At 39.1% G+C, this 253048-nt stretch overlaps 1 protein-coding gene and 2 pseudogenes across 3 annotated transcripts; 1 reads left to right on the forward strand and 2 right to left on the reverse strand.

Annotated features, from left to right (window-relative positions):
• Positions 1 to 14883: 14883 nt before the first annotated feature.
• Positions 14884 to 187524, reverse strand: LOC145783879 (tetratricopeptide repeat protein 12-like). Of its 3 annotated transcripts, XM_082595634.1 has the most exons (17): positions 185240 to 187524; positions 184733 to 184810; positions 165797 to 165963; positions 148631 to 148930; positions 119906 to 120038; positions 119602 to 119811; positions 114646 to 114863; positions 112918 to 113042; positions 99797 to 99889; positions 93210 to 93273; positions 71076 to 71210; positions 60278 to 60451; positions 54636 to 54749; positions 32904 to 33003; positions 30988 to 31092; positions 22150 to 22291; positions 14888 to 15784 (listed from the first exon to the last, which is right to left on the reverse strand). In XM_082595634.1, exons 2-17 carry the CDS (start codon positions 184791 to 184793, stop codon positions 15712 to 15714), a joined length of 2214 nt encoding a protein of 737 aa, XP_082451760.1. In that variant the 5' UTR covers positions 184794 to 184810; positions 185240 to 187524; the 3' UTR covers positions 14888 to 15711. The 3 variants fall into 3 exon arrangements, with proteins under 3 accessions (XP_082451761.1, XP_082451760.1, XP_082451762.1); XM_082595635.1 differs by lacking the exons at positions 54636 to 54749; positions 185240 to 187524 and having other exon boundaries at positions 14884 to 15784; positions 184733 to 184839; XM_082595636.1 differs by lacking the exons at positions 148631 to 148930; positions 185240 to 187524 and having other exon boundaries at positions 14889 to 15784; positions 184733 to 184839.
• Positions 121520 to 122657, forward strand: LOC145784187 (uncharacterized; annotated as a pseudogene).
• A 12996-nt stretch (positions 187525 to 200520) lies between the features above and the next one.
• On the reverse strand, positions 200521 to 203507 carry LOC145784217 (poly(U)-binding-splicing factor PUF60 pseudogene; annotated as a pseudogene).
• Between the last annotated feature and the right edge of the window lie 49541 nt (positions 203508 to 253048).

Raw genomic sequence — 253048 nt, forward strand, 5'->3', positions numbered from 1 at the left:
GGAAAGTGAGAACCTTCTCAACTCAGCTTCTGCCATGCAGTTATGTTATGATGGGCGCATTGTCGATAAAGTAGGTCGATACGTTTTCTTTGGCTAACTTGTTGATGATAATGGCATGAAGCACGAAAGTGTGCAAGTGTGCTTGCTGTTAAATCTTTTCCCAAAAGTGTGTCGGTCATTGCAGAACTGATTTTTGACACCATCATCCAGTAGGCTTGCAGAGTTCACCTATCCCAAGTATATTCATTATTCAGTCATGGCTGATACGACTGCTCTCAACACAGGGAAAAAGTCCGGAGTCAATACTCGACTGGTCAATTATTTTAATGATGAAGTTGGTCATGATATTCATACCCTTTAATGCATGTTCCATATAAACGAAATATATCTTTCCCATGTCATTTTGTTTGTGGACGGCGCCAAGAAGAGTCCCGGAGCACTGTAAGATGGGGCTTTGCTTAACCAGATAGCAAGACTGGACAAGCCCAGTACTGAAACCTTAATACCAACTATTATTACGCAATAACAGCTTCCAAGATGAAAAAATACAGAAAAACTTTTATTTTGATCACCTGATCCCTGTTCATCAGGAGAAAATAGACCGAAAATCAGATTTTTTGAAATAACTTTTTTTTTGAAGCAGATAGACCTTAATATTATCTACATCAGGTATAGGAAACCGACCCTTCTGCGCATTTTGATACTAATTTTGTCGATCTATGATGAGCGGTTCCGAAGATACGGCCAAATTTCGAGATTTTGAGGCCCAAAAATTTCAAACCTCGTGGACCACCTCAATATGACGTCATAATTGAAAAAAAATTGGGGTGTAAACTTTTTTCCCCAAATACCACCAGATGGAACCCCAGGCATTTTGAATTTCAAAAATGGTGAAAAAATGAAACACCCTAATAATTATGTTTGGTCCGATGATTGCTTTAAGTTTGTTGATGTCGTGTATCTTGGTTGCGTAAGCCTTTTCGGAGCGGAAATAGAGGTCTTTAATGTCTGGGTCAGTGTCAGCATAGCGTAGTATCAATATTAAAAGGTCCGGGTCTTCACCAATTAAAGTCGTACTATGTCGATGAGGGCTGTCCATCTGCCGTCTTGACGATGTCAACATCTGCATCACCTGGAGCGTTCATCACATTGCAGCTTCTATTCCTCAGTTGAGCAGAAATGAATCCTTCCTTGTTGGAAGCTCGAGGCAAGAACTGCTCCTTCTTTCCAATGAACTGGGTGTCTACAGTAAAGTGAACAACCGGGTGGACGTTCATGCCGCGTCTTTGATGGGTATTGTCTTTGATAGACGGACCACCATATCCATCAAAGACCACCGTTGCTAAGCGATAATGACGAATGGTAAAATCTGCGTACGACTGTGCAATAGACCCATAACTGTCTCCAGTTTCCATGGCACTCGATGCAACAAGAACCCTCCATCAAAGACGTAGTGATCGGTTTTCGAGGCAGATTCTTTCACTACTTCATAATCGGCTGACATCACACTGCTGGCATGTTCTGTGATGGCAGTAGCTATTTGAGGCTTATCCTCTGCAAGAAACAGGGTCTGGATGTTACGTGGCTGTCACAAGTAATACTCGTCTTCCTCTCAACTGGCCTGAGTTTTTGGGAAATGACAGCAACAAAACTGCGTGATATCAACTGGGTCAACAAGCTGTGATAACTTCAGTCGATCCAAACTTGTTTACGATTGTTGTAACATCGTTAGATACAGCTCTTAACAATCAAACATTGGACATGTCTGAGGTTTCCCCATGTGATCACGAAGAGGCAGACACCCGTATGTTTCTCCATGTGAAACATGGAAAATCCGATGCCATAGTCAAAACAGTAGATACTGATGTGGTAGTTATTGCAATTTCGTGTTTTGACAAGTTAGAAATCTGTAAACTATGGGTTGAATTTGGAGAAAAAACTCGCTTCATTCCAATCCATGATATTGTTTCATCTTCACTTCAATCTCCGATGATTTGCGCTTCTTTACCTTTGTTTTATACTATCACAATCTGTGATACTGTTTCGTCTTTGGAAAAAAAGGCTTGGGATTGTTGGAAGCTTAATCTTACCGCAATGTGTGGCTTATTTAACTCTCTGAATTTCTCAAGCTCACTTAGTTCTATAAATGACGTACAAAAGTATGTCATAGCTCTTTAGGCAATGGTCCTACTATCACGGATGTAGACGAATGCCGTTATATGATGTTTACCAATGGTTGCACTATTGAAAAGCTGCAACCAACGTCAGCTGCTCTGATGCAACATACACGCAGATCGATACATCAAGCTGAAATACGGAAATCAAGCCTCGTAAATGTTCAGCAACTACCTTCTCCTTTAGCTTGGGGTTGGAAGCATAGGCTAATGATGCAAATCAACTTGTTCCGTTTTGTCAGTCTACTTGTGGCTCTCGATGTTCCTGTAAGAAAAAATCCATAAAATGCACAAGTCTTTGTTCATGCGAGTACGAAACATGCAATTCGACCACAAAATATCCAATCCTCTCTGATGTTTCATCTTCAATCCACATTGACGTTTCATCTCCAATCCACACTGATCATTCAAGAAATGCTTTCGACTTTCTAAACTCTATCTTGTAACTTGAAAAAACTTGTCGTACACGAATTTTTTTAACATCAAATTACGTATGGTAGAAATTTAACATCGAAAACCGCTAGTTTTTTCATCTTGAATTAACAGTGTTAAGACTCTGACATTGCATCATCTGGGGTCGTGTATTAATTTGATTTGTAGATCATAATTAGGCCTACATATTATTTTAAATTTTAAAGTGGCATGACCAAAAGGGAAATTCACCCCTGGTAGCTGCTTTTCTGGTTATTCCCTTGATGACGTCGTTATTGCGTCATACTGTACTGGAATTATTGTTATTGCTTGCAATTGTAAAATTTTAGGCATTTGCAAAACTTATAATGAGAGTATTTGATCGCTTTTTTCGGAATAAACTTACCTTTGGTTCCTGAATTTGAAGTTGTCTAGTTTTAATAATGTAATGATGACGTCATAAAAGATGCAATCATGACGAAACTACTTTTAGGAATTGTGAAATGGTTTTAGTAACCGGTACTCCAACTAAAACCAACAGCAAACGACCAAAATAGGTTAAAAAAGCAAAAAAATATATGTGATGACGTCACAATGACGTCATCAGTAAAATTATTTTGTGTTTATTTTGTCTCACTTATTTGTATGTGCTTTTTAAGTTAAAATATACAAAAATCAAATATGTAATTGCACAAAAATGACGTAAAAAGAGCTGAAACGTGATTTCTGGGGAAATCCCCGATTTGGGGGTGATCACGTGACCCAAAAAGTTGCGGCACCCACTAAAATCAAAGTTGGGTTGACCAACTGCAAAAAAACAACGTGTAACACGTTTAGCCTAAAGATTCCCCTAAGGGCCTGAACTATTAAACGAGTGGCTCAACTTTCCTCACACCCCGGCTCAACTGACCACGTGGGGTAGGTAAGTTGAGCCAAAATGACGTAATATTTAAAACATGTTTTTTTTCAGTATTCTTATGAGTTATGAAAAAAATGTTTTTGTTAAGTTAAAGCCAAAGCATCAACCATTATGCTGCCACTTTCACTTTTATTGTAAATCTAGCGGTTTCCTTAGTAGAAGCGTTTAAGTAAAAAGTTGCTCAACTTACCTCATCCTCCCCTACAGCTAACCGAGGTCGACAAACGAACGTGGTGACTGAGCACAGTGAGTGACCCATATAAAATATTTAAATTGATAGCAGGATCCTTTATCCTCGGATTGAAAAAAAGCGTCTTTGAAAGCTCAATCCTAGCAGTTGTGTGTACGTGCAACGTAGGACACCTATGCATTTAAAAAAAATTAAACAAAACTTATCTATAGCGATTTCAATTTATTAAAAAAACAAGTTGCTCGCGGTTTGAAGCCGAAATTCGCAACAAGCGAGATATTGGACTTCACAATATGGTAATTCACTTTATCTGATTCAGGTGTTACATTTTTAAAGCTGTTTTTCTCAATTTGGTAAAATTACACTGGTCAACACAACTTTTCTTGCATGGAGTTTTTCAATGGATTTAGGGTAATTTGGGGGCGCTGAATCCGAATATGGTGTAAGTTTTTGCTCATCACATCACGATTTTGAGACATGAAAACTATTTTAGCCTAAAACTATTTTAACATGAAAACTATTTAGCCGAAATGGAATAATGTTTGCAATGGGAGACAGCTTCTTCTTCTTCGCCACTCCAGGGGTCGAGGGGCTCTGCCTTTTACCACCCTTGCGCAGTGGCGGCGACGCGGTCTAGATGTTTGGGCAGGTGTCGAGCAGCCATTGAATTGATTCGTCATCCAATTCGCGCAGACCACGCACACCATTTGGCGCATGGTAGATGGCGCAGTTACAGATGGTGTGGTCTACGGTTTGTTCCTCCTTGCCACACTCACAGATCGCGGATGAAGCCATCCCCCATTTGTGCATGTTAAAGCGGAATAGTCCGACGCCAGTACGCAGGCGGTTGAGTCGCACCCAGGCCTTCCTTGGCAAATGCATTCCGGTTGGGTGGTGGCAATTCAGTGGCGTAGCCAAGGGGGGGGGGGGGGAGGGTTTGGGGGTTACAACCCCCCCTTTGACATGCGTGTGACGTCACGATATTGAAAATGATGCTTTTAGTCTAAAAAAAATTGCCTAATTTTTAACAAAATTGCATTAAAAAAGCGAGTTTTGCCAATACCAAACATCTCAGCCAGGAATTAGCAACAAGAAAACACAGAGACTTAGCTTTATTTCCGAAAAATGCCGACAAAAACATGATCTTATTCTTTTGCTATGCTACCGGACAGCACCATTTTACAGGAATATTCGTACCCACATTTTTGTTGAAAATGCTCTCAGAATGCACCAAACTCAAAGTAAATTTTAAAAATTTTCTGGGGGAGGCCTCCCAGACCACCTTCCGCTAGGTAGTCAAACTCCCCCCTTTCAAAATTTCTGGCTACGCTACTGAGTGGCTGGTGTCGGAGATGAAACTTTGGAGTCTTGAGGAGTTCTTCTTCCAGTCCGAGCTCCATTGGTGGTCCGCCCAGGTAGCCGCACTGATGGATTGGTCTTCAGAAGTTTTCATCAGGAGTTGTGCGGCACGTACAAAAAATGGGTGTCTCGATTTCAGTCGCCGAGGTTTCTCGTTCACAGACTCATAGAGACTTGAATAGAGCAAGCGGTTGGGGTTCGTAGCGCGACGAGAAAGAGACAGGATGGCTTCTTCACGACGAAGCTCAGCTGGTTGGATGCCTGCAAGGACAGGGAGATTTTCCGATGGTGTAGGTCGCAGGCATCCTGTCACGATACGCAAGGCGTCGTTTATGGCAGTGTCGATTAGATGGCAGTGGGCACTGCGGCTCCAGACAGGTGCACAGTATTCTGCTGGAGCGTGAACTAGCGCGATGGTGGCAATGCGCAAGGTATTGCCACCATCTGGCAATGCGCAACTCCGGCTCCCCAGCCTGAGCCGGCCAGGCGCCTTAGCAAAGCTGTGCGTGTTGAGATCTTTTTGCGTAGTGACTCCAAATGTTGACGGTAAGTGAGCGACCTGTCCAGGACTACCCCTAGATATTTAGGGTTTGGGCAGAAGGGCAAGGTTTTTCCATTGGTGTTGATCGAGCTCACGCTTCGCTTCCCGGTTGTTTAAGTGGAAGGCTGTCGTCACTGTTTTGGTTTCGCTGAGCTTCAGTCTCCATCTCTGGAGGTATGCCGAAAGCGTCGACATGTCCTGGTTTAGAGTCCCTTTTAATGTATCCCACTGATTCGACAAGTGTAGAATGGCCAAATCATCGGCATAGACATACTTTGCGGATACCGTGATTGGCAAGTCGTAGGTGTAAATGTTAAACAGAAGGGGGGGCCAGGACAGATCCCTGAGGGACGCCATTCTTAAGGCGTCGTAACCTGCTTGGTTTACCACTTCCGGTGGTGAGAGTAAAGCTTCTGTTGTAAACGAGCTCCATGATCATGCGGACCATGTGCCTGTCCGGGATCAGGCGGAGCAGTTTGCAGGTGAGGCCTTGGTGCCATACAGTGTCGTATGCGGCTGTGAGGTCAACACAGCACCAGCCTTCTTCTTTGCCTCAAAGCAGTCTTCGATGTCCTGAGTCATGAGAGCGATTTGGTCCACAGTAGATCTTCCACGTCGAAAACCAGCTTGCTTCCGGGGCAAAAGTGGGTCTATAGACAGCTGTTCCCTTAAGAACGCTTTTCCAAAACTATTTTTGTTATTGCACCCTTTTCGATCATTATTGACTGCAGTATACAAACACTAAATAAATGAGATATATTTGAAAAAGTACAATTTGAAGCATTGTGCTCGTCACAGGTAAGGCACCACAGAAAAGCTGATTTTTTCTTAGTTATTTGTCTTTCTCACATAATTGAATTTGCAGATTTAAACTAAACATATGCAAGAAAAGATAATGCTGTCACCTATAAACCATTTGCATAGTGCTGTTAAAATCCAAAGCATATCTTGGTACAAACAAACGCAGTCAAGTTAAGACGTTAAAAATTTTCTTTTTTTAGCTGATCTCTTATGAACTGCATCAGGGACATCTCTCATCAAACCCCAGAAGTAATCTGCCATCATGTTGCAGTTCCATCGACCTTGGTAACGTTTTTCCATCACTTTGATGTGCTGATGGAAACGCTCGCCCTGCTCCTCACTTACGTGGCCAAGTTTCTCTGGAAACTCGCTCAGGTGGCTGTGCAAGTAGTGAACTTTAATGCTCATCCTACTCCCAAGTTCGTGCAGGCTGATGAGAAGCTCCTGCACCATCTCTCTGTAATTGCCAGCTTTCTTATTCCCAAGGAAGTTATGAACCACAATATCGAATGCATTTGGTGGCCATGGTAGTCACAAAGTGCTGGCCCTTGAGCAACGTTCTAATCTGAGGCCCATCAAATATCCCTGCTTTTTCTTCTCATAGCTAAGGCCAGGAGATTTTGAGCATATGTAGCCAAAACAGTCCCCAGAACGATCAAGTGCTTTGACAAACTGCTTCATTAGTCCAACGTTCGCGTTTTGTCGCTTCTACCTTTTTCTCGACCTTTGCTATGTTATTACAATTTTGGTAAAGAGGTCACTTTCTTCAACCACAGACATATACAACCACACGGCATTTAACATAATCGATTAAAATTGAACATAAACTATAAGCTAGTAGCTTATAGTTTATGTTCAATTTTAATCGATTATGTTAAATGCCGTGTGGTTGCTTGGTTGTATATGTCTTTGCTATGTTGACGTGTATTGTTTTGATATAATGGTCAGAAATAAAAACAACTGAACTGAACTGCAATGGTGGTAGAGTGATCTTTTCCCGATTAACCAGCGGGTCGTTTATGGTATTCTTATCTCCAGGTGTCATCGTATTTCTTGGTGGCCATTCTTTTCTTACCCAATGTTCTTCGTTGGCTCTACTATCCCAATAGCATAAACAGCAAGGATACTTTGTGTGACCTCCTTGTTGTCCCAATAAGGAATTCACCATTTTAAGATCCACACAGATCAACCACTGGTGATTGCAGTATTTTAATCTTTCTAGCACAGCCTTGATGTTTGCGTAGTTCTCCTTCAGGGAGACATAGTGTCCTATAGGTATGGATCCATACTTGTTCCAATTATGGAGCAAGACACATTTTAGGCTTCTTTTCGAGCTATCAATAAAAAGTCTCCAGTCACTTGGATGATACGCAGGTAAACCCATAGAAAGAAGAAGCCCCTCAACGTCTGTGCAGCAAACAAGTTGACCGTCCGAGTGGAAGTACTTTCTCAATTTGGTCTCTCTGTCCCGATAAAATGAAACGCTTGTACCGGTTTTTCACGTTATGAAACGGTTTGAAAACGATTGTACCGACGTAATTCACACTTTGTTTGATTACTTCGACATTTACCTCGGCAATTACCGACGCCAAATTCAAAGGCTGGCCATGGCTCAACATGGCCTACAGGCGCGGTAGTTTCGGTGGTCAATTACCGATTTCTCGCGGCCATGGCCACGATGGTCTCCGGGAGCTTAGTGGCCTGTGTGCGGTCTCAAACTCGTGAGTGAATGAGCAACTTTTACGTCATTCATCAATATACAACATGTACATTGCAAAAAAACGTGATGTGATGGAAGAAATCTGAGCTCAGATTCGGATTCAGCATCCCAAAATTACCCTAAATCAGTTCTCAAAGCCCATGCATGAAAAACTTTTTTTTTGTTATTGACCAGTGCTATGTAGCCTGTGTGATTCAATAATCTTTCTTAATCACTCTGAATTCAATAATTAATCTCTCTTACATGTGATTCAATAATCACAATGAATATAAAGCTTTAAATATCCAAATTATGCAAAAAATGCTAAACGAAGGTGGTGGGAAAATCAATGCAGTGAAATAGAACAACTAGAAGCATCTCATAAATCACTTGATTTACATAAAAAAGTTAAACAGCTAACATGTTTGAAGAAAGTTGAACAAGCAAACAGTTGCGTCATGGATAGTGAAGGAAAAATGTTATTTCAGGAAGAGGATATAAAGAGTAATGAAATTTATATGACTGGATTTATACCTAAAGAAATGAATGAAACTGTTTTTGTCAGACTACCAAAGAAATCTAAAGCAAAGAACTGCAGTGACTTTAGAACATTAAGTTTGATCAGTCATGTACTGAAAATTTTGTTGAGAATAATGTTGTTAAGAAATCGAAACACTATCGAGAATGAGGTTAGCATGACTCAAAGTGGATTTACAGTATAACTAGTAAAGTAACACGAGAGGGTATACTTAATTTCAGAACAATCTGTGAGAGTTACAATGCAGTAAATAAAGATGTATAATTGTATATGCATGTTTTATTGATTATGAGAAAGCATTTGATAGAGTTAACCACGAGAAACTGATTCACTGTTTGTCCAATATTGGTATGAATGGCAAAGACTTACGTTTTATTGTCAATTTGTACTGGAATCAAAAAGCATTTATTCGCATGGAAAAAGATTTGTTTAACCATAAGCAGATAAAACCAAGCAATCACACGGCATTTAACATCATATATGAGAGTGAACATAAAACTATAAACTACAAACGTTTTCGGCCATACTCAACAGGCCTCGAAATATCCGGCAGTCATGACCTCCGGAATGATCTCGAATGTCTGCCGAAGCTGACTCATTGGTCGGTCATAAATGACCGCCGCAAAATTCTTGACAAAAATTCTTGAGCTTATGCGCAAAAATATATTTTAAATTTGAATTGTTACAATTGTTTGTTTAACCCGAACAAATACGGAGCTGAAACAATAAAAGTACAGGCAATTGCTATAAAGATCACATTAGAGTGGCGTGGTTAAAAGAGCTGATGGCAAAAGTAGCCATTTTGACATCATTTCAACGCCTTGCAATGTTGCCTTAAAATAAAGTTGTCTGAACTTTTCGGCAGGATATGTATTCTAATTTTAACAATGAGGATTGTTACGTTACATTGATCGTTTGTTAAAAAGAAACGTCACAGAGAAGCAAGTCTCAGCTGGGTTCCGCACGTGCTTAGGGTTAGGCGAATGTGGCGACGTTATTCACCCTATTCACCATTGCAGAGTTATTCTGTTGTAGAAAATCTTCTTCTACAAACACGACTACACAATACTGTAGTGTAATTTTGTGCAAAATCTACATGCAAAAATATGTCCGGTTGAGATATTAAATGTCCGCTGAAAGGGCCAGTCCGGTAGGACATGCTTGACCGCCGGAAAAAAGTACAAATTTTGAGGCCTGCTCAAGTTAGCCCTTCTCAAGTAACGAAAGGAACTGATTTTACAATAACATCTACATTGAAAATAACCGATCTATACAAGTATAGATTGTATAGATCTATACAAGTTGTATAGATCAGTTATTTTCAATGTAGATGTTATTGTAAAATCAGTTATTTTCGTTACTTGAGAAGGGCTAACTTGAGTATGGCCGAAAACGTTCGTAGTTTATAGTTTTATGTTCACTCTAATATATGATGTTAAATGCCGTGTGGTTGCTTGGTTTTATCTGTGTATGGTTAAAGAAAATCACCTCTCTACCAAAATTGTATTAAAAAGATTTGTCTAAGGAATTGATATCAAGCGTGTAGTACGCCAAGGATGTGTACTTTCTCCATGTCCTTTTAATTTATATACAGAAATGATTTTTCGACCCATTGATGATATGAAAGGGGTAAAAGTTTGCGGCTTGAAAATAACAAATTTACGCTATGCTGATGATACTGTTCTGTTGGCTGAATCACAAGAAGATGTTCAAGAAATATTGGACAATGTTAACTCAATTGGTAAAGAATTTAATATGAAAATTAACGCAAAAAAGTCCAAAGGAATGATAATCTTAAAATCACCAGACACTCCAGTACTCTAAATTATAATTGACAATGAAATTAAACAAAAAGTGAAATATTTTTCCCATCTTGGACATTTAATAACTGAAGATGGGAGGTGTGACCATGAAATTCAAAGATGGATAGAAATTGCAAGAACTACATTAGGAAAAATGAAAATTATTTTAACTAATCAACGTTTAAATTTATCAATTCGTCAGAGGATCTTAAAATGCTATATCTGGTCAACCCTTTTATACAATTCTGAAACTTGGACAATGTTACAAAAAATGGAGAAACGGATGGATGCCTTCGAGCTCTGGACATTCAGGCAAATGTTAAAAATTTCATGGAAACAAAAGATCACTAACGATGAAATATTAGCCATATTTAATTCAAACAAAATTCTATTACAAATAGTCAAAAGAAGAAAATTGAAGTATTTCGAACACACAATAAGGCAAAACTCGTTACAAAGATCATTAATAGAAGGGAAGATAAACGGTAAAAGAAACAAAGGCAGACCAAGAATAATTTGGACAACAAAAATCACTAAATAGACAAAATTAACTTATGAAAGTGCAGTACGCACTGCTCATGGTCGAGAACAATGGCGCATTGTATCCAACCCTCAATACAAGGCAGTATAATGATTACACTAATTTCTGAGCCATTTCTACAGCTTTTTGTTTGAAATTCTCAATTTAGTTGAATTATGATATTTCAGAGCACTAAGTAGCGGTTTTGGATAAAACTTTTTTCAACATTTCTGTTTTATAATTATGTTACTAGTCGAAACATTTTCTTTGATTACTACAAACATTTCAATAAAAATTTTCTATTAAACAGTTTTTGATTTCCTACACCTGAACCTTTGTTCTAATCTGAATAATCCTCATATAAAAACTTGAATGAAAATAAAGGTGTAGTCATGGAGATAAATATGTTTGAGATATCCCCCTTTGACTACCTAGCGGCCATTTTTTAAGAGAAATGGGGTAGTTCAGGGTGGTCCAAGACTGCGAACATGAAGGGCCACATTAGGGTCTGAGAAAAACTTCACGAGCCGCATAGTGAGAAATGATAACGCGTTGCTGAAAGTAGAGACGTTGTTAAATAAAAACTTAACTAGGTTGCGATTTTGAACATCTTTTCTATACATTTTGATCTGTTTTAGCTATATTCTTACTGTTCGCAGGCTATGAACATTAACAAATCTTGTCGCTGACAAAGACTGTTCTGATCGATCTAATGTTTTGCTGCACGCCTAATTCACTTTTTAATCTCTGCTTGCGACTCAAAAAGTGATTTTCAGCTAGTAAAAAAGATACGATACATAACACGTCAACAAATTAGCAAATCAAAACAATTTATTGTTTTTTGCTTTTGAATATAGTGTCGATCTCTGGTTTAAATTCAGTGGTCGACAGACGTAAGCAGGCATCCAGGGTTTCATCAGCCATTCTGTTCTGTGTGTCGCTTTTTAATCACTTCATAACGGAAAAGTGCCTTCATAACAGAGAAAGTGCTAGCAACAAAAGTAAAATATTAACGCACGTTTGTGTCATCACAAACCGACATTGTTCCCACATAGTTACCTATTGACCCGATTATGCGCGAATTATTTAGGGTTGTGGCGAATGTAATGTATTTATAAAACGTAGGTGTATTTTTAAACCTTGGATTTAGCACTGATAGGGATGAACGACAAATGGCTCCTCGTGCCCCATCCTGTGAGTACCATCTGCCTTCAACCAGATGAGAAACGAAATTTGTCAACAAAGAGCCTCCACCCGGACGGCACAGCTGCAAGGGGCAATTGATAAGTTCAGACGCCCCACCATTCTGCAGCTCAACATAGAAGGCTACACAACAAGCAAGACCAAAGTTGTGGAGCAGCTTGCCCATACCAACCGGGCACTCGTCATCCTCCTCCAGGAGACCCACTGCACTTCTGCAGATAGGCTAGCTATTCCCAACTACACGCTAGCCGGGTCTACCTTAAGCAGGAAGCACGGCATTGCCACGTTTGTGCATCAGAGCCTGAAGTGGACGTTTGTCGACCAATCGCCAACTGATGCCGAGATTGAGTGGGTGTGCATATGTATCTCAGACTACAACATCGTCAACATCTACAAGCCCCCACCCTCGCGAATGTTGCCATCATCTCTTCCAACGTTCCCCTCCCCCAGTCTTTACGCTGGCGACTGGAGAATTGCTGGCTGACTGGGCCTCTACAAACCATCTTGCCCTCCTATTCAACCCAAAGGAACCAGTCAGTTTCCACTCCGGCCGCTGGACACAAAGAAGCTTGAGCGATGGAACGAAGCTGTCCCAACCATCAACTTCTCACACTCAAGCCGCAAAGCATGGAGCATCGTCAACAACCTCACTGGGCGCTCAGCATACTCCGCTCGTCAGTGCTGTTTCTGCTAATGCCATCGCTTCCCAGCTAGTGCAGAACAGGGTCTACAAGACAAAGGACCGCAAGGCATCCCGTCTTGTTGCCAAGGAAGTATCTGCCCTTTGGCGAGTGGAAACACCACAAGAGGAAGCAATCTCTGGAGACTTCACCCCAGAGGAATTCGCCACCGCCCTCCGCCTAGTGAAACCACACAAGTCTCCAGGGCCCGATAAGATCTGCCCTGAGCTTGTGCTCCATGCTGGCCATGCCCTAAAGTCCTGGTTACGTAGATTCCTCTCTTCCTGCCTGCACCACCTCACAATCCCAAAAATCTGGAGAATAGCTTTAGTAGTTGCGATCCCTAAGCCTCACAAGCCACCAGAGGACCCAAGGAGTTATCGTCCAATATCCCTCCTCTGTGTTCCTTTCAAGATCCTCGAAGGACTGATCTACGCACGCGTCAACCGAATCATCGACCCGCTCCTTCCAAAAGAGCAAGCTGGGTTTCGGCGCGGAAAATCCACCGTAGATCAGGTCACACTCTTAACCCAAGACATCGAGGATTGCTTTGAGGCAAAAAAGAAGGCCAGCGCTGTTTTTCTAGATCTTACAGCTGCCTATGACACCGTATGGCATCGCGGCCTTACTTGCAAGCTGCTTCGCCAGCTTCCTGACCGACATATGGTTCATATGATTATGGAACTTGTCAGGAATCGAAGCTTTACCTTCACCACCGATAGCTCACGGCGAAGCAGACTGAGACGCCTGAAAAACGGCGTCCCACAGGGATCGGTCCTGGCTCCACTTCTTTTCAACATCTACACCCACGACCTGCCAACTACGGTCTCCGCAAAATATGCTTATGCGGACGACCTGGCAATTCTCCACTCCGCAAAGTCGTGGGAAAATTTATAAGACACCTTGAGCCAGGACATGAAAACTCTCTCAGCCTATCTCCAGAACTGGTGACTGAAACTCAGCGAAACCAAAACTGTGGCAGCAGCTTTCCACCTCCATAATCGGGAAGCTGATCGTGAGCTACACGTCCAGAACAACGGAAAATCTCTGTCCTTCTGCCCCGAACCAAGATATCTTGGGGTGACACTGGACAGATCGCTCACATACCGCCACCATTTGGTGTCACTGCGCAAGAAACTCACATCCCGCGCTGCGCTACTCAAGCGCCTGGCAGGCTCTAGCTGGGGGGCGAGGGCTGACACTTTGCGTATAGCAGCCTTAGCCCTGTCTACTCTTTAGCAGAGTACTGTGCACCTGTTTGGTGCCGCAGTGCTCACTGCCATAACATCGACACTGCCATATAAATAGCGCCCTGAGCACAGTGACCGGATGCCTGTGTCCCACACCATTGGACAATCTCCCCATTCTCGCTGGCATCCAACCCGCTGAGCTTCGTCGCGAAGAAGCCACTCTGTCCCTCGGTCGACGGTCACTGGAGCCTAACCACCTTCTCCACCACAAGATCTCTGCTCTCCCAAACGAGCACCCCAGTCGACTGAAATCAAGACACCCATTCGTGCCAGCCGCTCAACTTCTTATCAACGAAGCTAATGTACAAGACATCTCTGCGGCTGCTTGGGCGGACCATAAATGGAGTTCTGAATGGAAGTCAACCGCCACCAGACTCTATTCGTTCATCCCCGACGCCGACACACGCCCCATCGGTCTAACACTACCAAGACAGGCATGGGTGCGCCTTAACCGTCTCCGTACGGCCGTCGGGCTTTTCCGCTCAACCATGCACCAATGGGGAATGGCCTCTTCCTCCTCCTGTGAATGTGGTGCCGAGGAACAGACCGCAGACCACATCATCAATGACTGCTCCATCTTCAAGCCACCTAACGGAGTGGAAGGCCTGCGTGTCATGGATGATGAAACCAAAGACTGGCTGCTCTCTAGTAGCCTTCCAGTGTAGTCCGGGAACATCGTGAATCTGGGGTGGTGAAAGGATAGACCCTCGGCCCCAGACGCTCACACGAAGACGACGAGCACTGATAAATCCGGCATGCACAAAGTGTTCGCGGGCTGCACAAAAGCTTCACGCGGGCCGCATGCGGCCCGCGTGCCAGGGTTTGGACCACCCTGGGGTAGTTAAAATTTAGATTTTGACAAATTTAAACCAAATGAGCAATGGTTCTATTATGAATACAAAAAAGATTTCGTTTTGTAGCCAAAAAACTTATTCCGTCGTTTGAGTCCTTCTTATCCGAGAACTTGTTTTTGGCGTTGCTCAATCGCAACCAGCGTTATTGTCTGACCTTTCGGTTTCTTTGTTCCAAGTCGGGCATCTTTCCAACATCGGAATGGGGGTTGTCATATTTTACTCAACACAAGAGCCGAGTGAAAAGTTTATTTAAAAAATGATTATCTATTTGAAGAGTTGATTGGTGGTACAAAAATTGAGAGTTTTTATAACGATTGCATCCAGTGCTGCAAGGTGGAACGACCTTTGTTAATGACAAACATATATATCTAGTGACTCTGCAATTGGACAACACCTGCTGGATAATGAAGAATGTGCTTTGAACTTTGGACTCGAAACGTTTTTAATTCTTGCTAAAGACCGTTCCTCGTTCCATCTTGCAGCACTGGAAGCAATCGTCATAAAAACTTTCAATCTAGTCTTATGCCGCCAAAAGGAATTGGTTTATGTCTCCAAGCTCATTCGTTAATTTTAATTACTCTGATTAGCCAAAATTTACATTTCTTTTTTCTTCTTTCCTTCTCCTATAAATACTTCGACATTTAGATTTATTTTACACTGGTGACTGCTCCTGAAGAGCCAGAAGAAAATATGCAGCTTCGAGGTATGAGCAACGTTCTATTCATTATTTTCAAGCTATCTATTTAATTAATAACAGACATCATGACAACTTATGAGAGTTGACTGAGATTTTGCCTGGACAAGATGTTGATACCATCATACTTGCGTAGTTGAAGGAGAAACCTAAAAACACACAGAATTTTTAGATACGGCCACAATCTCTAAGTTGTAGGTCACACTTCAGAAACTCAATTACGATCTTGAGTGCACCCGCGTCTCTAGATTTAGGTTACAAGATTTTGATGTTGTGTCTCTGTTTACTACCGTGCCTCTGAAAGAAACTATTACTATAATTGCTGACCATATTTTTAGTGAAAACCAACCTAATCGACCACCTATTGCAAAAAAATACTTCATAAAATTATTACATTTAGCGAAAATAATACAATAAATAATACAATCTGAAGTAAACCTGAGATTGCAAGATAACGAATATAGAGCTTAAACAATAAATACTGTTAACACTACGAAAAGTGCTCAATCCCAAGCAAAAAGGCCAAGCAGAGCAAATTTCATTAAATATAGTTATTACGGTACTTTCTAAAACCTTTATAGCCTGTTTCACCTTAAAAGGGGGACCATCAGAAGGTCCCTAAATTATAATAACGTAATATTCAAACAATAGTAATAAGGGCCTTCTGATAATCCCTCATTTAGGGTGAAACAGGATGTACTAACTGCCTACAGAATGCATGTATTGTTATACTTAACAAACTAGACAAATAAGTAAAACAAAGCTATTGACAAACAAATGCAACCCATTATTATGGTAATGAGCGACACCCATCAAGGTACGAAGGCATGTTACTTTACAGAATATAAAGTTGTGTTTTTCAGTAACATAACTGCTTAGAACTTTATCCTTATTATTGAAGGAACATAATCTTGACCTCAGTGTCAAGAATGCCACGTTGATCGAGATGTGGAGTCAAGATTCCAGCTGCCACTTTTGATAACTAAATCTCTAACTACAGTAGATGGCAGAAATGGTTTTGAGAAAAAGGTTTGACCTTGCTCCAAAACATTACTGAAGATGTTGCTCTGTCATGTCTGTTTTAATATTGTTTCAAGCAAATCACCACGACATAAAAGAAGGGCAAAGAAAAAACAGGAATGGGAATGTCCACGGCCGCCTTGCAGACTCCATGTAAGCATGATGTCCCAACTTCCTTCGAAACGACTTCATTACGCCATGTTACACTTTACGCCAGGCCCGTAATTGCCGGGGGGGCTTGGGGGGGCAATGCCCCCCCAAGCTCAAAGTAAAAACTCTGCCAGGCAAGCTACATTTGGTTTTCCAATTCCAAATGAGTAGCCTACGGTAATCCCAGACCCAAGACTTTCTATGTTTAATTTTTTTTGATTCTCATATGTCACTTTGTACAATTATCTTGCTTGTAATTTTGTAGTTGTTATGTACTGGTGGGGTAATAGTTATAGGGTTATTCCAGACAGATTGCACGATAATGATTTTTAAATTTGGGTGAGTTTTTTTGGCAAGGCATCTCAGGTAAAAGCAATTACAATGGAGTAAGATGCTGGTTTTGGAAATATTGTCCATGAATATCTCTTAAAAACAAATAAATCAACATTGGTATCAGCTTGGATAGCTGTTAGTGTTTTTTGACGTTTACTGCCGAATATTACACCCCAAAGGGGATAAATTGGTTTGGTGGAGACCTGTACCAAACAAAGTCACGAGGGTCATTCCTGACAAAGTTGTGTGTTAAAAATATTGCATCCAGTGGCGTAGCCAGGGGGGGGGGTTGGGGATTACAACCCCCCCCCCTTTGGCACGTGTGATGCTTTCAGTCTAAAAAGAAATTGCCTAATTTTAAGCAAAACTGCATTAAAAGAGCGAGTTTTGTCAATACCAAACATTCAAACATCTCAGCCAGGATTTAGCAACAAGAAAACATAGAGACTTAGCTTTATTTCCGAAAAATGCCGAAGAAAACATGATCTTATTCTTTGGCTATGCCACCGGACAGCACAATTTTGCAGGAATATTCATACCCACATTTTTGTTGAAAATGCTCTCAGAATGCACCAAATTCAAAGCAATTTTTCAAAATTTTCTGGGGGAGGCCCCCCAGACCCCCCGCCGCTGGGTCGTCAAAAACCCCCCTTTACAAATTATTGGCTACGCCACTGATTGCATCTATTCTATTCTGCAATCATTTGGGCTGGAATTACCCATGTTTCTGGAATTATCCCAATCATTCGAAATTACTGCTATCTAGCACCTTGTGACTTTATAACATATGCCGTGCCTTTGCCCGAAAAACCGCAAATTAGACTAATTGCAACTACAAATGTTATGTGCATAGCCTTTTACTTCGCAACAGCTTTTGAGCCCCCCCAAGCTAAAATGTATAATTACGGGCCTGCTTTACGCCATGGCACTCTGAACTCCTTAGCCGTAACTTTAGCCCAGAAACGGGTTTGAGTGCGATGTTTACATACTTTCGGAGGAACTATTAGAATATATACTATTAGCAAAGAAACCAGGTGATTGCAAAATATCATGGGAAACAAAAATTGTTGTTCCTGTTTTCATAGCATACTCATGTCTTCATTTAGCTTCGGCAGCTGAAACTTCAATACTATTCGTTAATTCTTCTTCATTGTTATCATCAGTTGAGCTCTCAAGAATGACGGTCGTCATGTCTTCTTTGTGCTTCTTTTCGTTTTCCCTTCTTTGTTTCTGTACTGCATTTCTCCATAGCTTCATTTTTACTTTTCGTTGCAGTACTTGATCGCTTCAACCCATTGTCGCTTCCCTCGTCGTTTGCATGCTCCTTAAAAATTCTCTATCTATTGGAATACGTTCCATTGTATCTCGAGGCCAGAAGGGAAAGGTTAGGTTAGTTGTAGCTTGTCTTTGAACGCTTTGATCCGTGTAGATTGCTTTTCTTCATTCTTTTATAGTATTCCAGCGGAATTCTGAGAACCCCATTCATTGCATCATAAATTTCACTATTTTCTGAGCCATTTTTATTGAGTGTAGTGTGGGAACTGGGAATACAATATCAGAACATCACTTGTTGTCTGATTAGCTGTTTGTGTTAACAATTCTCTTTTAAATTTCTTTGTTGAAGTTTCTTCCTCAATCTCTTCTAGGAAAGACAGAAAGCTAAGAATAACTTGCCGTTATGTGGTAAGTTTGCTCCTCTTGATTGTTTGGTCATCTTTAGTAGATGTAGACAGAAGGAAACATATTTTTCTAATGGCTATGTTCCACTGGTCATGATAGTAGATTATAACACACGCTGTCTACACTACAGTAGAGTACTAGATTAAATAATTTAAACTTACACAAACATTAAAACATAAGCATTTGTTGACACCATTGCAGTGTGATACCTAGCTAGGCCTAAAACATAGAAAACTTGAGCTAAAGTCACAGACCTTGACTGCAATGCTTCAAACTTACTGAAATACCATAGTATAAACATTAAACAAGAATCATTCAAAAATGGAGTTATTGTATCATGTATTGTAGAATATTTCATTACTTGTGACATAAAAAAAGTGTTGTTAGTTTGTTACAGTAGTGCATTACCAAAATGAGACTTACCAGAAAATTAACACGCTAGCTAATGCCCACAATGGTAAGAATTTGGCAATTTTGGACTAGTCTAGTAAAATTCATTTGTAATCTGCTCACTCAGTTCTGCAATCTGAATAAAACTCCACAAAGGGTCCTAATATGCCAAAAGAAATACTAAAAAAAGTAGAGCAGTTTTTGACCACATGAGGGTGCCTGCAACACCCTGCGGCTGTGTATTTGGTAGGACACACAACAGCATGCCTAAAGGTGGAAACAAAAATTGGCTTTCTTGCTTTCTCACCCACTTGACGCAAATCTTCAATTACCCGCGTACGCCTGGATACGACAAAACAAAAACAAACCATCTGATATAAATACTACATTGTTATTAACCATCACCCAAATTCGGTTGCATTCCCACTAGTGGGGGTGACCGGTTATTTCCTTGCAGAGATTGTCTTCACTCTTATTCTCCATCTCATTCTGCCTATTGTATCTTCTTCCTTCAGTCCGACTTTGTCTGCTTCATTCTTCACCTGATCTTCACAAAAGGCTTCGTTTTCTCTTCCTATCCTTAGCACAGTGGTTCTGAACCAGGGTTCGATCGAACCCCTGGGGTTCGACGAAGCTGTTTCAGGGGTTCAGCGCGAACGTCCTCTGAAACATTAACACACGGCCTACTGAATGGTATATCAGCGAATACTTTTAAAAAATATTGTCCAGCCAAAACTTGCTTAAGGTATACGTGATGGTAAATAAACATCTGTGTGTTTGCCGCGTGATGTAATGATGCCATCTGCATGTAACACAGAACTCTTGTTGAAACGGTCAATTAAGGTTGTTGAAACGGTGAAACGGCTTTGAATCACGAATTTTTAAGCAGCTGTGTGAAGAAATAGAGTCACAATTCAAAATCCTTTTCTACCACATTGAAGTACGATGGCTATCGAAGGGGAAAGTGATAAATCGTGTTTTTGCTTAGAGTACTGTACAGAAATATTGGAGTTCTTGAAAAGTCACAACCATCGGCATTCATAACACTTTGAGAACTCAAGTTTTATCTTTATTTTGGCTTATTTGGTTGACATCTTTGGTGCCCTCAATCAGCTGAATTACCAAATGCAAGGAGATGGTAAAATTTAGTAGAACCTGAAGAGCAAATGAGTGCTTTTCAGAGGAACTTGCAGTTGTGGTGGCAGCGATTGGAAAATAACAACTTCGCTAACTTTCCATGTCTGGACAAAGTAGTAAGTAGTTCCGATACAGCAATTAATGGCGAAGTTGCAGAAGTTCAAAGGCTTAAGCCAGTATTTATTGAGCATTTGCAGAAGTTGCAAAATTTATTACAAAACTACTTTCCTGAACAAGCGCAAAAGCTAGCATGAATACTTGGATACGTCAACCAATTATGATACTACAACAGCAGACATAAAGTCCATACTTGGATGACATTATCAAGCTTCAAGAAAGCGACACGGTGCAAAAAAGAAAGTTCAATACAACAAATCTTCAAACGGTTCGGTGCCAACAAATGGAAAGTTATCCTCTTATTACAAAAGTTGCCCTTGAAGTTCTCATGCCATCCGTAAGCACTTATTTATGCGAGCATGCGTTTTCTCTTCTGGTGGATGTTAAAGCAAAAAATCGAAACCGGCTTGCATGCAAAAATGACATGAGAATTGCTGCTTCCAAGACAAAGCCTCGAATTTCGCTACTGGTCTCAGATAAACAACAACAGAAGTCTCATTGATACAGTAATGCATTGCCTACTACTAAATGTGGTAGATTTTTGTTACTGTGACTCAGCGAAAATTTGGGGTTCAACGAAAGCTTGCAGATTAGCATAAGGGTTCAGCAGGTTAGTAAAGGTTAAGAACCACTGCGGCTTAGCACATGCCCATTGCCCATACCATCTTACTCCATTTGCCTATAGTCTCGCTCATCTCTAACATATCCATCAGTTCTTCGACTTTTCTCCTTCTTTGTTTTTCTCACCATTTCTGTTCTCAGAATTGCCAGTTCAATCTCTCTTAGTATCCACGACTTGCTAACATGCAATATAGCAAGGAATGCAAGCCACACACAACATCGATAGACTTGGCCTTATATTTTTACCAATGTTTTTTTCTATATAATATTTTACCACATTCCCTCAACTTCGCCCAACCCAATCTCGCCCTTGTCACAGCCGCTTCTCATCCATCTCTTCCATTTATCTGACCACACATTTAAGCGATTATACATTAATAATAGCTCCTAGCTACGAACATCAGCATTCTACTCTGTTCGATTTCTTAGTGTTACATTTCAATTCTGCACGAACAGCTGCAAGAAGCGCAGCTACCAGTTATGATAGGGAGCAAGTCTTTTAGGTGCAGACAGTTAGGCGTTCTTCAAATAGGTGCACATACTGTGGCGTCAAGATATTTAGGTGCGGCACTGTAACGCCCGGTCATTTAGGTGCTATTCCTAGTAAAGTCTACATGATTAGTGTAGTTATTAGTTGACTGAACTAACAGTGAGCTCAGCCATGTTCGGAATCTTGAATAATTTATTGGTAAAGCTTTCGCCGACGCAAACCTGGACTAACAACAAATAAATGCCGAACACGTGCATTAAAAAAACAGTATATTTTTTTGTTCAATATAACATTTTGTGTGAAAAGCATTGCCGGTTTAAGCAGCTTCACTCACGGAAGCCATGACATATTTTTCTGTTCAATAACACATTTTGTGTGAAAAGCATTGCCCTACCTGCCAAGCTGATATAGTATGCAGACTTCACTAGGAATAGCACCTAAATGACCAGGCGCCACAGTGCTCCGCACCTAAATATCCTGACGCCACAGTGTGTGCGCCTATTTGACCGATGCCTAACTGTGTGCACCTAAAAGACGTGGACCCCCTATGATAACATGCTGTGAAGTGACACCCACCTCTTGTCATACACCGCCATCTTTCCAAGGGCAATAGAGCAATTAATCCGAACCTGCTTGTTGGGAGCATCGCGACACAAAACAAGAAGTCTTCTCACCAGATCAGCCTCAGAAGTCGAGTTTAGAATCGGCTCTAAGCCACCTGTGAGGAAAGTGTGCTAGTCTAAGACAATTGAACCATGTGATTGATGAAGGAGTATAACACGTGAAAGCAAAATTAATCACACCAGAAAAATGCACTCCAAGAAAGAAAATAGATGAAAGTGAAAAATCTCAACTGTCGAAACAATTTTAGTAATTTTATTTGAAACATATCATTGTCTGTGCAAACACCAGCCATTCATTTTCTTTGAATCTCTAGGGGCCAAGGTGTAGAAACGATTTTATGCAATCCCTTTCTTATTTCAATGTTCTTGTTTTGCGTTCACGCTTCAGTGACCTCCAGCCGCATGAATTTGAATATTTGTTTTTCATTCATTGAAAGTGTTTTTTTGGCGTTTCGACCAGTGCGGTGGACAATCATATTTTTCAAAAATTTCATTCTGATGATGGTTGACAAATTTGTTCGTCGATTGCAAGTAAGTGTCTTCGTGTGTACTTGAATAAACTTTTAGTCAGCTTGAATCAGTTTGTGATGATATGAGGCCTAACTATGGAGCCGTTTTTGTCGTGCAAGGAAGCACAGCTGTTGGATGCAGGGTCCGTTTATGATTCTGCAAAATTCGGTTGCTACATTATTTTTGAAAATTTTATCTGTTACCATTTCGGTGAAACTTTGTGTATTTAAGTTAGGTCTTACTCTGTGTAAGTTAACTTAATTTGTAAATTTACTTGTATCCTGAAGTGGCCTTTCTAGGTCTGTCGAGGATTTAAGTAACCTTGTTGATTGACTAAAATATTTATCATTTGTGGTTAAATCCTGTTTTCTTTTGGTGGTTCTAGTAATAGTGTAGTGAGCTGGTCACCTTGTGTTTTGTCTAGTGCTTTGACTAAAATTTTGCTTAGTTTTCTTTTATTCACTCGTACCTAGTAGCACGGTGACCTAGTTTGTCATCGCACGTGGATTTAGTGGCAATCGGCATTGTTGTGTGTATCTTGTTGCTCTAGGTCAGTGGAGCTGTTCTTGGTTAATTGCTTCACATGGAACTAGAAGCGTACCATATTGTTGTAAAAGTTAAAAAGGCATTTCATTGTAAGTTACAGTGTTTGATTTTTAATCTCGTATTTTGCTTCAATTAAGCTGTTGATTTATTTGCTGTTGTGCAAATGAGTCACTATTTCCTTAGATCAAGTGTAACCAAGAACCCTTTAAATATGACTGAAGTTCTATTGAGTGAAAGTAATGTAACCTTGGCACCAGGGCTGCGATTTTTGCCTGTTTCGGCGGCAATGCCGCTCGACACGCGCCGTCATTATTCGACAAACGTGGTGCCTTACAGGAAAAAAACTGAGAGAGGACGTCAAGTTAGGTCGAGGAACAATCGGGGGAGAGCATCAGGTGATGCAATCATAAGAGTGCCGACTTACGTAAATTTCCTTGTGACAGGTACTACAAGGCAAGGCCTAAAAGCGACGCTTCACGCCAGAAATTCCCAAGGCGTCCGCGCCGCCATTTTGAACACTGTGGGGAAATGCTTTGATTGAAGTTCTAACGCCTGGCATCAAACATTTCGCCACACACGTTTCGTGCTATTCGACACAACGGGTTTCTTTCATAGATGAAATAACCTAGGTGACTTTTAGTTATCAATGTCTATGCCGGTTTGTATTTCGCCGTATGAGCCAATTAACAAAATTGACTCTGTGAGATACTTATTAGGCAAATTGTAAGAACAGCATAGCTCTTCCCGACTACAGATAGGATAGTCTTCAGGTAGTCGGCATCCTAATATGACCAAAAAACGAAAGAATCCTCTGCCAACACGGAAGGCAAAAGCTTCGGTCAGTCTTATCGAGAAGCGGTTACGGTTCAGCAAACAGTGAGTGATGTGCAGGATCTGTTTGAAGGAGCTATCGAGAGAAGCATTGCCAATTCATTTCGGAACTTATCATTCAGGTAAACTTTCGGCTAATAGCGTTTCGTAGCCTAACGTCGCAAAGCAATCTCAATTTTAAACTTATTTAATTTAATGGTGGTAAGCAAAAGCATGCTTGATAAAATGCGCCTACTACGTTTTCACATTTTAACAATAAAATTTTATAGATAAGCCCGTTCAAGTGCATAAGGAACAACGTATCGATACATTCTTTTCTCGACGAGACAGTGATAACGTTTCTGAGTTTGACCAAGAAGTTCAAGTTCGGTCGGTGAGCTTCCATCTGCAAATATAAAGTCAAGCCTTGGCGATTCAGTGGCGTAGCCAGGGGGGGGGTTGGGGGTTTCAACACCCCTTTGGCTCGCGTGTGACGTCAAGATATTGAGAATGATGCTTTCAGTCTCTTTATGTCTCTAAAACAAAGTTTGCCTAATTTTAAACGAAACTGCAGCAAGTTTTGCCAATATCAAACATTCAAATATCTCAGCCAGGTATTAGCAACAAGAAAACATAGAGACTTAGCTTTATTTCCGAAAAATGCCGAAGAAAACATGTTTCTTGGTGACTTGCATATTTCGCTCCTAACTGTGTTTGCATGCAGCTATGTGCATAACCATTTGCATACTAAGCGAGACTAAAGAGACGCCAAAGGAAAAATTCTCGCAATAGGTTACGCCAGTGGTATAGCCTAACACAACTTAGCGCTCAATACTCTTTTGCAATCACTCAACCAGCGTGTGATTGAAAACTTAAGTTACTCTGATACCACACAACTTGTGCGGCAATTCGCTGCCAAACGCTTATCTGACTCTTGTGACGTCATATTACTATTGGACAAACAAACGCAGAATTTTTTGTCATTTGACGAAAGAAAAAACCCTGTTTGGCACCATCCGACCCTGCTTGGCACCATCCCGGGTAGATGCTTCTGACGTCACTGTGATTGCTACTCAATCATCGCCTCTGATGTCGTTTCGAGATCAATCTTTAATTATCACCAACAGTAAATTTAATGTAAAAACAACTTTAACTGACACTGTTGCATTACAATCTCCCATGTTAGCGAGTAGTAGCCATTCGAACCCTTCAGTAGAGTTTGCATCGTTTTTGGAGAATCTCTCGCATGCAGAAAGGAGTTTGTGCGATGCAAAAGCAAAAGTCCTGGCCTTTATTACAAAATTATAGTGTTGACAAAATGAATTATCTAATCCAACGTTTGCGAGTCAGTTAAAGATGTTTACAGGATCTAAATACTCGCGATCACGTAGTCAGGTCAAGGTAAATGCTGTGAAGAAGAGCTCTGCTACGCCTTCAAGCGTTCAAAGGAGTTGTGCAAAGGTTTGCACTGGCTATGTCCGACCTTTAAAGAAAGACCTGCTGATAACGACATCAATTTGCCAAGTTACATGGGCTGTATTTCAACTGTCTCCAGTCTGGGCACAGCGTACGTGAGTGTTTTTCTGGGCTGGCCTGTCGGGAATGTGGCAAGCGTCATAATTCCTTGCTTCATTTTGACAAGTCTGTACCTCGGACAAAAACTGCACAAAATGATAGTAATGTTCTTGTCGCATGTCGTTCTTGCAATGATAAAAAGATTGAGTGCAGCAAGAAATTGCATAAAGTCGTCCCAGTCAAGGTGTGGGTATCAAATCCTGATAACTATGTGAACACATATGCCTATATGGATGATGAGTCTTTGTGTACAACGGCCCTTGCTCAGCGAATTGGTGCAGATTTGGCAAAGGCCACCGTAAAAATGCACACCAGCAATGCAGTAACAAAGGTCTCTTTAAAAATTAAACATTTTCACATTCAAGAAGGTGTTGATAGCCAAGTTTTCGCTGTTAGTGATGCATTATGCAAACAACTGTTAGATATAAAAGTATGATTAAAGATCACATTTCTTCATGTACAGAATTACAACAATAAATCTCTTCAATAAATCAATTTAAGATCATATCTAGAGACACGTCTGGACACCAGACAAAATTCTTGGAAGCCCTTCATATAAAACGTAATAACAATGTAATAATTCATCAAATAGTGGTAATTGTTGCGTACAACTCTATTTTTGCTCTGCATTTCCATTATTCATTAGTTTGTCGTATTTTAGTCATCTGTATTCTGTATATTATTTCATGTGACCTGTTCCGCGCAGTTTTGTGTAGTTTCCACTTTTGAGTCTTAGTTGCGCTCATGTTCAGGTTGAGCTGGTCAAAGTGTTAGCAATGATAATAATTTATACAAATTCAGTCTCTAACTCAGAGGTTCACAACCTTTTTACGATCTCATACCATTTGGACGCTCTGTACTGCCAAGTGTAGGCCTACCATTTCTTGCAGAACAACTAATTTAATCGAATCATATTTTATTCAGAAGAATAATATTGGCCTACTAAGATAACACTAAAGCACCGCAACTAAATTTAATGAGATTTTTATTTTTTCTTACTATCCACCAATTGGTCGATGCGCGATGTAAATTTGCAACAGCGCATCGGAAGTGTTGAGCCATTTGTTAAAGTCCTTCAAGAATTTTCATTTATCATCTCACTAGTAGAATTATTCGACCATTTGATTGACTGCTTTTCGGTTTTTCATGGCGTATGAGCGATCTGTCCAGGCTAGATTGGAGGGCAGGAAATCATCAGCCACTCAGCAGTCTCGTCGTCCAGGACCCTCAGACCATGCACACCATGTGGAGGCCAGTGGGTTAGGCAGTGGTGGATGACATGGTCTGCGGTCTGTTCCGTGGCACCACACTCGCATTCTGATGAAGGAGCAAGGCCCCACTTGTGCATGTCCGAACGAAAGCGGCCGACGCCAGTTTGTAGGCGGTTAAGCCTGACCCACGCAAGCCTTGCGAGGGACATTCTCGGTGGACGGGGATCGGTGGCGGCCGTCGGGTATGAAGTCACAGAGCGTGGAGGTGTGGTTTTGCCACTCCGTGTTCCACGATACCCGGTCATTTGGTCGACAGGACGTTTGGTCGACAGACATTTGGTCGACAGGACGTTTGGTCGGCAGGACGTTGGGTCGACAGAACGATTCATTTTAGGGTTAGGGTTAGTTAAACTAACCTTAAACCACGGCGAGCCCTAACCTAACCCTACCTCTAACCCTAAAATGAATCGTTCTGTCGACCTAACATCCTGTCGACCAAATGTCTTGTCCACCAACTACTTATGGGTAATACCAACTTATCCACAGATGTGCAGTGGGTCTCCTGGAGGAGAATAACGAGGACCTGATGTTTTGTGGCCAGATACTCGATGATGCTGCGCTTGTCGGCCGTAATGCCCTCAGTGTTCAGCTGCAGTAGGGTGGGTCGTCAGCACTTTTCGACAGAAGAGCTGCCGCTCCCTGAGAAGGGCGTTTCCCTATCCACCATGCGCTGAACCCGGGCCTGGTTTGCTCGGGAATGACAAGCTTTGCTTCGCATCTTTTTTTCTTGAAGATATGGTACTGACGGGAGGGACCACGAGAAGGTGCTTGTTCTTCCCCCTTGTTGCTTTTCGGTGATATCCCATTAAACTACATCATTAATCCTTTTCAAATCTTTTTCCTGGTAAAAGATAGAAAGAGTCGTGACAGAGTATCAATGTTTAAAATTTTAAAGAAGTTTTATCATGTTGGACCAATAAATGAAGCCAAAGAAGAATCAGAGTAGCATTGTGGCAATATAGGCGTGCCAAATCCGCTTCCAAATCTTTTATCAATTTTTCTTGTGCATGAAAATAGTTTTTCAAGCATTTTTTTTCACTGGTGCAAACACTCTTGCTAAAGAGTGAGGGAAGAACCAACTCTTCAGTAAGATACCAAGTGTAGTTGACAAATGCTTTGAGGGCTGCTTTGGATATGGTATCACTGTCAAAGTTATGCATGCTTTTGAATAACAATAGATCATTGTGCGGAGCATCTTCAGCAAAGGCAGCTGTGTACCACCACGGCACATATATAAACACATCAACACAATAAATTCAACAAATTTACAAATTTTTTGATGTTGATGTGCTGTACTCCAAAAATTGCCCCTTTTGGAAGCTTTTCGGTTATTCGTTTGTGGAGCATAAAAAGCTTCAAGGAGTAAATTAACTCGGCCATCCATCGACATTTATCAACGGCTCCAGGATGACGAAGATTATATCCATGCTGGCCTTTACTCAAATACATAATTACCAATTGAAGCAACTCTGTATAATCTTCTCTCATGGAAGATTCACCATCCAAGATTCTATGACACAAATCAATAATGCAACTTGTATTTCGCGGTCCAGAATAAAAACAGTAATCGTAGTAGGAAGTGTTTTCCATCACTGTAGAAAAAGTTATCACGAAGTCTAACAAATACAGTAATGTCAGGCCCTTTTGAAGCACATATATTTAAATCATTTCAAACATGCGTTAAAATAATTTCATCAACATAGTGGCGACAAGCGCACCATAATAGCTGCTTGTTGAGCTTTTCCTGAAGGCAAATGCAAGCTGCGGTCAAATGTCCTGTATTGCAACTGGTTGTGTCAAAAACCATTGCTTCAATGCATGTTGTGCACTGCCATTTTTCTAACAATTTGACAGTTGCCTCTGAAATAATTTCACCAGCTCCAGTTTTACTTAGCAACTACGGAACACCAAGTAATTTGACACCATTTTCTCCGGAAACCAGAATGGGCAGACGATCAGTAATTTTGTACTGTGAGTTTAGAGTTTGCATCAGTTTCCCATCACAATGAACACAGCCAACAGAAGGAGGAACCAATTTTCTTATTCTCTCTGCTATCATTTTGTTAGCTGCCACTCGATATCGATATGACTGCGTAGGATTAAATTCATTGTTTTGGAATCACCTCCCCATCCTTCAATTACTGCCTGGACGATGGATGCAAGTGCTGTAGGCATTATATTGTTTCCAACTGCTGTAGAAATTAAAGCAGGACACTTCAATATATCTGGAGGAGGCACAACAACTGCTGTGCCTGTCTTTACATCTCCTCTGTGAGACCTTCTACAGGATGAAAGTAATTCTTCCGTTTCTGACGTTTGTTCTTTACTTGATTCACAGTAGATTTGAACAAGCCTGCTCAGTTATCTTTTCGCGTTTACTCTCTTTCTCTTGTTGTGCTTCTGCCTTTCGTTTTCTTGTTGATCTAACTTTAGCAGATTTGCAGCTAGCCAGATCATTTCTTCCATATGTTGCAATACGATCGCTTTTCATGCCGATTAAAAACTTTATATCTTCATCTATTCCATCAATTTCTTGCTTGTTTTTGCCCCTTTTTAAAATTTCCATTATTTTCAGCATATCTTTAGGCCAGCAAGTGATAGTAGTGCCAAGTTTAGCTTTAAAATTAGACAATCGTTTACTCTGTTTACGTATATTAGGATTTATCCGAATCATATTGTACTCTTCATTCAGCTGCATAACTGTTTGTTCAATCTTGTTAACATGAATTGTAGGAATATTAGGTTTCTTATAGTGAATCAACACTTCTTTTACAACTTTTTTAGCACACGTTCAAAACAGATTTGCTTGGTCGCATCCTCTCTTCGTGCTTTTTGTGTAGCCTATGTGCTTTGAAATATGATAGCTATTTCAGAGTTACCTTAATGCATAAGTAACATAATAATCATAAGTTATGATTATGGGAAAAAGCAAATAGCAATACGATATGTTGAAATATTGCCTATCTCTGGTTAAGGAAATTTTCAAAAGCAAAGTGGGCAAGCTAAACTTGTATTGAGTTTTCATACCAAAAGACAATACCACAAAAAGGTCAAGCTGTTTTGGATAACTTCTAAAATTTTCAGGGGCACCAGCCACACCCTAAGTGCTAGATATGAGTGGATAGTCTGGACTATACGACGTCCGCTACACAAATTGGTGACCCAGACATGATCGTGCTGGATCACTGTGGATTAGTGTGAATTTACTTGGATTGGGATTATATCACATGGATTATAGTAGGCTACTCTTCACTGTACGCTTCCTCGACGACGGCTATTATCTATCAACACCACACTGCTCAAGTTTAAGTGCTATTAATTCACAATGTTTGAACATTACTTTCAATCTTTCATATTGTTGCAGCAGCCATAAGCTTCTTCACATCTCATTATTCTCTGGCCATTCCCGCCGCACCACCGCGCTCGGAATGTTGCTGTAGGCTGAATACTTACAGCTAGGTATGAGTGAATAGTCTGGACCAGGGGCAACCAAACTACGGCCCGCGGGCCAGAACCGGCCAGCGAATTGATTTCATCCGGCCGCCACGTGTTGCGAAAATTACAGCTGCAATACAATTCTGTACATGTGCTTCCCTTGGCATTAGCAACCATTTTTGGCTTTACCTTTTTGTGTAATAGAGACTTCTTGGTTAAAATTGTTCGTTCTTATAGTTCTTTGCTGTATGTTGAATTTGTACATTTTTCCACCAGGCAGCCTACATGTTGGTGTTCTGTTTTTATCATTAGGCCACCACAAATGGGGACAGCCTAGGCCAAATTTGGAAAAATGTAATGTTTTTTCAAGAGCACGATGCCCTGTAGTGTATCACAGCAAGGGATAACTTTTCCAGCAACTTTTCGATTTTCATCACAACTTTGCTATTCCACCGCTGACTTTGTTATTTATTATGCTCAAGTCAATGGAGATTCTAAATAGTTGTATATCTTTTAGCAATTTGCATCTGGCCCGCAGCTGTTAATCTCGCAGCAATCCGGCCCTCAGAGAAAAAAGTTTGGTGACCCCTGGTCTGGACTATACGACGTCCGCTACATAATGTACCATAGAACAAAAAGCTTACCGTCTAAAGCAGACAAACTTCCAAATATGAGCGCAACATGACCATGGTTAACCTTGTCTGTCTGATCAGTGTCGTGGAACAATATGTCGAGAAGGACAGTGTAGTCTGAACACAGTAGTTGAGTGACAAACTAATAGTGTGATAAAAAGCATTGGACATAGAATACGACATCCCATAAACTTAGTTTATAATGTTTTTATAATATTATAATATTTAAATATTTTTATGAAACATAGAAACCAACATTGAAACTTCATAATACCATTAACACATTCCACACACAATCATTGAGAAGAACTTTCAAAATTTCATGAACTGAACATATTCACAATGACTTGTTATATGGTGCTGTAGGAGAAACTCCCCTGCGTCAACAAGTCAGCAAACGGTCTAAGACTTAAGCCCACGTACACAAAAGACGCCGTTCACAGGCCGCAAGACACAAATGCCACAAGACCATTGGTACTTTCTTACTAAAACTACCGATACAATTGTTATTGTTTGAATAGTTCTGTCATGACTGCTTTGAGATTATCAATACAAGCCGACTAAACCATGTGCACAGCTTGGTTTAGTGCAGGAAGAAGTAGATCAGCATTGTAGAAATAGTAGATGTAGATTTGTTTTTGTTGGATGCGTGAGATTTGCACCTACCAAGTACGACTCAATCACTTGGCAAAAGGTATTACAACTATCCTTGACACCAGTTTAGGCTACAATTTCTAGAAACAGGCTGCTTTCTGATACGTATTCACTGCTTGCCACGGACCACGGTAGTAAATTTTATAACCTGCTTGGTGAATTTAGGAAAATCAACAGTTTCTGGCCAAACTGCGCATATGTCTTTACTTTTGTCTGTGTAAACTTTTTTTCGTATTGCGCACTCGCCTGAATAATCCATATAATTATGTAAATAAACAGATGCCCTAAAGTTGTATTGTAATCCTAAAACACGCTGTTTGACAGCGTGTTTGAACCTAATCGATCTTCGAAAACAAACAAATTGTACCTGATCTCTGCAGACGTGTTCATTAAAATTAAAAACCAACAAATAAATTAGTGGCACCTTCGTCTATACTTTGTTAAATGCAAAATTACTGCCATATTAAAAAATAACAATTAGTTTTAGTAAGATATATCTAAGTCTGGCGTTATTCATGCCTTGCATCATTCAGGTCTTGCGACATTTATGCCTTGCGGGATTTGGGCCTTGTGATCAGGGGATAGTGTCATTTGTGTTTGCGTCATTCAGACCGCGGCATTAAGTCGTGTGTCTGTCTGCAAACATCAACTTCCCTGGTTGGAACATGGAATACGACATTTAAAAACTCACTTCATAATGAAACTCTCCTGTTATCAAAATTGATTAAAGGCAAACGAAATCAAGGAAGACCATCAAAAACATTCATGCGAAGGGTTCAAGCTCTTACAAAGCACAGCCCAGAAGAACTGCGACATTGGCTGAAGATCGATAATTATGGAGACTTTCTATTTACACTATTTTGCACCCAATTGGTCTGAAATAAATTATTATTATCCTAAAATCAGGGTTAAAGTTTAAACTGAAATCAACAGCCCCCTTTACTTAGAGTATTCTATAGCCTAAAACATAAGGTTTTATTTCAGATATGCATCCATAGAAGAATTGAACATTAAATTGTTGGCAGCTATTTGATTTTGCTTTAGTAAAAGTTAAAGATTTAACTTTGCAATATTTGGAATGTAAGTGATATCTCTAAACAGCGCTCTCTGTTAAAAACGTAACCAGATCTGGCGTGATTCAAATTTAAATCAATACGCCAGCAATAATTGCTGCCAGCGTGGCATTCGAGTAAGAAGTCAATACTGCCTGTTGTCATTCGGGTTATGCAATTATTCGAACCATGCTACAAAAGACTTGCTCCGCTGCACAATACCTTTGTCCAGGCTGATGATTGGCCGCAGATATTCTGGCTTGCACTGGCCACCACAACATATCATCTTCAAGGAATGGGTCTTAAGACGTGGATCATCTTGCTGAAGATGTTTACGTACCGTTAATTTTTGAAAACACGATTGTTTGGATTTAATACGTTACCACGTGGCATTGCCGAAAAATGCGATGACGCCAATTCAACTGTTGCGCCAAAGGTAGGTCAGGTGGTCGTAGATATTCAGGTACACGAGAAGACAGGGGTGGTGATATGTGCGTTAACCTCAAGCATGGTATTACATCCATTATTGACAATAAATCTGTTTCATAAAATTAAATGGAATTATTACTAAGAGGATGTTAAATCTAAATGAAACAATTTTGAATGAGGCTGTTCACCAGGCATTTAGTTAATAACATAATATACGTTCTTCTGGTGCAAACTAAGCTGAACTATCACAAGATGTATGAGATAATAATTGATGTGTTATTGGTTTTTAAAAGTTACATTGTAATTTACATTGTTGCTGATTGTTTTGTTGTTATATTGCCTCAAGTTTCTTGGTCGCTTTTATGTTGGTGTTTATTTTCAGTTTGACTTCAGTTTGCAACCTAGCTGCGTTTTAGCGCAATAAACTTCTCGAATAGAGGAATTGTAATAATATTAATAACAACATTTATATAGTGCCACATCCACAGTGCAAACTATGCTCCTGGGCACTGTACATTAGGGTGGAGTGAAAATAACTTTTTCGCGAAATTCAAAACATAGCCCCCTAAAAAGTTGCTTTTGTTCATGAAAAACACATTTGTGAAAAAAAAAGATAAAAAAATAATGTCTTGATGAAGCTCAATCCACAAATCAAAGATGGCCGCCAACTTTGCTTGAAAATACGGTAAATTCACCATAACTTTGCCAATACTTGCCCAATTTTCATCATATTTCAACAAGCTTTCCTCGTTCATGTCATAAAACACTAGAAATAGGCGTCTTTGTGTACAGAAGGCATCTTTGTGTACAGATAGAGCAAAACATGTCTACAACATGGTAGACAAGGCCAGATATCTTGAGGATGAGCTTAAGGAAGTTGTTATGAATGCTATCGAGAGAAATGTCTTTTTTGCGCACCCTGAAAACGTTCTGCTGGCAATGTTGGCAGACGACAACATCAGTATCAGAGAACTGGCTCTCAGGCAAATACTGAAGTCCAGAGAACGCAAGAGCAGCAGTAGCCTACAGTGCGAGGTTTTAGAGTGCCAACCTTGAACCTTCACGCTAGGAATTATATAGAAATAATAGACCTTTCCCGCAGCCAACCAATGAAGCGTGACGTTGAAAACAAACCACTTCAAGAACTGGTATTCGTAGTGGTGAAGCACAGTTTTTGAACGTTTTAATCGAACAATCGGTCGTTTTAGACGTAAATTTGTACTAAAAGTTTTTTTGACTGAGTATTACAATTAAGTTATTTATTTTCAGAAAAAAAATTGAATTTATTACGGCCTTAGCCCATGGGCCTAACTACCGCCGTCACAGCACTGTATAGCCAAATGCACGGGACCACTGAACGAAAGGACCTCGCATTGTTAAATTGTATTTCAAAAATATTTGAGTTAACAACTAAAGTAGGTAGCCTAAACGTGTTATCATTTCATTTAGAATTTACACTTATATTTTTTTCGTGCAGCATTTCCGTTTATAACTTGATGTTTTTGTCCTAGCTTACCCTATGCTTTTGGTCACTCCAGGTTTCTAGCTACTTTGTTTGTGTTTGGTTTGGCTTCTTTCATTCGTATGGAGCTAATATATTGACACAGAATGAGAGGCCTATGTATTTTTGGCAATTATTACTTGCTGTCGAAATAGGAATAATCACATCACAAGTTTGCAACACACACGCATTCATTTTAAATTGGACTACAGCGCAAGTGAAATCTTTTGGTTAGGATACTACAATTATATTAAAATTATTAGCCTATAACTGTTGTCTAAAATTTTAATAAACTTTATAACATTATAAAACTTTAATAAACTACAAACAATTCATAGTAACGTAGCGACTGCAAGGTTAAGTGGTGAAAACGTTTGCGCGATGTTCGCAAAGGACGTCGGTTCGACACCGCTCCAGAGTTTGCGGCTGTGTCTCGGCAAAGACACTTAATGGCATGCTAAAATAAGGATAGCAGCTGACTCGACAGCTAGGCCATACATATCTCTTTGTTGCTTCTTATTGTGTTGCATTTGTGATCGCAGTGAAGGCTACATAATCTATATGTTTTTGCAATGGGAGCAAAAAAACGTGATGAGGTTCATGTCAACTTTACTGGGTGGATTTTATGAAACTGGGTAGGTTAAACAAACAAATAATTGAAATCTTTTTCTGGTTGGAAAAAAAGATTAAAACGTAGCTTCGATTTCATATTTAAAGTTATCAGCAAACTTCTGCGGAAAACCGGTTTTTATTGGATGAGTTTGGGCAAATGCAAAGTGTGTGCCCATACCGTACACGTCTTCATCAATAGGTTGACCCGTTGGGCAATTGAGCCAAAAAGCGGCCAAAACAAGATACAAGCTTATAGTAACAATAAATGTTTGTCAGCAGCTGATTGTAGGCTAGCAAGAATTGACAGCAATACACACTGGCGTTTCGTGGTCTGTAGCTCCTGCGAGCTTTACATTATTTCATTTCTACGTTCTATAATAAGCACAGAAACAAATGGAGGCCTCTTAATTGTATCGGAGCCCCAACTGACGAAGTTAGGCTACGGCCCTGATTGAATGGCAGTCCAGCTTATTAGCCTACTTCAGTTGATTCATATTCAGTGTAAGCAGGCCATAAGTGATAGGCTGCATTGCTTTCACAAGTAAAGAAGCATAAAAGGCTACAAACTGACACCCACTTAGCCTACTTATTGTAGCAAATAAGACAGTAATTCTCACTTATCATTATCAAGACATAGTAGCTAAAGCAAAAAGAAATTTCAAGTCTATCAGAATTGCAGACTAACAGCGTTTTGCTTAGACGTTAACACACTACCAGCAGTTCCTTCAAGCGCCATAGCTTATGCGCAGTTACTAGAGCCCAGTAAATAAGTGGCTTATCATTAAGCTTATCAATAAGTGGCTTATCATTGTATCAGATCCTTGTTTTTCAACATTGATTCCATGTTTTTACGAAGATTCTGCTAACTACTCAACAAGCTATCAAGTATTCACAAACAATTTGGTGCTTGCCAATGAAGCAGCCAGCGTGATTGTTTTCAACGTCACGCTTCATTTCACAGAGCTGCGGGAAAGGTCTATTGACTGGCAGACCGAAGATATCACTGAACCTCCCCACACCAAGAACCTTAGCAATGAAGACTTGATTACTATGATCAAAACAAATCCATTCACGATGAGTCCTCTCACAGTTGAAAGTTTCCCCTGTCATAACCAGGCTGTGGAACGCCATGTTAAGCTTATGAGAGAGGCTTCAGGCTCCGTTTGTGAAGAAGATAACAGAGATGGTTTCATCAGGGCTCGATTAGAGAGCAGGCGAAAAATGCCAAAATTTGACAGCAAGGCTGATTTCAAAGTTTAGAATTTCAGTAAAGGTTACATTGAACAGGTCATTCTGGGGTGAAATTCATATCCCTTGGACTTCTCAGAATGCCCTTGGGCGACGAATGTATTCCATCCTCGGTTTGTCCCCTAAAAGGTTCACGTGTAGGACTGCCTCCACGTGGCGTGAACTGGAAACGTTAATTCTACGGGCTTAACGGCTAAACGTCCTATCCTACTATGTTGCAATTATTGAAGGTATTTTTAATTTCTAGATGAATACTATACTAAATAAAGCTTCCACCTGTATTTACTAATATCAAGAGGAACAATCGTACCCACGACAGAAGACAGCATAACCATATAACTGTCAAACGTTGGAGCAAATCGAAAAAGAAGTGTGTAATATGGATAGGAAATATGAAAAACTGAATTTGGCGGCCATATTGGATTTGGTGACGTCATAATTTGCTCACGCTGTCATCATATGTATTTCTAGTGTTTTATGACATGAACGAGGAAAGCTTGTTGAAATATGATGAAGATTGGCCAAGTATTGGCAAAGTTATGGTGAATTTACCGTATTTTCAAGCAAAGTTGGCGGCCATCTTTGATTTGTGGATTGAGCTTCATCAAGACATTATTATTTTTTTTTTCACAAATGTGTTTTTCATGAACAAAAGCAACTTTTTAGGGGGCTATGTTTTTGAATTTCGCGAAAAAGTTATTTTCACTCCACCCTACTGTACATGACAATGGTGATAAATAATACGGTACTTTCAGTCATAATCGTGAATCTGGGGTGGTAAAAGGATAGACCCTCGGCCCCAGAAGCTCAGACGACGACGACGAGTCATAATGTTCAGTGAAATAGAACATTTTCAAGCGAGTTTTGTATTCATTTAAATTTTCAGGTTCTATTACACAAATAGGCAAACAATTCCAGCAAACAATTCCAGAAACTGGCAGCAACAACTGGAAAGGTGCGATTTCCAAATTGTGTCTGATATGAAAGGCTACATAAAAGCAATTGATGTTGAGAACGCAAAGTTCTGGCAAATTTATAATGAACAAGCAGAGTGTCCAGATAATTTGGAGTAAAACCATGGAAAACTTTGAAGTGCATGAGTTAAAGTTGTTTCAACTCCAAAATCTGGTTCCATCCAAAATAATTCAATAGTCAAAAGTTTAAAAGAATGGAATGTCAACACAGGCAACATAGGTTGTTGGGACGGGTGCGATGTGATTAATGTGAATACTGGACGTATGGCTAGAGTTATTCGGCGACTTGAAGAATCTTTTAATCAACCTCTGAAATGGCTGGTCTGCCTACTCCATGCTAATGAGCTTCCCCTGTACCGTTTGTTCGAAGCTCTTGTTAGAGCAACTGCAGGCTCACGAAGATTCTCTGGATCTATTGGAAAGTGGTTAGTGACGTGTGCCCAACAGTCAGTTACCTCACTTTGACTCAGTGGGACTCATGTTGCCAACCTCCTCGTGGTGGATCCTGGTAATTCAAATTCATGAAGCGAATGGCAACAATCAGAGACCGCAACTCACAGGGCACCCGGAGTGGTAAAAGGATAAACCCTCGGCCCCGGTGTCCAATGAGAGAAATTCATGCTCCTGTCGGAGTAACAATCTTGGAGCTAAACGTTGAAGGCCTTACCAAAGCCAAATGCGACATGTTGAATGTCTCACACAAAAGCATAACGTGACAGCATTGCTCCTGCAAGAAACCCACACCACTGATGTATCGAAGTCAAAGACCAGTGGATATACCCTGGCAGCATGCACCAATAGCAACATTTATGGAATAGCCACATATGTAAGGAACTCCGCTAAGTGGATAGGGCCTACCGATTGCTTCATCCAACTCTGACTGTGAAGTTGAATGGACAGCCACTGAAATCGAAGGCACAACTGTGATCAACGTGTATAAACCACCAAATACACGTCTGCAAGCTAACTTCATTCCGGCCTTTGCTCCACCATGCATGTATGCCGGAGACTTCAATTCCCACAGCACAACCTGGGGCTACCGCCACTCAAATGCAGACGGCATAGCGCTTAAATCATGGGAAGTTGTTACTGGTATCCAATTAATGTTCAACCCAAAAGAACCAGACAGTTTTTTGTCAGGAAGATGGAAAACAACAACCAATCCGGATCTGGCCTTTGCCAACCTAAAAGGACCTTTACCAAACCGTACCATCCTTAGCCCCTTTCCTAAGTACCAACATACACCATCGCTCATCACCCCTGAAAACCCATTCAACCCAGTCCCGAGCAAACCTGTGAAGAGGTGGAATTTTCGCAAGGCATACCAGACCAAGTTCACACTCCTGGTTGAAAAGAAAACCCGGCACCTCCCAGAACCAACTTCTGACGGACTGGAGAGTGGAGAAGTCTAAAAAGCATTCTGCAAAATCTTACTCATGGCAGCAAAGAAGCGCATCCCCCGTGGATTCCGTCGTCAATTCATACCTTCCTGGGACGAAGAATGCAACAAACGCTATAATGCGTTCCTGGCCTCAAAAACCAGTGAAAAGACATCCATGACTGTCACTGATCTGTTGGAACACCTCAACGTAAAACTTAAACAGCGTTGGGAAGACACAGTACAAGACATTGACTTCACTCACTCAAGCAGAGCTGCATGGAAAACTTTCAATCGCTTTACAGGCCGCACCTCTATTCCTAAACGATGCCCTGTAACTGCTAACGCCATAGCACAACAGCTCTTAGCCAATGGCAAATGTAAAGTGGCAAATAAGAAGCGCGTCCTTTCAGTGAAGCAGGAATGCAGCAGGCTCTGGAACGCCCCAAGCGCAGATGGCCATCTGTCAGCCCCCTTCCGCACCAGAGAACTTGCATCTGCCATCAAACAAGTTAAAAGCAGGAAAACACAAGGGCCCCATAACATCCTTCCAGAATTCTTAAGGCACTGTAGCTTCAAATGTCTGGCATGGTTGAAAAGGTTCTATTCTGCTTGCCTGACCCTCCAAGCCATACCTAAAATCTGGCAAAAAGCAACAGTAGTGGCATTACCTAAACCAAACAAGCCAGTTAATGATCCCAAAAGCTATCGCCCAGTATCACTACTCTGCAATCTGCATCCCATACAAGATCCTGGAACGGCTCCTGATAACTAGACTCGAGCCAGTTGTTGATCCCCAGCTACCAAAAGAACAAGCTGGATTTCGGCACGGACGCTGTACGACTCATCAAGCAGTCAAGCTGACCGAGGATATTGAGGAAAGTTTCGAGAAGGGCAACAAAGCAGGAGTAATCTTGGTGGATCTCACTGCTGCCTATGACACTGTGTGGCACCAAGGGCTAACCCTAAAGCTCCTCCGCATGATCCAAGACAAAAAGGTAGTGCAATTTCTCGCAAACATTCTGGCAAATAGGACCTTGTCGTTGAAGACGAGTGACAGTGCAGCCGGCCCGCCGCTTAAAAAACGGTGTTCCGCAAGGATCATGCTTATCACCCTTACTATTTAACATCTATATCAGTGACATGCCAGAGACTACGTCACGCCAGCACGGCTATGCTGATGATCTGGCACTACTTCATTCTGACAAGTACTGGCATGTGATAGAGAAACCACTTACAGATGACATGGCCCAAATCGCAGACTACCTGAAGCTGTGGATGCTGAAACTGAGCCTGGCAAAGACCACTGTCACACCTTTTCACCTTTGCAACATGGAATCTATGTGCCAATTGTCAGTACCGGTATCTCTCAATGGAAACCCACTCCCACACAACCCGTGTCCCACCTACCAAGGAGTGAAGCTCGATCGACAATTAACCTACAAACACCATGCTGAAGCCCTCCATGCTAAACTATCAGCACGCAACAACTTGCTGAGATGCCTAGCTGGAACATCCTGGGGTGCTAGCTAGTACATCCACACTCGGATACATACTTACAGGATGGGGCACGAGGAGCCACTTGTCGTCCATTCCGTCCAACTCCTACTTACTTTCTGCCGGTACTATCAGACATCGCCCAAGGTAGACTTTGTAGGGAAAACCACGTACGCAGTCTGGTCCTACAAGCTATGTCAAGGGATGACCACCCCTCCTTGTTGTAAATTACAACTAACCATTCGTATTTTGCCTCGTGCCTAATCATTTCTATTGCTTCTCCTTGCGGTACTATGACATAGGTAATTGCTCGTTTAAACAATCAAATACCTGTCGCGACATTTTACTTGTGTTCTAGAAGCGTAGCTTGCTTCATACGGCAGATTGTTTAGTAGTGAAGACATTTCAGTTGCATGTAATCTTTAGTTTGTAAGCTGTAGTGTATAATCTCTTTATTTAAGTTAATACCTGCTACCTTATTATGTTGATGTTAAACGCTATGTTTATGTTCAGCTATATCGTGTGTTTTGTTTATTAAACCTTAATTTGAGGATTTGTGATGAATGAGTATGGATTCATAACAATTTAATAAACAAAACACACGATATAGCTGAATATAAACATAGGCACGAGGCAAAATACGAATGACGCACTATGATGTGTTATGACGTAGGACCTAGGTAATTGCTATAGCTGAACATGACTGTAATCGACGTGTATTCGAGGTTTCCATTTGCGTTTCCTTGTGCAAATATGAATGCCGGAACTGTTATTTCATGTTTATTGCAATTGTTTTCTTTGTTTGGCCTTTGCTCATATATTCATTCTGACAGAGGGCCTGCATTTATGTCAAACGAATTTATATCATTTGCGCGCAGCAAAGGAATAGCTCTCAGCAAAACTTCAATATACAACCCTCGATGTAATAATGGTCAATGTGAAAAATATAATAATATTATTTGGACCGCAGTGCAACTTACATTAAGAACGCGCAATTTGCCCATTTCAAAATGGGAAAGTGTTTTGCCTGACGTATTACATTCCGCACGTTCACTGCTCTGTACTGCGATCAAAATATCTCCCCACGAGCGTTTTATGAAGTTTAGTCGGCGTTCCATGCTGGGATCATCAAGTCCCACTTGGCTCAGTACTCCTGGTCCTGTTCTATTGAAGCGCCACGTTCGCACGAGCAAATATGAACCTGCTGTAGATGAAGTAGAATTAATTCATGCTACTACAACGTATGCTTTTTTGAGATTACCGAATGGTCGCCAGACTGCTGTATCATTGCGTGATGTTGCTCCTGTGGGAGAAGAAATGCTTTCGAAAATAGCGCAACTGATTCTGACACTTCTGTTTTCATTAATCATCAATCGTACAATGATGAAACCGTTACAAGCAATTCAGCCGTTGATAAAATGCATCACAGCAACGTGAGAGGTGCTGAACCAAACACCGAAGTTGATCGTCATTCTGAAGCCAATGAAGAGCCTAACACAAGAGAAGAATCAATGCTGAGGCGTTCTTCCCGCATAAGGCGCCCTCCTGATCGTTTGATGTATGAATGATACAAATACCCGTTTGAACTCGATTTCTTGGCAGGGGAGAATGTTGTAGATTACAACTAACCATTCGTATTTTGCCTCGTGCCTAATCATTTCTATTGCTTCTTCTTGCGGTACTATGACATAGGTAATTGCTCGTTTAAACAATCAAATACCTGTCGCGACATTTTACTTGTGTTCTAGAAGCGTAGCTTGCTTCATACAGCAGATTGTTTAGTAGTGAAGACATTTCAGTTGCATGTAATCTTTAGTTTGTAAGCTGTAGTGTATAATCTCTTTATTTAAGTTAATACCTGCTACCTTATTATGTTGATGTTAACCGCTATGTTTATGTTCAGCTATATCGTGTGTTTTGTTTATTAAACCTTAATTTGAGGATTTGTGATGAATGAGTATGGATTCATAACACTCCTCAACCAGATTATCCTAAACTTGCACTTCCAAAAGTCTCAGCGCTTGAAATCTCGATGCCCGTTTTCCCGACATGCTGCAGCTATCTGTAAATCCAACTTCCACATTTCTGAAGTTTGGAACAGTGAATGGAGAGAAGTTGCAAGACCAACCCAATTCACAGTCCTTCCCAATACCAACACTCAACCCGGAGTAGAACTACCTCGGAAGGAATGGGTGAAGTTCAATCGCCTGCGGACTGGAGTGGGCTGTTTCAACAGCAACATGTTCCAATGGGGCCTCGCCGATTCACCATCTTGTGCGTGAGGCTCAGATTCTCAGACTGCACACCACATTATCCCGTACACTTATCTGTCCTGAGATCGATATACGCAACCTCGTATGCGCTCACAACGCTCGACCTCACAACGCTCGATGAACACACAATCCATTGGCTGCTGCGCCTGGATGTTACAATTTGATCTGTGGCGGCCTCGAACGCCAGAAGAAGTAACCTCACTTAAACCTGGATTCCAAGGCTGACCGAAAAACTATCCCACTTGGATCCCAAGGAGCTAAGCACAGATCAGCAATATTTACTTGAAATTTGCAATAGTATCAGCACTGGTGAATGTAACATTGATCTGGCGATACGAAACTCAGGATGCTTGAATCATTCACAATGGCTGACCACAGCTAATAGAACCTTTAGATTATATGTCAGCGATAACAATTTGTCTGAGAAACTGCAAGCATTGGTTATGTTCATTATCCATGTGTTATGCTCCAATGTGGTTCGCAATAAAATCACACTCATCTTTCAAAGATGAAGCTAGACACATTCACCAAATGCTAACCAGATCACGCTATCTTAGTCAGGAGCACAATAAAATTATCGACCCAGCTATACAGTATACACTGCAACTCATACTTTGCTCATCCGGAAAATATAATTTTGATAACTGACCATCGACCACACATTCGAGAACTAGGCCTGCGTAGAGTGATGAAAGCTAAAGCTGAAGCCCCCAGCAAAAAAATGCAAAAATTCAAATTTCACGCAAAGCTTAATTTTGATGCAGTGGAATACTTCGAACTGATTAACTGCACTGATCTTCCTATCACGAAGCGTCCTATAATTAAAACAATGAGCTCCGGCAATTCATCATGACAGATGTGACTCCCACTGCATTTTTTCCAAAATTTCCATGTCACATGCAGGCTGTTGAAAGGCTCGATAAACGTTGGTTACCGACGCATCTAAAGCAGTTTGTGGACCGAAATATCGAGACAGCTTCATTCGTGCCTCAATTCTTTCTCGTCAGTTAATGCCAACATCTGAGTCTAAACGTGACTTTATTCACTTTAATTTGTAACTGTTTATTATATTGCTTGCAGTCTTTGTATGCATGAGTGCATAAATTAATAGGAACTAACTTTGCGAGTGGGCCACCTGTCAATCCTGTCATATAAGGTTTAAGCGTGTGAGTCTATACTTGACCATTTGATGATGCATGTTAATAGACGTTTACCTGTTGGAATCACAGGTGGTCCATCCGCCAAGTCACTTTAAAATTAATATGCTGAGAGAGGGTGAAGTAAAAACTCTTAAAGTGTCCCTGACAGGTTGGATCCAAGTGTAGTGACTTTTTTAAGCATTTGCGAGCACAGGATTATGCTTAGCGAACTTTTTAAACTTAATCTCGAAGCTCGACTGGTTAGGGCGAAATATATATCATACGACTGCTTCGCAGCGCCACAACGGGTGAAACTTCATATTTCACTGCTCTGGGACGACTTTGGTGGTACTGGTGTTACGTCATACTGGGTGAGCATCATTAGCGACAGATGAAACAAATGTTTCCTAGATGTAATTGGTGGATCACAGAAAGTGATACTGAAAAAATATGTTACCAACCACATCCACAGCTGTACATTCACTGCTAGTTTGACTTTTTGGCCAATCATATCTTCAAGTGTTATCTAAAGCATGACATCCCGTGGTTGCAAAAAAGAGTGAAAAACATATACATATATGGTAAAATGTCACATGGAGGTATATATTAGGTAGTATTCCAGTTTTAATCCGGTGATGTCCCCGTTACCGAGGGTGGCCGGATTCACCTCCAAATGCAGCAATCGCCTTCACACCCTGCCTCCACATCGATCTGTCTGACGCGTCCTCTCTTGTTAAGCCCACCTTGCTGCTTTCTTCCTCAACTTGCCTTTTCCACGTTTTCTTGGGTCTTCCTTGTTTTCTACGACCCTCCACTCGCAACTCATGCTCTTGTCATAACATCATCTTCATCCCTTCTCAAAACATGCCCATACCACCTTACTCCATTCGCTTTCGCCAACTTATCAACATTTTTATTCAACCCAAGCAAGTTCATAAGTTCTTCAGTATTCCTTTTGTCCATCAGCTTCACACCACACATTGCTCTCACCATCGCTCTCTCAGTTCTTCTTAAAATCGCCAATTCGTTTTCCCGTAAGCGCCATGTCTCACTTCCGTACAGCATTGCAGATCTCACACAACTACAGTAGTATAAATTCTTCCTCTCATTTTCAATGGAAATCTTCTACCACATAAAAACTCTCGACACTCTCTGAATTTCACCCAACCAAACCTTACTCTTGCGGTCACTGCCGCTCCATAACCACCACTTGCATTCAATCTATCTCCTAGATAGCAAAAGGCATTCACGGATTCAACTTCGTCATTCAGCTTTTCAACTGGACCAACCATTCCTTCTTCAACCTTCTTGCATCTTTCACATTCAAAACCATCTCCGGATCTGCATGTCACTCTCTTCATCTTTGCACATCTCCCATGCACCCACTTCCTGCATTTTGTACACTTTACAGAATTTGCCATCACTCTTCTTCCACATACACCACATGGGTCAATTTTGCTCATTGTGATTTCCCCTTACGTTCCACTTATTACGACCTTCGTTATTTTGATGTTCACATGCAATGCATACCTTTACATTGAAGTGACTCCTTTCACATCTCAAATTTCTCTCTCAGGTCTTCCATTGTGTCACTCAACAAAACCAAATCATCTGCGTATAGTATCTCCATCAATGAATCGTCTCGTACACATTCGGTAATCACATCAATTACGATGGCAAAAATTAGAGGAGAGAGGACAAAACCCTGGTGTTCACCCACCTTCACCAAAAACTCGTCTGAGAGGACAGATCCAACTCGAACTCTTGTCCTTGCACCGTCATACAGACTCATTGTTGCTTGCACAAGTGCCTCTGGTACATCTTTCTTTCTCATTGCCCATTCCATCACTCTTCTTGGAACTCTATCAAACGCCTTTTCCATGTCCACAAAGCACATGTACATTGTACAAGTTCTTTCCCTTGTCCCGATATTCCTCTTGCTACCTTCTCAAAATAAAAATAGCATTTGTCGTTCCCTTCCCAGGCATAAATCCACACTGCATTTCGTCCAGCTTTACTACAGATCTTATTCTATTCTCCAACACCCTTTCCTCTACCTTCATTGCATGCTCCAACAGTTTCATTCCCCTATATGACCCACAATCGAATACATCACCCTTCCCCTTGAAGATGGATATCACCACGCTCGTCTTTCATTCATTTGCCATTCCTTTTCCATCCAACACACGTTGGCTGATTTCCTGCATTGCTTTCAATCCTGTCTCTCCACTCGCGCGTATCATTTCCACAGTGACTTCTGATAGTCCAGGACTCCAGGAGCCTTCCCCGATTTCATTTTCTTCATTGCTTGCGTCACCTCCTCTCGAGTTACTCTCTTTAATGGACCTGCTACCACGTCGGCTTCCATATTTTGATCCCAATTGTTTTCCTCGTTCATTATCACCTCCATATGTTCTTTCTAAATTCTTCCACGATCTTTCTCACTGAAACCAAGTTTTCCATCCCTTTCTTTAATACATCATCCACCATCCACATCTTTCCCATCCCGCTTCAGAACCTTCATAAACTTATATACTTCGTTGGGACTGTTTTTTAATTTGGTCAAATCCTGCTCAGCTTCTTGCTTCATAACTTTTGCAACTACTCTCTTTGCCCGATTTTTCAATTGCTTGTACTTGAGCATAGTTTCTTCTGATCTATTTCTGCACCAATCCTTGTATGCGACTTTTTTCTCCCCAATTACTTCCCTCACCTCTTCATTCCACCACCACGTATCTCCTCGATCCATCCTGCCTTTTGTTTTCCCATAAACTTCATATTAGGGTGGAGTGAATTTTTTTTTGATTTTCAAAAAAGAGGGTGTCTAAAAAGCTGGCTTAGCACCTGGATGGTCATTTTATTTTTGTTTGGATGCGAAACGCCGAAACACACATAAAACAAAAACTGACAGTGTGCATCCAATGAGAGAGTGCGAAAGACCGTAGCCCTGAAGGCGTAGGAGGTCGTCGAGTCTGCACTCTCTCATTCAAATAGTTACACAAAAGAAAGTATTGCGTTGATAATATTGTTGCAAATTGACACAAAAAAGAAGAAGGAAGGAAGAACAGAAAAAACAAAACAAATACAGATACTACAAACAATAATAACAATTAACATAGTCAGGTAGTGGATGTCGTTTTTATAGCTCTTGATTATTGAAGAAGTGTATTTTGCACATTTTACTGAAATATTTGAAGCCTTTGTTCATGTTTTTTTTCATATTTTGAGGTAAATTGTCCCATACCTTGATTCCCATGCATTTTAAACTTTTTTGAAATAATTGGATATTTGCCAGTTTAGTATAAAGTGAATTGGAACTTGAACGTCGGGTGTTATACGAATGAATAGATGATACATGTGTAAAGAAAGTTTTGAAGTTTTCCGGTAGTTTATTATTATAAAATTTGTACATAAATTTGCTTATTTCTAGTTTATAAGTAGAATTAACAGTTAGTATTTTATTTTCTTGATAGAGTGGCAGTAATTTAGTTTTCATTTCAAATGCTCCTGTAACGATTTTAATTATCTTATTTTGTCTAACCTGAATTCTATTCAAGTATTTTGTGGGTGCGCATCCCCAGTTGATAATTCCATATTGTAGGTGCGAGTGTACAATGCTATAATAAATATTGATTAGAACTTTTCTAGTAGTGAATTTTCTAAGTTTGCTGAGTACGCCTGAAGAAGAGGATAGTTTTTTGGAGAGGCTATCAATGTGTTTATTCCAGTTGAGTTTGTTATCTATTGTGATTCCTAAGTAGCGCGTGTGGTCAACTTCTTTAATTATTGTATCATTTAATTTTATTTGCATATCGGAGAGTGTAGTCTTTTTATTGTTAAAGAGTATGTAGTTAGTTTTACTCAAGTTGAGTGTCAACTGATTGTTATCAAGCCAAGTGTAGAGTTTACATAATTCTTTATTCATTATCGGTTGGAGGTTGCTGGTAGTTTTTTGAGCCAAATAGAGAACTGTGTCATCAGCATAGAGTAGAGTTTTCAAATTAGTTGCATCGGGAAGATCGTTTATGTAAACTGAAAACAAAAAGGGGCCAAGTACACTGCCCTGAGGAACTCCAATAGTAATATTTGAGCGAGAAGAGTTGATTTCCCCGCCATGTACATATTGCTGCCTATTGGTTAGATAGGAATGAATAAGGTTTTTAACGTTTCCCCTTACGCCATAATGATTCAACTTGTCGATTAAGATTTCGTGATTAACTGTATCAAATGCTTTTTTGAGATCTATAAATACTGAGCACACAATGTGATTGTTGTTTAGTTCATTTATGATATCTTCATGGAAGTGAGTAATTGCTAAATTGGTTGAGTAGTTTTTGCGAAATCCAAATTGCAAAGGGGAGAAGAGTTTATATTTGTCCCAGAAATTAGCCAAGCGTTTGTGAATGATTGTCTCAAATATTTTGTTGAAAGGCGATAAAATCGATATCGGTCTGTAATTCTGAGGTTCCTGCTTGGAGCCTGATTTATAGATAGGTATGACTTTGGCTATTTTCAAAGCTTCAGGATAGTGTCCACTAATCATACAGTTATTAAAGACTCGGGTAAGATAAGGAGCTATTAAGAACTTGGAGCTCTTTATAATGGTCAAGGGAATGTCGTCGTATCCTGGGGACTTGTTATGCTTGAGGTCATCAATTATATTTATTACTTCGTTATTATCTGTTGGTTGCAGGCTGACGGAAGTAACAGGGCTAGACCGTCCATTTTTTAAAGTATTTCTGTAATTTGTGCTTATTTGTTTACCTTTGGCTAGTTTATGACCAATATTCACAAAATAGTTATTCATTTCCTCGCAGATTTCTTCTGGTTTTTCTGTAGTTGTGTGATTGTTAAGCGAGATTTTGGATGGTAATTCATTAGTTTTGTTTTGTTTACGTATTATCTTGTTGATAGTCTTCCAAGTATCTGAGGAACTTCTACCTAATTTGAATATTTCTTTGTAATAAGCCTTTTTCGCTTTGGTTTTTATGCGAGTTAGTTTGTTACGAAATTGCTTATATTCATTGTGTATTGTGGGATCCTTATTTTTGAGAAATTTTCGAAAAAGTTTATTTTGTTTTTTGATAAGCTTCAAGATACGATTAGAAATCCAAGGTTTACCTGATGAGGAATGTTGTTTACGTGTTTGTTTAACTTTAGGAAAATGTAGGTTTGTTAAGAAGATCATTTTAGCAATAAGCCATTCAATACTATTACTGCTTATTGCGGTTGAAGTTTGCAGGTTAGAGTCAAGATCAGCTAGATATTTTTCAAGCCTTTGTGCGGTGATTTTTCTAATCAATGGCCTCGACTGCTCTTTATGTGATGCCGTAAAGTTTGTTTTGACCATAATGGGCAAGTGATCCGATACGTCACTTGAAATTACAAAGGGTTTCATTTTATGGGCGTGTAAACAGTTGGTGTAAATGTGATCAATAATTGTGCTAGTAGTTGTAGTTATTCTAGTTGGTATGTTTATTAGTTGTAACGCACCCGCAGCGGTAACTTCATCAAAGTAAAATTTTAATTTATTGTTTTCTTTATACTTTCCAAAGTCGATGTTGAAATCACCTAGGATCAGATACTTCTGTTTAGGTTTGAATGATTTAATCAAATTAATAAAGCTTTCCTGAAAGGAGCCTATGTCGCTAGAAGGATGGCGGTAAATCGATCCGACGATAAGAAACTCATTGTTAGGCAACGAGATTTCAGCCCAGATGTCTTCGCAGTTTTTTAAATTAAGTCGGAGAGTGTCTAAGTTATTGAAAGTTAATTTATTTGATAAGTAGATACCAGCTCCTCCTGCTTTTGTGCTGGAATTCACGTTAATTAATTCGTACCCAGGAAGCCGAACGAGACTTTCAGTGTTGGTCGTTAGTCGTGTTTCAGTCAAACAGAGTATATCTATTGGTTTTAAAATGTCAGAAAGGAGTTGATCTAGTTTTTCTATGTTTTTATTTAGACTCACTATGTTAACATGACAAACAGTTAGATCTGACGTCGTGTTAGTAAGTAATTCTTTTATGACACTGGTGGTTGTGTGTTTTTCACATACATTTCGATAGTTACTACTAAAGTCTTCATCTATTAATTCCATAAGCATACCGTTGTGGTATTTCCAAAACAGTTAAAAACTGGTAAAAGTAATAAGTAAAGAAAAGACAAGAGGAATAACAAATACACCCACCATTACAGCTTTTTTAGATCGTCTTCTTTGTTAATTATAATTGAATCGAAACCATCACTCTTTCTCACATATATCCGTCCATTTGTAGTCCAAACATATCGGTATTCTTTGCTTTTTGCTTTTTGTTTGCAGAGCCAGAAAAGCCTCTTTCGTTGCTGTGTTAAATTTTCGTTGATATACAGTTCTCTCATTCCTTCTATTGGGAATACTTGGTCTCGAGCAGCTTTGCGATTTTTATAGATGCGGTTGCGCACGTTGCGATTGCTGAAGCGCACAATGACCGCAGGTGGTTTCGCATCATCCTTCTGTTGTAGTCGATGTGCTGCTATAATTTCATCTTCTTTTACTTCAACATCGAGTTTGCTGGCCAGTTGAACAACGATATTGCAAATGTCTTCATTTTTCTTCACTGGTATTCCGACAAACTCAAGATTTTGTCGTCTTTCATATTGTTCTAGATTATCTAATTTGATACATTCTTCGTTTGTTTTGGTTTCTAATTTCTTTGCACTAGTATTTAGTTTTTCAATTTCTGTTTCCTGTACCTTGTTTGATTTAACCACGGTCTCGTATTGTTTCTTCATCTCTTCATATTTGTTGCATATAAAGTTTTGGCTGTCTTTTAGCTGCTCAATTTCAGTTTTAAGTGGTAAAATCTCTTCTTCGTGCTTTTTTACTAGTCTTTCCATTGCTTTGTTTATCAATTCTTCAATTCTAGGCATGCATTTTTCAACCATTTTATCCAAACTGTCTTGATTAGAGCTGTCCGAATTGCCCTCTCTTACAGAAGTACCAGACTTTCTTGATTTTTCACTTGGCATTACGCCCGAAGCCAGAGAGCAGAGAGAAGAGAGAGAAAAAAAAAACACGTCCGTTCAGCAGAACGACAATTTCAGAATTCCTAAAAATACATTTCAAACAATTTTTGGTTAGTTGCACGCAAAACTCAGCCGGCTACCTCCCTATTTGGGGTCGAGGAGTGTCAAAATCCCAAAAATTGTCATAACTTTTGAACAACGCATGATAGAGAGATGATTTTCACCTTAAAAAATGGTAAACACCAAGTTTATATCCGTTGAAAGAGACATACTTGATGTAACTGCAATAGAAATAGAGTTATTTTTAAAAAACTGATTTTCTTGCATTTTTGGTTACTTACGCTTGGCCAAATGTTGGGATTTTGCATTAGTATTTGCTTTGTAGCCCAAATTACAGACACTGTTACTCAGATACTAGGGACGGTACAGTACGGGACGCGCAACTCCGTTGTTCCTACAACATTAGAAGGGTCAATTGCCAATTTGACATTTTTTTTACGCTTTACTGCTGGCTTGCTTTCAATTAAAAACCTTAAATTACTTTAAAACCAACTTCACTCTTCTTATATAACCCATAAAAAGTAAAATATTTTGTAAATTAAAAAAAACGTAACCCTTCTAGTGTTGCGGATAAGCCAAAAGCGGATGAAGCTTCGCATCCCTATGATCTACAATCCCAACTCAGATACTCCTACACAAATGGTATCAGCCTCTACTCCAATTATAAACTATCAAGTTAAGGCTTGTGTGGGAAAAATAGCTTATAGATAAGAACAAACACATCAAGCAAAATCAATGGAATTCTCACAATTCACATTAACTTACTCATTCTTTACATTAAACTTGTAGTTTTGCTGGATGTCACTCAGTACCATAACAGAATCTGTTGACTTAGACTGTTACTTCCCCGTTCTATAAATGTTTTGATTGTATGTTCTCAGATCTGCATTTTTTATGACAGCAGCTGTGTTTTTGATTCAAAGCACAATACGATTGCGGATAGACTGTTTTCTATTGATTTTTGCTTGATGTGTTTATTCTTATATATACGGTGTCACAATCAATGTGCAAGGCCTCGCGTCGGGCTGCTTTGCGTCTTGACAGAATGTGCTGTTTTCATTATGGAATTCTTGAGCGGTATGTTATTATCGGTCAATGACCAGTAGTAACCTCTAATTGTGAAGTCGTTGTTCTGCAACGTAATTCTAGATCATTCTGTATCTGGAACGTTCTGTTGTTTTCACAATTGCCAATATCGTTTGTCATGATGTCACAAGGTTGTTTACGAATGGACCTCTGATTACGAAATCTGTATTATGTAACAGTCCTCTACCCCTACGTGACATTCTTTAGATTTCTTTGAACTTGCTTGTTTATGCCGCTCAATGCTACGTGACCGACGATGAGTTCGTGTGATGCAACACTACGTCACCTTCTCGAAGTTACTGGACTGAACAACCAACTATATAAATAGTGGTGTAGTTTGTGTAATGGATTATTATTATTATGGTGATTATTATGAGTTGATTATGAGAGTTGTGCTATGAGTTGTGGATTGGTAGTTGATGCAGAAATTAGAGTTATTTGAGAAGCCGTTCGTTAAAGTTCTTCAAGAAGTCAGATTATCATTTCACTAGTAGAATTATTCGACATTTAATTGACTGCTTTTCGGTTTGACCCATTAAACTACGTCATTGAACCTTTCCAAGTCTTTTTCCTGGTAAGAGATAGAAAGAAATCGTGACATACGGAATGGCCCGTTTCGGTGAGTCCGATCCCTTAACGGGAGATTTTTTCAATTATTTTTTTAAATTATCGGGTACTGTAGCCTAATTATCATTGCCGTTTTAGGGTTGGGGATTAGAGGTTAGGAACACCGAATCGGACTCACCGAATAGTAGCAGACCCTTATATATATGCTATTTCAGCCCACACAAGCATTAACTTGATAGTCTATAGTTGGAGTAGAGTCTGATATCATTTGTGTAGGAGTATCTGAGTAACAGTGTCCATAATTTGGGCTACAAAGCAAATACTAATGCAAAATCCCAACATTTGACCAAGTGCAAACAACCAAAAATGCAAGAAAATTAGTTTTTTTTAAAATAACTCTATTTTTATTGCAGTTACATCTAACATGTCTCTTAGAACAGATAGAAACTTGGTGTTTGCCATTCTTTTACAGTAGTCGTACCATACCATACCAAGTCACCACAGAGAAAAAAACAGATCCTTCCCACCCAGAGTGACGTCACAGAGGTGTTGCCGTTTTTTTATTTTCGCAATTGAATGACTGCCAGATTCGCCGAAAGTGAACGAATGTTTTCAAGCGTGTAACTTAGTAACCTGTGGTTTCTAGCACTAGTTGCAACGTTTATCTGATGAAATTGAAAGTAAACGCAACAACAAACAGGATGGTTTATTGCTTCACTGACGTTTCGCGCACCATGACAATACGCATCGTCAGAGCGAATAACATACAAAATAAAATTTCACAAGGTTATACGCTGAAGAGCGATTGAAGGCAAGAAAAAATAAAACGTCCAATATTTAAAAAATTTTGCTAATGATGTGTGAGCGGTTACTTTCCACGTTAAATTACGTAAAAAATTCCAACAATAAACACAAAATTCGAAGCATTAACGACAGACAGAAAAAATGCAATTGAAGGCAAGAAAAATAGAACACAGTATTTTAAAGATTGGCTAATTATGTGTGGTTACTTTCGACGTTAAAATACGTAAAAAACTTTCAACAATAAACATACATTCGAAGCAGTAAAGACCACTAGAAATTCGAGACAAAATCAAATTATAATAACGTTGTTTAAGTAGGCTAGAAACGATAATTGTCCTGATGAACGCCCAGACTTTTCAGTATTTAGTAACCTGTTGATGTTTTTTACGATTTGCTGGTCAGGGAAGTTTGTTAGTGTCATCTTTTTGGTATCTTAGGTGAATTAAGCGAATTTATTTACCTGTCAGAGGCCCTTCAAGTACACACATTTCCATTGTATTTGGTGGTATATTCGAACCTTTTGCCATGTCTTATTGTCTACATAGCAAATTAAAATCGAAAAACAATTGCTATGCAGTTCTAATTCACAAAATGGACAGTATAACTTGTAATGTATAGTATGTATGAGTGCCTAAATTTGTATGTCGTGGGAGATATCTAAAACTTATTCAAACGTTTTCAATTTTTTACATTGTGTTTTGGTGATATATTGGCTACTTTTGCCATATCTCATCATCATTTTGTTCCTTCCTCGTATTGAGGGTTGGTCACAATGCTCTTGTTCTCGACCATGAGATGTGCGTACTGCACTTTCATAAGTTAATTTTGTCCATTTTGTGATGTTTGTTGTCCAAATCGTTTTGGTCGGCCTTTATTTCTTTTACCGTTTATCTTCCCTACTATTAATGATCTTTGTAACGAGTTTTGCCTTATTGTGTGTCCGAAATACTTCAATTTTCTTAGTTTGACTATTTGTAAGAGAATTTTGCTTTATCTAGCTAATCAAAATTGAAGAAAAAAATTTTTTTTTGCCATTTTTGATACATCCTGTGATAGTTCGGCTTAGTTTGTATCAGAAGAACAGATATTATTTGATTTAATCAAAAGGAAACATATTGAAATATTCTTTTTATTTTGCACATATTTTCAAGCAAGTGATGCAACTGCTTATAGAAAAAAATGACGTTTGTATTTGTGCTAAAACATGCAAAAATTGTTTATTGCAGCTGTTTAAAACTATAACTGTGACAATTTAATAAACTGTTATTCGATAAGGTCTCGTATCATGTGTCGTCACTGTTTTTGCACGACTGTCACAAGTTTCTGGTTCACAACACACCAAATCTAATTTAGTATGAATAACAGAATGAAAACAACTGACCATTAACTGGCGAAACATATAGCCGAACACTTGATAGCCATGGCAATCAGAAAATAAATTATCAACGCACGACTTCCACTGTTCTGAGAGCAGGCCAAGTAAACCTAGAAATTTCTAGAAAAAATGTAAAAAGTAAATGAATGTGTGACTGTGCAGTGTGCATAAACCATCTAAAATACGCTTATTATGTTTTGATTCGATGGACACCACATTGCACAATTTGTGGATAAACAACAAAAACAGGACAATTACTAAATATGCATCACTAAATTTAAAAATCTTGGTATCCCTTGCTGGGCCAAATTCTGTCTGGGAATTATCTGACCGGCGGTTCTCAAGTGTTACTAGACTTATAAGACTCATCGTGTGCCATCAACCTATCCTACAACAATATCTGACATAGGCAACTACAAAGTGTGAAGAAGCACGTTTGTTGTTTTGGCACATTTTACCATGTGAGGAGTTGACTCTCTGGGATGTGCGGCGTTTGAGCGCTTGAGCAACACGTGCGCTTGAGCAACACATTTCACCGACAGCTTTCCATTTAGGGTACTGGTTCCCAAAGTGGGCGGTTCCCAAACTTCATCATCGGTACTGCAACTGACAAGTTTCAATAATGGTTAGGGAGCGTTCATTACTGACGTCAACCACTTTTTGGCCATTCCTCTTGGGAGGTCTTCGTTTGTTCCTTTCAGAGGAGTTTCTCTTAAGCTTCAACATAAACCGTGACGCCACAAAGTAACTACCGGTACTTAAATGATATAGGTACCACTGTTCCAAACGGCTAAACTTTCGCTACCGTCGCCCACATGGTCTCGCCCAAGAGGATTTCGCCCAGTGTCACGTACCGTTTTATTATGTTATTTACCGTACCGTTCCAGTGATGTGACAATGCTTCTGGATAACAAATGAGACCGCCTTAACATACCGTATAGTCAAGATTTTCGCTAGTGATTTTCACCTCAAAAAGTAGGGGTCGACTGATACACAAGGGACAAAACTTTGTCTCCATTACAGTTCCTTTGCATGACATGTGCGTATCACTCACTATTGGTTTGCGTCAGCAATTGCCGAAATGATCAAGTAATATAATAAATTGTGTGAGAAAAAAAGTGCCGTGCAAACCTCTAACACCTGTTGATTACAGAAATCAGTCAGCAAATCAATCACTTTCTTCGTTGAATCAATGCCTGTAAACTAGGGGTTCCGGACCTGTTTACAATCTCGTACCACGTGGACGCTCTGTACTGCCAAGCGTACCACTTCTTGCAGAACAACAACTTTGATCGAGTCACATTTTATTCAGAAGAAAAATATCGGAGTACTAAAATAACACTAAAGCACCACGACTAAATTTAATGAGATGTTTGTTTACTGTCCACCAATTGGTCGATGTGCGGTGTAAATTTGCTAACAGCGCAACGAAAGTCATTTCCGGGAGCATCTAGTCGGTTTCGATTTGACTTGATGTTCATCATGACTGAAAACCCCTGCTCTCAATTCAGGCATTCTCACGTGGAACTGAAACTCAGTAGCTGTGGAACAGCATGGGAAGCTATCGTTGAATATTAAGAGGCTATACTGAGTCAGAAGTTTATTGGAGAACATTCCTTGTAACTGTTGTTGAACATTTTATTCCGATCTAATTTTAGCTTACAACTAGCATTATGCAACGTTATTTGCAGCTTAAGCTATAAAACAGTAGCAATCATTTGACATAATTAACGCCTACTGTCCTACAGCGTTGTACAGCTTTTCAAAGCAACTGTGTTCCTTGTTGACAATTGACATGACCTGTATTTTGAAGACCGTAATGATACGAAACAACAAGAATAGCTACGTAACAATAAGAATAGGCTTCGGGAATTTTTTTTTGTACAAAACCAGATAAACAAAATATATAGCAGTGAATCCAGGTTTTTGTAAAAAAACGGAAGCTACCCCCGTACCACCTGAAAAACCTCTAGTGGTACGCATACCACAGGTTGGGAACTCCTGCTGTAGACATAGCAAAATGTGCGATAAAGACTGCCGCCACATTTTTGTTACGGCACCAAGATACATGAAGTTAGTAGTAATATGTGAGAATTAAATCAAAAACTGATAAAAAAATGTTTAAATAATCTTGACAGCAGACATAAACATTACAGCTTTGCCATTTTCAACATTTATTCACAGGAGGCTATTTGATTTTTGGGCCGAAAACGTCACACAATTCAACAATGGTTAAGCAGGTTACTGTTAAACGTTGCTGTTTACTTGTGCAATGTGCATCTGATAACAAAAAATCTGTTCTTCAAAACCATAATTGATCTCACAGTGGAAGATTCATTAGTGAATTGTGCATATTATTTATCTGGTTTACTTTTATTGTGATAAATAGTAGTTAATACAATTTTGGTAAAGAGGTCACTTTCTTCAACCACAGACATATACAACCAAGCAACCACACGGCATTTAACATAATCGATTAAAATTGAACATAAACTATAAGCTACAAACGTTTTCGGCCATACACACGTTAGCCCTTATCAAGTAACAAAAAATAACTGCTTATCATATCTACAAAGAAAATGAATAACTGATCTAAACACTGAATTGAAAAACGAAATGCAAAATGAAACGGCAGAACATAGGAGAAAGGCACATCACATGGCGTTTAAATTACACCAGGCAAAGACGCATCATATGACGTATCAAGAAAAGACGTTGACTTTCTTATCTACTCAACGTCTTTTCTTGATACGTCATATGATGCGTCTTTGCCTGGTGTAATTTAAACGCCATGTGATGTGCCTTTCTCCTATGTTCTGCCGTTTCATTTTGCATTTCGTTTTTCAATTCAGTGTTTAGATCAGTTATTCATTTTCTTTGTAGATATGATAAGCAGTTATTTTTTGTTACTTGATAAGGGCTAACGTGTGTATGGCCGAAAACGTTTGTAGCTTATAGTTTATGTTCAATTTTAATCGATTATGTTAAATGTCGTGTGGTTGCTTGGTTGTATATGTCTGTGGTTAAATAGTAGTTGGCGTCTATTTATCGATATCCAACTGTGATGTTTCTGTTTTGTGCTTGTGGTTTATCGACTGTTAGTAACACAGTGTTGGTTGGGGCAGCTCGCTGTATGTCAATATCAATACTTAGATGAACCACCGAATGACAGTGCCAGGAATAAGCTAATCGACTTCTACAAAAGAGAATAAAAATATCACTGATTTTCAGCAAAAAAGTAAGGGTTGACCTGTACATGAGGTCAGCCTGTACTTGAGTATACACTAGTACAGTGGTTCCCAACTCGTTTTTAAGGCGACCCATTTTTAAAAAAAATTCAGTTTGGTAAGATCTTGTGACCCAAGAAAATTGTCGTAATATTTTAAAAGCCATATAAGATTGTGTTGCAAACAAACAGCACTACAAAAGCAGTAACTTTTCCCGAAAATAATATGTTTATCAAATCACTAATGAGATAGCTGTGCTGGCTTGCTGTCAACGAGTTTTTGAAATCGAGGCATTATTTTGCTTAGGCATAGCCGCATGTCGGCTTTAACTTCCAGCCGGTTTCGCTGTTCAGTTTTCAATACACACATGGCGCTAAATCCACTCTTACAAAACCAAGTTGTTGCAAATGGAATCTGTGTTTGAATCCCTAATTGTGAAACTGTGGGATACACTTTGTAGGCCTACATGGAAGCCCAAAAGTGGATGTTTGCAGAATCTTTGGGGTAGGCTATTTGTCTTTGAAGGACGCAAAAGAAATACGGTTTGCTACTTCTGTCGTTATGTCCATAAACTGTTCTGCGACATGGATGGAAAGTTGAGGCAGATCTTTTCCAACATATAGATCAATTATCCAATCATTTTGGTTATTAAGTGTTAGAGAATAGAGATTCTCCATAGTAGTGCACAAACTTTTCCAGGTGTCTAATTATTATCGTTTGCTTAATATCAACTTCATTGCCACAGATATATTGCGTTAGCTGAGGAAATATATCGTACTCATCTCTGGTGACATAACTTTTCCAGAATATGCGATTTTTGTGTTAAGCAGAAACTTTTGCGGCGCGATCAATCACATATATAAAATTAGAGAATTCAGAGAGTCAAATATATCGGCAAGGTAAGCAACTTTTGTCTTGAAATCTTCTTACAAAAACTTCTCGGCTAATCTCACAAGTTCTGTTGCCTCAGGAAGATAGCAATCTCCTCTCGCAAATTACAAACTTGCTTCAGGACACGACCTCGTGACAACTATCGCACTTCTGTGTGCTTGATAATAATCAGAATCCACAAAGACGAAAACAAATGCCGATTTAGTAGACTTGTTTTGATGAAGTTTACACACTTCACATCATTCAACACTTCGTGCAGTTCTTGAGACAGCTTTTTTGCAGCAAAGGCCTCTCTGTGGAGAAAGCAATAAATCCATACAGCACTTGGGGCTTTGTCTTTGATGCGTTTTACCACACCAGACTATGCGTGGTCCAACGTGTGGAAAACTTTGTCATAGTTTGTCCGACATAGCGTTCGTGACATATAGTGCACGTTACAATATATATCCCGTAACTTTGTCAAGTTAATTTATGTTTGAGACTGAAATTTTTTTTGGGTTTACATTTAATAATAATAATAACAATAATAAAAGCGAAAATTGCTAAAACTTCTTGCACTACGATCATGCTACAAAGCTTTCCGATGTCTCAACATGAAACGCTTCATGACTTGTGTTTATATTTTCCAGTTTTGTGATCGATCTCTTCACGTTTTAAATTTTTTTTTGTTTTTTTTTTCGCCCAAGATACAATATGCCTGAAAAACAAGCGACCCAAAAAAATTATCAGGCGACCCAACTTTGGGTCGCGACCCATGAGTTGGGAACCACTGCACTAGTATACACTATACACGGTAGTTAAACGAGGAAACTTAATATTGTTTTATTCCCATATATAAAACATTTAAAGTGGGTTATTACTTTCAGCTTAAATCTAGGACTCCCTCTTGCTTGTGTTCAAATGTCATGTACAAGTTCACTTGTTTGCATCACGCGAACTGTACATACATTGGTATGTCCCCACGGCATTTGGCCACGAGAGTGAGAAGCACTTATATTTAACTAACTTGAACAGAAAAAGTGCCATTAAAGACCATATTCAAATTGCCTATCATGTATTGTTCAAACAACAAACCATCCTTGGAATGTTTTAGAGTTGTGGGTAAATGTTTCACTAAATTTGACACTAAAATCCACGAGGGTCGCTCATAAAATCGCCAGGATATCGTCATTATCCTGCAATCCTCGCCGTAATACGCATGTGCTTGCCGTAGGGGCTTCCTATCTGCTTAACGGGCTTTTGTATTTTCTTAATTCATCATATGAATATGATGCATTTTGGCCTCGCGGAATTAACCGCCACAAAATGTGCCTTTCTCCCCTGCTTTGCCGTTTCATTCTTATGCAATCTTTCAATTCATTGTGTAGATCAGTTATTTATTGTTCATGTGAAATGTGAAACATGTGAAACTTCCAAGGTAAAGTTTTAAAAGAGAGCTTTTCAGCCCGAGGTTAAAGAAACATTCTACAACATCATTTAAAATTACCAACTAATAAATAAACCAGATCATTTTAAACAGCAAGTACTCACTGAAAGCAGATCGATATCCTTGACTTTGTTTAAAAGTGGCACCAACAACAATATGATCCTGTTGGAATACTTTTCATCCTTTTCCATCTTAAACATGCTATGCAGCAGATTGAGTAGTTGTTCCAAGCCACAAGGGTTGGACAAACCTCCTTTAATTGCCATTGCGCATCGTTCCTGTAAGATTGATGCCACACAACAGTGGTTTGTGTTGAATTGAAGAAGCTGTGAGTGGCTTAAACATAGTGCTAACATTGTGCAGTGGTTTCCAACACCAACAGCCATTAAACATGCTTATCAGAACACAAGTTATGGGATGGATAATCTGGCTAAGATCACATTGTGATATACTTTGTCATTCAATTGCATTAACGTAGTTGGGCTTTTAATAGAATTTAATGCCTTTTGATAAAGAAGAGGGTACTATGAACATTAGGATGGATTGCTTAATTCTGAAATCAAGTTTAGTAGTTGCACAAAAGGTGTGAATACATTAAAAAAACAAGCTTAAAGTGATCCTAAATTCAACACAGTAAACATATCCACTGCCACCACAACCTTTTTTCACTCACACATTCTTAAGCTTTTGTAAAATTTTGGCAGCACATCTGGATTAACAATGTCATTTAAAATACAAAAACGGAAAATCATTTTCTGGTTTATATTGAAAATATGTTTGCGCTGAGTTGATGAAAACAATGCCTGTAAAATTTGATTTACAGTTTTCGAACAGCCTTTGAAAGTTTTGTATTTCTTTTAAGCATGGTTAGGCAGTGTACGGTCGATTGGTCGACAGACATTTGGTCGACAGGACGTTAGGTCGACAGAATGATTCATTTTAGGATTAGGGTTAGAGTTAGGGTTAAAGTTAGTTAACTAACCCTAAAATAAATCGTTCTGTCGACCTAACGTCCTGTCGACCAAACGTCCTGTCGACCAAATGTCTGTCGACCAATGGTCCTGTCAACCAACACAGAATGATTCATTTTAGGATTAGGGTTAGAGTTAGGGTTAAAGTTAGTTAACTAACCCTAACCCTAAAATAAATCGTTCTGTCGACCTAACGTCCTGTCGACCAAACGTCCTGTCGACCAAATGTCTGTCGACCAATTGTCCTGTCAACCAACTGACCGGGTACCTGGTTAGGCATTGGTTGCTTTTGGTCAATCGCAAAGATGAAAAAAATTGTTTAGACAAATAGTGGGTGCATGCTGCATGGTGGAGCAGAATTTTAACAACTGCTTCCAAATTTTAATTTTCATATTTTTGTCAACACAAACTCAAAATAGAAACACAAAACTACGCAACAAATTAAGTATCGGAAGTTTTCGACATCACAAGATGTCCTCTTCAGGAATAATATACATACTTACAACTTAACTACATCTGAATAAAATACAATGGTTAACTAAATCTATAAACAGGAAAAGACAAAAACTGCACAGTACTTCTGACTAGCTCAAACTCAACAATATAGGTTCCATGAGAATCAAAGGTACCGGTAACTGCATCAAAAGGTGTTAAGCAGGTGTTATGCCTATGGTTCAACAAGACAAACTCTCTACCGAAGCTCTATTAATTAGATATATCTAAAAAATATTGTATCTACCCAAACTAAAAATATTTTTGGAAAAATTGCGTTTTTGACCCCATTTTTCGATTTTTGAGCCCCATGAGGAAGCTGAAGACAATTTGTTACGAATCTCAAATTTTGTCATAAGTTTTTTCTCACTCATTGGCACCATTTCCCCACTACCCCGGAAGATAAAAAAAAATTCAAAAACGAGCCACCCTACTGTTCACCAGGCATTTATTTAAATGAAAATTCTTGAAATACGTTCAGCTTAATGTGTTTTAATTTCCAACATGGAAATTCTTTAAACAATTAAAACAAGAAAATTGAAGTATTTTTGCCATATGATTCGCAATAATTCTATTCAAAGACAATTAATCGAATAAAAAATCAATGTAAAACGAAATAGGGGCAAACCACCAAGAATTTTGACCCATGATATTGAAGACCGGTCAGGACATGATTACAAAACTGCAAAAAATATATCTCACAACAGAGAAACTTGATGCTTCATTGCATAGGCGCCTAACTATTTTTTTGGCCGTGGGGGCGAAAGCGTGTTTCATCAGCAGCAACTTAAATTCAGCGAAATGTCACGCAGATGGATGAGGTAATTACAGTATGTCGTCACACTAGGATTGCTTCTATTGCCACACTCGGAGTTATCGCTACATTCGACCTACCGTTAATTATTATATAACAAAACTCGACCAAAACAGATGCTATGCGTCGTCTGCGTTGGCTAGCGGTTGATGGACTGCGACTCTTTAAGCTAAGCACAACATAAAGTTTAGCAACAAACTAGATTTATTAGCATGAAACAAGAGACGAAAAGGTTTACTAAAAAGTATACTGTAAATGGAATGAAAATACTAACTTGATCATCATCATCATTTTGTTCCTTCCTCGTATGGAGGATTGGATACAATACGCCACTGTTCTCGACCATGAGCTGTGCGTACTGCACATTCATAAGTTAATTTTGTCCATTTTGTGATGTTTGTTGTCCAAATTATTCTTGGTCTGCTTTTACTTCTTTTACCGTTTATCTTCCCTTCTATTAATGATCTTTGTAATGAATTTTGCCTTATTGTGTGTCCGAAATACTTCAATATTCTTCTTTTGACTGTTTGTAAGAGCATTTTGCTTGAATTGAATTTGGAGAGTACTTCATCGTTAGTGATCTTTTGTTTCCATGAAATTTTTAACATTTGCCTGTATGTCCAGAGCTCGAAGGCATCGACCTGTTCCTAAATTTTTTGTGACATTGTCCAAGTTTCAGAATTGTATAATAGGGTCGACCAGATATAGAATTTTAAGATCCTCTGACGAATTGATAAATTTAAACGTTGATTGGTTAAAATATTTTTCATTTTTCCAAATGTAGCTCTTGCAATTTCTATCCGTCTAAGAATTTCATGGTCACACCTCCCATCTTCAGTAATTAAATGACCAAGATATGAAAAAGATTTTACTTTTTGTATAATTTCATTGTCAATTATAATTTGGAATACTGGAGTGTCTGGTGATTTTGAAATGATCATTGATTTGGTCTTTTTAGCGTTAATTTTCATATTAAATTCTTTATCAATTGAGTTAACGATGTCCAATATTTCTTGAAGATCTTCTTGTGATTCAGCCAACAGAACAGTATCATCAGCATAGCGTAAATTTGTTATATTCAAGCCACCAACTTTTTCTCCTTTCATATCATCAATGGGTCGAAAAATCATTTCTGTATATAAATTAAAAAGACATGGAGAAAGTACACATCCTTGGCGTACTCCACGCTTGATATCAATTCCTTTAGACAAATCTTTTTCCATGCGAATAAATGCTTTTTGATTCCAGTACAAATTGATAATAAAACATAAGTCTTTGACATTCATACCAATATTGGACAAACAATGAATCAGTTTCTCATGGTTAACTCTATCAAATGCTTTCTCATAATCAATAAAACATGCATATTGCATATACATTAGGGTGGGCCAAAAAAAACAACTTTGGAATTTCGTTCCAATAAATTGGAAAAAGTTGCCATTTTCTATATGATTAGCAATGGTAAAAAAATTTTTTTGATTAAAAAACTTTTAAGGGTCCCGCAAACGCCCCAAAGTGTCCCAGTTTTGTCAAATTTTGCAAAAAAACGACATAAAACGCCAATAAGACCTTCTAAAGTACCACCAATCTTCCTCATATTTGATACGCGTATGAAGCAACTGGATGCGCAGCATATTAAAAAAATTTGATGAACATGACTCAAACACCTTGTGAGATATTCATGTGGAGAAGATGATTGAATATTGACAATTTTAACCACATGGTGGCGCTGTAGTTTTATATTTACGTTAGTAACTGGTGACACACTGAAGCTGGCGACACATTCAAGGTATCAATGGAAAGGTAATTAGCAAGGCTAAGCGATCACGTATTAAACTTGGCCAAACTAATATTTGATGACGTCACTATGACGTCATACTATTTAAAATTGCCTTTCTGCAATTAATCAAATAAAATGTATTAAAAAAAACTGTCTATGTGACGAATCACCTTTGCTAAATCTCAACGCTGGTATCCATAGACTTGGATTTATTGGAAAGTATCCTCCATGTGGGAAAGAAGTGTTGCTTCACTTCCATGGTTATCACACAATTAAGCAAGAAGAGTCTAAAGGTACTTCCCCGAAACGAGAAGCAATAATTCTAGTTATCGAAAATATTAAACAATTGTGGAAGAAAACAGGAATCGGTCTTAAAACCACAGATGCTATAACTTACATGGTCAAGAAGTTGACAGACCGGTATAAAAATTTGAAAAAATGCAAACACAGAGAAGGAAAAGAAAGAGAAACAGAAAGAAATTTTTAGATGATCTGCAAGATACGCCATGGGTTGTAAAGAAAAACGTAGAAGACGATTTGAGAACGTCTACCAACCCTAAGAAAATGGAGGACTGGAATTATCTTAAAGCAAATCGGGGTAAAAATCGAAAAGCCACTTTGGGTTCTTTAGATATTAAAGAGCAAATAAAAATGAAAAGAAAGAAAACGAGACAAGATCAAGGTATAAAACGTAAACTTAAAGATGCTTTAGATACACCGCTTCCGCAAGATTTGTTGCAATCCAGTACTTCTTCAGAAGAAAGTGGAGAAGATCTGGATCAAACCTATATAGGGGATTTGTCGGCAAAAACAAGCAAGACAACGGAAACCAAGAAAAAGCAAGTTCTTACACCCAAGTTTGCAGCCTGTGGCAGCCAAATATTCTTTGTCGAACAGGCAAGTGTTTGAAATGGTAGGTGCCGCGACTGCAGAAAATAGTCTTAATAACAAAATTCTCTCTGTAAATACTGTACGCCTAGGCCGAAAGCGGATAAAATTTTCTACTGAAGCAGAAAGAAATCTCTTAGCTAATGAACTTGCTACAGCTACTGATTTTTTCACACTTCACTGGGACGGGAAAATATTCAAAGCTCTCACTCACTGTGCTGACAAGGAGGAGCGAGTGGCCGTGCTACCAACACCAACCACTTCTGAGGGAGACGAGATATTTCTCGGAATAATACCTGTGAAAAATGGATCTGCAGCTGAAGAGCACTCCAAAATTCTTAATCTGCTAATAGAAAAGGGCATAGAACTAAACAAAATAATCGCATGCGTATTTGAAACTACCGCAGTTAATACTGGTGTAAAATTTGGCATTGTGAAACGCTTGGAAACTTCCTTATCCCATGCACTGTTGGAATTAGCTGCCGGCATCATGTTTACGAATTGCTTTGTGGTGCAGCAAGTGAATCTGTCCTCGGAAAATTGTCTACAACTGGAGATAAGAAGACCACAGCACCTTATGAACCACTTTTTAAGAAGCTGTGTTCTGCTTGGAATGATATTAATACAGATACACAAAATCTCGAACTCTTGGATAAGAAGAAACTTTCATGCACTTTATTCCCCCACATTGAAGAAGCTAAACAATTTTTGAAACGTTGGTTGGAAAATGATACAGTGTTAAGGCATGATTATTTAAACATGGCCCAACTTTGCTACGTGTATCTTGGTGGTATTCTTCCACGAAAATATATGCCATTTAAGCTGCGGGCACCGTCTGCCTACGGTACCATCATGCAAGATGAATGTCTAAAGTTCTCTACGTTATGAAGTTAGCAACGCTTAAGCCATATTTTGCCCATGACATAGACTCTGGAGTTTGACAACATTCTACAGCGTTTACTATGCCAAAGCGTGGCTAACATGCATGTTTGCTTCCAAAGCTCCCTCAAATGACTTGGCTTTCATCAAAGCACTAGAGGAAATCTGCAGTGCTAAAAGAATATTGCCCTATGAGTTTTTAAAGGTTGTCCAACCTGCTCTAGATAAGATTCAAGATCACACTTGGTACTTGAGTGAACGGCTGGTAGGTCTTGCTCTTTTCGATACATCAGTGGATAACTCAAACAAAGAAGCAATACGCTCAGCTTTGTTGAAATACAAAGGAAAACCTCTTCAAAAAAGTCAGGAGATGCCACAATGCTCTTCATTTTCCAATAAGCAATTGAAAGATTTTGTTGGGGCCGACACATTAAGACTTTTTGATCTTCTACATTTCAATGAAGAGTTGCTAAAACTGTCAACGTTTAAATGGCCTGAATCACCAGACTATCAATAAACCATATCTGTTGTCAAGAATCTGTCAGTGGTAAATGATTGTGCCGAAAGAGCACTTGGCATGGCAACATCTCTTCATGGTCATACAAAGACAAAAAATGAAAAGCAGCTACAAGCAACATATAAAGTGATTGATGCAGTTAGAAAATTCCAACGATCTGCAGCTACTGCATCTGAACGTCTAACCAAAAAAACTTTGGCTGATTTCTTGACTTATTGCGTTGTGCATTAGTATCAATTACCGTCTGTATAAGTGTATAATTACAAACCACGTACTTCCGATTACCTGCATCCAAACGAAAATGTTACTTTAAACTGGGAAGAAAATACAGTATCATTAATTAAAAGTTCTACTTTAAGAATTCGACATACTGTAAAAGGCAAATGAATCGTTCATATGAACTCAATTTCCAATATATTACGTCATAATGACGTCATCAAACATTATCATGACCAAGTTCAATACACAATCGTTTAGCCGTGGTAATTGCCTTTCCATTGATACCTTGTATATGTCGGTGGCTTCAGTGTGTCACCAGTAATTAAAGGAAATATAAATTTATAGCGCCACCATGTGGTTGAAATTTTTAAAACTTTAAACATGAATATCTCATTAAGTATTTGAGCCATGTTAATCAATTTTTTTTACATGTTGTGTATCAAGTTGCTCCATATATTTGTCATGTAGAAGAACGATTGGCGACAATTTAGATTGTATAATTGGCGTTTTAAGTCGTTTTTTTTGCAAAATTTAATAAAATTGGAGCACTTTGGGGCGTTTGCGGGACCCTAAAAACTTTTTTATTCAAAAACATTTTTTTGCCATCGTTAACCACATAGAAAATGGCAACTTTTACCAATTTATTGAAGCGATTAAAAGATAAATTTGAAAAACGCACAATTTTGGCCCACCCTAATATACATCTTTATTTACTGCATTGTAACTCTCACAAATTGTTCTAAAGTTAAGTATACCCTCTCGTGTTCCTTTACCAGTTATAAATCCACTTTGAGTCATGCTAACCTCATTCTCAATAGATTTTCGATTTCTTAATAAAATTATTCTCAACAAAATTTTCAGTACATGACTGATCAAACTTAATGTTCTAAAGTCACTGCAGTTCTTTGCTTTGGATTTCTTTGGTAGTCTAACAAACACAGCTTGATTCATTTCTTTAGGTATATATCCATTCATATATATTTCATTACATAATTTGTGTATGTGTTTTAAACTTATGCCAGTGAGTGCTTTTAGCATTTCTGGATAAATGTTATCCTTTTCTGCAGCTTTATTACATTTCAGATCTTCAATGGCATTCTCAACTTCAGATATCAATATTTCTTCTTCATTATTGGTAATTTCAGGCATACATGTTCTATCATCATCATATGATTCTGTTACATACTCTTCCCATCTACTCTTTATATCCTCTTCCTGAAATAACGTTTTTCCTCCACTATCCATGATGCAGCTGTTTGCTTGTTCAGCTTTCTTCAAACATGTTAGCTGTTTAACTTTATTGTGTAATTCAAGTGACTTATGAGATGCTTCTAGATGTTCTATTTCACAGCATTGATTTTCCCACCACCTTTGTGTAGCATCTTTGCATAATTGGGATATTTCCTTATTTAAAGCTTTATATTTCTTGTGATTATTGAATTTGTTTTTCTTTCTCTGTTGCATTAAGTCAAGTATCTTCTCAGTAATCCAAGGCTGTTTAATGTTTTTCCTCTTTGATGGTAAAATGTTAGTAGCTGCATCATTTAAGGTTTCTTTAATGTCATTCCAACTTCTATCAACAGTTTCTTGCATAATTACTTGAGGAATTTCTGTTTGCTGTAATAATTCAAACTTATTGTTTACTGCAATACTGAATTTCTCTCGATATTGTTCATTTTTAAGCATGTTCATGTCCATATGTTCTGACATATTTGTTCTTTTCACTCTTTTTAGCTTTATTTGGATTTTCATAACAACTGGATTGTGGTCAGACATTATGTCACATCCTGGATACGTTTTAACTTGTCTTACTGCATTTCTGAACCTCTGGTTAACTGGAACCTCTAACTTGATCATATGCTTGAAAATACCTGTTGAAAGTAAAATCATTCATGTTAACATCAATTCAACAGCACGTCACCTTGAATAAATTTAAAAGTTGCTTACATCCGTAAACAGCCCTTGAAAAATAGTTACGGAGAGACGTTTGATTAAGTCTTCGACTTGACATTGCTCCCTTTTCACTACAATATCGCAACTTATCGCTGACCTGCTTTCAAGTTTCAATTCGCTGTAATACGCCCGTTTTCGTGTTGCAGGTGAAACAAAAGATACGCATATTCCCGCCTTTAATCGGGTTTTTATGGCAACGGTCGTGTGTGCGCCATGCAGTTTGCACGAGTCCGTTGTTGTGTTGATTATGCTGCCGCGTGTGCGCAATGCGGTTTGTACCAGCCCTTGTTGCGTTGGTTAGTGGTTACCTCGGGCCGAGACTTCAAGTTCATTTTCACAGCAAGCGATTCACTGCCGCGACAACTCTCTGCAGAGGTTTCGACTTTCGAAAGCGACATCAAGTCTGTTTGCAAGCGCATTAAGCTAAACGCACGCTGCATCAACGTAGCAAATTATGTTGTTTTTGGGTGCATTCAACATCTGATGACATTGAATCGACACAAAATGGTAGATTTTGCTATGTCTCAGGCAGCAAAATCAGTCATTTTTACATTGATTCAACGTCTGCAGATGTTAAATCAATGTAAAAATGAAACATTTTTTTTTTGTCTGGGGTGGGATTGTAGCATCGCTACTCGTTCTAGCGATTATATATCGCGAAGCTGTTGCGGTTTGCATTTAAAAATGTTTTCCTGCTGCCGATCGCTAGTTCATCTATTGTTTTATGTATCAATGCAGCATAAAAAGTTGCTCCCACGCAGAAATATGCGTGGGGGCCTGGCCCCCCACGGCTTAGGCGCCTATGCTTTATTGCCTCTAACCCTCGACGAGAGGAAGGAACTTAATGATTATGATGATGTATTTTGAGTAAGTGCAATGACGTTTTGTAGCTTTGTGGTTATGTAACCACAAACGAAAATGCAAAATATTCAGCAAAATGAAAATTTTCAGAAGCTGTGAGGAAGCTGAAGGAATAGTTTAAATGACTCCAATTTTTTTTAAAGTTAATTAGATATATCTAAACAATATTGTATCTACCTAAACTAAAAATATTTTTGGAAAGATTGCATTTTTGACCCCATTTTTCGATTTTTGAGCCCCATGAGGAGGCTGAAGACAATTTGTTACGAATCTCAAATTTTGTCATGAGTTTTTTCTCACTCATTGGCATCATTTCTCCACTACCCCGAGAGAATAAAAAAAAGTTCAAAAACGAGCCACCCTAGTGAACAGCCTCATACAATTTTCAATATTTCAAGAAAGTTTTTGCTTCAGCAGACATTTTCTGCCTTAACACGCAGCAAATGAAAACTCATAATATAGAAACTGCTCACTCTTGGCTTTTCACAATGCCCGGTGATGAGTGAAGAGTAAGACAAAATTGAGAGAGTTTGAAAAGAAAATTAGAGTTCATGTGCTGATTTGTTACGAAACATTGTCACCCCCAAAAATATAGTTGCACTGAAGCTGGAGTTTGTCATTAGCCATAGTCGTATATTTTTTCGCCGGGCTATTTACAGCGGTGGGACGGCGCAACAAATAAGACGCTGGTTTTCCAATTATGCAAACCTGGTTCGACTCCCAGCTTCAGCTGATTGTTGAAAAACACAGCTCACCTCTACCCAGGGTGTAATAAATTGGGTGGGCGTAGTTGCTGAAGTAAAGGCGGTCGGGAGAAAGGAACTGGCCAGTGGCCACCCTACTCTCCTTAGTGCCGAAGGCTTGGTATAATGAGAACCTTATCTTCTCATTCTCCAAAGCTCAGTACCTGAGTATGGGACCTTCACTATCTACATTCTAAAGCCCTGGTAATGACGTTTGCAGCAAAATATTCGTATGTTGAGTAAGTCAATGGAACTCTGTTAAAGTGCAAAAAAATATTGAAAATGCCCCCAAGTGTTTGAAAAAGAAATGCACCACTAAAACTGCACATAATGATGATACGTCTGGTTTGTCAGATGGATTCGCACATAATGCAGCCATTTGTTCCGTGATCACAATAAAATCAATACTGCACTGTAATCAAAGAATTTTGTACTTTTTTGCCATAAGCGGATTTAAATTAGTCAAAAAGCTACAACCAACAAGTAGAAATTTACTGCCAATATTGATAGCACATTAATGTTTTAGCATCAGTTACTAAAATAGTTTGTTACGTGTTTGGTTTGTATCTTGATTTTTGTTCCCATATACGATATTTCGTTTGGAATTGAAGTGTTTAGCAAACTAGTACAATGACTCATCACACTCATCAAGATTCATCACACTCATCAAGACTCATCACACTCAGACTCAAAACTATTCTAAACATTTTCAAAATGAAACAAAAATTGTGTTGATCTAAGAAATCCTGAGATTATAGGATAAAAAATCATGATCTTGAACTCACCAGTGCTTCCATGCAAACATTCTTCAATGTCACCTTTTTTTGGGCAATAGCACAGATGAGCGGATTTCTCACTAAATTATTAAGGCTGTTCATGCGAGGAGTCAGTGCTTCATAGCATGCCATGCCGACATCACCCTGTTGGAAGAAAAGTTGTTTTTTGCGTTTGTTAGACATAAAATAGTGCAGGGTTAATGTAATAGTTAAGTTCTGCAAAACGACTGAATATTAGGGTGATGTAAAACAGGTGAAAATTTTCGTTTTTGATTTTCGAGATACCACCTTAATTGATTCATGATGATACAAAAACTATTTTGTGAAAATTTCAAAGCAGAAAACAAAGAGGTACAGCAACTACCAAGCTACTCTTTTTAGTGAAAGTTGACCAGTCGGTCTATCATACCACTATCCTTTTTACTTCTACCAGTATCTATGTACGATTAAGCTTGTTATTCGTTAGCAACTGCAATGATGTTCATCTTAGATTTATCACAAGACTTTTTGTTGTAATTAGACGCAACTTGTAATACATACTGTTTTTGTTCTTCAGAATTACAGTAGTTATCAATTTGTTTTCCATTGGGTCAATTCCTTTTTCAACTACGTCATTAAAGTCATACTAAAGGAAAAACCTGACATGGCGATTTTCCACGTTCTATGTGTTTAACATGCTACCATAAAACAATTTTGAAAAAAATTTGGCCCCATTGCGGTATGATCACCATTTTGGCGTGCTTTTGTCTGAGCTTTCAAAACGGAAATGGCCTGGGCTTGAGCAGCGAAGCGTGCGATTATACAGTCTACGTCACCAGCGACTAGCAATCAGCTGATCAGGCAAGAGTTTTTACTGCGTGAGTTTCAAATGGCAGATCTTGTTCTTCAAACAATAAATCAGCCTCTTTTACATAGATTCAACAAATTCAGGCCTTCAATCAATGTAAAATGAAAATGTAAAAAACAAGTTTTTGAAGGCAAATTCCACAAAGGCATGTGAACCGATTTCAGCTAGGCAACTCAGAAGGCGTGGAGTAATCAGCATTTTTAGATGGATTCAACGTGTCCAGGCTTGAATCAATGTGAAAATTCTTGGAACGCAACACATCTGAACTTTCTAACCCAACGAGCGAAAAGACTTTTGATAATGCTACTGCTAGTCGCTGGTGACGTAATTCTCGAGCAATTTTTCCACTTTTTGGTCATTTTGCAAAAAATAAAAAATAAATGAAACACTGGACTTTGCGCCTTGCCAGCGCCATTAAAAACAATTATTTTTTTTCATTAATTTTTTATGAAATGTATTCTTGAGTGTTCAGTTTACGCATTTTAATGCTTAATTCCCATTTGAAAATTTCATTTAGTATGCCTTTAAGGGGACACTCCTGATAGAGATAATTTTTTATCAAAAATTTGTTTGTATCTAAAAAGCAATAAATTTCATCAGGATGCTGAATATGGTAAAATTTTCACTCTAATCAATGTTTTTGTGTGTCAAAACTTACAGTGATAAACGTGAGTATATAATGTAGCTTGTGTTTTAATGGGTGATTTTCAAGTCCTGTTTTTTCGAGTCATTAGTTGAAGTTTTAAACTAATCAATTTGCAACTACTCATTTATTTCTTGTAAGAATGACATGAAATTTTGCAGACATCATCACAATATTGTAGAAGTGATCTATGAGAGGATTTTTGCTATTTCTGCATAGTTTCACTTCAATTTAAAAAACAATTGCAAATATATAAAGTTTTTCAAGTGCATAAATTCACAATTCATATATTTTTTAAATATACATCTTTGGAAAAAATTTCTCATCATTATATGGGTAAGACATGGCGAAAATGCCAGCAAAAAGTTAGCAATGGTATAAGTTCTAATCAAAAAATAAAGCGCCCAAAATGTAGATACCAAACTCATGTTCAGCAAGTTCAGCATGCTCTAAGCGGCATCAGGGATTGCTTACATTTATAATACGACTGAAGATGAAGACAGTATAATTTTCAAAACGTTTGTTGCTTAACATGAGTTTGGTATCTACATTTTGGGCTCTTCATTGTTTGATTAGATTAACCAGGCGTTCCAACCATTTTGCTCCTAGGTATAAGTTCTCCTTTGAGACTTATTAAATAGTTTACCAGTGGTGAAAATTTAAAAAAAATGGAAAAAATTTTGCATTTCTCTGACATTTCGTTTCACAGAAACGTTTTTTATCTATTCAATTGCCATATTTTGATTGCAACTGTCATACTCTTTACAAAGATATATAATATGCAAGTTTTCTGCAAGCTAAGTACATTTTTCAACCAATTTAAGTGCGGTGCTGAAATTGATATGGAGTGGCCCCTTAACAAGTTTTAGATTGCAGCAGATACAACAACAATTATTTCTGTCAGACTGTCATTGGAAAGGGTGTTTCTAAGTCTCTTCACATGCTGTAATAGCACAGTCCAGACAATGGCACAACGCACGAAGTAAAATTAAACATTCAATAGAAGGCTGCAATATTGAAATTGACTATTGTGGTGTTGTGCACTTAACAAGATGTGCACTTTACTGAGACGTTTGCTATAATTTTATTTATGGCTTTGTACTTATAGAGTTCTATTTACTGTACATCAGTAAATTACTCTGTGGAACATTGGCTGCTTATGGTGTAGAAAACTAGTTTTACATAGATGGAAACCACAATTAATGGTATGACAAAACCTGATGAAGTTTGTGGACCAGGAGCTACTACAGAATATTTCAAACGTGTGATGCTGGCAGTGGAACCACAAGTTTTTCTCTAGCCTGTTGAATAACGGTGCACGCATCTTGTTTCATCCTGTATTTGAAACCGTTGTGTCAAAACACATGTCTTTCACTTTATCAGTAAGTTCTCAGTCAAGTATGATTTGATGAACTGCTTTAACCATTATGTTAACCATTACCTTGAGAAATTTTGGCACTCCAAGTAACTGATCTACTCCACTGCCTGATATAAAGATTGGCAATCAATCAACGTCTTCTTATACTATGTCTTGGAAAGGTTTTCCATTTCAATGAGCAATCAAGGGACTTCTCAGACAGGAAACCTTTTTTCAAGTTTTTACTGAATGTTTTACATGACTTTTGTCAAGCCCAGCAAATAGTTGAGTAACTGACATAAAAATTCTCTGGCTATTTTTTTCCTACACTTAAAAGAGTTGGAATAACAACAAGGGAGGTAGAGTGGTCAGTTAACTTCGCAAATTCTAATAGAAACAGCATTTGCACATGAGTATCATTTTGATAATAACGTTACATGGTTCACACAAGAGATAGAAGGTTCTGCTACACACACTATGATGAAAGATAGAAGGGATACACGACTTTATGGCGAGGTCTGAATGACACCATCATCCCTAGGCCACAAGGCACGAATGACACAAGACCTAAATGCTGCAAGAGCCGAGTCCCGCAACACATGAATCACACGAGACTTGGTTATTTCTTACTAAAACCAACTATTTCTTTAAATAGTTCAATCTGTAATCACTGTTTTGAGACTATCAATACTAGTAGATTGCCTAGACAGGCCCTAGAAGTTTGCAACAACCAAGTACTAGTCAATCACATGGAAAAGTTTACATATACAATTCATTATACAAATAGGAAAATGTCACATGGAGGTGTATACCTCCATGGCTATACCAGTGTACCTACTGCACTGAGGAGACCGGAAGGTCGAAACGGTGTGCACTGTCTGCAATTCATTATACAAATATCCTAGTTTACAAATTCTAGAAGCCAAATTATTAGTTTTGTTCACAAATATTTGCCAATAATACACTATTTTTGTTCAGTTATCTCCGTGACTATGCTGCAGTTACCTACTTTGACATCAGGTCTTGATATAAAGCAATTTGAGAAGTGAATGCAACGGTTGATAAACAAATTACTACTGCAAGACGTTTTGAGTACTTTGAGTTCTTACACTTTGAGTTTATCAGATTTTTCTGATCAGCAAGATGTCTCAGCAGACATGTCTGTCCATTAAGATTAAAAAACAACAAATGTATTTGTGGCACCTTCACCTTTATTTTGTTAAGTGCAGAAACCATTTATATATTTTTGTTTGTGTAACAAATGAAAGTTGAATTTGCTACCGTGGCATAATTACCGCATTTAAAAAAAATAATAAGAAACAACCATGTCTCATGTCATACATGTATGAGATATTTGGGCCTTATCAATCAATCAATCAATCAATCGTTTATTTATCAAAAAACAAAACACAAAAGTGACATAAAACAATAATACATATATACAATGTTTAGGTTTTGTTATTGATAGGGAGACAACGAAACGACCATACGGTCAACTAGTCAGTTGCCACCCTGGAAAGAATAATTTGAGTTATGAAACTAATCAACAATTTAACCAAATTGGTTACAATCAAAAAAGAAAACACAAACAAGACTAATACTTCAATTAGTAGCTTACAATTAATTGTCAACTTCATAGAATTGTATACTAGATTTTCCAACGAAAAGAAATCATGAAAATCAGTGGACACTGGACACCATGACAATAGACATTGTTGAATATAAGAGCTTAGGCCAAATGAAGACCCACTTATCAAGTATCATAACTTTGCAAAGCCGATGCTTTGCTATGTTTTTTGAAATCATAAAAAGATAACTTTTTGAGATTGCTTGGAACCTCTGACCACACCACTGGTCCAAATACTTGTATGGATTTTTTGCCAAATTCTGTATTAGTGCATTTAACAAAATAATTATTGTTTGCTTGATATCTAGTGTTATGGTTGTGGATGAGTGAAGAACTTGTGAACAATGCACAGTAGGCAGAAGGGTACAAGTTCATGCAGACTCTGAACATGTGTTTTTTTACTTCTAGTGTACATATGTCTTCCAGCTTTAAGATATTCATTTTAAAAAATAATGGACTGGTATGGGCTCTATAATCGCTTTTTGTGATTATTCTTATTATTCTTTTTTGCATTTTTCTGAGAAGATCTAGAACTTTGTTGCAAGCTTTACCCCAGCTAGTAATGCAATATTGAAGGTGGGAGTAAATTACGATCATTTTGTCGGTTTTACAATGCTTCAACATTGAACATTTTTTCATCTGAGAAAAGGATCTCTTCTGTGTCCGTACCTAACTTCATTTTTTTCAGATGAATTTTAGCTCAAGCGATTCTCTTTTCTTTTTGGAGGTCTGTGAGGTGTTGGCAAGTTTGGGTTTTGATGGGGGACAACTTCAGATCGGTTTTAACGATTTTCCTGATCGTCTTTTCATGTCTGCAGAAGACTTAACAAGGATACGATCATTTTGTCGTTTACACACTGCTTCGACATTGAACAATTTTTCATCTGAGAAAAGGATCTCTCCTGTGTCCGTACCTGACTTAATTTTGTTCAGATGAATTTTAGCTCGAGCGAGTCTCTTTTCTTTTTGGAGGTCTGTGAGGTGTTGGCCAATTTGCGTTTTGATGGGGGACAACTTCAGATCGGTTTTAACGATCTTCCCAATCGTCTTTTCATTCACATCCATTTTGCGAGCCATTTTCCTCATGGATCTCTTGGGATTGCGGCGGATTCTGGCTCGAACCGCATTAATGACCTTTGGGGTACGAGAAGTTCGTGGTCTCCTACTTCGAGGGCGATCTTCGGCACTGTTCAGTTCTTTAAGCCTGCTAACAGTGTGATAAGCTGTTGATTTCGGTGCTTCAAGAAGCTTTATTATCTCTGAATTGGTCTTGCCTGCTCGATGAAGCTCAATGATAGCTGCACGTTTATCACTCATACTGCTTTTGCTCTTCTATGAAGTTTTTACATTGCACATTACCACTGCTCATGTTTATACCTGCAAGTGGTTCAGTGATGTTTTTGTGTGGCAAGAGTTCAAAATGTTTCTAGTAGCGAAGGAACAGTGTAACATCAGGAGAGTTGGTAACTTCAAACTTTAGACCATTAAAAATTTGAAACAGAATGGCTTCTCCTATATGATGTTTACAGGCAGACCACAATAAGGGACGCTGAAGACTATCTAGATTCTAGATACATGCTGCTGAATACATCAGCAAGTTGGACTTGGACTATAGTATACCAAATACATGGACCGTCAAACTTGAGTTTCAGCTTAAACTCAAGTTGAATCTTAGAATACAGGCCTTAGTATCCTATCCATGCCCAACTTAATGAGCGTTAGCTGTTGCTGTGTTACTATTCATGATTTATCTTGTGTTGTTAGTTTTAAATTTCACTTGTGTTGTCGTCATTGAATTTTTATCCTCCAGGGGGGAAAAACATCATTGAAGCACAGTACATAGGCAATTTTTCCAGCACTATCTTTGGAGTTGCATGTAATACACTGTTTCCAGTGACTTACATTGGTATGACTTGAATTAGGAACTACCCATTACTGGATGGAGGCAATCATTTTGACCTTTCTTGCCCAAGAAAACAGCAAAACAGTGGTTTCAGTAGCTGGAATTAATGTAAACACTCTTTGGTGCGAAGACCGATGCGGTAAGCACAACACACCATGTTGTTGCCTGCTTAACGGAGGTTGTGTGAGCCCCTGCTGTGCTATTACTTATTGTAATGCCCTATTACTTCATAGATGGTTTTTGATAATATTGTGTCCAGGGCTGCGATTTTTTCTTTCTTGTCGAACGACCAAAAATTCTGCGTTTGTTTGTTGAATAGTAATATGACGTCACAAGAGTCAGATAAGCGTTTGGCAGCGAATTACCGCACAAGTTGTGTGGATGTACGTCAGAGTCACTTATTTAAGTTTTTAATTGCATGCTGATTTAGTGATTGCAAAGCAGTAGGCCTATCAAGCGCAAAGTTGTGTACCTACCGGACATGTATATTATTTATTTTGCTGCAGGAAGAGAACTGTTGTAAACGCGAAACGGGGATCGCAAAAGAAAAAGTCCGTTAGGCTATACCGCTGGCGTAACCTACAGCAAGAATTTTTCCTTTGGCATCTCTTAAGTCTCGCTTAGTGCGTAAATGGTTATGCACGTACTTGCACGCAAACACAGTTAGGAGCAAAATATGCAGGTTACCAATTGTTTGATGCCAAGGGTTCAAACTTCAATCAAAGCATTTTCCCGCAGTGTTCAAAATGTTCTTCTGGAAGAGAACTCCTTTTCATAAAAATAACGGCTTTTTTCAGCCGCATTTCTGAACATCTGGTTGAAAACTAGGCAATTTTCTAGAAGTGAAAAACTTTCGTAACAAGAGTCATTTTAACAGTGCAATATTGTTAATTGGCTCATACGGCAAAATACAAACTGGTATAAACGTTGACAACAAAAAGTAGCCTAGGTTATTTCATCTATAAAAGAAACCCGTCGTGTCGAATAGCACGAAACGTGTGTGGCAAAGTTTGATGCCAGGTGTTAGAACTTCAATCAAAGCATTTTCTCGTAATGTTCAAAATGGCGGCGAGGACACCTTGGGAATTTCTTGCGCAAAGCATCGCTTTTAGGACTTGCCTTGAAGTAACTGGTGCAAGAAAATGTACGTAAGTTGGCACTCTTATGATTGCATCACCTGATGCTCCCACCTCTTTCATTTTTTTTGATTTTTTTTCCTGTAAGACACGGCGTTTGTCGATTAGTGACGCCGCGTGTCGAGCGGCATTGCCGCCAAACAAGGCAAAAATTGCCACTTATGTGTGGCCGTTCACATCGTATGTTTCATGCTATGCTAACTGCTTTTCTTATGTAGTGCAAAAATGAAAAAAAAAGTTTCTCCGATTGTTATCATTGTTGAATTAAAGTAGGGTATGCCAATAAATTTGATAGCCAACAATCCATGTCTATCTAAAGTAGAAATTTCGAAGTTGCGGTGGGGGGGTAAACGAGAGGCCATAAGATTAAAAACTATTTTAACGTTATTTTTTCCAAAAATGGAACAAAATTAACTTAGGGACAGATCAAAATTCAAATAACGGGAACAAATGAAACACCCTAGCGCAAATTGAGCAAGCTTGCATAAATGCTTGAAGTTTTAATCATGAAACACTGTTTAACAGTGAGTTCAAATCTGATCAGTCATGGCCCCCTATAGTGTCTGGCCTGATTTGTCACCTTTTTTTTTGAAACATTAACAGTCTGAGTTGCTGGCAAAATATGGCAGGATACTTACACTTTGAGTTACTTTAACTTTGAGTTAACTAAACATGATTTATTTGCCACTTCCACATACTCAACTGGCTATTTGGTGAGACTTTTGATCAATGTAGCCCAGCCAAGTCCAGCAGTTCAAACCACTAGTAATGGGTCTGTTTTTTTTTTAAGCTGCTTAGTTGACAGTTAAAACTGAAAAGTACCTGGGCAGTTCAACAGGCATATATCAAAATATGTTAGGCATTTACCAATTTAATCTTTGGTTATGTTTAACAGATACCGTAACACCTTGCAGCTGTTAGAGTGCCTTGTCTAGTGTCTACTGCTTTAGCTGACATAGCCCAATGATATGTCAAACAAGTAGGAATGTTTTATCTTGACTGTGCAAAAACTATTCCTTGTAGGTTTTTCCGAGCTTTAAAGTATGCCTAACTGACAGGTGCTGATTTCATCATGAAAAAACTCATTCATGATTGCAGTAATTTTTGTGGTTGCTATTATGGCATGGTTTATTCAAAATGACATTTGTCTCTCAGTACGTTTTATTAGCCATGCTTTTGTGAAAGTGATCAGAATTGAAAGAATTAAATCAAGCCCCCAGATCAAACGATGAACGAATTCAATTTATGCCCACATTTTTTAAATTGCTACATGCCAAGTGTTTAACACTGCACTGTGATAACAAAAAAACAAGAACTTTAGTTTTGCTCCAAGTATATTTAGACACTGGATCTTTTCATGTTATCGCAAGTCAAATACTTTGTAATATCCATGAAAAATTGTGGTAACTTGACTGTATTTGGTTGAAGGTTTTTGCAGTCCGGTGTGCTACACTTTATAAAAATGGAGTGAGCAATTTAATGTACAGTATTTTCTCAAAATTGGGCAGAGTTCCATGTCTGACAACCCTTGTACGGGAATAATAACCGCAGTCATTTTTATTTACCCTTTTTCTAAACTGAGCTGCTGTACATGTTAATGAGCTGATTATAGAGTTGTACCGGTACTGAAGAGGGTTTAATACCCGAATTCGCGATATATACGCAACATGGTAATTTAGGCTTGGTCTTTGTCCTACATTTACCTTGAAAATAGAATTTCCAGGCATTGCTACACTATAGTTAGACTTATTCATAGTTCAGAAATGTATTTGAACTGATTGGTAGAAGCCTATAGTGACATCCTTTCCTTAGTTAATAATATATCAATATAATTTTTGCATCAGTAAAGATTGTTAAGCTCAATAATAGAGTATCATTAAGAAGATTGGTTATTTATCAGTTATATCCTATCATTATGAAAAGTGGATCAAAGAGAATAATTGAGAATAAAAGACTTTTTAAACAATTATACAAAGCTTTCATCATTATTTGAGTTTATTTAATCTACTGGCATTACTAACATTGAAACAAATCTAACAAAATCATTAATGTTTTTACAAGTTACAACACTTTTGCTGCAAGAATAACCAGCAAAGTACGGTACCACTGTGTCATATTTACCATGAACAGTTCATTGACATGCAGGAGCTATGTTTTTAAAAACAAAAATACATGATAGATAATAGATATGTTAAAAAGTGAGTCTACTGAAAATTTTTTTTTAAATGTCATTGCTTTTTTAATCAAACGCGTTTTTGAACATCCTGAAGCAACAAATTTCTTTTTTGCCGGTAAGTGTCAGACTGAAACATTGTCCCAAAAACGGTGTACTTATAACAATCCTCCTTATAACAAGGTGCTTAGCGAAGATATTTATATATCTAGTTTCATCCGTAATTCATAGCAATCACCATTCAGATGTGCAGAAATTTTGCTGTTACAGTTAAGCAGTAAAAACATTTTTGAAAGTTATAATTTTGTATTTAATTGATTGTGTCCTTTCTTGGAAAGTTAATTCATCAAAAAAAAGAAGCACAAGAAAATAGAATGGAAAGTTCAGTTGTGTGATGTTGAACAAAGAAATGAAGTTGCTTTTCAGCATATTCATGGTGATGGACCACTTTCTGGTGGCAGAAAGGCATTCAAATTCTCTATAAAATAACAGTTGTTTGCAAATGACTCAGCATTTGACTAGGTTTGACTTCATTAATTAAGAAGCTTTGCCACATATAAAAACAAGAGGAAAAAACACAAAGAGTTCAAGAACAACTTCAAAACAAGACAAAGTTGAAAGAATTAATACGTATATACTACAAAAGTATTTAAGTGACAAGTAGAAACATAAAAGTAATTAGAAAGTTTTTGTCTACCACCCTCTCCCATTATCCGTTGGTAAAGTCAAAGTGGCTGGAGCTGGTATTGTTGGCATGTACAGATTTCAGTAGACCTTGGTGTTAAACTTCAGTGCCATGGTGAGTAAGTAGCTTACTGCATTAGTGAATATACTTTTGTTATAAAAATGCTGTAAGGCAAAAAGTGTTCATCACGATGAACAATGATGCATTGTATCCAAACCCTCCTACTGTAAGGTAGGAACGTGATGATTATATATACCTTTGTTGATTGTGACCAGTACCTTTGCGTTGCAGATATGTTCAAAACACTGTGTTAAAAAATTCGTATTAATAAATCAGCTGGGTACCACAACTGAGAGTACTATTAATCCGTCTTATGATTTTTTGTATGTTACCTTTTTCTAGTCATTTCTTCAATGTATCTTGGACATGCATCTAATTACTGTATGTATTATTCTAAAATTGTACGTACTGTGAAAAGCAACAAAGACAACAGTAGTTGTTATGGTACCAGTGACTATAGACCAAGCACATTTGCCAACATAACATTCAAAATTTTTTAAAGATTTTGTTTTTTCATCAATGGAGTCTTTTTATGTATGACTGACAATCAGTTTGGCTTCAACTTCAGTTAGTGTATTTGTTTTTAAATCAATAGGTTAACTATCTTGCATTTTGCTAAACCCATTGCCTACACTTATTTACTGTACTATATGTTTAGACTGTTCAAATGAATTTGACCAAGTAAAGTTTTTAAGCTTGTTCAATGATCCGATGCTATTATTTGTACAATTCTTTTATTTTTATGCAAAATAATGTATGATTGTAAAGTAGGGATACCATAATTCTCATCAGGGTGGCCAGATTGGCCTTTTTAAGGCCAAATTTCTCGAATTTGGCCTTTTTTAAAGTCTGTTGGCCTTAGAAATTATACGTTTGGCCTTTTTCTAGATTTGGCCTTAAATTTGGCCTTTTTTAAAATTTACCCTTCAAAATGCATAATAATCAATATTTCTCATAACTTATATCGTAACCTTACCAGATGAAACCATATTCACCATTGTTCAATTCATGTTCTATTCTATGCTTGTTTAATAGTCGTAATGTGACGCCGGCGCCGAGTCAGACTGCGCTCACCCGCTAAGGCAGCCAGTGGTGCCAGATGTCACCACTGTAGCGGATTAAAACTCATCCGCTACAATCCTTTTATAATTGCTACCTTTTGAGATACTTTCAGAATTATTTTTGCTACAATGTATTAAAATCCGGTAAAAGTCATAAAATATCGATAAATATGAATATTATAGATATTATTTTGGAATTATAATGTCAACGCTCAAAAGTAGGTAGCCTAGCCTATACAAAAACGTAACGGGTTCACGTAATGTGCAAGGTGAATATATTGCCAAAGCTAAGCAACATTTCTACAGATGAAAAAACCAAGAAACACCTAAATAAAATACCAAACTCCTCTTAAAGTTCTCTCACTAAATTTGTCCATGAAGTCACTGATTCAGAAAAAAATAGCAGAAATTGATCTAAGTTTAACCATATAGCGTGCCATGCATCTATTGACCAAGGGTTCCCAACCTGTGGTACGCGAAGGTTTTTCAAGTGGTACGCGGGTAGCTTCCGTTTTTTTCACAACTTTATATTTTGTTTATCTGGTTTTGTTTACAAAAAAAAAATTCCCGAAGCCTATTCTTATTGTTACGCTTGTTTCGCGATTTTCCCTTCCAGGTGAGAATGCGAGCAGGGATTTTCAGTCATGATGAACATCAAGTCAAAAAATCGAAACCGACTAGGTGCGCCCGAAAATGACATTCGATGCGCTGTTGGCAAATCTTTCATTAATAAATCTAATTAAATTTAGTTGTGGTGCTTTAGTGTTATTTTAGTAGGCCAATATATTATTATTCTGAATAAAATATCATTCGACCAAACTAGTTGTTTTGCAAGAAGTGGTACGCTTGGCAGTACAGAGCATCCAAGTGGTACGAGATCGTGAAAAGGTTGGGACAGTGGCGTAACTACCCATTGGATCTTGTGGATAAATCCAGGGGCGGCACGTTGCTGGAGGGCGGCAAAATATGATAACGTTTTAAAAAACGAACAAAGACAGACACGTTATTTCATTTTCAGGGAGACTCAGACTTAAACGACCTAACTTAACATTGATCTAAGTGCAAACATGGCCACCTAAAGATACGGCCTGATTTGTCACATTTTGCAGAAATTTTCAGGTTTTGCTAACTTTTGGCGAATGTTTAAATAATTTTTTCTAAAAATTATATTTTTACACTTTCTTTACTGTTTTCCTCAGATGACACAATAGGTTTTAACATCCTCAGATGTTGAAAAACAAAGAAAATTTGATTTCGAAGATTTTAGTCAGACTGTTAATTTTTCAATAACAGTCTGATTCAGCGTTTTTCAAGTTACCTTTTCTCATTTGCTACTGCTTCCCCAAGGCAACAAAAAGCTTTTATATTATTAAGAGACAGCAAAAAGTAAAAAAATCTAAGAAAACGTCAATCAAACACTAACAGTAGCTGTAATCAAAATCTGCAAAATGTGACAAATCAGGCTGCATCTCCAGGTGGCCATGCTGCAACGTTTTTAGATTGTGACTCACTATGTGGTATTTGGGACAGGATCATGATACTCATGCCGTTAGAATGTCGGTTGTAACTTGTAAGCTATAGCATTGTTCAGTTAATTATACGTTTAGATTAGTTTTCAGTTCATTTCACTTTCGCGAGGAGACAGGAAGAGACCCTGAGGTCAACCATCTGTCTGTGAGTGGTAGATAGACGGGATTTCTCCATCTTCATGTGTGAAGATGGGTTAGGTTTGTGAAAGGTTTAAAGTTTCAAGTCTGAAATAGATCACTTAACTTAACTCAGAAAATTTGCAATTATGGTTATTGTTTTTTAATTATACAGTAGTGCTGCAGATTCCAAAACAAGATTTAAGCTGCAAATTTTGTAAGTTAATTTTTACTTATGAAGAGAGTAAAAGAAAGTGGACCTTTTTTAAGAAGAAAAAGAAAGCTGGAGAAGAGAAACTAAGAAAAAATGAAGGAGCCATTGTGAAGTTTGTAAAAGTCGCCTCTGCTAAAGAAACAGAAGAGGATAGCAGCACCAGTAAATCGCTACCTCAAGTTGAGACGGAAAAAGAAGTGTACCTTGAACAAAACAATAACGAAGTGAACATTGAAAAAAAGCTTATGAATGAAACACTTTTATATAAAGATAAAACAGATGATATCTATTATTCTCATAACGATGTGGCTACTTGGTCAAAAATACTAACTCACAATGTGATAGTTGAGATGATCAAATTAGGGAGTTTGAGATAATTAAAATCTTACTTGAGATCGACTATTGAAGAAAGTAATAGTAAAGCTGTCTGCACTAGTAATACTGCCCAATGTCCATTGAAAGTGATTTACCGTAGTCGAGACATCATCTTTTGACGACATAATTGCTCAATTTGCTTCAATGAAAGCTAGACGTATTGAATTTTGAACTTTCAATAAAGTTGAACAAACACTGCTTTAATTCTTCTGTTGTGTGGAATTTTAATCCGCTTTTACGACGGTGTTAAAGGGAGCGGCATTTCGTGCGACAATCCAAGACCAGCATATTGCGTTGCTACGCCACTGGATTGGGAACCCCTGATTCTATTCTCTCAATTGATCACTTTGGTGATGTGGTGAAGTATCATTATCATGGTAATATTTTCACTAATTTAGCCTACTTCTGTAAAAACAAAGCCTACAAACAGAACACAAATTCAACTATTGGAAGTTGTCATAAGAATTCGTTCTCACCTGTTGGACCACAAAATGTGTTGCAAAGACTTCAAGTGCACCCTAAATATGATTGAATTGCACAAAAGTGCAGGACCGTAGCCAGACTGCAGAGCAAGGGGGGCCAACTTTTTTAGGGGGGGGCCGAAAAAAGAAAAAACGGGAAAGATGGGCAAAATCAAATAATTGTAGCTGTTGCTCGAGAACATTGGGATTTTGCCAGGGGGGCAATTTTTTTCAAGGGGGTTGAGGCCCTCCTGGCCCCCGGCTGGCTACGGGTCTGCAACAATGAGAATTTGTATATTTCATCAGAAAATGAATAAACCAACTATTTAGAAGAAAATCTTCAATAATCCAATAAAATATAAGTAAATTTGTTAAATATAATTTGTAATTATGTATCTGTATTTCATTATTTTTAATATAAACAGGTAAATAACCTATCCATTTGGCCTTTTTTATCTAATATTTTCCTTGTTTTGGCCTTTTTTTTGTATTATTTTGCATTGAAAACTTTTCATAGTCTGGCAACCGTGATTACAATGCTTATTTTATCTTGATTGAGTTTGGCTTATTTTTGGCCTTTTTTCTACCTATTTGGCCTTAAGTTGGCCTTTTTTCTTGGTGAGTTTGGCCTTTTTTACAAATTTCAGTCTGGCAACCCTGTTCTCATCCCTTTGGTGAATGTGATGGTGTGAGGCAAGGTCGAGTATTAATTTTGAAATTTTACTTAGGCCATGAAATATAATATCAGGGGTGCAGTCAGCACAAAATGTCGGGGGTGGCAAATTTTTTCCTATGTGAGTGAGCCTGGCAACGAGTTTCATCGAAAGCGGAGCACTCACTGGGGTCTTCCCTCAGAAAAAATATCTTAAAATTGTGCATTTTTTCAGCCTAAATCGATAGTAAAACTTTGTCAAATGATCCTGTAATAGAGTGTGAAATGTTACTTTAAAATATTTCAGGGGGAGACAATTGCTCCCTTTGCCCGCCCCCTGACTACACTCCTGATAAACATTTATCATTACAATTTAATGGTCTTTCTTTTGGCTACTGCATTGGCAATTATTTTGTATTCGTGTTGTATATGCTAAAGACGTATGCTATTTTGCACCAAGTATGATATTCATAGTATTTTCTGAAGTGTGCCACTTCTACAGGCAAATGTATTTAAAATGGTTATTATTTTTATATGAGCTTTAAAGTTTGATTATTTTTACCACACACCGTACTTGTTGTGAGGACCTATGTAACAAATAATAGTTAGTGCTAATTATGCAGAAAAAGTAAACTTGTGAAAGAGAAATTCAGGTTGTACGTATATTTATTAGTGCATTGCCAATTGAAACTTTAAGGGGACCCGGAGTTTGGCTTGGTACAGGGCCCCAATTATGCACTCAATGGCCCTGTCAAGACGTATTTTTTTCATAATGTGCATTGAGTAAAGATCATCAGTAACAATCTACTGAATTGTAGAAAATGTGTATATATTTCCTCCGTTTACGTTAATGTTGGTGGTTTGGAGAAAACTACTTCTGATAGAGGTTTCATTTCGTATTACAACTGGCATTTATGAAGATTAATAACTCTCAATCAACTCAAAGAAAGCTCACGATATCGTACAAAGCTTTAAATACTTATTACTAATAAAGGAAATGTTTCTCACAATCTTACAATATTTTCTGAAAGAACTTTAGTTGTAGAAACTGCATTGTTTAAGACAATTTGAGTCAGCCTGTTAATAAAATCCTTCAAAATGAGACAAATCTGGCATTGGGCCATGGATCAGTCTTCGAAAACATAATAGTGAAATTAACCTCCTGTGTAGTTCCTGAGCAGCGAGGTACAAGATTAACTGTGGGAAGCCAAACTTAGCCTACACTCTGAGATTACGAAACACTTCTGATTAGTAAGAGTTTCATGCAGACGTGTCCAACTGTCCATTAAGATTAAAAAGCAATGAATAAATTAGAGGCAACTTTATATTTATTTTGTTATAGTAAATTGAAAAAATTGAAGTTGCTCCTGTAGCAAATGAAATTACTACCATATTAAAAAAACAATTAGTTTTAGTGAGAAATAGCCAAGTCTCATCTTTATTTTCTAGAGTGCAAAAAATAACTTTTATATTTTTGTTCATGTATAAAAAATGAAAATTGAAATTGCTACGGTGACAAATGAAATTACTATCGAGTTCAATTAATTATAGTACAAAATAATCAAATCTCGCGTAATTCATGCATGCGGCATTCGGGCCTCAGCGTCATTCAAGCATTGTGGTATTCAGGTCTTGCATCATTCATACCTTGTGTCATTCGTGCCTTGCAGCCTAGCGATCGCGTCGTTCGGGCGGCGCTTTAAAGTTGTACGTACACCGATACCCTACTATCTTGTAAAAGTAATAATATTCGAATACATTTTTCTTTATAGAGGCGGTATGCGATGACTGCAAGGAACTCCCAAGTGGTACGCAGTCAGGTACCATCAAGTGCTGAGGAGTCCTATTGGATGAAAACCGATTCCACAACATAAATTATAACTTTTACTGAAATACTGTTGTGCGTGTTAGCCTAGTCATATGTTTTGAAGGTTTAGACTAGTGGTTCTCAACCAGGGTGCCGCGGCACCCTAGGGTGTCGTTTACGTTTAGCAAGGGTGCTACGAGCTGTTGCATATTATTCACTAATCCAGTAGTTTCTTCACGGCTGAGAAAATTTTCACTTGCAGTTGTTGCTAAATCAGCGATTTTGCAAGCCACATGACATTTTCATAAGTAGCAGTTTTGATAGAGCAGCAACACAGTGTTTTTCATACAAGATACAATACTTTATTACAGATCACTAATACAATTACAATAGTTTACTTTTTGCATTATTGTAATGGAGAAGTTTATAACGAAAAAAAGAGCAGCTATCGAAAGTGGAAGTACATTAGAAAAAAAGCAAAGAAAATTTGCCTATATTGCAACAGTTATCTGAACATCGGCTTTACTTGGTGTGGTGATGAAGCCCAACCTTCACCAGATTGTCTTATCTGTCACGCAAAATTGTCATATGAAGCTATGGTGCCAAGTAAAGTGAACAGGCACTTTTCGACAAAGCATGGGTACCTCTCTGACAAACCGCCGAGCTATTTCAAAAGACTCTTGTATGAGCGAAAACAACAGCCAGACATTCACCAAAACGTTTCAAGTTTTCACGAAATCGCAACATGCCAGTTATCCAGTAAAAAAAAAAGTTATCCAGTAGTAGAGATAATAGCTAAAAATTCTAAACCTCACACGGAAGCGGAGAGAGTTATTCTTCCTGCTTGCACTGCAATTGTGAAAACAATGTTTGGAACAGAGGCTGAGAAAGAAGTAAAAAAGACTCCTTTGTGAAATGATACCATTCATAGACGTATTTGTGACATGTCCACGAATATACAAGATACTGTAATTTCTTCTGTGAAGCAAAGCAAAATCTTTACGATGCAAGTGGACGAATCAACTGATATCAGCGGGAAGGCCCAATTGTTGGCTTTCATGCGGTTTGTCAATGATGGAAAGATGGCTGACCAGTTTTTCTGCTCTAAGGAGCTCAAGGAAAGGACGACTGGTCATCGATATTTTTGATACTTTAAGTAAATGTTTGGAAGAAAATGGATTAACATGGAAAGAATGTGCAGGTATTTGTACGGATGGAGCCCCATCCATGGTTGGGTCAAGCAAAGGATTTGTGTCACTCGCAAAAAGGGTAAATAGTGAAATAATAACAACACACTGTTTCCTTCATTGTGAAGTGCTTGTTGGGAAAACGTTAGACTCGGATTTAAAGCAAGCTCTAAAACAAGTTGTAGAAATGATAAATTACATCAAAGTTAGACCACTTAAGTCAAGATTATTTACCAAACTTTGCAAAGAAATGGAAGCAAATTATGAAAATCTTCTGCTACACACAGAGGCAAGATGGCTGTCCCGTGGAATAGCATTATCACGAGTATATGCGCCGAAGGAAGAAATGCTAGCTTTTTTACACTTAAAAAACAAGGACAATTATATGATTTGCTTTGCGATGACATCTGGGTCTCCAAAATAGCATATTTGGTAGATATATTTGACCACTTAAACAAAACAAACTCTAGTATGCAAGGCAAGAATGAAAATCTCTTATCTTCAACTGAAAAAATGAGAGCATTGCAAGAAAAATCAAAAGTGTGGTCAGTACGTGCAAAGGAAGGAACCTTTGGCATGTTCTCTCATTTCTCTGGAACAAATAACGGGGAAATAGTCCCATTGATATTCAGCATCTCGAATCTTTGCAAGCAAAAATAGAGAATTATTTTCCAACACTATGCTCAGAAAACTATACATGGGTCAGAAACCCATTTTTGCCGCAGGACAACCATTTTACTTTGAATCTCAAAAATGAGGAAGAACTTATCGTAATGACGGAAACATAAAGCTATTGTACAATAAGATGTCGCTCGATGAATTTTGGATTAAAATTCAAAATGAATATCATTGCATTGGAGAAAAGGCGGTAGTGATTTTACTTCAATTTTCGACTTCGTATCTCAGTGAGACTGGATTTTCCGTTTGACTAACATAAAAACAAAAAAACGAGAAAGGTTACTTGCGGTTGAAGAAGAGATGAGAGTAGCATTATCAAATGTGCGACCAGACATTGAAAGGATTTGCGCTAAAAATCAAGCGCAAATTTCGCACTGACTTTGTTTAAAATGAACTTCATTAAATCGTTAATGATATGATACCGCAGCTGTTGTTAGTTTTGTTTTTGTCAAAACTCTTTTCAATGAGGAAGGTCGATGTTTGCTGTTTACAGACAGTGCGATGGAGGAACAAGGAGCCAGGTTTTTGGGTGTCAAAGGAAGGAGATACAAGCTGTGGTGGTTTGGCAATGATATTGGGATCGAAAGAGTTGGGATTTTGGTGAATAAAGAGCTATGTGAAAATGTTGTTGAGGTTCATAGACAGAGTGACAGAATAATGGCGATAGTGATGGTGGTCGAGCACATAGTGAGAGTAATCTGTGCTTATGCACCACAAAGTGGAAGATCTGATGCAGAAAAAGAAGGATTTTATGACGAAATAGCCGAAACTAAGCTCAATGGAGCACAAGTGATCAGGAAATCGTATTGGGTCTTGGGGACTTCAATGGGCACGTTGGCAAACAAATTGATGGGTTTGAAAGTGTCTATGGAGGGTTTGGCGTGGGAGAAAGGAATCGCGATGGAAGGCGACCACTTGAGTTTTTTGACGAAAAGGACTTGCATGTTGCTAATAACTGGTTTAAGAAAGAGGAAGGAAAAAAAGTGACTTTCAGTGAAGGTGAAAATGAAACTGAAATTGACTTTGGGTTGGTATGCAAGAAAAACAGAAAACTGATCAAAGATGTGAAAGTGATACCATGCGAAGTTCAGCATAGATTGGTGGCTGTCAACTTGGACAGAAAAAGGTCCGAAGAAAACTGTAAATAAAAAAGGGTGATCAAAAGAAACGTTTGGAAGTTAGAACATGCCGACACAAGAAAAAGGATTAAAAAAAGAGAGTTGAAAGTCTTGTTCACAACGCTGTGACTGATCTATGGGGATACTTCAAGAATGGAGTTCTAAAAGCTTGCAATGAAGTTTGTGGGAAAACAAAAGGCAGGATGGATCGAGGAGATACGTGGTGATGGAATGAAGAGGTGAGGGAAGTAATTGGGGAGAAAAAAGTCGCATACAAGGATTGGTGCAGAAATAGATCAGAAGAAACTATGCTCAAGTACAAGCAATTGAAAAATCGGGCAAAGAGAGTAGTTGCAAAAGTTACGAAGCAAGAAGCTGAGCAGGAATTGACCAAATTAAAAAACAGTCCCAACGAAGTATATAAGTTTATGAAGGTTCTGAAGCGGGATGGGAAAGATGTGGATGGTGGACGATGTATTAAAGAAAGGGATGGAAAACTTGGTTTCAGTGAGGAAGATCGTGGAAGAATTTAGAAAGAACATATGGAGGTGATAATGAACGAGGAAAACAATTGGGATCAAAATATGGACGCCGACGTGGTAGCAGGTCCATTAAAGAGAGTAACTCAAGAGGAGGTGACGCAAGCAATGAAGAAAATGAAATCGGGAAAGGCTCCTGGACTATCTGAAGTCACTGTAGAAATGATACGCGCAAGTGGAGAGACAGGATTGAAAACAATGCAAGAATTCAGTCAACGTGTGTTAGATGGAAAAGGAATGCCAAATGAATGGAAGACGAGCATGGTGATAGCCATCTTTAATTTAAGGGAAAGGGTGATTTATTCGATTGTGGGTCATATAGTTGGAGTTGGAACTGTTGGAGCATTGGAATGAAGCATGCAATGTGAAGTTGGAGCATTGGAATGAAGCATGCAACTGTTGGAGCATGCAATGAAGGTAGTGGAAAGGGTGTTGAATAGAATAAGATCTGTGGTGAAGCTGGACGAGATGCAGTGTGGATTTATGCCTGGGAAGGAAACGACAGATACTATTTTAGTTTGAGAAGGTTGCAAGAGGAATATCGGGACAAGGGACAATATCGGGACAACTTGTACATGTGCTTCGTGGACATGGAAAAGGCGTTTGATAGAGTTCCAAGAAGAGTAATGGAATGGACAATGAGAAAGAAAGAAGTACCAGAGGCACTCGTGCAAGCAGTAATGAGTCTTTATGACGGTGCAACAACAAGAGTTCGAGTTGGATCTGCCCTCTCAGACGAGGTTTTGGTAAAAGTTGGTGTACACCAGGGTTCTGTCCTCTCTCCTCTAATTTCTGTCATAGTGATTGATTTGATTACCGAATGTGTACGAGAAGATTCATTGATGGAGATACCATATGCGGATGATTTGGTTTTGTTGAGTGACACAATGGAAGACCTGAGAGAGAAATTTGAGATGTGGAAGGAGTCGCTTCAATATAAAGTTATGCATGTGAACATCAAAAAGACAAAAGTTGTAATAAGTGGAATGGCAGGGGAAATCACAAACGAGCAAAATTGACCCATGTGGTGTATGCGGAAAAAGAGTGATCAAATTCTGTTAAGTGTACAAAATGCAACAAGTGGGTGCATGGGAGATGTGCAAAGATGAAGAGAGTGACATGAAGATCCGGAGATGGTTTTGAATGTGAAAGATGCAATAAGATTGAAGAAGAAATGGTTGGTCCAGTTGAAAAGCTGAATGACGAAGTTGAATCCGTGAATGCCTTTTGCTATCTAGGAGATAGATTGAATGCAAGTGGTGGTTGTGAAGCGGCAATGACTGCAAGAGTAAGGTTTGGTTGGGTGAAATTAAGGGAGTGTCGAGAGTTATTATGTGGTAGAAGATTTCCATTGAAAATGAGAGGAAGAATTTATACTACTGTAGTTGTGTGAGATCTGCAATGCTGTACGGAAGTGAGACATGGTGCTTACGGGAAAACGAATTGGTGATTTAAAAAAGAACTGAAAAGCGATGGTGAGAGCAATGTGTGGTGTGAAGCTGATGGACAAAAGGAATACTGAAGAACTTATGAACTTGCTTGGGTAGAATAAAAATGTTGATAAGTTGGCGAAAGCGAATAGAGTGAGGTGGTATGGGCATGTTTTGAGAAGGGATGAAGATGATGTTTTAAGAAGAGCGCTGGAGTTGCGAGTGGAGGGTCGTAGAAAACAAGGAAGACCCAAAAAACGTAGAAAAGGCAAGTTGAGGAAGAAAGCAGCAAGGTGGGCTTAACAAGAGGAGATGCGTTGGACAGATCAATGTGGAGGCATGGTGTGGCGATTGCGGTATTTGGAGGTGAATCCGGCAACCCTCGGTAACGGGGATATCACCGGATTAAAACTAGACTACTACTACTCACTTTTGGTTCCCATGCTTTATTTTAAAGTTGCTCCTGAAATTCTACTATTTGCACATAGATTCCTACTTGGCAAAATTGAAGTTAAGCCCCTTTGAAAGCCATGTTAAAACTTACCAAGCATTCTTCATATAGAGGAAGAAGTTGACGTCCAAAGTCTTTCACCAACAAATCACCAAACCTAAACATTACAATGCAAGTGATTAAGTTGTTGCCATATGGACTTTTCGTTAAAAGTTAGCAATTCCAAGTGTCAAAAAAGCACTGCCTTTTTCCATACTCAAGACAGTGGTAGTGGCAATGACTGAGTGACAGAGCAGACATTGTGCTGCTTGGTCATACAGTATAATATGCACCCCATAAATCAGTGATTCCCTAACCATGGGTTGCAAGTTGCAACTCAACTCATTGCACAAAGAGTAAAACATTTAGACCAATTGCTCGCACTGAGTCCACAGATGGCAGGCCGGTAAGCGAGGTTGAGGTTGAAGGTGGCACACTTGACGTGGTAGCTGACTTTTGCTACCTTGGTGATACCATATCTTCTGGAGGGGGTGTGAGCATGCGGCTAAAACGCGGTGCAAGTCAGCCTGGAAAAAGTTAAGGGAACTCCTCCCTATCCTCACAAGAAAGCAACTTCCTGCTGCAACCAGAGGTCAAGTTTACTCCAGTTGTGTGAGGAGTGTCATGCTCTATGGCTCTGAAATGTGGGCTACTTTAGCAAGCACTGTCAAGCGCCCACAACGTAATGACAGAGCGATGGTAAGATGGACCTGTCTAGTCAAGCCTGAAGACAACATCCACTTTGAGACTCTTCTATCAAAGCTCAAAATAAAAGACATCAGTGAAGTCCTCCAATTAGGCAGGCTGAGATGGTCACGGTGAGCGAAGCTCAAGCTGGATCTTACAGGTCAGATGTGTCAACATCGCAGCACAGCGGAGTCAAGGTAGACCAAAACTTTCTTGGGAAGAACTTGTAAAACGTGACCTTGTATCCCTAAACATGGACTCTGCCAACCCAATAAATTGCGAGGTGTGGAGGGGAAGACTTCGTTCTCGACAGACAGACCGGCCACACTCTCGACATGAGGATTAATTCATGGCCTGTATAATCAAAATTGGTTGATGATGATGGGTCGTGCATAGACAATCTATAAATGGGAGTGTTGTAAATTTATCAATGATTTGTCTTCTCTATTCCAGTTCTTTAAAACCCATTATGAAGTCAATTACTTCATCATACGTAGTTTTACCAACATTTAAGTAACTTCCTTCAATAAATCAAGGCAGAGTAATAGCCAGTAGCCAAGCAACTGATTCCTTATCGTTTTGGAAAGAAAACAAATAAACTAATTGTCGCCAAGGATATGCATAGTTGAGAAGGAGCGATCTTCCTGGCATCTCACTATACAACAGCAAGCATTGTATAGTTTCAATTGAGTGACAAAAGCAGTGGTTAAGAACTATGCGGCATGAATTAGTGGTGTGATACCGATTAGCCCCAACTCGTGGACAAAACACGTGTCTATCGCTGTTAATTCTTGCGACACTCGACTGCCAAGAAGCACATGTTTTTGGAAAAGTCTTGATGGCTAATGTGGAGGCTACACGACGAGTATGATTAGCAAAAACACAATGCTCACTGTTCTATAGTGAGTAGTCAAGTAGTGTTGATGCCAGGAAGATCGCCCCTTCTCAACAGTGCATATCCTTGGAGACAGTTAGTTTAGTTGTTTTCTTTCCACAAAAGTAAAGATTCAATTGACTGACAAAAGCATAGGTTGAGAAGTATGTGGTATGAACTAGTGGTGCGATACTGACGACGTGGCATAAGAAAGTTTGCTGTCGGAGTTATTTGAACTAGGAATTTGTTTACCTGTGCTCTCCTCGCAGGTGCAAGAGACAGCGCTAACTGTCCAATTTTTACTAGCTTAAATTTTTTTAAAGTTAGTTGGCTTTTAAAGGGAATCTGCTGATTCTACGCAGACAGGTCAAGTGAGAATAGTCAGCTAGCTACAGCGAGTTTAGAACAGGAAAAAAAACAGCTTTTAGGGCATGGTCAGGTTTAGAATGGACGACAAGTGGCTTCTCGTGCCCCATCCTGTGAGTACTATCTGTACACTAGCAGATGAGAAACGAAACTTGCCAACAAAGAGCCTCCACCCGGACAGCACACTCACAACAGCAAGGGGCAACTGATAAGTTCAGACACCCCACCATCCTGCAGCTCAACATAGAAGGCTCCACAACAAGCAAGATCAGAGTTGTGGAGCGGCTTGGCCATACCAACCGGGCACTCGTCATCCTCCTCCAAGACACCCACTGCACTGCATTGCCACGTTTGTGCATGAGAGCCTGAAGTGGACCTTTGTCGATCAATCTCCAACTGATATGTCGATCAACTCCAACTGATACCGAGATTGAGTGGGTGTGCATTTGTATCTCAGACTACAACCTCGTCAACATCTACAAGCCCCCACCCTCACGAATCTTACCACTATCCCTTCCAAAGTTCCCCTCCCCAGTCTCTACGCTGGCTATTTCAACTGCCAGCACAGCGACTGGGGCTACAACAACGCAAGCAGCGACGGAGAACTGCTGGTTGACTGGGCCTCTACAAACCATCTTGCCCTCCTATTCAACCCAAAGGAACCAGCCAGTTTCCACTCCGGTCGCTGGGGAACAGGGTCAAATCCTTACTTGGCCTTCGCGAGTGTCGGCAGCTCTCTTCCAAACAGACGTGTGCTTGAGAAGTTCCCGCAGTACCAACACCGGCCGTCCCTCATCAATCATCATTGCCCTAAAACTTGTAGCTCCTGTCCCGAGTTCACGGTGCAGAGATGGAACTTCAAAAAAGTCGATTGAATCACGTGGCCATCACTACAGTCTCTTGACCAATGAGTCTACTGCAAAGTTACCATCACCTGAAACATGCAACGCAGACGGGGAACACCAAAACTTTTGCAATGCCATAATAACTGCGACAAAGGCCACAATACCACATGGCCATCGAACCAGCTATAAACCATGCTGGGACTCTGAGTGTGAGGCTCTCTATAACCTAAAATATACCCATCACTTAAACGCCACAACTGGTTGAGCGCCTGGACGCAAAAAAGCTTGAGCGATGGAACAAAGCTGTCCAAACCATCAACTTCTCACACTCAATCCGCAAAGCATGGAGCATCATCAACAACCTCACTGGGCGCTCACTCAGCAAACACCCCCTGCCAGTGCCCGGTTTCTGCAAATGCATCGCTTCCCAGCTAGTGCAGAACGAGGTCTACAAGACAAAGGACCGTAAGGCATCCTGCCTTGTCGCCATGGAAGTATCTGCCCTGTGGCAAGTGGAAACACCAAAAGAAGAAACAATCGCTGGAGACTTCACTCCAGACGTATCCGCCACCGCCGTCCGCCTAGTGAAACCACACAAGTCTCCAGGGCTGGATAAGATCTGTCCTGAGTTTATGCTCCATGCTGCCCCTGCTCTCAATTCCTCTCTTCTTGCTTGCACCACCTGTGTTCAAAATCTTTGAAAGGCTGATCTATGCCCACATCAATTCAATCATCGACCCGTTCCTTTCAAAAAAGCAAGCTGGGTTTCGGTGTTCAAAATCCACTGTAGATCAGGTCACACTCTTGACCCAAGACATCGAGGACTGCTTTGAGGCAAAAACGAAGGCCGGTGCTGTCTTTCTAGATCTCACAGCTGCCTATGACACCGTATGGCATCATGGCCCGTAGGATTATGGAACTTGTCAGGAATCGAAGCTTCACCCTCACCACCGGCAACTCACGGTGAAGCAGACTAAGACGCCTGAAAAACGACGTACAATAGGGATCGTACCTGGCTCTACTTCTTTTCAACATCTACACCCACGACCTGCCAACCACGATCTCCGCAAAATACCCTTATGCGGACGACCTGGCAATTCTCCACTCCACAAAGTCGTGGGAAAATCTAGAAGACACCTTGAGCCAGGACATGAAAATCCTTTCAGCCTATCTCCAGAACTGGTGACTGAAACTCAGCGAAAACAAAACTGTAGCAGCAGCTTTCCACCTACACAATCGGGAAGATGATCGTGAGCTACATGTCCAGAACAACGGAAAATCTCTGTCCTTCTGTCCCGAACCAAAGTAATTTGAGGTGACTCAAGACAGATCGCTCACATACCGCCACCACTTGATGTTACTGCTCAAGAAACTGACATCACGCGCTGCGCTACTCAAGCGCGTGGCAGGCTCCAGCTGGGGGTGAGGGCTGACACTTTGCGTATAGCAGCCTTAGCCCTTGTCTACTCTTCAACAGAGTACTGTGCAGTGTGCACCTGTCTAATGCCGCAGGGCTCACTGCCATAACATCGACACTGCCATAAACAGTGCCTTGCGCACAGTAACCGGATGTCTTCATTCCACAGTCTAGAGTGGTTCAAAAAAACACAAATTTCTCAGAATCTTCCTCCACAAGGCTTAAAATGTGCCATTTCCCCATTGAAGTGCCCTTGCAAAAAATTAGACTGATTGGAGGTCGTTTAAAGGTCAATCAGATTTTCACTTTTTTACCACATTCTGCCTATGTCAAACCCTATCGCACATAGGCCGGTATTGTGTGCAAGACTTAAAGAGGGGTAAATATCCCCTATTATCTTGAAAACTACAGCAGAGAATGAGCTAGACGTTTGTATGATGCAGAATTAAACTTAGTGTGTATGTATACTATGTAAACAGTATTTATTAACTTAATACCCATCTTATTTCCATACAAAACTATCGGCAATTCGGCATCTACCATTATTATTGAAAAAAGTTCACTCGAAACCAGCAGTTAGTCTCATCAGCCATCACTTCAATCATTTTCAAAGGTTAAATAAGTTTAAACATAATACAGTTTTCCTTTATCACAAAGAGACATCGATATCACGATAAATGAATTAAAATACAATGTTACCATCAAGGACTGTGGTGTTAAATCAGATATGACATTCGGCCACTGTTTTCGTCAGTCTCATTTCAGGCTTTGTTGAGACTGAGGGTTGCTTTGGTTAGCACCGGAAACCTTTTCCTGTGGATTGTTACTAACTGCAGTAGGTACTGTTCTGACTCTCATCTTTGGTTAGAGCTGAATTGTAGGACTGAATTAGTGCAATTCCTCACTCGGCTGTGTCATTAACCACTTCAGGAGACTGAAATGGGCTTTAAATTTATTGTATGCTTGGTCTGAGCTGATGCCCAAAGACTGGGTATTTGCCAAGGCATGCTCCTGCTTCTTTGTTACCAGTTACTTCTTTGTTACCAGACCAAATAGCTTTAGTGACCGACTTGTTATAAATGACTCTATTGGAGTATGATGGTCGAATCCTGCCCCGTCCAGCCGCTTCAGAATTTTTGAATGTGGTAGTCATGCCAAGTTTGTCACCATTGCTGTTTTGGTTCTGTCATCAACACGATCACCAAACAGCGCTAACAGAGCAAGATGCTCAGAAAAATACCATTGTGACGATGAAGAGCCCTCAGAACTGTTTTCTTAATATAACATATTGGGTAGTGGTGAAGGAGGTCGAGAAGTTTCTAATCGTTGTTAGGAACTCTTGCAGCTAATGGAGCCTCGTGCTAGTACCGTGCATAAACAAGAGCCACAAAGAGACAAAACTGGGATAAAAAAGTGAGCCTAGTTTTATGCAGGTGACTATCCTGTCAAATATGTTATTGCAAGCACAATTATTAATCTGGAATGCAAAATATTGTGAATAAGAAAGTTTTGCCTTTGAATATCTTTGAACAGAAGAATATTGAAAAAAATGATGTTTTATGCATCCTGTGGTAAAAAAGTGAAAATCTGATTGACCTCTAAACAACCTCCAATCAGTCTAATTTTTTGCAAGAGCACTTCTATGGAGAAATGGCACATTTTAAGCCTTGTGGAGGAAGATTCCGAGAAACTTGTGTTTTTTGAACCACTCTATTCCACACCATTGGACAATTTCCCCATTCTTGCTGGCTACCAACCTGCTGAGCTTCGTCGCAAAGAAGCCACTCTGTCTCCCGGTCGATGGGCACTGGAGCCCAGGGTGATTCATAAGTTGGGGAAAAAATAAAACTTTTGAAATTCAAGTGGGGCACCCTCTCGTATTGTATTAATACCTGAAAAAATAATCCTGTCAAATCCTGTCCTTGGGAGCAGCTGACTAGACGACCAAATGGTCTTTTGCTGCTCCTGGTTAATCAGATTGAATTTGTTAACACTGAGAGTACTTATGCGTTCCTCCATGTTCATGAACTGTTTGTTATTGTGATGTAAGCTTATTGTGTTAATGTGTATCGTACTATTATAGAATCTGATTGGCAAATGAAGTTATTTCTCTCTCTCAAATTTGTAGGGCAATTGATAACATTTTTAAGGTTGCTACTGACTTTGAAAGCTGCACAGACTACACCAGTAACTACACGGAATTCCTCTTGTAATAATGCATTACTCAATGATGATAAGTCTACCATAAATTGTGTGATTATTTTTGATTAAGATGTTTTGGATGATGTCATATTTTTAAATGCAAATTATGATTTTTCCTCAATAAGAAAGTGTTGCATTGAAAACGTTTGTAGTTGTTCTGTTTTGTTGCAATTTAAATAAATTAGAATCATCAATTTCGAAAATAATTTAGAGTTGTGTCATAACTGAAACATCATGAGACTTTACTTACTTTTTATCAAGAGACATGTTTACAAGGGCATCCGATGATGCGGAGTTGGCTTCTGCCTTCCCCATCTTGGGTTGGAGTAGCAATGTTGACAACCTGGTGACAAGATGACATGCATTTCTTGACTGATAATATCAGCAAATGTAATACGGTATGTTAGTGCTCTGCAACTTCTTTAACGTAGCATAGTAGTGTGCGCAAGATGGTACTGCGTGTACTACTCTGGAATAATTAATTATCAGGGCTGTAGGGTCGGGTAAAAAATATACGATTCCGACTCCTCAATTTATAAGTGACTGGCGACTCAGACTACAGTTTCAGTATTGCCAGATTTTTTAGGATTGCCAAGTTGCTTTTAATTTTTGTTGTTTATCATTTTTTTAAATGTAATTTCACTATAGTTGCAATCGATATTGCTAGGGCGACTTTCACAAAGACTGGCAAGAACAAACACTTCTATTTTCTGTTAAAGTTCAAGAATGCAATACAGAGATAAAAATAATATTTTGAAAAAAGATTGTAAACAAAAATTCCATGTTTATCATTTCGTATCCGGACATGCCAAAATCCTTCCGGTTCCACAGACCTGATAATTATGGGAGCAAGTCTTTTAAGTGCAGACAGTTAGGCGCCGGTCAAATAGGCATGCACACTGTGGTGTCAGGATATTTAGGTGCAGAGCACTGTGGCGGCCGGTCATGTAGGTGCTATTTCTAGTAAAATCTGGAGATTATATCAGCTTGGCAGGTAGGGCAACGCTTTTCACACAAAATGTTATATTGAACAGAAAAATATATTGTTGTTTTAATGCGCGTGTTCGGCATTTATCTGTTGTTAGTCCAGGTTTGCATCGGCGAAAGCTTTATCAATAAATTATTCAAGTTTCTGAACAATACTGAGTTCACTTTTTGTTAAGTCAAATAATAACTACACTAAACAGTAAACATCAGTAAAAAAACATACCATAGCCTATGTTCTTAAATATCTCATGGAAGCCATGACATATTTTTCTGTTCAATAAAACATTTTGTGTCAAAAGCATTGCCGGTTTAAATTTGTTGTTCCCTGGTACAAGCAGAAACTCAGATTCTGCAACAATAAACTTGTATACATAAAAAATATTTTCCATATAACTTGAAAAGTTTATACTTGGATCTTGCTCATGATATGAAAAGAGTAAAAAGTAATTTGACGTACAAGGCACAAGTGTGACTGATACCACGGCTGTTATGATTTATTTTGGACCAAACAATTCTTTGAATAGCTTTAAAATAAGATTCACATCAAAGTAATAGTTTCACTTATGCTACTTCCACAATCCACATCATCTGCATAATACTTATAGTGATGAACTGTTTTATTTTGGTCAACAATGCACGAGTACAAAATAATTGACACGGCGAGAAGAACACAATAAACATAGCCAGGTCAGAGACTTTAAAGAACCGGCCTGCCACGCCCCGCGGAAGCGGGGAGCGGCGTGATTATTGGGTGGCGAATGCACCCGGAAGGGAAGTCCACCAGCTTAGGTCGCGGGGGCCTGGCTGGGGAGTCTAGGTACCTGTGGAAGAAAAGTGTGGATTGAAATTTTTGCGCGACTTGTCCGCAAAATTTAGAATGGCGGAACGGGCCAGGGGGACGGGCTTCGCTTTCCGTAAACGCAAAAAGGTCAGCTTACGACGGGCCGGGCAGCCCGTCGTGTGGGGCGACTGGTACCGGCAGAAGTTTTAAAGCCGGGCAGCGCCCACGTCTCTATCACGTGACCGCAACACAGGTACGTTTGACTCCTATACCCGGTCTGCCCTTAGGCAGAGCGGATAAACTTTGGGGTCTCCCACGAGGAAGAGAAGTTTAGCTACAAGGACAATTTAAATACTCGTGGGAGACGAAAATTATATAAAAATCTGGAGCAAAGGCTCAATTAATTGGTGTAAAAAAAAGATGGTAAGTGGGAATATATTGTATGCTTTACCTACCGGAAAAGTGTTGACGTTGAACCAACGAGCACGGATGTGCACTGGCCAGACGTTGGAGCAGGTTCGCCCAGCTGGGTCGGGGGGACTAGCGATCGAAGCGTAGATATGACTAGGCTACGTTACCAGGAAAAATATAGAATAGTGGGATGACACTTTAGAGGTTGCATCGAGTTGATCGGGAAATCATGTTTATCGATGCATTAAAAGCAACGCGAGGTTGATCCGAGCGGGCAAGAGCAGCATATCAGAAGTTAGTGTGTGATAATCTAAAATGTTGAAAGATGAAAATACAGATCCAGTGTTGTTAATGATATTACGTAATTGATAGATGATATGAGTCCATTCACGATATGCAATATACACTTAATTCATATATTACTATATATATAACTGCAGACAGGACGTCACTGTTTCGACCTTAAGCCTGGTCTACACTACAAGCCCGAAAAGCGCAAACGCCTGCCTTGTCAAGCCTCGACTGACTAAAAACTATCTACACTGGCAAATTTGATCTTGCAACCGTGTGCATTCAAGCGCTAACAACGTCACTTTCTGCTTGGTTAAGTCATTTGGCTGGAAATTCGCCTTCAATTGATTTATACTTATCAATCAAAATCATCCATCGCTGTACTGACACAGTGTAATAGGTCAACTGAAAATAATCTAGAATAGTATTGTAGACCTAGAGCTATCCTTTAACTTGTACAGTTGAACACTGCAATCAATGCAAGGCTAGCAGGTAGGCCAATCCAAGTTTGACCAAAAGCCTGGTGAAGTGCTACCTAAACCTGACCAACAGCTAAAGATAGTTTGAATCCGTCTAAGAGGTAGGACCACCATACTAGCTGGAAGGCCAACTTAATCATACCCAAAAGCCTAGTGAAGTGCCACCTTAACTAAACTAACAGCTAAGTAGGTCTATGTAAGACTTTTTTAAAGCTAACCTTTTAATTTTTATCTACACACACCAACTAACCTATTAACTGAAACAGAGTACCATTTTTACAGAAAATTGAAACTGCCTTTCCACCAAAGTCCCACAAAATGCCAAGACCTGAGCTCAAACTAAATTCTGAGCCAGAACCTTGGTCAAGCGAATCTCTCCAGAGCGTAAAAAAAGCTCGCGATGACCAGACGTTTTCAGGCCGACGACGGCGCTGTTGCCGAGAGAAGCTTTGTGTTAAATAAACAAAGAATGCGCCACGCTCAGCTCAAAATATTTTGTAGTGTAGACCAGGCTTTAAGGTCTCCTCAGTGCAGTAAATCGTACACTAGACATGAACGCCTTATTACTACAGTAGAACTCGGTTAATCCGGATTCGGTTAATCCGGATCTTCGCCTAATCCGGATGAAATTGGAAGTACAAATGATTTGTAATCTTTTTCTTAAGAAACAGCTTCGGATTATCCGGATTATTTAATCCGGATCTTCGCCTATTCCGGACAAAAGTTGCGCTTTCTCTATCGCTTTATCCGGATTTGCCCGACAGTTTTGCCATTTTATGCTAAAACGTAACGTGGCACATTGCGAGAAATTTCTCATCTATTGTTCCGTTAATGTGACGCAATAAATTATTGCGGATTTCTTCTTTTCATGAACAGTAATCCCTCCTAACGCAAAATTCGTGCGCAAATGCCCAAACTCGTACTGTCACTTGAAAAGATGTCGGTGGAATTTTCGGCGGTATGTCGGTGATGTTTTTCCAATAGAAGACTAATGTTTGATTTTTTGTAAGTTTTCCAAAGAAACTCGTCTTCCGTAACTGTTTTCAAAAGTTTTGAGTGACTACAGATTATTCCGACACGCATGTCTGAAGATATAACTTTTGCCAGTGTGTTCTTGCGTTAGACGCAGAGTCTACAAATACAATCGTTTTACATGCATAGGCTACTGCATTTCAAAAGAATTCTATCGCTAATATGGTGATCGCGCGTCTCGGAATTGACAGATGACCACACTAATGCGTTCAATTTCGGTGATTTTTACCGATACCCTTCTATCTAGGTAACGTCAGGCTTGATAAAAACCGTCATCGGTTAATCCGGATCTTCGCCTAATCCGGATGGAATCGCCGGTCAAATCGAATCCGGATTAACCGAGTTCAACTGTATATAAGTAATGCAGCGTGGAATTTTTCCATTTGTGGTATGCAAGGAACCACATTTAGATACTTTCACCCATCTTGCCAGAGTGCTCAAACTGCCGAAGCAGTGAGCTTTGCGCAATGCAACTATTATTATTACTATACAGCTACCGCAAAATGACTTCGGACCTTTTTGCGCAGGCCTACAGCAAATTTTACGCCAGTTTGTAGCTATGCGTTTTACATCAGATCGTAGACTAACATTAAACATTATGACAAACAATGCAAAAAATGTGACGAAGATTTTAATATTGACAAAATATTAAGAATGGTCTATTGTTTTTATTGAAAGGTTTCATTGTATACAAAATGTTAGTGTTTCTTGAAAATTTAGAAAGGTCCAAAGTCATTTTGCGGCAGCTGTATATATATATATATTTTTTTTATTAATGATGAATTGTATTCTTCATTGAGCTGCAGCTTGCCGATAAAACGACAATTGTTTACAGATAAATTGAAAATGAAACAATGGATTTAACATACTATGACGTCACACAGTTACTGGCAGGTTTTGAGGTTTGCTTTCTCGCGCGCTCGGATGCTTACTGCAAAGCTTCTGTTGTTGGGGAATTGAGCTTCTGATCGCTGGAATCGTCTTTTCTGTGACGTAGCCCCTCCACGAGTGAGCCCGGCATTCCAAGCTTTCCAGACATGTAGGAAACCTTCAATTGAGAGGGAGGCCACTTTTCTAGCCACCTCTGCTACCCCACGAGCAGGAACACCCAAGGCTGTCAGAGCTCGAGAGCTCAACGGAGCATAGCTCCTGAGAGAGCCTACGACGAACGGAAGTGACAGAACGTCCCTGCAAGGGCGCTTCCTTTCTTCCTTTATGTTTACACATAACTCGCCGTACTTGTCGTGTTTCCTGTCGGCGGCTTTTCGAAGGGAATCCGCGCCGTAGTCGAACGGGCAAGTGACGTCACATACAACCGTGACACCGTCAGGGCGTTGCAAGACAATGTCAGGGCGCAGATCAGCACCGCCCGCTTCCATGTGCTGTGGAACCGTACTATCTCTGGAAAGCAAGGGTTGCCATTCGGCAGGTACATGCTTCACGATCACCCACAATACTGAATTGTGTCGTTCCGTGACAACAGGCATCACGGTAGGGCAGTGGTTCAATATATGAGGGAGAGTCTCTTCCGCTTTCCCACACGCGTGACATATGGCAGGTTTTTAAGGGCGGCCATGGCTTGGTTTGGATTTCAAAGGAAGTAAGTTCAGGCGGGCCTTGTAGGCAAATGCACGGTTTGCGTGATCCAGGAGCTCCGGGCGCCAAGTCCAAGAATTCGAAAATTCGGACAGGCAGTGAGCACTGACCGTCTTGCTTTGGTCAGGTTTACATTCCCACTGTCTCCTCCACCACAAGTCATTGTGTTGGTGGAGGGTCGGCACCACTTTTTTTCTTAAGGGAGGGGTGATTTTGGAGCTCCCCGCGGTCAACTCGAGACCGCCATCCCGGCGAGCGGACCAACCTACATTTAAACGACGGGCAGCCGCTGGGACGCGGCTCCACAAGCTTTCGCCTGTTGGGCACGGTCGAGAACGGGCTCCTTCAGGAGGGGGTCCTTATTCAAGTAACTGGCCAGCTGGCTCGGGGTAGGATCTGGAGTGCCGAGCTTCAGACTGGCACAACGCCTAAGCTGCCCGAAAGCGACGGCAGAGACAATGTCATCAGGAGACGTTAGCATCTTGACGGCCTGGGCGATCGAAAGCATGTCGCTTTCAACCGCTGCTTTTGGCAGTCAATTAAATTCTCACATTTGTGGAAAGAAAACAACTATAGTCAAACTGGCAAATTCGCGGAGCGCGGTCCACCAATCCAGAGTATAAAAGCAAGTATTAACCGGCGATTCAATTCAATAATATCAAACCTCCATCTTTACACTCTGACTACAAAAAATACATATGCCTAATGCCTATACCACGTGAAAGTTAAGAGTAATTAAGCATTGATTTCAACAACCTAATTTTCGCGCAAAATCAACTTTACGACCGGTTTTGCGAACTTTGATCTTCCGCTTTGCAAGGCAACATTATAGAGTTACTTTGCGCTTTAGTCCAACGTAAGGTGGTTTCACTTTAACCTTCTTCTTCTTCGTTTGAACCTTCTTCGCCACTCCAGGGGTCGAGGGGCTCTGCCTTTTACCACCCTTGGGCAGTGGCGGCGACGCGGTCTAGATGTTTGGGCAGGTGTCGAGCAGCCATTGAATTGATTCGTCATCCAATTCGCGCACACCACGCACACCATTTGGCGCATGGTAGATAGCGCAGTTACAGATGGTGTGGTCTACGGTTTGTTCCTCCATGCCACACTCACAGATCGCTGATGGAGCCATCCTCCATTTGTGCATGTTGAAGCGGAATAGTCCGACGCCAGTACGCAGGCAGTTGAGCCGCACCCAGGTCTTCCTTGGCAAATGCATTCCGGTTGGGTGGTGGCTGGTGTCGGAGATGAAACTTTGGAGTCTTGAGGAGTTCTTCTTCCACTCCGAGCTCCATTGGTGGTCCGCCCAGGTAGCCGCACTGATGGATTGGTCTTCAGCAGTTTTCATCAGGAGTTGTGCGGCACATACAAATGGGTGTCTCGATTTCAGTCGCCGAGGTTTCTCGTTCACAGACTCATAGAGACTTGAGTAGAGCAAGTGGTTGGGGTTCGTAGCGCGGCGAGTAAGAGACAGGATGGCTTCTTCGCGACGAAGCTCAGCTGGTTGGCACGATACACAAGGCGTCATTTATGGCAGTGTCGATTAGATGGCAGTGGGCACTGCGGCTCCAGACAGGTGCACAGTATTCTGCTGGAGTGTGAACTAGCGCGATGGTGGCAATGCGCAAGGTATCAACTCCGGCTCCCCAGCCTGAGCCGGCCAGGCGCCTTAGCAAAGCTGTGCGTGTTGAGATCTTTTTGCGCAGTGACTCCAAATGTTGACGGTAAGTGAGCGACCTGTCCAGGACTACCCCTTGATATTTAGGGTTTGGGCAGAAGGGCAGGGTTTTTCCATTGGTGTTGATCTTGAGCTCACGCTTCGCTTCCCGGTTGTTTAAGTGGAAGGCTGTCGTCACTGTTTTGGTTTCGCTGAGCTTCAGTCTCCATCTCTGGAGGTATGCCGAAAGCGTCAACATGTCCTGGTTTAGAGTCCCTTCTAATGTTTCCCATTGATTCGACAAGTGTAGAATGGCCAAATCATCGGCATAGGCGTACTTTGTAGATACCGTGATTGGCAAGTCGTGGGTGTAGATGTTAAACAAAAGGGGGGCCAGGACAGATCCCTGAGGGACACCATTCTTAAGGCGTTGTAACCTACTTGAAGAAGAAGAAGACTTTAAACTGAATGAAAAAATTTCTACTTTCTGGCTTTCTTTCCTAATAAAAATCATTAATCAGCGCATTCGAAAAGGTTTTTCAGAATTTCGTTATTGCACGGAGAATCGGAGATGGCCATTTCTGTGGTAAACAACTTTACCTCTTCCTACATTTTCTCCGCTATTGTTTTTAAATACCGGCAGGTATTCTTGCTACTTGGTCGAGGAGTTGGAATTATGCAATTCATTATAATGCAACCGAAGACTTTGATTTATTACATGGCTCAGTTAAATAGGCGAAAACACTAAAAAGAAGAGGTTGTGATTTTCTTTTTAAAAGGGTCAGAACGAGCTTAAGGTCGGAACGAGCTTAAGAAAATACAGTTTTAACAATAATCAATAACCATTAGTTACGCAATATATTCTTATATAAATAACGTATTTCTGGAAAAGATTAAAAGATTATCGCTCATTTTTACTGTACTTTTTGGTTAATTAACTGCTATCGCAAATGAAGATTTTTATTAGAAATAAGGGTATCTGCTTGACTCGAAGACTCATGGTCTCTTCACAGATCCCCGTTGCTGGGAATTCTTACTATTATTACTGTATTTCTGTTTACTGTTTGTACCTACAACGAAATAATCCTATCAACAATGAGGTAATGTGATAAAACTTCTGTGTTAAAGAAATGTATTTTTTTACAAAACTAGTAAAACTAATTTTTTGCAAAACTAGAATTGTCAGATCTACAGTTAAAACGCGTGTGGCAATAAGTGGCAGATTTATTCGCTGTTGCTTAAAAACGTAATTCACTAGTTTTATCAAGGTGTACGCATTTGCAAATCCGTGCACGCATTAGGCCTTAGGCATTAGGCATTAGGACGAGCATTCATTTATGGTGAGCGAATGCGTGAGCAATAGCGATAATTACCATGACGTGAAACCACAAGTTGCAGGTTTGCAATGTTTTTGCACGATTATAGAGCAGTACTAGACGAACATATTTGAACAAAAACAAGACGAATTTTCCGCGTATTAAATGATCTAGAATAAAATTTTAAAAAAATCTATGCGCATTTGCCTGTTTGACTATAAACAAACTGCCACCAAGGACATGCACAGTTGAGAAAGAGCGATCTTCCTGACGTCAGCAAAATACGTGTCTATCGCTGTTAGTAGACAGTTAGTTTAGGTGTTTTCTTTCCACAAAGGTAAGAATTCAATTGACTGGCAAAACCAGCGGTTGAGAACTATGTGGCAAGAACTAGTGGTGCGGTACTGATGAGCTCAGCCTCATGGACGAAACACGTGTCTATTGCTGAGTTCTTGCTACACTTGACTGCCGAGAAACAGAACATTTTCACAATTGATGCAGAACAATACAATGGGGGTCAAAACTCATTTGCTTAAGTGTCAGGGCAGAAAATGCCTTTATCTGCTGAAGGAAAAACTAACCTAAAACTCAGATTAAAATAAACCTAAATATAGTGAACTGTTCATAGTAAAAAAAAAAAACGAAATGTAATCAGAAGAATTCAAATTAACAAACGAGCTCTGCAGCAAAAACGGATTCTTTTTGATGGCATAAGACTGGATCTATCTACTATTTAGTTGATCCAATTGATTTCAAAATACAAAAATTAAAAAAAATCAGTCAGGTTCAAAAACTCAAATAATTTTTGAATAAAGCTTTTGTCATGGTAAGGGCGGCTTTTTCAGTACCGTATCTGGAAGAGTACATTAGTACAAGCGAGAGAAAATACCAAAACATCATTAACCAGATAAATTTACTGTAAAAACTATATAAAACAACTTCTTAGCGGTTGCAAAGTTGCATAAGATTCATTCACGAAAAAAGTGTCTTTTCATTTTTTTTAAAAATTATGACTAACAAAAAAGTCTTTGTGCGAACAAAATGATTTTTCACAATCATAAAATATTTGTACAAAGAAAAAATATCTTTGTCTGAATATTCGTAAGTTTTGTTCAAAACAAAGACCATAGTATACTGTATAGTGATTTCCCTTACCACGAATTTTTTTTCATAAACACGAAATATTTTCTTCACCCACTTTTTAATTCTGAATATATATTTTTGATGGTAATCACTTCTAGCTACTTGTGTCAACTTTACAAAAAATTAATTTTAGCTGAAAACTGCAACAACTTTAAACATACTGACGAAAATCGTGATTGAGAGCAAGGATTTTGCGGTTTACGGAAAAATCCCTAGGCCTAATGCGTAATTGTGCAGTTGGGGAAATTCGTGGATACTACAAATCTTTCAATTGCATACGTTTATTGTTTATTTTGGAATAAATTTAATTATATCTGACATAGTTAGCTCCTGCAAACCTACTGATTATTTTCAGATAGTTTCATCTGAAAAAAACAAACAAACCTTGACAAACGATATTGGTCCATAGGACAATATAAATTACCACGGGATCCCTAATTTTCCTAATTCTTATTTGTTTAGTGAAGAAATTTCAATCCAAATATTTTAAAGACCTGGGAACACAATAGAACACAATAGTCGACATACGAAATTTATTAAAGAAATTAAAATCAACAACACAGCAGAAGAAACACGAAAACAACACTGACAAGGTATTCAAATATCTTGACTCGCTCTGCGTTACTAAAACTATATCAAACTAACTAACTCTATCAGGCTTAAACAACCATAGATGTGAAGCCAGGTCTTCCATGAGAAATTAAAAAAAGCTAACCAGTAACCACTCGCCTATCTCTCTTGCTAACGAATTTACACCAGCTTGCAATATGCAAACATTTGTAAATTTGCCTGGACCGGCTTTGAACACCCCCACACTAGCCTGTATAATATACATGTTTAAAACCCATTTATGCCTAGCGTCCTATATGTAGGACACCTACTCAAATTAAAAATTTTCTTTGCACGTTCAGTTTTTACATTTATACGAATATATTTATGAGTATTTTTGCAGCATATATCACCACTTTTTTCAAAAATTGCTTTTTAGGTTGAGGCTTGACATCATTTTCAATTTTCCAGATATTGCTAAGTCTGAAATTTTGAAGGTGCATGCCGAATTATAATATTAAATCCGCATATGCAAATAAGCTTCCAAATATATTTGTCAATGTCTTTATTTGTTATGTATCAACATATTTTACAGCAAATGTTTAAATTTAATTGGCAGAAAAGATTTTGAGAAAATTGGTTCAAAAGATTGGTGTCCTATAGAAATGTTGCTAGGCACACACGTATTAGCAACAGAGGCAATCCATTCCCATGCATCAAGCGGTATCAAACAGCGATTCCCTACAATTTCTAGGCTAACAATAACATATTTATCGTAATTTACTGAAATTTTCAGTGTTCTCTTGGCGTTTTTACATGCGCATCGTGACGTAAGCGAAGTAAGTAAGGGTCTGGTAAGTACGAAGTAGTTTAGGCCTTGGAGGAAACCTTGTCAGCAATTTTGCTGATGTCCTCGCCAGCTACGGCAGAAATTTTTTCCACTTGTGCTACAACAACTTTTTCAGTAGTGTGAAATTGGCTACGGCGGTGGAGGACAAAATTAGTGAAAGCAACAGGCACAATTCGTGAAAACAAAACCGAAAAATGTCCGCTGATCGCTAAAGATGCTCTGAAAAAACCAGGAAGAGGCAAGTTCGATTTTAGAACCGATACTGACAACGGCGTGCTGGTTTGCGAATGGAATGACAACAGTGTGGTAAATTTATGCTCAAATACAGTTGGAGTTTACCCAACTTCTCAAGCCTCTCGATATTCATCCTCTGAAAAGAAGCGTGTGCACTGTGCAAATTGAACAACCTTGATTGATCGAGCTCTATAACGAACATATGGGGAGGTAACGTTGATAGAATGGACCAGAACATTTCAAACTATCGCATCGCAATGAAAGGTAAAACATGTTATTCGTGTTTGATTTCATACATGCTCGATATTTCTGTCAACAATGCATGGCAACTGCAAGAAATTTGCAATAGAGGCAATTCAATGGATTTGCTTTCTTTTCGAAGATAGGTTATATTGCCAGAATATACTTGTCACAACATCGAAAGCCACCTCAACAAGGAAAGCGGGGCAGACCAAAAAAGGTTTTATCCGATGTACGTTACCATGCCTAGGCTATGAGCATTGGGTGCTAGCCCAGGACAAACAAACTCGATGTCATGCAATAACTACTACAAGATGCGAAAAATGTGATGTCAGTCTGCATGTCAAATGCTTCAAGCAATATCATATTCTGCAATGACTTGTTTCAGTGATGTGTTGCTTTGCTACTTTTCATCTTCGTATTTTGAGAACTTTCATTTCAATAAAATGCTCGATGACAAGACATTTCCCATTTATCACTTTGAGCGATAACGAATAGGCTTATGCATTATACGCACAAGAAACTTGCGAAACTTGATAACGGATTTACCTAGCGTCCTATATGTAGTACGGTCTTTTTCTGGTACTAACATAATTAAGAAAAAATTAATTGTGAAATGTTTTTTTAGGTCATGATTATGCATTATTTAAATTTTCACAAAATTTTTTTAAGGACTTTCACTTTCGGCACAAATGGGTTAAATAAGTTTCTACATTCTCCAATGCATATATCTGAATTATATCTGCATCCTATGCAAAGGCTACTGTTCATTACTAGGGCCCGCAAAAGTCAATAAAGTCAAAAAATTTTAAGGACCTTGTCTATCCATGAATCAAAAAACAAAGTTGTTTTTAGCACCTAGGGGCCTGTTTCTAACAAGTTTATAGGTCAAAATAAAGTCAAAATTGACAATAAAGTCAAAATTTGTATTGTAAATTGCAAGCATTGTAAATCAGGAACTGCAACAATTAAACCATATTAACCAATAAAAGCAGGAAATATGTCACAATTCCCCAGCAGTAACTATTATCGCAAATTGTCCATTGTGTAGTCATTGCTACGTATTTAAATAATTTTTATAAAAAAAACTCCCTCTTCACAAACGTGGTCTTTTCGAAGATCAACAATTTGGATTTAGTAGGAATAGCCTACTGACATTCTGTAATACAAAAATGCCTAAGCAAGCTAAATCGTTTTCAGCAAATGTTAGTCAGATTTGTGGAGATTTTCCTACCGCTAAAAAACACAACGCACTGTTTATAATCCATAAAACACCTTGACTTTTCGACAAAATATTACGTTTGGGTCTGAAATCAAAAAATATTATGTTTGGGTAACTGGTATCAATTCAAAGAAGAACTGTACCCTCTACAAATAAGCAATTTCGTTAGGTCAAAATAGTCAAAAAAAATTTTTTTAGGTTAAAATAAAAATGGCCCTACCGGTATCGGCCTCAAAAATTAATTACACTTCCTTACCTCTTCCATGACCAGATCAAGCAATCTTCTTACCTGTGCCATTTCAGTTTTTGAGTTTAAATAAACATTAGCCTGTTTATTTTGAAATTCGTGTTTCAGGTTATTTCACTAAATATTCGTGGTTAGGGAAATCACTATACCGATTCACGAATATTCATGTTCGTATGAAGAGCATGATATGTGGCCACTGGAAGGTGATGATGATTTTATGTCATTTGCTGACCTATGCAGGTGACCTGCAAGTCAAAGCAAAACAACTGATTGCCGTCCCTTTTTGTGGCTTTGGTGAGTGCGAAATTATCTAGCTGGATAGATCAAGACAATTCTCACTTTATGCAATCCACAGTGTCTCGAATGATGGCTCGACTGGTGGAGGTTAGTGAAGCTTCATGGAAGAAGATGATGGCCGAACGCTTCACCTGCTCATTCCAAGAGCAGAGAAAATTGAGAAACATCTGTGTAAATGAATGCCATGCAACAATTAGTTCATGTTGAGTAAAATTGGGTAAAGGCAACAAAGTCAATGTTACAAAAATTCAAGAAACAAAATTAGAGCTCGACGGTCAGCCAATATTTATCGGCCGATATCAGGAGTAGCCGATGTATTGTATCGGCTATTTTTCGCCGATAAAAATCTTCTGATAAAAATCGGCCAGCAATAGCACACTCAAAACCAGTCATACATGCCTTTAGAAGAAACACAAGTTGCTCAAATGCGCATTTAAACTCTCTCGTTTAAATCACGTGTAAGCGGCTGCACACAATCTATTTTTGCATGCAGCTCATGGGTATGCTTTTGAATGTCTTGTTTTGTGCACGTGGAAGGGCGCTTTCCTAGCTGCCTATTTAATTGGTGCTACCTGGTTGTGATTCTGTTTATCGGGCCAGTGGCGGTGACACCGGTCTTTGTGCGAATCCTAGCAGAAACTCCTGTTGTGTTGGACTGATTTACGATGACAAAAGATGTTCTCTTCTTGGTATGAATGCTGAGAAACTATGTTTTTTGAAACTGTTGAACTTTGATTATTGAATTGAACCCAAAACAGTAGGCTATTGCATTTGGTTGTTCCTTTTTCGTTTGGTGTTTTTTGTGATTAGTGTTAAGAATGATTTTTCCATTACAGCAACCAATGCATAAACTTTCTTGGACTGGTTTGTTGCTTAATAACTTTGTTGGTAACAAATTTATCGTAGTTGATATATATTGGTTGAAATATATCGGCATCGGCCTGAAAAAGTGATATTGGTCGAGCTCTAAACAAAATACAGACAAAACCAAATATAAAATAATCACATTGTATTGCATTTGCAGAGTTTTCTAACGTGTTTATGGGGGAGCAGCTGACTCAAAGACTATATGTCACTTTGCTGTTTCCTGTCGTCTGTTGTATCACATCTGTGATCGCAGTGTACTGTATGATATTGCAATGTGCGGCTGTGCGCGAATAAAAACATGATTATTATTATTTATGTAATATGTGTGATTATCCAAATCAGATTATTCAATTATGTTACGTCGGGAGGTGCAGAAATCAAATCAAAAATATTCAAAAAAAAAGATTTATGCATTTAACTAGCATGCAATTCTTGACCTATTAGTTGGTGCTGAAAGTTGGATCCTAACAAAAGCTGTTACGCAAGAGCAAGTCAACATTAGCTGGAAGCAGCACTTCAATAATAAAAACTTTTACAGTGACCTGGCAACTCTCACTGACATAATCATAATACGAAGACATCATCAGCAGGTCATTGCTTTAGAAGTCAACAAGAAATTAGGAACATATTCATTTTTTGGAATCCAAACTTGGCATTAAAAATGAGGGCCAAGCAAAAACCTTTCTCCACAAATTAGGGAAGGACACTAAAGTGCAGAAACATGAACTGTCTAATTTGGTAAGGAACACAAATGATTGGAAAAACTATGTTAGTGGTGCCCAAGTATAATTGGATGACAATGATATGATAATTTGAAAATACCACTATACCAAAATACCAATACCCTTTTACCACTATCCCAATTTATAAGGTTATAAAAAAGTTAACACAAACTGAACTAACCGCTGCAGATCTCTTTGTCGACAAAAGAACTTTCAAGTTTTCTGGCACCTGCAAACAGGCGACCGTGCAGAGTTCTATAGTGACAGCCACAAGGTTGAGAAAGTGAGGTGGGGTTTGGGTCTTGTGATTGGTTGCATTAGTTAAGCACTGCAATATGGATCCTGGACCGGTGATCAGTTTAAAGCCTCCAGCAGTACGAAAAAGTGTCCTTGACCTCTCTGAAAGAAAAGGTAGCATGAATCAATAAAAACACGACTATTTTATAAGCAACTTTATGGATAAAAACCTCACCAAGGGTAATGTATTCCTCAGCTACCAAAAGAACAAGGTGGATTTCGGCATGGACACTGTAAGACTCATCAAGCAGTCAAGCTGACCGAGGATATTGAGGAAAGTTTCGAGAAGGGCAGCAAAGCAGGAGTAATCTTGGTGGATCTCACTGCTGCCTAGTGAGATGACACTGTGACAGATGACACTGCCGACAGATGACAGTGTGACAGATGACAGCGTGACAGATGACAGCGTGACAGATGACAGCGTGACAGATGACAGCGTGACAGATGACAGCGTGACAGATGACAGCGTGACAGCGTGACAGATGACAGCGTGACAGATGACAGCGTGACAGATGACAGCGTGACAGATGACAGCGTGACAGTGTGACAGATGACAGTGTGACAGATGACAGTGTGACAGATGACAGTGTGACAGATGACAGTGTGACAGATGACAGTGTGACAGATGACAGTGTGACAGATGACAGTGTGACAGATGACAGTGTGACAGCGTGACAGATGACAGCGTGACAGCGTGACAGCGTGACAGATGACAGCGTGACAGATGACAGCGTGACAGATGACAGTGTGACAGATGACAGTGTGACAGATGACAGTGTGACAGATGACAGTGTGACAGATGACAGTGTGACAGATGACAGTGTGACAGATGACAGTGTGACAGATGACAGTGTGACAGATGACAGTGTGACAGATGACAGTGTGACAGATGACAGTGTGACAGATGACAGTGTGACAGATGACAGTGTGACAGATGACAGTGTGACAGATGACAGTGTGACAGATGACAGTGTGACAGATGACAGTGTGACAGATGACAGTGTGACAGATGACAGTGTGACAGATGACAGTGTGACAGATGACAGTGTGACAGATGACAGTGTGACAGATGACAGTGTGACAGTGTGACAGATGACAGTGTGACAGATGACAGTGTGACAGATGACAGTGTGACAGATGACAGTGTGACAGATGACAGTGTGACAGATGACAGTGTGACAGATGACAGTGTGACAGTGTGACAGTGTGACAGATGACAGTGTGACAGATGACAGTGTGACAGATGACAGTGTGACAGATGACAGTGTGACAGATGACAGTGTGACAGATGACAGTGTGACAGATGACAGTATGACAGTGTGACAGTGTGACAGATGACAGTGTGACAGATGACAGTGTGACAGATGACAGTGTGACAGATGACAGTGTGACAGATGACAGTGTGACAGATGACAGTGTGACAGTGTGACAGATGACAGTGTGACAGATGACAGTGTGACAGATGACAGTGTGACAGATGACAGTGTGACAGATGACAGTGTGACAGATGACAGTGTGACAGATGACAGTGTGACAGTGTGACAGTGTGACAGATGACAGTGTGACAGATGACAGTGTGACAGATGACAGTGTGACAGATGACAGTGTGACAGATGACAGTGTGACAGATGACAGTGTGACAGATGACAGTGTGACAGATGACAGTGTGACAGATGACAGTGTGACAGATGACAGTGTGACAGATGACAGTGTGACAGATGACAGTGTGACAGATGACAGTGTGACAGATGACAGTGTGACAGTGTGACAGATGACAGTGTGACAGATGACAGTGTGACAGATGACAGTGTGACAGATGACAGTGTGACAGATGACAGTGTGACAGATGACAGTGTGACAGATGACAGTGTGACAGTGTGACAGTGTGACAGATGACAGTGTGACAGACGACAGTGTGACAGACGACAGTGTGACAGACGACAGTGTGACAGACGACAGTGTGACAGACGACAGTGTGACAGATGACAGTGTGACAGATGACAGTGTGACAGATGACAGTGTGACAGATGACAGTGTGACAAATGGCAGTGTGACAGATGACAGTGTGACAGATGAAACTATGACAGATGACACTGTGAAAGATGACACTGCATAGTGATGACACTGTGTGGCACCAAGAGCTAACCGTAAAGCTCCTCCGCATGATCCCACACAAAAAGGTAGTGCAATTTCTCACAAACATTCTGGAAAATTGGACCTTTTCGCTGAAGACGAGTGACGGGCAGTGCAGCCAACCCCGCCGCTTAAGAAACGGTGTTCCATAAGGATCATGCTTATCAACCCTCCTATTTAACATTTGCATCAGTGACAAGCCAGAGACTATGTCACGCCAGTACGGCTATGCTGATGATCTGGCACTACTCCATTCTGACAAGTATTGGCATGTGGTAGAGTAAGAACAATTACAGATGACATGGCCCAAATCGCAGACTACCTGAAGCTGTGTATGCTGATACTAAGCCTGGCAAAAACCACTGTCACACCTGTTCATCTTTGCAACATGGAATCTATGCGCCAATTGTCAGTCTCTCTCAATGGAAACCCACTCCCACACAACCCATGCCCAACCTACCAAGGAATGAAGCTCGACCGACAGAATTAACCTACAAACACCATGCTGAAGCCCTCAATGCCAAGCTATCAGCAGGCATCAACTTGCTGAGATGCCTAGCTGGAACATCCTGGGGTACTAGCTAGTACATCCACACTCCGTACCAGTGCTCTTGCACTTGTTTACAGCACCTCCGAATATGCTTTCCCCGCTTGGTGCTGCAGCGTAAACACTAGCAAAATTGACACTACCATCAACACCATCATGAGAATAATCACTGGTTGCCTGCTTTCAACTCCCACTGACTTTCTGCCGGCACTATCAAGCATCGCCCCAGGTAGACTTTGTAGGGAAAACCACATACGCAGTATGGCCCTACAAGCTATGTCAAGGGATACCACATACGCAGTATGGCCCTACAAGCTATGTCAAGGGATGACCACCTCCTCAACCAGATTGTCTGGAGCATAAGCGCCGACTTTTATTTTTGCACGGGGTGGCGGATAGCACAATATGGCAACCTAAAAACTTAGCCAAGGGAATTCGCTCTCCCACGATTTTTGATAGCTTCTCCCTTCAACAGCGATTATCCTGCTCGTGCTCAGTTCTTCCACCTCCTTGACCGTGCTAACACCTTTTGGCAGTGGCACACTTTCGTTTCGTTCAGGCGTTTGGTAACTTTCATGCTGGCTGAAATCCTGACTAGACTCAACAAAAAATGACTCAATGGAGGGCTGCAATTTTGAACACTTTTTCGGTGGCATCTTTAAGCTGAATAAAACTGGATGTCGGCGAAAACTTTTACTGGACTTTTCGTAATTTTTTCCATGATGTAACAAGCAACTCCTATGTCAGACCAATAAATTCCCGCCTCAGACTTTTACTGGACGACTTTTCGTAATCTTTTCTATGATCTAACAAGCAACTCCCATGTCAGACCAATAAATTCCCGCCTCACAGTTTGTCACGCATTGACACGCAATATTACTGCATGAAGTAGATAACAAAGTAGAAATTAAAGCATGAAGTAGATGACAGTAGGCTACACTCCAATTGAAATCGGAAAATAATTCAAAATGCAAAATCTTGAGTAATTGAAAAAGGTTGCTTTTATTATTGGGAATTGGCAGGGAGTGTAGCTTTCCTCGAATAGAATCATGTAAACGTGTAAATTTGCAGAACGTTAAAACTGCTACTTTACTAAGTGCACTTTTTAAATGAAACTCAAAAAGTTTCGAAAATTGCATTTTTTTAATGAAATTTGAAAATATATATTCATTTAGGGGGTGGAGCTATCAATCATCGAGATAATTTTATTTTCAAGTATTTTATAGCTGTCATAATTTATAGCAATATTATAAGCAGTTTAAAAATTGTCAAAAAAAATTTTTGAGGGAGGCAATGGAAATATCGTATTTTATTGATTAATAAATCCCATTGTAAACCTAACAAATATAACAATGACTTATGACAAATAAAACGATCGCAACAACAAGGAAAAAACTCGTAGCCACGTGTTGCTTAATCTTCACGCAGCTTGCTTGATGTTACGCGAGTATCATGCTTGTGACAAAAACAATCATTTTCTTCGCAATCCTGTATTGGTTTACCTCTTGCTTTACGTTGACTTGAAGCGAAAACCAATAATCAAAAAAAAGATTGAAACGTCCGTTCAAATGACATTTATTTGCAGTAAGTGATGTAACCTAAACGGAGTGGCTGCCACCCCGTAACCCCGTAAGTCGGCGCCAGTGGTCTGGAGTGGCCGTTTCAACAGCAACATGTTCCAATGGGCCCTCACCGACTCACCATCTTGTGCATGTGGCTCACATTCTCAGAGTGCACACCACATTATCTGGTGTGCAGAATTGAGATTGTCCTGTATATCGACCCCAGGACAGATATGTGGACCGCACAACGCTTGATGAAAGCACAATCCATTGGATGCTGCGCCTGGATGTTACAACGTGATCTGCGGCGGCCTCAAACGCAACAAGAAGAAGGGCGATGTACAAAAATTACAAGCATCAGCAACATAAGCACAAAAGTTTCTGATAGTGATAGATTACAAACACAAATCATTACTCTTAAACATCAATATGTTTTTGAGTTTTCAGATTTTGTGGAATCACTTTGTAATTGACTTTGAAGTGATGAAAAACATGATGCCATAACAATGATATGATGAATCAAAAATTTAAGACCATTTGTGATGGTTGTTTACTTTTAGAAAATGTAGATAAAATATCGAAGTATAAACCACTCTACCATCAATAAGCTGGGAGTGCAGGGTTCGGATCCCCCCAGCATAGTACATCATATTACTGGTTGTTTCCAGTGTTTCTTCATTCAGCCAGGTCTGGATAGAGTTAATGAGGCTTGGAATGCTCATTGAGCTCCTCTTCTCTTGTAAGTAGATCTGGACAGATTCTTCAAGTTCGTGTGTATGTTTGTCACCTTCCAGTCTCACAAGGAAATCTGTTCGGTAAAAAAGATCAAACAAAAACTCAAACTAAAAAAACAGAATAACTCAATTGTCGGTGCCAGATAATTACACCAAAGGACAATAGACCTTCTATCATCCTTGTTTTAGTCTTGTCAAGTTCCACAACTTTTTTAAATTCTTCAGCAGCCTTGTCGTATTTGTGAAGCTTTTGCAAAGATTTTGCTTTCAGTACAAGCGCCTTGATCCAAAACTTGTCAATCTGCAACGATAAAGAATGTTTGTTTGAAAATGAATATTACCTTAGTTGCAGCGAGAGTTAAATGCTCTTCAAAAGTAAGTACAATTATTATCACACCAACACTTCTGTGAACTTAAAATGCAACTTTCTCACATAACTTCTCTTTCACCAAGAAACCTTGCACTATTTCCCGATCACCACCTATGAACAGTCAACCTCTTTGTTGCTTATCTTAATTTACTTTTAGTTTGTTTATTTCTTTTTTTCAAGTCATTTCTTTCGTTGCATATAGTCTATTATGATGAGTATTATATGGAGTATTATGATGTTCTTTCAAGTCCAATTGGTGAAATCTACAGTCTAGTAGACTGATACAGGTTAATTTATCAATAAAAAAGTAGACAGTACCACACTAAATTGACAAATTCAAGTTCTTTTAGTTTAAATTTATAAAACTTGAATTTTCCAATCTCAGTGTGATACGCTTTCCTGTTTTTGATTATTTTATAAGTACGCTACGCATTCTTTTGGATCATTGGTGAAGTCAAACAAGGATTTTAATAAAAAAATTAGTGATGCAGTTTTATTTTGGTAACTTATCAATGTCTTGATTATTTATTAAATGTATAAGTTCAGTCCTTCAGACTAGCTCAAACTCAACAATATAAGCTCTACGAGAATCAAAGGTAACTGAATCAAAAGGTGTTGAACAGATCACATGATGTGGTAGAAAGGCAAGGTAGGAATATTTTTTGAATAGAGAGCAAGAAAGATGAGCCGCAAGCATACAATTGTCTGCTCAAAGGCTATTTCTTGATTATTTCAAATATTTGTAACAAATATAACATTATATAACATTGTAATAAATATTTCAGAGAAGCAAAGAGAGCAAGAAAGATGAGCCGCAAGCATACAATTGTCTGTTCAAAGGTTATTTCTTAATTATTTCAAATATTTATAACAAATAAACATTATATAACATTATAACAAATATTTCAGAGAAGCAAAAGTAAAAATTTTGTTCCAACATTAAAATTTTAGACAGATTGTTGGTGCATAAAACGGTTGTTGTTTTTTTATTTCTCTTTTTATTTTTAAAAACATGTTTTTTGCAGACAAAGCACAAAAAATGACTCACATCTCTGCGCTCTACTTAACCAATTTGCAAAAAGAAATTTGATGCCCCAGTGCTCACTGCCACAACATTGACACTGCCTTCAACAGTGCTCTGCCCACAGTGACTGGATGCCTAGCCCACATCATTGGACAATCTTCCCATTCTTGCTGGCATCCAACCCGCTGAGCTTCATCGGGAAGAAGCCACTCTGTCTCTCGGCCATCAGGCATTAGAGCCCAACCATCTTCTCCATTCCAGGATCTCTACTGCCCTAAGGGAGCACCCTCATTGACTGAAATCAAGACACCTATTTGTACCAGCCACTCAACTTCTGATGAATAAAGGTGATGTATAAAACATCTCGGCAGCTAATGACGGACCATAAATGGAACTACCAATAGAAGTCAAACACCACCAGACTCTATTTGTTCATCCCCGATGCCAACACTCGTCCCACCGGCCTGACACTACAAAGATGGACATGGGTGCACCTCAACTGTCTTCGTACGGGCATCAGGCTTTTCTGTTCAACCATGTAGCAATGGAGAATGTCTTCTTTCTCCACTTATGATTGTGGTGCTGAGGAACAAACCGCAGACCACAGCATCAACAACTGAACCATCTTTAAGCCACCTAATGGAGTGGAAGGTTTAAATGTCTTAGATAACACTGGCCAACAAAAAAAAACTTTTTTCCGAGTGCTCAAGATATTTTAACGGTTTCTGGGCAATTTTGGGCCACTGAATCCGAAAATAACATCAGTTTCTTTGAATTGGCTCCAGTTTTTGAGATATCGATATTTTCAAATTTTGGCTAGATGACCAAGATAAGCCATGGGCAGTGGGCACCTCATACTGTCTGCAAAGCATGTGTAGAAAGCCCGAGAAAGTGGACTAAACGTACATTTAAAAATCTTAATTTTGGTGTACCAATGGTTTAGAGAGAACCAAAAAGCCATTTCAATGACTGCTACAAAAAAGATCACACAGGGGTTCACTTCACAGTGTAGAGTTAGAATCTACAGTGTGAAGTAAGCAACAATCATGCTGCTAAAAGCGAAACTCAATCAATTGCACTACAGGGGTTCAATCGTCGCAAGAAAAGCACATGGAATTACCCAGATTTAGAATCTGCTCGACGACCTGTGCCTCACTCATGCAAGTGCCTGAATTTAGTGATTCACTTGACATAGCCATGTGATCTGATGAGTTTCATAAAGAGGTAGAAAGCTCTGCAAGTGACAGCAATGGAAATGTGTTTGAAAGTAGTTCAGCTATGGTTGGTTGGTTGTATTCAGCTATTCCAGAGATATTTAAACAGGAGGAGCTGAGTGATCTCATCAGGGATCTCAAGCTATCCAAATAAGCAGCAGAATTTTGGCATCCCGACTCAAAGACAAAAACTGTCTTGGAACCGGAGCTTCCATAATATTTTACTGTGCTAGAGAAAAAGAATTGCTTTCATAGTTTTGCCAGCAAGATGAATTTGTTTACTGCAAAGACATCGCAGGGCTTCTGCTGTAAATGAAAGTAGCCTACCACATTATAAAACTCAAGAGTGGCGCTTGATCATAGATAGTTCAAAAAGAAGTTTAAAGTGTGTAGGCTATTGTTACATAATGGTAACAGATATGCATCTCTCTCAATTGGCCATTCAACAAAACTAAAAGAAAAGTACAATAACATTAAAACAATATTACAGAAACTGGATTACGACTCTCAGCAATGATTAATTTGTGTAGACTTGAATATGGTATTTTTTTGCTTGGCCAGGAAAGCGGCTATACGAAATATCCATGTTTCATCTGCTTGTGGGACAGCCATGCTCGTAATAATCACTGAGTTAAAAAAGAGTGGCCACCTACAGATTCCGTGAGAGTTGGTGAAGCTAACATCATCAATGCACCCTCAGTTGCCAGAGAGAAAATCATTATTCCACCACTACACATCAAACTTGGTTTGATGAAGATGTTTATGAAAGCCTTGCCTATGACTGGCGACTGCGTCGGTTGTATTTGCAGAGCATGTCCTGCTTTGACCATCGAAAACCTGAAAGCAGGCATTTTTGATGGCCCTCAGATCCGCAAACTCATAAAAGATGCACGTTTTTTGCAGTTTATGACAGACAAGGAGTCTGTTGCATGGCAATCGTTTCTTTTAGTCACACAGAAATTCCTTGGAAACAAAAAAGCTGAAAATTACCAAGAATTGGTGGAAGATATCAGGGATATCTAAAGAAGGGGATACAAAGGCTCAGAGTGATTGCCTTATGCTCATGACACCAGAAGGGCGGTAGTTGGTACCGCGTTAAACACGCGGTTCTTTTTTAAATTGTAGAAAGTTTTGTAGCGCAGCTGGTACACTCAGCTACACAAGACAGTCAGCAAGTGTTATGTAGAACATATTTAAAAAATAGCCTACTTGTTTGAAAAGACAGTTGAAAGGTTACCAGTTAGCTGTTTTTTTGACAAAACCTTTGCTGTTGGCTCGGTGTAAAGCAAGTATAGCCTACGGCCTACGGGTAGTTGAATTATCAAGTAATTATGAGCATTCATTGAATATTCATACCTGGTGGTAATAGTGCAATGCAGGTTGTCATAACAAAGTTTATTTAATTACTATAGGTTCCAATTGTTATTTTACCATAAACAGAGATTATAATTATTTATGATAAATAGAAACCCTTCTATTGTCAGACGTAATAAAAGTCTTCATATCCCCTTCTCTAGATATCCCTGGGAAGATATGCTTTCCAAGTTCAAAGATTTAGGTGTGAAGATGAGTATCAAGGTTCACTATCTCTTCAGCCACTTAGATCGTTTTCCTGCAAACCTTGGTGACCTAAGTGAAGAGCACGAAGAAAGGTTCCACCTGGACATGAAGGTCATAGAAGAGCGGTGCCAGGGCAGGTGTGATGCCCACATTATGGCTGACTACTGTTGGCGTCTCCAACGTGACTGTTTGGCCACATCACATTCAGAAAGTCTTACAAAAGAAAATTTGTAAACATCGACTAATCTTTTCGCATCACATGATTGATTAATGTACTTTAACAATTTACGAAATGTAAGTTACTTCGATTGTTACTAAAAGTAGTGTTTGTGCTTTGACGCCACCTGTTTTTGCAAACGAAAATCTGTTGTTTACACTGCTAATATTGCTTAATTTTTGCTTGATTTTCACATAAAACATGATTTGCCTATAAGACTCTCTGCAACAACAATAGTCATATTTCACAGAATCGCATCAAAAATGTAAGGATAAGATATGAAAATGCTTGTAAAAGACAGACAAGGTCTCATCAAAGTTATACCATAAAGAAAATACCAATGTCAAAATTTGCATAGTTTAGCACTTTTTTGGAGTACAACCATGGAATATCTCATAAACTAGAGCCAATTTGTAAAAACCAAGGATTCAGCGGCATCAAAATATCGCAAAACCGTTAACACTTTCTTGGCACCAAAATGTGTGTTGACCAGTGCAATGAAAAAAAGGACTGGCTGCTCTCTAGTAGCCTTCCAGCTTAGTCCGGGTACATCGTGAATCTGGGGTAGTAAAAGGATAGACCCTTGGTTCCAGAGGTTCACACGACTACTACTACCTTTCTACCTTTTACCTGTGTCCTCGCCGATAGATATATTTCATTCTTTCTTTCAATCTCAGTTTCTCAACCTTTCATGCCTTTTCCCTTGCCTTTTCATGCATTGCATTTGAAATCGGGGTGTGCACTTGAGCAACGCACGTTAAGGACTGCTCTCCATTCAGCTGCATCTAATAAATGGCAATAATTCCATGGCAACAAGACTTCAACAATCGGAAACATCACTCTGTCAATCTCGGTGACCGGGCCTGCGTCAGTGATTCAATACCTCTACAAAGTATGCGAAACTGCCAGGATTAAGATCTGCAAGAAGCTTTCCCAGTCCGAGGATAAAGATTCAATCAATCAATCAAATCACTCGTTTTGCTTTATGTCTGTAATCTACGCACTCTGCTTTTGCTTTGTCACTTTTCTCTTTTCTCTATTTATGGTACTTTACTTTCTTTTCTTTCAGAACTTTCTTGACCGCATCATTATTCTACCGTTTTACTTTTACGAAAACCCTTTGATACTCCATATTATTCCTCTTTCATGATGTTTGCCACTCTTCTATTGATCTCATCCCATTCCACATCATCAGTGAGCACTGAGCAGGCTCCTTGCCTTATCCTTAGTTCTTTTGAATATTCGACTCTTTCAACTTCCATGTTTTGATCATCTTAACCAATCCTTTTCGCTGTTGACGATTATTTTCAACATGAACATGGACTCTGCCAACCCAATAGATTGTGATATGTGGAAAGACTTCGTTCTCGACAGACAAGCCACACCCTCGACATGAGGATTAATTCATGGCCTGCATGATCCAAATTGGTTGATGATTGTGATGAACAGAGATCATACAAAAAGAATAGCTTAGATGGTGGCCGGTTATGAACCACCCCGTAAGCGACAAACATACCAGAGGGCAGACAAGCACATTCCAATCTTAGTAAATCGATTTCTTGGCAGTGATCAACACAACAGCCTTCCCAAACAATATGGGAATTAAGAGGAATTTTAAAATGGATCCTTAAACAAGTAGACTAGAATGGTCCTGATTTGCCAACTTTAAAATTGCTAGACATTCAGTCTAATGGTTCCAAACTGGCTAAAATAAAAAATCTCCATTTTTTTAATTAATCGAAATTTAAAGTATGCTCAAAGACTCTAAAATTTTCCCACAACTGACCTAACTTAAGTTTGAAATAACAAGGAGGCATGGCTGCACTCTGCACCATGTTTAGTCTGCTGAGTAGTGAACTTTGTCGCAGCCTGGTTAACACCTTCAATTAAAAAGTTGGACGATCTTATCACAGCATGGTAGAGCTAAATAGTGAATGGAAATACTAAGAAAGGGAATCCAGAAGAGAAAACCAAATTTGTTCAATAATTATCATGGCAATGACGGTCACGAGAAACATAGGTTTGTTGACTGCTCAACGGGAACCTGGTAGGAGACTAGACAGGAAGCTGAAGATTGAAGAAGACTGAAATAAAGAGGAGAATCGTTATAGACAAAGCCAGAAGGGAGTTGTTTAAAAAAAGTTGAACTAGAGAGCAGTTGTTTCACAGCTAAAAAGAAAAGTATACTTTTTAGATGTATTTTTGGGCGTAGAATCCAAAAATCGAGTGCTTACACGCCCAAAACTAGACATTTTTGAGATATTAGCAATTTTTAATGTTTGTGGGCTACTTCCGTTTTTTATTTTCTAATTTTTTATTTTACCAATTTGTTATAGAAGACAGCTTCTTAGTCCAAAAATTGAAATTGGTCAAATTCTGCTTTTGAGCAACTGTAACAGTTTTTGTGTTTTTAAAATATGAAACTGTAAAAAAATACAATCTGAAATACAAGATTTAGTTAGATAATGTTAAAATCATCATTCTGACTTTCACTGTCATCTGAATCGTCAGATAAATTCAAATCCTCATTGGTCGCGACCCCGCAAGGGGTTCGGAATGGCCCGTTTCGACGAGTCCAATTCGGCTAATCCGATTTAGCTAGTCCGATTCGGCGAGTTCCCTATTCGGCGAGTTTTTGAAATTTTATTTTTGAAAGGGAATTATCAGGTATCGTAGCCTAATTGTTTTCACATCGTTTTAACGTCGCCGAACGTGCAGAAAGGAATAAAAATAAAATGTTTGAACTATTAAATTAAAATTCGTCATGTCAGTTGAGTTGTTTTTATTTCTGACCATCATATCAAAAACAATACACGTCAACATAGCAAAGGTAGAAACAACAAAACGCGAACGTTAAAACGTGCTTGTGACCGAAGTAAGTTATTGAGTTGAAAGAAATTTGGCACGGTTGCAACACCTTCAGAAAAATTTAAGATGTAAAGGGAAAATAAAAAAAAGAAAATGTTACAAAAAAAATTCATGTTTATATCTATAAGTGAGTACCGGTACTTTTGAATAGTTAAAATGATTAGTTTGGATCAACAAATCTGTGGCCTACAGCTTGGATTAAAAGGAAATTATCGGGTACCGTAGCCTAGTTATCCCTACCAGCAAAAATTTGTTCCAAGGACCCAGTTAGCCTAAAGCCTGGTCTACACTACAAAATATTTTGAGCTGAGCGTGGCGCATTCTTTGTTTATTTAACACAAAGCTTCACTCGGCGACAGAGCCGTCGTCGGCCTGAAAATGTCTGGTCATCGCGAGCTTTTTTTACGCTCTGGAGAGATTCGCTTGACCAAGGTTCTGGCTCAAAATTTAGTTTGAGCTCAGGTCTTGGCATTTTGTAGGACTTTGGTGGAAAGGCAGTTTCAGTTTTCTGGAAAGATGGTACTCTGTTTCAGTTAATAGGTTAGTTGGTGTGTGTAGATAAAAATTAAAAGGTTAGGTTTTAAAAAAGTCTTACATAGGCCTACTTAGCTGTTAGTTTGGTTAAGGTGGCACTTCACTAGGCTTTTGGTACGATTAAAGTTGGCCTTCCAGCTAGTATGGTGGTCCTACCTCTTAGACGGATTCAAACTATCTTTAGCTGTTGGTCAGGTTCAGGTAGCACTTCACCAGGCTTTTGGTCAAACTTGGTTTGGCCTACCTGCTAGCCTTGCATTGATTGCAGTGTTCAACTGTACAAGTTAAAGGATAGCTCTAGGTCTACAATACTATTCTAGATTATTTTCAGTTGACCTATTACACTGTGTCAGTACAGCGATGGATGCGTTTGATTGATAAGTATAAATCAATTGAAGGCGAATTTCCAGCCAGTTGACGTAACCAAGCAGAAAGTGACGCTGTTAGCGCTTGAATGCACACGGTCGCAAGATCAAATTTGCCAGTGTAGACAGTTTTTAGTCAGTCGAGGCTGGACAAGGCAGGCGTTTGCGCTTTTCGGGCTTGTAGTGTAGACCAGGCTTAACAGTTCATTTTTACATTGTAGTAACATAATGAAAAAGCTAACTAAATGTGTGGCCTATCGTTTTAACGTTGAAATCGTGTAGAAAAGAGAACTTTGATGACTAGGATACATTGCAAGCCTTAAAGCAGCCGGCGGCCATGGCCGCTAAGTAGTGCTTGAATGACCGCCTGTGCTACCTCCTCAATCGGCCAAGTTTGGCCGCCGGTTTCTTCTAGCCAATTATTTAATTTTGCAATAGAATGATCGTGGATTAAATGTCGAAAGTATGTAGTATCAAAGAGTGACGCAGAATTAGGTCAGCACATCATAGTCACTACTGTTGTATTGAATATATCCAGCTGCGATCACCAGCGCTGTAAGTCTTGTTTGCAATTCCCGATGTTTATTCTAACGAAGTGTTAATCCGAAGTGCTAATTTACATCGGCTGGCAATATTGTCGTTTTTATATCGATTCAATGTTGTCGGACATTGAATCGTTGTTTAAAAGGAGAACTAGGTTAGTTGACATCCATGGGTAAAACACGTGTCTTCATAGTTGAGAACGCTGTGGGTTGGTGACTTCACACCCTCAATGGTGACATCATAACGGAATAAATGGTCAGGTTTTATGAAAGGCGGTATGCAGTTGAAACAATTTACTGAGCTGCGAGCAGTTAAAACAATTTAGGGTCGTTAAATGGTCCCGCAATACCGGATTACTATCCCGATAAAGCATTTAATGCGTGGTACAACGATTCTATTGCAGTACGTCACCCAGACTTCAACAACGCCAAGTGATCATTTTAACATTGTTGCAAGTTTTATGCTATTTACTTGTGCTATCGCTATTGTATTTTGGCCTCCAAGCACGCAGATTTGGCGACAGAATTGAAGGGCTTCTGTGAACGAACAAATCGAAGGGCTTCTGTGAATGTTTCCCAGTTTCAACGTATCCTAGTCATGAAAGTTCTCTTTTCTACACGATTTTAACGTTTAGCGACATTAAAACCATGCAAAAACGGCAATTTCTGCTGGTTGGGATAACTAGGCTGGACGGTACCCGATAATTTCCTTTCAATCCAAGCTGTAGGCCACACATCTGTTGATCCAAACTAATCATTTTAACTATTCAAAAGTACTAACTTATAGACATTAAACATGATTTTTTTTTGTAACATTTTCTTTTTTTTATTTTCCCTTCATTTCTTAAATTTTTCTGAAGTTGTTGCGACCGTGTCAAATTTCTTTCAACTCAATAACTTACTTCTCTACACCTTTGCTATGTTGACGTGAATTGTTTTTGATATCATGATCAAAAATAAAAACAACTGAACTGACATGACAAATTCAAGCACGTTTTAACGTTCGTGTTTTGTCGCTTCTACCTTTGCTATGTTGACGTGTATTGTTTTTCATATGATGGTCAGAAATAAAAACAACTCAACTGAACTGACATAACGAATTATAATTTAATAGTTCAAACATTTTATTTTTATTCCTTTCTGCACGATTTCAACGTTTAACGATGTAAAAACGGCAATTATAATGAGGCTACAGTACCCGATAATTCCCTTTCAAAAATAAAATTTCAAAAACTCGCCGAATAGGGCACTCGCCGAAAAAGCCTCTCGCCGAATAGGGAACTCGCCGAATCGGATTAGCCGAATCGGACTCGCCGAATCGGACTCGCCGAATAGTAGCAGACCCCAAGGGGTTGTGTAACAAATTTCAGGGGTCGCAGAGAGCACACCAATTTTACATTAATCGTACATATTATCCTATAGTACTTTTCAGACGTTTATTTTATAACGCAGTTGTTAAAACTGATATAACTGTTCAAAACATTATTTTTAACTGAGTTGTAGATTCTGCGTAAATTGGCCTCCAACCCTGGAAGTGGGCTAGCTTGAGGACCGCATGCCAGTATAGCTAAATATTGAAAGTGTAAAATTAATCCAATCAATCGAAAGCTGGTTAAAAAAAAACGAACAGTAACGATAATTTCGTCAATTTTTGCACGGAAGTGGAGCTATTTTGGAAGGACTGTGTTGGCTTGTCTACTGAGGGAGCTTCTGCAATGACAGGACATACACCTGGGTTTCATGCAAAAGTGCGATTTGCGAGTGATAGGCCTACACATATTGTATTTACATAGGCAATAGGCTATGATTCATTGCGAGACCTTAATAGCTAAAAAAAGTATCCTTATCGAAATGCTATTGTGCAAGATGCTATGAAAATATTACCTTTGAGTCGCGCACTCAATACCCGTATTTTTGCAAATTTATACAGTATGGTGAAATGTAATGAGAATTCAGTTTAAATCCCTTTTACTGCATTGTGAAGTAAGATGGCTCTCAAAAACAAAACTTTAAAAATGCTATTAACGTTGAAAAATGAAGTCGTGGTTTTTCCAAAGGAAAAAAATCAAACTTAGTCCATCATTTCTGCAATGACATCTGACTTTCAAAATTATGCTATTTGTGAGATTTGCTTGAAAAATGGAAAGAACTTAATTTATCCATCTAAGGAAAAAACACCAATGTTTTTCATTGAAATCAAGAAATCAAAAACTTGAAGCGTTTGTTAAAAACTTAAATATCTAGAAAAAAGAAGTTGAAAATGATTCATTTGAATTTTTTTCATCTAGCCTACTGTAGAGCTTTTGACTAACAGTGATGTATCCCCAAATGTTTAAGCCTGTGGTTATCGACCACTTGTAAAATCTGTTGAAACAGTTTTAAAAGTATTTTCTTCCAGAATTAATAATGCCAAATTAGATTGGATCCAAAACCTGCTACTTTACACGTAGCCTATTGGAAACAAAACACCACCAAAAACACATTTATTCAGTGTGACGAGTGCAACTGTTTTCTGCTGCAAAGCAAATCCAGTGGTTGCTCAATGTTTGTTACTGCTGGTCTCAAGGCGATTTCAATCTTGCCTAGTCTGGAACGGTTTTCTTGCGATTGTCATCAACTTTGATAACGTTGACTCGCACAGACGCGTGAACACAAACGGCAGGAGTGCTGAGTGAGATAATTAGGCCTATAGATATTCCGCTTTAACGAGCCAAAAAGTGTGAAACTTTTTCCAGAAAATTCAAGCCGCAACGTACAGTCAGAAAATAGATTAGCACGTTATTCCTGAGATTTGGAAGAGAGGTGCTCGGTATTTTGTTTTCGTATTACAAATAGGTTTCGAAGATCGGAAGCTTGATGCTACTCTAGTTTCGTTCGAATTAAACCTTTTAATAAATATCACATATGCACATTTCGCACTGTTTATCATGTCAACTGTAAAGGGTCGCAAAAAATTTTAGGAAATTAAAAGGGGTGCGAGCAAAAAAGTTTGGGAAGCCCTGGTCTAAGGGTGACTCTGTCACAGGCTTGAATTCATTTGCAAGTTTCCACATTCTTGCAATAAAATTTGCTCGCTTAATGTGCTGGATTAAACGCTGCCCTGCAAGGAGGCATTGCTGTAGGTTCCAAACCTTTTACTTTTTGCAGATTCCACTCACTATGTATTGGCGTAAACTTTGTTTCAAATATAACTCTGCGGGCTTCATTGATGTCACAAAGTTGCCTTTTCCCGTATGTTGCACATACAAACTCTTCAAAGGCAGCTTCCGTGGCAGAGCTAACACTGGTGGAACTGCCTAAATCTGCCAGTGCTTGAAGGAATTGAGGGTGTTTTAATGCAATTAAGAGTGGTCTAGTTTTCCCTTTGCCAAAGAAACAAGAATTGTAAACACACCCTGTGATGGCATGGTATCCTGGCAAAGCTGGACAGAATAAGCCATTAATTTCACTGAGCTCCTCCATCATGCTTCTGATGTTAACAATACGCCGAGTATTGTTGTAAGCATGACCCATTTCTAATAAAACTTCTGTTTGCAGGTCCACATCGCTGCAATAATGCAAGAGAATGATCATTACATCTGTGTCATTGCAATGCACATTCACTAGCAGAGGATTGTTACAACTTTTGTAGAGCTGAAAGATGTGATGCACCATCCTTGTGTCCGCTTCATTGTGTTCGCAGTCATATAAACAGCAGTCCTGTCTTATTTCAAGATTGGTACTTTGCACACTAAATTCATAGCACTTTTTTCCCTTTGCCGCAATTACTTTCTTGTTGCCGATTACTTCAGCATAGGCATTTGAATGCCACTCATAAAACAAGAACGCAAGGAAAGAATCTTTGAACTGTGATGAAGATAGGCACTTTGAAAAGTCTTTAGGTCTTTTTTGGCTAGGACCAGTAATGCTGATGACAGTGTCGGTGTCCCCCCGAATTTCATGAGCCAAATCTTTGATTGTGTTTTGAGTATAATCGTCACATACAAAGTGCACTTCTTCGCTAGTAGCTTTATAAATCATAGTTAAGACTAAGAGAGCTTTGGCAATTCCACCATAAGTAGAAGGAAGGTTCGTTATCATTCTGATCAAGAACATACCATCAAAAATACTCACATCGCTTCCCGCATTCAATGGTTCATTAGCTGCCGTCGCAAGTAACTCAAGATGATTAGCCAATTTGGACTTGTTGGTTGTGGTCATACTTCCATCTACATTGCATAGACTAAGGGGAACTACTGACAGTGGGTGAGGCAGGACTTTTCTTAAGTCAAGCTTTTTTTGGCAGGACAAGTAAAGAAGTCTGCCAAACATGTCTTTGGAACATTTCAGCTCTACCACTTTCTCATCTTTTGTGGTGACAGTGACGAAAACCTTTGCTGCATTGCTAGCAAAATTTCTAACTTTCCTTCTCTTGATGGGCTTTTCAATTCGAGCTGGATCTTCTTTTATTTCATCAAGGAACTCCTGTTGCCATTCAGAACCTTTGCCAATTGTGTTCAAGAGATCATTTCTGATCTCATCTGGAGCTGGTTTTCCAGACGATAGCTTGATCAAGTGATTGCTTTGTTCAACATGTTGAAATGGATTCATGGTCGAATCGATAGTTTCACCAATCTTCATGAAATCAGCATGGTCTCTTTTTTTTCTGTAGGGTTTTGATTCTTGGTAAACACTTTCATAATGTTCCATACCAGCCTTCTCCATCGCATAATTTATCACTTGACTCCTTACATACTTCGTGACATTCCATCTTCCGTTCCTTGGGCAGAAAAACTCTGGGTGAACGCACTTATGCCAGTCATCCGGGATGCAGCATCCACATTCACAGTCATCTCCACTGCTTGATCAACAGGTAATCTGGAGAAGAAATGTCCAGACAACCTCACAGAGAAGGTTCCTTTCTCCAGCTAATCACATATGCCAAGGTGTGTGTAGTTCAAGGTGGTCCAAACCCTGGCACGTGAAGCTTTTGTGCATGCCGGAATTATCAGTGCTAAATCTAAGGTTTAAATATACACCTACGTTTTATAAATACATTACATTCGCCACAGCCCTAAATAAGTCGCGCATAATTGGGCCAATAGGTAAAGATGAGGGAACAATGTCAGTTTGTGACGACACAAACATGCGTTGATATTTTGCTTTATAGTCTGGGAGCCTACGACAGAAGATTTCACCCCATAAGGTACAAAAGGTTTGACCCCTTGAAGTTACTGGGGTCAACCATGTCACTCACAAAAAGTATGGAAGATTGACCGCACCGGGTGGATCTGGACGCTAGAGCCCCCTAAAAAGCCCAAAAAGTGGGTTAATTTCACCCCATAAGGTACATGGACCAAACTTGGTGAAAACGAAGTTCTATGTCAGGACATCACAAAAATATCAAATCTAACAATATTTTCGAGTGGAAAGGTGATGTAAGACCCCCCCGAAAGTGACCCCCCGGGGGGTTAATTTCACCCCATAAGGTACATAAACCAAAGTTGGTCAAAACGAAGCCTTATGTCAGGACATCACAAAAATATCAAATCTAACAATATTTTCGGGTGGAAAGGTGATGTAAGATGCCTTCAAAGTGACTTCCCTTAATGTGACCCCCTCGGAAGGTGTATTTCACCCCATAAAGTACATGGACCAAACTTGGTCAAAATGAAGTCTTATGTCAGGACATCACAAAAATATCAAATCTAACAATATTTTCGGGTGGAAAAGTGATGTAAGATGACTTCAAAGTGACTTACCTTAATGTGACCCCCTCGGAAGGTGTATTTCACCCCATAAAGTACATGGACCAAACTTAGTCAAAACGAAGTCTTATGTCAGGACATCACAAAAATATCAAATCTAACAATAGTTTTGGGAGGAAAGATGATGTAAGACTCCCCTAAAATGACCCCCCACGGGATTAATTGCACACCATAAGGTAGGCTACATGGACTAAAGTAGGTTAAATCATGGATCACGGTTAAATCGAAGTCTTAATTCACGGCATAACAAAAATATCAAATCTAACAATATTTTTGGGTGGAAAGGTGATGTAAGATGTCATCAAAGTAACCCCCAGAGGGTTTATTTCATCATAGAGTACATGGACCAAACGTGGTCAAAACGAAGTCTTATAGGTCCTAGGACACCACAAAATATCAAATCTAACAATACTCTCAGTTGGGAAGATGATAAAAGACCTACCCAAAAGTGAATCTCCTCCTATAGTTTAATTTACTTCATTCCTTACTCAAACCAACCTTGGTGTAACGGAAGTGCTATGCCAGGACAGTACCAATGGATTAAATCTAAAAATATTTTTATTTAGGTTTTGGTGAAATACATTCACAAGCTGTCCCATGATGCATGAAATGAAACTATAGCCTACTTTACAAAAAGTTTTTGTATAAATCATGTTCAGTCAATCGAAAAAAGGCAACAGGACATGACAATACATGGCTTTGTAACACCAAAAACAGAAAGTACATGAGAAGCATATAGGCTACAGTAGCCAGAAAATTGATCAAAGATCTTGATACGACCACTAAATGTTGAATTAATCGAACAACTGACTATCCAAATCAAAACGTTTCGAAGTGAACCATTTGGAACGTTAATTCAGGCAGTAATGAACATTTTCCAGCTGCTACAATAAATAACCCAATAAACCCAATGCAGTAAATTTTTGTTTAATGCTATTTGCTTCATGTCTCTAATCAGTTATTGTAACTGTTCATTCATAAAGAGATTGTTTGTGTAAATGTAAACGGTCGTTTCTTTATTCTTCATTGTCACTGCTGTCGCTTTCACTTTCTTCGTCTTATTCTTCGTCTTATTTGGATAGTCAGTTGTTCAATTAAGTCAACATTTAGTGGTCGTATCAAGATCTTGGATCAATTTTCTGGCTACTGTGGCCACGGGCGCCGATTCCTATAGGACAGTGGGGACATGTCCCCACCATCTTTTTACATGTCTCCACCATCTTTTTACATGCCCCCATCATCTTTTTACATTATTTTTGTAACGTAAAAGGGAAAATATTACCCGAATGTCACAATTTTACCAGTCAAACGTTTAAAATATATTGAAAGGAGGGGACAACATTTTTGTTTTATGCGAGGAAGCCCCAACCGTAGTAGAAATGTTTTATTAGGCAGAGAAACCCTGGTGTAACTCGCAAATTGTATTTAATTTGGTTACGCCAGGGCCACACAGTGCAACGTTTTAGAATTACTTTGAAAGAGTCGTACAAGCATGTAGTGCAGTAAGTGTAGCTTGTGTTACTTTTGTATAAGGAAAAAGCTATTTTTTCAGTTATTATTACATTGAGGTTAAGAGCTGCTGAAATGTCTTTACCGGTTTGGCAAAAAATTGTATATAGGAAAATTAGCAGTTGGAAGGCTGGCAGGCAGCTTTTTTTCAATTGAAAAAACTCTTACCCTACCAAATTTTTAAAAGACTTGTCACGTTCCAAATCGTCTTCAGTATGGACATGGCCATGGTCAACCTCTTAAACTTCAAGATCGATCGGTCAGAGTATTTTGCAGTCATTGACAGCTCGCAGCAAAATCTTACTGACTATTTCAAGTCGACTGATCTTGAGCACTACAAAATTCTACAAGAATCACTCTTTAGTGGAAAGCTACAATGACATTTGGTAGACGATTATCTTCAGTTCTTTGACACAAAGTCCCTTGCACAAGATTTTCGAATGATATTCAAGAAGATACCATCCGCTGTTCGGCAAATGTTTCCGCAAGTGGAACTTTTGCTCATATCACCAGCCCGCTCGTGTTCAGCTGAACGCTCATTTTCAACTTTGCGACGTATCAAAACTTTGTTACGATCTACCATGACACAGAAACGGCCAAATCATGCAATGGTCTGCTATGTGCACAATAAAGTTTTGAATTCGATCAACCTTCATTACAAGCCAAGGGTCAACCAAGACTTCGTTTTTAATTCGACGGAGACTTGTTGCCGAGTTGCAGTTTTTAGACTTCTGCTGTCCAATGCTGACACTGACAATTAAAATACATCGCATTAGACTTGTAGCCTATCTACTGTAGGCCTATTTGTTTGTTTGTTGAACAGACCCCAATCTTTCAGCTCGCTTCGCTCGTCTGCCCTTTCTTTCCTAGTAAATGTCCCCACCAATCTTAGAGAGCGATCGGTGCCCATGACTGTAGCCTATATGCTTCTCATGTACTTTCTGTTTTTGGTGTTACAAAGCCATGTATTGTCATGTCCTGTTGCCTTTTTTCGATTGACTGAATATGATTTATACAAAAACTTTTTGTAAATTAGGCTATAGTTCCATTTCATGCATCATGGGACAGCTTGTGAATGTATTTCACCAAAACCTATAAAAAAATATTTTTAGATTTAATCCATTGGTACTGTCCTGGCATAGCACTTCCGTTACACCAAGGTTGGTTCGAGTAAGGAATGAAGTAAATTAAACTATAGGAGGAGATTCACTTTTGGGTAGGTCTTTTATCATCTTCCCAACTGAGAGTATTGTTAGATTTGATATTTTGTGGTGTCCTAGGACCTATAAGACTTCGTTTTGACCACGTTTGGTCCATGTACTCTATGATGAAATAAACCCTCTGGGGGTTACTTTGATGACATCTTACATCACTTTTCCACCCAAAAATATTGTTAGATTTGATATTTTTGTTATGCCGTGAAATAAGACTTCGATTTAACCTACTTTAGTCCATGTAGCCTACCTTATGGTGTGCAATTAATCCCGTGGGGGGTCACTTTGGGGGAGTCTTACATTATCTTTCTTCCCAAAACTATTGTTAGATTTGATATTTTTGTGATGTCCTGACATAAGACTTCGTTTTGACCAAGTTTGGTCCATGTACTTTATGGGGTGAAATACACCTTCCGAGGGGGTCACATTACGGGAAGTCACTTTGAAGTCATCTTACATCACCTTTCCACCCGAAAATATTGTTAGATTTGATATTTTTGTGATGTCCTGACATAAGACTTCATTTTGACCAAGTTTGGTCCATGTACTTTATGGGGTGAAATAAACCTTCCGAGGGGGTCACATTAAGGGAAGTCACTTTGAAGGCATCTTACATCACCTTTCCACCCGAAAATATTGTTAGATTTGATATTTTTGTGATGTCCTGACATAAGGCTTCGTTTTGACCAACTTTGGTCCATGTACTTTATGGGGTGAAATTAACCCCCCGGGGGGTCACTTTCGGGGGGTCTTACATCACCTTTCCACTCGAAAATATTGTTAGATTTGATATTTTTGTGATGTCCTGACATAAAACTTCGTATTCACCAAGTTTGGTCCATGTACCTTATGGGGTGAAATTAACCCCCTTTTTGGGCTTTTTAGGGGGCTCTAGCGTCCAGATCCACCCGGTGCGGTCAATCTTCCATACTTTTTGTGAGTGACATGGTTGACCCCAGTAACTTCAAGGGGTCAAACCTTTTGTACCTTATGGGGTGAAATCTTCTGTCGTAGGCTCTCGGTCTATTAGTTGCTAGCACTTTCTCCGTTATGAAGGCACTTTCTCCGTCATGAAGCGATTAAAAAGCGACACACGGAACAGAATGGCTAATGAAACCCTGGATGCCTGCTTACGTCTGTCGACTACTGAATTTAAACCAGAGATCGACACTATATGCAAAAGCAAAAAACAATAAATTGTTTTGGTTTGCTAATTTGTTGAGTGTTGACGTGTTATGTATCGTATCTTTTTTTACTAGCTGAAAATCACTTTTTGAGTCGCAAGCAGAGATTAAAAAGTGAGTTAGTCATGCAGCAAAACATTAGGTCGATCAGAATAGCAAACTCAGTCGTTTCATTGCAACTGTATTTTGTCAGCGACAAGATTTGTTCAATGTTCATTGCCTGCGAACAGTAAGAATGTAGCTAAAACAGATCGAAATCTATAGAAAAGAAGTTCAAAATCGCAACCTAGTTAAGTTTTTATTTAACAACGTTTCCACTTCTGGTGCAACGGATAAGGCGTTGGCTTTCCAATTATGCAAACCTGGTTCGACTCCCGGCTTCAGCTGGTTGTTGAAAAACACCGCTCACCTCTACCCAGGGTGTAATAAATTGGGTGGGCGTAGTTGCTGAAGTAAAGGCGGCCGAGAGAAAGGAACTGGCCACCCTACTCTCCTTAGTGCCGAAAGCTTAGTATAATGAGAACCTTATCTTCTCATTCCCCAAAGCTCAGTATCTGAGTATGGGACCTTTTTACCCACTTTCAGCAACGTGTTATCATTTCTCACTATGCGGCCCGTGAAGTTTTTCTCAGACCCTAATGTGGCCCTTCATGTTCGCAGTCTTAGACCACCCTGGTGTAGTCCATGTTCAACAGTTTCAGGAAGTACAGTAGGTTCATGTGTCTGGAATAGTTGGGCTTGTTGCATGCAAAAAACACAGGGAATATTGTTTTCAGAGCATAAGTGAAGAGCTCAATATTATTCATCTATACAGCTCTGTTCATAAGTAAAAATTGCTGTACAAGATTGATGTAAAGAATCCAGAACTGGGCTGTACCGCCATGGTTGCCGTTCGGTGTGTCGTCACAGAACTTCTCATAATCATTCATAAGACCTTTCATCATCATTGTCAGCCATTGTTGTTCCACTGCAGGATGAAGGCCTTCCCCATATCTTGTCCGGTGTTTGTCGAATTGGTAGAGTTCGTCTCGCCATCTCGCCAACTTCTCATAATCATTCATAAGACCTTTAAAGGCATCTGATTTCTCTACATCTTCAATAAGTATACCGTACTGTTTCGAAGCATTGCTGTGATGATAGCATGTCTATTCACATTGTCCTTCATCTACGACTCTACATGTTTTTTCCTGAACGCAGTGGCAAGTAAAACATGCAATCGCTTACACCTGTTGTAATGCTTTCCTGATAAGAAGCCGCTAATTGACCCAGGAACTAGTACTTCCGATTGAGTAAGGATGTATGGACCTCCAGAATCCTCTATCAGGTAGCCCAAGCAACTAAAGTACCTAAACATGATGTGGTATGGTCCATAGTGAATGAATAACCTATCAAATTCAGGGAGCCAGAATATTCTGGATTTGGGCAGCAGGCTTTGCAATACCAAGGTCATACGTAACATTTATGGAATGTTCCTTGCATTCATCCGCTACTTTCAAGCTTGTTTTCATAGTATCAAGAACTACATCATGTCTTGTAGGTGGTTTCCCTATATTTGGCATGTATGCAACTGTCTGGCATGGCAGGGGATCTTTTGTAAGTTGAGCATTCCATCCTGACCACATAGGCGTGTCTTTACAGGCAGCAAAGGCGATTGACCAAATCACATCCCTTTTTGTCACATGTTGTAGATTTTCAGGAGAAGGCATATCAAAAGTTTTGAAATTGGTAGAAACTATCTTTGGCTTTTTTCTTACAGGCTCCAGCTCAACGAGAGGGATTTCAAGACTCCTTTTTCTAATCCAAGACAAACCAGAATTGCTACTATCACTCTGTGATGGGCCTTGTTCCTTTGATCCATCTAACTCTGTTGTCATATTTTGGAAGCATATTCCTTGTGTATCATGGAGGGTGCCACTGCCTGAAAGCGTATGTTTATTCTCACCATAATTGTCCCAAGCAATCGCAATTGCTAAACCTTTTTATCCAATTATTTCTTCTGGAGAAACTTTTTCCTTCTCCGAAGCCTGTAGGGCATTTCATACTCCTCACACAAAGTGTAGCCTACGCAGTGTCCAAAATGGTTAAGAAGTTCAATGACTTGAAGCCCATCAACAACTTCAGAGTCATCCCTAACAGCAGATGCTTTGCAGGTTTGATTCTCCCATATGTAGCTTTAAACATCGTCTTCAGCGGATAACAATGCAGATCTTTCACAGCGCTCGGTCATGGTATCTTAGCCACCATACATATATTTGTAGAACTGCACAAGTTCTTCAGATGAAAATCTTTGATGATGAAAATCTCACGTGTGATAACGGACACTACGAGATTTCAACAAGTAACTTAAAGACTACAGCTTTTTACGCTACAGCATAAAAGGCCTTAGGTGAGGTCACTGGTAACAGACAAACATTAATTTGCAGGCTAACCAGTCTTGTGACGTTTCAAGTACAAAAGCTATCTGTATTGCAGTGCTTTCAAAACTGCTTCATAAAATTCCACAGCTTTCAATATCATTTTACCACGCACACAAAGCAACGTTGCTTTCAGCAGTGTTGCTAGATGTTTTAAAATTTCCAGCCCAAATGCCTAGGAAAACTAGCCTAAAAGTAGCCCAATTGTTACACGTAATGAAACAAGCACAAATGTAACCCAACTTAAGAAAGATTGTGCAAAGTGAAGTCATCAAAACTGAAAATTGTGAAGTAACAATAATATTTATTCTATGAAAGTTGGTTCGAATTGAAACGAAACAACCAGACCACAACCCATCACAGCTAAAATTTTGCCGCAACCAGGAAACAAAACTACCCGAATTCCGAGGGAAAACAGCGGAACTAGGAACTTTGGTTTTAAGCCATGTATTCAAATGTAGCCGCTATCCAACAACCGCAAACTTCTCCTGAGCTCCCAAGCAATGACGTCATTCTCTTGCTAGCCCAAAAATGCAAATATCTCAAAAACGTCCAGTATTCGGCTTGTAAGCACTCGATTTTTGGATTCTATGTCCAAAAATACATCTAAAAAAGTCATCGTTGAAATTCCTAATGAAAATGTAATTAAAGCCATGTAACTCGTGCTCTACTAGTAAAGTCTGCAGATTGTAAAAGCTTGGCAAGTAGGGCAATGCTTTTCACACAAAATGTTATATTGAACCATAGATAACTCCTTAAGTTAAGGACTGGAACTTTCCATGCTGCTCGGGGTTTGTAACTTGAGTCTGAATGATTAATTTGAGTCCTGCGCAAAAATGACTTCTAGAAAAGCTAGAGATATAATCTTAAAATCCACATTAGGGTTTTTGAGGATGGCGAGTTCAATGGTGCTACTTTTAACACCATTTGAGGTCATTTTCAAGGTCACAATATTATATTTTAATGTCAAATTACAGAATTTTCGTCCTTTTTGCATCAAACTTGTAAAGCAAAACTGTTTGAAAGAAGTCTGTGACGAAACATGATATTGTGCACCTACTGCATCTATTGTGTAAGATATTTTCTCTACACTGCCGAAGTTCTTTGAAGTTCACGTGTTTACGAATGGCAATATATTGATAAATGCCCATTTTTTGGCGGCATAGCAGCTTTTTCCTGACGATTTATCAACTGCAATTGATGAACTGGAAAATTTCTTGGTTTGAAACAATATAGAAAAAACATTTTGTTCTGGGAAATATTTTAGTGATTTCATACGCCCTTGCAAAACATGGCGGTTCCAAGCTTTTGTGAAGTAACAATTTACTGAAATCATAGCCTCTAGGGATTTAGTTTATTGCGTACAGAAACAACATTCCATAATTTCATCGAAAATATTATTTTCGATTTGTTGCTTGTTTAATGTAACTTGTTTATTGTAACAAAACACGTGAAAAATTATCTGAAATAAGCGCTTGTGCCTGAAATATTATCAGACAGTTTGTAGCCAAATGTGGAGAAAGAGTTCACTTCATTTGTGAACTTGGTTTGTGACAGCATTTTTTCAGCCAGTTCGGACTTATTTAGTAAGTCGAGATTTGTAGAATTCGGATAAGCAGTTTGAAGAGATTGCTTCATGTGAGTAAAAATTGATTGCTAATTTGTAAATTTGGCGTTTGCTTTGTGTTAAACGTCTGACATGGTTTATTGACCGAACGGATACCTTGTTTATAAATATGGCAATAACACTACTATGAAAAGATGGTAATGAAGTGCCATCAGAGTTCCTACATAATTTGAATAAAGGTGGACTGAGTGTGACGACTATATCAACTGTCTTTTTTTGTACATAGTGCCTGTAATTTGTATGACAAGACTGAAATGCGTTGCCAGTTTCATTTTGCTGAGCTGTTATCCTTTGTAGATACACCTTTAGCTAGTAATAATGCTGCTTGTACTACTTTAGCCAACATTCCATTGAAAGCTTGTGTCCTCAATGTAAGTGACAAAGAAAAGTCTTTGGCATGCCTCAGGAGGCAAGAAAAGCTTTCCAACTAGTGATAGACATTGTCTATTAAAGCGTCATGTTGTTATGTATTTGTCATTTTGTGTATTATATTGTAGGCTAATAAGACTCCTTTAAATAATAGCCGTAGGGTTGAGAAATACATATGATTTTATGTAATAACATGTTTCATCACTTCTTTAAAATGTTTTGCTTTACAAATTAAACCCAAAAATGACCAAAATTCAGTAATTTGACACTAAAATTTTGACCTTGAAAATGACCTCAGACGGTGTTGAATGTAACACTATTGAATTCGTCATCCTGAAAAACCATAATATGGATTCCAAGATTGTGTCTCTAGCTTCTCTATAAGTCATTTCAGCCCAAAACTCAAGTTAATCTTTCAGACTCAAGTTATAAACCCCGAGCTAGCAACTTTCCAGTCCTTATCTAAAGGAGTCTTAGGCTACGTTTACATGATAGGCGAAATGAAAATGACCGAAATGAAATCTCAAAGCGGCGTGAAAAAGGTTTTGTTCACATGCCATATCATTGCGGCTGCTTTTGGTTTCGGGCGAAAGAAATACAGCCTCTACGCATGAGTGATTTTCACGCCTGTAACTAGGCTACTGAGTACGCTGAAAATAAAGTTGGTTCTCCTACCCAAAAAAACATAGATTCTACAATAAAACATGCAATTCCAAAGGGTACATTAACCAGTACTGCAACAGCACAAGTGTTTTCAAAATTCTTTTGGATCAATAGACTGACATCACAAGTTCAGAGCAACTTTACTTGTGTTCTTCAAGAATGGTCTAGCTTAATTTTAATTATTTGCTCTTTACTAGTGCACTAATCCAATTCATGTATTAAATGATTACAGATGACATTGACAATAAGTTTTTGTGCTCGGTCTAAAAAAACAGCCAACATTCTAGACTAGTCCCAATTGAAAACGTAGGCTATATCATCATAACTTTACAAATATAAAGCTATGCCTATTGCACTGATGTAATGCTCAAGTTCTCCTTTCCTAATACACTTTGCAGCATATCTGGCTGGTTCTAAAGCACAACCATTATGACTTTAAAAACAAAACTATATTATTTATTTTATGTTCAAGTTCTTTTAACGTGCTACACTACAAATTACTACACTACCAGTTAACTGACTATAATCAAACTACTAGGGCTAATCTCATTGCTAGGATCTCATTGCGGCGTGTTTACATAGCTGCAACCAGTTGACATCGGTTTCATTTCTGTCAAAACTACCGATGTGAAATCCAGACCGCCATGAATCTCACTTCGGTCGCCGCGTGTAAACAGATTACGCGTCCGCCAAACGAACCGAAATGGAAATCTTTCATTTCGGGCGCAATGAAACGTCATGTAAACGTAGCCTATGTATTGAACAGAAAAATATGTTGTTTTGTTAAAACAATGAAAACTATTAATACTACAAAAAGTGCTCAATGCTAAGCTAAAAGGCAAAGCAGAGCAAATTAAATCAAACATAGTTATTACTATCTGAAGCCTTTACAAATTGTTTCACCTAACGGATCATCAGAAGGTCTTATTCAAATAGAATCTTTGTTTTGTTTTGTTAATACGCGATTGCGCGTGCATTTATTTGTCGTTAGTGCTGGCTTCAGTCAGTGAAGCTGCTTTATCTAGCAATGCTGTTCACACAAAATGTTGTATTGAACAGAAAGATATGTCATGGCTTCCGTGAGTGAAACTGCTTAAACCGGCAAAGCTTTTCACACAAAATATTATATTGAAAGGAAAAATATGTTGTTTTGTTAATGCGTGTGCATTTATTGGTTGTTATCAATAGTCATGGCTTCAGTGAGTAAAGCTGCTTTATCCGGCAATGCTGTTCACACAAAATGTTGTATTGAACAGAAAAATGTGTCATGGCTCCCGTGAGTGAAGCTGCTTAAACCGGAGTGCTTTTCACACAAAATGTTATATTGAACAGAAAAATATTTTGTTTTGTTAATGCGCGTGCATTTATTTGTTGTTAGTCATGGCTTCAATCAGTGAAGCTGCTTTATCTGGCAATGCTTTTCACACAAAATGTTATACAGACGAAATCGGTTAATCGTAACACCTATTTGCCAGACGTTTTGATATGATTATACGATTGATTCGTTTAACCAATTTGCTAAAAAAAAGGTTCATCGTGAATAGGCGTAATTGTTGAGAAGACGTCTTTGCTGACTAGGCTGCAAAGCACATTACAACTGATTCTCCTTACAACTGTTTACGATTCTGGTTAAACTTTAGAGAGTTTACTAGTTTTCTGTTACATGACACTATGCCTAATGTCCAGCCAGCAAACTGGTTCTTTTTACATTGATTTATCGTCTGCAGACGTTGAATCAATGTAAAAAAGACCAGCTTTGCTGACTGGGAAGAGCTTGTACAATCAAAGCATTTTTCTGCAAACTGCGGCAATCGGACTTGTCTTCATCTCACCGATCTCTGTGACGTCACAAGGCGAACTTTGACCGTTGAAGTTTTTGATTCAAGCATGCTATTTTTAGCCTACCAGCTGTGTAGTTTTGAGAACGGAATATGGCCTACAAAAATAGAGGTATGGCAGAAAAACACGGCTCACACTTACTGTTTGTTTTGAAATCACAAAGGTTTTTTTTCAAGTCTTTTGCGCTGTCTGGTAAAATAATTAATTTGCGATGTTCTTCAACTGAACGAAACTGCACAAAAGAAATTACGCACTGCATTTCACAACAGTAGGCTACTTTTATTCAGCAATTTAAAAAAATTCTCTAAAGTTTTCTGGTTTAAACTTTTGGACATGCTTACCTCTCAAGTCGAAATAATTTGTCGGCGTCCATTCCTTGGAAGGCCAGTCACCGACGGATGACACCAAAAGCATTTAAACTTATTTATTGGGAAGTGTGATTATTCCTTTTGTCTGCTCTTCTGTTTTAATGAAGCCCAGCTGTGCGAAAATTGGTTGTTTGCAGTGCGATGTCAAGCACATAAGATTATGGCCTGGGATTGCAGACACTTGTCTTTGTTTTGATCGCTTGCGTCTGTCACACCTTTGCTTCATTTCGCCTTCAAACATTGCAGACAAAAAGAGACATTCTCTTTTTGCTTACGGGTACAATTAAACGATTAAATAAATGAAGTATGCAAACGTGAAGCAAATCCTGATGCTTTTATCCGACTTATTCTTTTAAGTGGTATACGCTTAACCGATGTTTTTACTTAACATTAGATTGGATTTGGTTTGGGATTTCAGGTTTTAATTCAAATAAACAATTGATACGTTTAAGCGGTATACTATTAACCGATTTTGTCTGTAATGAACAGAGAAATATATTGTTTTTATAATGCGCATGTTCGGCATTTATTTGTTGTTAGTCCAGGTTTGCTTCGGTGACAGCGTTATCAATAAATTATTTAAGTTTCCGAACACGACAGAGTTCACTTTTAGCTAAGTCAAATAATACCCACACTAAACATCAGTAAAAAATATACCGTACTGGTAGCTTATATTCAAGCGGGTGGTAGGTTTGAGTGAAGAGTAACTTAGTTTTCCATCAAAACCGCGACTAGGTTTTGCCAAAGTTGAACTGATACTATCTGCAAGCTCTTTGTTTGAAAAAGACTATGGTACTATGAATAGCACCTAAATGAACGGGCGCCACAGTGCTCCGCACCTAAATATCCTGACACCGCAGTGTGCACACCTTTTCGACCGGCGCCTAAAAGACGTGCACCCTGTCCCTTATTATCTCCCATCGGTAAAAGTTGTCATTTGTTTTAGTTTTGTTCTTATGCAGTGGACGATAGTTTTCTGGCAGTCGTGCCTCCACCACCTGCATCATCACGTTGTCAACATGTGGAGGCTTGCATCCATGGATGATTCTTGTCAGGTGTGGCCAACACAGGATTACTCATGTTGGAACGGCTGCGGATGAGATGACAAAATAAAAACAATCCAAACTCTGTGCTAAGAATGCAAGCTTGTGATGAAGCTTGGAGGAAAATGGAAGGCAGGATGGATCGTGGTGGAATGAAGAAGTGAGGGAAGTAATTAGTGTGAAAAAAGTCACATACAAGGATTGGTGCAGAAATAGATCAGAAGAACCTTAGATCAAGTAAAAGCCAATGAAAAATTGGGCAAAGAAAATAGTTGCAAAAGCTATGAAGCAGCTGAACAAGAATTGATCAAATTAGAAAACAGTTCTAACGAAGTATATAAGTTTGGAAAAGAAAGGATTGGAAAGGACATAAATGTATGGAAAGGACAAATTGGATTGGAAAGGACATAAATGGTGGACGATGTATCAAAGGAAGAGATAGAAGACTTGGTTTCCATGAAAAAGATCATGGAAGAATTTGAAAAGAACATGAAGGTGATAATAAATGAGGAAAATTGGGATCAAAATGTGGAAGCCGACGTGGTTACAGGTTCAATAAAAAGAGTAACTCGAGAGAAGAATACATAACCAGCAGGGAAGACTCCTGGACTATCTGAGGTCACTGTGGAAATGATATGTGCAAGTGGAAAAACATGGTTGAAAGCAATGACGGAGATCAGTCAGCGTGTGTTAGATGGAAAAAGCATGCCAAGTGAACGAAAAGGAATGCCAAATGAGGTGGTCAAAATGATCAACATCACCCATTTACATTCTGTGGAGGTTGAGTAATGAGTATAGAGGGAACAGAAACTGGAATCTTTTTTCAAGTTGGCAGAATATTTTTGCTTCTCTCATTTGGGCAACATACCAGCTACATTTGTAAGGCATGCTGCAAAACATAAATGACATAAATGTATGGAAAGGACATAAATGGTGGACGATGTATCAAAGGAAGAGATAGAAGACTTGGTTTCCATGAAAAAGATCATGGAAGAATTTGAAAAGAACATGAAGGTGATAATAAATGAGGAAAATTGGGATCAAAATGTGGAAGCCGACGTGGTTACAGGTCCAATAAAAAGAGTAACTCGAGAGAAGAATACATAACCAGCAGGGAAGACTCCTGGACTATCTGAGGTCACTGTGGAAATGATATGTGCAAGTGGAAAAACATGGTTGAAAGCAATGACGGAGATCAGTCAGCGTGTGTTAGATGGAAAAAGCATGCCAAGTGAACGAAAAGGAATGCCAAATGAGGTGGTCAAAATGATCAACATCACCCATTTACATTCTGTGGAGGTTAAGTAATGAGTATAGACGGAACAGAAACTGGAATCTTTTTTCAAGTTGGCAGAATATTTTTGCTTCTCTCATTTGGGCAACATACCAGCTACATTTGTAAGGCATGCTGCAAAACTCCAGCTCGCTGATTTCAGCACATCAGATGCCTGGTCCGAGGAATTGAGCACTGTGCCAAAAATAAAGTCTCGCCTCGTTCTATTCGATGTCTCTCCTGCCTCTTCACTCCCACTTGGTTCTGAACTTTAGAGAAGAGAGTGGGTGACACTGAACCGAATAATAATGGGAGTTGGCCGCTTCAATGCTTGCTTAACACGCTGGGGCATAAGGGACTCTGCTGCTTGTCAGTGCGGTGCGACGGAGCAAACAGCTAACCACATCATCTTTGGGTGTCCCATCTATTCCCCTCCCAATGGACTAACAGGCCTCCGCACACTTGACGATCTGACGAAAAGTTGGCTCCAAGTCTTCCATTCGGCTGACCACAAACTTTCTGCTTCATACGAACAACGACGACCAGCTACAGAAGCTCTATATTGAAAAGTACTTGCATGGACATCGTTTGAGATGGTTTGGACATGTTGGCCAGTGATGGAAAAGATATGAAAAGAAACACAAAAGAAAACATGGGAAGACACAGTAAAGGATGGCCTGACAAAAAAGAACTTAAAACTGAACATGCCAACAACAGAGTTCAGTTAAATTTAATCAGATAGATTCTATTTGAATAAGGACCTTCTGATGATCTCCCTTTTAGAGTGAAACAGGCTGTAAAGGTCTTAAAAAGTAATAACTATATTTGAAGAGTTCACTTGAAAGCACTTTTATGTTCATCAATGCGAGATTTGATCTTGCATTATTTGGCCAACATAAATTAAATTGGAATCACCACAAACAGCTTGGAGTAGAATAAAAGTGCTCACCCTCAAGGCGAAATCACAATCGTCAATTGCCTTCTGGTATTCATCTATCTTGAAATAAGCAGTAGCACGATTTGTGTACAGTGGTGTAAAGTCCTTAGCAATTTTCATAGCCTTTGTGTATAGCTTTATAGCATCTTCAAATTGTTTGTTGTTGAAAGCAGTGTTGCCCTGGTTCTTAATGATGCTAGCTTCCTGGTGCCGTTGCTTGCGAGCATCTGCACGTTGTTGACAGTCTGCTTCTAAAGATGCCAAGAAATTTTCTTGAGACACAGTTTGTTCCAAAAATCTTGGGCTGGAATTCTAAAAAATACAAATTACCAAGCCATAGTCATTACCACGACTACCACGTTAACCAATTTTCGACCAAAAACATGATAGCTTTACTTCATAATTTGCAAATTTTGACCAATGACATCCAGCGTCGTTTGCAACTCAAATGCGAAATACAAAGTATAATATTAGAAAACAAAATATTAAGGCTGTGGATTTACCATTTACCAAACAAAAAGCAAAGACCAAATCACCATCCTAAACTCAGGCTACTTAATATTCAATTGTCCGATCGAGAGTAGTGGACAAACCAAGATTATCTTGTTTGTTCGCATGAAGCAGAATGGTAGGAAGTGCAAGACAATTTATTTTTTTAACATTCCTTTATCAATTATTTGATCTTGGAAATAAGCTGTTATGTTGGCTATTTAGTAAGATATCCCATTTTTGGGCAACTTTTCAGAAAAAATAAACTTATCATATAATATATACTAAAAAATAGTTTTCATGAATAAATAATAAAATAGTTTAAATAAATAATAAAATAGTTTTCATATATATACTATATCATAATATATAATATTGCTCACTGCTTGCAGTTTGAGCACTTTGGCACAGGGTTGGCTGATTTAAATCAAATGATTTAAATCATTGATTTAAATCATGATTTAAATCAAACAATAAAAATCAAAAAAATCAATTAAAAAAATCAATTGATTTTTTATTTGCTAAAATAAAAATAAATACATCAACAAACGTTTTACTGCTTCTTTGTAATACAAAAGTTATATTTAAATACATAAGGCTATAGGCTATGCATGTTTTGAAAGGCAACTTAGTTTACTTGGCAGTTCACACTTGGGACTTGTATACCAGCTCCAACATAGTATATTAGGCTAGAGCTTTTTAGGTAAAAAAAAATACAATCAACGATTCAGAAAAGTGATCTGTGACTTAGTAAGGATGGTACTATCATCATAATATATCTGTGATGTTAAGGACAATAACGTTAGTAGGTGGGAATAATTGCACATGGCCAGGGTGACTGCTCTTGTCATTTATGAGAAAGGATGAGCCTTGGTCTGAAGTTGCAGCAATGTAATAGCTCAAAGTATAGCTGTGATTTAAGATACTGATGTGATAATTAAGTATAATACGGAGTTTCAGTTGTGCATTTCAACTCAGACAAAAAATTGTTTCAGCATTTTAATACAAAAGAGGGTAAGCTGCACTATTCTGCGTTGAGGCTCAGGGTTTTCAAATGTGAGAGTTTGAGCTAAAAGACACGGCACAGATTAATTTTTATTAGACCTTTTTTAAAATGCCTGTCCAGGTTAAAAACCGTTTTAAAAGATTGGTACTTTTTAGATCATAGAAGTATTTTGCAAAATGTGTTTCTTTCTTTTTTCAAAAACATGTTACCATTCCACAGCTATTGATATTTTGTAGAGCCATAAACTTTAGCGCGAATTTTTCCTTTTTATTCAACACAGATGTTGTCATGCAATGTGACGTCACGATGGGAGTTTTGCGCTCAAACGTAAGGAAAGATCTTAGTGTAGTGAGATGACAGTCTGAGACTCACCTCAATCTCGATATGCACAATTGTGATTTAGTATAAAGCAACATATCACACCTACTTAAAAATATGTGCAATAGACAGGCTAGCCTACAATATGATAATAAAAATGATTAAACACTTGCAAAGCAAAGCCTTTCAATCAATCAAGGGGTTAAAAATGATTCTGCTATCTTACTAAAATGATCTCTTCCCCCAAGTAGACTCGACGCTTTTTTATCTAAAAAAAATCAAAAAAATCTGATTTAAATCAAAAAAATCCGATTTAAATCAAAAAAATCGGATTTTTTTGATTTTTTTAAAAAAATCATGATTTTTTCCAACCCTGCTTTGGCAAGGATTGCAGTAGTACCATATTTGGAACTTAGGTACCACAAATGAGAAAATGTTACATGGAGGATTGTATCTCCATGGCCATACCAGTGTACCTACTGCATTGAGGAGGTCAAAAGGCCGAAACGGTGTGCACTGTCTGCAGTAATATATATTATATAACAAATACCTAACTATGCAACTCCTAGCGTAATTTTGCAATATTGGCTATATTTTTAAAATGGTAAAAGCTAGATAACTGGAACTTGTATCAAAATATTGCCGGAAGGGTCGGTTTCCTATCTGCTTTTAATACACTGTTTAGTTGCAACGGAAAACGAGTTGTATAGAACAGGGATCGGTAACCTTTTAAGAACCAGTTTGAAGCAGGCATTATTTTGTGGACCAACCTTCAATAAAGCACAATTTGTTTATCATAATACTGCTTACGTGAAAGCCCTGGGGTAGAGTTGGGCAATTCAGAATAGTGAATTTGAATCAATTCGAATCCTAAACTATTCGAATAATTCGAATCCAAAACTATTCGAATAATTCGAATTCTAAATAGGATTCGGTATGTGTCTCTTTTTTTTTGGGCACATTTGGGCAGTTCCATGATAAGGACAATGAACCCATCTAACATAATATTCATTTGATAACAATAAAAGAGGAATCCCTGGAAAGCTAATTCTTTCTAGTTTTCAGAAAATAAAAAAAATTGGCCCCTACCCAAAATGGTTGGAAGTTATGCTTCTGTAAGCAAACATCATTTCAAATGTCAAAACATCATGAAAAATACTCATATACTGAATACGGAAGCTTCTGATTGATATTTCAAGAAACTTCGTCAATACTGCTGTTGTACAATCAGAAATTAGTGTAAGATTAATCTCTAATAAAAAAAAAATTAACAAGGTGTGACGTTGGACTTGTAGCATGTATGACTTCGACCTTGGGGGTCCTGTATGTCCGTCGGCCGTCACAGATTTTTTCTTTTATTTTGTTAAATTATCAGATGAATTAAAATTTTGAAACTTCATTTCTTCTTTTAGTTCCTACATACCAACCTACAACCCAAATAGTTTTCAAAATTTTTTTGTTTAATTGAGTAAAAATGCGTGACGGATGTACGCCGTAATGGAACGTCCATCACGTACGTCCGTCACATACGTCCGTCACGAACGTCCATCACAGGTGTATATACCGTTTAACTAACTTTAACTTAGTCATTTTGTGGTGCTTAATGCAAGGATTATGCTCATGTTTATGTTGTCACTGATTTAAAAAATTGTAATCCCAGGTACCACAAATCTTAGTTACATTAACCCCATAATTTTGAATTACACTGTCTATATCTTACGAGCTCCTGCGTGTAACCTACTGAACTCCTTGTTATTGCTTTTTCATCTTCATGATAACTTACGTAACAAAAATAAATGGTCCACAAGAGGGTGGTAAAGTCTTCACTTCAGAAGAACAAGGATAGGAGGAGCACAACAATAGGGGAACAGGATAGAAGCAAAAGGGTAGGACAGCAGAGCAAGATCACAAGGGTAGGATTATATCTTTGAGGAAGAAGAAAAGTGAATATCTACATAGTATGATAGGACTAGAACAGGGGGGCAACATACGGCCTGCGGCGGGATTTTGAGCGGCCCGCAAACAGTTTCCGGTCTTAACATGATAATGTGGCCCACGGCCACACTCTGACGCAATCCCCCACTACTTGCTAACTACATCAATTAATAGTGACTGTTTAGTTATTCTTTAGTTCTTTGTTTTAGGTTTTTAGTCAAGTGACAAGCATGTTGTGTTGCGTCATAAAAGTGACAAGTATGTTGTGTTGCGTCATAAAAGTGACAAGCATGTTGTGTTGCGTCATAAACATCTTCTTCCATCCATCTTCATAAACATCCCTTCCATCCTTTAAACATATGAATGAATTGAACACCAGACTTCAAGGGAAGGGCACTTTTGCTCACGAAATATACTCAACTGTGAAGGCATTCAAGGTGAAGCTAAAACTGTTTTCTCGCCATTCTCAATCAGAATATCACAACACACTTTCCAACACTTGAAACTATGGCACCCCAGATGATGACAATTGAAAAGTACTCCAATATGATATCTGCACTAGACAATGAATTTGGTCGTCGTTTTGCGAACTTCCAGAAACTTTCTGCTGAGTTTGATATCTTGTCATCACCCTTTACAATTGACTTTGAAAAGGTGCCGGATGCTCTACAGCTGGAATTCATTGATTTGCAGTGTGACTCACCACTGAAAGAGATATTCCAATCTAAAAGCATTGACAAGTTTTATGCGCCACTGAATGAGTCCAAGCTTGCCAACCTAAGAAAGATGGCCGTTAAACTATTTGTTCTGTTCGGGTCTACAATCTACATAAATTTGCGAGCAAACATTTTTGACCATGAACATTTTCGACCGCGAGCAAACATTTTCGACCATGCAACAAACCAAGAGCAAACATTTTCGACCATGAACAGAGTACAAAAAACTTGTTGACAACTTTGATCGATCACAGAATATCTCATTGACTTTAGCAGCTATTGAAGTAGGCTACATTACGTTAATAAATTCATTGAATACTGTTTTTGGTCTCTATGCTTTAAACTTAATGTTTACATTACATTAAATACGATTTATTCCTTGTTTAGGTAGATAAATACGCGATTATGTAGCGATTCATGAATCCGGCCAGCCAAATACTTCATTTTTCCATATCAGGCCCGCCGACTAGAGAAGTTGCCCGCCCCTGGAGTAGAAGGAAGCGATAGCAAAAAATTGAAGTTCTAAGCATATGATACCTAGTGTAAGTTAGATAGAAACATGGCTTTTAACTTTCAGAGTAGAACATAATTACAGTAGAACTTGGATAACTCGTCACCCCAGGGAGAATAGAAAAAGTGACGACTTACGCGAACTGACGACCAATGCGAACAGCTAAATTTTGCCATTGTTTCAAGAGGAAAGCGAGAAAAGAATTTAATTACGGTACACAATAAAGTAGGCTACAGTAATAACACACTTAACAGCTTAACTGAAGAACACAGATATTTTTGACTGCGTTTTGCCTGCAAGTGTCTTGTCAACCAAGTAGTCATGCATTTTTGATAGTGAGCTTGCGAATTCACCACTGTCTTCTTTCTTGGCATAACGTATAGTGTTGGAGCTTTTCAACCATCTGCAAAGCTTCTTTTGTAGATGGAGGTGGCACAGGCTCTTCTTCCTCTTGAGCCACGCACGTGCTGAACAGCGCTTCTCTTTATCGGCAAGAAAGCACAATCAACCAGACCAACATACTCCACGCATGTGCGTCTGGCCTGATAGTGTGCGTGCACACGTCTAAGCGCAGTAATTTCTTCTCGAAAGTCTGTAAATGCCACGTCAGCATTTGGGTGAATGACAACTTAGACGAATTTTACGTCCCAGGGGAAGAAAAACAGTGACGACATAATCGAATTGACGAATTATGCGATGACCACTTAACCGAACTTGATTGTGTACAAAAGATAGGCTTTCTGCCGGGACCTGGCAATCGTTGACAACTTGGGCAAACTGACGAGTTTTCCGAAGACGAGTTATCCAAGTTCTACTGTATTAATTATGTTGATGTGTTCACTACAGTACATGAATTAGTGTTCACTAGTACAGTAGCTGAATTGAAATTTCTTCATCTTTGGTGATTAGCAATAGCTAAAACTGATCAGCAGCGGCAAGAAAAGAGAAATAAGAAATTGAAGGAAAACCCACAGCTATGCTTGAACCATTTGAACAAGGATCGTCTCAGAAAAGAGAAGGAAAGAAAAATCATGAAAGAACGAATGACACAGCAGGAAATTGAAGAACACAGTATTAAGGAAAGGAGTCGCATCTGAAAATATCAAGAAGAAAAAGAAAACAAAGTTGCTTCTGCTGAACCTAGTACATCGCGAATTCTATCTCCATATGGGTCAAATCAAGCAACTAGAAAGGCTTTACGTAAAATGTCCAGGTGATTGCCACATTCACCAAGGAAACTAAAATTCTTAATTTTAAAAGCTGCTGAAGCAGAGGGATTAAATTTCCCAGTCAACACTAGAAAAAATGCAAAGGCTTGTGGCTGGACACCATCATGAAAGTTCAACAGTTTTACGACAAAAAAAATATATCCTGGCAAGCTCCTGGAAGAAAAAATAGGATCATCATTAGAAAGAAAGGAGATGCCGTGATAGAAATACGGTGGAAAAGCAAACACAACAAATACGGTATATGACAATGTGCCCGAAGGAAGCATATCAATTGTTTTTGACAGAAAATGAAATGCATCTTGAGAAAGTTGGTTTATCCAAGTTTTGCCTGCTGCAATCTCAAAACATCAAAACTTTTGATAATATGCCACATAACGTTTCAGCCACAGACAGCAACAGCATCGCTGTGGCTTACACATCCAATGATAAGCAGCACACTGTTGTTATTATATCTTTTAACTATGGAGAATCTAATGAAGACAAGAACAAAGTAGAAGAAAGGGCTTGCCATCAAAAAAGTGATTGAGTACTTGTTGAATATGATAGTGAATTTTACCCTGGTGAAGTTCAACAAGTAGTCGGCACTAACTACGAAATTTCAGTGATGCACAAAAGTGGCAGTGTGTGGCGATGGCCTTCACCTGAGGACACATTTTTTACACTTACAAAAAAATTGCAAAGAAATTGAATTCAACTGAGGTGGTTGGATACTGTAGACAATTTAAAGTTGAAGGAGTTTGAAGTTTAAAGACGTTGACTAAACCGCAAACTAGTTGACTAAACTGCAAACTAAAATTGTTTAATAGGGTTCATTTTGTATCATTATTGTTCAATTGTTTGTTTGTTTTTATGGTTGTTAAACTGTTAGTTTTTCTGTGCACAACTGCACGAGTGCACGTATGTTATTTAGCCTGTGCTTTAACAGTGATACCGTACGGCGTACGTGCTTCACTAATTTATCACAAAATGTGTTAAAGTTGTCTTACTGCTGTATTCAGTGTATGAAAATGAGCACTGTGTTTTGTAGCATTGTAATCTTGTGTGTGCATTTGTTACGTGGATCTATTGTATGTCGATATTGGCTACCATCCGGAATGGCCCGTTTCGGCTAGTCTGATTCGGCTAGTTTAACTCTTTAAAATTTAAACCAGAATTGTAAATTGTTGTAGGAAATACCAGTTGTAATGTGCGTTGCAGCCTAGTCAGCACAGACATCTTAACAACAGGGATACAATTACGCCCATTCATGATAAACACTTTTTTTAGCAAATTGGTTAAACGTATCAATCGTTTAATCGTATCAAAACGTCTGGCAAATAGGTAATACAATTAACCGATTCCGTCTGTTTACAATTATAGTTGAAAAGTGAACTGTTTTGTCCAATATTAAAATGAACTAATTTAATATAAAAATTTATTGTTCATTACCAGTAGAATCACTCGTGTAGTTGCTGTAGTGCCGTACACACATAGTTATAAGTCATAATAGAAAACAGCTTAATTTGAAAAAACATTTTGGTAGTAAATTTCAATTGTTATCAGCACAGTAATTTGCAATTATTGTGACTGATGTACATTGTACATACAAGTGTTAAAATTCAGATGGTAGCTATTATAAATTGTTAGGTAATGAGAACGAGTTTCATACACAACAATATAAAAAATTATCGCTTAAAACAGCTCTTTTTGCTTACTGAGCAGTGAATACTATTTTCCAAAAGCAGTTATTTTGTTTCATGAGCTTTGCACATTGAACAACCGCATAAAGTTCAGAATCGACAAGAAATCATTAAATTTGAAAATGCAATTTGAATCCAGGCAAGTAAACGACTAAATGTGTTCAAAGTTTTTAATTCTGCAATTGCCGAGTCCATTTCATATGGAGGAGATGATGGTTGATTCTGTCAAGACCTTCTTTGTACTTGTTAAAAGTATTAGGTTTGGTGGCCATATCTAATGATGATGGCATATGAGCGATCTTTCCAGGCTAGATTGGAGGGCAGGAAATCTTCAGCCACTCGGCAGTCTCGTCGTCCAGGATTCTCAGACCATGCGCACCGTGTGGAGGCCGATGGGTTAGGCAGTGGTGGATGACATGGTCTGCGGTCTGTTCCGTGGCACCACACTCGCATTCTGATGAAGGAGCCAGGCCCCACTTGTGCATGTCCGAACGAAAGCGGCCGATGCCAGTTCGCAGGCGGTTAAGCCTGACCCACGCAAGCCTTGCGAGGGACATCCCTGGTGGACGGGGATCGGCGTTGGGTATGAAGTCACGGAGCGTGGAGGTGTGATTTTGCCACTCCGTGTTCCACATGTGGTTCGTCCAGTGTGCCGCACTTAAACTAAGTTCTTCTGCATTCTTAAGGAGTTGTTGTGCGGCAGGCACAAAGGGGCGTCTTGATTTCAAGCGCTGCTTTATAGGTGGTGGTCTCTTGAGTGTTGCATGGAGGAGATGGTCGGGGTCCAAAGCGCGGCGAGCGAGAGAAATCGTGGCTCCTTTACGACGTAGCTCAGCGGGTTGGATGCCTGCTAGGATGGGTAGGCAGTCCGTTGGAGTGGGACGCAGGCATCCAGTCACAGTACGCAGTGCGTCGTTAATGGCGGTATCAATCTGGTGGGTGTGAGAACTACGACACCAGACCGGCGTGCAGTACTCAGCGGTGGAATGAACAAGGGCTAGGGTAGCTGTACGAAGAGTTTTAGCACCAGCTCCCCAGCCGGAACCCGCCAATCGCCTCAAAAGTGCGACGCGTGTAGATAGTTTTTTGCGCAGTGACTTCAAGTGCCGGCGGTACGTGAGTGACCTGTCCAGGGTTATGCCGAGGTATGTAGGTTCGGCACAGTAGGGCAGGCGTTCCCCATCAATCTTGATGTTTATCTCACGCTGTGCCTCCCGGTTGTTAAGGTGGAAGGCCGCCGACACTGTCTTTGACTTGCTGAGCTGTAGCTTACATTTCTGGAGGTATGCTGATAGTGTTTGCATGTCTTGGCTGAGGTTCCTCTCCACTGACTGCCAGTTTCCTGCTGAGTGCAGGAGTGCCAGGTCGTCTGCGTAAGCATATTTCCTGGAGGTGGTGGGGGGCAAGTCGTAGGTGTATATGTTGAACAGGAGAGGAGACAAGACTGAGCCCTGTGGGACGCCGTTTTCAAGTCGGCGTAGTCTGCTTCGACGACCGCTACCGGTTGTGAGGGTAAAACTGCGGTTTTGCACAAGTTCCATCATCATATGGACCATGTGTCTGTCAGGGAGCAGACGGAGTAACTTGCAGGTAAGGCCGCTATGCCATACGATGTCATAGGCAGCCGTGAGATCAACAAACACGGCGCCAGCCTTCTTCTTAGCCGAGAAGCTGTCCTCAATGTCTTGGGTCATAAGTGTGACCTGATCTACGGTTGATCGTCCGTGTCGGAAACCAGCTTGTTCACGGGGGAGCTGCGGATCTATTATTGGTTCGACACGGGCGTAGATGAGTCTCTCGAGGATCTTGAAGGGGATGCAGAGCAGTGAGATTGGACGGTAACTCTTCGGGTCCCCTGGGGGCTTCTTCGGCTTAGGGACTGCAACCACAAGGGCTCTTCTCCAGATTCTGGGAATTCTCAGGTGGCGCAAACAGCAGGAAAGGAAGTCTTTTAACCAGGACTTTAAGGAGGCAGCAGCATGGAGTATCAACTCCGGGCATAGGTGGTCAGGTCAGTGAGAAAAGATATGCGAAACGAAGCTTGTCACACTCGAGCAAACCAGGCCCAGGTTCAGCCCAGGGTGGATAGGGAAACGCCCTTGTCAGGGCGCGGCAGCTCCTCTGTCGAAAAGTACCGACGACCCACCGTACTGCAGCTGAACACCGAGGGCATCACGGCCAGCAAGCTCAGCATCATCGAGTATCTGGCCACAAAACATCAGGCCCTCGTTATTCTCCTCCAGGAGACCCACTGCACATCTGTGGATAAGTTGGTATTACCCAACTTCACACTCGCAGGCGCAACCATCAGCAGGAAACACGGCCTCGTCACGTTTGTCCATGAGCAACTGAGCTGGACGCCAATAGACCAGTCCAGTGCCCAGTCGGAGATAGAGTGGTTATGGATAGACATATCAGGCTATCACATCATCAATGTCTATAAGCCACCACCCTCACGCTTAACACCAACAGCCATCCCAGTGTTCCCCCAACCCAGCCTCTATGCTGGCGATTTTAATTGCCACCACGTTGATTGGGGCTACAACACCACCAACACCGATGGAGAAAGCCTGGCCTCATGGTCAGCCAATAACAACCTCACCCTACTGCACGATCCCAAGGGTGCAGCGAGCTTCTTCTCCGGACGCTGGAACACTGGTACAAACCCCGATCTGGCTTTCGCAAGTGATGACCCCGATAATTGCCAACCGGACAGACGTGTGCTAGAGAAGTTCCCCAGGTCCCAACATCGACCCTCGATTATCACGGCTCCAACGCTCATAATGCCTGTCCCGAGCAAGCCTGTTAATCGATGGAACTTCAGAATGGCTAACTGGGAGTACTATAGCCTCCTCACCAATGAAGCCACACAGTATCTCCCATCCCCTCACACCAACAACGTGGAAGAAGCCTACCAGGACTTTTGTGATGCAATAACATCAGCGGCAAAACAATCCATCCCCCGCGGCCGACGAAAGACCTACATACCGTGCTGGGATAAGGAGTGCGAAAGCCTCTACTCCGACTTTCTCCACGCCCCTCAGGGCAATGACACCAACAGCTCAGCCACAGCTCTTTTGGCAAGGCTGGACTTAAAGAGGAAGGAGCGCTGGACAGAAGCCATATCTAATGATATTTAGCATCAAATTTTTTTTTAAATTTAAAAAATTTGATGCTACTATCCAGTTATTATGAGTCTAATGATATTTATTAACACATGGATCTCAGATCTTTGCATTATTATGGTTTTGCTATCTTTTCCTTCTGTTGATTGTTTTTACTGTATTCTATTTTCGTTTGCAATGCAACAAAGAAAAATAAAACTGAATTAAATTAAAATTTACATGAAATATTGAAGGACACATTAAAATATATTGTGGCTTTAAAGAAATATAGTAAAAAAGAAAAAACCTTATGGAAAATTTTTTTGACCTACCGTAAAGAATTTCAACATTTATTAACTATCAAACTCAGCTAGGCCACCTTCCATAGCATCACGCCGAAAGTTAAATTGTCAGCATTTTAAAAATCATAACAGGCAAAACAAAATTGACTTTACTGACTTCTGGTTGACCTAACTATAAATCAGCACTTACTTTCTTAAATTAACTCCATTGCACCCAGCTGCGTTCTCATGTAGGCCTAAGTTGCAGTTGATCTATTTAACATTGTTATGTCACAATGTGTGTAATATATCACAACAGCTAATCTGTAGCTAAATATCACAATCGGTAATGCAAACTTTAAAAAAAAATCCTGGAGGTCCTAAAATGTACTGTTGAGAATTGTACTGAAATAAGCACTAGAATGTGAAACTATAATTCGGGGGGGTATGTTAAAATTGTCTTCAGGAATCGCAACATGACAATAAAGACCAAAATTAAAGTTTTAAAAGCATATGTAGAATCAATTCTAACCTACGGATGTGAATGCTGGACAATAAGTAAAGATATGAAGAAAAGACTAGAGGCTGCTGAGATGTGGTTTCTTAGAAGGATGTTGAGGATATCTTGGACTGAAAAGAAGAGTAATGACGAAGTTATGAAATTGGCAAATGCAGAAAGGAGATTAATAACAACAGTTAGAAGGCGTCAGATGCAATTTGTAGGTCATATTCACAGACATGGAGATTTGGAAAAATTAGCTCTATTGGGGATGATACAGGGAAAAAGAAGCAGAGGTCGACAAAGATTAACTTATTTAAACAGCTTGAATCAATGGGCCACAAACACAACAGTTAAAACGAACGATTTTATACGAATGGCAAATGACAGAGAAGTTTGGAAGACCATGATCGCCAACGTCTGTATCAGATCAGGCACATAATCATCATGTTAAAATACGAATTTTGATTACAAACTCTGAGTACCCACCAAAATTATGCCACTGGGTGTAAAAAAACATGTTATGAAAAAATTTTGGATTGCCCCTCTGGGAACTCCCCGCTACCGGGGGGTTTTATGAGCGATTGTCAAAATACATGGGATTTGATACTTAAAATTTAGACCGGTTGTCATAGAAAGCTGGGACTAGTCTCAAAAGTTTTGTTTTGAAAAGTTAAGATAGGAATGTAATAGTTTCAGAAGTGTCAGCTGTATGGACAGACCCATTTCGGTCCGAAACGGCCTATTTGGCCTATCGTGATTGTATGAAATTCAAAATTTTACCTTAATAAGTTTGAAACCGGGATAATTTTTTGTTTAAAACGTTATGATTCGAAATTAGTACATTCAAATGAATCATATGCATGTCTAGTTGTGGAAAATTGATTGATTATATGACGTCATTACGTTTAAAATCAGGGACGTTTTAGGTAATGTTGTAAAAATTGAAATATAGGCAATAGGCATACAGCCAGTCATAATAAAGCATTTTCAATTTTCTTGCCCATGTTTGCTCTTTTGAAATATGAATGTACGTGTCAGTTACCAATGTGACATACTATATACAGTATATTCAGTACTATACATACTGATAAAATAATAAGAACAGGATGCTATGTAGGCCTAACATTAAATGATAGTTTGTTTGTTTGTGCATTTGCAGTTTGTGCATTATTTTGTTGTTTTGTTTTGGATATGGACAGCTTTGTCTGACGCAAATAAATAATAATAATAGTTATGTTTCAAAGGTCTAATGTTATGGAAGCATTGTGTAGTTCCAGATATCAAATTAGTCAGTGTTTTTTTTATCTTTTTATTAAGAGCTTCATTCAATAGTTCAGGATTTTCAGGGGAAATCCATATTTCTCCATCTCTACTGTTGCCAGCCTTCTTGAAGTAGGCTATGGCATCGTCATTCACAACTTCAACAATGTTAGCAAGGTACCAGTGTTATTCACTTCCTTCAATCCAGATGGCAGCTACGAACTCACCACCTTGATAGGCTGGTGCTGCAGAATCAGATTCCTGGTCATTTGATGTGAAGCTTGAATTTGGCTCAGAAAGCAGAAAGCACACTTTGGAGGTCTGACATTGTTATAGTCTAACTAGCTGAAAAGGTTGTTGGCATATTCTTCAAATCTGGAATTTTTATAGTCTTGTTTCAGTCGGAATATTGAAGCACTTGATTTTAGGGAGAGGCATGTCTTCTTTGCATAGCGAACTTCAGTGCAAAGTCTTTTGTTCTTTATGTGATCTGTTACAGCATCACTATGAAGGTAAGCAGTCACTTCCTCAGAGGTGGTAAAATGCCCTGGTGGATTTTGCGCCTTTAGGAAATCTAAATCAGCAAGTTTACTTTGTTCTGATATTAAGAGCTTCGTTTTCAGAGTAACCTTTTTCTTCATAAGCTTTCATCTTTTCATTCCATTGCAGTCTAATTCCTTTGATGTCTTGTACTGGTTTTTCCCATTTCTTTTTGTCAATCTTCTGAGTATTTTCAAGTCAATCCGTGCTTTTATTGAGAACAACACTTCTGGAGACTGTATCAAGACTTCTTTTACCATAAATATTTATCTTGTAGATCACTAATCCGACACTGCATTCTTCACCCAGGTTGTGAATTGGCAGATTATCCAGTTTCTGCAGGACATCATCACTTGCCAATCCAATTTTCAACAGCGATCCTGTGTCCTCATTTGCAGCAGGCCCAAAACCAAACAGAAGCCCTTTTTGAGTTGCCAAGCCTTTTGCAAAAGATTGAAGGAATAGAGCAGTGGTTCCCAAACTTCAAAAAATCGGCCAAGTTCTACTACCTAATGACTGTACTATATGACATGTAACACAAAAACAAACAAAATGGCTTTTTGCAATTTATTTTTTAATGGGAAGGGTGCTCTTGCGCTTTAGCAACAAGCTTAGAAATTCTTGGCTCAGTTGTCGAAAGAGCACAGCGAATGTCATGTTCAACTTCAAGGCGGTTGCGTTGCTTGGACTTCATACATACTAGCGCTGAAAAGGCAGATTCACATAACCATGTAGAAGTGAAAGGCAATAACTGTTTAAGTACAGATTTGTTTATTTCTGGATATGATGATGCCATGCTTAGCCAGAATTCCGTGAGTGGCAAAGTTTCGAATAGATCTCGGCAACTGGAGTCGTTTTTCAATTCAATCAATTGGTCTTGCAATTCATCTTCCACATTTTCAGGGGAAAGTCGAAACGGATTTCTTGCAAGTGATAGGTCATCAGCACTAACTTCAGGAAAATATGACTTGAATTCGCTTTCCAGCTCCTTCAGATGTTGAACAATATTGGTCTTTAGTTCATCGTTTAACTCGTAAATATCAAACAGGTTGTTAAACATGGCAAAATTGCCATTTTGAGCTTTTCGTCTCCAGTTTGCCAATTTTTCAACAAACGCATTGATCAAGTCCATGTTCTGAATAATGTTTTTTTCTTTTCCTTGCATTTTCAGGTTAAGGGTGTTTAAAGAATGAAAAATATCTACCAAGTATGCCAAACAAGCAATAAATTTTGCATTGGTAAAGTGAAATGCTAACTCAGGTTTTACATCAGTTAAATATATTTCCAACTCATCGCGGAGCTCAAACACTCTGCATAAAACGTTCCCTTTAGAGAGCCACCGAACTTTTGTGTAAAACAAAAGGTTTTTATGATCAGATTCCATGTCTTCACAAAGTTTTCTGAATAGACGAGTGTGCAAAGCGCTGCTCTTCACAAAATTTACTATTTTAATAGTAACGTTAAGCACATCTTGGAGACCACTTGGCAAAGTTTTAGAAGCCAAAGCTTCCCGGTGAATGAAGCAATGAGTAAACATAACGCCAGTAGCCTTTCTTTGCTTAAGTGCCTTAAATCCACTTTTGGAACCAAGCATCGCAGGTGCACCGTCAGTGCACACGCCACACAGATTGTCCCAGGATATTCCGTTTTCATTAAAAAAATGGTTGACTTTTTCCATTACATCTGATGCTTTTGTGCTGGTGTTCAAAGCACAGCAGAAGAGTAATTCTTCCTTTACAGAGGTGTCAACTGCATAGCGAACAAAAACCATAAGTTGAGAAACTGAAGATACATCGACAGACTCATCCAGCTGGATGGCGAATTTATTTATTTCAGTTATTACTTGTTCCTTAATGTCTTCTGACATTGCTGCAATTCGTCTCTTTACTGTGTTATTGGATAAAGGAATAGCTTTGAGACTTTTCTCATGTTTATCACCCAGGACAATTCTCGTCATGGCCAGTGCAGACGGTTTAACAACAGTTTCAGCGATATTATGAGCTTTTTTCTGCTTAGCTATAATTTGGCTAACAACGAAAGATGCTTCTGTAAGTTTCTGATCAGTTTGTTGAAAGTTTCCAGTTTTGTCAAGTCGTTGACGTTTACAGCTAGATTCTAGTCGTTTAAAATACTCAATGCTTTTATTCTTCAACTCAGGATGATTTTTTTCCAGGTGATTTCTCAATTTACTCGGTCTCAATGATTCATTGCTTAAGACGCGGTAGCATACTACGCACTTCCCTTTTCGACTCCATGATCATTTAACGAAGTAAATCCAAATTTAACGTAACTATCATCATACTTTCTTTTGTTTGCCATTGAATAATTTAGTATTTAGTAATTTAGTTTAGCATGTCTCGATTTGCAAATTTTTATTCAATCTCTTCTTCGCTCTGCACCTCACAACTATCAGTCCACGACATAAAGAACGCTTGTTTTTAAGTACGATTTCTGGCACATGCAAGCTTAAAAACTCATTGTTACGTAACAATTCCTCCCCGTGGCAGACAGTTTTAAGAATGGCAGTTAAAATTTTTCGGTAAAAAAATCTAGAAATTGTTAACAATACAGGAACAGTATAAGTTCAATTACAAATAACTCTGTGGCTCACTGAAACCGTCTTCGTGGCCCACAGTTTGGAAACCATTGGAATAGAGCAAACAAGCTCCTAACTTCGTTACAGTGTTCTTGCAAGCAAACATCGATCGAGCTGAGAATTGTTGGTTAAGGTAATGATTTGAAGGTATCAATTGACAAGGCAGCAATGGCGGCAGCAATGGCCGAGTCGGTAGCAATGGCCGAGTGGTTAGCACGTTGGGCTCGCAGTCGAGAGCCTGTATGTTCGACTCCAGCCACCCGCACTTGCTGTTGTTTCTCTGGGCAAGAAACTTTACGATAATTGCCTCTACCCAGTGATCGATTTCGAGTAATGGGTAGTACCAAATTTAAGTCATAAATAGAGTAGACAACCGGAAACAGACATTGCTGTCGGCTGCAGCGTGGGTCAGGTGTACGTCGGAAGGCGTACACCGATGCATAGCGCTCAAGTCCGCTTTCCCGCAATGCAGGATAAAGATAAACAAACAAGACAAAAAAGAAGTAACACACTCTGATGTTAGCAGAAAATGATGTGCCTGAATAGTCAAGTGGGGCATATATTATATGACTCATGCAAAAATATTGCAACCCTATCATAGCTCATTAATCAAACATTTTAGGCCCATTTCCAACTCATGAAGGCCAATTATTGCCAAATTTTAGATTGTGTACCACCATCGCGGTAGGCTAAATGGGTCATTTTGGGCCAAAATGGACTTGTCCGGGCCAAACTATACATCTGACACTTCTGAAACTGTTACATTCCTATCTTAACTTTTCAAGACGAAACTTTTGAGACTAGTCCGAGCTTTCTATGACCACCGGTTCAAAAGTTAGGTGTTAGATCCTATGCATTTTGGAAATCGCTCATTAGACCCCCCGGTAGCAGGGAGTTCCCGGAGGGGTAACCCAAAAATTTTTTCATAATCTGTTTTTTTACACCCAGTGGCATAATTTTGGGGGTACTGAGATTTTTTTAATTTTAACATACCCCCCTACAGTATAATTACCATTTCATCTGCATAGGCATTTTTATTGACAACTGTTCGATCAAATGCCTTGTTAGTTTGGTTTTTGTTGTTCAGTTTTTCTTGTTCTGCAATCTTCTCATCTGCTCTTGCCATCGCCCTTTTCTCTGTCTCCTCATCAGTGGATGTCAAATCTTTCAGGATTGAACCTGCAATTGAAAAATATTTGTTGCAACTAAATAAGTAGGTAATCTCCTTTAGAATAAAATAGATCCATGCATTGACGTCAATTTTTTCTCATGTAAACTAATTTTATGGGGGCGAGAATTTCCCACTAACTCTGAAATTCACTTCGTAGAATTTGCCAACTTTCAGCCTAAATGACTATGATGCACTATTTGTGGATCCGCATGTAACTCTGTCACGATTGTCATGTATCATTTAGTTTAGCAGTAATTGCATAACGTTGACCGAACAACCTGGAAGAACGAACAAACGACAGTTGTATTTAACAAAGACCATGGTTATGTAGGACTTAGGTACGGTATTAGGTAAATACAACTGTCATTTGTTCTGCAATAAATTTGACAAATTTGATGTCTGTCCTTGAAGTGCATTGCTCAAACGCACACTCCGTTAGTTGAGCAATGTTTGCTTGGTTATTTTGCCATTTCTTTGTTCACAATTGGTAGCATAACCTAATAAGCTATCAAGGCACAGTTTTTATGAGTTTTTTAAACAAACTTCTTTTTGCAATTTTATTTGTTGTGGGTTATTGTGAAACATGAAAACGTATGTGGCCACGGTGGCCAGAGTCGCAGTTCAAGTGCAATAGACGTTTAAACTACATATTGGCAAAAGTCATGTAACAGATATTCCAAACAGGCACATATGTATCAACAAACAGATGAGCTGAAATTGCCAAAGCACGATTTGACTTGCCGTGTTAGCTTTAAGACCTGTGGCAACCTTCATTTTTTCAAAATCTTAATTCCCATATTTAGAATAAGTTGATGTGATTTCTAAGGTTTACAGTCAAGTGGAGAAAAAAAAATTTTCAGAAAGGTTGTGCTAGATTTTTTAGCTTATCAAGTATGACCACTAAAGTTGGTAAGAATATAGAGAGCATGTATGTCTATCATCCCAAAATGAAATTCTTTAAATCCATTAACTGGTTTGAAAATTATGCACAAAATACCTGAATTTATTTTACCCCAGCTTTGGGGTAAAAAATAAAAATTTTGTGGGATAAAAAAAAAACACCTGTTTGTATAGCAGCTTCTTCTTTATTATCATAATATTGATTTCATAAGTAGTGTAAACGATGCTCCACAAAAGGAAAGAAGCTTTATGTAACTCGTATATCAAGGTCTGTGAAAGATGCTGAACCCATAATTGAAATCGATGGGATGGGCCATGAATGATAATGACGCCAACGATTTTGCACCCAATTTTTGTATGCACTTTTGATTAAAATACAAATTGTGAAATTGCAAAGTCTCGTTTCTGTAATAAAAACAGCAACAAGAAAAAAAATTGTGTCTAGTATGCTCATAGGCGCCACCTTTTCAAAAAACCTTGGGGGCGAGCAAGGTGATGACGTCATAACTATAGCGCTATTTTATTCAATTAAAGTAGTCTTTGATTAAGCTTACCGTCTTGTTTATATTGACACCTAGGTCGCAAACCGAATTTATTAGAACCGCTGCTTGAATAATAATAATCGTGTTTTTATTTGTGCCAATTGCGATAACATACAGTACACTGCGATCACAGATGCGATACAACAAGCGAAGCAGCGAAGTGACATACAGTCTTCGAGTCAGCTGCTCCACTTATTTTGACTTGCCATTAAGTGTCTTTGCCGTGACACAGCCGCGTGCTCTGGAACGGTGTCGAACTCACGTCCTTTCGAACGTCGCGCAGACATTCTCAACATTCGGCTACGCAGCCGACGAATTTAACACGATTAGTTTTACGCATGTTGATTTAATTAAAATGATTAGTTTTACACATGCAGTACGCCTAGTCGTAAAAATTTTGTTATTATTAGCTTATAATTGGAACAGTTGAAAAACAAGCTGATTCATTTCCTTTTCGTGCGAGTGAATAACAACCATCAAGGCAGTGAAGTTATTGAAATAAAATGCAAAAAATCATGATCTCAAGCAGAATGGAAACCCGCTATCAGTTTTATTAACCTCGTTTTGCCAATCACTTACCTTCAAAGCGGTAACAACGGCAAAGTGTTTTCTCTTCTTTTTTATCGAAAGTCTTTATAGTCTTTTATCGAATACCATATATACTCAACTATAGGTCGAGATGTTCAGTGATTTTCACCTCAACAAAACAGGTTCGACTTGTACACAGGACAAGCTGTTGTCTCCAGCTTGGCAGTTTTTCAAAATGAATGCATTTTTGCTGCGGCAAAATCATTGCCGACGTAGATTACGAAGTGTGAAATGGCGTCGGAAAAAGTAAAAGTTTTGAATAGCCTACGTTTATTTGCAAAAATTCAAACTTAATTTTCAAATTTAATGATTTCTTGTCAATTCTAAACTTTATACACTTGTTGAGCAATATGCAAAGCTCACGAAACAAAACAGCAAAAAGAGCTGTTTAAAAGAATAAGTTTATTTTTGCGTGTAGGATATAATTGTTCTTATTACGTAACATTCCATGATCGTAGACGTCGATGTCAAACCTTAGCGGCCGCATAAAACCATGATGTCAGGTTGGCTAGGTGATTATAAGAGCGGTAAGAGACGTCGTTAATGCAGGCAATATCTGCAACCAAGGCCATTAAACACCTTTTCTTTTATCGGTTTTCGATTTAATTCTCACACATTGCGAACAAAACAATGCGTTCTGTTGAATCATAATTGATCTCACAGCGGGAAGACCTCGTAGCTGGTTTACTTAATATTGCCGTGAATAGTTGCGTGACTATTCCAGCAGCGTAAGTTACTCTACGTTCTACTTTGAAATTTCCATTCCATATGATTTCCAAGCTGCATTCACGTAATTGTTCGTTGTGAAGTACAGTAATTGCAGCTCGATAAAGTTTACTAAAATCGAATTCATGTTTGAAGTTACCAAAAATCTAAAGGACGTTTGGATAACTCGTAAAATGAGAAGATACACTCAACCTCGCATTAGCTTTTTCGCTACCACGTGTTTTGACTTTGAAGTTGCTCCTCAGGCTCACGCGCGGGAAGATAAGCAGTGTGTGACTGTGAGCGTCTCAGTACTGTAGTGATTCACGTTCCAGAGAAAGCCAAGCGATCAGCTGCTATTTTTCGCTTTCGGCATTCTTTAAGTCCATTTAAATGATCTAAATCTCTCACGAAGTATTTTATCTTTGAAACACCACTTGTAATAGCCATTTTCGTTGCCCCTCAACCATAAATTTATGGGGGGCGCCACCCCCCGGCCCCTCCGTAAGTCGGCGCGTATGAGTATACTTATGCAGTGCACGCCGTCCTAAATTTTAACTGCAGCTCTAGTTTAAACATGCAGGCGATTAAATTTCGCGGATTGTGAATCCCAAAAAATCAATCAACAGTTTGTGAATTAACTTACAACCAAAAAACAATAAACAGGAAATCAAACAACAGCATAGGCGCCGGGTTTTGAAAATTGCCGGGGGGCAAACTTTCTAGCCGACTGATTGCTTACATTCAAAATCCTGATGTTTGTTTGTCAGCATTGATGTTTTTTTGCGTCTAAATGCCATTGTATATCGCCAAGCTTTATAATGTAAGCTCAGGCCTCGAAATTCACGGCGGACAACGGACATGTCCGCCGTCACAGCATGTGATGTCCGTGGGAAGTACCATCTAGATCGGTCGTATTTGTCCGCCGAGAAATACAGGAACTAGTGATACAAATAGTCATTGCAAAGCACGAACAATTGTTGCAATAATATAATTTCCAGCGCATACTAGCGCGCATCTAGAAAATGTGAATACTGTATCCCTTAGCCTCCATTCAAGGAGGAAAACTTTCGCTTTCAACGATTGATGACATTGAATCAGCGTGACAAAGGTGAATTCTTCGCTAAGAATCGATAGGAGTACAGGTACTTCTACAGTCTACACCAGGGGTCACGAAACCTTTTTCTCTGAGGGCCGGATTGCTGCAAGAATAACAGTTGCGGGCCAGATGCAAATTGCATAAAAATATACAACTATTTAGAATCTCCATTGACTTGAATTGAGAACAATAAATAACAAAGTCAGCGGTGGAATAGCGAAGTTGTTATGAAAATCGAAAGGTTGCTGGAAAAGTTATCCCCTGCTGTGATACACTACAGGGCATCATGCTCTTGAAAAAACATTACATCCTTCCAAACTTGGCCTAGGCTGTCCCCAATTGTGGTGGCCTAATGATAAAAACAGAACACCAAAATGTAGGCTGCCTGGTGCAAAAATGTACAAATTCAAAATACAACAACGAACTATAAGAACGAACAATTTTAACAAAGAAGTCTCTATTACACAAAAAGGCAAAGCCAAAGACGGTTGCTAATGCCCAAAACCATTAGCAGGTTACGTGTAGCTCAACTGCAACGTCAGTCCTTTACAAAAAGTTTTCCTTAACAGTTGTAGTGCAACTGTTATTTCCGCAGCATGTGAGGGGCCGGATGAAATCAGTTTGCGGGCCGGTTCAGGCCCACAGGTCGTAGTTTGGTGACCCTTGGTCTACACTAATCACGCGCAATTTAGTTCAAGTTTTACGTCACAATGTCTGGCTTTGATCTCCAAGTAATAATGACAGGGCAAGGTTAGTTACTAAATTAGAATATACGAGTAGGCTATTACAGCCAAGATGCAACAAAATTTGTTAAGTTTTGGTATTACAGTAAGAAAGAAAAGACCCAAGGAAAATTCACTTTTGCTCACATGACACGCAAAAATAAACCTAAAGAAAAAGCCTATGAAACTTTGCACAGCAGAAAATAGTGGCGTTAGTGTAGAAATTTTCTGACTCGTGCCCAGAGCATTGTGACGCAATAAGCCACACGACCTCGCTCGGTGGAAGTTAATCAGTTACGTGACGTATTGACCAGCTACACGGCGCTTTGACTCTTCAAGCGCAAGTCGTTGGTCTGATGAAAGCCTTTCAGAGTGACTTTACTGAATTTTTAAAAAGCCTTCTAAAACCTCTAAAACCTTCTAAAACCGTATGATAGTTATAGTTCTGAAATGGCAAAGAATTATTATCAAGATGAAGTGATTAAGCATGACGATCGACGCTAAAACTGGTGTGTCAGCCGTGAGACTTAATTTGTATGCCGAGATAGCTGCTCAGACCGGACACCTTGTCCGCTGTCACCAAAAACGAATTTCGAGGCCTGTAGGCTACTTCAAATTATATGCTGGTCACTTTGAATTTTAGCTCTTAATACGCGTAGACGTAGATACTAAACTGAGCAAACAGCAAACTGCACCTCGTTATTGACACTCCCAAGAAAAAACAAAGCAGAAGAAATCAAGAAAAACGTTTTTCAATCATTGTTACTATGCTTCACTGGCACCATGCCGGCGTTTATCAGCTACCGTACTTCTGTTTCTTTTGTTATCTTAGCAGCAGCGCTCTTGTTGCAACAAGTAGATCTTTTATGAGATTGATCCGCAATGAAGGTCAAACTAACGCAAATCTGAACTTAGAAACATTTGATTTAGGATTTTTTTTAAATAATTTGCGGAGGGCAGCCACCCCGAGCTAAATTCACGGGGGGGGCCGCCCCCCCGCTCCCCTGGAGTCGGCGCCTATGAATAACAGTATGATTGTATATGTGTTATGCACATTGCACAATCATTGCATTATCGATCGATAGATCACTCTGTGCTCTCAATCTGGGCTATTGATCGACTAACCCGTAACAAACCTCGGACCCCAATTCCAACTACATCAATTGATTGCGCATAACACATGCACACATTGGCACTGATGCAACCAGAAGTTTGTTTTTGTATCTTTTGGCAATATATAATGCTTAGCACTTGATGTAACACCAACACGAAGCCAAAAAAACTGCATAATATCCAGCTCGGTGGCTTAGTGGTTAGTGCGCCCGCCTCTGAATCGGTAGGCATGGGTTCGATAATCGATACCTTGTCGGGTCATACCAAAGACTTTTTAAAAATGGTACTGAATCTAATTCCTGCTTGGCACTGAGCAATGGAGTGGATTCAGATAATAATGTACTCAGTTGCGCCTCTATACGGCTGCATTGACACTGTCTGCTTTGTAAAGCGCTGAGGAGCAACGCATTCTGCGATGGATACAGCGCTATATAAAAACTAACATTATTATTATCATTATTATAAAATGCAGTTTTTTTATCCGAATCAATGAATTGTACTGGGTTAAAAAAAAACCTCAATAATAATCTATGTAAACCTTTGGAGGGCCCAGTCTTTGTTGCATCAAGTAGCCTCACAACATAGTACTCAGCGGCGCAACTAGAAAAAATCAAAGGGGGTTGGCAATAACAGAGAAAACTAACAATTATTTGTAGAAGTGGATATATCACAGTTAGATTGTTAGAATATTAGCCTAGTGTAAATTGACAGCGCAATGATCCAATTCTGTGACGTGCGAAACAACCTTTTTCGCTCTGCGCTTGCTACTCTCAAAAAAAGTTTCCTGCGCTTTCGAAAGTAGGCAGCAAATTGTTTGCTCTCCAGGCCCACATTTTAAAAAGTAGTCCACACAAGCTTAGGGCCTGGATACACGTCAAGTTTGACAATGGTGTAAAGAAAATTCAATTGCCGTCTTTTTGATACCAAAATTATAAAATTGGGTTAAGAATGTGTGAAGTTGCGACCATATGAAGATTACAAATCAGACTAGCCTAAAGCCAGCTGCAGTTTCGTTTTTTTGGCTAATAAGGTTGCATCCTAAGTAGGGATGCCCAATTGCCCAAAGTAGAATTTCAAATCCTTAAGATTCTAATCCATACAGAATCGAATCTAAAAACCGCTTTTTTATAGGGTAATTGGATTCGAAAATAATACGGAGAAAGGAAAAAAATTATTAAAAAAATTGAAAAATTGTTCCGCCGATCCGCAAAACGCCTTCAATTCATGTGCGTCGTGCATGCCAATCCGTTTCTGTATGTGATTAACAGAGGTCCCTTACGTGTGTGTGCGCGCGTGTGTTATTTTGAGAGAACAAAGGCAAGAAGAAGAAAATGATTGAACTTGAGAATGAGAACTTGTTAAAATGATGGCTTTGTAAAGCTTCTTTTTCATGCCGTTGTAAGCGTAAAGCTGAGCCGGTTTCCCGCACTGAAAGTTTTACTACCCTGGAAATTCAGCCATTTTGTTTTTATGACATCATATTGCGTGAATAAATGTCGATATGTTAATATTTTGTATTGCGGTTTATGCGACTTGAGCTTGAAACAAGTTTGGTATGCATAGAACGTAGCTTGAACTGACACACGTTAACGTTAAGTAGTCCGTAAGTCTCAGTCTAGTTAGTCCTCCCTCTTCTTGAAGTTGCAAATCTTAAAGGGGGCTGTCATGCCGACTAGACAGCCCCCCTAGTTGCCCCTCTGATAGTACTCACAATATATCATTTAAACATTTATACTACCTATCACTAAAATGCAGCAAAAACCTTTAATAAATGCCTCCGAACCTTTTTTTGCATCCTTTGCTGGCTATATTTACTCTATTTAACATACCTCTTCTTTGTCAAATCCAATCTTTTCCTCTACCCCCTAAAGTATTCACCAGAGACCAGTTAAACAGAAACTAAAAATTTGAGAGAATATCTACTCATTTTAAATGTTAAATCGTACGTGTTTTTTTGGTGTTAATCCAATCTTTTCCTCTACCCCCCAAAGTATTCACCAGAGACTACTTAAACAGAAACTAAAAAAGTTGAGAGAATATCTACTCATTTTAAATGTTTAATCGTAGGTGTTTTTTTTTACCCCAATAGGGCCAATACTCCACTGTTTTTTTACCCCACTTGACCCACTTTACCCCACTATGTCATCTACGAAGATCAGCAAAAATAAGGTTGTTATGTTGAGACGCAACAAAACTATTTATAGATTGGTTTAGTGAGGATTTGTGGTCAAATTACTTTCATTAGATTTTTTTATTCACTTCTTTAAAACAGTGGTTTTTAACCTTCAAAACAATCGTACGCACTTTTTCATTTTGCAAAATTCTTATCCGCACAAATCAAAAATAGTTATGTTTGCAACTATTTGTTATTGTACAAATATGAAAACAAATAGCTGCAAACTAACTATTTTTGGTTTGTGCGGATTAAAATTTCAGTTATTGTACAAATAGGGAAACAATTTGGGTAGAGAGGTAACTTTTTTAAACCATAAACAGATATAACCCAGCAACAACACAACATTTAACATTATAAAAACAAACACAATAAGCTAACGTTTTCGGCTTTTCATACAGCCCTTTTCAAGCCTATAAGAAAAATATTTTTAAAGGAAAGACTAAAGAATAATACACTATCACAACAAAAATATGAACAAATCTAAACATTTCAGAAACTTGCTTAACTAGCTCAGATTCAAAGATCAAAGAACATAAGACAAGACAAAGAACTGAAACATCATTGTACATCGAGGGCTGTATCACCTACAGAGAAAGAAGACAAAGATGTTCTTTGACTTGTCAGGAGCAAGTGATAATTATTGTGGGAGTTCGTAGCCTGCTTACACTGTCACTGACATTCTTTGAGCTACCGTATATGAGTTCATTACAACTAAAAGTTAAGGCCGGTGGGTTAGGCAGTGGTGGATGACATGGTCTGCGGTCTGTTCCGTGGCGCCACACTCGCATTCTGATGAAGGAGCCAGGCCCCACTTGTGCATGTTCGAACGAAAGCGGCCGACACCACTTCGCAGACGGTTAAGCCTGACCCACACAAGCCTTGCGATGGACATCCCTGGTGGACGGGGATCGGCGTCGGGTATGAAGTCACGGAGCGTGAGGTGTGATTTTGCCACTCCGTGTTCCACATGTGGTTCGTCCAGTGTGCCGCACTTAAACCAAGTGCTCTTGCGTTCTTAAGTAGTTGTTGTGCGGCAGGCACAAAGGGGCGTCTTGATATCAGCCGCTGCTTTATAGGTGGTGGTCTCTTGAATTTTGCATGGAGGAGATGGTCGGGGTCCAAAGCGCGGCGAGTGAGAGAATTCGTGGCTTCTTTACGGCGTAGCTCAGCGGGTTGGATGCCTGCTAGGATGGGTAGGCAGTCCGTTAGAGTGGGACGCAGGCATCGGGGTTTGTACCAGTGTTCCATCATCCGGAGAAGAAGCTCGCTGCTTCCTTGGGATCGTGCAGTAGGGTGAGGTTGTTATTGGCTGACCATGAGGCCAAGCTTTCTCCGTCGGCGTTGGTGGTGTTGTAGCCCCAGTCAACGTGGTGGCAATTAAAATCGTCAGCATAAAGGCTGGGTTGGGGGAACACTGGGATGGCTGATTGGCTGTTGGTGTTAAGCGTGAGGGTGGTGGCTTATAGACATTGATGATGTGATAGCCTGATATGTCTATGCATAGCCACTCTATCTCCGATTGGGCACTGGACTGGTCTATTGGCGTCCAGCTCAGTTGCTCATGGACAAACGTGACGAGGCCATGTTTCCTGCTGATGGTTGCGCAATGCGCATGCGAGTGTGAAGTTGGGTAATACCAACTTATCCACAGATGTGCATTGCAGTGGGTCTCCTGCAGGAGAATAACGAGGGCCTGATGTTTTGTGGCCAGATACTCGATGATGCTGAGCTTGCTGGCAGCAATGCCCTCGGTGTTCAGCTGCAGTACGGTGGGTAGTCTGTACTTTTCGACAGAGAGCTGCCGCTCCCTGAGAAGGGCGTTTCCCTATCCACACTGAGCTGAACCTGGGCCTGGTTTGCTCGAGTGTGACAAGCTTTGCTTCGTATATCTTTTTTTCTTGAAGATATGGTACTGACGGGAGGGACCACAAGAAGATGCTTGTTCTTCCCCCACTTGAAACAATGATACATGAACTTGAAAATGTGAATTGGGATGTGGTCGGTCTTGCTGAAACCAAAGTTATGAAAAGCCTAATTACAATTCATAACACCTTTAATCACAAACTGTTTCTATCAAGTAATGAAACCTCTCGATCTAACGGAGTCAGCTTTCTGGTACGCAAATCCTATGCTCCCTTTGTGGAAGGATACCATCCTATATATGATAAACTTGCTGTGTTGCGTCTTCAAGGAAAATTCTCAAAACTAGTTCTCATACAGTGCTATTTCCCTACCTCATCCCACCACGATGAGGAAGTCCAAGAACTATAATATTATGACAAAATCCAAGCTATCATTGACAACATATCAAAAAGAAATCACCTCTTCAAAGGTGTACGAGCCGGGGGTGCAGGGGGTGCAATCGCACCCCCAATCTGTCGAGAATTTGGGCAATTTTTCATATTTGGGCAAGACTTCACACCTATCTATCCTCCTTAGTCTTCAAAAGGAGAATTTTCGGAAGATACAAATAATGCCAAGCAACAAAGCTTGAAGTTGATATCTGAATTCTACACCGTTGAACAGGATTTCCTGGAATCGGAATATCGACTTTTTCACCAACTCACTCGCAACAGAGAAATCAAAACTGCTGTACAATGTACAAAATTCCTAATTTCAAATGGATTAGATAAAACTATGCCCCACTTTGCCAAAGCTGCAAAAATTCTAGCAACAGTTCCTGCAACTTCATGTTCAGCTGAGAGTTCTTTTCCGGATTATGACGATTGAAGACATATCTGAGATCAATAATGGGCCAAACACGACTGTCAAACTTAGCTTTGTTGCACTTAGAAAGAACAACAACAAATAAAGTGGATGTCAATCGCATTGTAGATATATTTGGACAACGAAGTTGGCAAAACAAATACTTCTTTTAAATTTGTGAAGCCTATACCACCAGTCTACCACTAATCAATACTTTCTAGTTCAGTTTTGCAGTTTTAGTTTTGCAGTTTTAGAGCCATGTACCGTACCGGTAGTACTGCATTCTACTGGTTCGTTAGTGTAGTGTCAATTACTCCCTTCAATTATCTTTTGATGAATTTGCTGTTTTGCAAATTTGCATAGCCTAATGGTATACCGTACCGCATAGGCGAAGCCAGGGGGGCAAAAGGGGCCACAGCCCCCCAAATTTTTAAAGATTGGATTCCGAAGTTGAGCCCTTTGTTGAAAATATAATAAAATTTGTAGAAATTTATAAAGTTTTCCAAGACATCTGGCTAGTAACACCCCCAAGGATTTGTTTTAGACACACAGAAAGACACCAATAAATTTTGCAAATCGTAAATCGCGCAAAATTTACGCAATTTACGTTTCTTTTAACTAATTTGTGGATCAATTTCAGAATGGCTTACTCAGTTGGGTTTTTGTATAGTTATTGAGTTTTTGTGTAGCTGAATTTTTGATGTTCTCTAATTTTAGCCGCAGTTTTTGCCCGTTCGTGTGTAAGAGCTACCTTTAATAAGTTAATACAGTCGAAATCGTTTAAGCGCATAGTCAATTTGTCAAGCTTTTTTATGAGCTTAAACGGTATATGCACTTAACCGTTTACATTGTTTGACAGTATCCTATACGTCAATACCGAACGTTTATCTAACGCAAAAGCGTGAAAACAGACCGCTGGACTTTTTCGATGAACGAAGGCATTGAGCCTTAATACGTAACCCGGAGTGTTAGGAGATTTACAGAATATTCTAGAATAGTACTGTACAACCGAATTCCAAATAACGGTACTACTTTGTTTGGCTGTTGGTCAGCGAAGTGTGACGCAGCAACAACTATTCACGCGCGTTCCTCGTGGCTTTCGGGTAGCTGCCGTGATCACCCAACCGTAACGAATTCGCTTCAGCGAGCAAGAAAGAAAATTCACTAATCATGCGATTTAGATTTTCCTTAGTCTTGTGGTTCTACAGTTCGTACTGCGACGTAATGATACTTGTTTATGATGTAACAACCCATAAATGAAATGTGGTCTTGTGATTCATACAGCACTGTACTCAAATCATAGAAGAGAAGGCCTTTTTTCGTGCGGTTTTACTTTATTGTTTAAATCATGTAGGCGCTAACTGTCTGTCTTGAGGTGTTATCTTGAGCAACTTTGCTTTGCCAAAGGAAATATGCGGTTAAGTGATAAAAGTCTACAAATCTATCAAGAATTCCTAGTCGCTTAGCCAGTGACCAGATGCCTGCGTCCCACACCATTGGACAATCTCCCCATCTCTCTGCTCTCCCAAACGAACCCAGTCGACTGAAATCAAGACACCCATTTGTGCCAGCCGCTCAACTTCTTATCAACGAAGCTGATGTACAAGACATCTCTGCGGCTACTTGGGCGGACCATAAATGGAATTCTGAATGGAAGTCAAGCGCCACCAGACTCTATTCGTTCATCTCATCTATTCATCTCTATTCGTTCATCAGAATTTAATAGTTCAAACATTTTGCGCTAAATTTCATTTCAATTTATTTTTCTTTGTCAGAATGCAAAAGAAACGATATTGTGGAATAAAATACAAAATATCATACAATTCAAAAGTGTAGCAGAATAGGGAACTAGCCGAATTGGACTAGCCAAATCGGACTGTCACGATTTCTTTCTATCTCTTACCAGGAAAGAGACTTGGAAAGATTCAATGACGTAGTTTAATGGGATATAACCGAAAAGCAGTCAATCAAATGGTCGGATAGTTCTACTAATAAGATGATAATGAAAATTCTTGAAGGACTTTAACGAATGGCTTCTCAAATAACTCTAATTTCGAACACAATTTATATCATCACCAACTCTCATCTACTTGTATTCAATTACTTCAAGTCTCAATCAACAATAATCTCTGCATCTATTACCAACTACCACAACAACCATCTACAACCCATAATACAACTCTCATAATAATAATAATAATGCAAATTATACCACTATTTATAGCAGGTTGTTTGGTCTAGTAACTTCGAGAAGGTTACGCAATGCTACATCATAACAAACAACATCTGGCAAAACAAAAGAACATTCCAGATTCACACGTAAGGCAAAATGTTCCAGAAACACGTCGCATAATAAAGATCTCGCAATCAAAGGTTACTACAGGACAATAACCGATAATAACATATAGCATAAGAATTCCACAATCAAAACAACACGTTCAGTCAAGATACAAAGCAGCCCATCGCGAGACCTCGCACATTGATTGTGACACGGACTGTAGCCGAATAGGGAACTAGCCGAATCGGACTAGCTGAAATGGGCCATTTCGGTAAAAAATGACCTATATGTATCCCTCCCACCTACACAAGCAGCCTACCAACCAGGAAGAGTGACTATTTGAATAAGCTGAAGATGCTATTACTATAGCGAAATCGATTCTTAACTTAATAAATTACACTAAGAGGTTAGATTGTTGTGCAAATGCCAGCATTTGATGAATGCAAATTAGCAGTACCAGGAAGAGGAACAATCGAACAAATCCTAGCGCTGAAACAAATTATAGAAAAGTCTATTGAATTCAACAATCCCGTCAATATCACCTTTATTGACTTCAAAAAAGCGTTTGACAGTGTTACATTGCCCTGCCTTTGGCAACTTCTGGATAAAATTTCTATCAACAAACAATACATCAACCTCTTGAAAGCAACGTACGACGACTCGAAAGCACTAATCAAAACAAACATCGGAACAACCAGACGAATCGATATTATAAAAGGTGTTAAGCAAGGCGATGTCTTGTCTGCTATCCTGTTTTGCATAGTAGCTGCTGCAATAATCTCAGAAACAGAAAATGAGTGTACAACTGGTTTCACCATCGGCGGTCATGTAATATCCAACTTAAGCTACGCAGATGATATGGCCATTTTGAATATATAATTCTAAACTGAAAATGCATTAATACCTAGATGCCCTGTCAAAAAATGCTGCTAAATTCGCCTCCAAAATGTGTCCAAAACCAAATGCATGAAACAACCGACAAAAGTAACAACACACTCAATCTCACTCTCTATGGAAAACAAATAGAACAAGTACCAGAATTCATATATCTTAACCACCGACTATCCGAGACCAATGATGGAAAGACTGTAGTGCAACACTGAATTGGCTTAGGCTGGGCAGCATTTGAAAAGAACAGAAAGATTCTAACATCCTACAGACTCCCCATCAAACTGAAATCAAAAATTTTCAACACCTACGTTTTACCAGTCGTGCTGTACAGTCTAGAATGCATAAATTGGACATCATCAACAATGAAAAAACTCACTACCTTCCAAAATCACATCATGAGAAGCATGACCAACAAAAGACTACTTGACCACACGAAAACAGCAAATCTTTTAACTAATCTTAACGATCACAATTCGGAATCAGCAAAGTTTGCACAGAAGGCAAGGTAGAAGGAAAAAGAAAACGTGGCAGACAACCAAAACGATGGCAAGACAATATCCAATCATGGACCGGACTCAACTTGGCGACACTAAGCGAGTTGGCTCAAAATCGCCACTCTTGGAAGCAAATAACCCATCTTGATGCGCAATCTGCTACAGGCGGAGATGACGACTGATGATGTAGGAACATGATGTATTGGTTGGTGAGCCCGAGGTGTACTAGGCCTATCTTAAACATTTCACACCAGACAATGGAAAAGAAGTAGCCTAACTCTTGCCAAACACAGGCCTCGAAATTCACGGCGGACACCGCGACATGTCCGCCGTCACAGCATGTGATGTCCGCGGAAAGTACCATCTAGATCGGTCATATTTGTCCGCCGAAAAATAACACAGGAACTAGCGATACAAATTGTCATTGCATAGCACAAACAATTATTGCAAGAATATAATTTCCTGCGCATTCTAGCACGCATCTACAAAATGTTAGGTTATGCGTCAATCCAAAGCGGTAAATTCAAAGCGGTCAATTCAAAGCCGATAATTTATTTACGATAAAGACAATAACCCTAACCTTAAGCTTAACCCAGGGATCTCTGAAGAACAGAGATCTTTTATTCAGCAATCCCTACCTTAAAATTTCGTCTTTGAATCATCGGCTTTGAATCATCAGCTATGAATTGTCTGCTTTGAATTGTCGTGATACCAAAATGTTAATATTGTATCCCTCAGCTTCCGTTCAAGTTGGAAAACTTTCGATGTTTACGTTGCTTCAATGATGGATAACATTGAATCAGCGTAACAAAGGTGAATTCTTCGCTAAGAATCGATGGGAGTACCGTACTTTTACACTAATCTCGCGCAACTTAGTTCAAGTCTTACGTCACAATGCCTGGCTTTGATCGAGTAATAGTGATGGCAAGGTTGGTTACAAAATTAGATTACACGAGTAGGCTATTACAGCAAGATGCAAAAAAAATGTTAACTTTTGGTATTGCTGTAAGAAAGAAAAAAACATAGGAAAAATTCTAAAAGTGAGAATGAGGGCTATGAACCTACTTGCTCTTTGACACTTTCACTCACATGACACGCAAAAATAAACCTAAAGAAAGAAGCCTAGTGAAACTTTGCACAGCAGAAAATAGTAGAGTTAGTGTGGGAGTTTTCCGAATTGTGCCCAGAGCTTTGTGACGCAAGAAGCCACACAACCTCGTTCGGTGAAAGTTAATCAGTTATGCAGCGTATTAAGCAGCTACACGGCGCTTTGACTCTTCAAGCGCACGTCGTTGGTCTGATGAAAGCCTTTCAGAGTGACTTTGCTGAAATTTTAAAAAACTTTACAAACCTTCTCAAATGGCAAGGAATTATCAAGATAAAGTGATTAAACATGACGATCGACGTTAAAACTGGTGTGTTTTCCGTGAGACTTAATTTGTACGCCGAGATAGCTGCTCAGACCGAACACGTTTGTCCGCCGTCAACAAAAACGAATTTCAAGGCCTGCAAACATATGTGTGAAATTCTGGCTGATACCGATTTGTATAAAAAATTAAAGTTGATCGGCAGTGACGTAACAGCAGTCAACACAGGTAACATCAATGGTTGCATTTCCAAACTTGAAGAGAAACTTCATCGTCCATTGCAATGGATAATTTGCTTGTTGCATTGCAATGAATTTCCTCTGAGTCATGTTTTTCCCTTGTAAAATGTAGATGGAAGTACTTTGAGTCCAGAGAGCTTCTCATGGCATATTAGAAAAGATCTCTGATTGGCTAATTGTAGATTTTCAAGAAATACAGGAATCACGCTTTATTACTCTTACAAATGAAATTATTGATGATTTAAGTTCAGACCATATGCATATTGCATATATGCATATAGCATTTGTTGGGCTGTTATCTTAGGAGATGTTGATGATGATCTACGTTTCATAGAGGGTCTGCTACTATTCGGTGAGTCCGATTCGGTGAGTTCCCTATTCGGTGAGAGCCTTTTTCGGAGAGTTCCCTATTCGGTGATTTTTTGAAATTTATCGGGTACCATAGCCTAATTATCATTGCCGCTTTTACATCATTTTAACGTCGCTAAACGTTGAAATAAGATCCTAACCCCCAACCCTAAAACGGCAATAATAATTAGGCTACGGTACCCGGTAGTTTTAAAAAAAATTCAAAAAATCACCGAATAGGGAACTCTCCAAAAAAGGCTCTCACCGAATAGGGAACTCACCAAATCGGACTTACCGAATCGAACTCATCGAATCGAACTCACCGAAACGGGCCATTCCATTTTATGGAAGTAGTGACTCATTGTTCACCTTTGGTGGCTCACTCTTGGATGTTGAATACTTCGTCGCTACATTTCAATAACATCACCATCAAGAAACCTCAAGCGTCTAGCTGAATTTTGTGTTAAAGTGTATTTTTCATCATGGTTTGACACGAATTTGCACAGCCTCAGAGTTTCAGATGGCACCAAAAATTTTTCAGAATATTGCAACAAATCAAAAAATTTCCTGACCAACTAATAAGAGAAGAATCTCTACGAGTGCTTCAGAAAAACTTCTGTTTTGCTCACCCTGAAAACATTTTGCTTGCAATGTTGTGTGACAATGATGCTGATGTGCATGGACTTGGTGTCAACAAAATAAGAGCACAAGAAGTTCTTCCAAACAAATGCATGGAGATGTTGCTTCTCACAAAAGCGAACCTATAGTTTGCAAGTTTGTTCTCTGACACTAAATGTAAATATCAAATCTTATTACAAGATTTCAGATTTAAATGATTCAACTGTCACATAACCACCTTTCAGCATTACTGTTAGTGATGAAGATCGATTTAACACTTATTTTGAAGAATCCTTGCCACAGCTAGAAAGTAGGGAGGCTGGGAGGTACATCAAGCTAGTGACAAAGGCTGCTGAATCAATTGCTGGATTTGAAAAGCGAGATGGTATGATAAGGTAATGGATTAGATCAAGAAAGTGTCTAACAGTTTATTGTTACATTTAGCAGCTTATATCAGCATCAAAGTAAAAAATGATTGCCTCCACAAATGTATTTATCTTATGCATCGGTCTATTGCAGAATTTCAACATATTTCAGACTTATTTATTGCAGAATTTCAACTTATTTCAACAAAAAATAAATAAAGCAAACATTGTGCATTTTACATGTCACTTCTGCATATTTCCGTGAAAAATTGATATGTCTAAAATTAAAAAACTATAGCTTTAAGAGAAACTTAAGACATAGGAATATAGTATTTATAAATGCAAAGAACAAAGTTTCTGTTGTGTATTTTGGTTTGTTTTCGTTAAAACAGTGTAGCTCGCTTTCGTTTCCCTTAGGTCTTCTCTTTTTCGGTTTTGTTAATGTAGTTTCATTCTTGCGATTTTGAATACAAGTAGAAAACTTTTGTATGGCTCTGGTTGCATGAGTTAAAAACACAACAGAGTTATTTGGCGAAGAAGATGGGATTTCTGATCGACTGAACAAGAAGCTTACAGTGCTGCGCAGAGTGATCAGTTTTAGTTCCTACAAGTTTTAATTTCTACAAGTTTTAGTCTTTAAAATGTCATCAAAGAAGAAAAGTCGCATGTGATGACGGCTTGCCTTATTCGTGCACCCAATTCTGGAACAGTCTGTCCTGGTTTTCGCTTTAAGTTGCTCCAGAAGCGAAACTGTTCATGAATAACGAAGTATTTAGAGTCAAACTGTGCCTGACCTTCAAGTAATTCGAAATTTCCTCCATTGTAAGTTCATTGATTGGCTTTGCTGTAGTTTTTTGTGGGGCCAGATTTAGGATCATCTTGTAGATGCTGGCTGACTGGTTGGTGAGGAAAACTTGAGCCTTCTTATCATCAGAAATGGACTGTGCCTTTTCGAATGTGCAAAAACCGGACCAATAATAATCAGTCCAAAGTTCTAAAGTTGAATCAAATTCACAGAACTTAGGAATAGCTTGAGATACCCGATTTTAGTTTTCCAATTCGATAGGAGTTTGGAGGGCTGAAATGAACTCTTTCAATTGTTCTTCATGATGACGTTCTTGCTGCTGCCTTTGTTGTCGCATCTGTTCTAACTGTGACTGCATCGATTCCACGACCTTCTCCATCTTGAGTAGAAGTTAATTGTAAAGACTAAAACTTGTTGAAATTAAAAATTGTAGGAACTAAAACTGATCACTCTGCGACCTGCGTAACACTGTAAGCTTCTCGTTCAGTCGATCAGTAATCCCATCCTTTTCGTCAAATAACTCTGTTGTGTTTTTAACTCATTCAACAAGAGCCATACAAAAGTTTTCTACTTGTATTCATAATCGCAAGAATGAAACTATACTATCAAAAAGGCGTGCAAATATACTGTTAAACAAAACGAGAAGCGCTGATTAACAAACACGCAAAAGAGAAGACCTAAGGGGAACGAAAGCGAGGTACATTGTTTCAACAAAAACAAACCAAAATACACAGCAAATATCGTGGCTCTATCCAACTATTAACATAATTATATATAATTTGTCTACTTGATACACTGTCAACTTATACGATATAACTTACTAAGATCATCAACTTTTTCCAAAAAACTTTGCAGTTCTTTCTCATCTTTTTTTGATTGCATTTTTCACACGCTATTGGCTAAAAAATACAACCAACAAGGAGCTTCTAAGAAATACAAAGGCAGCAACTTAAATGACAAGTACATTAAACCTTTTGTCACACAATAAACTTAACAATTGAAAGCAGTGTAGCAGTCCAACAGTTATTGAAAGCAATATGACTGTAACTTCTGGATGGCAAACTTCAGTCAGTCGGTCTGGAAGTCAGTCAGATAAAAGTTACCTTATATTTATGACAAAAGAGTTGCCAAGTAAGTGGAAAAGCAATAATTTTGAGCGATTTGGGAGTTATCCAACCTTGTGGACACAGAATTAAAGCAATACAATAATGCATGCTTTTCTATTGTAAAGAAACATAAAATTATAATTGCTATTATAATGATCATTTAATAATTTTTAATAATTAAATCTTTGTTATGGAATTTGTTAAATAAAATGTTTGGCTAACCTGTAACTATAGCTTCTAAATCTCGACTGATGCAACTCTTGAACTGCTACAGTAGCCTTAAAACGTTTCTTTTACCAAAACAAAACCAACAGTCCCTGTACAAAATTACAAAGATTTTTGCACTGAAATATACAAGACAATAAATGAATCAAAACTGCAGTAATGAGCCACATTGTGCCTTCAAGGTACAACATAACAAATTTCACAGAGAATTTTCACATCTAGCAAATATCATTATTCAATTTTAGTGAGGGTACAATTGAAGTGAAGTGAGGATGCAATTGGTCTGAAAGAATTTCAGCAAGATAATCCCTAACCTAACAGACAGGGACATTCCCTTTGGCAGTCACTAGTCAGGGTCACATGTTTAATATTTGTGTAAGGATTATTCTGATGTGTGCAATAGCAATTCAGCTATGTTGAAATAACAATTCCATGGCACAATGGATCTGTTTGGAATTATTTAATTTCTTCTGTGAAAAATTTTGGCTTTGATCACACAGGTGCATTGGCTCGCGAACAATAAAACAAGAAATTGCCTTGTGTTTAATTGAAAAAGGGACTGATCATCCGGCTGGTGAAGATTGCTGCCAGGTTAGCTTTTTCAACATACAGTTTTGTAGCCTCCAAAGCACATAAATTTTTCAAAACAATTTCAACTGCAAAAGTATCTGTGAGCAACTGAGCATATCTCTAGATATTGGATCTCTGTGTAAGCATCAAGGGAAAAACTTTTTAAATTTCTAATTATCACATTCTTCCAGAAATGGAGATTGAAACTCAACAAAACCAAAACAGTGATGACAGCTTTCCAAATCTTGTAATCTCGAATGACGAGATCCATATGCAACCATATGTCAGTATGATGTGAGACTTGGTTATTTTTTATGTAGACCAATTGCTAATGTTGCATGGTTCAGAGTAGTGTTGGGCGATATTGAAAAAAAACAAAAAACGATACGATATTTGAAAAAATACTCGATATTTCGATACTTTCGATATTTTTGTACTAATTAAGAAAAGAGTTTCTCAGTCTTTGAAATTAGTGTCGGCAATTGCCGAGGTGATTGCCGACGCAGATGCATGAATGGCGCATTAGCGTCGGCAATAAAAATGCCGAGGCCACAAGAGCGCTTGTAAGGTTAGGGTTAGACATTCCTCCCAGTCGTTATGCCACAGCCATAGATTTGCTCCTTAGTCAACTCCCTGATGGAGCTATGCGAAAGAGGCTTGTGGATGGGTATCAAAGCACGAAAGCGGCAAAACAGGACACTTCATTGCGAATGGCGAAGAAGACACTGTAGATTTACAGCCAAGCGATGAGCCTCTTGATGTGTCCGATTCCAGTGATGACACAACAACTTCATCCTCCGATACAGCATCTGATGATTCCGATTCTGACATCTAGTTCTTCATCAAACAGACTTTGTGTTGCTCGCAGTATCCCATCTGTGCCAAAATTATGTTAGTGCATACCTAAATCGAGGCAATCTTCTCGCAGGGAGCAATTAATTTGTTACCGCTACTTGGTTGAGCAATTAACGTTATTTTATGATAATTCAACGTCGCTACATGTCGAATTAATGTAAAGCAAACGTAAATTTCTTATTGGGCATTGTTGTTACGCAATATAGCCCAACCACTATAACCAACCGGGAAAATTAAATCGATTTGTGCTGACTCGAACGTTGAATCAACCCAAAATTAACTTATTTTTCCTCCGCGTGAGGGTAGGGGTTTGCAGTTACGAGTTATCGAACGATATTGAAATAAATATTGATATTGAAAAGATATCGTATCGTATCGAAAATTCGATATATCGCCCAACACTAGTTCAGAGGTATCGCTTACAGTGCTATTATAACCAAAATTAAATTTTTAATTCAAAAGCATTACTGTTCATTACTCGGTTTCATGATATAAACTTAACTAATACCACATCATGAAATGGGTATACTATATCACATGCCTTTGAACATTGGGCCTGATATTAATGAAACACCAAATATAAGATCAGTAATTACCGGTAACAGCACCAATGTGTCATACGTTCATAGTCATTAGGGTGGAGTGAAAAAAGTTTTTTGTTTAAATCGAAAAAACGGGGTTCTTAAATCCCGACAAATGACCTAAAACTTCATTAAAAATTGACTTTAGGGGGTTGCCCCCATTTTCCAGCCGGCAACCCCCCAATTTATGCGCGCGAGGGGGTAAAATTGCCTATCTCGGTAACCACTGGTCGTAGAGTCATGATATATAGCTCAAAAGCTGCCAAAACATCATGTTTCTATCTGTCCTAAGAAGAAAGTTTGCTCTATTTACAATACAAAACGAGTTATAGCCAAAAAACCAAAATATACACACATTTTTGTTAAAATTCAGTATTTTTTCTGACAAATTGTGATCTGTCATAAGTTTTTTGAAAAAAAAGTCTGATATGTTGCACAAGATATAGTAACACACTGATAATACCGAATGTGAAAGATGCAGGAAGGAACTACGGCAAGAAGAGCAACAAAATTTCAGTATAGTGAATGGTCTATACTTTGATGGACGTAAAGATACAACACAAACGGTTGTGCAAGGTCCAAACGAAAAGCACTACAGATCTGTTCAATTGGAAGAACACTATACTGCAGTTGGCGAGCCGGGGAGTTATTACCTCACCCACTTTTCTCCTGAAGATGGCAAGGGCAGAACCATAGCTCAACATCTATTCAATTCATTACAAGGTACAGAATTGCAAAATAAACTGGCAGTTGTTGGTACTGATGGCACTGTATCAATGACAGGAAAACACAACGGATGCATTCGAGGCCTGGAAGAGTTGCTGAATAAGCCACTTCAATGGATAGTATGTCTGCTACTTAGGCTACTAATGAATTGCCTTTGGGACATGTGTTTACTGTTTGCAGGTCTCGATGGTGCTACAAGTGGCCCAGACACATTTGCAGGTCCAATTGGAAAAAACTACATGGAACTGTATCCTGTTGGCCAGTTACTCAATTCGAAGAGCTCTCGCCACCACTTTTGGCCTTTCCAAAGCTCCCATCCGAAGTTGTGAATGACTTAAGTACGGACCAGTTCTATGCTTATAAAATGTGCTGGGCAATTATTGAAGGAAACGTTGATGATGATCTGGCTTATTTGGATGTTGAACCAGTTGTGCATTCAAGATGGGTAACTTTGGGATGCAGAATTTTACGTTATTATGTGACAGTTGGTGAACCGCCTTTGAACCTGGAGATTCTGGTTCGTTTTTGACTTTTTGCCTTGAAGTATATTTTCCGACTTGGTTTGAAATCAAGCTAAACAACCATATAACAAATGGATCCATGAACTTTTTCAACTTGTTTCAACGAGTTTTGAATTTTTCTGACCAAAACGTTCGGGAAATTGCTTTGAATGTGGTGACAAGAAACGGTTATTTCGCACACCGCGAAAATATTCTGATTGCAATGCTGGGGGATGATAATGAAGACATACGAAATAAGGGTGTGACCAAGGTGCTTGCAATTCGCAAACATGCCGCTGAAACAAATTCACTTATGGACATTGAAAGTCATAGCAGTTCCAACCCATTGAACTGCAGTCCAATTCGTTTGTTCTGTGTTCCAAAGTTGAACTTGGAAGCAAAGGCATACCCCGAGTTAGTTGTCGGCAGCAATGGCCGAGTCGGCAGCAATGGCCGAGTGGTTAGCGCGTTGGGCTCGCAGTCGAGAGCCTGCGTGTTCGACTCCAGCCACCCGCACTTGCTGTTGTTTCTCTGGGCAAGAAACTTTACGATAATTGCCTCTACCCAGTGATCGATTTCGAGTAATGGGTAGTACCAAATTTAAGTCATAAATAGAGTAGACAACCGGAAACAGACATTGCCGTCGGCTGCAGCGTGAGTCAGGTGTACGTCGGAAGGCGTACACCGATGCATAGCGCTCAAGTCCGCTTTCCCGCAATGCAGGATAAAGATAAACAAACAAATATTGAACCTTATCAACAACTTTCTCCAGCAATTGAGCACTTAACCGATGCAGAGTTGGAAGAATGCCGCGAGAAGCCTCTGATTTTGTTTTATCCATGCCACAATCAAACAGTGGAACGACATGTGAAGCTCGTAACAGAAGCATCAGCACAAGTTTCAGGATTTAAAAGACGAGATGGACTCATTTGCCAAAAAGTTAAGTCTCGTAAACTGATGAAAAAATTTGACACAAAAATCCATTTTAAATAAGTCGTTTTAATTCAATTGACATACCTATTCCTTTTTTTTTTTGTGATTATCGTGCCATCAGAAGGCCTGAATTGTCATTTTAAAAACAGAGCCTTTTAGGACTAGCAAAGCTCACACTTGAAATACTTCAACTGAGGAATTACAAATCAACGAAGTTATGAAAAAACGTTAAGTTTGGGGGCGACTGGGATATGAGTTTACCACTCTTCGAGTCTCCAGCCACCCAAATATATGTCAAACACAATCTGCCTCCAGCCGTAATCAAACTCGTGCTTTGCCGCTGCAGTATTGAAATCCTCGAGCAGTTCCGCTCGGCCATGTCGCTAACATGTCACACCAGGCAAAGCAACTTGTTTTTGCAAAATGAATACGAGTGCTTTGAAGTTCCATCACCAAACGCTTGTGATATTTTTGCACTGCTGCAATTAATATTATGCTTAATGTGAGTGCTTCATTATGATGTTTTGAACTGATGTTAAAAGGACTGTGTTGTGAATATTTTTGGATTATTGGCCCAATCTTCGGTATTATCAGTGTGTTACTATATCTTGTGCAACATATCAGATTTTTTTTTCAAAAAACTTATGACAGATCACAATTTGTCAGAAAAAATACTGAATTTTAACAAAAATGTGTGTATATTTTGGTTTTTTGGCTATAACTCGTTTTGTATTGTAAATAGAGCAAACTTTCTTCTTAGGACAGATAGAAACATGATGTTTTGGCAGCTTTTGAGCTATATATCATGACTCTACGACCAGTGGTTACATAGATAGGCAATTTTACCCCCTCGCACGCATAAATTGGGGGGTTGCCGGCTGGAAAATGGGGGCAACCCCCTAAAGTCAATTTTTAATGAAGTTTTAGGTCATTTGTCAAGATTTAAGAACCCTGTTTTTTTCGATTTAAACAAAAAACTTTTTTCACTCCACCCTAATAGTCATGCACACTGCTTACAGAATTTTTTGTAATTCAGTTTTTCCCATTTTGTAATGTTTGATGTCCAAACGATTATTGGATGTCCAAACGATCCAAACTTCGCTTCTTTTTGCCCTTATGCATGACTTTGCATGTGCGGCTGTGCGCACACATTTTTTAGCTGAATTTTCTAGAAAAAACTATATTTCCGTTTTTACAAGAGTGTAATTAACTTCCCGTGTTGTTCATAAAGTACGGTAGTGGAATATGAGATTAAATGCAAGAAGCCCGACTTACACTTGGAGTTTGCTAGACTGTTCTGACTATTAAGATTTTATTTCAGACATGTCCGTAAAAGTGAAAAATAAACAATCAATTCTTGGAACCTATTTTACTTTGCTTAAAAGCTAGAGATTTAATTTCGCTATACAGTAGAACTCGGTTAATCCGGATCTTTGCCTAATCCGGATAAAACTGGAAGTACAAATGATTTGTAATCTTTTTCTTGAGAAACAGCTTTGGATTATCCGGATTATTTAATCCGGATCTTCGCCTATTCCGGACAAAAGTTGCGCTTTTTCTATCGCTTTATCCGGACTTGCCCGTGATTACTTTGTTTGACCGTGATTTTTTGTAAGTTTTTCATGGAAACTCGTCTTCGGTAACTGTTTTCATAAGTTTTGAGTGACTACAGATTATTCCGACACGCATGTCTGAAGATGTAACTTTTGCCAGTGTGTTCTTGCGTTAGACGCAGAGTCTACAAATACATTCATTTTACATGCATACTGCATTTCAAAAGAACTCTATCACTGGGTCGCTAATGTGGTGATCGCGCATCTCGGAATTGGCAGATGACCACACTAATGCGTTCAATTTCGGTGATTTTTACCGATACCCTTCTATCTAGGTAACGTCAGGCTTGATAGAACCGTCATCGGTTAATCCGGATCTTCGCCTAATCCGGATGGAATCGCCGGTCAAATCGAATCCGGATTAACCGAGTTCTACTGTACTTTAAATTTTCAAATATTCTTTTTTACATGTGCTAGCTAAAGATACTATTACTATTTAAATTGTTAGATTGTTGTGCAAATTCCATCTTTTGATAAATGCAAAATAGCAGTATACTTGGAATAAACGTGATATTTCTAAACAGTGTAACTTCAACAAGACACCATTCCGTAGTTAGTCAGTTAGTGCTGGGATTTACGTCCTTTGTTCCCCATATTGCGAGAGTTAAACGTCAGCAAACTTTGTCCCGGCTTGATGGCGCTTTCCACGCACTTCTATTTTGAATGTTGACTGCCACAAGATTCCCCTTTTGTAGGTCGATCTAAACGTTATCGCAATATCGCACCACCTCTTCTTTGGTCGTCCACGTAGATTACGCATTTCTACTTCCATCGACTGAACCTTCTTGGCCACCAAAAGTCCTGTTCCATTCAATTTACATGGCCATACCAATAGAGCCTCCTCCATCGTATGACCTCTTCTATTTTGGTGGATGCCAAGCCTTCTTAATTCTTCATCCATCAGTCACTTTGAGAATGGAATGGCCCGTTCAATAGAATACGATTCGGAAACAGCCTTTTTAGGAGAAAGCCCTTTTCGGAGATTTTTTGAAAATCTAACGACGTCTTCTGTAAATCCAATGACACCTTCTGTTTATTTAGAGAATTTTGTATTTTATTCCACAATATCGTTTCTTTTGCATTCAGACAACAAAAAATAAATTGAATTGAAATTTAGCGAAAAATAAAAAGCGAATTAAATTTATTTTTGAACTATTAAATTAAAATGTTTGTTGACATAAAATTGACATCTATTTATCCTGCGTCGCCGTCTGTATGCAAACTTAGAATATATTCGATTCCTCAACTATTAGAAAATTCCAATCCCTAGTTTAACAAGTCAATACAAAAACGCCGGAGATGATTCAATCGATGTCAAATAACAAAACAAACAAAAATTAACAGTTCATGCGTCCATTTGGAAATTATGGCTGATACCACATAAGAAGTCTCACATAGACTGTTTGTTCATTCAAGATTGTTAAAACTAACTTTTAAATCGGGTGATCATTCATTTCTCTATTTGTTTGTAAGCTAATTCAATGCAATATAGGTACTATACATATGTCGATGTGATTTTACAATTCTCCGAAAAAGGCTGTCTATGAATAGGGATTTCTCCGAATCGAATTCTCCCAATAGTAGCAGACCCCTTTGAGCAGAATTGTCTACCTCACCATATGGCATATAGCATTGTTATAATGGCTCAAACACTTAATGTCATCCACGATGACTGGCCACGTATCGCTGGCATAAAGCATTACACTTCTGACACATCTTCTAATTAGGAAGGGGATACTGCTGCTCACTAGAATGGGAAGGAGCTCTTGAAAATTCTTTCATGTGAATTTGATTCTCGCTGTGACAGTGCATTTACATCCGACTGACTGACTAATTACAGTAGAACTCGGTTAATCCGGATTCGTTTTGACCGACGATTCCATCCGAATTAGGCGAAGATCCGGATTAACCGATGACCGTTCTATCAAGCCTGACGTTACCTAGATAGAAGGGTATCGGCAAAAATCACCGAAATTGAACGCATTAGTGTGGTCATCTGCCAATTCCAAGACGTGCGATCACCACTAGGGTGGATCAAAAAAAACGAATTTTTGAGTTTAGCTTAGTGCATCTGCTAAAAGATGCAGTTTGGGCTATCTTTTACATTGGTACTTAAAAAAACATTTTTTGACCCCGTTTGACCCCTATCCAAGAGCGCTCTAGTGGCCGCCGAGCCAAAATTCCTTAAATTGGCTATAATTTTTTTTCTAGTGGGTGTAGGCTAATGATTTTGGTGTCTAACCCCACTAAATCAAGTCTTAGGAAGTCACTTCTGCAGTCTAAAATGATGCATGAGCAGCCAAAATTGCATAATGACATTTTTGCTCTAAAAAAGGCATTTTATGGGAAAGAAACCAGCATTTTTAGATATTTCGGGCAGTTTTATGGATGAATTACTAAAAAAAGTGTAACCTAGGTAAAACACACTAGGATGTGACCATTTGTGTGCAAACTGGCCTCTAGTCCAACGAGGTGGTTGAGGTGATATGAGGTTCAATAGACTACAGAAGCATATGTTAGTGCAGCTGCATGTTGCATATATATTTATTTGATAGTGTAAACTTAACTATTGGATTTATTACAGCTTTAGATATTGTTTATTTCAATGTTTGTAAATATCTGATCACACTTAACTTAATTGAGTTTATATGATGTTTAATAGAGGCAAAACTTGCATTTGGCTTCTGAATAAGCATCCCATTGAACACATCCTGGGTAGTGTGCACACAACCCCCCTTGTTTTTTACTTTTTTTGTACTATTGACTTGTAGATTTGTGAGGTTGTTCCACTAACCAAGAATCTTTGCTGGTCCAAAAATCAGTAGAATTGGGGCACGTTTATGTGGGCCACCATCCCATTCAAAATTTTAGGTTTGCCATTATGTAAATATTGAATTACCAGTATTTTCACCCTTCTCAGCAGAATTTGTATGTTTCAACAAAACAATATGCAATAAACTTTTGCCTGTTCCACTAACTATCGTACAGGGAATTAAAAGAATATGCTTGTCTATACGAGTTGTCTGTGAATTCACATTTTTTACGCGTTGGAATAGCTAAAAATACAACTCCAGTGAGCGGAAGTGGTCTAAAATTCTAATTTCGCACTGGAAATAGATCAAATACACATAGAAAGTTACCAATAGGCTAGTAAGTTTGGTACATGAAAGCCTGGTATTGAATCTGTATGTATGCATATACAGTAACCCTAACACATTTTGTCACAGAAGGCAATGTGATCGACTAGTCTAATCTGTGCAAGAGGATATTAGTTTTTTCTCTTTCTCAAATTAGGTGTGTCTTTTCAGTTAGCTTCCACTAGGCTATTTGTAAAGTGTTTTGATAGTGTTCCTCGTTTCTGGCACTATGTAGATAATAATCGGTGCTCAGTTTAACTCCATGTTCAGCCACATTGTAAACAGCTTTCTGGTACGACTCTGATTCAGACCATTTCTCTACTGATAAAGGAAGAAAATCATCATTTATCTCTAAAACAGAGAAAAAGAACCGAGAGTCCTTTGTGATAAAATCTGTCAGTTTTGATTCCAGATTGATTTCTGATGGAAAACGTGGTTTCCTGTAGCTAGCCAATGCCAAACCGATCTGCTGGTGTAAAAACAGGATCTCTAGGTTTTACATGTATAAGTTCATCAGCCATCTGATGTTTTCCTCTTCCTGAACTTCAGAGCTGAACAGTGCCAGTCCAGTGGTACCATCTCAGCAGAGAGATACCAAAATTGACGTTTGAAGCTACGTTCAGCAGCATCTGATATCAACTTATGCACTGCTCCATATCTGAGAATGTTCTTGTACATAGTCAAACAGTTCCAAAGAGCATCTACAGCAACACTACAACGAAACCAATATATATAATACAGTAGACGAGTGAATAAAATTCATGAGATCTTTCAGTTTAGCCACTTGTGAAACTGATGTGATAGTTCCCTTAGGTAACTTAGCTATTTGATTTTCCAGTAGCACCAATTGATAGGAATGAATCAATTTGGCCATCCATCTGGCCTTGTGTGTGGCCCCAGAACGGTAGAATTTCACATTTTGTAGACCAGGACTGATATAAGCAATGCACAAGTTCATAAGTTATTTATAGTTGCCTCAAATGAACTTGTATTTGCTTTGTGCAAGTTGAGCAACGTCATCTTTGAGGTTCTGAATGATATCATGTGTTGTTATTAAAAAGCTGTTGATATCCACTTATCCAGTGTACTTAGCAGTTGGCCACTGTGGAATAGGATCCCAGTTCTTGCGGAGTCTCATGAAGATGCTCCTTTCTGGTTATTTTGAAACCTCTAGCTTTAAATTTTCAAAGATATGTGACACAACGATTTCACCGATGTGATATAAACAAGCTGACCAGAGAAGTTCCTTATCTTAAGAGCTACAGTAGAAGCAGTTTTTGCGTTTCTTTTTTAGAGTATTGTTGTTTTTCTGGTATTGTCTGTATTTCTGTTTTTCTGCACTACGGTAAAAATCCTACTTTCTTTCCTTCTGACTCGTTTGAATGAAATAGAGTCAAATTCGGCTATTGTGGCTGTCCTGTCTGTCATCATTTCTTTTAAGAAAGATATGTCTGCAGGATTTGATATAAGCTCCTCAACAAAACACTAACATATACGGCTACTGATTTCGCCTGAACCCGTTGTCATGCATTTTGTGTCCATTACTGTAATGCTATGGATAATTGGATGCACAAATTAAAGGCAGCATTTTTGCAATTAACTTCATACGATAATTGTTTGCTTTTATATGTTTGCTTCAGTGTATAAACAGCTATACCTTTGGAAGCATTATTTATGAATTTGTTTTTCTTTGCCCTTTTTAAAAAAACACACTAAATTTCCAACTTTTTCAAGCATTTTTGCTGAATAAAGGCTCTGATGTCATTTTGCTAGCCCATAGATGAATTTAGACTGCAGAAATGACTTCCCAAGACTTGATTTAGTGGGGATAGACACCAAAACCACAAGCCTGCACCCACTAGAAAAAAAATTATAGCCAATTTAAGGAATTTTGCCTCGGCGGTCACTAGAGAGCTCTTGGATAGGGGTCAAACGGGGTCAAAAAATGTTTTTTCAAGTACCAATGTAAAAGATAGCCCAAACTGCATCTTTTGGCAGATGCACTAAGCTGAACCTAAAAATTCGTTTTTTTTGATCCACCCTAATCACCACATTAGCGACCCAGTGATAGAGTTCTTTTGAAATGCAGTATGCATGTAAAATGAATGTATTTTTGTAGACTCTGCGTCTAACGCAAGAACACACTGGCAAAAGTTACATCTTCAGACATGCGTGTCGGAATAATCTGCAGTCACTCAAAACTTTTGAAAACAGTTACCGAAGACAAGTTTCTATGGAAAACTTACAAAAAATCACGGTCAAACAAGGTAATCACGGGCAAATCCGGATAAAGCGATAGAGAAAGCGCAACTTTTGTCCGGAATAGGCGAAGATCCGGATTAAATAATCCGGATAATCCAAAGCTGTTTCTCAAGAAAAACATTACAAATCATTTGTATTTCCAGTTTTATCCGGATTAGGCGAAGATCCGGATTAACCGAATCCGGATTAACCGAGTTCTACTGTATATCACCAAGATAGCAGAAAGCATTAACACATTCACACTGGTCTTTATCCAATCAAACTAGATCTTCACCTATATAAAACTAAAAACATACTTATTGGCACCTACTTCAATGTTTTGGTATATGTTAGAAATTTAATTTTTTTATTCTAGTAACGTAAGCGATACCTCTAAATAGTAAACCAAGCTCAAGAAATACCCAATTATCACATCACTCTGATATGGGGCATAGAAATCATGTTATTTGAGTTTGCGATTCCAACCATGTCAAGAAGACTTGCTGCTGTCAATATGAGGGGTCTGCTACTATTCGGTGAGTCCGATTCGGTGAGTCCGATTCAGTGAGTCTGATTCGGTGACTTTCTAACCTCTAACCCTAACCCCAAACCCCTAACCCTAAAACGGCAATGATAATTAGGCTACGGTACCCAATAATTAAAAAAAAAATGAAAAAATCCCCTGTTAAGGGATCGGACTCACCGAAGCGGGCCATTCCGCAATATGAGATATTCATCTTGAAAAGAAATAATTTTTTTTTCTGTATTGGTGTTCATATGTCCGTTTTGTTTTTTTAGTGTGACTATTTGTTTTTTGTTTGTTTTTTTTGTTTTTTATTACTGTGTTACCTGCAATAGGCTAGGGTGGCAGCTGACATAGATGACCTTACAGGTCTTTTATTGCCATCCTGTTGTGCTGATGGACACTCAATTTGTATGTGCTTTTTGTTTGTTTATCGCCAGCAAAACAATAAACTGAACTAATGCACAACATAAAATGTTGAAAATATGTACTACAGTACGATTGATAGCAAAAAGGCCAACACACATTTGACTGTAAGTGAATGGAGAAAGGTATTAGTTAGTGCACCATATTTTTTTGAAACTAACACTACAAACTATCTGCTCTGAAAATGCATGTTGTCACGATGTGTAAATTGCCACAGAGCTTTTAACTCATTAAATGCAGATATTGCTATGAAAGAAAATAATCTTAATAAACTTCCCAAATTTTCAATAGTTATATATATACATGAAGAAAACAGGAACAGAATCACCTAGATCAGTGGTTCTTAACCTTTTAACAGTGGGGGACCAGCAAAATTTTAAAAAAATGTTTGCGGACCGGCAACCAAAGATCGTAGTGAATAGAATGAATATTTGTAACGTTTTGTTAACCAAAGTTGTCGTTGCGCACCATAATGCAAGGTTTTAGCATAGGCTATGATTTGTATTCAGAACGAAAATTAGAATAAAACGGCAATCAAATCAACTCAAATAGAAAAATGTCAATCAATTTCCATACAAAATCAATGTCAGTGGGAAATTTGCTACTGTTACGCTGCCAGTAGCCTATGTGAGGAAAACGAGATATCAAAGAAGTTTCTAAAACACGTAGCTCTGTTTTGGCATCCAGGCGATTTCTTTGCTTTGTAAAAGCCAGACATGAAAAAGAACTGTCGTTTCTAAATAGCTGGTTGAAGTTCAATTACCATCAAATCGATTGTTTTGAAAGTTAGGCACGAATTCGTTTGCAAGAGATAACCAGAAGTGTGACGATGACGTTTTTCGAATCTGGACTGCAAAGTAGAAACACAACATATTGTAATTCAATCAGACTTTCTTTTTCATGAAGATTAAGGTCGCATGTGTTGACATCATCGATGCATAAATTGTTTATCCATAAGTTTCCATGTCGAGGAAATTCATGCTACCGTACGCGAAATGAATCGTTAAAATTGTTAGCCAACTCTTTCAATAATTGTTGACTCACAACGCTCAGCACCTCTTTTTACTTTTTTCACCACTCCATTTCACAAGCATTTTCCACAGCAAATCGGCTTGTCTTCATTCCATTTTTTGAAAAACAAGATCTTTGCTTTCTCAAACTCCGGTTCTGGCAAATTTCCATTGCAAGCTTGACTTTATCCCAGAATTTCAAACTTATCTAATTCCAAATTTTCGTCTACAATGACTTTGAAATTTTTCATAATCAAGGACAAAATTCCCCATTTGTTTATGTATTTCTGTGTTTCAAAACTTTTTGAAAATTATTATGCAATTTGTCACAAAAACATTATCAACGGCACAGAATTAGGTCATCAAAAAGTTCACCTTTATTATCAAACAATTTTACGTGGAGATATGTCAGTTTTACAGCTGTGCATGTTTCACAGTGAGATCACAATTTTACAATATGCTAATGACTCCACATTAAAATAGGCTTTGCAGAAAAAAGGATCTTTTGCGGACCGGCAAAAAAATTACACGGATCGGCACTGGTCCGAGGACCGGCAGTTAAGAACCACTGACCTAGATGACCAACAGTTACAGCAATAACTAAAAAAAAGTCAATTTCCAAATTTAGCCAATATCACACAGCACACAATTGATCCAGGGTCCACGTCTTTTAGGCGCAGACAATTAGGCGCCGGTCAAATGGGCGCGCACAGCCGTACACTGTGGCGTCAGGATATTTAGATGCGGATCACTGTGACACCCGTTTATTTAGGTGCTATTCATAGTAGGCGACCGTAATCTTTTTCAAACAAAAGAGATTGCAAAGTGGGTTCTTTGTGGTACTTGCATAGTCAGGCACTGGACTCCAAAATTTTTACCACCCGCTTGAATATAGGCTACGGTAGGCTATGTTTTATTACTGATGTTTAGTGTAGTTATTATTTGCCTTAAGTAACTAAAAGTGAACTCAGTAATGTTCGAAAACTTGAATAATGCATTGATAAAGCTTTGATGATTGACATTTATTTTTGTTGCGAGTATAAATACACACATTCAGCAAAGTCAGATAAAACAAACGATAACGTAGAATGTGTAGATACTTCAACGGGTGGCTGCGAAGTGACCTGGAAGGTCTTGTAGACTTCTAGTCAAGCAGCCACCGTCAACAAAAAAAAGGTAACAAATTAAACATAAAAGAAGCAATCAAAGAAGTGAGGCAAAAGAATTTAAAACATAAGTTTACGGTATATATATATATAATTGCTTGAATGAATACAAAATGTATCATCTAATAAGAGATCTACATAGGCCTGAAGCCATCATCATTAGTAATACGATAATAGTAAATTTTTATAAAGATTTTTAAATGAGTTAGGTGAGTTTTTTTCTCATTTCCAATGGGATTGAATTCCAAATTTCCACACCTGTATACTTGAAACTACGTTGAAGTTTTAAAGATGAGTATTGAGAAACATAAAAATTATCCTTGTCAATTGCATTTCTGGTATTGCGAAAAAGAACATTTCTTGCTTTTTTTAAATAATTAGAAAAAGTACATGGTAGTGAATTGTCTTCATATTTATGCATTAATTTTGAAGTTTCGAGTTTGAACAAATCTTTTATTTTTAGAACATTTAGTTGTTTAAAATATGGAGTCACATGATCCGACTATCTACCTCCCACAACTTTTTTTATTGCTTTGTTTTGGAATGCTTGGAGTTTGTCGACATGTGTCTTAAAAGTGGAACCCCAAAATTATTATTGCATGGAGATGCACAATAATTGATAGGCTATAAGTGAAGTCTGGTTTTCGAAGGAATGAAAGATTTCAATTTAGACAAGATGCCGACGGACCGAGCATTCGAGCAAGTTTCAATTTTATATCATCGATGTGGGGTTTAAACGAAAGTAGATTGTCAGTAGTTACTCCAAGATGCAATTAATTGAGTTTCGCTTTTAGCAGCATGATTGTTGCTTACTTCACAAGGTAGATTTACACGATCTGTCTTAGCCTGATGCTGCGAGTTTGCTGTGGCAATAGTAAGTTGCGCTAGCTTTCGAAACACAGTTCTCTATTCATGTGCTTTGATGAATGGTGTTGAAATCAGTGAGTGGTTCTTTACTGTGGTTCTTTCGTTTAGCTTGAGGCTGATGGTTGTTGAGTTTCTGTGTTGTTAGGCGTTTTTTGTTGCAAAATCTTTTCGAAGTGCGAAATATATTTTCTGTAACATCTACTGACAACTGATCCCTGTTACCTTAGCAATTGAGGTTTTAGCTTTCTAGATATGGAACAGGGATCGTTTCAGAATAAGACTAGGTCAGAAAGCGAGGCAGACTCCGACGAAGCTCAGCATCAGCCAAGAGCAGTTAGCTACAAAATCTTTTCAGTTGATTAGTAGATTAGATGACGTAGTTCTTCCCTATCGGCACGGTTGTTGATTTTAGGATTTTGTCTGCTGATGAATATGGCTTCTTTGAAACGTAATTTTACCGTGTCATTTTCTTGGGCAATTAATGTAAATTCAAAGTCGGTGTTCTTTGATGCGGGAGTGGAGTGGTCGAATCGTGCTGCCTATGTAGTATGTAACCACTCCACTCCCGCATCAAAGAACACCTCAGTTCAGACAAAAGTTCAGTCTTTAATCATCAACAACAGTGTCACACCGACTTTGAATTTACAATAATTGCCCAAGAAAATGACACGGTAAAATTACGTTTCAAAGAAGCCATATTCATCAGCAGACAAAATCCTAAAATCAACAACCGTGCCGAAAGGGAAGAACTACGTCATCTAATCTACTAATCAACTGAAAAGATTTTGCAACAAAAAATGCCTAACAACACAGAAACTCAACAACCAGCAGCCTCAAGCTAAACGAAAGAACCACAGTAAAGAACCACTCACTGACTTCAACACCATTCATCAAAGCACATGACTAGGGAACTGTGTTCCGAAAGCTAGCGCAACTTACTATTGCCACAGCAAACTCGCAGCATCAGGCTAAGACAGATCGTTTAAATCTACCTTGTGAAGTTACTCCAAGATATTTAGCATGGTCAACTATTTCTAATTTATCATCATTGTAGAGAACATGGTCTTTTGCCGATCGACGCTAACCTGAACTAACAAATAAATGCCGAACACGCGCATTAAAACAACACAATATATTTTTTGTTCAATTTAACATTTTGTGTGAAAAGCATTGCCCTACCTGCCAAGCTGACATAAACTTCAGAATTTACTGGGAATAGCACCTAAATGACCGGCCGCCACAGTGCTCCGCACCTAAATATCCTGACGCCACAGTGTGCGCGCCTATTTGACTGGCGCCTAACTGTCTGCACCTAAAAGACGTGCTCCCTTAATCCATACAGTCAGTAAATTTGGCATACCAACAACTGATCAAATTTAACATATAATTGCCGTAATGAAAAATTTTGATAGATAATTGGCTAGATACTAAAAATGCTACCCAGTGCACTTGGAAATACGTACAGTTTTTGAACTGAAGAAAAACAAACGTTTAAAAAATACACGTTGATATCTTCATTCTAGTCTATAAAACAGTAAATCATTACATTGAAGGTCATTCAACAATGCCAGCTAAATTTTTCAGAAAAGTAGTTTTTGCTTTTGGTAACATGTTAACCACTCAAGTCATTGGATGCAAACTTAGCTTGTGGATAAATGGAAGCACCAATTTTTCGTCCTCCGAACCAGCGTCCATTCAGAGCATCTACTGCTTTTGTACAAAACTCCACATTAACAAACTCAACAAATATTTTCACAAGGACATCTGCATCGGCTTCTTCTCCTTGCTTTTCTTGGTATATAATTACTCGATCCACAGAACCAAACTTGCCACATTCTTCTGTAACTTCTGATTCCAGATCCTCATCAATGTCTTCTACATCAACCATATTTCGCAACACCATCACCTTTGACTCTTCTTTTCTCATTAATTTTTGCATCACCATGTGTCTTGCTTGCACTCCAGACAACTTCATATCCTCCTGTGCACTTAGTGTATTAGGAAGTTCCATGGTTTCTTTCATCTTTTTAATTGTGTCTTTGGACGTTTGCATTGAAGCAATGGTAGTAGGCATAGCAATACCTGGTGGAGGAATATTTTGACGACCAACAGCTACAGGAGTAGCAACTCCAATCGGAGGTACAGATGGAGCAGAGCTTGGAAGTCGACCAGCCAAAAGAGGACTTATCAATGAACTGGAGCTTGACGAGGCAGCAGCTAACATAGGAGTTGCAGTACTGCTAAAAGAGCTTCCTGCTGGAATAATAACACCGGCGGGGGCAATTGCTTTGCCAACTCGTAAATATTGGCCACCTAAATCAAATAAGTTCATAGATGTAACAGCATCATTAGCAGACTGTAGTGAATCATATTCAATAAATCCATAGCCTTTGTGTTTACCAGTCAGTGGGTCATGCACAAGAGTGCATGACAGTATATTCCCAAATGCAGAAAAAACAGACTTTAAATCTTCTGTATTCAAATCAGTGTGTACAGAAGAAACATAAATTCTCTTCTGCAGTTTCGACTCTTCCAACAAAAGATCAATTACAGGGTGACTTTGTGGCATATTAGCTGGTCGCCCAACTTTAATCGATCGTCCACCAAGCATTACTCCACCCATTTGTTCCAGTGCAAGCTGAGCTGCTTCCGGACATTCATACTCAATAAATGCAAAGCCTTTATGTTTACCTGTGATGGGATCAAAGGACATGTTGATTGACTTAAATGGACCGAATGGAGAAAAAGCATTTCTAATCACTTCTTCCTTTAAATCATAATATATTGAACCAATGTATGTGCGGCACATTAAAACAAGAGCTTGTTGCTTTTGCAAATACATAGTTTCATTAGCAATTCCAGGAATTTGTTGGCTTCGTACCACATTTTCCATTGCAACCTTAGCCTGGCTTTGTTGTTTTTGCAACACATGCTTTACACTTTCTTGCATTGCATACTTTTTAGCTTTAGCTAGTGCTTCTTGCTGCTGGTGGTTCAACACTGGGGGTATTGGGTGCTGGCGTGTTGCTGTTTGCACATTGTCACCACCGTTAACTGCAACTGCAGTGGCCATCTTCAACACAACACTTCAACAGTACGAATGATTAAAATAAAAAAGTTTGCTATCATAAACCTGTAAAACAAAACCAACAATTACACTAATCGTAATCATAGCTAACTTGCAAGTGCTGATTTTTAATTTGCCATCTTTTTAGGTTTTTGAGGTTTCTCATGAATGAAGCCGACTTTCAAATGAAGAACTTTTACCTGTTTGCAAACATTGGTGGGAGTGGGAGAGAAGTGCTTCTTCTTCTCAGTTGGGAGCATCCAATTTCAAATGGGAAAAAGGTGAAGATGTAATAGATACTGCGATTACTGCGACTGACTTTCCGACGACTGACTCCAAAAGCATTGCTTTGTATGATGCAGCAAAAACGAAAAATGGCTCCTAGTCCTCATCCTTAGCATCCCTTACAGGGGTCAATCTCAACTTTTTTTTTCACTAGCCCACCGGACTAGTTGCTCCTCGTTTTCACTAGCCCGCACGATTTTTTACTAGTTTGACCAGTTTACCGACTTTTCACTTGTCTGATGACGTATTAAGATAAGTGTTTTGGCTTAGACTGAAACTAACTAAAGTAAAGGCTTTCAACTTTCAGTACGCACAAGAGAGCAACAATACGCACAAAAACACCTTCTCGTACTACAGACGCAAACAATGCAATTTTAAAACGTAAAAAATAAATGTGGCATGCGGTGTGCTTAATATTTATTTATGTTTTAATATTACATTGTGTGCATCTGAAGTACGAGATGACACACCACTCACCAGGGTGGTATAATACATAATATTCGTTCACTGTCAAAAGAAGTGGACTATTGGATGGATTGCGTTTGGTTAGGCCTCCACTGTCAGACCTGTCTGGCTTGTTGGGTCAGCAATCAGCATAACTCTTTAGGTCACGGAGGCACATGAGCTCTTCAACTACGACAAGGTAGCAATCCAAAGAAGAAGGAATCGCCAATCGCCATTTTGTAAACCAAAACTTTTCACTGGCCATTTTGTAAACCAAAAATTTTCACTAGCCAATCGGATTAGTAGTACTGCAACATTTCTACGGATGCAACCTAATTCGTACCATGAACAATTCGTACCGTACCGTCAGTTCGTACCTTGAAAAGATCGAGAGAAAAAATTTAAAAAAGCCGAAGTTGCTGATCGCAGTTTCCGCAAACATTTTTAAATTTTCCGCAAACAAACAAAAACTCTTAGGATCATTACCAGAAATTTTAAAATGTTTGCGCAAAAAACGGAAACTGCGATCAGCGATGTTCTATTTTTTTCTCTCAATCTTACCTAACCGATACTCCAATGGGTGCAACCTAGTTCGTACCTTGAACCATTCGTACAGTCAGTTCGTACCCTGAGAAGATCGAGAAAAAAATTAAAAAAGCCGAAGTCGCTAATCGCAGTTTAATAGGACAAAGCCGAAGTCGCTGATCGGAGTTTCCCCAAACAATTTGAAACAAACTCGAGGGTTAGGGTTAGCGGAAACTGCAAACTGCGATCAGCGAGGGTTAGAGCATAGATTACTCTATGGTTAGATTGGTTAGAGTTAGGGTAAGCGGAAACTGCGGAAAAATGTTTGCGGAAACTGCGATCAGCGAGGGTTAGGATTAGAGCATAGATTACTCTATGGTTAGAGTTAGGGTAAGCGGAAACTGCGGTTAGCGGAAACTGCGGTTAGCGGAAACTGTGGAAAAATGTTTGCGGAAACTGCGATCAGCGAGGGTTAGAGCATAGATTAATCTATGGTTAGGGTAAAGGTTAGCGGAAACTGCGGAAAAATGTTTGCGGAAACTGCAATCAGCGAGGGTTGGGGTTAGAGCATAGATTACTCTATGGTTACAGTTAGGGTTAGCGGAAACTGCGATCAGCGGACTTCGGTTTTGAGCTATTTTTTCTCTTGATCTTTTCAGGGGGAAAATTTTTAACTGATTGCGGAAACTGCAATCAGCGACTAGGCTTTTTTTAATTTTTTCTCTTGATCTTTTTAAGGTACGAACTGACGGTCCGAACTGTTCATGGTACAAACTAGGTTGCATCCTACTCCAATACCCTAACAGGCTTTTTTTACCCTTTAAGGCTTTTTTAACCCTCTAACCCTTTTAAAATGTTTGTGGAAACTGCAATCAGCGACTTTAGCTTTTTTAATTTTTTCTCGCGATCTTTTTAAGGTACAAACTGACGGTATGAACTGTTCATGGTACGCATTAGGTTGCACCCCATTTCTACTAGTCCGCGCAAATTTTCACTAGCCATTGGTTAGCGGACTAGCGTTAAGATCGAACCCTGCCTTAGATGGACATTGGACAGGGGATGCAAAGAATCTCTGGGTTCCGAAAACATGTTTTACAATGAAAAAGTTATGAAGTGCGGATAGGATGATGGAATGCAGGAAGTTTGTGTGGGAAGTGGGAACGGAACCAAAACATGTGGAAAGCTAAGAAAAGGGAGGGTGGATGTATGTTGCCTAGAAGTAAGATGGAGGAGGCAATCCTCACGATTTTTAGGTGTTCACCGGAGGAGATAGATAAGTTATGGCGGTCAGGAAATTAGAATATAGATTTTCTATTTGAATAAGATCCGAACCAAAATCACCATAAAAAAATAGACAAAATATTTTTTTGAATGTGCTTGGTGCTTTTCAACGTGGGCAGCTGAATTTGTGCTCTCCAGGCCCAATTTTAAAAAATAGACTAATAAATAATCAAGGCCTGGAGACACATTAAGTTAGAAAAATTTGATAAAAGGATTTATTTGTGGTTACTGCAAAGAAAATTTTTTCAAAATTGATCAGGAATTCTGCCGTCCCAAGGTAAAGCGGTGCAAGTATAGAATCCGCCACCCTGGTCAACATGACGTCACAAAACGGACGCAGCTACTACCAGGGCTCTCACAAATGAAACCAGAAAATCCCTAAAGCTATGTCAAAAAGTCCCTAGACGGCATGAAAAATCCCTAAACAAAAATAGCGCGTTATATTGGATTTCAAATGAAATGTAGCCCACTGCTCTTCCTTTTGTTCAATCGTTTCCACACTATTTTCAATTCGGCATGCATATGATGCACAGTTGCACACATATGACAAATGTATCATATGATAGCTACATTTCACAGTCACAACATCAGGATAGTCTTTCTTTAACAAAGCAACTACACTGTTGCTGCCAAACATTACTTAGTCGGCTGCATAGCCGAGTGGTGAGAGCCCTGGAAAGACGTTTGAAAGAGCGCCGGTTCGACACGCTCAAGAGCATGCGGCTGTGTCTTTGGCAAGACATTTGAAGGCATGCCTGAAGGTGGACACGCATATTGGCTTCCTTGCCTTCCCGTCCACTTAATCTACGGTATATCTTCAACCACCAGGTGTAAGCCTGAATACGACAAACAAACAAATTACTTAGTAGTGTCAGATGAGTATCCGACAATGTTGCACATTGGTATGTCTTTGTGATTCAGTGACTGCTTGATTGCACTATATATGCCTTTTGCTGTGCTGTTATTAACTTCTACAAGGTCAAGGAACTGGGTTTAACACATATCACACACATTGTTCGCCCCGTTAGCTCAGTGGTTATGCGCAAGGCTCAAGATCACCTGGTGCCTGTTCGACTTTCAGGGTGTGCGCTTGAGCAACGCATTTCGGGACTGCTTTCCATTCAGCGGCACCTAGTGAATGGAATAATTCCCTGGCAACAACACTTCAACAATCGGAAAACTTCACTCTGCCAATCTCGGTAACCGACCCTGCGTCAAGAGCCTCCACAAGTAGGCCTTCCAGTATGCGAAACTACCAGGAATAACCAATCATGGCTTTGTCAGTCCGAGGATAAAAATTCAAAACCAACATACCTTCGACATCACAAAAGACTACAACGATGCCCAGTTGTTTTGCGGATGAAACATCCGTAGTTTCATCCGGCAGGATGCTGAATTTTGTCTTTATTAATGTACATATCAGTTTCTTAGCGAAAAATAAACCAGTTCCTTGCCTCACAATATTGGTGCACTTTTTGGCATTAAGGTTCACTGGCGATAAGGCAACTTAATAAACGCCTGGTATAGTGGTGCTGCTGGTCAACCCTGGGCCACTGGTCTAAAAGCAAACCTTACCGTATCTGGTGTAGTGGCGAAAAAGGAAACAAACAGGCCACTGACCACTTGCCACAAGGAAATTACAAGTAACGATGACGTGATTTCAAAAATCAGCTTCATATCACATGAAATGAAACAAACCAGAATTTACTGATTAGCAAATTATACAATACGATTTGCAAGAAATTGCGAAAAATCCCCAAAAAATCCCTAGATCATCAAAATCCCTAGATGTGTCCCTAAAAGAGGCTAAAAGTTCCAATTTGGAACTAAATCCCTAAAAGTGTGAGCACTGGCTACTACATAGGAGGTGAAAAAAAGGATGCCGAAAAGCGGCGGAATGAAGATGATAAAGCGGAATGAATATGGATTTTTTGACAATTTTACTGTGTTTTTACAATAAAAACATTAAACCAACGTCGAGTGTTGAATATAACTACCTAGAATGACATAAAATTTACCAAATTGCATCAATTCAACTAAAAATTTACCCAATTAAGCTTTAAAAATAAAAATATGAAACGTTTGCAACTAAATGTGTTGTAGCTATCTAATTTCTGCTCGCATTTTAATTTTTACAATAAAAGTAGCCTACCAATCAAACACAACTGCAAAGAGTATGTCTTGCTTTATGCACGTGGAAAGTTTCAGGTTTACATCTTATCTACAAAACGGGCAATCGTCGTTCAAACGTAGCCGCTCGGCGTTCAGTATACGCCACCCCATGTTTGCTGTGATCGGTAAATAATGCTTCCACTGAACTTGCTGTAGTTTTTTCGTTTCTGCTCGGATTTTAACAATTTTGCCATCGTTGGAAAGCACGATCATACATCTACACGAATCAATTAAACAATAGCACAAAATAAGTATTAGCTTTATCTTGTGATAACTTAAACTTTACCAATTTGTAACGATTCTCAGCAACTTAACTTTTGCAATAAAATCACAAAATCTTTGCAAACTAAAAGAATATATCTTGCTTTATGTACATTAAAAGTTTCAGGTTTATATCTCATCTACCAAACTGGCAATCGTCGTTCAAACTTAACCACCCAGCGAAGCTTTTTTTCAATGCATTGTAAAGGCGAATCGATCCTTATTCAGTATAAGCCACCCCATGTTTGCTGTGATCGGTAAATAGTGCTTCCACTAAACTTGCGGTAGTTTTTTCGTTTCTGCTCGGATTTTAACAATTTTGCCATCGTTGGAAAGCACGATCATACATCTACACGAATCAATTGGCTAAAAATCCAAAACAAGTACCATCTTTTTCTTGTGATAACTTAAACTTCACCAACTTGTAACAATTCTCAGCAATTTACTTTATATAATAAAATCATTAATTTTTTGCAAATTGAAAGAGTATGTCTTGCTTTATGCACATGAAAAGTTTCAAGTTTATATCTTATCTACAAAACTGGTAATCGTCGTTCAAACGTAGCCCCTCAGCGACACTTTTTTCCAATGCATTGTAAATGCGAATCGATCCTTATTCAATATAGGCTACGCCACCCCCTGTTTGCTGTGATCGGTAAATAGTGCTTCAACTAAACTTGCTGTAGTTTTCTTGTTTCTGCTTGGATTTTAACAATTTTGCCATCGTTGGAAAGTACGATTATATATCTACCCGAATCAATTAAATGCAAGCACAAAGTAAGTACTAGATTTATCTTGTGATTTGTGATGGCTTAAACTTCACCAACTTGTAACGATTCTCAGCAAAAACAGAGAGAGACTGTTCACCAGGCATTTTATAATAAAAGTAATTTGCGTTCTTCTGGTGACTATTTACTAGGTTACCTCCTGATGTTAAAGATGATAACTAGCTTTTGTATTTCCGACGTTTCGTCAGTCAGCACGACTGACTTTATCAAGGTGGCTAAAACAGGTTAACACAACCTGTTCAGCAATTAAAGATGATAACTAGCTTTTGTATTTCCGACGTTTCGTCAGTCAGCACGACTGACTTTATCAAGGTGGCTAAAACAGGTTAACACAACCTGTTCAGCAATTAAAGATGATAACTAGCTTTTGTATTTCCGACGTTTCGTCAGTCAGCACGACTGACTTTATCAAGGTGGCTAAAACAGGTTAACACAACCTGTTCAGCAATTGACGTCGGAAATACAAAAGCTAGTTATCATCTTTAACATCAGGAGGTAACCTAGTAAATAGTCACCAGAAGAACGCAAATTACTTTTATGATTCTCAGCAACTTAATTTTTGCAATAAAATCATTAAACCTTAGCAAATTGAAAGGGTAGGTCTTGCTTTATGCAACTGATAAGATCAGGTTTATGTCTTAATATCTATAAAGCGAGCAATCGTCGTTCGTATTTGGACAACACTGATACATCTCACATCTAGGAAAAGAGCAAGATGCTATCCGTTTTTGTCATTCGTCCCGTTCAAAGAACACGCAACACAGTTTTGGGATTGTTTGGAGGGTAGCTCATAGCCTTCCTACCAGTTCTGTAGCCAGGGGGGGGGGGGTTGGTGGTTGCAACCCCCCCCCCCCTTTAGCACGCGTGTAACGTCACGATATTGAAAATGATGCTTTCAGTCTTGATGTCTCTAAAACAAAGTTTGCCTAATTTTAAACGAATCTGCATTAAAAAAGCGAGTTTTGCCAATACCAATCATTCAAATATCTCAACCAGGAATTCGCAACAAGAAAACATAGCGACTGTAGATGTATGATCAATTGATCATGCTTTCCAACGATGGCAAAATTGTTAAAATCCGAACAGAAACGAGAAAACTACAGCAAGTTTAGTGGAAGCACTATTTACCGATCACAGCAAACAGGGGGTGGCGTATATTGAATAAGGATCGATTCGCCTTTACAATGCATTGGAAAAAAGCTTCGCTGGGTGGTTAAGTTTGAACAACGATTGCTTGTTTGGTAGTGAGATATAAATCTGAAACTTTTCAGGTGCATAAAGCAAGACATACTTTTTCCATTTGCAAAAAATTAATGATTTTATTGTAAAAATTACATTGCTGAGAATCGGTACAAATTGGTGAAGTTTAAATTATTACAAGATAAAGATAGTACTTGTTCTGGATTTGTAGCCTATTGATTCGTATAGATCTATGATCATGCTTTCCAACGATGGCAAAATTGTTAAAATCTGAGCAGAAACGAGAAAAATACAGCAAGTTTAGTGGAAGCACTATTTACCGATCACAGCAAACAATGGGTGGCGTATACTGAATAAGGATCGATTCGCATTTACAATGCATTGAAAAAAAGCTTCGCTGGGCGGTTAAGTTTGAACGACGATTGCTCGTTTGGTAGATGAGATATAAACCTGAAACTTTTGATGTGAATAAAGCAAGACATACTCTTTCAATTTTTAAAGGAATAATGATTTTAATATAAAAATTAAATTGCTGAGAATCGGTACAAGTTGGTAAACTTTAAGTTATCACAAGATAAATCTAGTACTTACTTTGTGCTTGCATTTAATTGATTCGGGTAGATATATAATCGTACTTTCCAACGATGGCAAAATTGTTGAAATCCAAGCAAAAACAAGAAAACTACCGTAAGTTCAGTAGAAGCACTATTTACCGATCACAGCAAACATGGGGTGGCGTATACTGAATAAGGATCGATTCGCCTTTACAATGCATTGGAAAAAAGTGTCGCCGAGCGGCTACGTTTGAACAACGATTGCCAGTTTGGTAGATAAGATATAAAGCTGAAACTTTTTATGTGCATAAAGCAAGACACACTCTTTCAATTTGCAAATGTTTAATAATTTTATTGTATAAAGTAAATTGCTGAGAATCGTTACAAGTTGGTGAAGTTTAAGTTATCACAAGAAAAAGATGCTACTTGTTTTGGATTTTTAGCCATATGATTCGTGTAGATCTATGATCGTGCTTTCCAACGATGGCAAAATTGTTAAAATCCGAGTTGAAACAAGAAAACTACAACAAGTTTAGTAGAAGCACTATTTACCGATCACAGCAAACATGGGGTGGCTTACACTGAATAAGGATCGATTCGCCTTTACAATGCATTGGAAAAAAGTGTCGCCCAGCGGCTACGTTTGAACGACGATTGCCAGTTTTGTAGATTAGATATAAACTTGAAACTTTTCAGGTGCATAAATCAAGACATACTCTTTCAATTTGTAAAAGAGTAATGATTTTATTGTAAAAATTAAATTGCTGAGAATCGGTACAAATTGGTGAAGTTTAAGTTATCACAAGATAAATCTGGTACTTACTTTGTGCTTGCATTTAATTGATTCGGGTAGATATATAATCGTACTTTCCAACGATGGCAAAATTGTTAAAATCCGAACAGAAACGAGAAAACTACAGCAAGTTTAGTAGAAGCACTATTTACCGATCACAGCTAACATGGGGTGGCTTATACTGAATAAGGATCGATTCGCCTTTACAATGCATTGGAAAAAAGTGTCGCCGTCGCCGAGCGGCTACGTTTGAACGACGATTTCCCGTTTTATAGATAAGATGTAAACCTGAAACTTTCCACGTGCATAAAGCAAGACATACTCTTTGCAGATGCGCTTGATTGGTAGGCTACTTTTATTGTAAAAATTAAAATGCGAGCAGAAATTAGATAGCTACAACACATTTAGTTGCAAATGTTTCGTATTTTTATTTTTAAAGTTTAATGGGTAAAATTTTAGTTGAATTGATGCAATTTGGTAAATTTTATGTCATTTTAGGTAGTTATATTCAACACTCGACGTTGGTTTAATGTTTTTATTGTAAAAACACAGTAAAATTGTCAAAAAATCCATATTCATTCCGCTTTATCACCTTCATTCCGCCGCTTTTCGGCATCCTTTTTTTTCACCCTTTATGTAGTAGTTGCGTCTGTTTTGTGACGTCATGTTGACCAAGGTGGCGGATTCTATACTTGCACCGGTAAAGCGACGTAACTACAGATTTTTGATTTTCCCACTTTTTATTGTTAAACGCTTCGCAAAGACTATATTTTTCTTCTGGCAAAGACTCAACAGCGTAACTGCAGTAGTTTGCGAGATATTTGTTGGTCAAAACGACGTAACTGCATATAAAGATCATATATGCAAAGCCAAAACGACGTAACTGCCAGTTACGTTGTTTTACCATAGAATCCAAAGCAAATAATCCCAGTTAGGTGCTCTTTCACAAGACGCCCTGTTGGTCAACTGGACAAAACGATGACGTCATAAGACGTCAAACACATTGCAATGGACTATTATGAAAGAGGAAGTGCGGGGTGAAAATGCAATGAAACACACCGGAAGGAAACTCTCTCTCATTTATTGATTTGTTGTTCAATTTAAACAAATTTGCGATCGTTAAAAAGCACAAGCATAGATCTAACCAACTAAGTTAATACTAAGTCCCAAAAGACTACTAGCTCCATCTAGTGGCCACCTAAACTTCACCAAATGCAAACCATCGCCAAAACTTCATTTTAAATGATAAACAGTCTAAATCAAATCCAATTAAAAGAACATGTCACTGTTTATTGAAGTGTTAACTTTCATTTTTATATCTTATTTAATATATGAGCAATCGTTGTTCGAAGACAGCCCCCCAACGAAGCTTTTGCCCAATGCATTTCAATGGCGAATCGATCGTCTTTCAGTTCACGCCCTGCGTGATCACGACAATTAATTGTCTCCCATTTATTCATTTCTTGCTCAATTTCAACAGATTTGCTATCGTTGAAAAGCACAAGCATAGATCTAACCAACTAAGTTAATATCAAGTCCCAAAATACTACTAGCTCCATCTAGTGGCCACTTAAACTTGACCAAATTCAAACCATTATCAAAAGTTTATTTGCAATGATAAAAACATTTAACGACAACCAATTAAAAGAACATATTACTGTTTATTGAAGGGCTAACTTTCATTTTTATATCTTATTTAATATGAGAGCAATCGTTGTTCGAAGACAGCCCCCCAACGAAGCTTTTCCCCAATGCATTTCAATGGCGAATCGATCGTCTTTCAGTTCACGCCCTGCGTGTTCACGATAATTAATTGTCTCCCATTTATTCATTTCTTGCTCAATTTCAACATATTTGCTATCGTTGAAAAGCACAAGCATATATCTAACCAACTAAGTTAATATCAAGTCCCAAAAGACTACTAACTCCATCTAGTGGCCACCTAAACTTGACCAAATTCAAACCATTATCAAATGTTTATTTGCAATAATAAAAACATTAAACGACAACCAATTGCAAGAACATATTACTGTTTATTGAAGTGTTAACTTTCATTTTTATATCTTATTTAATATGCGAGCAATCGTTGTTCGAAGACAGCCCCCCCAACGAAGCTTTTGCCCAATGCATTTCAATGGCGAATCGATCGTCTTTCAGTTCACGCCCTGCGTGTTCACGATAATTAATTGTCTCCCATTTATTCATTTCTTGCTCAATTTCAACAGATTTGCTATCGTTGAAAAGCACAAGCATAGATCTAACCAACTAAGTTAATACCAAGTCCCAAAATACTACTAGCTCCATCTAGTGGCCACCTAAACTTGACCAAATTCAAACCATTATCAAATGTTTATTTGCAATGATAAAAACATTTAACGACAACTAATTAAAAGAACATATTACTGTTTATTGAAGGGCTAACTTTCATTTTTATATCTTATTTAATATGCGAGCAATCGTTGTTCGAAGACAGCCCCCCAACGAAGCTTTTGCCCAATGCATTTCAATGGCGAATCGATCGTCTTTCAGTTCACGCCCTGCGTGTTCACGATAATTAATTGTCTCCCATTTATTCATTTCTTGCTCAATTTCAACAGATTTGCTATCGTTGAAAAGCACAAGCATAGATCTAACCAACTAAGTTAATACCAAGTCCCAAAATACTACTAGCTCCATCTGATGGCCATCTAAACTTGACCAAATTCAAACCATTATTAAAAGTTTATTTGAAATGATAAAAACATTAAACGACAACCAATTAAAAGAACGTAGCCTATTACTGTTTGCCCAATGCATTTCAATGGCGGATCGATCGTCTTTCAGTTCACGCCCTGTGTGATCACGATAATTAATTGTCTCCCATTCATTCATTTCTTGCTCAAATTCAACAGATTTGCTATCGTTCAAAAGTACAAGCATAGATCTAACCAACTAAGTTAATATCAAGTCCCAAAATACTACTAGCTCCATCTAGTGGCCACCTAAACTTCACCAAATGCAAACCATCACCAAACCTTCATTTTAAATGATAAACAATCTAAATCAAATCCAATTAAAAGAACATGTCACTGTTTATTGAAGGGCTAACTTTCATTTTTATATCTTATTTAATATATGAGCAATCGTTGTTCGAAGACAGCCCCCCAACGAAGCTTTTGCCCAATGCATTTCAATGGCGAATCGATCGTCTTTCAGTTCACGCCCTGCGTGATCACGATAATTAATTGTCTCCCATTTATTCATTTCTTGCTCAATTTCAACAGATTTGTTACCGTTGAAAAGCACAAGCATAGATCTAACCAACTAAGTTAATACCAAATCCCAAAATATTACTAGCTCCATCTAGTGGCCACCTAAACTTGAACTGTTGCCAATGCAGCATTTTTCGTCGTAATATGCTTGAGCTTGGATTACAAAGCAAACAAAGCATTAATTATAATTGCTTAACCATGTACTTCTATACTACCTAGGTAGTCTAGAAGTACATGGCTTAAAGTCAAAATGTCTGACCCTTTCAATAATTTGGGCTGGCTATGCCACTGTCTCGACACTGACAATTTCCTCACGATTGATCTGGGGCGGAATCATTAAAATCATTCAGCTTCTCCACTTACAGTTCTGTCCAGGTTTTTCTTTTTTGCTGTCTACTGTAGGTTTGCTTTTTTGAGAGGGAAAATTGAGAGAATATTTAATTTTAAAAACTGTCACAACTGACATCACAACCTACATTAAAAACTGTCACAAATGACATCACAACCTACAAAAAAATTTTGAAACTTTAAATACTAAAGTTCGAGACTCTAATTATTCACTTGTATTACTTGTTTGACGGCGCGATCATGGCTTTTCCCAATTTTAGTAATATTACGTATGACGACATGCACGAAAGTGGAGTGTTTTTAAGCACTACCAGTGCAATTGCTTGGTTGAGGCAACATGGGTTACTTTCGACACGACGTACTTGTGGTAAGTGTGGAAGCGATATAGCGGAAGGAGTAAAGAGAAGCCTGGTGGATGGGAAACTTTGGCGGTGCAAAGAACAGGTAGTGCATGTTCAATTGATTTTAAAAATGGAATAAATTAGTTGGGCTGTTCGAAACGAAACGAAATCCTTCTAAAAGATGTTTTATTTCGAAACGAAACCAAGATAAATAATTTTCGGTGTAAACGATTTTTCGGCTATTTCAAATGAATGCTGCTGCAGAAGCTCGATATTCAATAGATTACATCAATAAAAAAAATTTTATTGTGGGTCATCATTTGCATGCAAGGCGTACTTTACCTCATCCTTGTATACTTCCTCTGGGATGGGGTATTTAACTTCATACAGTAGCCTACTTGAGTGATTAAATGTAGTGGTAAGAGGCATACTTTTGTTTAGGAAAACTGCAGTGACCAAGTTCCGTTACCTGCGCAACTCCTCTACTAACTTTAAATATGCATCGATATCCAAGCTTGATATCATGTGATTGAACGAGTAAAAGGAGGAGACAACTTGACAAACATATAAAACAAATTGCACTGCTTTAGGGTGGACGCATGACTAAGCTCCCCTTTGTCCTGGTACTGAGTAGGTCATGAAATTGCTTCAGCTCCAGATCACGCAACTTACTTACTGTGAATTGAGATTAATGGACTTATTTCTGTGGGCCTGTGGCTGCAGCCTCTTTACCTCTCGCCTTGATCCTGCCACAAGTTGTGATATCACATTTTTAAGGCGAATGTTTCAGTAAGCATTTGAAATTGTAACAATTTCATCAGCCGTTCCTACATATGTTTCCTGTAGACCTGCAGAACAACAACATCACTTCGGAAAGGCTCCTTCTTCGAAAAATCTCATTTGGATCTCAAAACGGGAATCAAATTAATTTTTCATTGGGCAAAAGATGCTTTACCGCAAAGAGGAATTCAGGAATACACGAAAGTTGGTCCTACAACAATTGTGCAATGGATGGCGTTTCTACGCGAGGTTTGTCAGTTAATGTGGCTTTTACATGTTGTCCATTGCAAGGACGTGATCTCAATAGCAATAGTGTGTAAAGCAGCGTTTCTCAACCTGGGGGTCGCGAAGGTCATTTCACGGGGTTCGCAAAGATATTCATAAAATATTTTCGAAATCGCAAAAAATCTTGGAAAAGTGAAAAATCTTTGCAGCAATCACTTTAGTACACAGTAATGTAGCCTACCGTAGTCGATTGTTGCAGAACAATTAAATCTTCGTGTTTCTTAATAGTTGCACTGAGGTCTCCAAGCAAAATATTCAAACACAAACGGTTTTGGAACGAAAAGCATAGGCCTACTATGTGGCTTCAGGCCACACCATCACTATTGATAAACACGAATATTCGCCATTTGTTGATAACGTACAGATCTGTTCGGAAGATTTGTTGAGGAATCAGCATCAAATCGGTGGACCTGGCCACATCGTCGCTATCGATGAGTCCTTCGTGGCCAGACGAAAACGAGGAAATTCACAAGGGCGCCCAGTGCCACAGCAGTGGATTTTCGGTGGGATTGACACCACAACAAAGTAAGTTATATATTATGTGCATGTTTACGCACTACAACTAGGCCTACGCCCAGGGATGGAGGAACCACGTGGGCCTGGGCCCACCTACTTTATTTTCTGGGTGGGCCTGGTCCACCCACTTGTGAAAGCCAAATTTCTTTGAAAAGGTAGTGAAAACGGCAAATTAGAGAAGGAGTTCCAAAAAAAAGCTCTTCATTCATTTGATACATACTAATTTGATTACACAGGCCAACAAAACGATTTTGACCCAAAAGGTGAGAGTCATTTTAGAGTATTTCAGGGCTCCTGATTCCAAAAATGCACTTACTTTTTTCGAATTGTCGAAACTACCAGGAATTGAATTTCGAACAAAGGTTAAATTCTTCCGTAACAAGGATAACATTTTAAGCAGCTACTTTATTAAAGAACACAACTTTGTATTCTGTAATTAGGCTATATAAATGGCCTTCGTACCTTGATGGGTGTTGCTCAGTATAGTAAGCCTACAATAATAAAGAATTGTGTTTGTTTATCGATGGCTTTGTTTTGCTTAATGCTTATTCGTCTAGTTTGTTAAGCAAAACAATGTACCGCATGTATTTTATTTGTACTTAGTAGCTTAGTTAGTAAACCTGGTATTGTTGAAGACTTGAAGTCAACAAATATATTAAGGCAAAGCACAAGTTATATATTCTACATCTTGTATCCTAAGGCTTGCTTCACGTCGTATTTTGATTGTTACTAAGCCAGTAGCCTAAACGTTAAATAGCCGTTTGTTTGGGTTGTAATCAACGTGATTGGTTTCAAATGGCGTTTATACAACTCAGAAATGTGCCTGGGATTACTTTCAGTTTTTTTTATGTAATAAACGACACGATGTTAAATCTATATGGGCTCAAAATTGCCAAAAAAAAGTATTTGCTGTAGGTTATCTCAAAAACTAGAGCCAATTCGAAAAAAACAAGTGCGGAATCAAGGGCCTCGAAATACCTTAAAATGACTCTCACATGCCGTGCCTTTAAAAAAAAATTTTGTTTGCTTGTGTTATCTTTGATAGCTCAATGATGAAATCTAATCTTCAAACTTTTCTGTTGAGCCCACTGTTGATGGGCAGTGGATGTGGTTGCGTGTGATTGGTGAAGTAATCTATAAATCAATCTAATTGTTCTCCAAGGTTAAAACAATGATATTATTACATATTATGCAGTGCATGCACGTCGGCCTACTGTGTAATGCTGCAGATTATCCCAGGTTGGTATTATAACTGTGTGTGTAGGCTATATTGCCTTTTTATTTGTGTGTAGCCTACATCGCCATATTTTGTACAGCGCTACAATTTAACAATTTTGTAATTTGTTTGACCAAATCGGGCCTAAAAACGCAATTTTTTCGGTGGCTGGCACAAAAGGCGATCATGAAAACACAATGCATAAGCGATTTGAAGTATCAGGAATGCAGCAATGCTATGGGAGGTCTGGGAGGCGAAGCCCCCCAGAAGTTTGAATAACTTTGACTACTACGCCTTTGGGCCCACCTACTTTTAAAATGGTTCCTCCATCCCTGTACGCCTAGTCAACTACGTTCGAGCAGGTGAGCAATATCACTTGGGCTTGGGATTTGAAGGAATATTTGACACTTTTATTTAACCCACCCTACTTAGGGCACGTTCTTTTGCTTCTCAATGCCTGTAGATATCCCTAGTAAATTGTGCTATTAGAGAATGCTTCATCGTAATGGTACCGCGGCGGGACAGGGCTACACTGGAGGCAGAAATTCTACGCCACATCGCACCAGGAACAGAGATTCATTCCGATGAATGGGGTGCATACTCTAACTTGTCTAGTGAGTGTTTCTTGTAGTTCTATTTTAAAATGACATACACTAACATGTAAACACTTAACGTGGATTATGTTAAACATTAAATGGATTAAACATTTGTGTAGACTAGGTGTACTGAGAGTAAAAATATGTAGGGGAGATGTGGCACCTATGGGACGAATATGACATTATTTCTAATAAAACGACGTTATTTTAAAGCAAATCATGAACTAAAGCAATTTTATTGCAAAGTTTAGTCATTGTTTCATAACATGAAATCAAAACAGTGATGACTGTAGGCTAATATTCTTTATCGTTTTTTTTTTCATCATTAAAAAGTGTCAGACAACTGTCCCATAGGTTGCTTACATACATGATCAATGGGACAAGGGTCTATGTGCCAGGGGACACTTTGCTAGATACATCAATTGATTGTCAAGGGTATGATGGAATGAAAGAGACTCAAGAGAAGAAGCAGAACTTGTTTTCTTGGTTTTCATCAATAACACAGTGTAACAAAAAAAGAAAAAAATTTTGTCCTTGGGAAATAATTGCTATTTTCTGTTTGCTTTTGCCAAAAAAATACAAAAAATCTTTATTGTACCACAATAACTTCAGGTTTGTGTTTCTCAGATTAGTTTGAATTTTTTCTCATTTCTCATGAAAATAGGCATATACATAACGTTGAAATTTACTGTCAGCTGCTTCCAGCAATAGTTACCTAATAATTGTAGTGGCACCTATGACATACACTTTGACTACTTTTTTTTGCATCCCTCCCCAGTTTTCAGTTATGCCAGCACTCTCCATCCCTCCTGGAGCAGACCTCTCAAGAAAGGCATGGGTCACATTGAACAGGATCAGATGTGACGTTGGCTGTACTGGAGCTAATTTGTTTAGGTGGGGGTTGCATAATTCGCCGATATGTGTCTGCGGAGCGGTAGAACAAACAATGCAACACATACTCCACGAATGTCCCATCTTACGACCCCCAAGTGGAATCACTGGTATTCGACAACAGGACCCAACTACCGTATCTTGGCTGCACGAGGAGGCATTGCCAATCTAAGCTACTGCAAGTCAAACGAGAGAAGAAGAAAAAGACCTAATAATTGGTATAATTAACTAACAATTGGATTCTGTTTGTACACAAAGCCTTGCAAGGTTTTGCTTTTGTGAGGAAACAAAAAAGGCTGAGCATTTTTGCAGTAGCATACCTTACTGGAGCAATTTATTCACATTTACTGCTTTGCGAGATGTAACCCTACACAGTGTGTTTGTCTTGTCTTCAACTCCGAGTTACTGGTGAAAAGCGCCCTTACTACCACAAATAAAAAAGATATAAACGATAGTGTGGAAAATTGTCATTGACAAAGTCCAATGCTGAGCTACTCATTTCTACAATAGAGCAATGGGACTTATTGGATGACAGTGTTCAACTTATTTCACAAAGAAGTTTTTCAGGGTTCTACACATTTAAAGACAGTTTCAATCAATCAATCAATCAATGTTTTATTTGTCAGTAACAGGAACATAGGTACATGTTTGAAATATGCAATATACACAGTACAAAAGTTACACAGGTTCCCATACCGACAGGGAGACAACGAGACGACCATACGGTCTACTAGTCAATTGCCACCCTACGGAAATTACGATTTTGCCATTTAAAATAAGCTTACAAGAGAAAAATAATAATTGAAACGTTCCCGCGCTTCAATAACAGCATACGCACAAAAAAAAAAACATATTGATGATAACGTAGGCCAAAACACAAAATTCCATGAAGCAAGCAGAGAATAATAAAGTTTTCGAAGCAACTGACAAGTTGGTTTCCATAACATATCACTTACGATGCACTGTAGCTTTGTAAAATTAACGTTTTGATCTCTTTTTTGAAACAATGAAATGATAAGTTTTTTAGCCTACTTGGAACCTCTGACCAGAGCATTGGTCCCAATACCTGCATGGACTTCTTGCCAAATTCTGTGTTTGATCTGTTTATAAAATAATTGTTGCCTGTTTGATATCTTGTGTTATGCTGATGAATAGATGAAGCATTTGTAAATAAATCACAATACGTAGACGGATACTCATTCATATGAACTTTGTACATATGTTTTTTTATTTCAATGTTATGTATGTCTTTATGCTACTACCATGATATAGAAAAACTTTTTCAGGCTAAATAGGCATTTCCTACAATCCTTGAGTAGAGGCTCTTCATCGACAGCTCATCTAGAAGTCTCACAGCTGTATTGTTGAGTAACGCAGACAAGTGTCCCTCCATTCTTCCGCCTTACTCAGTTTATATGAAGGAAAAATATTAAAACATCAAAATCGTGATGAGTGCATTGAAGTAGGACCTCTACAATTGGGAGGTTGTTGGTGATTTCAAGATAGTGGCCTTCATAATGGCACTTCAGGGTGTTCTATCAAGTTTCAATGCTGTCTTTGTCTCTGGGATAGCAGAAACACAGCTTTGCACTACAAGAAGAGAAATTGGCACTCGGCAACGCCGGCTTGCGTTGCCGAGTGGTGAGAGCGTCTGCGCGACGTTCGAAAGGACGTTGGTTCGACACCGCTGTAGGGCACGCGGCTGTGCCTGGGCAAGACACTTAAAGGCCAAAATAATTGGAGCAGCTGACTCGATAACTATATAGTTCCTTCGCTGCTTCCAGTCGTCTGTTGTGTTGCATATGTAATCGCAGTGTACTGTATGTTGTCGCAATGGGCGCAAAATAAAACATGTTAGTATTAGTAATTGGCCTCCAAGAACCAGCTATGAGATTGGACCTTATAATGTAAAACAACAACCTCTGGTAGATGCAACAAAAATACTGATGTCTTCTCTGCACATAAAACTAGGTCTTAAACAATTCTACAGAGAGTGGAGCATGCAAGCAATTAAAGAGCTGTTTTGAAAACTGCAAGATGCAAAAACCAAAGCTGGAGTATTTACGTGACATGAAGTGAAGCGACAGATAAACTCCATTTATTTTCCTGATCGAGATGCTGTCTTAAGTTTAACAGACAGCTTGGACCTGTTTCATGTCTGTAGTTAACAGATTTTTGGGCAATCACAAGGCAGATAACTAACTTACAGGGTGCTTTTTGATAAACTCAGGGATGCGTATTAGAATATGGGATGCAGGATGTCAGTAAAACTACACGCACTACATGCTCACCTTGATCAATTCAAAGATAAAAAGGGCGACTCCTCAGAGAAACAAGGTGAAAGATTTGATCAAGATATCAGGTTTTTGAGGAACGCTATATAAAGGCCAGTTGGTCTACAATGAAAGTATGATGGAGGACTACAGTACATATGAACGGTTTACGTGAAAGAAAACTGATAGGCTATATCATCGCCAATCTAAAAAAAAAACACGTTTGTTTGTAATTATGTTATAAGTTGTAAGTGCTTTAAGAATTAAGTGACGACATATAAGTTTGCTCTGTAATAATTTTGACCAAAGGCCTGTAGCAGGGTATTCAGGCCTTTAGGGATTCTATCATGTTTGTAGCCTAAATTAAAATCGCGTTCTATACATGTTTTTGTCTTGTTTATGTATTTCAACATTCTCTGAAACAACGTTCATCGTCATTATTTTAGAATGACAACACAGACAACAATAAGTAATCTTGGATTTAACTTCTTTATATTGATTTAAAAAGATATAGTGGGAGCCATGCCTTAAAAAGGCACAATTAGCCAGAAAATCCAATAAATAAATCTCATTAAGTCAAAACCGAAATTTGAACTTTATGAATGCTCATTTTTGTTGATTTAGGCCATATTAAATCAGAAAATAATAGTTTTAACCCAAGGACAAATTTTGTGTTACATAGTGATAGACCCGCTTTTCTTTTCAGACATGATAAAATAAGACACTTTAAAGGTTCAATGAATTGAAATCTAAAAAGGTATATACTTTTGCCATGATCTATAGCAAAGTGTAGTGTAATACGGTAAGGCTTTTCAAGATTGTACAAAAATAAAGCAGTAGCTCTTATCTACATCCCTAGCGAAAAATACTTTTTAAGTGAAAAAAATTCCTTTCAGCCTTAAAATAACCTAAGAATATGTCCCAAAATTGATTGCTTGCACAGTCCCATTGGTCATTCAACCACCAGTTTGTGTTTAGCTTGTCTGAAGACATATCACAGTACAATGTGTACTTTTCTGTTGTGATAGCATCAGACCCAACCATATGGCTTAAACTGTCATGCCAAGTCCCACTTGATACAACTTATTCATAGTGTAGAAACTGTTAACAACAGTTAACCATTTAAAGCAGTGGTTCTCAACGTGGGCGGTACCGCCCCCCAGGGGGCGTTTTTGATTTTGCAGGGGGGCGGTATGATTACTTCGGATTAAGGGGGCGTTTCGATTACTAGGGTGCATTTTGGTTTAACCCATCTACCGCCCAGCGTAACGATTTTGTCAAAGAGCACGTATCTACGTGATAGCATTTCCTACCTCATACCTGGTGGAAAAGGGATTCATGTTGTTCTGCTACATACCAAACAGCGAATCCCACTTAACATATCCATAAGAGGTGATCTTCGAATGTTTCTCACTGGCTTTACACCGGATGTGAAGAAACTGACACTTTCTCACCAAGCCCAAGGTTCACACTGACTACCAGTAGGCCTATACTATTTTCATGCTCGCAAATATATATTGCTTTTCATCAAATATAGTTACTAGTCTCTAAAACCCTTACAGCCTGTTTCACCCTAAAAGGGGATCATCAAAAGGTCCTTATTCTAATAAAAATATAATTCTATTTGAATAAGGACCTTCTGATGATCCCCTTTTTAGGGTAAAACAGGCTGTAAGGGTTTTAGAGACTGATAACTATATTTGATATAATTATATCGCTCTGCTTGTCTTTTTGCTTGGCATTGAGCACTTTTTGTAAAATAAGTAATATTTATTGTTTTATATTCGCTTTTCATAATTAATCGTTTTTGTTGGGGGGCGGTAAAATTTTGCCAGTTCATGAAGTGGGCTTTGGGCCAAAAAAGGTTGAGAAACACTGATTTAAAGTTACTTTGGGAGCAGAAAAAACAATCAACTGACCTCGCCACTTAATTGCACAGCTCCTTTTCAAAAAGCACAATGGCTCATGTCAAAAGAATTATGCATCCATTAAAAATAAATTTACCAATTTAACATGTTTTTGTTATTTCTATTTGGAAACCGTTGCAGCAAGCATTTTACGCTGAAATTTATTTAAAGTTGCTTTCGTATTTTTTTTAGATCTTGGATATCGCCACCAAACGGTCAACCATCACCATCATTATGTTTCGGCCACAGGGGTTCATACGAACCACATTGAAAACCTGTGGTTGAATTGTAAACGGAAATTTAAAAGAATGGGTGGCACCACAAGACACATGATACCTGGGTATCTTGATGAATTTATGTGGCGACATCAGTTTCCACGGGGACGACATTTTCCGGAAGTTCTCCGCGCCATAAGGGAGTCCTACCCACCAACTGTAGCCGCCATATCGTCCATTTGCCAAAAAACAGCGCTTTTCAGGGCTACCTAATGATAAAAAAGAGTTGCTGCCCACATACTTTGTGATGTTTATTCTATTACAAACAAACTAGGCTAATAAAAGTGCAATGTCGCATGAAACAAAATTATTTTTTTAACTTAATAAAAGTTACGTTTGTAACATGATTTTTGTGTGTCAACGTTTAAGGTTTGGACCTATGAATCATTTTGTTTACACACACGGATGCCTTTGGGAAAATGACTTCATGTGGTTATGAAAGAACACGAGAATGCAAGCCCAAGTCATTTCATTACGGTTTCGTTACTTACCTTTGATCCATATTTAAGCCTAGGTTTATTCGGCTTAGCCTATGTGTTGTGAAAAAAATTCTTGGCTAAGCATTGAACAAAACATAAGTATCCGCACCAACTGTATCGCTGGCTGTTGTTTCTTTTTATTATTTGTAGAAGTTTCTCCATCCAAATAGGAACAATTTTCTGGTTCCTGCACTTGGAGCTGACATCACTTGCTTCCTCAACCGAGCTTTTCCAGTTGATGTCGACTGCGGGCCGAGTGACAAGAATTCTTCCACGACCTCACAAAGGATCAAAGTTCTACACCGCTCTAGAGCACACATCGCTTTCCTATTGATCAGTGTTTGTTACATTACTTGATTCGGACAAGCCATTACACCACCAATTAGGCTATTTGTGTGCCTGATCCTAATCCTTTCTATGGCTTTAGCATTTTTTCAATATAAATGGGAGACAATTAATTATCGTGAACACGCAATGCGAATCCAGAAAGACGATCGATTCGCCACTGAAATGCATTGTGCAAAAGCTTCGTTGGGAGGCTGTCTTCGAACAACGATTGCTCATATATTCAATAAGGTATAAAAATAAAATTTAACGCTTCAATAAACAGTAACATATTCTTTTAAATGGTTGTCGTTTAATGTTTTTATCATTGTAAATAAACTATTGATAATGGTTTGAATTTGGTCAAGTTTAGGTGGCCACCAGATGTAACTAGTAGTATTTTAGGACTTGGTATTAACTTAGTTGGTTAGATCTATGCTTGTGCTTTTCAACGATAGCAAATCTGTTGAAATCGAGCAAGAAATGAATAAATGGGAGACAATTAATTATCGTGAACACGCAAGGCGTGAACTGAAAGACGATCGATTCGCCATTGAAATGCATTGGGCAAAAGCTTCGTTGGGGGGCTGTCTTCGAACAACGATTGCTCGCATATTAAATAAGATATAAAAATGAAAGTTAACACTTCAATAAACAGTAATATGTTCTTTTAATTGGTTGTCATTAAATGTTTTTATCATTGCAAATAAATTTTTGATAATGGTTTGAATTTGGTCAAGTTTAGGTGGCCACCAGATGGAGCTAGTAGTATTTTAGGACTTGGTATTAACTTAGTTGGTTAGATCTATGCTTATGCTTTTCAACGATAGCAAATCTGTTGAACTCGAGCAAGAAATGAATAAATGGGAGACAATTAATTATCGTGAACACGCAGGGCGTGAACTGAAAGACGATCGATTCGCCATTGAAATGCATTGGGCAAAAGCTTCGTTGGGGGCTGTCTTCGAACAACGATTGCTCGCATATTAAATAAGATATAAAAATGAAAGTTAACACTTCAATAAACAGTAATATGTTCTTTTAATTGGTTGTCATTAAATGTTTTTATCATTGCAAATAAACTTTTGATAATGGTTTGAATTTGGTCAAGTTTAGGTGGCCACTAGATGGAGCTAGTAGTCTTTTGGGACTTGGTATTAACTTAGTTGGTTAGACCTATACTTGTGCTTTTCAACGATAGCAAATCTGTTGAAATTGAGCAAGAAATGAATAAATGGGAGACAATTAATTATCGTGATCACGCAGGGCGTGAACTGAAAGACGATCGATTCGCCATTGAAATGCATTGGGCAAAAGCTTCGTTGGGGGGCTGTCTTCGAACAACGATTGCTCGCATATTAAATAAGATATAAAAATGAAAGTTAGCCCTTCAATAAACAGTGACATGTTCTTTTAATTGGATTTGATTTAGGTTGTTTATCATTTAAAATGAAATTTTGGTTATGGTTTGCATTTGGTGAAGTTTAGGTGGCCACTAGATAGAGCTAGTAGTATTTTGGGACTTGGTATTAACTTAGTTGGTTAGATCTATGCTTGTGCTTTTCAACGGTAGCAAATCTGTTGAAATTGAGCAAGAAATGAATAAATGGGAGACAATTAATTATCGTGATCACGCAGGGCGTGAACTGAAAGACGATCGATTCGCCATTGAAATGCATTGGGCAAAAGCTTCGTTGGGGGGCTGTCTTCGAACAACGATTGCTCGCATATTAAAAAAGATATAAAAATGAAAGTTAACACTTCAATAAACAGTAACATGTTCTTTTAATTGGTTGTTGTTTAATGTTTTTATCATTGCAAATAAACTTTTGATAATGGTTTGAATTTGGTCAAGTTTAGGTGGCCACCAGATAGAGCTAGTAGTATTTTGGGACTTGATATTAACTTAGTTGGTTAGATCTATGCTTGTGCTTTTCAACGGTAGCAAATCTGTTGAAATTGAGCAAGAAATGAATAAATGGGAGACAATTAATTATCGTGATCACGCAGGGCGTGAACTGAAAGACGATCGATTCGCCATTGAAATGCATTGGGCAAAAGCTTCGTTGGGGGGCTGTCTTCGAACAACGATTGCTCATATATTAAATAAGATATAAAAATGAAAGTTAGCCCTTCAATAAACAGTGACATGTTCTTTTAATTGGATTTGATTTAGACTGTTTATCATTTCAAATGAAGTTTTCGTGATGGTTTGCATTTGGTGAAGTTTAGGTGGCCACTACATGGAGCTAGTAGTCTTTTGGGACTTAGTATTAACTTGGTTGGTTAGATCTATGCTTGTGCTTTCCAACGATTACAAATTTGTTTAAATTGAACAACAAATCAATAATCCTGTGTGTTTCCTTGCATTTCCACCCCGCAGTTCCTCTTTCATAATAGTCCATTGCAATGTGTGTGACGTCTTATGACGTCATCATTTTGTCCAGTTGACCAACAGGGCGCCTTGTGAAAGAGCACCTCAGTCTCTGCCAAACAACGCCAGCTGTTTTGCTCGTGTTGCAAAGACAATTACGTAGCAAAAGAATAACCTTATATTCTTATTAGCTTCTGAAGTGAAAACATTTTATCTACAAAATGAGGTTAATATTTTGTTTCGTGTTGACTCTGCAGCTTTTGTACCCAAACACTCTTCATAAAGCGTCTTGTAGCATCCTTTTAGTGAACAGAATCAGCAGTTAGCTTTAACGCAGTTACAAGTTAAACGCAAATAATGGCAAAAAAATCGACTTGCATGAAGTTGTGAAAACGCCTATGAATGATTCTGTGGACCATAACGCTAACGACAGAGACTACACGGTGACATACTAAACAAGCTATGCCCGCTTATGCCGGCAAATCGACCACAATTTTAGGAATAGCTACCCGCCAACGACAAATCACTTGACTTAATTGATGTTGACTGAAGATACTGCATTGTATTTGAACCATATTCCATTATTTTGCGTGTGAATTCAATACATTTCGTCAGATACGCCGGTTTGCCTTTGCAGCACGGTCAGAAACACAATTCGGTTTACAAAGGTAAAGCGACGTAACTACACTAATCTTAATTAGCAAAAATTAGGACAGCAATCAATGTTTTTGTTCTCATTGAAACAAAAAGTAGGTAAGATCTTTTAGTTGGAGGCATCAAATGTAGAATTGCGATTAAAATGTCGTTATGGTTTACGATTAACTTTAAAGCGCTTTATCTCGCTTTTAACTTTTCTATAGTAACGTCGCTTTACCTTTTCAAGCGATTTGAAGAAATGTTAAAAATTTACTGAAACAACAAGTGGATGAAGACATGAAGTGGGCTTAATGGAAATTGACTTGAAAACTGACTTGTAAAAAGTAAACTGTTCTAGACAAATTTGCAACTCATTATGATTAAAATTTAACTTTAAATTATACTAAATTTTTATTACTAAACTGTCACTAAACAAAGGTTCATTACTAGCCAGGGTGGCCAGATGTAAATTTGGCAAGGAGCCAACTGCACGCTCAAAAAGGGCCAAAAAAGAGCCAACTTCTAAAACAAGGGGCCAAAAAAAGGGCCAACTCAATTCTCAAGTACTAAGAAGCAATTTCACTGAATTAGCAACACATTCTTAGCAATATAGCTACCTATTTGATCTGTAAACAAAATAATTAAGGTAATACCTTATTTAATAGTTATTGCGTAGGCTACACAAAAATATTTCACATTTCTTTCTTGTACAAGTTGTAACTTTCCTGTACTTTCTTGTACTAGTTGTTATTTTGTTTGGCAGTTGCAGAAAACAATAGATCTGTTTGGCCTGCGTAGTGCGGATCGAGTCTTAGCCTTGTGCTTATCAGTTTTCTCATGCCTTTCTAAATTGGCGACCTTTGGAACAATAGTGCAATGGCATAATTTACAGAAATATTCTTTTGCTGCACCTGGAGCTCTTTTTACCAACGAAAAGTTTTTTCCCAATTACTATTGTATTTCCTACCGCTCTCATATCCTGCTTTCCACTTCTTTGGCATCCTAGTCTTCCTTCCTGGATCAAGGTCAAGTCCAACGAACACAATTGAAATAAAATGGTGTAGGCCTATCAGTAGGCCTATTAGTGTTATTGTGTTACCACCTTCTCCAGAAGACAGGACAAAAAAAAATCACTTGCAAAAAACATTCACAATCCCTCACGGCATCATTCACATCACGTGAATGATTAATTAATCTATTCTCATTTCACAAGGATTCGGACACTATGCGTTTCAAAAAAAATCTGGACATTCGAATTTCAAAATTTTAAAAGCAAAAATTTCTTACATATACTTTGAAAAAAGGCCAAACAAGGGCCAAAAAAGGCTAAAGGGCCAAACTAAAATTTAAGGAACCAACTGGTTTTGAAAAAGGCCAAAAAAGGGCCAAAGAGCCAACCCAAAATTGGGGAGCCAACTGGCTTTCAAAAAGGCCAAATTTCTGAGAGTTGGCCCCAAAAAGGCCAACCTGGCAACCCTGTTACTAGCCTCTTGTGTTTTGAAAGTAGTGTTGCCAGACGTGCTTAGATCAATTATAATGTACTGAAGTTCGTATCATCGTAACTGTTTTTTGTAGCCTTAATTTTGGTGCAAACTGTTAGAACAATAATCTTTCTTCTTAACTTGCTTTTAAATACTTGTTTTTAACTTTTTATCACTTATGGCTACCTTTTAGTGACATTGTAAATTGATTTAAATTACAAAAAACTTGTTTTATTTGTGATTTCCATAAAGCTTTGGAAATTTTGAATTGAATTTGCTTAATCCAACTTTATCTAAAAAAAAGTAAATAGCACCTATGGTTTTTTTATTACGCTTAATTATATCTCACTTTTTATTAATTTGTTTTTGTGAATTCATATGGTCACACTGAGCCGGTTTTATGTAGGCTAACTTTTTGTCACTCTGACTCATTCTTTTATGACATCACACTTTCATTTTGTTAATTGTCTTGAGACTTCAGTTCAGTTGTTTTTATTTCTGACCATCATATCAAAACAATACACGTCAACATAGCAAAGGTCGAGAAAAGGGTAAAAGCGACAAAACGCGAACGTTAAAACGTGTTTGAGATCGAAGTAAGTTATTGAGTTGAAAGAAATTTGGCACGGTCGCAACACCTTTTAGTCTGAGCGTAAAATGCGAAAATATAGGGCCGCCTGGAATAAATTGCGACCTTAACAAATTTGGTATCGTTGGAAAGCTTAATTCCTCTAGTTTAGGATTATCACTCTCCTCCAACCAGGGACCCTTGTCAAAAAAAGTTGTGGCCGCTTTTTAAGCAACACCTTGCGCCGCTAGTGGCGCAGCTAATCTAGCTATGTTTTCAGCAGAAACAGCCGGTCCCACGAATTACCCATAAGTACCCATAAGCACCATAAGTACCCATAAGTCGCGTCGAATTACCCATAAGCACCATAAGTCGCGTCGAATTACCCATAAGCCCCATAAGTCACGTCGAATTACCCATAAGCACCATAAGTCGCGTCGAATTACCCATAGGCACCATAAGTAGCATCGAATTATCTAGAAATAACGTCGAATTACCCATAAGCCTGTAGTGTAGAGTGTAGTCTATAGTCTACAGTTTTTTTTTTTAGTTATCAAGTTCAAAGCAAGAATTAAGTCTCTAGTTGAGTGCGAGAACGATTGCTATGCTGCAGTCACCTGGTTCATAGGGAAAATTGTCCAATGTTAAAGTGTTTTATCGGACAAAACACTCCATCTGCTGCAGCAAACTGCAGATTACACATTTAGCGGACGGAAAGGCAAGGAAGCCAATCTTCGTGTCCACCTTTAGGCATGCCTTCAAGTGTCCTGCTCTTGAGCGGTGTCAAACTATATTTTGGAACGCCCAGCCAGTGCTCCTCACCACTCGGCTATGCAGCCGACTAGGCTACTAGGCTTCTAGACGGCTGTAGACTACACTCTACACTACAGGCTTATGGGTAAATCGACGTTATTTCTAATTAATTTAATGCTACTTATGGTGCAATTCGACGCGACTTACCGGGCTTATGGGTAATTCGACGCGACTTATGGTGCTTATGAGTAATTCGACGCAAATTATGGGGCTTATGGGTAATTCGACGTGACTTATGGGGCTTATGGGTAATTCGACGCGACTTATGGTGCTTATGGGTAATTCGACGTGACTTATGGGGCTTATGGGTAATTCGACGCGACTTATGGTGCTTATGGGTACTTATGGGTACTTATGGTGCTTATGGGTAATTCGTGGGACCCAAAACAGCAAGCCGTGTAAAATTCTGGCAGTCGAAGTTGCTCCGGTGACCACTGACAGGCTTGTTAGCCCCGTAGTGGTATCCGTCTTGAACTCTGAGCGTTGCGCAAAAAGAAAAAAATAGCCATGAGGTTTGTAAGTAACTAGGCAGCACTGAGTAGTGAGTAGGTTTGGGACAGCAAAGATTCTTGATTCAAACTGAGTACCGTACCAGGCAAGCCTACCGTAGTTTAATTTGTTTTGGGAACTGTTTGCAAGAACATCATTATCGGTACCGTAAGTTATGTCAGGTTATTTATTTAATTTGGTTTGCAACAGAAGTCTTGGTTTACCAATGAATGCAGTATGGTAGTAGTAGTAGTAGGCCACTGTTACCAGTGCACTGGTGCACAAACTGACAAAGGAAGGGTGTTTATTGAGACCTGGTAGCTTTTAGTGATATCCATGCAACAATACGTTTTCTGGTAATTGCACACACTATCACTCAGTTAAATAAGGAGGCCAGCCTACCAGTAGGAGCTATGGTTCTTGTTACTTCTGAGACCACCTGTAAAGGCTATAACATATTCAGATATAGATTAAGTTTGAAAGAGCAAATGTTCAGATCTGATGTTAGTTTTTTCTCTTTACATTTTTTTTCCCAGGTCTGATGTTAGTTTTCTCTCTTTACAGCTTTAAAGATTTTTATGAAATATCGGTAATGATTTCTAAGTTGTATAGCTTAGTTTATTAAACAGTTAGAATTGATAGACTAGTTTTCAGATGTTATGGAGATAATTGAATAATGGAAAATCAAAATCAAGCTTTTTATAATGAAAGTTTATGCATCAAATGCCAATCTCATAATTTATCGAAGCTACAAGAAGTGAAACAAGGTGGACTGAAGACATTAATCAGCTATGCACAAAACATTGGTGACAGTCATGTTTATCAATATCTAAAAGAAAAAGAAGAGAGCAAAAGTAGTTGTAAGGTGTGTCAAAAATTACTTGCTGTTTGCTCATGCTTGGAGTGGATGTGATACAACTTCTGCAATATATCAACAAGGTACCAATATAATTAATTAGCTTTGGTAGCAGTACATTTTAATCTTGCTTTCAGTGTTTTATATAATAGTGCTTGTTACAGTGTTTTATATATTCCTGAACTGCTTACCATGCTTGTCTGAAAGTACATTTTTACCATTTTCTGATCAGCTTTTAAAAGATATGCAAGAATTCAGATGGCAGTCATTACCAAATCCACTCAATATTTTTGTAATATTGTAATACTTTTATTTGGAATGCCAATGTATGGAGTGTATGCACACATTATTTGGTGACATTGATTAATTATGTCATCTGTCTTGTTGCTTAGGAAAGCTAAAGATGTTCAATTACCTGAAGAAGAAAGAATTTCAACAATCTGCTGATGTATTTAGGAGATTACATGCTACACGTGAGCAAATAGCTGATGCTGGAAGAGATTTGTTATTGAAAAGGTTAGTTACTGGGACTGTATTGGTGCACTGTTAATTAAATAAGAAGACATGAAAATGTTGCTGAGTAGCCTACCAGTCTGAATGAGATTCACCGATAGTAATGCTATATTTTGTTGATCCATCAAGCTTTAGAGCAAAACCTGCTGATTCACTTGGCCAACTACAATACGTCAAGTACATGCAGATGGTTGCAACAGCTTCCACTGTTCATCCTGAAAGATTGCCACCCACCGAAGCTGCAATTCGTTTTCATTCCTTCAGAGTACATTTGCAGGTGAAATAATAGTGCGTAGCCTATGGTACCTATGTTACAATATGTTACATATAGTATTGTTACATAGGCTACCTATGGTACCTATGTTACAATACCAATAATGGTATTGTAACACAATACCGGTAATCATTTAGTATAAAAGCGTCTTTGTTCTATAGATTATACCACTTGAAGATATTTTTCAAGAATTGTTTATTGTCGGTAACTTCAAAATATTACAGCAAATTGCGCTATTAAACTGCTGTAAGGAAAAGATGCAAGTTATATAGCAAAACAACTTGCGTTATAATATGACTAGCATAAACATGTGGTGTACTACAAATCAAAAATTTTATGGCAGCAAGACTTGATTTATCTAAGTTGATATAAAACTGTTGCTTTAGGTATGTCAGTGGAAGCATCTTGACACTGAAATCTTGGATCTCGCATAATGGGGATGGAAAGCTGACGCAGCAGGTGCAGTTATGCCAATTTAGATCCGCACCAGAATGGCTATTGAACGTTGTACGATGCAAATGCAAAGAAGGAACAAAAAATCAATGTGGTACAATGTCTTGTAGCTGCAGAAAACATGGCTTAAAGTGCGTAACAGCATGTGGAGAGTGTCGTGGGGAAACTTGTTGCAATCTCAGTTGTGTACAAGAAGACTGCCCTGAGGATTGCGACATTTTGATCATGTTTCAATAAATGATCTGTTCTGCCAACAAATTAAAATCAAAATTTGACAAGTGCTCCAGTGATATTAAAAATGTTCTATTCCGTTCATATTGTACTCCAATGTATGCATGTCATCTGTGGGAAAATTATCATCAACGTAACATTAATCGCCTTCGTGTTGCCTTCAATAATGCATTTAGAATTATACACAATTTGCCTAAACATTATAGCGTAAGTGAACATCAAGTCTTGTGCAACCTTAAAACATTTGATGCATTACTTCGGAAATATGTTTTTTCTTTTGTTGGAAGATGCGAAGTATTGTCTAACTCTATTTGTTGCCTCCCTGATGAGGTCCGATTGCCATCGTATATCAAATTATCGTCTTCATTATAATAATTCTGTATGCTGATATCTAGTTTTGATGGCTGCCATGTCATCTGATTGTTTTTATCGTTCTGAATACTTTCAGTTCTTCTAACTTGCAACACTACCGTACCATTGTCTGTAAACTTGTAACATTAGATAGCCTATTTAGTGAGATTTTGTGCATTTGCAGTTTGTGTATTATTTCGTTGTTGTTGTTCGTTATTTGTGCATAGGGATATTGGACTTAGGGGATCCGAAGCTTATCCGTTTTTTCATTTATTCCGTCCAACTGAAGGGCATGCCTCAATCGTGGTGTGCTCGTTTTTAGTTTGGTTTAAACTGGTAGGTTATGAATATGGAAGACAAAGTTGTGACTAGTGTCAGATAGGCTAGACCGAACAGATTTTTAATTTTCAAAATTCTGTTGATTGGATGAAGTGTCAATCTGCTATTGCCTGGAGTGGTCATTTTCTAGGCCTTAGGGTACCAGTATGGTATGTTGGAGGGAAATAGTTAATTTCATTATAAACTAACGGTCCAAGTTTATTCATAATAAAAACATACTTGAGTTTAGTACTAATCAGCTGGAAGCAGCGAATGACCAATGAGATTAGTAGGCTAACACTGGGGGAGCAAGTCTTTTAGGCGCAGACAGTTAGGCGCCGGTCAAATAGACGCGCACACTGTGGCGTCTGGATACTTAGGTGCGGAGCACAAAGTCATAGAATAAAAAATACTGAATAAAACTATTTTTGCCAGCCGCAAGCCAACGATGGCCTTTGCTATTTTCAGGTGTATTCTGTGAATCAACTGCGCAGTGCGCATGCCTTGGAGTTGTATGCTGAAAGCAATGCTGGGTTCCTGGAAACATCAAGATTTGTGAAATTCATATCTAAAATTTGGAAAATCATGTTCGTTAAATCACCATTTAAGGGTATGTCATGTCACTGTACTGATATCGCAAATTTTACATATACAGTATATAAAGCAGACTTCGTACAACCAACAGCAACAGCTTTTCTGCAAAGTTTGCAGAAGTTAGTGGAAGAAGTTAAAAACAGTGAACCAGCATATTTGGATCAATCTTATTGGTGCATACGACGACCCTAAAGCTGTTTTAAAGTTTATTATGCTTCCTGTCCACAACATTACTTGTGAAAATTTTCTGTTTTTTTTTCAATCAAATTAGATCATGAGCAAGTGGTAGAATCACTATCACCAGCAACTATTCCAACACATTAATAGCCAAATTCAGGACTTGTAGACTACATGAGGAAACATTTGCTACTGATAGCGGTTCGACATGTTACTTTCCAGGCGTCGCACTCTCTTATAAACGGTTACATATTAATGCAATGTTATTGATGACATTTTTTGTTTGTGAAATGCTCACTTAACTCACTGCATTGTGTGTTTTAAAGGTGTAGAAAAAAAGGATGACATGTGCATGCCAAGGAAATTTCCTAAAGAAGGAGAGGATCAACCTCCCATCATGTGCTACCTTGCAGTTGCAGTTAATATATTTGTGAAGTGGCAACAATCTGGAAATGCTGGTCTCACTGAGCAAACATTCTTAGCATACATTCAAACGATGACAGCAGTGCCCGAACTTGCTCAGTATTTGCATGACAATTTGGGATTGATGTTCCTTCTTCAGTGCCAACAGAGTTGTGCTTCGCTGTAACGACAATGGCTGTTCAGTATTACGATGTCGTACTCAGCAATCCTTCTGCTAAAAAGAAAATGCTCACCCTACCAAACCCACGCTCTGCTTTTATTCGAGCCGTTAAAAATGCAGCAGAGACATCATTCGGTTTGCAGGCTGATGTGGCTTGTTCAAAAAAACACTGTGATTTCGAGTTGATTGCTAAAACTTCGTTTAATTGTTTTGCCAAAAATCAATTAAAATGTTTGAACGCTCCCAGGCGCGGGGAACCCGCGAAGATGGCTCGAACAGTACGCAAGCTTACGAGTGGTGGTTCACGCAAGACTGCAAATACTTGAATTTGTGTCATTGCCTGATTGTGGTTACAGTGTAAAGTTATGATATCTGATTGTCCAGTGATATTTATTGGTATTATTTTTGTTTGTGTAGGCTACATAGCCTAGTATCCAAGTTTATGAACAATAAGCCATTAGTCGTTTTTTTTCTTTTGTGGATTCTACATGTAGCCTAATGGATTGGTTATAACTTACAATATTAATAATTTTGTCATCAACATAAGATTGACAATAATGTACAGATACAACTTTTGTGAAACGACGAATAAAACAGCCAGTGCAAAACAAACATTTTCTCGTGTAGTAACACCGCATTGTGCAATTCATTGAAGGCAATAATAATAATAACAACATTTATATAGCGCCACATCCACAGTCAAACTATGCTCCTGGGCGCTGTACATGACAATGGTGATAATTAATACGGTAATTTCAGTCATAATGTTCATTGAAGTAGAACGTTTTCAAGCGAGTTTTGAATTCATTTAAATTTTCTGCTTCTTTCACACAAATAGGCAAACAGTTCCAGCAACTGGCAGCAACAACTGGGAAGGTACGATTTCCATATTGTGTCTTATATGAAGGGTTGCACAAGAGCAATTGATGTTGAGAACGCAAAGTTCTGGCAGGTTTATAATGAACAAGCAAAGTGTCCAGATAGTTTGGAGCAAAACCATGGAAAACTTTATAAATTAATAGACATATTTTGAAGCGAATACGATACAATACTGGAAGCCAATGCAGGGATTTTAGTATAGGAGTGATATGCTCACGTTGACGTGTTAAAGTAATTAGCCGAGCAGCAGCATTCTGAACTCTTTGAAGACGCAAAATAGTACAATGTGGAATGTTTTTTAACAATGAATTTGAATAATCAAGCCTGGACGTCACAAGTGCATGAGTTAAAGTTTTACAAGCATCAACATTAATAAACTGTCTGATGGAACCAATATTTCTAAGATGAAAAAAGCAAGATTTGACAGTGGAACTGACAAAGTTTTCTAAACACAAATGTTGATTTAATGTTACACCAAGCAATTTAATTGAGTTAGAAGAAGAAAGATTGATATTACTCAGGGTAAGGGTCATGTCATTAAACTTTGAAATACACCGTTTCGGAGAAAATACAATAAACTCACATTTTTCTTGATTCAGTTTCAACATATTATAAGACATCCAATTTGAGATATCAACCATACATTTTTGGAATTTTGACTTAATACAACATGTAGAGTTTAAACCCTAAACTACAGGTTAACTCCACGAGTTGCCAACAAGTGGCCAAAGTTTTCGTCTACTGCCTGAACTGAATTGCAGATCACTTCTCCAAGTCTGGTCGCTTAAGTGCTAGTTGCCCTATACTCCACTCTATTTCAAATACCACTAGGTTAGCAAAAGTATAATGATACAAGTAAAGACACAATAAGACACAAACACAAACTATGAGAAACAATTACAATAAAAATGGCAGCTCTTACCTTCACAATAGACGAAGCAAAAAGAAAGAGCTACCAGCAAAATGCGAATATCGTGCGCTCGAAAATCAACCGAGCGTGAAACAATTTAATCATTTAAGAAAGGGAGTCGAGTTTCTAACATACCGGCCCCGAAAATGCGAATGACATTTTCTACTTTGTGAAATAGACGAGACTAAACATAATGTACTGGGTGATCGTAACATGTTTACATATCCTGACATCAGAAATTCAAGCCTGACCAAAGCGGTCAACTAACAGAAAAAATGCGTATGAATAAAATGAAATACACACAAGGACCCATCTTACAATTCTATACACAATAAGTGTTGTGTGCGACGCGAACACAACAGGTGCGGTAGTTAATTGCGCCGGTGACGTCACGATTTTCCTAATCCACCCGGCAGGACTGAGCAACTGTTAAAGCACGCCAACTTGAAGAAATCACTCGGTTTCCAATGACTGCCTCGCAGCAATGAAGTTTATACGGTTTTTCTGTCAAGAAATAACATAACATAAGACACTAGTCACAATTCAGCAAGCACAACAGTCGAACTGATAAACGTACCAAATTTGTTGACAAACAGTTTTCAATCCACTGTACGGTACACAAGTTCCACAGGTTGGCCAATGACGCACTGAATAAATAAATTCGCGATGTTACCTTACACAATTATTACGTAGGCTACCGTACCGTACAACCATAACGCTAGGTCAATAATCATTAAAAAAACAAAGAAACGTGGCAATTCACTTGGCCTAGTTAAGATCGGTTTACGAGAATTAATTTCCATTAGGCTGACAAATTATTGGTCAATAATTCAGTAGTGAACATGAATCCACAATTCACGACACAAATCAATTGATCATACAATTCAGAATAACAAACATACCGGTAGTATGACCGGATCAGCAATGCCAAATGATGCACTTGTAGGCCTACGCGAAGGATTCTATAGTGATTGACTCTGCAATATTTAAGTTTGAAGTATTAGCCTAACAACCATTTACGCACACCAGAGATACGTTACGTTTGTTTACGGTAGAAAGTCAACATTCAGCTACAAAAAACATTATTACATCACAAATAAGCTCACCAGTAAGTTGAACTCTGAGAGATATTGAGCTGCAAATATGGAATCAGACAGCTTACACGAAAAATAGGGATCACCCTAACAATTGTCAAACTTAAGTCCTGTAGAAATACATAACAGAGAAGCAGCTAACAAAGCATAAACATCACTCAATCAATTTTCATTCACAAACTACAGTAGCTAACAAGTTCGGCTAGCTGGCAAACTAGCAGCAAAAACGAAAACGTCTCGAAAGTTCTATAGACAATCTCGTGGTGAGTGTTGCCATTTGCAAATCAGCGATAACAATGAAGGGGAAACGACGCTAGGTGGCGAATACACAAATTAACGGGAGTAATGCGGTAAAACGAAACGCAGGCTTTTCAAAGACCTGTTGAAAATCTAACACTCCCGGGCCAAAGAAGGGCCAAACTGGGTCATTCTTTTCATGAATAAAAGTTTTTCAACAGTCTATTGTCATGTAACAGTTCAGTCCTTTGTCTCTTCCTCATCGCTCTGATCTTCCAGCAAAATCTCAACGGTGTCTATTGGTGTCTCATCTTCATCTGGATCATCTGCTTCCCTTTGAACAATTACACAAAGCTTGGATATTGGTCTCTTCAGAGATCCGGTTGCAGTCTTCACTTCTACGGAACGAACAACGCCGTGACGATCAGGAAATGTTTCAATTACTCTGCCTAGTGGCCATCGTTGTCTGGGAGCAGAGTCATCAATCAAAAGGACGATGTCTCCTCTTCGGATATTCTCCTTTCTGTGAAGCCATTTTGCTCTTGACATCACAGATCGTGGGTATTCCTTAACCCACTGCTTCCAAAAGGAGTCTGCCAGAAACTGCACATGGCGGTATCGATCACGTGGTCGGTAGCCATCTCTGTCGCAGCTTAACATTGGCGGTAAATTCGCTGAAGAATTCAACTTCAACAAGTGGTTAGGTGTAAGAGGTAAGTCGCCATCAACTTCCAGCTTCACATCGGTGAGTGGTCTTGAATTGACGATGTCTTCCACTTCAAGAAGTAACGTGTGCAATGTGTCATCATCGAGTGGTTGTTTTGGTAAGATGTTCATAAGAATTTGACGTACTGTGCGAATCATTCTCTCCCAGGCTCCACCCATATGGCTGGCTGTTGGGGGGTTGAATGACCATTCTATTCCTTGTTGTCGAAGGCTCTGGTGGATCTGGTTCTGATTCCACTCATCGATGGCTTGCTTCAAGATTCTTTCACAACCCACAAAGTTGGTTCCATTGTCAGAGAAGATTTTCTTGATGGGGCCTCTGCGTGCTACGAAGCGCCGCAAGGCATTTATGAATGCGCCAGTTGTCAGGTCTGGTGCCACCTCCAAGTGAATGGCTCTAGTTGTGAGACATGTAAAAGGGCAGCCGTATCTCTTAATGTCACTTCGTCTGTTTCGGACATTTAGCGGCCCAAAAAAGTCAACGCCAGTCTGTGAGAATGGTGGCTGTGACATTTGTAACCTTGCTTCTGGCAGTTCTGCCATGAGCTGTTGTCTAGGTTTTGCGGTCCTTCGTCGGCAAGGCAGGCATCTTGCAAGTACGTTTTTAACCGCAACTTTGGCATTAACTATCCAGTATTTTTGGTTAATATTGTTCAGTGTATGGCTTTCACCCATGTGCTTCGATTCGTTAGTATGACAATGTTCAATTATCAAGTCCGTTAAGTGGCGCTCTGGAGCTATGATAGCAGGATGTCGCGTTTCGAACGGTAAGTCGGCTCTGTCGATTCGTCCGCCAACACGTAGAACATCTTTCATTAGGACAGGGCTGAGTTTTTCGAGTGGGATCCTCTTGGATTTGGGCATGTTTGGGTGTTCTCCTTTGGATAGAGATTTGATCCAGGCAGGAAAACTCTGACGCTGCTCGTGTTTGATTAACTCAATTTCTGCCTCATGAAGTTCTGGCACACTGATTGGTCCTTTCAGTGTAATCTGGGTTTCTTTCTTCATGCGCATCAGTAAGTACGATTTGAATCTCAGGAACCAAGCTACTGATAGTTTCAGTCGGCGCAGAGATGAGAAGTAGGAGATTAACTTGTTGGTTCCTTGGCTTTCAGTCGTAGAAGCAGTAAAGGTTTCGATTTCTCTCTTTGGTTTGTAAGCAGCAAAGATATCTTCAGATTGTGGTTGCTGAGCGGTTTGATTGGGCCATTCTTCTGGGGGTTTCCTCAGAAAATCTGGGCCATTGAGCCACATCCCAGAATGCATCAAGGCTTTGGCCGTCATGCCCCTTGATGCTTGGTCAGCAGGGTTCTGCTTCGTGTCGACATGGTGCCAATCATACACTTTGGTATGGTTCAAGATTTTTTGCAATCGGTTTCGTGAAAAGGTAGGGAACCTTTTGGTGTCAGCCAGCAGGCTCTGCAGCACAATCATAGAGTCTGTCCAGTATAAACATGGACAATCAGGTAACTCTAACTCTTGCTTCACAACACGGGAGAGATTAACAGCATCCAATGCCGCTTCCAGTTCAAGGCGTGGAATCGTGTGTCTGCCCGGACCTGGAAGAAGTGATTTCCCCATCACAAGACTACAGATTACACTCGAGTCAGGTAGTATGGATCGCAGGTAGCAAACTGCACCCCGGGCAACAGAAGAGGCGTCAGAAAAGAAGTGCAGCTGCACTTGAGGAGGCGGGCCGCTGACTTTCAGCTTGTAGCAACGAGGAATCCTGATGTCTCTCAGGTGGAGCAAACTGTTCCTCCAGGCAATCCATCTCTTCAGATTAGATTCGTCGACCGCCTCATCCCATCCCAGCTTCTTCTGGCAAACATCGCTGTAAATGAGCCTTGCCTCAAGTATGACAGGTGAGACAAATCCAAGTGGGTCATAGAGGGAGTTAATTATGGACAGCATCTTCCTCTTTGTAGGTGGATCTTCTGGTAAGTCAACTGTGAACTGGAACTCATCGCTTGTAACGTCCCAGTTTATACCCAAGACGCGCTCTCTTGGGCTTTCTGAGGGCAACAAGTTAAGCATTGCCTTTGATTTTTCTTCATCGGGGAGCATCTTCATTAGCTTCTCACTGGTGGATAACCACTTTGTTAGTCTGAAGCCACCCATACCGAGAAGCTTTCGTAAATCATGGACCAATTTGATTCCTGCTTCTTCGCTTTCAACCGTCACCAAGCAGTCATCAACGTAGAAATTTTTCATCACCACTTCAGCAATATGCGGGTCGAAGTACTTCCCGTGCTCTCTAGCGGTTTCGCGCAAGCAAAATGTTGCACAACTGGGGGACGACTTTGCACCGAATATGTGCACTTTCATCCGATAAGCGGAAGGATCTTTGGATAGGTCTCCGTTTGGCCACCAAAAGAATCTCATGGCATCGCGGTCACGTGGTGAGATCCTGACTTGGTAAAACATTGCCTCCACGTCTGAAATTATGGCTATACGTCCTTTGCGGAATCTCAGCAGGACGCCAACAAGAGAGTTCATGAGATCTGGGCCTTTCATCAGAAAGTCGTTTAGTGACCTTCCGCACGACGTTGCAGCGCAGTCGTAGACTATACGAAGTTTGTCTGGTTTCTTTGGGTTAAGTACAGGATGGTGAGGTATGTACCACTTGCGGCAGTCGTTGCTGATTTCGTCTTGAGGAATGATCTCAGCATAGCCCTTGTCCAAGGTGATTTGCATTTGTGCTGCATACCTTTCATGAAGAACGCTGTCACGTTGTAGGCGTTTCTTCAGGCTGTCTAGTCGTCGTAGAGCCATGTCACGGCTGTCTGGAAGCTCGACGGTGTCATTACGCCATAGCAATGGTAAGCGATAATGGCCGTCTACATGTTCGAGATGACGAGACATCATGTCATAAGCTATGGGATCTTCCCTCGAGAAATTAAACCCAAATTCTAACAGTTCCTTGTGGGTTCGTAGCAGATTCATTAAACCTTCCTTGTCATAAAGGTCCGTGTCAGCTGTTGGAGAAAACGTTTCTCCTTCATCAGTGATTATTAAATCAGACAAGTCTTCTACATCGGTGGGCCACTTCATGCCACGGACAAGAAAATTTGAAATGTCAGATTCAGCACCGAAATTGCCTACACCTGTCTCTTTTGGTCGAGTACCTCTAAGCAACCAGCCTAAGGGTGTCCTGACTGCATCAGGTCCTTGCTTCGGGTTAGGTGCAAAGCGGCTTTCAATGCATCGGTGGGCGACAGCATGATCATTTCCGATCAACAGTGTAACTGTAGCATGGTCCAGTTGCTTCAAGTCAATGCCTTGGAGGTGCTTGTGCGTTTTCAGATACTCCGGAGAAGGCGCTGGAGTTGGCTTGGTAGGTATCTTGTCAACGACGATCACATCTGTCAGTTCTTGCACTTCGCCGCCAACTACTGGTAGAACTTTCAACGATACAGTTGAAGAATTAAAGGAATATGGTCCACTCGAAGACAGTGTTTGCACCTGGAAGTCACCAGATGGCTCAGGTTTCAGTTCAAGCATCTCTACAAGTTTTCGTTCACAAAAGGTGCGGTTTGAACCAGAATCTAAGAGAGCATAAGTATGTATTACCTTTCCTTCTCCTGTCACACGTACGGGAACGATGTCCAAGTAAGTTGCCGAGTTGCTGGTTCTGGAATGGAAGGTTTCTACAACTTCATTTGTGTTCCTTTCTGATGGTCTTCTTACGGGATCATCTGGCTGGCTATCATTTCTTCTATTAGCAATGGGGTTGGGGTGTCGTCTCTGGATTTGTTCTCCAGTTGTGACCAAGTACCGATGTAACAGAGAATGATGTGATGAGCTTCCGCATTCAGTGCATTTACCTCGGCTTCTGCAGTCGGCACGTATGTGATCTGGTCCAAGACAGTTTAAGCACAATTTGTTCTTCCTTACAAATTGTTCCCGTTCAGTGACGGATTTGGCTTTGAACTCTTTGCAGTGTTGCAAATAATGTGTATTATCGCACAGGATACATTGTATGAGTCGCTTGTTGCCAATTCGGAGCTGTCCAGATCTTTCAGTAGGTTTTGTCACTACGTTAAACAGTGCAGCCTTTTGTTTCCCTTTGGTGTCAGGCTTGTTAAGTTTGTCGACATTTGATGAAAAGAGTTTCACGCCATAGATTGAATTGGCAATCCTAGATTCGTTCGTTATGAAGTCAGCAAAATGTTGGAATCCAGCCACTTTTCCAGTGTCATCATTGATTTTCAGAGCTTCAATTACCCACTTTTCTTTCAGAGACGCTGGCAGCTTATTTGCAAGGCAGGTGATAAACTGCACGGTATCCAAGTTCGAAGCTTCGGTGTTTGAGCTCAATGATGAACAACATCTTTTCAACAGGACGGACAACTTCTCCAATTGTTCGGGTTCGTGGTGAGAAATTCTGGTAACAGCTCTCAAGCGTTCCTCGCAAGCATACGCAATAACGTGTGGTTGGCCATACCTCCGTTTCAATTCTTCCCACGCTTCATCATAGCAGTTGTGACCTTCGCTGCTATCGGCAAGGTGCCTTATTTGTTCACAGACTGCATCACAGCAGTGCTGCATGAGGTAAGACATCTTCCTGTCGGGTGTCAACCAATCAGAAATATGGGACTTAAAACGGTACCAGAAAGCCCAGAAATCGAGTGGGTCACCAAAGAATTTCTTAACATCTGGTTTAGGTAGAAGTCGTTCTGAAAGATCAGGTTGTCGGCTAGTATAATAACAAGGGTAATTTACCTTTTGGTCTGGCATTCTTGCAGATGTTGCAGTTGGTTCTTGTTTGTGCCGCTCATCACCGTGACGCAGAGGTTCCAGGTGTGTGTCTTTGTGAGTGAAGGTTTGCTGTGGCAATCGTACGGGTGTCATTGATCCAATATTGATAACCGAAGAAGAATCATCTTGCCAAAGTGCGGCTTCAGTTTCGGCAGCTTTAATTTGATGCAGGTCTTCAGCTTCGGCTCTCTCACGTTCAAAGCGAGCTTTATCCTGCTCCAACCGAGCTTTATCCTGTTCCAACTGAGCGAACAAGCGAGCTTTATCCTGTTCCATCTGAGCGAACAAGCGAGCTTTATCCTGTTCCATCTGAGCTTTCTCCTGTTCCATGCGAACTAGTTCTTCTTCCTCTCGTCGCCTGGCATCATTCTGTTCTTTTGTCAAACGAGCTAGTTCCAATTTGGCATGTGCTTCACGTTGACGCAAACTGTACGTTGTACTCGATGACCGAATGCTTCCGGATTTGGAGCGGTGAGAATGGGTACGCAAAGACGAGTGATGTGAGCGTAGTGGAGGAGTTTTAGTGTCTGTCCTCTCGCATTCCGTGAACCACTGTTTGGCTCTATCAGCAAATTCTTCTTTACCTTGAATGTAATCCCGTTTGGTTGAAAGACCTCCTGAAATTTGTTCATTGTCAGGGACATCGACACAAAGCGCCATTAAAGAGGCATAATTTTTGTCAATTTCTAACAGGATAGTCTGTACTTCTGTGAGGTTTTCACGTTTGCTCATCAGCTGTTCACCACGCTTGTAGCTGTCTCTCAAAGTATCAGCTGCTTGTTGAATAGCTTCGGCTTTGGAATCCATAGCTGTGTATGCAAATCCGCTTCGTAACAGCATAAGCTAACTTCAGCAAATGAGAGATGTCAGGTAACACTGATGGGAACTAGGTAAGTAAACGCAAATTTGATCGTCAGGTTGGTGAAGATCAGCAGTTTGGTTCAATTGACGAAATCAGCTTCAGTTCAAAGATGGTTCAGCTTTGATGTCAAATTTGAAAAACGATGTTGTGTGCGACGCGAACACAACAGGTGCGGTAGTTAATTGCGCCGGTGACGTCACGATTTTCCTAATCCACCCGGCAGGACTGAGCAACTGTTAAAGCACGCCAACTTGAAGAAATCACTCGGTTTCCAATGACTGCCTCGCAGCAATGAAGTTTATACGGTTTTTCTGTCAAGAAATAACATAACATAAGACACTAGTCACAATTCAGCAAGCACAACAGTCGAACTGATAAACGTACCAAATTTGTTGACAAACAGTTTTCAATCCACTGTACGGTACACAAGTTCTACAGGTTGGCCAATGACGCACTGAATAAATAAATTCGCGATGTTACCTTACACAATTATTACGTAGGCTACCGTACCGTACAACCATAACGCTAGATCAATAATCATTAAAAAAACAAAGAAACGTGGCAATTCACTTGGCCTAGTTAAGATCGGTTTACGAGAATTAATTTCCATTAGGCTGACAAATTATTGGTCAATAATTCAGTAGTGAACATGAATCCACAATTCACAACACAAATCAATTGATCATACAATTCAGAATAACAAACATACCGGTAGTATGACCGGATCAGTAATGCCAAATGATGCACTTGTAGGCCTACGCGAAGGATTCTATAGTGATTGACTCTGCAATATTTAAGTTTGAAGTATTAGCCTAACAACCATTTACGCACACCAGAGATACGTTACGTTTGTTTACGGTAGAAAGTCAACATTCAGCTATAAAAAACATTATTACATCACAAATAAGCTCACCAGTAAGTTGAACTCTGAGAGATATTGAGCTGCAAATATGGAATCAGACAGCTTACACGAAAAATAGGGATCACCCTAACAATTGTCAAACTTAAGTCCTGTAGAAATACATAACAGAGAAGCAGCTAACAAAGCATAAACATCACTCAATCAATTTTCATTCACAAACTACAGTAGCTAACAAGTTCGGCTAGCTGGCAAACTAGCAGCAAAAACGAAAACGTCTCGAAAGTTCTATAGACAATCTCGTGGTGAGTGTTGCCATTTGCAAATCAGCGATAACAATGAAGGGGAAACGACGCTAGGTGGCGAATACACAAATTAACGGGAGTAATGCGGTAAAACGAAACGCAGGCTTTTCAAAGACCTGTTGAAAATCTAACAATAAGGCTCCTAGGAGTAACGACGTCGACGGATAGGAAAGCTGATGCTAGACTTCAATGTCACACTGCACAACTTCAAGGTAAAGTAGGCTACATGTAGCAAACTTAAGCCACTTTGGCTGAAGACATAAAATTGAAAACACGCATAACTTGTCACCATTGTCAGCGGTATCAGAGCATGCCGAGGCAGCGAGTGATACAGTGGAAAATAGAGACCAGTAGACTATCAGTATACGAAATTCTTACATGCCACAGCAACGTCGAGATGAATCGACAACGAGCGTCCACACAAATAAACACCAATACAGGCATGCAACAGTGACTGGAACATAATATTACGTAGTCGTTTCACTCAAGATTAAAACGTCATTCTAATGTTTAGTGAAGCCTTCAGTCACGCTACAACTGAGAAGCACTGTAGCACTTAAGTCAGCCACAAAACCGGAGATAAACAATAATAGCTGAGATAATGTCAGAAGTAATTAGCCAGATTAACTGAATGAAGCGTTCTCGAAAGCAATAACAAATTATTAAAATAGATTTTAAACAGATTTTTGATACTAAGTCACATTACAGAACTAGTTAGCAATCGAATCCTGAATAGGCATGAGTGATAATCCAGTTAAAACCAATACCACACAACCGTAATACGAAAATACAACTCAAGTTTCTAACCTACATGAGGTCATGACACAAACGACGCAAGCATGCACATTATGCGACCATTGTCACCTGTGTCCGAGCATGCAAAAGCAGCGCATGACACAGCCGAGAATGGTGGCCAAAAAATTCATCAATGAGCGTACCAACCTGAGGACGTACAGGTACCAGCAAATGTTACTTCATCAGTTGTGATGCTTATCAGTTAACACAAGGCCAAGGTGGCAAAACAAGAAAGCTGACATGAGATACTACGCAGATATGCTTCACCCAACATCAAACATGGTTGTAATGTTGAGTGAAATCTCCAAGGTCATGAAACAAGAAATTAAACAGCGATGTTAATTGGCACCTGATCAACGTTACCATAAATAAGGGCGATAGTTAGTGTACTAGTTAGTGTAACAAACTAACATTAGATAAACAAACTAACAATGTTGTCACCGCCACCACCGTAAACAACTAACCTACTACAGAATACTAAACAAGTCAACAATAATAAAAGAAGAAAAAAAAAAGGGCCTTTGAGATAAAAACGCCGATGAAAGGCCACAAGGTAGGCCTACTACAAAATTAGTCAAAGTCGGTTTTACAGTCCTGCAACAGACAATTTCAAACATAGTCTTGCAAATGTCCCTTGAGCAGACAGATCTTCCTGGTATCCCTCATGAGCACTGCATCCGCTGTTCGCACGCGGACCCTTCGCACAAGACCGTCCTTGTCGGGAAAGCATTCTTCAACGATGGCTTTAGGCCAGGTGCCCCTTTTAGCGTTGTTGTCCATCAGTAGCACGAGATCACCTGGTTCAAGGTTGGGTGAAGTACCCCACCACTTCTGCCTAGGCTGCAGCAAGAAGGTACTCACTCATCCAACGGCTCCAGAACATTTCTGCTAGGCATTGCGTCTTACGCCACGACCGCTTGTATCGATCACTCTTCATAAAAACGTCCGGCGGCAATGAGTCGTCGACAGAGCCGGTTAACAACATTGATGGAGTTAAGGCACTTAAGTCTCTGGGATCTGTGGACACGTCTGTTATTGGACGGTTGTTAAGGATCGATTCAATTTCGGTTACCAGGGTAAGCAAATCGAAGTCGTCGAGAGTGGCTTCACCAACAACAGCACGCATGATTTTTCGAATGCTACGAATCATTCTTTCCCAAACGCCACCTGCGTGGGAACAAGTCGGAACATTAAACGACCACTCGATATTGTCCTGGAGCATTGCCTCCTGAAGCTGGTGGCCGTTCCAAGCTTTGATACCGTCATTCAGCTCTCGTTCGGCGCCTTTGAAATTCGTGCCGTTGTCGCTGAACATTAGCTTTGGCTTTTGTCTTCTGCTGGTGAACCGACGAAAGGATTGGATGAAAGCGGAGGCCTCCAGCGACTGGGCGATTTCTAGGTGGACGGCCCTAGTTGCCATACAGGTAAAAACGACAACGTACCGCTTTACGTCACTTCTTCCAAGCCTTACAACGAGCGGACCCATCAGATCCACACCTGTCGCAGCAAAGGGTGGGTTTCCAGCTGTGACCCTGGCCTCGGGAAGACTTGCCATGCGTTGACTTCCAGTGCTGCTATTCCAAAGGCGGCACTTAAAGCAGGAATGAAGCACTCTTCGCACGGCTGCTCGTCCGCGCAGTATCCAGAACTGTTTACGAATCGAATTCAGGACATGAGACACTCCACTGTGGCCTTCCTTCTCATGGTGGTCCTGAATTATCATGTCAGTTATTCGATGCCTGCTCGGAAGAATGATTGGATGTTTGGTTTGAAAAGGGAGAGCTGAATGTTGTAAACGCCCATCCGAACGCATGACCCCGTTGAGAACAAAAGGGCTTAGTTGACGCAACTCCTGGAAGTAGCTGACGTTTCGCATTTCTTGGTCGGAGTGTAGTCTTTCTGGTGACGTACAATCGGATACGTTTGGCAACGCACGCATGGCGTCATGAAAGGCGTCCCATTGAACTTGCTGTACGATTGCTATAGTAGCGTTTTTCAGTTCATCCACAGTGAGACGTCCTACAACCGGCGGCGAGAAACCTGACAAATACTTCCATTTCATGAATTGCTTCCATTTTAACCACCAGGCGGTTAGTCGTTGTGCGGTCTTGTACTTAGAGCAGCGCGTTAGCAGCTCATCCAGATAGCTCACGGGAGATGTGACGATGGCGCAGATGTTTGTCTTTTTCAACTCTGGATCATCCGAGGTAAGGTCCTTGATGCAATTCGGTTGTTGAGGCCAACTAGCCTCGTGTTTAAGTAAAAATGGCGGCTCCTTAAACCACAAGTCAGCAACATCAGCCTTGTCAGGCATTAACCCACGTGACGCAATATCAGCGGGATTTTCTTCAGTAGGAACATGGCGCCACTGACGGGGTACAGTATGTGTGTGAATTTGTTGCAGGCGGTTGGCCACGAAAGTTTGAAAACGGGTGGAAACATTGTTAATATACTGAAGCACAATCGTCGCGTCTGTCCACAAAACTACGCTATCAAAATTGAAGTCCATTTCGCGACAAATGAACGAACACAACTTTACGGCGATGGTGGCGGCGGTCAATTCTAGGCGCGGGATGGTTACCGGCTTGAGAGGGGCGACACGGGACTTTCCCATACAAAACATGTTGTCAATGTGACCGTTGGCATATACAATACGAATGTAGCATGCGACACCGTGGCTTATGCCGCTGGCATCACTAAATGCGTGCAATCCAACATGGCTGATTACCTGCTCCTGACGTTTGAGGCTTCGATGGATGGAAATACCACCAAGATGAGGAAGTCCATTCAGCCAAGCCTCCCACGTCTGTCTTTGCGACTCTTCGAGCGGTTCATCCCAGGCCGTTCCGCTCTGACACGCTTCCTGCAAAAGCTTACGGGCTGGCAGGATAAAGGGCTGCACAAACCCCAGGACATCGTACACCTGGCTAACCATAGACAGCAGACCTCTTCTAGTAAATGGTTTTTGTTCTATGTTAACCTTTACCGAAAAACAATCCGACGCGATGTTCCAATAGACACCCAAGGCCTGCTCCGTCGGTAAGTCATGCAGACTCGGGTCCAACACCGACGACGCTCGATCTGCTTCTGGAATAGAGCTCATTACGTCAACCCTATTTGAAAGAAATTTGGTAAGGTTAAACCCACCACTGGCCAAAAGTCCTTTTAATTGGGTAATTGCTGTGACAGCTTCCTGGGAAGTGTTGTACGACTTAAGAAGGTCATCTACATAAAAATTTTTATCTACAGTTTGTAATACTTCCTCAGTAGCTGCAGTTACGTTGTCACTGGCAGTTTTCTTGAGGGCAAACGCAGCACAACTCGGAGAGCATGTAGCTCCAAAGACCAGAACGTTCATCCTGTAGTCGACCGGGGTCTGGCTCATATCTCCATCCGGCCACCACAAAAATCGAAGGGCATCTCTGTCCTTCTCAGACACAAAGACCTGGTGAAACATGGCCTTTATGTCTGCTGCTACAGCGACATTACCTTGCCTGAATCGCAACAAAACACCAGTTAAATTATTGTTGAGGTCTGGTCCCTGTAAGAGTTTATCATTTAAGGAAACGTTTTGAAACTTAGCGGCACAGTCGAATACTACACGGATCTTTTTTCCGGTGCAATGGTGAGGCAGGTACCAGACGGTATCCGAACACTGTAATTTATCATCAGGCACACGACTAGCATAACCACTTTGAATGTAATCATTAACTTTCTCGCAATACTTACCGTGCAAGTCCGGATTTGCACTTAACTTACGTTTCAGACCTCCAAGACGCTTTTCTGCCACAAGTCGGTTGTTAGGCAGTGTCGCATTCTCCTTCCATGGCAGTTCCATCTCATAGTGGTCTCCTTGCTTGCGAATGGTGTGTTCCATAACCTTCAATGCTTGCCGGTCATTCAAAGAGGGCGCACCTATTTGGGGTTCATCGATGTCCTGAAAATCCTGATTTAAAATGTTAATTATCTGCTGACATGAGCTGTCAGCAGGTGACGACTTAACGAACAAGCATGTCGAGCAAACACCATTTGCGTCCGATACTGACTCGTAGTCTGACCCAAAAATAGTCCATCCCAGAGCAGTATGTAGCGCAAATGGCTGCCCAAACTGACCATACCTTTGTTCAGACGTTCTAAACATCTCATGAGCATTAGCCCCTATTAGCAACTCTACCCTTTTGGACTGCAATTGGGGAAGGTTTACATCTGCCAAGTGAGGATAACCTTTCAACGAATTGGCACCAGGGATGTTATCTTCCAAATGAGGCAACTCTCTTAGCACTCTACACGAAGGAATTCTAAAGGATTGATCCTCATTTATTCCCTGAACACACAACTTCCCTGCACTTATTCCACACTTACTTACCCCACTTATGCCTTGCAGCTCAATATCATCCCTTTTTGTTTGCAATTTTAATTTACGAACCAGGCTTGTGCTACACAGGCATGTTGTTGAGCCTGTGTCCAACATAGCATATGTGGTAACGAATGAGTTTGAGCCTTCTTCCCACACTTTTACAGGGACAATGTTAAGCATAGCAGCACCCTTGCGACCTGAGCTTTTACGCGTCATGGCTACAACTTCCCTTTTTGACAAGTCGCTTTGTTTAGGTCTTAAGTGGAGCAAAGAATTATGCCTTTTGTCACAAATTTTGCATGACTTTTTGAATGAACAGTCAGCTACGGTATGACCAGGTTTCAAGCAATTGAAACAGAGTTTACTTTCCTTTACAAACCTATGACGGTCCTCTGCTGTTTCCTCCAGAAAGGTAGCACAAACCCACAGCTGATGTGATTTACTGCAAAACTTACACAATATAGACTGGTTACTTACCTTAACATTGTCATTCACAGCCAAAGTCTTAAACCTGTAACGCCGATCCTTGCCATCTCTAGTTCGAACGTCTGGGTCATTCCTCTTTTCCTTGAGATGGAAGACTTGCTGTGCCCATTCTGTTTGTGCATATGAGGCTGCATCTTTCACAATATCGATTAGGTCAGAGAAACATGGTCTCATGTTAGCCTTTTCTCTAGCGTGAGACAGAATCGAAAATTGCTCTCGAACCTTCAATGGCAGTCGAGTTAGAATTTTATGCAATAATTCAGAACCATTGAGCTCAGTTAAAATGCCTTTGCTTTCAAACAAGCACCTACAGTTATTCATTTTTATGGCGAGCTGGCTCAATTGTTCTGAATCACTCTCACGGATGGAAGGGCCCCTGGTAAGTTCATCTTTGGCCCTTTGCATTAAACGCATGTTGCTACCATACTTGCCATTTAACAGGCTCCAAGCCTTGCGATACCCATCACTCTTGTCCATATAAGATGAACAACCCTGTATTAGGTTCAATGCATCCCCTTCCAAATACATTTGAAGGTACATCAAACGATGATGGTCATTTGGACAGTAGGGCTCTACAAATGTGAAAAACTCCTGCGTAAAAGAACTATAAAAGGAGATATCTCCATTAAATTTCTTTAACGTGAGTTTGGGTAAATGCATTGGTGGGGCATGCTGGGATGGAGGTGCTTGATGCAAATGCATAGGATATGCATGCTGAGAGTGAGGTAGCGATGCTCGAGGTGAATGCATAGGTGGCGTAAGCTGAGATAGCGATGCTTGGGGTTGCTGATAGGGACGGCTGAAACGCTGACCCCATACGAGTA

This window comes from Aplidium turbinatum, chromosome 15 (assembly GCF_918807975.1).
Source record: "Aplidium turbinatum chromosome 15, kaAplTurb1.1, whole genome shotgun sequence".
Classification (NCBI taxonomy): domain Eukaryota; kingdom Metazoa; phylum Chordata; class Ascidiacea; order Aplousobranchia; family Polyclinidae; genus Aplidium; species Aplidium turbinatum.

Excerpts from the sequence above, each read along its gene's own strand:
- LOC145783879 (XM_082595634.1), bottom strand. The coding sequence starts at position 184,793 with ATGCAATCAAAAAAAGATGAGAAAGAACTGCAAAGTTTTTTGGAAAAA. Across the intron at positions 165,964-184,732 it reads GGAAAAAGTTGATGATCTTA|GTTCAATCCTGAAAGATTTG; the intron begins GTAAGTTATATC and ends TTTCAATTGCAG. Across the intron at positions 60,452-71,075 it reads ATGTTTGCATGGAAGCACTG|GAACGATGCGCAATGGCAAT; the intron begins GTGAGTTCAAGA and ends TCAATCTTACAG.